The following is a 288,358-nucleotide window of genomic DNA, read 5'->3' on the forward strand; positions in this document are numbered from 1 at the left end:
CAGTAGCCTACAAATCACAGTGACCTGCAAGAACACATTGCTAGCCAACACACGCTACAGTGACCTGAACACACCTCTCTGACCAGCACACTCCTCAGTGACCTCAACACCTTCCCCTCTGGTTCCATTTGCCAAAGAGACCTTTGCCCTTACATCAATCCCCATGACCTTAACACACCTTCATTGTTCGTGCACACATCGTAGTGACCTGCAGACAAACCTCTGATGGAAAAACACCTCAGCGACCAGCCCACACCTGCATGTCCTATGCAGGCCTATCTCATATGCAGATTTCTCTTTGGACCAGGGCACACCTTGCAGCCTACATATCCCAACGAGGCTGAAACATGTTTGGGGAGTCTTGTTTTCTGTGATGTGACCTAGCAGTTTGGACTGGACCGCCCCTTTTGGGGTGGGACCAAGCCTGATTTGCATATGGTCTTTCCCCTTTTGTAATGGCTTGGCAAGCGAAGAACGATAGTCTGGGGGGTTGCCCAGAGCATTGCCAGAGTTTAAAATTAATTAAAAACCTTTCAGCCATCACGTCTTTTGTTTTGCTGTAGCCACCATATGCGATTTTTCTCCGCGATCAATGTTTTAAATAAAAACATTGGAATACTCAGTATTAAATTATAATCATAAAAGTAAGTAGAGGTTAACCTATAACGCGAGCATTTGTAAGCCACTAAAAAGAAAGGTCTGAAAGTTAGAATATGTAAGTAAACACTGCGTCTTTCCTTGTAGCGCTTTCCCTGGATTACATGGCTCACAGGAATGGTATTCGTGTTCATGTCTTGTAATAGAAGAATGCAATTTAGAACTGTAATCAAATGGAGGTGATTCACCACTGGAGCCTTTGTGGAAAGCTGACCGTCTCTCAACTTCGTACCAAAAACTACAAACAGCGTCCTGAGGCTTGAGGCGGAATGACAGTGCCTTCATGGCGTCCTTGCTCGAAGACCGACAACTCTCCACGTTGGAAGACCAGCATGTTTCACACGTGAGGTTCCCCACAGAGGCGTCTGACCGCAGTTCTAATCACCACGCAGGGCCTGGCATTGCGGAATCCTGCAATGAAGTATTTGGGAGAACGTACAGCACTTGCCGAGCAGGTTTAAGGAATGCCCCGCATACAAGGCACCCGAAAAGCGTTAGCTGTCTGAAACAACACACACCCTTCGTGTCCTGTCTCCACATGCAGGAGTGTGAAGCAGCTGCACAACAAGGCTAGTGTGTTTGTGCGACTCCACCGACATCAAACACACCCTAAAACGAACTGTTCTTCCATATGTGTGCCACTGTTCCGAGCAGTTTAAATGATCTATGCATATAGTTTGTGTTCTGCAAATAAAAACAGGTTTTATTAAGCAATAGATGACAGTGCAAGCGAGCCGTCAGAATTGTTGGGCAACGGGAATGCGGCCTTGTAATTTGAAGGAAGACATTCCATCTTGGCAGAGATGGATCCCAAGATACGGCCGCTAAAATGTAACTGTTGAGGCGACTCGGAGGTGGGACGGAGGGTTAGAGGGCACGCTGCTGCTAACCGTCTCGGACTGGCCTATAGGGCAATGCCCGAACCAGAAATGCTAGTGTGGGACAGTTTTTTGGGACCAATGTGGGCCAGTTTGACGAGTTACTTCACTTTGCGGCTAGTAGTTTTGACCATTGTTGCTGAATAAATATTCTTTAAATTGCCCAATTTGCTTCACATTTTATCAACCCCCCCCTACTATTCAAACAGTCTGTCACAAAAGGAATGAATTGCCATTTGCAACTGTGGGCCACTTTTTCTTTGGTGCCCGAGACAATTGTATGGCCAGTCTGACCATGGCTGCTAGTCAGGGCATTCACACATGGGGCTGGGCCCAATTCACAAAGTAATTAAACCAGCTTCTATCGTTCGGTCCTTTCCAGTGGGGCACACTGACGTGGAATGATGGACAAAGGTACCCCGCTGTAGGGTCCAACCTGTCATTTTGCCCCCAGCTCAGCTCTGGTCCTGACAACCAATAGTGCATACTTGCTTACTCGTTTGAAGACAAAAATGCAACAAGCATTTTTATGGCACTTTAAAATGTTTAAAAGGTACAGGCCAGTGTTCAAAATTAGTATGTGCATGTGCCTTCATCACACAGGTTATTCTGGAGTGGGCCTAAGTCTTGAAAGTAGTACACCCCATTGGTCTTGATCTCAAGTTGTCCCATGCTAGGTGTGAAATAATCAACCAGTCCTGGCTTTTAGTACTGCATCATATTGCATTCTGGTACGTGTAGTCCATTTAGTTACAACAATGGGCTAAAGGCTACAGGACTTGCAGAACATGATCTGAGATCTCTGATTCAGCATATGTGCATGAAAGAAAATTTCAATAACAACCTCTCATAATATTTTCACAAGCACTCTACATTGAATTTAGGACAAATACCCTCAGGGTAGCCAGCCATACCAAAAACTGGCCAGAGTGTGGCTGTACAACCTGTCTGTTGTGTAGGTTCCATGAAGAGATGCTATTGTGTGATGTGTGCCGAGATTTGAGAACCAGGCACTTATTTCCCTCCTTTCAAGCTGCAAATATCCAAAGTACTGGCTAGGCCATAGGTTATTGCTGTAATGCTAATGATTCAGATGTTGTCCACTTTGTAGAAAAAAACCTGCACCAAGCATGGACCCGGAGACTTAGATCAAGCAATACTAACATGCTGGATGTGGGGAATGCCTACTAGGGATTTTGGTTAAATTTAATAACTGTATTTATGACATCATCAATGCTCTTGCTGGCTGTATTGCCTGCTAGATGAATTTAGATTGTATTGTATTTTCAGCTTGTATGTAATTGTTGTATTGTGATCTGTGCTTTCATGGTTTTATACCGAATAAAGCTTACGATTGAGAATATTTTCGTTCAACAACCCTTATTCGACAAAAAAGTAATCATGCTCAAAACATCATAAAATACATAATATTACAATAGAAAAACTTTAAAAAAATGGAGAGACCTCCCATATCATCACGTTGGTACATGAAAAACAGTGCTAGCAAAACTTAAAAGTCAAATAAAAATAAATGCTACGAGAGCTATGCTTGTATCCTAGGACACTTATTAATTTTAATAGTAGTACAAAGTTAGCATATAGCCTCAGCACATTTCTTTCAGCATCTTCCTCCTCTGCAGCCATGATCTATGCAAATAACGGGCAACAGCACACATTACTGAAGGATTAGAAAATTGGCTTCAAAATAGTTTAGCAGGGCCAAGTGTATAGATACCACCCTCCAGCAAGATAGATCTCAGATACCTCTGTCTTAACCACATGGTCCCGTACAGAGTAGAAGATAATGAGAGACGGCCTCATTGCCAACACCGCACATTGGGAATTTTTCAGAATCTGAGCCCTTCCATGTGTGCGTAAAGGCATGATGGTTCAACATTTCTAGTCTAAACCTTGTGTACAGTGATCCTTCATAAGCTGGCGTAATTACATCTAAATATGCCTTAAAACCAGCCACCTGCTCATGTTCCATATACTCCTGGCCTAGCTTTAGTCGTGAGGCATCGAGCAGAAGGTGATCCCATGCTCTTTGCTTCAGACGACATTTAAGCCAAGTTAGGCTTGAAGCAGGGAGGCCCTGTGGGTTTTCCCAGAACTCACTTGCTTTCAAGTTGGTCAATAGGTTTTTCACATATCCATTTCAAGGTTTTTTCTCCATCAAGGGACATAATGTGTAGCAGTGCATCGCTACACTGCTTTAGGCAAGGTTGAGTCCACATTCTTACCCAAATAAATACTGGTCTAAATACGATTTTCGCGAACAAGGGGATGGTGCCATATTCTAAATAGACATGGCAGTTGGAGCGCTAGCAGGTAATAGTAATAGTTTGTTCATAAAATAGTTCTCCCTCACAAGTAACCTCTCCACATTCACAAACCCCCTAGAGTTCTGCTCCATAAAGTGCTGCTGACAGTGCTTGCTTCTGATACAGTTCCACTGCTGGTGATAAAGCACCAGTTCCACAACGAGTAAAAAAGGATAAAATGGAGCCGCTAAATTATTCCAGTGTAAGTGCCGCACTGCTGGTCTGGTCGTTTCATCCTGGTCTTGCCTGGAATCTTACTCCAAGGTAGTCAAAACTATTAACCTGCTCAATTGGTTCCTCCTCTAGCATCAGGTTTATTGAGATATGCTTTCTTTTGATTTGGTACAAAGACCAATGATTTAGTTTTAGACGTGTTTACAGTAAGGCCAAGGTCTTTGCACTTCTTCAACAAAACAGATAGGGAAAGCTTAAGACCCTGGGGCGTAGTAGCAATCAAGACAGCGTCATCCGCATAAAGCAATGCTGGGAACCTGGTTGAGACCATCTTAGGGCAGTCCTGGCACCCATTTAATAACGCATCTATAATCTCCTGAATATACATGTTAAATAATAGTCGGGCCAGGACACACCCCTGCCTGACACCCAAGCCTACTCCGAAGAAGGTGGTCTGTCCACCTCCTGGACAACATCAGACACAAGCTTCCGTGTCAGAGTAGAGAAGTGATACAGAATTGTACTTTTTGACCGACAATAAAGGTCCACAAGGACCAAAAGTTCCAAAAATGCTACCATCAATGGTTCGAACACCAAAAGTTCGAACCTTTGATGGTAGCATTGCAGGTAAATTAAAAAAAAAAAAAAAGACTGCAGGGATGTCCCCCGCAACACACGGCTCACTATACTGTGTGGTATAGTGAGCGGGGTGTTGCGGTGGACACCCTCACAAAAAAAACAGCTGCGGGGGTGTCCCCCGCAACTCCCCGCTCACTATACTTACAGTATAGTGAGCAGGGGTTACGGGGAAACCCCTGCAGCCCCGGTAGTATGTACGTGTGTTTGATGAGAAAGGTGCAAACTTTTGGTAGTTCACACCTTTCTCATGCAAACGTTCCGACCGCGGCAAAATCAGCCGCGGTCTGATCACTTAGATCCAAGTGATACTATAGTAATAAGGTACGGAGGGATCTTCCACTTCGGCAATAGCATCCACAACTCTGCGCGAGACACAGAATCAAATGCAGTCCTCAGGGCCATAAATAACACATGCAGGTGCATTTTACATAAAACAGTGCGCTTCTGGGCAATGAGGTAGAACATAAAGCATTGGTCCACTGTTCCCCGACCCTTCTGAAAGCCAGCCTGATGTACGTTAATCACATCATTGCTGTCAGAGCAGAGTTGTAGATGGTTCAATATAACTTTTCTAAACAGTTTCCCAACCCCATCTAAAAGGGAAATAGGTCTGTAGTTAGCCGGACTGTCCCGTCCGCGCTTTTAATACACTGGGACAATTGAAGCTTTGCGCCAAGCATCGGGAATCCAGCCTGTAGCCAGTATGGCATTAAATATCCGGCTAAGTGTAGGGCCCAAATAGATGGTTCATTGTTAAATAGATCTGTTGGCATTAGGTCTAGACCTGCCACCTTACCACCCTTTGTGGCACCAATTGCATCCTCAACTTCCTTGAGTGTAATATACGCCACATCTACACCTAGCACGCAATCAGTGAGTAGCCAGTCGTTGATCCCCTTTGGAGTCACTGTCAGACACCAATTTCCAGATTAGGACATTGTCTCTGGCGTAGTGGGCTTTAAATAATCCCTCCCATTTATCCTCCAAAAATGTTCAATTTTTTGTCAGAATTAAGTTTTTGTATTCACATTTTAGGGACTTAAGCTTAGATTTGTCGGCCCCCAAGGGATCTCCAATACATTTTACAATGGCTTATTCTGCAGCTCAACAGGCCTCATCGTACCTTCTCGGTCCACCCACAGCTATTCACTAATTTGCTATTAGAGGCACTGAACCATACAGTGAGATGTTGGCCTTAAGTTTTTCAAACTCTGTCAGGAATTTTAGCACGCTCAGTCTCCGGCTTACAGACAGATTCTATATTAGCCAGAATCAAGACATACATTTTTTGTTTATGCTTAGAAGATATCATTTTGGCCCAATTCAGAGGTTTACGAATCGCTCCCTCCGCCCCGGGCTGTGAAGGTGCCAAGTCAATAGCTCCAGGGCCAGACTCCGCCAAATCCCACAAGAGGCTGATGAATAGGGGAAGATGGTCACTTTCTATCCTACCGAGTAGTCTAAAATTGTTCACTTTTGCCCAGTCAGTCGCAGAGATGAAGATATAATCAATTAGTGAGCTACCATTTTGCCCAATAAAAGTATTTTTGACTGGTTGATCATTTACAAATCTACCATGGCAAGTCCTTAGATTTAAATTGTACATGATAGTAGAAAACTGGGCAACTAAACAGTGCGTTGTTTGTGGGCAGGCGGCGACCAGAGCTGGAATGTCATAAGCCAGGTACTGGTCGTCCCATAGCCCATCCAAGTTGGTTAGAGGTTCCAGCTGCAGATTAAAATCTCCCACCACCAAAGTAAAATGTTTACCTGACAATATAGAATTATTCTTTAGTAGCACAGATTGCAGGCAATCTAAGCATGCCAAACCATTTATGCTTGAAGGCCCATTATAGATATTAGCTAAAAATAGCAAATCAGCTTTGTTAGTCTTAGAGAATATTTTCATGCCCTGACTAACAGCAGATAAAAACACGATTCTACTCCACAGCAAATCCTGCTTACTGTTAGTTGGCCCGGGAGTCCTTGGCTCTGCTGTTGGAAGGCTCTGCAGGGCAGATGCACGCAGAGGCAGGAGTCATGGTGGTGTAAGACTGCCTAGCGGGAAGCCGCTCGGCCCTTTATTGCCTTAGTCACATGGTGACTTATCACGTGACAGCACGAGCCCCAGGCACAGGCCCACATTACAACATCCCATGCCAGGGGTATAAAGTAAATGACAATACATTCATGATAATACAACAAAATGACATACATCCAAGATTGCTAATCCTCCCAGTTTGTCCATTATACTCATTAGCCATATGCAGCATTTACATTCTGAAATGCAGGTCGAAACCGGTGTTCACTTACACATCCGTTCTAGTCCGGCGGTTGATCAACAGGTGGCGCACATAAAAAAGAATTTAATGCTCCTACAATGATAACGTGACATTTACTGTGTCCACGTTAAGCATTCGGGACAGCAGCTTCACACACCACATTGTTCATTGGTCTATTCAGGTTCCTTAGGATATATGCGTTTAGCTATTCTGCTTTGTTAGTTCATTGTCATTGCGATGGCAGGAAAAGTTGCGCCTGGGTACACCCGGGGCCACATCTGCTGCACAGTGTCCACTTGGGGCCATGGGGATGCACATGCCAACATGCTTTATTGCCTCGATCATAGCTGGGAGAAGGCTCCCCTGGCCTGGCAAAACCGCACCCGCCGTACCAGAGGCCACATCGACCATACTCACCCAAGTTCATCCACTTGCTCTGTCATGTTCTCCAGTGTGAACAGAGGATGCAGGACATTCTGTTGCTCAACTGCACGAGCACCCCCCGTGGCCAGGGCGAGGCAGGTCCTTGTGGCCCCTAGTCTGATGGTGGGTCTTGGATAGATGCCCTGCGGTGTTGCCCAAGGGCGATGGTGCACTTTCACTGGGACTGCTGGAGACAGGTTCCTGTGCCGCGCTGCCTCTACACTCCTCTAGGTGGGAGATCAATTAATTTCAGTGCGCCCACATGCCGCTACATCAGGAGTTCTTCACCCAACACTGCAGCAGTGGCAGGGACAGCACCGCCACTTTGCCCAGCAGGTGGTCTTAACTGCTGCAGCAGAGGCCGAATTGCCACCTACAACTCCCTCAGGTGGGAGATGTCTTTCGACCCTGCGGCACTGGCAGTGCTGCCTCCTCTCCCCCGGTGGGGCAATTCAATTAATAATGCAGTTTCCGCACCATCTCTGCCGGGCTCTCGAAGAAAGGAGAAAGATAGTTCTGGTACAGCACATCTCAGGACATGGTGGGGCAGGTCTGCAGACACTTACAGCGACAGTCACCACAGCGGGGCGACACAGAGACCGCAAATGATTGCGGCGTGGCACTCTCATAAATTGCGACCCAGAGGAGCCAGGACCAGTTTTGGCAGGAAGGGTCAGGACCACAAGTAAGCGATGTCCAAAGTCTCAAGTGGCAACTTGGGACGGCGGTGCTCCTGTACAATACCCCCGGTTCGAGCTGGTCAGTTCACTGGATGGCACAGGAACACTTCCGAAGAGGCTCTTTGGAAAGGTAAGTAGGAGGTGCCGAGAGTAGCTGGTCCCACTACTCCAAAGGGTTGAAGCGCCCTTGTAGGCCTTCTTGGTATGATACAAAAGCAGGGGTCTGACTGGGTCAGGGGGCCAAACCTGCCGGCATGTCTCCGGCGGTTGCACGAGTCTGCTCTTTTGTTCAGGATACTTGGCTCTTTCTGTAGTTTGTTGTGAACCTCTGGTGATCAACCTAAAATGGATGCAGAGCCCCTTCTCTTATCCAAGATTTGTTTTGTGCTAAAATCTAGCATAACCAAAGGAAGATGTGCTCTTTTGCATGCACGCCACACGTGGGCCAATTGTGGCCCACGGTGGTTCCAGTCATTCAGGCCTACCAGACATACTGGCACGGGTAGTGTGGATTGGGATCAGACAGTACCAACCCTCTTTCTGGGCACTAGCACACGTGACATGCAGGGGCCTGCAAAAGATGTGATTTCGCGGGACACTGCATGATGCCCAAATAAAGAATACCTGTGTCTCTCGACCTGACTGAAAGCAAAGGGACAAAATGGCAAAAGGACAGAACAAAAGACTTTGTGGCACAGCCATTTTCAGCACTGACTCAGCAAACAACTTATAATGACAAAATAAATCTCACTAATAGCAGAGGTCACGATTTTGCAGAATTATTTCAACTGTTGGCAGCGGCAAATCATAGTTAGAAAGGGAGTCTCATTTCCAACACATTTGAGGCAACTACCATCCCACTCGATGTTAAAGAATTTAATCGTAGTGGAAAATACAACTCTTTGATTATTTTGAATTAAATACAACTTGAATCTATCTAGCTTATTCCCATGGCCAGTCACGGTTGTAGTTCCCTTTTTTTATGACAAGTTAGGGAGAGGTCAGAGGCTAGGGGAAGTGAATAGGTTGATCTCCTGTCCCTAGTGATACACGCCAATGAAGGTCCAATGAAGGTGCAGTAGATCCCAGATCATCCCTGCGCTTTGTAGCATGTCAACTCATTTACTTCCCTGGATTCGGGCCAAGAGCCCCATTTACAAGGGGTAAGGTGGGTCCATGTGTTTCTTCTATGTGAGTACTTTGTGACCAGTTATTGGCCTAGCAACTATTTGGTGGACCTTGTCTGCCAAAGCCACTAGACTGGTGGCAGAAGACCTTTCTTAGCCACGCCAGATATAATAGACACCGTAGTAACAGCCATCTAAAGGGGAAACTGGCCTAAGGAGCTGACCACTGATACTTAAAATGTGAGGAAAATTATATATAGGCCATCCTGAACAGCGCAGGTCATTTCCTCCACCACAAACTGTTAATCGTTGCGCCAATACTGTGCTCTAGGCACAGGCTTAAGGAGTGGATTCCGCATCTAAATGGTCATAGTCACCCATCCCTTAAATGCACACTTCATTTACTTTCAACATGTATTTTCCAGTCAATAGCAATAGGTTTATCTAAAATAATGTATCATTTTTTTGTCTTTTTGTTAAAATCAGTAGCTTATATTTTATGTTTTCTCTCTTTTAATTTGCAAGCATACATCTACTAGTGGGTAACCATAATCATTATTTGAAAGCCCTGAGGAGCTACAGTCAAAGGCAATTACTACTGATGAGTGCAGAAAGCCTATGGGAAGTTGGAGCCCTTAGGCCAGCATTTGTCATGGCAAATACCAAAATAGACCTCCGAGACACAGACGTTGACTAGCAGCAGGTGTGGAAATGCAAAAAAATGTGAAAATGGCCACCGCTAGACCTGATATCACAGTGTACATGAGCATAAATGCATGTGGCCCAACTCACAAGAGTGAGCTGGGCAAATCATTCTATTCACATCTGCAATCAAAGGAGATCTGAAAAGACTGCTTGCACACATTGATACTTAAGTTAGGGGGTAAAATGAAAAACTAGCTATGGGACAATCTGAAGGAAAGCTTTGTGCCCTTCTGAAGGCAGGATTCTGCAACTCGCCACACAAAAGGTAATTCGAAGGGAGTTAACAGTTTGCTGAATAAAGGCATTACAAACAAGATATTCTAGCAAGTCAAAATGGGGTAGTGACCACACAGAAGTTGATAAGCAGGCATAATTAATAAAGACCGTGACGTTACAACGGAGAAATGCACATGGGGGTATTTATCCCTTTTTAGCCCAGTGACTTCCAGTGAGGAATAACACACGGTTGTATGTAACCCCCATTGTAGCTACTGCTTAAACATTCGTACAAAGGACTACAATCTGTTTCATATAAGCAAAAAAAAACAAGTAAAAATGGACGGCCACGCAGTCGCATCAGAAAGGACAATAACGGTGGGCGGAATCCACAAAGAAGTGCCAGAGTGATTGGTATGTTTGTTGTTGTTTGTTATATGTTGTAAAACAAAGAGTTAAAAAACAATAATGACATGCAAGCATATGTACTAATCTTTTTATTGCACCATATTTCACCCATGCACTGAAAACCCTTGCATGCAAGCGCAAGTAGACATATCTTATTTGCTGTGAAGATATATGAAGGAATTCATGCTGGCAAATTAATTTGAATCAATTTGTTAGGCCAGTGGAATGCTGTCTGTACATTTTACAAATGGGTAAATACACACATCGTTAGTTCAACGCAAAGACAGAAACATGTTTCCGAGAGTTTATCTTCACTAGGTGTCTCTCAAAGATTTCATGCCCTCAATTGTTTAGTTTTATCCATGAACATGTTCACTCTCTCGGGATCCACCCTACCACTCCAGTGACCACCTTCTTTAAAATATGAACCGACAATCAAGGCATTTGCATCAACATAGTCTTCCAGGTTTTCCAGAGTCACTCCGGATCCAATAAGAACTGGAATTCTTACAGCATCTCGAGCTTCTAAAAGTAAGGAAACATGAATCTGTGAGAAACGTATACCTATTGAGGTCAATTATTTCCTTAAGATGAGGATTGGTTGCTTTAAAGTAGGATAGATTACTTACCATAATACCTCAATACGTCCGTGCCCATTGGCTCATCCTGGTTATGCGAGGAACTGTGACAGAACTTGTTAGGAAAGGTCAGTACTGCGCATGGTCTGTCTGGTTTAAAAGCAGCATGCCTGATTTCGAAATAATGGCACCCACAACTATAGCATTTTACAGACTATGAACAAGTACTACTACCTCAGCTGGCACTTCTGTGACAAGTTTGACAGTATTGAATCCTAGGCAATGAAGGCAACAGTGTAGACGTCTTCTAAAACATCTAAGCCTACGTTTAGACATCTACAAATATCCCAGCCCAGCAGCTTTGATAAGCCATGAACTTTGACACAGATTGAGGATATATGCATTGTTTGCATACTCTGTCTATTATCTTTGAATTTCTACTTTAGCTGTTCCTGTGTCACTTGCTCTTACCACATGTCCTCACACCAGTGGTCCCTCATCTCCTTCCAAACATATGAGTCATAAACTTAGAGGTTAGGTAACATGTGGGACTTAATTCACAAACATATATATCATTGAGATCTGAATTTTCGACCCGGACGGTATATCCATTTCATGTTTCACTTTTCTTAAAGATAACAAATCTTTTACAGTCATTCGATAAGTTAACTTTGAGCCAGAAATTGATATATGGGAAACATTGGGTGTGTGGCAAAACCGATGAACATATTTATTTCAGGCACTCCACCTTCTAACTTTCGTTTATCTCCAATTTGTGTAAGCAGATAACCAAGTGAGATAAGTTAGATTGGCAGTGGTGCTAACAGCAAAGACGATGCAAAGGATTAAGTGGTACGGTTGCATCGAAACAGGCCTTTTGACCCAGCCATATTAGAGAAACCTTGCACCATTGTATACGTCAAAACCTTTTGAGTGTTCAATATCTTAGTTGGTGGCCTGTGTGAGAAGGACAACACTCGTGCCTTGTGAAGAGGGGATTAAAACACCTCTCAGACGGGAGGTGGGAGGCTTACCAGGGAGAAATCCAGAGCCAGTCTTACCTTGAGATAGGTGGGGACAGTTCAGGGGGCCCCAATTCCTGCCCCCTCCTTGCGTCAGTCTGTGTTAATGTAGTCCACAATTGTCTTACACCATGCTTCCTGCACAAATACTCGCTAGACTCTTTCTGTTTGTTTCAGAGCCAACAAAGATATCCTGACAAAAGAGCCACAGCAGCAGAGGTCGAAAAACTCTGTTAGCACCATCTGCATTCCAGGAACTACAGGAGACCGATACCCACATTAGAAACATCAACACTTCAGATTTGCATACTACCAGCCTTTCGGGCCACCATTGCTGTTCTGTGGCAAACCCATGTGGAAGAAGTGGGCATACCTTAGCCCCCTATTTGTAACCATGGCTGCATACAATGAATCCTGGGTGGGGAAGATAGTGCCAGATTGGCTAGGGACAGAGAGCCTACCCCAAAACAGGCAGGGATATAAAGGAGGTCCAGACGAAGCAGGAAGTGTGGGTTGTTCGGGTGAGATCAGAGGATGTGGACCAAGTGACCAGCATGAGGAAGGAAGCAGCAGCGATTATGGAGGCGATTTCTGGAAAACATTAGGTTTTGGGTAGTGAGTGCGAGTGTTACTGCAGTGCGAATGTGTGTGCTACTTTGGCAAGTGAGTTTAGGGTAGATATTGTAAGGAGTGACTATGAAGTGTATGGTACTGAGTGAAAGGAGGGTGTCTGAGTAGTAGTAGAGTGGAGGAGGCAGTAGTAGTGTGGAGGAGGGAGCATTAGTAAGTGGGAGGAAGTAATACAATTAGTAAGTAGGAGGGAGAAGTAATATCAAAGAGAGGGTGATAACATCGAAGGGTGCCAGCGAGACCCAGAAGGAGTGAGAGACAGAGGGAGAGACGAGGGGAGAGAAGAGAGGCAGGTGGAGCCAAGGGAGGGAGGAAGGTCAGGAGAGTGAAAGGTGAGAGTGAGCGAGATAGAACAAGAACTGAGTCTAACAGGGTGTCAGTACACTACAACTTCCCTATCCCTATAGAACACTAAAAGCTGGATGGAGTTGGGACAGTTAAGAAGTCCCTGAGGGAGTTTAGTTAGAGAAGGCAATCTGTCTTTAGGTCCTCATCCCTATTATAAGTCAGAATTAGACAGTATGGGTCAATATTCTGTAAATACTAACCTGGGGTCAGCAACGCCTCAGTAAGGGAGGAGGTACAAAATAAGACAAGAGTGAGAGATGGCCAAAGGGCCCACAAAAATATCAATACAAACTCTTGAACCTCCTATGAGAGTTCAAGTGATTCTTGTGCCATCTGTGGCACCAGGCACTATTGACACTTTGTTAGTTTCAATTCAGAGTCTGTATCCTCTTGGCACTTCGTCTTCACCGTGAATGTTTGCTTTTTTGTTTATTTGTATCTTAAATTTAATACATGGTGATGTGTTGAAGTCTCATACCTGGTTCTGGGGACCGGCAAAGTGGGGAAGTACGGGGTGGAGTACCAGCCCAAGCTTGTGGATGTTGCCGATCCCTGGCCCATGGCAGGGGACAAGCACTGCATATGAGGCCAGTCCTTGGAGGCTAGACCTTCCCCTCTCCCCATCCCAGGTTGCGCAACCCAACTCTGATGAATCTGCCAATCCCCATACCTCCTGGGAGGCTCTGTAGAGTAGTGCACCCCAGCCTATCTGAAAAAGCCCAGAGCTCTCCTGAGTAGAACCAAATTCATAATGTTGGCAGCAGAAGCGTTGCCATTAAGGGGTTTTCCTCGCACTCATCAGTGCTAACAAGAGTTATGATACTTTTGCCACCTCTGTCAGCACATCAAAGAACTCTCCTCTGACAGTTCACGGGTCCCGCTGTGAACTTCGTAGAACCACAGATACAATGCTACAAGTCTGCGACATCCTGAAAGCTGAGAAGACAAAGTACGAAGGACAATTTCAGCAACAGTGTTACCTGGCACGAGATTCTCCCACCCAATATATATTATTTCTAATTCTTCACAACCTCAGTGAAGCAAATAGTCCCTCAGGCTTATACAGTATGTCTGTCCCTGGGCTGTAAATCACACATTGAAAACAACAAAGTGCTTAGTATGGCACAGGCAGCATTCAGAAGGGTCAGGGGTAAAAAAGCCAAATACAAAATGGCTGACATACCAAATTTAGACTTGGCTCAGTACCTTGAAACCAAAGCAACCAGAGTTTCACAAGTAAGCCAATGATAGCCCTAACCTAATTACCAACCATAGGTGCACCTTCAACAAGAGACACACCCATGTGGAGGAGGGGTCACTCTATAAAAATACGAATACCCAGTGTGAACATTTTAGTTGTAGGAGTAGGGAGTTTATGTTATGTGAAGACAGCTGTAGACTGGAGAATAGTGGAAGAAGTAGAGGATGGACAGTCTAAGGGTGCAGAAGTAAGGCTCGGACACAATAGTGGCATGTTTTTGGATATAGACTTATTGATAAAAAGAGGGTTGGAAACATGCCTCTATCCTTAAAGTTAAGAGTAGTTTCCCTACTTGAAAGTAAACTAGTGAAATTGTCAGAATTCCAAAAATAAAAAGTCTGTCACTGTCGTGTCCCAAAAACCTACTCTTATCCCTAGTACTAATAATGTAATAATAACTGTGCAAGGATGATCTCTTCTCAAAGTAAAAAGTGTTCTTTGTGTTTTCAAGCAACAGAAAAGTTCCCAGTTTTGTGTGCTGCAGCAGATGTCAACAGTACACGAAGCCCTCCTACACCGATAAGCAAGACAGGGAGAGACGCTTGCTACCGTGGTACCGTCCTTGACTCCAGAGACAAGAAAAGCCAAGGGATTCATCACAGCATGTGAGTCAAGGGGATAACCGATTAGAAACCTAACTGTGTTGAACGAAAGTAGCAAATGGCAAATTAAGGGTAGTTCAAAGAACTGTTAGCATTTGAGGGGAAAGCCAGCTGCAGAGGGGTTTGACACCACATTGGTGCTCACTCGAGAGACTCTGGTTGATTCCCCTTTTCATTGAAACTACTGATATCAGAAGGCCTTAGGAGAGCCGCCAAGAAACGGTCAAAGTGGTCATATAGGGGTCTTGCAAAATCCTCTGTACAGTCGGAAGTCTTTGACCAAAAAACAATTGGAAAACTAAGGGAAGCGAATCCTGCATAGTAGGAAAGTAGAAGGAACTGCAAGGCTGGCAAATGTGAACCCGACGGAGGGATGCCTGCAAAGCAGGGTGAAGCATGATGGCCCAATGAATATTGTGTTGACAAAAGTGAACCCAACAGAGGGATGTCCACAGTGGATTGTTTAAAAGGACATTAAAGCTTGTGAGTGCAACAGGTGAAATTGTTTTGGAATAAAAGCCATAGTGAACCAGACGGAGGGAGGCAAACATTCGAGAAGGGTCTGAGCCCGGAAGAGGGGGAAACAGGGGTGGAAAACCTTCACCTAACGACACATGAATATAGCAGATGTAATCTTGTGAATACAAGCCATAGTGAATCCGACGGAGGGAGGCGGATATTCGAGAGGGGTCTGAACCCGAAAGAGGGGGACCCAGGCGTGAAGAATCATCATCCTGAAGTGCAATCAGAAAGGAACTTTTGATTGTTATTTTGAACATATCAGGCCCTGGGAAGCAGGAGATTTAACCACTGAAGGTCCTGATATTGCTAGAAACGTTTTGTGGATTTGAGCCCGGAAGAGGGGGATTCAGGTGTGAAAAGTCATCAACCAATGTACCTACAGAAAGGAACTTTTTGTTTGTTATTTTGAACACGTCAGTTCCTCGGAGGCAAGAGCTCACATGCCTGGTGGAAGGAATTGTGAATGAGACCTGCCTCCTTGTGCCTGGGATGGAAAAGATTGCTAACGCATGCGCAATAGGCTGTGGGAATTGTAAGAGTCTGATGGTATCATAAGTATGACAGACACAAGGGCTGCAAGTTTTCAAAACCTTTATCTGAATATTTGGATGGGGTTGGAAAACTCCTATCTAGCCCCATATCTAAGATGGGAGTAGTCTCGACCATCAAATCAAAGAAAACACAGTCCTAGTTAGTCTTTAGTCAAATAAAAGTGGCCTATAATAAAAAAAAAACGAATACCTGCCCTTACTCAAGATAATAAATATGAAGAGGGAAATTTAAATGCACAAACGGTAAAAAATCAGTGTTCAAATGATATGTCAGTGTGACTGAGCAAAGTCTTTTCCCCACGTTTAACCTCACAGGGTAAGGTGGCCCACTTAGGCTGCATGACACACTCTGGCTCTAAACACTCAAGATGCAGTTCAGATCGTAGATCAGGGCCCACTTGGCCTTCCACGACAAAGTTACTGGGTTTCAGTTCAATTCACTGTTCAAGACAGTCTCCCTCGGCCGGGCTCGGGCATCTCAAATTACAGTTCAGGGGGTTCCCTTCCCCAAGTACAAATACAGTCTCAAATAAACACAGGTCTACCACAGTCAGGCTCAGACCTTTCAACCACAAAGCAGGGGTGGAGGGAGAGGGGGGCTCCCTTCCCCAAGTTTTTTCACATTCAAGATCTCCCTCTGTTGGGCTTGGACCTTTGTCTAATGTCGAAGACTTTCGATTGTGCAAGGATTTTTCACAGACCTCCACAGCACCACGTTGACTTTCAAGGATAGCACAACTTGGCTTTTTACATTTTTTTAAAAAATCTTGCCGTTTCCCCCAAACTACAAGTCCCAGAATGCAGTCCCTCTTTCATTAAACGTATGCCTCGTTCTCCCGTTCCAGCCACACCCACGCTTACCGGGTTCCTCTCGTCATGATACTCACCCGGATAGCGTGGTGCTGGTGGCCAACTCCCTTGGATTTATGGGTTCAGGTCAGGGTCTCACCACCTGCCCCTCAAGTACCTGGGCCTCCCTTCACATGCCCAGGGGAAACTAGTATTGCAGTGGACACAGCCAGCAGGCTGCAGTCTGCCTTCTATGGCCGTTGGGAGACACTGTTTCTCAGCTGCGCTGTAGTCCCACACAGGCACTGGGTCAGCACCTCACCCCTCTGTTCTCCTAGGGACACTCTCCACAGCTTCCTCTGTTCCTTCCTGCTTCTAGACTCTCCAGGTCCTCTCTGCAGTTCAAGCTTGCTCAAAATGCTGTTTCTGACTGCTGTCTTTATACTCCCAGCCAGAGTTAAGTGAAGTCAGGCATGTCTGGTTGTGCTCGATTGCCTGACTTTATAAGTGGGACAAAATGGAGACTGCCCATAGGAACTCATGGTACATTGGTTCCTATGGGTAATCTTTCCTCCTCTATGTTGTTTCTTCCTCGTCTCAGTACCTAGACAAGCAAGTGAGAAATAGGGATTGTGGAAGTTGTAGTGTCTTATAGGGATAATAGTCAGGAAAAGAAGGATAGTGTTCTGCAAAGGCTAAGGGCGAGCAGGGTGATGGATATTGGGAAAGAGGAAGAGAATATTGCCTCTCACCCTTGGGCATCCTCTTTCTACTCCCCAAGGATCCCCTACTTAGGAGATCCTCCCGCACTTGTCCACCCATAGGGTCTAGATCCAAAGGCAATAGCTGTGCCCTGGCCACCCGAGCCAGGGATCCAAGGGAAAACAATGTGAGGATGTCCTCGGGTTTCTCACAGAATCCATTCACACAGCTATGACGTAGAAGGAAGACCTTAAGAGGTGGATCTGCAGCAGTCACAGAACACTGCAGTGCCTTGCTACAAGAGTTGGAACCCTACCCCAAATGGACTTGCAGCTAGATTACTTTGACTAGGAGAAGATGACTTTGGGCATCATTACAAGTTTGGTGGTAATTCCTGTACTATTGCTGCTAAAATGGATACTGTTACTGGCAATTATAATTGGACTAAATCTGCTGTATTACAAGTGGCAGAACAGTAACATTGAACCCCATTCCTGGAGTCCACGGTGCTCCAATGAAGAGCTGGAGAAATTACCACATGTGGTAATTTCACCTGCAGTAATTCCTTCGCACAAGCCATGTGCTGTAGATATCTCCTCCACTTTACGTTCAAACCTGTAATATAGCAGTGCAAGAAAGTGGCACGAAAGTGAAGCTAACAGAATTACTGACATTTTACTGCCGTTTTTCCAGCAGCGCCAAACTGTAATGAGGGCCCCATTATCAACCTGGCTGATCCAAAGTAAGAGGTAGATTGGTGGGGACAGGAGGTGAAGGAAAGTACCAAGCTATGAATGAATTTGCAACACCGGAAACCCAAAATGTACTTACTCATAATGTGCACATACATATGTCCGCACTCATACTGAAACCATACTATTATTTACAGGTGTCACACAGCACCATACAGAAAAGGCAACTCCATTGGACATTAACCTGGCGGTACGAAATCTAGACCTATGACAAGATAGGTATTCCAGCTCCCATAACCCCCTCACATACCAGCCACAGGCCCTCGAATGATCATCATACAACCACCATTAACAGGCCGGCTGCCATACTATGGGCAATAAACAAAGACGATGTAAAGATGTCACCCTTCAAAGAGTCTCCTCCCCGGACAGAGCAACATGTTTCAAACACACTCCAGATCCATTCCACACACTAGAGGCTAGAAGCTTGAACTTCCCTTTCACTTCCAACACTCTCACCACATGCTCCCACTGATCGCTACCGTAACACCATTGTCAGCCTCCTCGCGAGGTTATGAGCACTGGTGGTAGCCAAGAGCAGGTTTCGCAAAATAAGAGAGCCCTTGTACTTTCATTGGGCAGGTAAAGGATACAATCCACCCACTGGAGAAGGTGCAGTTGGAACCGATGGCCAAAAACACAATGTTTCCCAAGGTGTGTGAGGACAGAAAGGAGGTTGAAGAGGCCCAACATGAGGCCACTGCTGCTCAGGCTCAGTCTGAGGTTGCCAACAGTCAGGCCTGAATTGATGTAAATTCTGTACTCTGCTAGCCACAGCTAATGCTGTGGGTCTGTGCCTTGAGGCATTACAAGAAACCGAAGGTTATCTGGAAGCAAGCCTTCAGAAACCCTTGTGGATGTCACATGTAACACTGAGTGCCATGCTCAGTGCTGTCAGAACCAACCTCTTCCTCAGCCACCTGATGCCTAATACCAGCATCAAAAATGACTAGTTTCATACAACCTTGTCTGGGCTACTGGTGCACCAGGAGGAGTCTCTATCTATCATGCAGATGTACTGCAGCCAAGAGCAACACGAATATCTGCTGACCTTCCTCTTCCAACACCCTCTCCACTGCATCCAACACCTTGGGCCTCATTACGAGTTTGGTGGAAATTCAGCAGTAAATCTGCCCAGGAATTGCCCTAAGGAATTACTGTTACCGCCACTTGGTCAGGCGGAATTCATGCCTGATTGCAAGAGGTTGTGGCGGTGCAATTCCCCATTTAATTTGGGTCTGTTTTTTTGTGTATTTACCATGGTGGAATTTACCGCCGTAGTAATTCCACCAAATCAGATGATTTTTCCACATTGAGTGGGAAGATTTACCTCCAGGGTTTTACTGGAGGTAAATCCTCCACTCAAAACCCATCCTCATAATTTTACCACTTACCGTCTAACTCGTAATGAGGCTGCATATCCTCTGCATAGTGTCACCAACGAGCTAGACTCTTCAGGGGAGTGGATAATAGACTTTACTCCCAACCATCATTGTAGGAATGGCAACAAATTCCTACACCAAAGGGGTGGAAAAAAGGCCAGAGGAGCAAACCTGTTTTTCCCCAACTTCGGGGTAAAGAAACAAGACAACACTCCAATACGTCTCCCCTACTCCTTACCTTAGGATGGATGCTGCCTGTGGTGGAAGGATAGGCAGCGGGGAACCTACCAACTGAACAGCTGAGGGATCAGAGTTAGGAGAAAAACAAACCCGGAAGATCCAAGATGTAAAAGGTCCAGAAAATCCAGAAAGGGCACAACACCAGTTACAGGAAAGTCCATAGTTCCAAACTCCAAAATCCAAAATCCAAATGCAAGTCCACGTTCGAGATGACAAGTTTGTCACTGTGGTGGAAATTTTAAATATACTGCTATACATTTACACTTCCTGTTTTTTCAGAGGAATGAGTTTTCATAGAATTGGACCTCCAGCGTCGATTGACGCAAAGTGCAAAGATGGGAGAAAACGGCTACAGAGGAGTTCAGTGCTCTACAACAGGGACGTCATTTGGGGGGTGAGGGGGGTTACTAGGAGCCGCAACTGCAACCCATGCAGTCTCCCTTGCAACACCTGGCTTGGTCTTTGCTACCCATACATATATTGAAAAAAATTGACACAAAAAAGGAAGGTCGAGCTTCCGTTGTTGCGTACGTTTATTTCAATATAGGTGACTTCCTGGGTTGCGCCGCTGCCGCGTGTCTTGTGCAAAAAGTGACAGGAGGCACAGCATTCTTAAGAAAATAGGGAGGCTGTGTTACAAAGAAGCAACTGCACAGTAAAGACCATATCACAGGTATAGCCGTAAGAAAATTTGCTTTTAAATGAGTGAAATGTATTACTAAAATTTTGAACATGTGAAATAAATTATTATTTTAAGTTTCATAGCAAACAATGTACTTTTTTAGGAGCCATCTTTTATAAATAAATGTTCAGAAATGTAGTTAAATATTTAGAAAAATAGAGGGCTATTCCTTATTGAGTTCATTCCATCGTTGAAATACATTTTGGAGCCTTATGGTGGGATGGAGGAAGGACTGATTTGAAGATGATGTTATATTGTCGATATGCAGTGATTGTCCATCCTCTGTGCCGGTATCCATAGGCGAAGCACTGCCACTGCATGCACCAGACCTGCCTCTGCTCCCCTGTTGCTGCCACTGGTGCAATCTGAGCAAGTAGCTGGCAGGCAAAGTGCAGATAACCGGAGGCAGCACTCACGATTGATGAATCGCGTAATTATGGCGCCGTTTCTGTCTCCCTAACCTAAGGCAGGGACATCGTTTCATTAAAATGCCAGGGGCAGCAGAAGTGACATCACACGACCCTTGACCTCTGATGACATTACAGGAAGTGATGTCATTTGTCCGTGCACTGAAGTGGCATCATGGGAAGTGATTGCACACAACCACCCCTTGACAAAACAGGAAGTGGCATCACATAGCATTGTTCCCAAGTACACTAAGAAAAATAAGGTTACAATATCACTGTAATATGATATACATTTCATACAAGAATGGATCACCATATGTAGCGTTAATATCTAATGTATAGGCCCATACCACCAAAATACTGTGAATGTAATGTGAGAGGTCATAAATACGAGACGGACAAGTAGATCGTTTTCTCACAAGTAGCCATTTTATTAAACAATAAGGGGGAGACAAACGCCTATCTTTCCCTAACCTAACAAGGGGTTCCCTACCTGTCAAACTAAGGCTAAAAGGAAAATGACCTAATGTCTAAAGATCTCTGTACTTCACACTCATACATACAACAAAATCATGCAGGGATTATCTGGCTGTTCAAACTTCATAAAATAACATTTAGATTCAAACAGAGAAAGTATAAACATAAATCATTTTAACCAGGGTTGAATCCCCTTCCCCTGGATCAATTCAGGAAGTTTCAAACCAAAATTCAAAATCAAGAAAGTTCTTTTCAATAGTCAAGTTCCACTTGAAATATAGCACAAACTTCTGTTCATTCCAAAAGTCCTACAATTGGCAATATAATTGTCTTATTTTCAGGTAAGACTTTTCACTCTTCAACTGCTGTTTGACAAACCAAAAAGGACTTTGTCTTCATACACCAAGTCAGTATGCAATATAATTATTCCCCTTTCTGAAGTCCAATAATTTTTCATTAAAACACATCTCTCCTTCATAAGCAGCATAGTTTTGCCAGGATGATTTCACAATAGTTCATCAGTGCACTTCAATGGATATACCACTGTCTTACCACCACAACTTTCTACCACATTGTAGTACTTTAATGTATCTTTTTCCTGGTACAATCTCCTGCCAGGACTAACCACTAAATGTCCCTTTCCTGTTATACTCAACTGCCAGGATAAAAACTCCTACTACTACTACCAGTACTTTGTGGTGAGGATTGTGTCATGAAACCTATGGATCCTTCACCAAATCCTCCCTAAAGTCTTCTCCAAGGTGGTCAGGGAAAGGCAGACGCTTCCTGATCCTGCCCTTGGGGGTGTTGCTCTGCTGAAGGATCACCTGGGAGGAGAAAAGGCTCAGGGAGGTGACAGGAATCAATGGGGTCAGACACAGTATTTACCAACCTCTAAGGAAGAGATATTACAACTGCCAAAATACATAACTGCTTTTCACCTGTTGAACACCTAAATGTGGGGTAAAATACACCAAAGATCCTGTAGTATAAAAGTGAGTAAAACCCATTCTCAAGCCCTCAGAGCTAAATGCTTCCCTAACTCAAAAGGAAGAAATGGAAATAAGTTTGAATAACAATTTCCAAAAGCCTAGAAAACCATATCCCTCTTTTCAAACAAGACAACTTAGTAAAACAGGTCAGGATGAAGGGGAAACACCCCTGTTTAACTTTCCCCGAGGCCCTAGTCTTTTAATGGATTATTGCAAAGCAGAAAGAGTTAGACAAACTAACTTTGTTGCAGGAGGGGCGTGGCTAGGACGGCCATGTAAAGGGGCGTGCTCCGGAGGAGCTCCTTCGATCCTGTATTGATCCTGGGGAAAAAGTGCACGCACGGATGCCTGCCAGCACTGTGAATTAACATCAATGACCATGAAGGTGGGGGCCGTACTCGCTGAACTTTTGGTGCATATGGGATGCACGGACACAAAGTTATACCCATTTGTATAACTGCAGGCCCCGACTCGAAAAATTGAAACAAAATGGCCGTGGGAACAAAGGGATTATCGAGGGTCATGGGCGTGCTGCAGAGATAACTGACGGAAGGATCAGACGGCACCTGTAATGGATTTCAGGGTCCTGTTTTAAGCAATAGACCTGAAGGGGCCGTGGTGTGGAGAAGTGGAGGAAAGAAGGCGGACTGCCCGGGCCGTGCTTATGCTTTGCGAGCCGAGGGACAAGATGGAGACAGCAAGACGCCCGAAGAGGCGTGCGCTCGGAGCCCGAATGCGCATAGATGGTAACTGCCGAGACCCACCGAGCGAACTCGCGGCTGATGCTGGGCCCGCAGTGAAGTCAGACAGAACTTGGAAGGTGCCCATGGAGTAAGGCGGAGACCGGAGTCACAACACCAAGAGTGCGCAAGTACGTGGGTGGACACAGCCCATTCTAATTGTGAGGCGAGCGATCAAGACACACATGGGCATAGCTGCTACGGCCCTATACTGCCAAGAGAGGCCTAGTGCCACGCAGACCTTTGTGCGCGGGGAGGTGCAGCTGGCTTACGCCCGGACAACACGGCAGGATGTCTAATAAAGTTGTTAGACCCAGGACCAAACAGCCCATGTTCGAGGCCTAAACCAAGACACCCCCAGGTGCGGAGGGAGGCAAAAGCAAGGAGACCCCCACGACAGAGGCGGAGGCACCGGGCACGATCCAGGAGGATCCAGCAGCAATTGCAGACTTTAAAGTGGCCCGGGAGACTAAACTGGGCCTGGCAATGAACGATCTGAAAGTGGGCCTGGAACTCAAGATTGGTGCGGTCCAAGAGGAAGTGAACCTGCTGAGACAGGACGTGCGGACGATTGCGGAGCGCACCGGGAAATTGGAGAAGGAGATGGCCCAGAATACTGTGGCGTTCGCCGCACATGAATCGGAGCTACATGCCCTTGTGCAGCGGGTGGGCAACTTGGAGGACAGAGCGGAGGAGGCGGAAGGGCGGGCCAGACGAAACATACGAATTGTTGGCTTGCCAGAAGGAATGGAGGGGCCCAACCCAACAGAATATGTGGAAACCATGCTCCTGCAGGAGATAACTGGTGGGGCGCTGACCCAGGGGTTCGCGGTTGAAAGGGCGCACATGGCCTTGAGAAGGAGACCACCCCCAGGAACCCCCCCGTGACCGCTGATCCCAAAAATTCGGAACTATCGAGACCGGGAGAAGATACTCAAATTTTTTCGGAAGGGAGGAACGATCGAAAGCGGGTCAGCAAAAATCACGGCATAGCCGGATTATGCGCTGCACGTACAGCGTAGCAGGATGAAATTTGGGTCGGTGAAAAGAAGATTAAAAGAAGCAGGCCATCGTTATATGTTGCTTTACCCAGCCAAGTTGAAAGTGTTCTTCAAGAACAAATCGCTGTTCTTTGAGACGCCGAAGGATGCGATGGAATGGCTGGATATGCAGGGCCGCCCTCAGGAACCGGATATCCAGATGGGGGCTGCAGGAGATAAGTAGCACGCAGCCATGTCCACCTCAGGGACATGGCTAGGACATTGGGACTTGAATATAGAGTTAAATTAAGCTTGTGGGGAGTGCGCTGCAAGATAGGCTGGCGGGATCCGCTAGGCGCAACAACCCTAAATAGATAAGTGGGAGCATCTAGGAGGCATCCCTTGAACCCATTGTAGTACACCTAGTTAGGTGACTGTTAGATCGGTGATGCCCTGCGGGGTCCTAGTCCTCGGACGCTAGATAGGACCAGACGCGGGTGGGCCTGAGATCCAGGGATGGAGCTGGGCATTTGTTGGGGTAGGGTGGGGGGAGACGTTGGGTTGTGTTCAGTGGGGTGGAGTTGGGGTACAGGAGGGGGGAATTGTTGAGGCTGGGAAGGGTAAGAGTCGGTAAACGGGCCATCACGGGAAGCTTCGGAGGGAGGAGTGGATTAGGAGCACATCGATTAGATGGTATCGGGTAATCTTAGAATGGTGACCTGGAATGTGCGGGGCCTAAACAGTTACTTAAAACGCAACAAAGTGATGCTGTATCTAAAAAGGATGCGTATTGATATAGCCTTGCTACAAGAGACCCACCTCACGAAGGAGAAGCTGGAGGTGGTCAGGAGAAAATGGTAGCGTCATGGGGGCCACGTATTCGACATATGCAAGAGGGGTGGTCACATGGGTGGCACCGCACGTGCCGTTCCAGGTGCTCAGTTTGACAATAGACCCAGAGGGCAGATGGTGGTGGTAACGGGACTCCTGGAGAATAGAGAGGTGCACATCATCAATTTCTACGCCCCTAACCATCATACGGCAGCTTACTTTAGGTCTCTATACAGTAGGATTAGCCCCCTGGTGGGTGGCGCGATAGTGTGGGGAGGGGACTTTAATTGTACCTTGAATCCTAGAATAGACAGGTCAGATGACAAATCAGAGAAGCCAGCGGCTAAAGCGCTGGGGACACTGTTGGAAGACCTAGGCCTAGTGGATGTTTGGAGGAAGCTGCATCCATTGGAAAGACAATACTCGCACTGCGCAGCACCACATGACTTGCACACGAGGCTAGACTATGTGTTTGCAGCTGCCGAGATATTGGGAGAAATGATGGGAGCGGAATATAAGGCTCGGGTATTATCCGATCACTCGCCTTTGGTCGTAGAGTGGTGATACCAACCCCCCAGGGCGCGCATCCCGACATGGAGACTCAGAACTGAGGTGTTACAAGATGTGGGGTTTCGAGAGGACCAGGGGGAGGCCATCGAGGAATATTTTGGAACTAACACGGGCAGTGTACGCTCTGTGGGTACAGTATGGGAGTCGTTTAAGGTGTTGGTGCAGGGGTTCGCTATATCAAAATCTAAAGGGCTACAAGGGGGCATTGAACGGGAACTTCAGGAATCAGAAAGAGAGCTGGAGGGTCTTATGCAAAATGAGGAGACTACCTGGGAGAACAGTGCCAAGATAAAAGACTTACAGTTAACCTGCAGTGGACTCTGGGATAATTATGCAAATTAAATTACAAAAAATACACAGAGAGGCTACATGCAGGGGGGATAAGCCAGGTAGATTGCTGGCCTGGCTGTAAAAGAGCGAGACCCCCCGCTCAGTGATTAGAGAGATCAGCGATGCAGAAGGCCAAACCCGTAACACCCAGGAGGGGGTAAATGAGGAGTTCCTCAAGTATTATAGCCAACTATATGAGGACACAGGGGAGGATACGAACCAAGACATACTGGGAACAATAGAGGATATAGGGCTGCCCACTCTGGATGACCTAGAACGTGTGGATCTGGATGCCCCTGTTACCTCGGACGAACTGGAAGCGGTGATCCAACATCTGCCCACATGTAAAGCGCCTGGGTCAGATGGGTTGCCTAGCGAGTTTTACAAGACATGACAAGCAGGAGCTACTCCAGCCGTTGCTTGACATGTTTAATGAAGCCTACGAGATGGGGGAACTGCCATCGTCCCTCCGCGAGGCAGTGATCATCCCACTTTTGAAACCAGGCAAGCCGGCCATAGAGTGCGGGTCCTATAGACCCTTGTCCATGCTCAATCAGGACAGTAAAATACTCACGGTAGTGCTAGCCAATAGGCTAAAGAGGGTGATTGGTAAATTGATACACCCAGATCAGACGGGCTATGTCCCCGGTAGGAATATCACAGGTACCATATCATTGATTACATTGATTACACCGGGAAGGACACGGGCGAGTTGGCTATTGTGTCGCTAGATGCGGTCAAAGCCTTTTATTCGGTGCAGTGGCCATGGTTGAAAGCGACCCTGAAAGTATATGGAATGGGACCTGGATACATCAGGTGGGTTCAGATGTCATATAGCACCCCGGTAGCGAGAGTTAAAACGGGAACCACAATTTCAGACAAATGGCAACTCAGCAGGGGGACCAGTGCCCCTGGTCAACCATGTTATACATACTGGCGCTAGAGCCGCTGGCAATATGCCTGCGACAACAATACAGGGGGGTGGGGATTCATACGACAAGTGGCATGCACCTGATATTGCTGTATGCAGATGGCATGCTCCTCTATTTGCGCTACCCGGAGGAAAACCTGCAATATGTATTGGAGGTGATGGATCGTTATGCCACTCTCTCGGGCATATCGGTGAACGCCGGGAAGTCTAGTTTGTTCCCCTTGGGAAGGTATAAGAGTGTCCCGTTGGAGAGGCTGCCTATCCTGCAAATACCCTGCCAACCTGAGACATTTAGGTATCTGGGAGTAAACATTTATCATAGGATAGAAACAGAGCATGAACATAACACAGAGAAAGCGATCGAGGGAGTTAAGAATAGTATGGTGTTCTGGTCTAGATTACCCCTATCTATGATGGGGAGAGCAGCTCTGCTCAAAATGGTGGTTTTGCCCAGACTCTTACATTTTTTTTGTAAATGTCCCATATTTGATTCCCAGAAGCTTTTTCAAGAGACTTCACGGTATGTGCAGGAGCTTCATATGGGGCAATTCCAGGAACAGAGTAGCCCTGTGGAAACTACAGAACTTGTGTGACAGGGGGGCATAAACTTGCCGAACTTTGAGCTTTATTATATTGGTGGAGCAGCTGTTGTTTGTGGCCAGGTGTTGTCGTCAGAGGACTCGGCAGAAGCTAGACTTTTGTAGGGCGACTTGGCTCCATACTTTCTGAGAGAGACGGTGTGGCTACAAAAGAGTAAACTGGTGGGAAGAGGGAGACTATTGGAGCTGGGTTGGGAGGTCTGGTGCAGGACGTGGAGAACGGTGGGTGATCCGGATCCGCTCTCCCAGCAGGTTCCGCTGGTGGTGCTGTGTGGAAACGACTCCCAATTGCTTGAGGTAGTCCGCAGATACTGGGAACCGATGGGCTTGGCCACCCTCGGGGATATATGGCAGGAAGGGGAGGTATTGGAATTCCGGAGTTTGCAGGAGGAGACAGGGGTGCATAGAGGCCAATATATAACTTACACCAGACTCACGAAACGGGTGAGGGAGAGGTGGCCCGAGACGGCGTTGGCGGAAGAACCTGATGCCGCCCTGGAAACGATGTACGATGTCTCAGAGGGCGGGCATGAAATATCCAGGGTATACAAGCTCCTGAGAGCAAAGGCTGGGAAGGAGCTGCTTCAACTGAGGCAGGACTGGGAGGAGGAGATAGGAGGACCCATGACAGAGGGGCAATGGGAGACAGCCCAAAGGTACCATAAAAAGGTGTCCCGAAATGCAAGACTCCAACAGATCCAGTTGTATGTCACCCATAGGGCTTATCTGACCCCCGGGAAAATAGCCAGGTTTGGAGGCTCAGCCACACAGAAATGCCCCAGGTGCGGGGAGTTGGAAGCGGGGTTGCTACACATGTTCTGGGCCTGCCCCGAGGTGCACAGATTCTGGGACAAAATAAAGACTAAGATGGCCGGAGGGGGAGTGGTGCTGGATGTGGGGTCGTCTTGGGCATGCATGCTCGGGATTTTTCCCAGGCCACGCAATCTAAAGCACATAAGCAAGATGAAGGACCTGGCTTACATCCTGGCCAAGCGTAGGATCGCAATGGACTGGAAGGCGGCCCACAGACCCAGGGTGGAGACATGGTGGGCGGACCTCCTAAGATGGGCAGAAGCAGAATCAGTAGTATGGTTTGAAGCCGTCACCAGGGAGGGTGAGGAGGAAGTGGGCCCCCTGATAGCCTGGCAACAATTAGTGACCTCTATGGTAAATCCCCACCAGATTAACTACGAAACAGAAGACTCAGACAAGTCTACAAGCACTGCGATTCCCGTAAACGCTCCTGTAGATGACACGGATGAGCCGGCTCAAGTTTATGGGGGGGGGTGGGGGGGGGAGAGGACGAAGAATAACACTGTATAATGTGATGGTTTGATATTGATTATGTACGTCCCGAAAAGCTGTATTGTTTGTTGGTTTTGTTTGTTTAAAATAATAAAAATAAAAATAAAAAAATAAAAAAAAACTTTGTTGCAGGGACTTCAAGTCCCATAATTCCCTCAGTACTGGGAGGAGAAAGAGGGATGCAGAGGAATACTACTGTGGCAGCGGTCAATTAATGAGTGTAGATGACCTACACCTCAAGGGGACCAAGAGGCTCACAAAGCCCTCTTCGTTGCAGGCATCAGAAGGAGTAGAGCAGCGGAAGAGGAAGAAGCAGTGCAGGCTGTGGTTGCCGCTGATAGGGAATCCTGAGGTGAGAGAAGACGCTGGGACCACTGAAAAACCTGAAGCGGTAGCTGGTCCTGAGGGAGTCTTTGCCTTGAACTCTCTGTGTTGCAGAGGTCGCGCAGTGGGAAGCGTAAAGGAAGAGATGCTTGCCTGGAAAAGATTTGTTGGGCAGAGTTTGCACAGCGGGAAGCAGCTATAGCGAGGGAAGTGTGCCCTTTTAGAGGTTCCAGGTGGCTGGTTGCACCTGACCCTCTCTAGAGCAGAAAGAGCTCCATTTCTCAGTGGCATGAGCAGAGGAGAACCAGAGGAGGCTGTTGCCTGACCGCGAGGAGCCACAAGCACAGAGGACCTGCAAACACTGAGCGGAGCGTGATCGAGCGACGTACCCGCTGAGTTTACAGCTTGCAAGTGACTCCGGAGCGCTTCAGCACTGTCTGCTTGTTCGCGGCAGGCAGCTTCACTTGCTGTATGTGACTGGAAGCAGCAGTAATTATTTCTTTTAATACCGAACTATACAAAACCAACAAAAGTTATACCTGTTGAATCAAAGTGACTGTGTAAATAAGCGTATGAGATTGTGGAAAGCCTAAGAATCCAGTGGGGAAGCTGTAGAAGGTTTAAAAGCATACAGGCATTACCCAAGCCAAGAGTGTATTAACAACCAGCAATACCAATATAACATACAGTGCTCAAGGCAAGAGGAGAATACTGAGAAGCATAATGGTTGTAAGACTTACTGCTTATGTGCTATGAAACACAGATCATCAGGTGATAGAAACCTACATTGCCAAAGCCAAGATCGAAGAAAAGTGTGACTATCTTTTGGTCACTATTTGGTTGATGGTGCAGAGGGGAAAGAAAAGTGTCAAACATGCTGTCCTTCTGGAGAAGCTTATCCAGAGGAAGATGAGAATAGTTGCCATGGAGTCTTAACATTCCAAAAAGGGAATGTATCTCCCAAGCTAGGCGTGATGCACACTGGCTCCCAAGCTAGGTGTGATGCACGCTGGCTCCCCGTGAAAGAACGCATCATATTCAAAACTCTTGCCATAACCCACAAATGCATCTTACTTACAGCCCCTTCCTACCTCTCTGAAAAAGTTGTCCGAGCTAGCTCTTCCAGACCCAAACAATCTCACTACTCCAACCAACTAAACATCCCTACTTTCACAAGGGCCAAAGTAGGCGGCTCCAGCTTCCCATTCTTAGCTCCAATGCAATGGAATGAACTCCCTATCACCCTAATGAATGAGACCTCCCACTGGTCCTTCCGCAAAGCACTCAAAACAAGACTCTTTAACTAGTTCTCTCCACCCTCCCAGGCTCACCCAGATTTCTATTGCAGGAAGGTCTGAATTGTGCCCGGTTCCCCTGTAACCATTGAACCGCAGACCCCCTTACCCATTGGAAAATGTCACGTTTTAACTACCACCTGTCTGGTATTACGTTCACTGTAACCACGAACCACAGACAGGCTGTATTTTCCATGCTGTTTTTCCCTTTGTTTCTTGTAACTAAGTAAGCCCTGCTTGTAACAGTGCCACAATGTCTGAGGGCCGCTTTGTGCACTTTATAAATATTAAACAAAAATTACCAAAAATAGCACTAATGTGGCTCCTTGTTTCCCCGCAACTTGTTTAAAGTTTGATGCTAAAGAAGTCTTATAAAGTTATTGTTATTCTAAGTTGGAAGTTACCACTGAAGCACTTTTCTGTTTTATTTGTTGAAGAAGTATACGGGCCGGCGAGTATACCCGTATGGCAAGAAGCGGTTGCCTAAAAATACCTGGCCAAGGAATAAACCAGGTAGTAGTTGATGCAAGTGCTGAACTAGTGTTCTAACAGAAACAATTCATGTTAACTTGTGACATTGTAGAAGAATTGTGAAAGTTTATTGAGGAAAAGTTACAATTCGTTTGAAACTAAAGTCGTGGCAAATCATCCTGACAAAGACAGTTGTTGTCATTCATCTAAAGAACACAGAGGCGAAACCTGTTTGTTGTTTTCCTGGAGAAGACAAAGGTGAGACAGTTCTTATTCCAGGAGGAGTTGGAACTTATTATTAGTTTCGATACCTTCGTGAAGCAATGGATCTTTGTGTGGACAAGTACAAATCCTTAAGTATTTAAGCATTGGAACTTCGTGTCAAATTGGATTTCCTTGTTTCTTTTTAACTGTGGAGAAAATCCTTGTTCAGATCTGGGGAAGGGAAACTCACCCAGGTTATGAGAAAAGACATTGATCATATTGTGAATCCAATCATATGTTATATATCATTGCTGAATTGAATTACCATATATTTCCTTATTGCTTTATTGGTTGTACATGTTTGAGGGACAGATATCTTTTTGTTAGAGTGTTTCCTTTAATTTATTTTAGGCAGGCAAATCCTTGTCAGGCTAGGGATAGTGAGGTGTTGATCTACCCATTTTATTTTATAAAATGGCTAAAGTTGAAATCTATTTACAAAGTTGTCCGCCTCACATTTCTGACCGCTCACAATTGCTACAAACGTTCCACACTTACATCCTTAATGGGGAACGTTAAATCAACAACTGCTTCATGGATGATTGTTTTGACTTTCAACAACCACAAGAGGGTTATAACTTCTTCTACAACGATACAGTACACATTGACAATGTTTCTCACACTGATTAATTTGGCCCAGGCAACACAGATTATATTTCTCTCCGCCTTGATGATTTTTATGAGGAGGGTTTCTAGTCTACCATTTTTGGTTTTCTTTAATTGCCTTTCTTTGGCTTAGGCATTGCTTGTTATAATCTTCTTTCATAAGTGATCTTCCTTTCTGTCTATCACATTCACTTTGTTTGAATATTGTTCCCTTTTGGCTTTGGCAATAGTGGTTACAATATTCTTTTACTCTGGTTAAATAGTGTCCCCTTTTGGCTTTGACAATGGTGGTTACAATATTCGTTATCTCTTTTGTTAAATATTGTCCCCTTTTGGCTTTGACAATGGTGGTCATAACAATATTTTACACTTTCTCTCTTAAGATAAAGGTTGAGCGCAAATTGCCTCAATTCATTAGTTTGGTATTCAAATGTTTTCTTCTGAGCCAGTGGTCTGTTTTGGAGCGCTGCTGGGTCACCTAACAAAGGCCAACTCACTGGTCTTTCCGTGTGTCTCCACTCGACCCGCTGCTTCTATTTGTTCTTTCGTCAGGTTTGCACAGGCGTCTAACAACTCTGATTACTTTTCAGTTGCTCACGCCTCCTGTAGTTGGAGCTTCCTCTGCTCCGCAAGCACTCTGGTGAATGCCACACACCAGAGCAGACGCAGGACCAGGAGAGCTTCTCTCTGCATCGGGACAGCTAGTTTCCGTACCGTCTCCCACTGTGTTTTCTATGCATCGTGCAGAACTCCTGACCTTTGCTGCTTCTTCGATACAGCGTCATGCTTCCAATCATTGGGGGCTCAGTCTCCTACTTCTTCCTCATGCTTCTGCTGCTTCCACTGCTTCCTCCTAATGGCCTGCACCAGAAAGTCCTTTAAATGTTTTTAAAGTCCCACTCAGGTAAGGGTCATTACAACCACTAGACTGCACAGTACAGTTCTGTAACTCTGAGCTCCTCTTCCTCGTCTCAGTATTCAGAGCATTATGCTCATATTCCTTTTGGTATCAAAATTTCCAACTTTACAATATGCCATTAATACGGTAGGATCATTAGGGAAATTATTCAGAGTATTTTCCCATTCTTCCTGACATGAACCTCCTCTCATGTGAATCTCCCACATAACACTGCCCCCAGGGTCAGGATCAGGTAGCGACTGCCTTTCCCTGGCCACATGAGAAGGGCCAGGCCAAGGTTTATGGGATGATCATCTCTGTTTCATCACAGTAAGCAGATGTCCAAGGCCAAATGATGCCATGCAATGAAAGAAAATACATGTGGCTGTTGCATGAAATGAAAGGTGGCAGGACTGAGGTTCTGCCTCCAATGCACAGTATAGAATGCCTCCGAAGGGAAATAAGCACTGAAGAGCGGTCTTATTTTTTTATTGATTCAGCTGACTATAATCACCTTTTCAATTAATAAAAACATAAAATCAAAATAAACTTGATAAAATTACATTGGTACAAAATCACATAATCATCAGCGTCATGTACATGAATAATCATCACAAAATATTCATAATGCTACCAAACATTAAAGAGAGCTAAGTGAGTGGATGCAAAAAAACTCCTATGCACATTATGGAGCACTTCTGAAGGGGGAAGGGCCCCAAGTTGATCCATCCATGCATAGTATAGAATGCCTTTGAAGGCAGCAGATGTTCTCCATCTTTCTACTTCTCCACCCTCTCAAAGTCAAGCTTAGCAATGTTAAACTCAATCTCTTTTTGCCTGAGCCTAAGTTTCTTCTTTTTAACTCCCAAAAGGCCTCCTCTTCTCTCTCAATGGTGGCAGTAACAGTAATGCTATTACTGCTACTGGGAGCAGCCCTAGCACCTCCTGCAACACCATTGGAAAGTAAAGGTACAAACCTACTTTCCTGTTGATCCAGAATTTTCTGTATTTAATCAGCTTTGCTGCCGGAGGTTGGAAGCCCTCTTTCAACAACCACTTTCTTTAAGTGATCAACCTTAGAAGCATTTAAAGTAGATGCAATGAGACCACGAGGGGCACAGACATGCATGGCCACGTAGCCGACAAGCTCCGTTCACCCACATCCATAAATGCACATTTTCTAAACTCCTTTGCGTGAAAACTGCTTGAGAGAGTGGGACGGGGGTAAAGCCAAGTGGCGTATTTCAGCTTGCTGCCAGTGAGACGTGGCACTGTACAGCAGGCCATGCCTGGAGCAGTGAAAAAGGGGGAGAGAGGCCGGGACAGTGCTCCTCACAACTGGCGAATATATTGTGAAGGCTGCCGGGGACCTGACATCGGCCAGTGGATTCCTGGGAGGCTGGGCTGGCTGGATTCCCATGGATGGCCATGGCGTTCCGAGGCTCCCACCCAAGGTGGCGCATTGGTTGGGGCCTTGTGCTTGGTGCCCGGCCCTTGGAGTGGGGACAGAAAAGATCTGGATCACTCGATCCATCGGAGGGAGGGCGCTGCGCTAACCAGATTCGCTGGTGGCAAGAAAGGCTACCAGTGCTCTGGCACCATTTTGGACAGATTCAGGAGGTCAGAGGTGGTAGTGCGCGAGTACAGGAATACAGAGGCCCAGTGGCTTGTTGGCTTTCACCCACTCTGGAAGCGCTGGAGAGTGCGCGCGAGTTGGGGTATTGCGATTGCCCCATGTTTACAGCCTTGGAGGACTGTAGTGTGGCGCCTGACCTAGGTGGCAGTGCCTTGTATTGTATTGTGGTTGGGGGGACGGACAGCCCGTGGAAGCCTGTAGCGGCGCTTGGTCTTGGAGTGGTGCTGTGGTGTGCCCTAGAAGCTGGCCTCCCCAGAGTGGCATGAGTTTGCGTCAGTAGAAGTGCCCGGGAGCTGGGTGCTGGCTGCAGGCATAATGCAGGAGGTTGCCCTACATAGATTGAGGGGGTGCTTTTGGCAAAGTTTAACACTGGCGGCCAAATTTAGTGAAGGTATTGGCACACTGCAACAATTTCAGAGATTGGTGGCATTGGAGGTGGAGGAATGAGGCAAGCCACCACTGTTGGAGATGGGAGGTAACACTCGGGCCCCATCCAGAAAGGAGGACATTAAAGATACATTGCACGACATCCGGGCGTTACTAGGTGAATTACAGACCTCAGTCTCAGACCTCAGAAGTAGGTATTGAGAATAATCATCTCAGTGCAGATCTCGTCAAAATGAAGTTTGAGCGGAGATTGTCAGACCTGGAGACCAGAGATGAGGACTATCAGCTGAAAATGGTGTCACGATCCCAGCAAGGTCACAAAGCAGATACACCAGAACACAAGGTATATCCCCCCATGACAGTGTAGGGAGACGCTGGAGAAGCAGGGTAGCTGGCGGGCGCAGGCGTTTGGTGGGAGCTGCCTTGACCCACACCAACATGGCCGCCAAGACAGAAATTACTATGGAACTTAATATGGCCCCCGGCAGATCCAAAGATCTGACATCACTGGTGGTCTAGTGTTAACAATATGCGTCCCGAGGCTATAAAACCACGCCCGGGCCACACCCTGCGCTTAGCGTTTCTCCTGCTACCTACCAGAGCAGTGTAATGCTTAGTGCTCCCGTATTCCACGTGCACAGAGACTTTAGCCTACCGTGCACGCCCAGATTCATCCGCAGCCATACTTACCAGTGACTTCATCGTAAGAGTTCTGCTTTATGCCTCCGTTTTGAATATCACTTGGAACCGCAGCTTGGACTAACCTGCTGCCGTATATCCTCGCAGACTTTGCCGTAAGAGTTCAGCTTCCAGCTTCCATTTAGATACTCATTTGGGATAATCTCTGAGCGAGGTCCACAGCAATAGCAGCTCCTGAAACAAGAAAAAAGACAGAAAGAGACTGAATTTAACTGTCAAGTCCCACCCGAGTTCCCCATTCAGCACAAACTTACCTGAACAGGCGATCAGCCGCTCCACTAATTTCTTGCACAGCAGTCGACCTAACCAAAGGCATCCTATGAAACCTGCACATGTGGAAAGAAATATAAAGAGACTTGTTAGAGTAAACTGTGCTACCTGACAAGGACGAACAGCACGAAACACGCTGCGATCCGCATTGCAAGATGTAAGCCTCCACAGAGAGATGGCGCAGCGCTGTGTAAAGACTTACCTCTATACCTTTAGCATCCAGTGCGTCGCAGCTGGCCTGGACTACTACTTACAGTGAAGCAACTGGAGTTGGATGCTTTCCTGATATCTCCAGTCTGTCTTCATCCAAATACGATGGGCACAACCGCCTGCGCGCCAGCCAGCCTTTATAAGGGGAACACAAGGGGAAGGTGGGGGGAAGCTGGGAGACACAGACTGAATATCTGCACTTACTTACCTCTAGGTCTTCAACCGGACCCCCTTGCACATTTTACCAGAGGTTCCAAGTTTTACCGGGTCCCTCCCAACCTCACTGCTCCCTGGGTTTTGGTTCTTCAGCAGACCAGTGGGGGAAGGAATTGCTTGGGCATTCACCATAGTAGAGTTATCCTGTGGGGGCACCGCTTTGGAACAGTCCGGACCAGGCACTCCTGCAGGGCACCAGAGGTAAGCATTACAAAACGCTAAGCCTATGTTCCAAGCCCTGCCCGAGTGTCATGGAGTCGAAGGCAGATCAGTTGGCAGCCCTGTTGGGGGACTTGCAGGCAGAGGTGCACGCAGCCCGCTCTGAAATGAATGCCATGAGAAAAGAGGTAGTGGTGAATAGGGAAAGGACAGAGGATCTCGCTAAACGTCTAACCATAACACAAGCGGGTCAGGTCCCATTGCCAGGCCCACCAGATGGGGCCGTAGCAGGCCTGCCCCACATTCAAGTAACCACCCCTGTCACAGTACCCCTGGCCCCTTCCTGAGCAGTTCCTAGGGGTCCACAGAGGTACGCTATCCTCATGAACCAGTGCAGGTTACAGTTCTTGTGTCAGCCTGGGACCTTCCCCACGGACCAGACCAAGGTCGCCTTTGCGCTATCATACTTGGGGGGTCATGCAGCCAGTTGGTCAGTACCCGTTAGTTAAACGGGACAACCCCATCCTGTACAATTTTGCTGGTTTCCAACGCAAGTTAGATAAACTGGGACAGGCTTTGGACGGGGTGCTATGGGCCCTCCGGCAGGGACCACAAGACTTTCTGGTATATATCACTGCCTTTAAACAGCTTGTTGCTGAGACATATTGGCCATAGGAAAAGAGAACTACCCTATTCTATCGAGGTCTTCGTAGCAAATTGAAAGATGTTCTAGCCCAAGTGGTTAACCCGCCTGAGCGCTGCTCGGAATATATGGACCTGGTGGTGCAACTAAACCACTGATTGCAGGAAAGAAAGACGGATTGGTCACAATCGGAAGGGCAGTCCTTGTATGTACGTCACCGTCACGCTCTCTAGAGAGCCCACCGGAGCCCATGTAGATGGGTAGTGTGAGAGGCCTGTTGACCAAGGAGGAGAGGGAAAGGCGTCGACAACAACAGCTGTGCCTGTATTGCAGCAAGGCAGGCCATTTCTTGAAGAATTGCCCCAGTAAACCATGTAAAAGGCCAGTAGGCGCAGTTGAAGTGAACTCAGTGAACGCAGCAGATTTCAAGCAGACGTCAGAAAACTCCATGACTCTGCAAGAGTATTGATCGGCTTGTCGAGGGAAGAGAAAACATCAACGGTCTCACACCTTACTATACCTGTAATCCTCATCAATCCAAAGCAGCCTCAGAGATGTATGCCATGGAAGCCTATATCGACTGTGGGGCAATCGGAAACTACATGGACCTGAAGGTGGCCCAGCGGATTGGCGTACCTGGACAACGGAAGGAGAAGGTAGACAACATAGTCTTGGTGGATGGTTCACAACTATAGCCTGGGCCTGTAACTCAATGCACTGAAGATGTGGAGCTGTTGTGCCGGGACGGTCACTGGGAGTGCATAGTTTTTGACCTGATAAATGAACTCCAGTTCCAGCTCATACTTGGCATGCCTTGGTTGGAGTGCCAAAACCCGATCAGGTTGCCAGCGTCTAATAACCCAAAGCGGGGAGAATCGGTGTCGCTGGGCTTGACTGGGCAACTGCCCGCCTTGTACAAAGACTACCAAGATGTGTTCCAAAAGGAGCAGGCCAATATCCTACCCCCCATAGGCCATACAACTGCCAAACAGACTTAATGCCAGGTTCCCCGCTTCCATGTAGCCATATTTACGCTCTCACTGAGAAAGAAAATCAACAATTAAGTGAATATCTGGACCAGTACTTAGCAAATGGATTTATCCGACCCTCAACATCCCCAGGCTCCTCCGCTCTCTTCTTCGTATCCAAGAAAGAAGGGGACCTCAGGACATGTATCGATTATAGAGGGCTTAACAAAATCACCATAAAGAACAGGCAACCCGTCCATTGATTCCGGTGCTTTTGGACCAAGTGATGAATGCGAAAAATATACTCTAAATTAGATCTCCGTGGGGCATACCACCTAGTGCGCGTAAAAGAGGGTGACGAGTGAAAGACCGCCTTTCGCACCAAGTTCGGGTTATTCGTGCATACTGTGATCGCCTTTGGCTTGTGTAATGCCCTGACGGCCTTCCAGTTCTTTATGAACGACGTCCTGCAAGAATTCCTGGACGTCTGCGATATGGTCTACTTTGATGATATCCTAATCTATTCAACCACCTTAAAAGAACACATAGGCCATGTAAGAGCTGTGTTGGATAAGCTGCGACACCAGCTGTACGCAAAATTGGAGAAATGTTACTTCCATGTGACCAAAGTGGAATTTTTGGGGTTTATCTTGACCCTGCAAGGCATCCAAATGGACAACCGAAAGGCCCTCACCCAAATCTGTCAAGGCAGTGCAGAGCTTCTTGGGGTTCGCTCATTTTTACAGACGATTCATACTCAACTTCACGAATATTGCACATCCAATCACATCATTGCTCAGGAAAAACAAGACCTTCATGTGGAGCGCAGAAGCGGAACAGGCTTTCAAACTACTCAAAATGCAATTTACCACTGCGCCAATACTAAAACCCCCGGATCTGAACTCCCGTTCCTGGTTGAAACTGACGCGTCAAGTGTAGCCATGGGAGCCGTGCTGTCTCAACGAGATCCATCCACCGGTGTCTTGGTCCAAGAAATTCTCCCCGGCTGAACTGAACTACGCAATAAACGATAAGGAGTTGCTTGCCATCAAAGCAGCCCTCAAAGAGTGGCGTCACCACTTACTGGGAGCACAGCACACGATCACCGTTTACACAGACCATCGCAATCTGCAATATTTACGGGTAGCCCAAGCACAATCTCCACACCAGCTAAGATGGGACAAGTTCTTCATGGAATATGACTTTACCGTAACGTTCCGCCCAGGAGTTAAAGACGGAAAGGCTGATGCTCTATCCCGCATAGGATGGGACGTCCAATGAAAGGATGTGAATGCAGCTCCAGAACCTGTTGCAATAAAACCTGAAAACAAGTTGATGGGTTTGGCAAATTCCACTCTACCGCCATTAGACAGTTATGGAAGGACATCAGACAATCCTTGAAAGCAGAAGAGTTTCGAGCCTGGGTCTCCCATGATCCCCTACGGACCAAAGAAGACAGCCTACCCTACTCCAAAAGCACCTGTATTAACCAGAACCTCCTATGCGACGCAGGGTTTTATATGCCTACCCTGATACTCTGACAACAGGCCACCCGGGAATGACCAAAACTTTGGCAAAAATCCAACAGCACTCCTGGTGGCCTACTTGGCGAACAGGCGTTATACAATACATAAAGACCTGTGATGTGTGCGCCTGCAATAAAGCATCCAAAGAGAAACCACCAGGACCGCTTTGCCCATTGTCCATACCGCCTGCCCCCGGCATACAATATCTCTGGATTTTATTAGAGATCACTTACTGTAATGGGTACAACACCAACCTGGTAGTAGTAGATCTTCTAACCAAGATGGCACACTTTGTCGCTCTGAAAGGCTTACCAAATGCTGGGGCTCTCACTCAAATCTTCTTGACAAACATCGTGCGATTACATGGATTCGCGTCTGTGATCATCTCGGACTGAGGGAGCCAGTTTGTGTCCAAGTTCTGCAAAGGTTGCTGTGACAAAGTGCAAATTGAAATCAGGTTATCCACCAGTCATCACCCACAAACCGATGGCCAAACCGAAAGGACTAACCAAACTCTAGAGCAATACCTGCGTTGCATGCTTGTTCAGACGAACAGTTGGGTCGATATCCCTTGGGCAGCTGAGTTCTCAACCTTCTTCTTTCTACATGGGAGAGACCCCCGCACTACGGCCCTCGGTCCACCTAAACCCTTGGAAATGCTAGCCATAACTTCACTACATACCAGTATTCGGGAAACTCTAAGAAAGGCTACCAAAACTCTGCAAGACACTAAAGCTGCTCACAAGCGCTTCGCTGACAAGAAAAGAAGGGACGCACCTATATATCAAGTAGGAGAAGAAGTCTGGCTGTCAACCAAACACATCCAATTGAAAGGTACCAAAAGGTTTCATCCCAAATAGATTGGCCCCTACCCTGTTATTTCAATCATTAACCCTGTGGCAATTAAACTTGGGTTACCCTCGTTCCTAAAGATACATGCTGTCTTTCACATATCACTGATAAAACCTGTACATCCAGGCACTCGAAACTCCATACATAAACCTCTGCCAGTAGAAACAACAGATGGGGAAAAAGAATTTGAGGTGCAAGAGTGTCAGGAATAAGGGTTGGAGTAGGAGAGGAGTGTGTCGTGGCCTCTGAAAGGGCTAGGGGCATGGAATACACTAAAAACTACACTTCCCAGCAGCACTTCGGAAAACCATGTAGTTGATAGCCGTGCGCGCGTGTGGCCAGCTGACATTGATTGCAGACAGCTTATTAAGGGCCAATGGAGCATGGCAGGTGTGGCTTATTTTGTTTTCGGTACGGTGCCGTGTTGGAGGAAGATCGAAGGAGACGCCCGTGTATGGATCCCTGTGCTCTTTGAACCGGCATGAAGGATTCTGCAGCGGCGGGCGGAGAGGACGCTGGTGGCTGCTTCGTGCAACACAAGACTTTGTCCGGGAATGCTCGTGGAGCTTCCCGGACCTAACATAAGTGCGGGAGGGGCTCTCATGAATGGAAATGTGTAAGCGCTCTGCACTAGTGTTATGGTTTATGCTAACTGGCATTTATAATATGGGGGCATTAAGATTGAGACACAACGATATCTGGGAATCAACGTGAGCTCAGCACGGACTATTCACAAGTCAAAACGCACCAGGGGGACAACAGTTCCAGCATGTGCTTTGTTTATAGAATACTAGGACTCAAACTCTTGATGTGCCGCATTCACCTTTAACCAGTGCTGCCAACTAGGTTTTTGGGGGAATTTCATGATCAGAGTGTGCAGACGGCATATTTTCTAGGTTTCATGTTAAAGACCAGTTATATTCAATGTTTGTACGTGTTGCTTCTGCTGGCCCAGTGGGCCATGTGTTTTGTTTTTCACAGTGGGAACACTCCCATCTGTATGTGTTCATCTTGCTTGCTGTGCATGTTGTTTTTATTTTTTTTATTATAAACAAACAACATTACAACCTTTTAGGACGTTCATAATCAGTGTCAAGCATCATAAAACACAGCTATTTTCTGTCCTCCCCCTCCCTCCCCTTTAACTCGAGCCATCCCATCCGTGTCATCTGCCTAAGCATCTTCAGGGGTCTCAGTACTGGTCGACTCATCCGAGTCTCCTGATTCGTGATTGGCCTGGTGGGGATTTGCCATTGAAGTCACCAGTTGCCTCCAGGCTATCAGGGGGCCCACTTCCTCCTCTCCCCCCCTGGTGACAGCTTTGCTTGCTATGAATGTTATTCATGTAGGAGGGTGAAATAGGTACACATATCAAGGTCTACTTACCATTGGTGTTACTAGACAGGGAATACATGGTACATGGTAATTACAATGTACTAGGCAGGTTAGGGGTTTTCCCCCGTTACTTCCCAGGTCCTATCCAAACTAGATGCTCCCTTACCCTCTATCCGGTGTTCCTAAAATCCCCCACCCTATCCACAACCTCTCCCTAACCCCTCTTACCCCCACTGGCTGCCACGTGGTGACCTGTTTTCTATCTATCAGGTACCTGTGCCAACCACGGTGGGAGGGTCGAATTCATTTGGCTTCTGTGGTTCGGGGGAGAGTGTCGAACTCACTTCCCCCTTTAGTGTGTATTATTGACAGAGACATCTTCGATTCCAAAATCATTAGGAAAAAGCTACATTGCCTGGTCGATTAGAAAGGTTACAGCGTGTTAGATAGGACATTGGAGCCCACAGAAAACATAAATGCACCTCGCTTACTAGCTCAGTATCACCACAATCACCCAACCTGGCCAGTACTGGGGTTGGCTATCCTTGGGGGGGATTCGGAGGGGAGTACTGTCACGATTCCAGCAAGGTCACAAAGCGACACACCACAACACAAGACATATCCCCCCATGAAAGTGTAGGGAGAAGCTGGACATGCAGGGTGGCTGGCTGGCGCAGGCATTTGGTGGGAGCTGCCGTGACCCACACCAACATGGCCACCAAGACAGAACCTACTATGGAACTTAAGATGGCCCCCGGCAGATCCAAAGATCTGACATCCCTGGTGGTCTAGTGTTAACAGGGTGCGGCCCAATGCTATAAAACCACACGAAGGGCCACACCCTGTACTTAGTGTTTCTCCTACTACTTACCAGAGCAGTGTGATGCTTACCGCTCCCGTATTCCACATGCACAGAGACTTTAGCTTACCGGTGCACACCCAGACTCATCCGCAGCCATACTTACCAGCGACTTCATCGCAAGAGTTTCGCTTTATGCTTCCATCTTGAATTTCACTTGGAAGCGTAGCGCAGACTCACCTGCAGCTGTATATCCTCGCAGACTTCGCCGTAAGAGTTCTGCTTCCAGCTTCCGTCCTGATACACATTTGGGATCCTTGCCGAGCGAGGTCCACGGCAATCGCAACTCCTGAAACAAGAAAACAAACAGTAAGAGACTGAATTTAACTGTCAAGTCCCATTTAGCACAAACGTGCCTTAGCAGAGGATCAGCAGCTCCACTCATTTCTTGCGCAGCGGTCGACCTCACCAAAGGCATCCTACGAGACCCGCACCTGTAGAAAGAAATAGAAAGACTTGTTAGAGCGCACCGCGCCACCGACAAAAACTAACAGCATGAAACATGCTGCGCTGAAAGCTGTAAGCTTCCACAGGGACGGTGCAGCGCGGTACAAAGACTTACCTCCATACCTTCAGCATCCAGTGCGTCGCAGCTGGCCTGGAACACTACTCACAGTGAAGCAACTGGAGTCGGATGCTTACCTGAGGTCAGTGGTTGTAAAGTTCTTGAGGTACACGGAGAAGGCAGCAGTGTTGCAAAATGCATAACCTCTACACAACATACAGTATGAGGGGAACACTGTACACATTTATCAGGATCTCTCGAATTTCACCCTGGCAAGGCGCGGGGACTGCCAACCTCTTCCATCCTGGCTGTCAGACAGGGGAATATGCTATAGATCGACATTTCAGTCTGACCTTGGTGTTTGAGATCAAGGAGGTGGATTATCGCATAACTAAAGGCTCTGAAGCAGAACAGGTCTTACAGCACCTCTCGGAAGGTGAAAAGAATGGAGAGGGGGGCTGGCTGAGGCAGTGGGTCCTGCTGTGAATCAAGAAACACTGCAGTGGTTGATGCAGCCGAAAGTATTAGAGGCTTAATACTCCCTCACCAGTGAAGTGAAGCGATGGGGTTGGATTTCCTCATGCAAGGGTGTTATGGACTCACTCTCAGGCAGTCTAATGTGATTGTGTTCATTCTGGTTATTTGTTAATGTGATGGGCGGGGGCAGGTCTTTCCTTGGTGGCCCAGTGCTGGATGGGCATTTCATGGGTTTGTGGGGAGCAGAGGGGGAGGTATTATGGGGTTCTGGGAGGAAGGGGTTGGGGAGAGGTTAGGCAGTGTTTGGAATTGATCACAGGCAGGGGATCTGGCAGGTGTGTATGCTATGGGTTGAGTAACCAAGATGCTGGTTAAGATGGCAACGTTAAGAAGAAATAAGGGGGGACAGGCAGATCACCTGTTTGTCGGGCCCCTGAATGTGAAGGGCTTAAATTCCCCAAGAAAGTGATCCTTAGTTGCAAGGGAATTTCAGAGATCTGGGTTGGATGTGTTGATGTTGCAGGAAACGAGGGTGAAGGAAGGGGAGGAGAGTCGTATTCATTCTGGGCTGATCGAGGGGACCTTTTGGGCATCTGGGGAAGTGAAGAAGAGCGGGTGCGGATACTGCTACACAAAAGGTTAAAGCTAGATAATGTACGGGTATGGAGGAAGTGGAGTGGGAGGGCTCTGATGATATGAGGCGGTGTCTGGTTGTCTTTGGCAACAATATACTGCCCCAATCAAGGGCAGAGAACTTTTCTTGAGGAGACACTGGCCCAACTAATTAGAGAAGTTAAGAGCCCCATTATACTGGGCAGGGATTTTAACATGTGGGCAGACGCTAGGCTAGACCAGAGGGCACCAGGGTTCGACATAGACCCAATGTTGGGAGCAGGGAGAAGGGGAACTTCGAGAATGCCTAGACGCATATGGTTTGCAGGATGTTTGGAAACAGCGCCACCTGTGTGATCAGGGGTTTACGTTCTACTCTTCCCCCTAATGGCACCAATACACATATCGACTATATCTCTTTGGCAAAGGGAAATGATGGGCAGAGTGGGATCTTGTGACCTTCCGCCCAATAGTGGGTCAGACTATGGGATGGTCCACATGGAATTTTCACTCAACGGGTTGCAATGCTGGGACTCTCTATGGAAATGCAACGACTCATTGTGGAAGGATGTGCAGTTTCGGGAAGAGTTGAGGGTGGCTATTAAGGAATATTTTGACTTAAATTATATGGGAGAATTGGACTATTGTATTGTTGGAGACGGCCTTGCACAGATTATTTATTACGGAAGGTGCAAATAAGAGAAGGGAAAGGAATCTCTTGGAGGTTAGACTAAGGGGGGACATTGATGCTCTGGAGCAGAGAATATAGGTTTGTGATGAAGGCAGGGAGGGGTTAATCCAGGAAGTGAGGGGTAAAAGGGATGAATTGTAGTGTAACAACAGTCTCTTAGAACCTGGGTGAATTCCTCTTCCCCAGATTTCTGCTTCACAGTTCAAGAAAATAACGTAAGGACATCCTAGTGTGCAACAAGTTCCCAACACAGTTCTTTGAACGTTTGATTGGTCAATAGAATGTTCCACCACAGTTCTTGGCATCTTCAAGTTTGTCAACAGAAAGTTCTCCAATGATTCAACAAAGACATTATTAGACATTTCTTCTCCTTGTCTAATTTGTCCTCTGTAAACAACTTCACAGTTCATCAATAAAAAAAATTGCTTGTCTTGGTGATGATGAGCCACAACTGATATGTTCGAAAGAAATACAACTTCATTGTAATAGCTTGCCACAGCTCTTTCTTCAGAAATATAAGCAACATTAATGTTCTCTGTCACGCCTACTTGGTAGTACTTCTTTAACTACCACCTGGTCTACTTTTCCAAAGGTTTGTATACTCCCGCGCCCGAACAGTGTTTCACAACAAGTGCTTTTGTGGGTAAGATCAATTGACACGAGATTCACAACAGCTTCACAATGTTCAACAGTTAGCAGCTTCAGAACTTTTAACAACTCTTCAGGGAAAAACAATATTCACATTCTGAATATCCTTTTCCAGAAGGGCAGCCTTTATATCACTCTTGTTTCCTCACTGAACAAGTTACCAAATGCTAACACGCCTTGGGTCTTATTCTGCTTCTCCCTTGGCTTTGACACTGAGTTAATACCAGCTTGTATCATGTACTGTACCAAGTATGAGCAACAAGACTCGCCACTTAAGAATATTTCATTAGCCCCTTTCTGCTGTTGGCAATATCTGTTGAATTGTGTTTGCCTTTGCTTTTGGCTTGGGCAATGCTTGTGGGTATTATTTCTTAACAATATCACTCTCCCGGCTTGCTGGTTTCTCCATGGGCTCACAAGTCTAAAGTGACAGTCATTTGGTTTTGTTACATAAGGTTTTTGCTTCTGCTCAATAGTTCATTATTCAAATTTATCTTGAGAACCACTTTCACTCATACGTGAGTGTTGCGGTCGCTGCTTTTCAATAGCTCATTATTCAAAAATGCTTTCTGAACTACCTTTACTCATACTCGAGTTCTGGTTATTCGGCAAAAGCCTGCCTGGAACACGCAAGTGGGTGCAGAGCGCTCCAGGGACACTACCAGCTTGTGAACTCACTAGGTAAGACGTGTGCCTCCGATCCCCTCACCACTTGCAGGACTTCTGCTTCAGTGGCTCCTCGCAACTCGTCAAATTACTTCTTTCAGTCCGCCTCCGCCCATGGCATCTCCAACAGGAGCTTCTCTTGCTCCTGAGGCCATCCGGTGCACACCAACCGGAATCTGCCTCAAGACCTTCTGGTGCACGCCAGCCACCTGAGCCCACCTCCTGGGAATGAAAGCTTCCCTTGCTTTTGCGTCCCACTGCGCAGCCACTGCACTTCAGGAGTTGGGAGACCAAGACCCTCTTCCGGTGCACGCCAGGCACCAGAGCCCCCATCCTGGGAAGGAAAGCGTCCCTCCCTTCAGTTTCCCGCTGCGCAGCCTCTGCACTTCAGGAGTTGGGAGACCCAGACCTTCTCAGGACCGGCTCTGCCGAACAACGGTCCTGGCGTCTTCTCGCTCGTTCAGCTTGTGTCTGGTCTGCCTTCACCAACCACACTGCTTCTGCTGCTTGCGTTCTCTGCTACTCTGCTGCTCCTGCTTCTCCTGGGTCATCTGAGTTAACGATCTGACAACTCCTGCAACATTGCATCTTTTTTGCCCTCTTCTCTGTCCCAGTACTTAGGAAATTATGGGACTTGAAGTCCCTAACGACAAAGTTATTTTTTCGAGTTTGAATATTACTTGTAAACCCTAGTCTGTTCTTTAGGAAAGCAGTTCTTTTGAGTTGTTACTATTCACACTGTAACATTGGGCGTTAGGGAGGTTTTTAACTTTATAAGTCTTTTTATTTCTCTCAAGGCCTAGGAGTTGGTGATTGTTTCTGCCCCTATTCATATGTGTATTTTATGGAACAGAAAGATGTTTATTACAACAAGCCATTACATACTTTGGCATTGAGGAGACATCCTTGTAATAAGAAGACACACACTGCTTTCCATCCCACAGAGTCCTCTCATTCTCCTGGGCCTAGTCTCCTCCGATGTGATCCTTCCGCAGAACACCACCCGAAGGTCAGGAACATGAAGCGCCTGCCTTTCCCTGGCCACCGAGGAGGAGACTTTAGGCAGGGGTTTAGTGAGGCGTCCGTAGGATTAATCACAATACATTGTACGGTGACATGTCAAACTGGCAGAAGCTTACTATATCTTGGATACACAGCTGCCTCAAGGCACTAAAAAGTTACTTTCTCCCTACGATTTTGTACATTTTCCAGATGCTTCCGATAACAGTACTGGATGCACTACTCGAGGAAGCTAACAGGCGTATACTGCACTTTTTGTGGCAGGGGAGGAAACTGTGGCAAGGGAGGAAACTGTGTGTACTTATGACACCCTGGTGCTACCCAAAGAGAGAGGGGGCGTGGGATTCCCAGACCTTCATATGTACTATAAGGCATCAAAGTTGAGGGTGCTGGTTCCTCATTTGAGGCAGGGCAGGGGTAGGCAATGGTAGAATGGGAGTAGTCTCGACCGTTACATTAAATACAAACAAGTCCAAGTCAGTCTAGTCAAAATAACAAGGACTAAACTAAAATAAAACTAACCTTCCCTCCTTCTCAAATGACAAATGTGTTAAGGGAATACAAAAGAAAAAATTGTGTCTTAAAAGAAAAGTTAAAATGGCTTGGGTAACAACTCACTTCCCCATGTTCAGCAGCACAGGGTCTCGAGAGTTTCTTAAAAAGGATGAAGGATAGGGGGATGGCACTTTTATCATAAAAATCGTGATGGACCACACAAAGGGCCTTGAATTTAATATGCTTGAACACTGGAAGCCAATGCAATTTTAACAGAATGGAGGTCGTCTGACAGGACAGAAGACCCCCACAGCTAACCGAGCTGCTGAATTTTGCAGCACTTGCAACCGTTGGAGAAGATATGCCGGCTGCACCGGGTAGAGCGCATTACCATAATCTAGCGAGCTGGAAATAAGAGAAGATACAACCAATGACCGGGGATGCATAGGAAGGTAAGGAAGATCTTTACGCAGTAGTCAGAGTTTAAAATGAACCGACTGGCAGACTGCGCTGATCTGATTCTGCATAGAGTCCGAGTCAGAAAGCTTTACCCCCAAATTCTTGACCACCACAGGAGTGGGCAGAGGGACGAGATCAGATGGCCAAAAGGCTGAAGACCAACCAGAAGACAGCGAAGAAGAGCCAACGACCAGTACCTCGGTTTTGTCACGTTAAGGCAAAGCTAATTTCTGCCCATCCACATGTGGATAGCAAGAAGGCAAGAGCTGCAACATTCAGCCGAAGCAGGGTGTGAGAGATCGAGCCTCAACAGAATCTGCGTGTCGTCCGCATTAGAGAAGCACCGGAACCCAAAAGAGTGAATCAACTTTACAAGAGGCTGGATAGATAGATTAAATAGAAGGGGAAAAAGAGCAGAAACTTGAGGGGCACCACAAGGGAGGATTTTCACAGCAGATATAAACGGAGGTAAGGAAGAGACTGGGTGCGGGCAATAAGAAATGAAGCAAACCAATCCAAAACCTATTCCGAGAAACTGGCAGCGGACAGTTGCTCCAGCAGAATTTTGCGTGAACACCGGAGTCGAAAGCAGCAGAGAGATCTAGCAGGATCAGGGTGGCAGTGCCACCATGATCCACAATCTGAGCCAGATCATCAACCACCGCCACTAGGACCAATTCAGTTCCGCAGCCGGGCCGGAATCTGGATTGAAAGGGATCGAGGTAGCCAGCATCCTCAAGAAATTAACAAAGAAGAGGTGTAACCAGAGCTTCCAACAATGTCATTGGGAAAGTGTGGAGAGAAATAGGATGGAAATTCAAAAGCGTGGAGGAGTCCAGATTAGTTTTTTGAAGAAGAGGGAGCATAAGGGCGTGCTTAAAGGGACTAGGAATGTGAGCTGACTCAAAAGAGGCATTAACCGCAACCATGAGAGGGTACAAAATGCTAGGACAAATGTCCCTGAGAATGCTGAGCGGAATAGGATTGGTAGGGGAGGCCAATTTAAGAGCAAGCTTTGAAGAGATCACAGCAGACTCCGAATAGACAAGACCATCCAGGAGAAGGCAGGCTCAGGGCAACAGAGGCTACCAACGGGGAACGGCAGAGGCACAGATTTATTTACGAATAATGACAATTTTGTCATCAAAAAAGGAACACAGCGAATCACAAAGCCTTTGAGAGGGAGCCACCCCCTAAGTAGCAGAAAGGGACGAGAAAGAACAAACTACCCTAAATAACTCCTTAAAGGAGTTGATGGAAGTTTCCATTTGAGAGGCAAAAACGCACACTTAGCTTGCGTGATGGCTGTCTGATAGGAAGCAATAGCCTGACGGAGGATGGGTTGGATGGATTGTGGAAAAAGGGGGATACCACCATGTCTCACCATCAGGTGCTTCTCCCCCACTCCACGAGGACCCCCTACCCAGGTGATCCTCCCTTGCTAGTCCGCCCCCAGGGTCTGGATGCAAGAGCAACGGCCCTTCCCTGGCAACCATTGTAGGAGATCCCCAGGGAGTAAGGTGAGAATAAATCTTAGGTTTTTCACATACCCTTATGTGATTTGAACGAGACTGCCTTACAGGGGAACCTCACCTCAAAAGGAAACTGATGGTGCTCGATTCCTGTCCCTTTTGATGTTCAACTGGGAAGCAGTATGTTTGTGAGTCCAAAAAATATTGCATAACTTTTGGGTTGGACCAGTAAATTAGTCCCTAGGATTAATTGGGCTGGCAGGTTGGGATGACTGTCATGGTTAGATACAATTCCCTTCCAAAGATGGTAACAAGAACTTGTGTTAGGGGATGGCTTTCATCACAGCCATAGATACAACTGATGTTCTTCCTTTCCACTCTCCTCCGTCCTCTAGAACGTAGGTCAGGATGTAGAGCACATTTCTTACTGCCAATGTCCAAGGTCCAAATGGACCCATACAGTTCTTTCTCCTATAATGGCAGGGATTTTATAAGAGGTATTCTCCCCAGTATAGAAGAAGGTACTGGGTTTTCCTTGAGTTTTCTTTTTACTGTGGAAGCGGGGGTTCTTATGTTTCTATTCCCTCTCAACTGGTGTTTTACTAGTGTCAGGGAGGCATGGTATCACAAGTATGATACTGACACCAAAGGTACAATTTGTAAAACCTTTATTCAATTTTCAGGGTATGGAAAAACCCCTACTTTGCCCTGTAGCTAGGTTGGGAGTAGTCTCTACCATCAAATAATAAATAAAACAGTCCTAGTTTAGTCCTTCAAATCAAAATGGCCTACACTAACAAAACTCAATGCATGCCCTATGTGAGAAACCTGAGGGTATTCTGCTGAGTAGACCTCGAGTATCCCTTATTCAGGTGGCCAGAGAAGGGCTGGCGCTCTCAGATCTCAACACTGGGGGTGGACGAGGGAGGGACGATCACCTGGGTAGGGGAACCCAGGGTTAGGTTCGGGGGAATCTCCCAGGTGAGATGCAGTATTATACCGGGAAAGAACAAAAGGAGAAAAAAGTCCTTGAGGCTTTCGTAGGCTGTACCAACTCAACCTCCCTTCCACCCAGTGAATCTCCCTTACCAGATTCCAACCACCCCTACACCTCTGGTAAACCTAATAAGAGCCCAAACCCCATTACAATAGGAAACTACCTCTATCAGAATCCCTGTATTCTTGTTGCCTACCTGAATACTCCCTGTCATTCTTTTCCACGTCCCTCTGGTTATTTTGAGAACTCCCAATCTGCATTAACACAACACTACTGTTACCACAATCCCCCCTGTCTATTTCATAAACCCTACCAACCGCTAACCCCCCCCCCCACTTTCTGACACTAACACTTTATTACACCATGAAAGACAACGGACTAACACTGGAGCCGTTTACTTGACATGCCACAACACAAGGGTCAGGGAGAGTTAGGCAATTAATAATAACCTCACATACCTGACAGACATTTCCTTTACCCGCAGGGATAAAAGGTGTAGCACGAGGGCACACTACTCGCAAGGCAGATCCCACGAAGAGACAGCTATCCCAGTATGGCAATTCAAGGGGAGGAGAACGATGGCGATAACCGAAGAGGCGACAAGGAGAGAAGAGACCTTGCCCTTTCTGACCCAGACCCGCAAAGCCTCCTTAAAGGAATCGTAAAACCACGAACAATAGCCAGCATGTGTCAACGGTACACAAAGCCCTCCTACACTGATAATCAGGACAGGGTGAGACGCTTGCTACTGTCGTACCGTCCTTGATTACAGCGACAAGAAAAGCAAGCGGTTCATCACAGCCAGTGAGTCGAGAGGAGAGCCGATACTGTATCGAACAAAAGTAGCAAATAACAAATTAAGGGAAAATCAAAGAACTGTTAACTCCGAAGGGGAAAAACCAGCTGTAGAGGGGTCCAGCAAGTGCGTGCTCACTCGAGAGACTCTGGTTAATTTCCCCATTGTTGAAACCTATCTCTTCTACAAAAAGTGTGTAAAGGAGAATATGTATGCAAAGGAAAATCAGTGTTAGAATATAAAGAATAAATGTGGCCGAGTCAGCTCTCCTCCTCACGTTAAGACAGCATGGAGTAAGGCAGTCCCCGTAGACAGGATGACACTCTGGCTCAGGTTCTCAACACAAAGGCAGTTCTAAACGTGGACCGAGACCCGCCTGGCCTTCCACATTAAAGTCTTGCTTTCCAGCTTTCAAAACACAGTTCAACAAAATGTTCACGTAGGTCTCCCTCAGTCGGGCTCAGACATTTCAAACACAACACTTGCAGGGATTCCCTTGCCGAAGTTTAATACACATCCTTTAAGGGGTCCCTTCCCCTAACTTATCACACCACTGACCATCTAATGCACTCCAACTCGGCTCTAATATCTAATCTAAGTTATTTGGTACTTAGAATATTAAAGGAATCAGATAGTGCTGTGGACATGCTCTTGTGGAATCCACTGAAAGTCAAAAAAGCAATGGAACGAACTGACTGGATCAACGCAACTGAAGGAATGCGTAAGACAGTTCTGGCGAGATCACATTCAATATTTGATATCAAACTTGGTTTCCTTTCAAAATATCTGAGACAATTCCCTGATTGGAAGGTGAGCCTTAGAGTTCGATTAACTCCAATTCTAATGGGAGAAGCGTTGACCAAATGGGGGGTGAAGCACAAAACCTTTGTCCAACATGCGATGACACAAGCAGGCAATCCATAAAACATGTCTTAATGGACTGCAGGGGAACCTGGGACATAAGAGTGACATATCTGCAAAGGCTTGTAGGCAGAGAGGATGGCCTACTATCAGAAATGTTCTAGGATAGAATAATTGCAGGCCAGGAGACATCACTCACTCTAAATGTGATCCAGGTATTGCAGATGTGTGGGCTAATAGACACAAATTATCAATAGGGGAATGTAGGTATACAAACCAAAGTTTTGAAGAGGAAAATATTTCAATATGCCACTAAGAAATTGTCATTCTATAACGTAGTTTGTTTTAATGTTTTATATGATTATTGTTCTTAATTATGTGGATAAAACTGTAAATCAAAAACCAAAGATGGTTAGAACATGATAAGAAAATATACCTCTGCAGGACCACTTCCACTTTCCCTTCAGCTCACATTCTTGTGTTATTTGCCCCGGTGTCTCTTGGTCTGGGTAGTTCGATGTCATAGCACAAAAGTTAATTATTCACCTTTTTACCCCCCCTTTTCCCCAGGGTTAATTTTGGTCACTTGGCTTTTATAGTTCAATCATTATCGCTTTATAACAAAAACATTTCACCTTTCACAGAGACTTTCGAGTGGGCTGCTTCCTTTCGCCGGATCACTCTGCTACTCAGTATCGCTGGTTTTGCAGCTATCGATAGTTCAAAGTTCATCAAAGGTCTACCTTCCTTCGCATTTCATCCACACGCGTGTAGCCTTCAATTGTGCGATATTCTGTTGCAACTTCAATCTTTAGATCATTACTTGTTTTGTCTTGTGGTGGGCAGCTCATTGATATTTTATGTCATAAGGGGGCCTTATTGATTTATTGTTTTTTTTTTAATGTGCCACATGCAGAGTTCTGTCAGTGCACAGGGTCCTGTCGGGAGGTAATGTATTGATTTGTGAAGTCTTTTCACAGAAACCTACATATCTTATTGTAGGTAACGTTAAAGTGTAATTCACACACAAATCAAATTGTAAAAAGTGGATACTGTCAGAGATATAGCCATATATTATATATTTCAACAAAGCTTTCTCAAAGTTTTCTAATCCCTCTCACTTGATTAACATTTCATTCATGACATCATTGCTCTGAGGAATCTATGATACCATTATCTGAAAACTATTGGGTGTACAGCATGGCACCGAAGACTGCTTTAGGTGAAATAATTCCTGATCAGCTAAAGTCCTAACTTTGCTGGTCTGCTTCATTCTTTGTGTACACTTAACCTCCTTGAGACGGATAATGAGTACCAATCATTTTTAATACCGTGCCATTAACTACTCAGTTTTCCTAAACACGTATTCTGCTTTCTTAACATTTAAAGGTAGACTTCATCCTCCCTACTAAAGGTCTTACCTTTAAGTTCCTCTGTGTTTGCTTGAATTCCAGTAGCTGCTCCGGTCAATACAATTCCATCAGCAAGAAAGAATTCAGCAGCCTTTGCCGTTTCCGATACGCTGACATCGGCAGTCAAGGCGTGAGCACTGTTCAGGTGCAAACACATCACATATTAAAAGTGAAAGAGCTTTCACATAATTTACTGCAATGTTAAAAAAACACCGACTTTATAATACAAGATATTTAACATAGGAATAACAGAAAGGACTAGCACATTTTTTACATGTCAGTGAACGGTTTATAAACTATGTTGGTAAAAATGTATGGGCAGGATTATATGAAATTAAATGTCTGTCACATTTGTTAGATGGTTGACATATGGTGGGTATTAGCATACTTGATCGAAAAACATTTCACCTTTTCAATTTGACCTAATTTTTTGGATTGTTTTTTCGGTCAAATAAAATTCAATAAATATATGGGGATGGGTAAGGGGATAGGTTAAGGTGGTGGAACCAAAAGGGGGGGGGAGGGTTTTGGGGGTGAATCCCTACGCATTTCCATCCCAAAAAATAAATAAAATGTGGTAAAATTGGAAAAGGTCAAATCTTTTTTACCAAGCAGACCTAAACTCATGTGGTGAGTAAAAGACTATACTCAGTAAGTGCAGTTGACTACATTTATTTACACTAAACAATAGTAGACCGACATTGCATGACACTTGACAAGTCAAAAAACAAGTCTATCCCACTGTGTATCATAATGTCTCATTTTCCCATTGGTGATGCAGGTTTTGTGGAGTTTCCAAACCCTGAAAAGTCTCTCAGTATTCTGTTTCAGGCTTCCAAGGGATTCTCAAACCCTGTCACAAGTCTTGGCTCCATAAAAGCCTCTAGGTCAGTCAGGTCACACAGTGGAGATAAATGGAACTTCTAAGTTGGGGTGAAATGGTACCAGGGGTTATTGCTGCTGCCTTTTGTTGCCTGATTATTCCTAGGCCTGGTCTCCCTCCTTCAACCAAATTCAGGGCCTCCCATACTCAGAAGACATGACTGTTCTACCACTGCACCTCATTCACCCTCTGATGTTACCACCTCATCCTACTTTGTACCTACCTTGACTTCTGATGTTTTTACCTCCTTCTCTGTACCTTCTTCATCTCCTGCTGTTGCCACCTCCTCCTGCCCCCTCTCCCCCTCTTGGCTCCAGTCCCCTCATCTCCTCTTCACCAGCCCTTGAACAGGGTCTATCTGAAGTAAGTAGTGACGTCAGCCAGAACTCAGAGTTGCTGGAACAAAATACGACAGCAACACTGAAATTGGATATTCAAGCAGAAGATCTTGAGAACATAAGGATCAAAGGCTTGGCAGAAACAAACAGAGACCAAAGCTAAAACTACTGGTCCAACAATGTTTCGCCACCCTTATGACAGAAGCCAACCCAGAGGACATACGTATAGACTGCAAACACAGGGTGGGCCCCAGAAGAACTGGACCGGGAGATAGACCAAGAGACGTGTTGGCATCCCTGGCCTCCTATGAAGAAAAAGAAAAAAATCCATCTCGCAGCCAGGGTTCAGACCTCTATCTCAATAAACGGCTCACAATTCCTCCTCTTCCCGGACCTAGTGGTAACTACACTACAGAAAAAAAGAGAAAGTGGCCCAGTGAAGAAAGCTCTTTTGGCCTATTATTCCTATGGGATGTAAAACAGCAGAGGGTCACTACATGCTCGGAAGGCCTCTCAATACTGGGCATGGAAGATGGGGAGACAGACCCCAGCAGGGAATAGGTGAGGGAAGGACAGAGGAATAGACCCTGGAAGTGGTCCACCGCAGAAAGGAAAAGAGGAGACAAACTGAAGGGCCCTTTTATGAAGCAGAGAGGGGATGAAGACAGATAAGGAGAAGAAACGTGGGGAGCAAAGGAAAGATAACGATTACTCACTGGAAGAGACTTTGGGGGAACTACATGGGAAGAAGAAGCGGGAACACTGAGGGAAGGAGTGTTACAGAAGTACTTAGCAGGCCGCACGGGCCGGGCGGGGTTTATGAGAGGTCACCACTTGGAATCCACAGAAGGTTATTAATCTCGATTTCTGGGGAAAACCAGGGCCGGTTCCCAAGTCATTTGGGATGCATCATATGATACCGTGCCTAGACCGGAAGAGGGAAGGGAGGGAGAGTGGGGAGGACAGTAGGGGGTGTGGAGTTGGGGGAGAAATGGCGGGGGGAGACGGAAAGGGGTAACACAGTGCCAGAAGCCTGGAAGATCAGGGGAAAGGGACACAAGGGGAGCAAACAGTAACATGAAGCGGCAGAAGCAAGGGCAAGGTACACTCTCCCCTAATATTTAGCGGGAAGTCAAACTGCAGCGAACAGGGGTTACATCGGGAAAAACGGAAGGAGGGAAAAGAAGACAGTCTCCCAAAGTACATAATCCATGGCAGCGAGTAAGTCACTGAATATACTCACACATAACACATAGGGCTTAAACACCCCTAGAAAGCGGAAGAAATTAGAAGCGCAAATCAGAAGAGGGGAAGCTGACATAGTTGTTCTGCAAGAGACAAATATCCAAAAGAGCGATAGTACTAGAGTACGCATACAGCAACTAGCACACATATCAAGCAAATACCTAAAATAAAACAGCAGGAGTCCTGATAGGTTTCAGAAAGATGCTGGGCGCTAAGGTAATTAACTCCCTGGGCGATCCCAATGATAGATACTTATTCCTTCAAATTCACCTGGAGGATAAAGAACTCGCGATAGGCACCCTTTATGCCCCAAACACGGGACAAGAGTCTTTCATATATCAGGTTCTGGGGCAATTGGAAAGGTTTGCGGTAGGAGAAGTCATCTTGACAGGGGACTTCAATCTAGCATGGGACCCAGAAAAAGACTGGAGCAATCAAGGGCCCAACAGGGGAAGTGGTCCATCCGGTGCCCTAATAAGGAAATGTACAGACCTAGCACTAAGAGACCTATGGAGAGCAAAAAAAGGGGAATAGACAGGATACACTTGCTTTTCACATGTCCATTATACCTTCTCTAGAATAGATTATATATGGTGAACTCCAGGAATACTGGGGGCACTAGTGGAGATAAGGATAGACCCAATCTCTATGTCAGATCATGCCCCTTTATGAGCGCAGCTAAGATATACGACATTGCGGAGACAGGTGTGGTCTTGGAAAATGGCTAGAGAAATACTATATGATACTGTAGCGCGGGATATATTGAAGGAGAAAATCAGGACCTACTTTGAAATTAAGGACACACAGAAAGCCCCACTAGAGGTAGTTTGGGACGCCTGTAGGGCAGTGTTTAGGGGAAACATAATCTCTCTTAACTTGCAAAGGAGAAAAGAGAAGGGAAGGCTAGAAAAAGACATGGGGTGGTCATTACGAGTATGGAGGTAGCCATGATGCTATTAGCGCCATGGCTACTCCCATACCGGGTCCGGGTTCCCTGAATGGGGAAATACTGGGCCATTCCAATCTTGGAGGACCCAGTATTTCCCCATTCAGGGAACCCATCCCCATTCCCATTTGAGCCCCCATAGGGCTCAATGGGAATGGGGAGGGAGCTAACAACGGCCCCGTTAATGACGGGCCCGTTGTTAGCTCCCTGGTCCTTTAGCGGCTCCCACTAAGGGCGCCTGGTAAAACCAGCCGCCCTTAGCGGGACCCGCTAAAGGACCTTGTAATGCGGCAGTAAGGGGTTAACGGCACAGGCACCCTTACCGGTGCCGTTAACCCGTTACCACCAACCTCAGAATGAGGCCCATGGACGGAGAACTGAAAGAGGCGCAGAGGGTGTTAGCAAAAAAGAAAAAGAAGCAAAACTGTAGTAGGGTTAAGGACTGTATGAGAAAACTAGATCTATTACGAGCAAGTAGGGCAGAGAAAGCATGATTGAATCTGAAACAGAGGTACTATATAAAGGTGAACAAAGCAGACTAAATGCTAGCGAGACTACTGAAGCAATAGACTAGTAAAAGTAATACAGATAGTATCAAGCTGTCAGACGGCACAATAGTACGCAGACCAGACACATTATAGACTCCTTCTTGACATTTCACACAAAACTTTACTCCATGGTGGGACCGGACCAACAAATCAATACAGAATTTCTAGCCAGGGTTCAGCTGCCTAAAGGTTCCCAAGTAGATAGGGATATCCTTGAAAAAGATATAACGGAAGAAGAAGTGGGTCGGATTATCAAAAGCCTCCACAGTAATAGGCCCAGATGGATTCCCTGCACTTTATCTATAAAACATTACGCAAGGATCTTATACCATTTCTAACTAGATTATTCAATTCCTTTTGGCAATCAGGGGGTTTAACACGCTCTATGTCCGAAGCGGGGGTCGTTCTCTTTGGGAAACCGAATAAAGATTGGACGAAGAACTGCGGTTCATACTGGCCCATAGCACTACTTAACATAGATGCTAAAATAGGTTGTATACGAATTGTACGAATGACAATTGTTCGAATAGCAATTGACCTTCTGCACAAATGACTGAATTTAAACGGTCAACTAGGCTATATATGTAGGGGGGGAAGCCCTCGCCGCAGCCCCCCACCCAATCCAACCCCCACCCAATCTCCTTATATTATTATTACCACAACCCAACCCATTATATATATACATATATATATATATAAAAATGACCATACGGTCATTTGTGCAGAAGGTCAACTCGGACCCCTGTTATTTGAACAATTGTATCATTCGAACAATTGTAAACAAACAATTCGGGTGGAATGGCCATACATATTTCAAGTAATGAAATATGTGGGGTTCGGGCCTAATTATATTAAAAGGGTGGAAGCAAACTACAAAGATCCATCTCTTAGACTTCCCTCATCACACAAACTTTAGACACAATTCGAATAGAGTGGGGTACGAGGCAGGGCTGCCCCCTGTCACCTCATTTATATGATATTTTTCTGGAACCCTTGCTGGCCCTAATTAGAGCAGATCCCAACATAAAAGGGGTCCCATTCAGCAGCAAAACTCATAAAACAGCGACATACACAAAAGACATGATGATGACGTTAGTGGAACCCGAAAAATCAATCCAAGCCCTGTTTAAAGTATTGGCCAAACGAGAGAAGATATCTTAACTTAAAATAAATATGACCAAGTCAGAACTGATGGAGATGGGTATACCTAAAGAACAATCTGAAGCCTTACGCAGGAGCTCTCCTTTCAAAGTAGCCGTAGAGAGTATCACTTACCTAGGGGTAGCTCTGACTAATAAGATGTCCACTTTGTACAAGGCTAACTACCTAGATTTTTTTTTTTTAAAAACAGGAGGTCTTCTTGAGTTGGACCGCTCTTCGAATCTCTTGGCTTGGGTGTCTAACGATGGTCAAGATGGTGACGCTTCCTAGATTGCTGTATAAATTTCAGGCCCTCCCGATTGCGGTTGCACAGTCGTTCTTCAAGGCCATAAATAGGATGGTTTCAAAATTTATATGGCCGAACAAACGCTCAGGGGTAGCCTAGGATCTGCTTATGACTCAGGAGCAGAGAGGGGGACTGGGACTACCCAACATAAAAAGAGATTATGAAGCTGCCCAATTGAGGGAGGTGCGAGAATTGCTTACAGAAAAAGGGAAAAGGTCTGGGCCAGGATGGACAGAGCAGTTGCGGGGTGCCCTCTGGCGGGATTACTATGGCTACCAGGGAAAGACAGGCTCCCAAGCGCTAGACGTAAGCACTACATGCAACATCTGGCATAAATGGTTAAAAAGGTTCATCTCTCAACCCGTCCATTCGCCTTCACCCCATTGTTCGAGAAGCCAAACTTCACCCCAAGTATAGTAAAGAGCAAATTTGGGCAATGGCGGAGGCATGGGTGCAGAAAATTAGGAGACATTGTGTGGGATGGAGAGATAGCAACACTTGAAGAATTCAAAACTCAATTGGGAGTGAATGAAGCCGAAAGATATGAATATATACAATTAAGAAACTGGTTAAAGCAACCAGAGATTCGAAACGAAGCAACACGACAGCTAACAGAATTCGAAAAATACCTTACCACACATTCGGAAGATAAAAACTTAGCCTCAAACATTTACGCCATCCTTCAGGGCTGCTCTTTTTGAGAGAAATGGCTGTATCAGGTAGTTTTGGAGGGCACAACAAGATCAGAGATTACACAGGAACGGTGGGAAGGGTTATGGGGGAACATCCCAAAGTGAACTAGACCCACACAAATAAGGGAAGCCTGGTAGAAGATGATGCTACAATGGCATTATACACCCTGAAAACTTCACAAAATGTACAAAACAACTTCCCAAGAGTGCTGGAGGGGCTGTAAGGGAATAGGAAATTGGAGGCACATATTGGGATTTCCCTAAGATAAGGGAATTCTGGGAAGAGGTGACTGCTCAGATAAAGACCACTATGCCAGAACTGCAAGAACTTTCCATAGGGGTACATTTATGCTGAATACTCTACAGAATGGTACTCAATTTTGAAGCCCTGAAAGAGTTCTGATGACTCAACTGATTACAGCCTGGCTAGTGATAGCAAATAACTGGAACCAAAAAGTGCCCCCCAGACATAGATAGAATGGATATGCAAAATGTGGGACATTGTAGGGAGTGGATCACCTACCGTTTACAAGGAGATGCAGGTAAAATACAGATAGACAGGGGAGAGCTGTTGGAATACTTACAAAGTGACTATATGCAGCAATGGTGCCCACAAAACTTGAGATCAATGGACCTAGGGTGATCCCCCGCTCTAGAACCAGATAACCAAACGGGAAAAGAAGATCTACAGGACAGCCCTAGCTAAAACACTGTGGAGCCATGGGAGGCGGGGAGGGGCGGGTGAGGTATCGGGTGCAAATGTTGTAAAACTACTAATAACAATAATTTAAAAAATAAATAAATGGGTGCGAGACCACCGGACGATCTTCTCGACCCCTCAGAAGACATGACCCTCAAAATCCCCAGAGCACAGATGCATGATGCTTGGGTCTGCGCCAGAGGCCTCCAGTTTTCTGTTTGGCTTATAGAATGGGGTATGGTGCAATCAATGGTCGTGTCCTTCCCGACGGATCTTCCCACATTTCAAAACCATAAGGGATCCTCCGCTATTGATTATTTCTGCCTTTCATTGCAAATGTGGGCCAGGATCCTGGAATTTGAAGTACTGGGTGACCTTTGTAGCGATCACATCCAATAAGCTTAAAATTGCAAGGGATTGCGGAGAAAGAAAGGAAGGTTGCTTCCCAAACTTAGCAGACATTGGGTCGATGCAGAACAGGAGAACCAAATGGGCCAGAATTGTGGATTTAAACTTACATCGTAAAGTTCTGGCAGAGCAACGCCCTTGTGTTTTGTCTATTTTAGACAATCCTGGTAATACCGCTCATGTGGTAACCAGTTTTGCAGAATTGAGAAGGGCCTTCTCGAAACAGTTTGAGCAGAGATGCAAGAGCAAGCCGAAGATAAAAAAGAAGGGCTGGTCTAAAAAAGCCTGCGTCTTTGCCAAAAACATGCTTCTGGCACTTTAAAATCTCCAGTCGGCTCCAAGTGTGACATCATCAGGACAAGAGCAAGGCATCGTGCAGCCCTGGAAAAGAGGAAAATCGAGCTGGAAGCGTGGGTGAGCTTACTGCAGGCTGTTTCGACCCAGGACTCAAAACGATTTGGGGAATTTGTCAATAGGGGGCCAGTCTATATGACCGCAAACAGGACAAAGGGAATGCATGTGAATGAACAGTCATGGGTGGAGTCTGTTTAAAGGCATGGATCCCTCCCAACCGGGATCGAACTCCAGTTCTTCCGTGCATTTTATGCCTGAGGAGATACTTTTGGCCATTAATAAGCTGGCGGGAAATCGTACCCCAGGTCCGGATGCCATTCCAGTGGACCTTTTTCATGATCAGGTCAAAGTCCGGGCACCACTGTTAACGGTGGCCTGTAATGCCTTCTTGGAGTATGGTAACTATCCAGCTTCCTGGGTGTTGGCTATTAACTTCCCTATTTTTAAAAAGGGGGCCTGCCAGCCCACTGTCATACCGACCCATCTCCCTGCTTGATACTACCTTCAAACATTTTGGGAGAGGGTTGCAGGGGCACATTGAAGTATGGATTTCAGAACATTCTATTCTCTCCGACATTTAACTTGGTTTTAGACCGGGGGTCGGGCCCACGGAACAGGCTCTGAATTTGTACTTACTGGTCACAAATGTTGTCTACTGTAAGGGTGAGGCCATATATCTCGCATTCATAGACCTGGGCACGGTTTTGGACAAAGTGAATAGTTTAAAGTTGTGGGCCGTGCTTGGGTCCAAGAAGTACCCAGAGGAGATCTTGGCTCTATTGAGGGAGTTACAGAGTGATAATCAGGATAGTGGGCGTAGTGGGCCGGATGGGGGTTGCACGGCTTGCTCTGAAGCTGGTTTGGGGGACCTGAAGTGCTGTGTTTTGGCCCCGGTCCTTTGCACCTTGTACATTAATGGGCTACACAAAGTCCTGGTGGACTCGCAGGAAGATTTCCCGAGGTTGGGTGGTAGGGTTTTCCCAACCACAGCTTACGCTGATGACACAGTTTTGATTGCTAGAACCACAGTGGCCCTTCAGAAACTGATCAATGCCTACTCTGTGTTTATGAATAATTTGGGACTGAAAATGCATACCATGAAATCTGCTGTGATGGCATGTGCTGTCGGGAGGAAAACCGTGAAAATGAACCCTGTGGTCTGTAATGGGGCAGTCATCCCAAGAGTCAAAGCATTGGATTACTTGGGTGTCTGTTTTTCAGCAGCTGTAACGGGAAAAGCGCATCTGGGTAATCAACTATTGATGGTGGCCCAATACCTGGGTGGGCGTTCCTGTTTTACGGCCTGGTGTCATGGTCAACCTTTAGATTTGATATTGAAAGGGAATGGCACCCAGGCAAAGGCTGCTGTTCTTTATTGATCCCTTCTTTGGGGTTACACGGAAATGCCTCATTTACAGTCACAGGAAAATAAATTCCATAAGGGCATTTTGGGACTTCCAGGGTCCGCTCCTTGCAGTGCACCAGGAATTGGGAATGGGCTTTCTAGAGGGCCAGTGGGCACTGGAGCCAATGCTCTTCTGGTTGTGTCCGGTCAAATGAGAGGGCAAGTTTCATTATTCAGTTTTCTTTGGTCAGGGATAATTGGCCAAACATTCCTTGGCTTTTGTTTATAAGTTACTTTTCAATTGAAAAAAAATGCTTTGGCACTTTTCCTTCTGAGAATGCATGTTTAGAGCAGTAGTTAATGCGAAAAGAGAATGCAAGAAGTTATCCATTCCATTGAACAGAGCTATAGTAGCCATTGGTAGCGTGGGTCTTATTCAGCCAGATCTTCTTTTGAGCTTGAAAAAAGGGGGACAAATGGCTGATTATCCGTGCCCGGTTCAACAGTTTGTTGTTGGGGGGAAAATACAGCAAGCTCGATGGGCTTTTCAGATGTAGAGAGCTGCCCAGCTTGTGGAGATGATGTAGAAGATCTATATCATTGTATTTGTCCTGTCTACATGAAGATTCTTCCTGTTTTTAGACCTTTTAAATTGAGACAACATCAATCTGCATTATCCTTCCTTTTATCTGCTGATTCTCCATATGTTGCCTGGTCATTTTTATTCTTTTTTGTACATGTTGTATGTTGCCAAAGTTATAAAAAGTGGGCTAGGTCCCACACACTTTATCCGTGTCCACCGTGGAAAAATAATGCGCCCCAGGAAGCTGACTGATTGATTTCGGGACTAGGGCTCTCCTAGCCAAAAAGGTAAGTAATTATTCGTGGAGGGGAAACTTTTTTTTCCCCATTGTTGGTCTCTGGTGGTTTTTGGTTGCTGCATGTTCATCGAGACGTCTTGCTTCGCTGTGCACCAGGGTTGGTGCAGTGTGTCTCTTTCATCCGCAAGTAGCATGTATAACTCTGGATGCTTGCTGGCTGTTGCTTGTGTCTGTGCCTTATGTTTCGCATTGAGTGCGCTGCCGTTTCAAAGCTATCAAGTGGTTTCCTATGCCCTCTCTTTCTCATTGGGATGTGCCGGTCATAGAAATGTGGAAACAAGCTGACAGGTATCTTGCCCAAGAGTAATGGCAGGAGACAAAAGGCATACAGCACAAAAACAATGCCACAAAGGAGATTTGGGTTACTCTCAATATCCTCTTCTCTCCATATTGGCTCTGAAATCATTTCATTTTCCTCAAACTCTTGTGTAAAGGGGTCCTCAACCCCCTTTGAAAAGGCCAGATTACAGGTCTTGTCACAACTTCCTCTTCCCTCGCTCTCGTTCCATTGTCCTCCAGGGATTTAACTCCTACCACTTCCTGCCCACTATCGCATCTCGTTTCTCTTCCAGCACCCTCTTGCACTGTTCCACTAGTGAATTTATTATGCTCTTTTCTCCTGCATCTTCATCTCCCCCAACCCTTCTTCCTTCTCTGGCTCCTTCTGCGCTTTCAGTTTTTCGAGCTCTTTCCCAGCCCAACCTCTTTTGTACTTTCAACTGCTTATCATATGGCTCTGTCTCTACGGCCGAGGCTTGGCTTCAACCAACCATTTGAATCTGTTTAGTATTATTACAGGAAGCCGGGTTAGGTCAAAGTGTAAATTCAGAGGTGTATCTGCCAAGGAGGCAAGAGACCTAGGAGAGGTTCAAACAAGAGACCATTAAGACGTCTAGGTGCTGATAATGCAAGAGACTCTGGAGAGGTCTAAACAAGATACTGCGGAGACGTTCATATGCTGAGAGGACATGAGATCCGAAGAGGTCTAAATGAAGAGATTGTGGAGAATTCTGAATGAATGAGAATCCCAGAAGACACAAATGAGCCTGAACCCTGGAGGAGATTGTCCAGGGAGGCACTGTGTGTATAGACTGCGGATGGACATAGAGAGAGTATGTTTATGAACCTTTTGGTTGGCCAAGAATGAATAAAGGTTTGTTTTGAAAATAGAGTAGCAAGGAGTGTAATGGCCTTGCTAAGAGTGGATTTAGGCTTTTGTTTCAGCCATTGCCTTGGAACCTTTTATTTCTTAGAATAGAGCGTCCTTGGGGGGACAGGGACTTTACTGTCCCATCCTAAACACGGTTCTACAAAGTAATTTCTCCAACACTAACCCTGTACTAAGAAAACTTAATAAAACAAGTCAACCCAAACAGACATTCTCTGGCTCTCATTTCCCAGCATCTCCACAATACTACAGTACATTGAATTAAATGGAATGTTACATTTGATGATTTAATACCCTTTATTTAAGTATCATCCTGTTATGCAGAATCTTATATTCAATCACATTGTTCTTAAACCAATCAACTTGAATGGGCCATTTCCTTGGGATGTGAGCTGAAGAATGAACAATCAATGAATTACCTATGTTTCTTTTTAATATCAGCAAAAATCTGTACATGCTCTGCCCCAATCTGCCGCCGATATCTGAGCAGGTCCCCAGCACAGGCATTTACAATACCTTCATCTGCAACATGGGAGAAGACGAAACCTTCAGTTCTGATAAAATCCAGACCTAATGGAGGAGATTTCAAATATTAATATTGCCAACATTTTTAGAAACACAATACACTTTTAGAAACACAATTTTACTTTCAAATAAAAAAACACATTCAGGAAACTTGAAATCTATTTCAAATGCGGGTAAGATCTGTGCAGATGTTATTCCTAAATTTCTACGAAAGGCATCAATTGCAATATGTTCTTATTGGACTTGACTTGTTCAACAACTTTCAAATAAAACAAAAAATGAAAGAACAACAAAATGTTATTATAATGATAACAAATAACAGAAAGGTCTGCTGGCTGTATTACATCAAAGCTGATATCACAATGTTAAAATGGAAACCTTTTGTCTTTTTACCCAGACAGATTATTATAGATTCTAAGAGGAGCTTGGACCTAATAAAGGAGGTTTATACTTAACAAAGTAGGGATGCTGTGTTGGATAAACAAGCTGTAGTGATACACAAAATTGCAACTTTGCCAATCAGGGCTTTAGATGACAGCATTAGCCGCTGAAAGCCAATAGTGTATTCAAAGTATGTGCTAAAAATGCTGACAGTAGTCTGTTGTAGCACTTCCATTATGCAGTAGTGAGCTACAAGGAATATGCAGGCCTAGTATGAGTGATAGGTCACATTATGCATTGTTGATAGACAGGCAGGGAGAGGGTCCTAGCTCTGTAGCTAATAGGTATTTTAGGAGTGTTTGGAACATTATGGCACCTATATAGCGCTTAGATAGCCAGTCTTAAGCGCTATAAACACTAAGCTATGAGTGCATGCCTTTTAGAGCTTGCAGATGGGGTTAATACATCCCTGCTTCCCTTAGAATATTCTGCCTCACTAACGGTAGCCCTGCATGGCCCCAAGCTAATCTCCTTTTCTCTGGGAAGGCACTGATAAGACATTCCTGAGCTTTGGCAGATGGGCTCCAGGGAGCCAGGGAGGGGCTCAGGAGAAGGAGCAGTGGAAATTAACAGAGTTGGTTTTTTCCATGAGCCAGCCTATATTTTGCACAGGGAAAGTTCTGGAACTGTGCGTCACGGACGGGCAGCACGAGATTATAAAATATACATGCTCACATGACTCGGGTGGGAGATCGTCCTGTGGACTTGGTTCGAGCAAGATCAAGTGCCCGGAATTGGAGCTCTGACGGCACTCCGCAGCGCTGTCCTCTGAGCGGGGCTTGTTACAGCTAGCTTATGAGGGCCAGGGTCTCCCAGTGCTGATTGAAGGGGCGTAAGACTGTGTTTCTCTATGTTTCTCTATGTTTATCTAAGTTCTATGTTTCTCTATATTTTGCATTTCTCTAAGTTTTGTGCTTTGTAATCTTCTCTAACTTGAATACCAAATGTATATGAAATTCACTGTTTAGAATAAATACTAAAACTTATTGAAGGTGTCATTTGTCACTAGCATGAGATCACTGCTCAGCACAATAGAACCTGTATTTTGGGCTGAATTGGGTATTTTTTGCTATCAAAGGGCTGGCCCCGAGGAAGATTTTGCCCATATCAAGACATTTGGTGGCAGCTTTGTGGGATTTGTGCAGAGCAGTGCCTTGCTGTGAAATGACAAATTGTGTGAGAGAACACAGTGTAGAGTGAAGAGCAGGCTGTCGCATTTCCTTGGGGGTCTCACTGCAGCTCTGAGACTTCAAAAGACAGCAGCGTTGTGTCGGCTTGCCGTGGCCGATAGCTTGTGTGGTTAAGACTCCCTTCAGTAAATCAGTCGTGACTGACTTATTGCTTGGGAATGGAGCCAGGGAGTACAAGGCGATAAACAAGCGGGAAATGGCTTTGTTTAAAGCGCTCCGATGAATGGTCAAGAAAGATGTATGTTCAATTAGGAAAGAATTTTATCATGCGGTTTCCCCAGTTTAAAGTTGTAATTTGAAATGCAAAGTGAGACGGAGTTCTCATCTCTATTCTGTCATGAGGGCAGGGAAAAATAGTTGCGAGGATTTGACATGCAAATTGTGAATAGTAATCTAACCATTGACTCAGCCCCAGTGTGCTAGCGAGTGGGGGGCTGTAATGTTTGGAGGCGAAGGTTCGCTTTTTTGATGTATGCTTTTGAAGTGTTGACATTCCTGAAAAAATAACGTGGGGAATGAGCCGTGCTTAGGAGAAAGAGTAACATCTGTGCTGAGAGCCTAAAGGGTTTGTTTTTCTTTTGGCAACTGTAAATTCCATGTGCTGGTGGCGAATTCTGTTTAAAGGAAACACACTAAAATGGTTATATTGCATTTTAAACTGTGCCATGCTTATAATGGGTGAGAGACTCACTTAAAAAAGAAAGTGAGTGAATGGTATTTGGATTTTCGATTTTTGTGTATTGATTTGAAATTGCAGAATCAGTTTGCAATGGTTTGGGGGGAAAAAACAATTTATATTTTTCTAAATTGCCTCTAAATTGCCCCTGGAGTATTTTTGACTGTTCCCACGCTATGTCATGGATTTGTACTGTTGCCTTATAACTGATGCATGTTTGGAAATAGTGACCTGTTGACTGTGATACATGGTGAAAAATGTTGTTGACACAATAACAGCCCACAAGCAATATAGAGTGTGGGTTGCTCTTGCAGGAAAACCGTGCAGGGAGCTGCACTAAACATGGCATTTTTTAAATGCACTGAAATAAGTGGTTATATTCTGGCAATGGTACAACAGAATGAAAAATCTGTGTGTGATAAGATAGCACAAAGATTTAGTGGGTTGCGGGTTCTTTTGAAAGATCACACATTGCATTGGAGTGAGCTCGTGAAGCCAAACTACAAGGTTACAAGAAAAAAAAACGTATGCTTTTAAATGGGACATTAATCAGTTTAAAACAGGCTAAAAGACGCTTTGACATTTTGCTAAATTACATGGAGTAGAATCTGATGAGAAGAAAAAGTGCCTCTTTTGAAAATAAGAGTCTTGCTGTGTGTGCAGAGCTTGTGCCTTGAAGCTGTCTTGGGCGAGGTGCAGGAAGGCAAACAAAAGCAGAATACTGCACTCCTGTTTAATGAAATGGTGTTTCAGATATGGGAGCTTTTCTGAGTTGCTGGAACAGTGCAAGAAAGAGTTAATCTGGATGAACTGTCTGAAACGAGTGCCTTCCATTGAAGCCGCCACAGTGTAAGAGTTATAGGCAAAGAGATAAGCTTGCTGCGCGAAAGATAAACAATGACATTCCTGCATTCCATCCCCTGTGAGAGACACCGGCAGTGTGAGAAAAAAAAACTGAGGAGAGGGGGTGCAAAGACAGAAATGCTGATGTACGCATGCTTTCTAACGGCATGCAATAACAGAGCTGATCAGAAGTAAAGAATTTGCCCAGTATCAACACTGGAAGGAAAACAAAGGCTGCATGCAGGATGGCAGATGGGCACATCACATCTGAACATTGGGGAACCTGTGCATCTGTGAATGGGCTAAGAAAAGACAGCTGCCTATTCCAACAGACATTGCCATGCAAACCGCATTCCCATGCACCATGTGATGTGATGTGAAGTGAAACGCTATTGCTGTGCAAGCTGCATCCCAGTGCTCCATGTGATGTGAACTGAAGTAAAGCGCTGTGCACTGGAGAAGAAACCTCTAGGCGCTTTGAGAAGAGAAAATACACAGCTGGCAAAATGCAAGCTACATTGCCAGGGCTGGAGTAACTGACAAAGACATTATGGCATTCCAGATGGAAGCAAAACTGACAAAAAGCGCTTAGCCGTTTTGCAAGAGACAACATGCAGAGCGGGGCTTTGGAGTACAACATGAACACTGCACATTAGCCATGATCCAGAAGCCTCACGGCTTAGTGCAAGAATGAATGATTTGTTGAAGCAACAAAAGAAACTGACTTAGACTATCGCGCTCAAAGGGGTGGTCCAAGAAATCAGCAAACACCCTTTGAAAAAATGACAAGTGAAAAACCAGAGGCTTGAAAGACACTAGCTGTATGGAGAAAAATAAACAAAGCTGCTTGTACAACTGCAGGCGGTATTGGACTGAAGGACTTTACCTTTGAAAAATGGAGTGATGCCAGCAGGGCAAACTAAATCAAGATCATGAGACACTGGAAGCAAGTTGGCGCCTGGCATTCGTGATCGCTTTGGTGAATAAGAAAAGCATTGTGCGACCTGGGTACTTATTATATGGCTTTTGTAAAAGCACAGATCAGTCTGAGGTACCATTGACCAACTATGATCACATTGCACAAATGAGTTTGTGATTAGGCAGTTACACCCCTTATGGTTGAGTGTAAATAAGCCCCCAGAAACATGCAGAAGGGTGATAAATAATTGCAGTAGCGATGATAAAGTGTGTAGTTACCTGAAGAGACTTCTGAAGATGGGGGTGGTGTTATGGGAAGGGGTGGATAACGCTGATATTGAAGTTTTGATGAAATCCTAACATTTCTGTTTGTATTTTGCCTAGGCAAAAAAAGCAAGACAATAACAGAAATAGATGTGTTCAATTTGCGGGTGACACTGATCAGTCAAGCAGACACATTCTCAGAGAAAGCGAATTATTGCGAAACGTCCTGCACCGCACTCAATGCTGCTAACATGCATGACGTATGAGGACATTTGTTCTGCAACCTGCGAAAGGTGTCCAACAGAGTAATAACTCTTTTGCTGAACTGGCATGGTGCAGACCTGGATAGTTATCAAATATTTGATGCTACACATTCAAATGATTCAGTTGCTGGAAATAACTTAATTGACATATCTTGCCTTTCTTGTTTAAAGGACTATGGACAATGAGTTGTGGACTGTAAGATCATGCACCACAAACAGCTGTGTGACACAGCACTTGAATGCTAACACATTGAAAAATGGTTTTTAAATGCACTTTTTGAGATGAATCTGAAAAAACAAAATGGTTTTGCTCTTCCAACTGAATTGCTTTAACCAGAGATGCTTTGCTTTTTGAAAAAAAAAATCTTCTACGTTGCACGTAGGCAGGAAAATGACTTATGAATTGTTGGGGCAGCAGGATTATGCAAGCAAGAGTGTAATTTATTTTGAGATAAGATGAGTGCGCACATCAAAGTCACCTGTGCGTAGGTTAAGATCCTTAATTGAAGTAATGCTGCCAAGTGTGTGAGCTCTAATTTGAGATGGTAATCTTTGAAACACTGGATACTTTTACAGCCAGTTTAAGGCAGGTAAATGAAACCATGACTGACGATGTTTGATTTTATGACACATAGTGTGACACGGTTTTTGTTAAACCAACCAGTTTCATGTTTTTGTGGGGACAGCTGTCTCCAGCACACTAATGCAAAGAGTCACCTTTTGATTGTAGACATTTGGAATAATTCTTTGGAAAAGCGCTACAAATGAGTATCCACATGGAATTGCTAGCGTACTGGCCTGGCACATTGTCAGGCATCTTTTGTCACTGAATGGTGATAACAACGATTTGTTTAATTTGTTTAATGTGATGTTTTTCTGACCAAGAACTGCAGCGAGTGTTCTCGCCAAGATTTTATGGACCATAACTTGACTAAATGCATTTTACACAATGGTGTGATGAAACAGCCACTGCCGGAGGGTAGTATGGTGTTTGTGGCTAAAACTAATATTGTATATGGTAGATATCCCACTTGAAGAAGGGTATTCTCCAAGTCACAATAGGTAGACACTGTGAACATGTTAGATTTTCCAGTAGTAAGGCAACATTTAAATTGTAGGCTGGTAATGCACACCTCCATTATTACAGTGATACACTTAGACATAGATTTATCATGAGGCAATGTTTCCTTAGTACTACCAAGCTGCTACAAATGGAGTCCATTTCTATGGCCCATCACTAGAGTGCGCGTAGCTAGGGAGCTAGATTCATTAATTGCAGGAGCTTTATATGCTTGTGACATAGAAACTGTGCACAATAAGCTAGCCACTATGGGTTCTGATGCCAGCTCTGCTATAGAACTTCTAGCCTAGTGGGGTTCATTGATACGCCCAACACTGCTACAAGTATTGGCAACCACTGAAGATGGCAGAATTTTAGGTATGAAGACATTTCTTCTGCCATAGGGCAGGTCAACAAGACTGCTAAATACACACGATGCATTGTATGGCAAACATTGTTTAATCAGCAGGTGTTGGCTTTTTACTGAGTGGGGGTGACCATCCTCCAGACACTGGCACGCAGAGCTACAGTTACCAGCATACATATGGATCAAATTGCTTGCTTTTGATTGCATGAATAACACATGCCATGCTTGATGTAAATTAGTAGAATTGTTTTTATTTAGATAACCTGGTGCCCATGGGTTTACCTTGTTCACGAAATTAGATGGTTTCTGGTTGGGTTCCACATACATGGGGGAAGTGTCTAATCACACAGCCGATAGTCACGTTTGAATGCCCTGGGATCAGGGGGGAGGGTAGGCCCTTAGAGTTAAAGGCTGCCAGGTTTTAGAATTGGTAACCATACATAAATGCAATAGTGCATTGTAGATTAGACTACACCGGATTGCCTTGACATTCTAACTGCATGCTGCTTTTTAACTGACAATCAGTTATACAATAATTATTTAGGTATTGTTGTGTAGGCCAGGTTTTGGCTAGAGTAAATGCCCATGTTCACTTTGTGTAGGTATTTTTGTGTAGGCCAGGTTTTGGCAAGGGTATATGTCACTGTTCACTTTGTGTACATTTTTGTTTAGGTAGTGTTTTTTACTAACCTTGCATGCCACGCTAACTAACCGCTAGAAGGTAGTTTGCTTAAACCTCTTGCAAAGCCCCAAGGTCTTTATCACTGCACTAAATACTATATTGATGTGTATTAGTCAGCATTGTCGCACACACTTTGAATAGGGGTGGAATGTAGTGATACACAAAATTGCAACTTTGCCAATCAGGGCTTTAGATGACAGCATTAGCCGCTGAAAGCCAATAGTGTATTCAAAGTATGTGCTAAAAATGCTGACAGTAGTCTGTTGTAGCACTTCCATTATGCAGTAGTGAGCTACAAGGAATATGCAGGCCTAGTATGAGTGATAGGTCACATTATGCATTGTTGATAGACAGGCAGGGAGAGGGCCCTAGCTCTGTAGCTAATAGGTATTTTAGGAGTGTTTGGAACATTATGGCACCTATATAGCGCTTAGATAGCCAGTCTTAAGCGCTATAAACACTAAGCTATGAGTGCATGCCTTTTAGAGCTTGCAGATGGGGTTAATACATCCCTGCATCCCTTAGAATATTCTGCCTCACTAACGGTAGCCCTGCATGGCCCCAAGCTAATCTCCTTTTCTCTGGGAAGGCACTGATAAGACATTCCTGAGCTTTGGCAGATGGGCTCCAGGGAGCCAGGGAGGGGCTCAGGAGAAGGAGCAGTGGAAATTAACAGAGTTGGTTTTTTCCATGAGCCAGCCTATATTTTGCACAGGGAAAGTTCTGGAACTGTGCGTCACGGACGGGCAGCACGAGATTATAAAATATACATGCTCACATGACTCGGGTGGGAGATCGTCCTGTGGACTTGGTTCGAGCAAGATCAAGTGCCCGGAATTGGAGCTCTGACGGCACTCCGCAGCGCTGTCCTCTGAGCGGGGTTTGTTACAGCTAGCTTATGAGGGCCAGGGTCTCCCAGTGCTGATTGAAGGGGCGTAAGACTGTGTTTCTCTATGTTTCTCTATGTTTATCTAAGTTCTACGTTTCTCTATATTTTGCATTTCTCTAGGTTTTGTGCTTTGTAATCTTCTCTAACTTGAATACCAAATGTATATGAAATTCACTGTTTAGAATAAATACTAAAACTTATTGAAGGTGTCATTTGTCACTAGCATGAGATCACTGCTCAGCACAATAGAACCTGTATTTTGGGCTGAATTGGGTATTTTTTGCTCTCAAAGGGCTGGCCCCGAGGAAGATTTTGCCCATATCAAGACACAAGCGTAATTATGCATTTAGATTTTGATCTCTCAGTGAAGTATTAAGAGGACACGGCCATGGGTAAAACCTGGGAAACACGACTAATCTGAAAGGTTTCCAACTTATTCTTTACCTTTACCAAATCTTGCACACCCCAGGAAGGGAAAACAAAAAGGAATGTGAGTGACTTTTCCCGTGACACAAGGTTTTTAATTTCTTTTTGGGAATTGATTTAGCACCAACTTCACTAAAAAGAGCATTGAAACACTTTATACTGAACAATTATTATGGGAGCAGCATCTCAAACAAGAGGTGATGTATGTAGAACTAGTGTTGGATCCAACTGAGAAAAGATTATAGATGCCATAGGCACATATGCCATAACAGTTGGAACACTGGTCAATTGGATGTTTTATATTTGCTGCACACATCCACACACTTTTATTTTTGCTTTCATTTAAACTCAAGCGAATGGTATAAACGTCAGAGAAAAATGTTGAATGCCTCTATCAAGAATAGCTCAAGAGAGGAGGCAAGGAGGTCTATAGATTCAACATGGTGCCCAAATTCATTGATCTGACTATTGCACTAGAAATCCTTTTGCCTCATCTGCTTGTCGGGACAAAATAGCTAAAGAAATTCGTATGTAGCCTTTGTAAAGTGCAAAGTGATAAACCTTAGTAATAATGTCACAATTGTGGTATAATTGCCCACTTAGATGTTTTATCACCCGAGTCGAAGGTGGACAAGACAATTATCCCAGGGCATATGCTGAGGATTCTAAGGATATTACCACATTGTAATTGCTGCACACATTAATAATGTGCTAGTGAGCTTTTCTGGGTTCCAACAAAATCACACCTCCATGTGTGAAGAGGTGTGTGTTCCTGCCCTCATCTCCATCCACTACTTAGAACACATTGACAAAGGGAAACAAAGGCTGGCAGTGGGGGTGGCAGGAATGAGACAGAGATCATGTAAACACAATGCGGACGGTCTCTGTGCTTCCCAAACTGTTCATTCTTTCTCAAATGCACCCAGTTTCAACCACAAAATACACCCTCATCACTTTGCTCTCACAACTCTCCTTTGGCTGTCTCAGACACAGCAGAGAGGGAGCGGTGAAGAGTATAAGAATGCAGTGACATTTTGTCATTGACGCCGCAAGATCAATCTGAATTCAGTCAATACCAGGAATTATTGATCTCATTTTGAGCATTCTGACCAGCTGAGGCACGCTATCATAGGAATGTGCCATTTTGGTTTTTTATAAAACAAGCAAATTGTCATTATTTTGGCATATTTACCATCCAACTCATGGCGACACACCACCTCAGTATTTAATACTATGGATGTACTGGATTGCCATTTGGCAAGGGTGTGAATTTGTATTAAATAATACAATTATGCGGCTTGTTCCATCTCTGGAAAGATAATCTGATAATCAAATTCCCCTTTTATAAACTTCATGCCTAAAGCATAGGGTGCATCTGGGTCCTACTGCATTAGTATTCTGATTTACAGTGCTTGCTCTATCAGCAGCACACAGCAGGTTCAGAGGTCACAGCAGCCCATTTGACAGCTGCAGTGACAGACAAGTCAATGCAGCACAGGGGCTGAATTTAAGATGTGCCCCCTGTACCAAAACTATGATGACCATAATTAGCCCATGATGATGGCAAGTTAAACTCTAAAATAAAGATATGGCTGAGTGAAAGTGTAGTGCCTGTCACTTCTTATAATCCCTGCAGCCACATTCAATTTGATATCACGTGTTTCAGCTCTAGTGAGCGACAAGGCCAGAGCCTGCCAAATGACAGCACAGAAACCTCAATGGCCATGCCTCTTCTTAGATCACTTTGTGAGGGTAGTTAATGCCCTCCGCCAGAGCCAGCTGCCCACCAAGCAGCTGCCCTGGGCCCAGACCACTGGCGTAACACAAGAAGTGGGGGTCCCCCTGCGAGCCATGCGAGCCATGCTGAGGGGGCCCCCCAACTCAGCAACAAATCAAGGGTCGCGCCACACTCTGGGCCAGCCTAGATTATCACACTTGCGCAATACGCACAAACGTGCTGCTGAACGGATATGCCGCACACTGCACTATGAGAAAGATATACATATGTGTTTTAATATAACATACAGCACACTGTCTGAGAAAAATTGTCTAAAAAGCCAGAGTGTTTGCAATTATTTTGTAGGATAACACCAATCCATTAGATGCAAGTCACCAACAGAGCACAGGAACATTAAAGCTTTGCTATTAAAAATGCCATGCCACAATGAAAACATGTCCAACTGGCTGCACAAGGTAGACCAGTGTCGACATGTAATAACAATATAGTAAAGCTTGCCAGGCCACATTTAGACATATCTAGACTGGTTGCACCAAAATGGCAGTTGAAGCAATAACACTAATCAAGAATAGAACACACATTCAAGCCTGTGTCTCTGTGGCCTCTACCAACACGGCCAAACTCTTTAAAATCTGAAAAGAACTGGTCAATCCTGTTGAGGTCTTTACATCTCCTGTTCCCTCCCAGGCCCTCTGTATGGCTCTGTCATCTCACTTCTATGCTAAAACTCAGGACATCTTGTCCTCCATCTCCTCTTCCTCTCCCTCTTCCTCTCTCAGACCCCCTTTGGTCATCTCTACCTCTCTTTCTCCTTTCTCCTCTTTCTCTCTGACAACACCTGACGAGGTTTCTAGACAAGTCCGATCTATGAAAGTGTCATCCAAACAGGTGCTCTCCTGCTCCACCAGAACCATCAAGAACCATACTGACACCCTCGCTCCAGCCTTGACTGATTCTGTAATCGCTTTTTCCCCTCTCCCATTAAGCACTCCCATATGCACCCACTCCTCAAGAAGCTTTCTGCCGATCCTGCCTGCCCGGCAAACTATCGCCCAATCTCCATCACCCCTTTCCTGGGCAAACTGTTGAAAAAGCTGGCCATCTCCCAGCTAACTCTCCACACGGAATCTGTTGGTTGTCTCCATTACCAACAGTCTGGCTTCAGTGCCAGAGACACGGAAACTGCTGTCCTGGACACCTGTGAAGTTCTGCTCTCTTACCTTGATTCCAGCATTCCTTCTGTCCTCATCCTCCTTGATCTTTCCTGTGCTTTCGACAAGGTCAAACATGCCATCCTGATCAATCCTGATCAATCGACTCCATGAGAACCTGGGCATCACGGATCAGGCCCTTGAGTGTCTGACCTCCTTCCTCTTGGACTGCCCCTCCCAGGTCCAACTTGGTCCCTTTCTCCCCGCTCCATCCTCTCACTCTGGCTTTTCAACCTCTATGTGGCCCCTTTGACCCACTTGATCTCTATATTCTCCTCTAACTTTCAGTGCTATGCGGATGACACTCCACTTTCCTTCAGGCTCCCCTCACACTCCTCTCATCTCTCGCTCATTCCCGACTGTCTATCCGCAATTCAGGATTGGTGTGCCTCCAACTATCTCTGCCTTAATGTCAGTAAGATGGAGATCCTTCTCATTTGGACTCCTGCCCCTGCTTTCCCTCTCTCACTCTGGCCGTCCGCCTTGGGCCCTCTTCCTTCGCCTTCCTGTGAGGCAAACAACACTGGTGTCATCTTTGACTCCACTCTTTCTCTCCTCACATCTCAGACATTGCCAAGAAGTCCCACTACCAGCTGTTCCTCCTCAAAGGGATTCTTCCCTTTCTCACTTTCCCCCAGAAGCTCACTGTCTCCAGAGCCCTGGTTCTCTCTAGGCTGGACTACTTGAACAGCCTCTTTCTCAATCTGCCTTCCTCTACTATCCAGCCCCTGCAACTAATCCAGAAAAGGACTGCAAGACTTATCCTTGGCCTTAAGCACAGGGATCGTATCTCTCCAGCCCTGAAATCTCTCCACTGGCTCCCCAGTTGCTGCAAGTATCAAGTTCAAGACCCTTTGCATTGTCCACAAGGCTTTCTGGGCCCGGGGCCCGCACTACATGCAACGCTCTCTTCCACAATATCTTCCTTCTCAAGCCCTTCGCTCAGCTACCTACAACTCTCTATGGGTTAGATGCTTCTCCAGGAAGAGAGTCGGGGGTAGATCTCTCTCCTCTACAGGTGCCTCCCTCTGTAATAGCCTCCCTGCCCCTCTCAAGCTTTAGCAGACCACCTGAAGTTCTGGAAGTAGCTCAAAACGTTCCTCTTCTCCTCTGCTTTCCCTCTCTCCCTCCCCTGCTGGCCTACCTGACCTACCTGTCTGCTGTACCGACTGGTTGCTTGGCTACCCTCAGAGTCTCACTGAGTCGAGACTCTTTCTTGATCAGTCACCCTTGCACTGCCTCTGGTCCTACCATGTACTTAGGGGTTGTAACTGTAACCCTACAGTCCCTTGTTCTCCTTGCACTACCCAGAGCTGTGCTGCCCTGACAGCACTTACTCAGAGCATTGCTGCCCTGTTTTTCCCCTCCCCTCTCCCTTGCACTTCCCCCGTCCCTTTCCCCTTGCGCTTCTCGTTATCGCACTTGCACGATCTGAATGACACAAGGCCTAGTAAGATTGTTTGTCATGTCTTCCCTCTATCTTCCATCCCTTGTCTTGTCGTGCCTAGAAACACTTGTGTGCAGGTGCGTTATAAATGACTTATATCATATCACTTGATCACAGATGCTCAGAAAAAATATGCAATGCTGCAGTAAGAAACGGCTAACTGGCAGCACCCAAATGGCAGTCTAGCTAGGTAATTCACTTAGGAGGACTGCTTTATCATAAATGCCCCATTTAAAAAAAAGTCATACCAAACTGAGGATTGACTAGACTGGCTGCATCAAAATGCCTCTCTAGCCACTAATACCACATACCACTAATACCACATATCATGCCTGCTTAGCCTGGACATGGACAGCCATTATAATTTGTCGTATAATCCTGCCCCCCCACACATCCCCTCACCCTCCCTCCAAAATCAGCTCCTTGGCACAGAATTACCCCCGACGTCCTTCTTCCTTGCCTCAGAGCTTACGGTTGAGGGTCCTTGCCTCATAGGTAAGTACTGGGATGAGGAAGAGTGGGACTAGGAGTAATGAAGATTACAGGTAGCTAAATCAAGCATTACTTCCATGTACCTCTACCTCTTCCCAGTACTTGTGTATGAGGCAGAGTGCCTTATACACAAGTACTGTCTCATACACACTGGGACGAGGAAGAATAGGGCTAGGAGCAATGAAGATTACCAATAAGTAATCCAGGCATTAAACACAAGTATTGGTGCAAAACCATTGAGTTGACTGGGATTCAGCACCCCCCGCCCCTGAAATGTTGGGCTATGTTGACCAGACCTGGCTGACCTTCAGAGCAGTTGCCAGACAGAAAAGGACACAGATGTTAAACGGCACCTGGGTTTCTCTGTTAACAAGAACCCACCAATTACTAACATAAAGCAATTCACTGTTAGTACCTGCATTCAAATGCCAAATTTTTTAGGCAATTGAAATTGTGATGTGGGTTTAATACTTGCATGCCAGGGGAGTGATTGGAAGGGTAGAGAGGGAACAGGAGACCACTCATTCTCACAGCAGTCCGTAAGTGGGTGCTTTAAACCTTAAAGGAGAGAGTTAACTGCTTGTAACATTGAAGCTGCACTAGAATTGTCTCATAAAAATGCATAAAGAAATTAGATGACCCAAACAAATAAGTTTGCCCCTCCCCCACCGCCCATGAAGTTGGCACCCCTCCCAACATTTGAAGGGTTAGCCCCCGAAATGTACGTTTTGTTGCGCCCCTGAACGCAAGCACACACACCATTCACCATATACACACACGCACACCCAGCCATCCATACATTTAAGTGTGCATTCTTTCACCATACTGGCACACCCAGGCAGCCATCCATAAAATTACGTGTGCACCCTTTCACCATACAGGCACACACACCCAGGCACCCACCCATACATTTAAGTGTGCACCCTTTCACCATACACATACACAGGCAGCCACCTATACATTTAAGTGTGCACCCTTTCACCATACAGGCACACCCAGGCAGCCACATGTATATTAATGTGTGCACCCTTTCACCATACACTCGCACAGGCAGCCACCTATACATTTCAGTGTGAACCCTTTCAACATACACTCACACACGCACACATCATGGGGTTGAGGGGAGCCCTAACACTTAAAAAAGAAATTGGGCGTCATTACAACTATGCCGGACTGTAAACAGCGGTGCTGTTAAGGTCACCGGCACTGTTGATTCCGGGCCGGCATATTACAGCTCTGCGGGCGGTTGCTGTCCTGCCCGGCAGGTCAGACCTGCCGGGCAGAATGGCCCCCACTCGCATAGTTTTCACGGAAGCACCGGCACCGTTATTAACGGTGCCGGTGCTTCTATGGTCCCCATTCCAATAGAGTCCGATAGGGGCCCCCGTTACGCCAGTGGCCCAGACATCAATGAAGCACTCCTCCTCCTTTTTCAACACTGCCTTATCTACCGCTTTCTCTGCTTCTTTTAAAACGTCCTCAATCGTCGCATGGTTTTGCCTACGTCGGTCGGACTGTGTGCATTAATACCTGTGGTCCCCATGTTACTACCTCCCCTTCTTTTCCTTATTCCCTCTTCGGTGTCCTCCGCTGCAGGTATTCACTGTGGGTTAATATATTGTGCGGCTGTTTGAAAAGTGGGATAGTACCCATATTGGGGAGGGGCCGATGGGACTGCTCCCGGATCTACACATGTGCTACTTCCTTTAAGAGGTGGCTTATTCTCTTCCTCAACCATGTTCCACGTGACCATAATGCTCAGTCTGCTCTGTAATTTCTTCCCCTTGTGTTTGGATAATAAATAAGAATACATGTGTTCAACTATGTCTCTCTCAAATGTGCCTTCCCTGGCCCACGCTTTAAAACATTGCCCTGCCGTGTCCTGCACCCATTTAAAATTATATTTAATTAGTTTATCTCAGTATTGTGGCAGTTTAGTACAAAGGACCTCCAAGGGAGTCTCCATTATTCCAATCAGCCCCATCCCCTCCCCTTTGCTGTCCTCAGACGCTGCTCTAACAGAGTTGTATAATCCCTGTTGTCAATGTAGGCCCCACTTTTGGCAAAAAAGTCAGTCGTTATTCTTTTCACTTGTACAAGGCTAAAAAAAACATATTTCTAATATAACACACCATCACCCCAACACATCACACCACTCATTACTCTCCCATCTCCACAACTCTCAACCAATACATACCATCCTCTCCTTAACAACCCTACGTCCACACTCATAACCACAATATATTCCTTCCACAAATATGACTCACATATACTTCAATACTATTTGACCCGCACTCAACGGACCGATACAATGTTAGGGAGAATCCTCATAAATGTGCCAATTCCCTTCACCTTAGAGACCCCCAGCAACTTTGCTGGATTTTGAGGACTTGATTGTTTTACCTGGAAAGAGTGTGAGCCTTTTTTCCCACTCTTTCATGTATTTTGATGTGTGTTTTACTCTTGTGTTCTTTGATTATGGAGTTTTAGATAACTCCATAGGCATCATCTTTTCATATGTGTTACACAGCACCCTCTGTGCAGTGATATAGGGATGTCTTTTTAGACTTCCAAAAGGTATAAATACCTTCTCTGCGATAAACTACTGTTTTCCCAGAGAATGTAAAGTTAAATTGACTTTACTAGTCTTTTTAAATTCCTAGACCCAGCACACACTATCTTCCTATAGAGTGCTGGAGGGGTTACCTAGTATACCCCGTGTCTAGAAACTCATGTAGCAGTCAAATGCTACCCTTTCCTTTTGAAATGGCTGGTGGCAGTGGTTTTACAACGAACTACCATGATTTGTCCCGACCGCGAACACCGGTAGCTACAAATCGAAGGAGCCATGTTTTTCAAGATGGCGCCATAAGCCCCTTTGTTTTAACAGGTCCCTGTTTTCATTTTTCACCATTTCTTTTTGTAAAGGTCCTTCTAGTGTTTGTCTCTGCGCTCCAAACCAGGTTTGGTCCCTTTGTTTTCATGCCTTTGGTGGGCTTCAGGACTGAAGACCGCCTCTGGTGTCTAAGTGTCTGGGGTCGGCAGGAAGTGAGGGAGGTGCCCTGTGCTTAGTCTCCTAGGAGACCCAAATTCACTCTGGCGTGATTGGCTGGCTGACTGTCCGGCAAGGACAGCCACCCTGCTGGGTGAGTGACAGCTAGGCTAGAATGAAAGGGAGAAAACTTGTTTAAAAGGAGAGTCTCTTGGACTTGAAAGCAGAGTCGACCACTGGAATAAAAGAACCAAAGACATGCTGGAAGAGGACGGCTGCTGCAATTCCTGGACCGTTGGTTTGCCCGGAGAAGCCCTGCTGCAGGTCCGAATTGCCAAGTTAATCTCGACAGAGAAGCTCCTTCAAGGACGACTTCTTCCTTGGAGTTGATGGGACCAATCAACTCATAAGCCACCTGGATACCATTCTCTGAGCTGGTTAGGATTAACCAGGGGGAAGGACACCAGCTTGTGTGCTTGACGACAGCTACTTGCACCGAAGAGCTTCCATTTTGCCAGCTTGTCTCGCCCGTCCCCGTGCAGTGCAGGAGTCCCCCTAGGTCCTCCCTCTTGTCCCCATGACTGAGGCTCAGGAACAGCGAGATCTGTAGGAACTGCCAGGAACCAACGTCTTCAGCTGCATCTTTCTCTTCATATTAAGGTACTGTGCCAACCCGATTGAGAGACCTTACCTCTTGCGGTGAAAGTTTGTGAAACTTTACCAACTTGCAGGCCTAATCAGCTTGTGACCCAACATATGATTCTTTTTCGTACAAACTACTTCTGAGAACTTTGTCAAAGACTTTACTGTTTACTACAAGAATTGCTCTTTCTTATCCAAGACACTAGCCCATTGAATTTGGCCTAGGCCTATTGAACTGAATCGAGTCCTCTAGTGAACTGAATCTATTTGCACTGCCTAAGAAAGTATTTGTGGTCTATTTGATTAACTTGTGCTTTTTTACTCCCATTTAAAGTAACTGAAATGCAATTTTGCTCCTATTTCAGGGGAACCTAATTTACTCAGAAACGTATTGGTTTGGTATTGAAGTGTATTTGTGTATGATATTAAGTTGCCTTCTTCTAGTGAATGTTTTCTAAATGACTGTGTAATAAATTAATAAGTGTTTTACCAAGAAACCTTGAGTGTAAGTGTCTACTTGAACCACTGCAATTGTAAGACCTCTGTGTAACATCCTTTTACTGCTCACATTCCCTATTGAGATAAGCCTGGCTGCTTAGCTCGCTACCACAAACTGTGTAGTACAGACGTATACCAAAGGTTGGTTTTGCTTACACCTGTAGTTCTAATTGTATGTGGTGGTCCCAGAGAGTACTGCATGCAATTCTGCCTAACACACAATGGGCCTCATTACGACCCAGGCGCTAATAGGTTAACGGCGCTGTAAAAGGCTGCAGTGCCGTTAACCTATTAGCGCCTAATTACGAGGTCCCTTTGCGGGACCCGACCTTAACGGCTGGTTTTACCAGCCATTAAAGTAGGGACCCGCAGAGGGACCTTGGTGCCAAGTACGGTGCCGCAATTTGCGGCACCGTACTTAGCGCCTTCCCCATTCCCATTGAGCCCTATAGGTCAAAAATGGGAATGGGCAAGGGCTATGGAGGAAGGGGGAATTACCACCCCGCCAACCTTGTAATGGGGTGGTAATTCCCCCTTTCTCCATGGCGGAGTCGGTAAATTACCGGCATGGACCATGGTGCCATTAGCACCATGGTCCTCCGCCTGGGTCGTAATGAGGCCCAATATCTCTAAGTCTATGCCGCTCTACCCTTCCTCTACCGAGGAGATCCCCTTTTAACTTCTACACAGTGTACAGCTTTTTCTCTCTCAAGAAGATTCCACAATGAAAATGAGGATCCCTACTATGATGTTCATGTCACTAATCAAAATCAAAAAATTAATAAACATGACCTTTCCTCTACAAGGAGATCCCTTACACCACTACTATGGCACTGGGTTTCTAATAAATCCAAAATTCCATCAAACTCATTGTCAATACAGCAACATATAATTTCAAGAAACAAAAACACAAACGTGCCGCTGCGCTTTCATGCACTGGCACACTCTGTCAAGGACATCCAAACCCTCTCAGCGCGGAGTATCTCCTAACCGGCCTGAACTTCCTCCAGTCACGGTTGGCCCCCTGGGATTAAGCACACAGTTCGGGAACTTGGTCGTCTGCCAAACCTCCTAGTGAGTGCACACTTTATCTGTCTCGATGGGCTGCACATCTCCTTCACGGAGTGCAGCAGAAAGAACAAAGCCGCCAGAGAAGAATGGATATCTCGCTGAACCCTCCAAATGTAGATATGGAGTCTTCAGGGACGATCCAAGGAAAAATACAAAAGTAATCCAAAAGAAGTGTACACTGTGCAAGAACAAACCAAGCTTTATTGAACAGTCGACTGGGAGAACAAACATCTCTGTGGACCTGAACTGTAATACATTCCGAACTCTGCCCCCAAGAAGGGCTACAGTATCTGCACAAGAAAATCACTCAGTAGTATAATTTGTCAATTGTTACAATTTTGGGGATGTGCCAATACATAATTGGTGCAGGCGTCACAGGACCCCTATGTATTCCTATACATTACTTGTCCTGATTGGATAAAAAACATTTCCTGTAACACCGCCCTTAACACCCGGTCAGGACGTCATGACCCTCAAGCGTCGCTCCCCTCAATTACATCATTATCTGCTGACATACAGAAATTCTGGAGTGCCATTGGTTGGAATCCGCTAATGTAGAGGTTGATAAATCTTTCACTAGAGATTGGACTCCTTCTTTGGAGACAGTGTGAGCCACAGTATCCCCCCAAACCTATCCAATGAAATTATGAGAGGAGAGCAACAAGAGGAGGGGCATTGTTACAGCCTCTGAAACACCATATTTCAGCCTCCTGATTGGTTCCCCTCTTCCTACGCACCCCTGCATCTGTTTGCTCCACGTCTCTTTTCTTGCATTGTACCAGCTGCAGGTAGAAAAAACGGTGCAGGACACAGTTGGTGAAACTGAATTTCTCCTATTTAATTCTCTATTTCTACTGTACTCGCTGCCGGAACCCTTGCTACCCAGCCCAATGTCCTTCAAATGATTGTGTGGGACTGCACCCACCATTGGGCTGCATTTTTCTTCCTATCAGAAACTTTTCCTTTTTCAACACTTAGATACTGTGAGCTTCTTGGTGAACTGATCTAGCGTTCCTGCGAGTGTCAGCAGAACATCAATTCTACTGTGAGCTGTGGCCTTTCAAACAATTAAAAAATGGCTTCCGTCTAGTCTGTCCGGGGCCTACTAAACTATGGCCAAACTGTTATTCATTAATATACCCAACCCTTAGCCTCATTACACTTCTAAATTACATTTAAAAAGCTATAAACAGAGGACTATTGCTGCATGTGTACTTTGCATCACGGCAGCTGTGCTTACCTATCCCTAGTTACCTAGGGTTAAAAATACATAGAAGTTCTTTGTTTTTGCAATTGTACTTCCCTGCGCAGCACCTTAATCCCCGACGTGTGGAGCAGTAGGTGTAATGTAGGTGTGATATATACGTGCGTCATGCGTCGTGACATCACCCTTCATGTTACTTTTGGCGTTACTGCATTAATTCTTTAGCTTGTACGTGCGCCCCCTCCCCTCTTGTGAGCGTTAGTACTGCATATTCAGACTACCCTCTCTGGTGAACCGCCACTTGTGAGCACCAAGGACATATCTGAATGTCATAAAATCTTTCAGCCTCAATCAGGCTAAATCTGGATATACACTTGTCACATGTTAGGGGGAACACCTCCAACATACATTTGGTGTAAATGCTCTAACTCTCCGTCTCGCCAAGGATGGAAACTATGTTCTTGTAGCTCTGGGTGAAAGCCAATTTAGCACGAATCCTTGTCATATGGGAGGGATATGAGACAGCATATTTTTGTATCGCCCTTTTCCAATACCGCAGGATATTGTGCAGCATTGTTGGTACCCCACATTTCACGTTTCAGATAAACTGTGTAAACCACGCCAACTTGTCCTGAAATGTTTCTCCCCCCAGATGCTCAATATCTAGCCCATTTTTGTCCCTATTCATGAACAATGACTCCAGTACAGCAGTATTTTAGGAAGCAAAAATATATTTTTAAAAACCCATGATTCCCAGGCTACAACTCCTTACCAGCGACATCAGTATCCACTTAGTTAATCTTGGAGAAGTACCCATCCAGATAAACTAGAAGATATTCTTTCTAATTAGTGTGAGAAACGTAGGGCTCCACTTAATTGGAAGGCCAAATCTAGCATATAGATGTTTGGGCAAGTCATTTGTTTTAATACAGTTTATATATCCTAGCAAGATCATCAATGGCTTTTGCCTCTTGTTCAAAGGGGTTAGATGTGCAGGCATCCTTTGGTTAGATAGCTTCTCATTGCTCTTTGTGACAGTTACCGCAGGTAGTTAATAGAAAACTTACCCCACGTAGCCTCGCCTTGTATTTCTTGTACAGGGTCTGCATGTCCAAATTCATAGCATAAACGTTTAAGACCACCGATTTACCTTTGTTGATATGATATCCCACCAGTTTTTAGTTTCTGAAGCTCCTCAAGTATTACACATTTTGTTGTACGAGGAGCCCGCATAAGGAAAAGTAAGTTAAACACATATAGAGACAATTTATGAGATTTTGTTTTACCTCAAATACCCTGAATAGACTGATTCACCTTCAATGAATGAGCCAGAGGGGTCATCAGGAGCACAAAACCAAGGTTGAAAGAGGACAATTCTTCTGGCGAGTAGTCCCCTGATGTAATATTGTAGAAGATAACACTTTGTTCCACTTAATTCAAGTCTTAGGTGTTTGGAAATTAACGATGATCTACTTTAACATAAATGCACAAAAAACAACCATCACTAGTGCTTGATTGAGGATGGACCAATTTACCTGTTTAGAGGCTTTCTCTGTGTCGCGTGACAGAGGAGCAAAGAGAACCCCCTGTAATTTAGCTATTTCAATCAGGTTGATTGTTCTGTGGATATACTCTTGGATACTCCTCGCGGGAATATCCCTGGTTTGATTTGGGTTGATCAGCTAGTGCAATTCTCCTCACCAGGAGCTTCCTGAAAATCTCTGCATAGCAGGTCAATAACACAATAGGCCTATGTGAGGAGCTTTCCTCGAGATCTTTTGTGGTGTCATGGTCAGGATGAGAGTAAAGTCCATAATTGATGGAGTGATTCTGCCAGCAATTCAAGAAAGATTTGAACGGCTTGGGTACAAGCAGCGCTAGCTTATATGCGTAAGTGTGACAGAAAGCTGGACCATAACCATCAGGTCCCATAACTTTGTTACACAATAAACATGCTATCCCATCCTATATTTCCTCAATAGTGATCAGCCTCTCTAGAGACACTTTTTGAGGATTTGACATGGTTGGGAGCTGCACTATTTGCAGATAGGCTGTTTATACCTCAGGGTCTAACGATTCTCTGGTGTATAAGCAGGAGTAGAAATCCACAAACACCTGCATTTTATCAGATTCTCTACTAGGTTTTACCCTCCCTTTCAATGTCTTTTGTTCTAACTTGTTTAATCAAATTTCTTTTTTCCCGTGCTCTGATGTTAATTGATAATATCCTACCTTTTAACAAAATAGCTTTCTCCTAAGTGTACACAACTGCACCTAGACCTTTTGGGACTCAGATTCTTTGTGCTGAAGCTCTGACAGTGGAATCCCATCTTTCAGTTCTCTTTACTACAAGTCAATACTTCACACATTATCACAGATGGCCTCAACAAACACTGCAATCTGAGAGATGGTTCAAGGGTTTTTATTAACAGCAAAATATATGGATTTTTATTCGATGCTCTTGAGACTGCAGGCATACTTCACTAATGGGTGTTTCTAACTGGTCCCTCGACCTACTGTGGGATGCCTGCACTCTAGCTGAGACTTCCCTAACACCCATAATTAGCAGGAATCCTAGAAATGGGTAACCCTTATTACCTAATCAAACCTACCTATGATGGGCGGCCTAAAGGCCAAGGTCTTATCTAACTTACTCCTTCTGGGGAGTCCTAACGGTATCCTAACCCAAGAATGCCACACGAATTGTGATGGGCTGAATTATGCCTGTATTATCCCATACACTCTTTCGTCCACACCCTTTTGCTACCCTCCCTTTCTTACACCTTCATGCACACTACTCTTTTTCCTCCTACTACCGATCTCTCATCTCCCCTTCCTTCTCTTTCACCATCTCCTATCTCCCCCTTAATGCCTCCGGTCTTCTCACCCCCATCCCATTTTCTTTCTTGTCTCTCCTCTCTTGCTCAATCTCCTCCCACCGTTCTCTTCCTTCCACTCTATCTTTATAACTTCCCTGCTCCTAACTCCAAACTTCACCTCTATAACTGCTTTCTCACTCACCTCTCCCTCAATTTCCCAGTCTCTCTCTGTACCACAAGCATTCTCTATCTCTTTCACCCTCTACACACACACATACACTACACCATCTCATTCCATCCACTAAGCTATCACTGCCTCCCTACACCCTTCTCCACTGCCACTCACTCTCACATACAATCTCACATTCACAGCTACACTCTATCCACTTGGTATCACTCTCTCACAAACAATACCTCACCTGCCGCTTTATCCAATTCTTCCAAATACTCTTAAGCATTCCACTCCGCCTTGCATCCTTCGGGTCTCTTGGTCCACCTCCACACCTCCCGTCATCAGCCAAACACCTTTCATTTTGGCTGGCCTTTTAGACCACAGACTCCCCATTTCTGTTCTCCTCCATTTCCTCATTGGGTCCTTGCTCCACATGACATTGGGGCCCAATACATTCCTGACCTTTGAGATGGGGTCATCATAGCGCAAGCCTACATACACCCTTCTGAAACCCTGCCCTTTTTGGCGGACAGCAGTTGAAGCATTCTCTGTGTTTTTATCAGTTGAATGTTTGTTCGGTGTTCCGCTCGCTATGCACAGTGGTGAGCAAGATTTCTTTCAACAGGCATCAGAGTGTCAGACTCAGCATTGGTGTCATTCGTTTTTTCCACCGTCCGTGGAACTTTCCTGTTGCTGTAAAACATGATGGACCTTGTGGTTCTGAAATAAAACAGTAGGAACTCGGGCCAACATTGAGGGTGTTATGTTCTGGCTCCGCGCAGAGGCAGAACGGTGTAGGCCTCTGAGGTAGGCCGCAGTGGCGCAGCTCCAGCCGGAGCGACATGAAACACACAACACATCGTTGGAGTCTGTGCCTGGAACTGCCTCCCTTGCGCGGGGGTGGGGCTTTTATTCAGACTTGAACCCTCTGTTATATCCGCCCTGCGCCCCGCTACGTGGTGACGCAGGGAGGATATAACAGAGGGTACAAGGTGTTCAACAGTGGTACCAGAATCTTCATATATATCTCTTTTATTTGGCATTAAGCCATGAGTACAACAACGCAATATACAATTTCATGAAAATACAAAAGCACAATTAAGAAAAAAATGATACACATCAAGGAATGTATATCCTGGTTACATTCAATTAAAAATGATTTGCTCATAAATAGGACTAGTAATCATCACAAAATATAGTGGGGAGAATACTCGCAACCCCAACAATACGTTTTTAGATAAAATTTGCTAACCTAAGACATAGATTAAAAAACAAACCCTGAGGGATTCCAGGATGGTGCTCTGTGGTTGAAATACATGAGTCCGTGAGCTCTGCCTCCACGGCCCCTCAACAACGCACTAGTAGCGGGCACGCAGCTCTGCCGAGACCTGAAAATTAGCCGACGGCCCTGGCAAATGTAGCAACCCTGCCCAAGAAACAGAGGGAGCCCCGACATCAGAGCCGGGTCGCAGTGACAGAGAGCGGACTGTGCCGTGATCTCCAGGTCCTGTTGGAAGTGGGCTGCATCGGCTGCTCAGGGCTGCTCAGGGCCCCGCTCTGACTGGAGTCCCTGGAGTGGTGTGGCGATCCTTGCTTGGGAAGGAAGCAGAGCGAAGAGCAGGAGCTCCGACGCACAGTGACAAGGGAAGCCGAGGCTTAGGATGGGGGGAAGCGGCCTGTTGCCGTCACTTGTGGCGGCCCTTGGTGCCCGGTAGGGGTAGGGTAAGACGCAGGTGGAGCTGCAGAAGAGTGTGCAACGGGGCAGGCCTCCGTCACCCACCGCCCCCTTTTTTTAAATTGGAGTGCTCTTGCACGGGCGTGCCTCCACAGGGGGTGGCCCTGAATGCCGGTGGGGAACCCCAGCTGAGCCTACCAAGCGAGCAGCTGGGAAGCCAGGGGGAAGTCCCAGGAGTGAGCCCTGGCCCAGTAGATGCCAGCTGCACAGCACCATTTCCCCTTTATACAGGGGAGAAGAGACCCACCAAGGCACCATCCACAGGAGTATGAAGCACCAGCAAACCTACCAGACACACAGCCTTCAAGAAGAAGAGCAGCCCCTGGCTCAGCCCCCCACGTGAATGCTCATACCGCGTGTGACCAGCGGCGGTGCAGACTGTGGGTCTGCCCCCTCCTCCAGCGGCAGCAGCCCTGGCGGCCCCAATCCCTAGGGGCAGCCAGCAGACCTGGGAAGGGCGCATCTCAAGCTCAACAAGAACTGGCGACAGAGGGACAACCCTCCATCAAAGGACCATCTGTAGTTATGTGCCTCTCTAGCAGTGCCCAGGATCCCCAAATGCTGGGAAATTAAGGGTGAAGCAATCCAGCAAGCGGCAGCCGTAGCCCACACTGTGCGAAGGCATCATCTGCCAATGCTGGGCAAAGGAATCTGAAGCTGCTCTCAACCCTACGAACACGCACACCCCCACAGCAGTACCAGCACTATGGCAATACCCAAAGAGGTTCTGGAAGTGTGCTTTGTGGACTTCCAGAACAAGCTCACAGCCTCTTTCCAGACCCAGTTTGCAGCCTTTACTTAAGAAGTCAAACAAGCAAGCCAGTACTTGAAAAAGGATCACAAGCCTGGAGGAGCAGACGGGCACCAAAGAAAAGGCGCTACAGTAATTAGTAGAGGAGAACAGAAAAACAGATGAAACCCTTGAGGACCTGGTCAGGATCTCCCACAACTTAGAGCTACAATGCGAAGACCTCGAGAACCAGTCCAGACCGTCTAACATTTGTATCCAGATTCTGCCAGTGGAGGTGGGGGACAAAGACCTCAAGGGGGCGATACAGCGGATCATTGCAGACCTCCTGGGGGACGGAATGGCAGAGGAGGTGCTCATTGACAGAACACACAGGATTGGCCCTAAGCGATGGGCCTAAAGACACATTGGCAGCCCTAACAAGCTACCCCCAGAAGGTACTCATCCTCAGAGCGGCCCGCCTGGCTGAACCCACTACATATAACGGAGCTGAAATTCGTTTATACCAGGAATTAGCCCAATCAACACTGCAAAAGCACAGGGAGATGGGTCCGGTCGTGAGGGCACTCCAGGCTAAACAAGTCACCTTGGAATCACATGAGGAGTTATAGATCTACCCCGCTCGTTTTTTCCTGAAATCACTGGCGAGCCAAATCTGAGACCAGTGTGCCTGAAGAATCCTTAGGAACTTTGGCCCACTGTAGGGAGTTGGGAAGAGGGGTAGGGGTGCTGGGGATTGGGGGGCTAGTGGGAGGCAAGCATGGTCAAGAAGGGGAGGGGGAGTTGTGGGATGGGGCAGATGAGCAACTGGGGCAAGACAGACAGGATGAGACAAAGGGTGGGGGTTAACAGTATTAATATACAAATCTGAACAAGTTCAAATGCCTGACATTAAATGTTAGTGGCTTAAATTCCCCAGCGAAAAAAAGACAGAAAGGGGAGAGGTTTCAACTGAGAGAGCAACCAAACATAATGGTCTTCCAAGAGACACATATTAGGAAATGCAACAAACACAGATTCAAATTGCGCCACTACCCAAACATCTATCAATCGAATGCCCTGGGTAAGGTGGCTGGGGTCCTTATAGCTTTCCGTTCGGATCCTGCCATAGCTAGGGGAGGTTTCTTTTCCCGATTCTTCAGTGGGGTACAACCACACTTATGATAGCAACTATTTATGCCCCAAATTCAGGGCAAGACGGCTTTCTTAGAACGGTCCTAACGGATTTAGAGGCCTTTGGGAAAAGGGGAGCTTCTTCTGATAGGGGACTTTAACCCGGCGAGAGATATAAGCGCACAGGTGTATAACGGGCAGCCCCCTGCCTCCCAAGCCCTCCGGAATAAAATGGACCATAAAGACGGATACCTGGACAGCCCTAAAGGGGAAGGAAAAGGGATACACCTTCTACTCACATGTCCACAAATCTTTGTCTCGTATTGACTATATCCGATTTCGACCACTTTATTGGTCTCAGTTAGGGAGATCACCCTCGGGACTATCCAGCTTTCTGATCACGCTCCGTTGATGGTAGGGCTGGACTTGCAGAAGGTGAAGAGAGGCCTTTGGAGCTTGTCATTCCCCCCAGTGGCTTGGAGCAGAACGGGTGTAGAGGAAAGAAAAAGAATCAAAGATTATAGACTTTGTTGAACTAAATGCCACACGGAAATCCCAGAGCGCTGCCTCTGGGATGCCTTCAAGGCGACCCTGCGGGGAGACCTTATTTGTATGCACCTGGCGAGGGCGAAACAGGCTTCATGCTCGAATGTGAGATGGTGCGGGCACTCCAGACTGATGCGGGATGCAACTCTGCAAGACATATAGGGGCGGTCGTGGTAGGCTGGAACTCCTCCAGACTAAAAGGGCAGAGAAGGGGCTGCTAGACATGCGGGAGAAATATTATGTCAAGGCCAACAAGGCCGATAGATTACTGGCGCACATGCTGAAACAAAAAGCAGCATAGCAGACCATACGAAAGATAACAACCCCTGCTACCACACAAGACATTATTGAACAATTTGCATCATACTATACCTCCCTATATGCTTCTGACTGTCCCAACCCTGCTTCACAAGATGCATACCTACACTCAGTCCCCTTATAGAAGATAACTGTGGAAGAGCGTGAACTCTTAGAGAAAGATTTAACCAGTGTCATGGGTTATTAACCAGGTAAGAGTGGGCACTTAGGTTTAATAATAAAGAATTCTTATCTTCAAGATGAGAGAAACAGTTGCAGATTTTTGCACCACTAGGCTATCCCCTGCCTAGAATAATAAAAAAATGTAACACTGTGTGCCAGTATCTATGCGCTTGTAACAAAATGTTGCTAGTTAATATTTATTGATATCATTATAATCAAAGAGAAGCACCATTGGTTAATTAGTTAATTTTGATTGGTGTATTTATTCTTTCTATTGTCTCAAACAGATCACAATTGGTGGTTGCACCAATCACAATTGGCGGTTGCAACACTATGTCAGTTTGCCAACACGTGTTGCGACCAACATGGTCTTTTTCAAGGCAGAATTCATAAATTAGCAACCTTAGTCTTGAAATAAATATAATCTATAATAGAATTTGCAAATGCACAGATAACCATTGCTGAATGCATGGCATTATCAAAACACAAAGTCATTGTAGTTCAGTTGTGTCCCAAATAAGGAAGAGGAGACAAAAAATGGAGGGAAGAGAGAAGGAAAAATGCAGTCAATCAGTGTAGAGTAATTATAAAGGAGTACATTATAAATGGTTATTTGAGAGAGATCCCTCGATGGGTTTCTTATTCATGAATCAATTGATGAAACACAAAAAACACTGATCATCATTAGATATGGAAATTCATTATTACAATGCATTAACTAGGGAGAAACGTGTTGGGTTCCCTTCCCCATAAATCAATTGCTGGACTAAGACCATTAATCGTCGTTGCATATCATGAACCGAACAACAAAGCATTTTTACAGTTGAAAAACCATATGTTGAGTAGCGACCTAAGCATCTTTTAATCACTTTCCTCAATTATTTATTGCTGCATTGTGTCCCAAATGATACATACCGTTAAAGCTGCTTGACTCATTCTCCCAACCTGAAAACCTCATAGTCTGAAAGCAGGATGCAAAATACAACAGTGGTTTTGTAACTATGCAGTACGTGGCATTCACCTCTTAAATAGTAACCATTCCTAACTCCATCTCGTCTCTTTCTCTAGCAGTCCCCTTCAATCTGGACTCTTCATGTTGCTCAGTCAATCAATAAAGCTACTCGCCCTGTTAAGGTTTTCGACTCTCACTCAGAAAAGTGTAAATAATTAGCAGGCTATTTTTCAGTCTGTCGGCTTAATGCCCCTCAGATTGGTTCTGCTCACTCTGTTTAACCTTCAAATTTAATTTGCTGCAAGCAATATGGGACCAGTTGCATTAGTATGATGACTTCTACATTGTATGTCGCCCACAATGCTGGATTTCAAATTTATAATGTACTCACCCGATTAGAAATAAGTAAATGGTTAGCAGGATATTCCTCAGCCTGTCGACTCAATGCCCCTGTGATTGGTTCTGCTCACTCTGTTGTAACCTCCAAATCTGATTCACTGCAAACAATACATTGCCATTTGTGTCAGTATGGCGACTTACTGTATTATATGACGACCATAATACTTAGTTTACAACTTATATATTAAATGTAATTGATCTAGTTCCTTTGCAATCAGTCTCATGTGGGTTGTACTTTTCAAAGTGTGAAAGTGTCCCCACAGACCTGTAGGGTTCCTTCTACTGAAGGACGCGGCCACCGTCTGGCATCCGCGTGCTTTCGCTCGCGGGCATCATTTTAGCTGTTGTTTATATTGGGATAGTGACATCACACACATGTTACGTGCATTGTGACAGTGATGTTAATTGTAAACAATTAATCCCAGACCTCCTTCATCTTGGATCACATCATTATACAAAATAGGCACACCAATGTAACTCTTGGATTACCTTTTTTCAGTTATTGTGTGGTGTAGCATATTGTTAGCATGTTAACCGATGGGATCACACGCACATTGGGTGCGTCCTAGCATTGTGTATGAATATGGGCAGTCAGTTAGTGGTCCCACTCTTCTACATATGAGATTAACGAAACCGCAAAAATCTGTCATAACATAGTTGTGATGGATCCTCCTTCAGATATCATAGCTGATCAGGTTGGATTGAATTGCGACAAACTTTGTGTTGCCGATAAGCCCATCCTCAGTAACGCAATGTACTCATGCAATTGTCCAGATCACTATCAATATCACATATAAGTCATACTTTAAAGGATGATCATGGAGCCTGCAGCATGATATAAATTAACATTTTTGGGATTAGGTCAATATCCCATCAAATTGATCTGGCACCTAGTTGCTGCGCAGTGAAGACCATCAGATATAGACACTCATCAGTATGGGTACAGTTGCTCAGTTGCAATACTTTAGTTACAAGAATAAGTTCATTTCATGCTCCTTGTTCAGGACTTCTATTGTGCATCGAAGTCTGCAGATCATCCTAGATTCAAGTTGTCTCAAAAGTGTCTTTGATCACCACCCCTTTTGTTCCAGTGTGCTTTTTGAAGACCAGTGAATTGTACTTTCGCATTGTTTCCCATCTGATGCTCATCTTGCCAGTGATGAGCTAACGCAGTTTCGGACCTTGACTATTGAGACTGGACAGATGTTCTCTGAAGGGCATACTAAGATCACAAATGGCACTACCAATGTACACTTTCTTGCAGATTCAAATGTTCACATACACTATATATTTAGATCTACAGTTGACAAAACCTTTGATTTCAATTACCATGCCTCCATGGCATGTAAATGTAGTAGTACCTAGATGTGCATATCTGCAGATAATACATGACCCACATTTATGGAAACCTTTGTGTGCGAACCTTACTGCCACTCCCTTTATCAGTTTCTGGTTTAAGGAACGAAGCACATAATTTACTCTTGATTGTTGGTGCCCGAGTGAAAACAAACTTTGGTTTGGCCCCTATATAATTGGTGAGGTCAACATCTAGAAATAACAGGTGCCACTTTTTCATTAACATACCATACATCAAGCTATATGCCGCACTACGAACAACGGCATGCAGTGAGTGGCACACCAGCATACAGGCGGCCGCCGGAAGGCTCCCAGAGGGACTGTAGACAAATTAGTGGGCCGGGGAGTGACAGCAAGGCCCCCAAAGCAAGCTGCTCTGGGACACAGCAGTGGGAGTTGGTATAATATCGGGTGCCTAGCAGGTACCAGTGCGCACAATAAGTGGGGTGGAACCCTTAAGAGCACCGACCCCCCTCTCGAAGCCAGACTCCACACACCGGCTGCTCGTTGGAGTGGTCGGAGTCAAGAGCCAGCCCAGGACACAGAAAGCTGAATTAGGTGCGCACACACACTGCACCACTCGCTGGAGTGCACATTGCACGGAACAATCCCACACCCTAGCAAACACGGCCCTAAAACAGGGCCCTTGCAGTCACTAAACAAGTCGGCGCTTACAAGAACACTTCAAAGTAAGGGCATGGTCAAAAGCCTGACATGAACCAAGGCCGTTCAATCAACGTACTGTGGGCTGCATAGACCCACTCAGCAGAATTCCCATTTATAACCAAGCTGCGCTTTTGCAGTCTTTTACTTTACTTTACTTTATAGCATTTGTATGGCGCACCATAAACCCATAGGTGTGAGGGTGCAGACAAAAACATAGAAGAAAAGGGAGATAGAGAGGCTGAACGATCTAATGGAAAAAGTAACTGAAAACCAGGGGCAACTATTTGAAGAGGAAGGTTTTAAGGCGCTTCTTGAATGTATTCAGGGATGATGAATTTCTCAGTTGGTTAGGCAGAGTGTTCCAAAGCGCCGGTGCAGCTGAGGCAAAAGCACCACATTGTGCCTTTTTGCCTTTGACTCTGGGCTGCTGGAGCAGGTTCCGGTTGTTGGACCGAAGGTTTCTGGCAGAAGATTTTATTCCAATGTACCTTTGCAGGTAGGAGGGCATCTTGCCCTGAAGGCATTTAAAAGTGATGACCATAAGTCTGAAGGAGATTCTTGATTCAACGGGCAGCCAGTGTAGTGCTCGATGTGCCTCCGAGACATGTACCCTGTATGCAAGACCAGATACCACTCTAACAGCTCCGTTCTGAACCAACTGAAGGCGTTTGATGATTTTTTTACTGGAGCCTGCTAATAGGCTACAACAGTAGTCTAGTTTGGAGCCGATAATGGCTCGGGTGATGGTCTCAGCATTGGATTGGGAGATGTATGGACGCAGATGGGCTAACAATTTAATATAATAGTTGGCGGAAGAAACGGTACTGGCCACATAAGAATTCATCTTGAGCGATTGATCCAAAACCACGCCTAGGATTTTAACCTTGGGAAGAGTGGAAATTAGAGCATCTACCAGCTGGAAATGTTTGTAAGTTGAGTCTAATTTGGCTATGATGTTATCAGATCCTACAACCATGAGTTCTATCTTGCTGCGATTGAGTGCAAGATTATTCAACATCATCCATTTTTCTATCATAGCAAAGATGCGATTAAGTTCTTTTTCATCCTCCGAATGGTGGCCTGTAAGAGGGATGACACATTGAGTGTCATCTGCATAGTTGGAAAAGAGGATGCCCTCATGGGCCAGATGGGCAAAGAAAGGAGACATGAAGATGTTATAGATGCAAGGCGACAAACTGGCGACTTGTGGAACTCCAAACAATGTCTGAATTGCAGGTGCTTTGGCATTGTTGGCAGATACCCTGCTAGACCTGTTGGATAGGAATGAAAGTATCCAGTTAGTAGCGGCCTGCGAACAGTTAGCTACTGACATGAGCCTGTCTGCTAATATGGCATGATCGACGAGATCGAATGCTGCCGATTGATCTAGGGAGATCAAAAGAGCGATCTTTTGAGAGTCCATTCTTTGTAGTAACTGTGACTTAAGGTCAAGAAGCAAGGTCTCCGTACCAAACCCTTGTCTGAATCCTGACTGAAAAGGATTAAGAATAGGGTGGGCATTTAGATGTTGCGCTATTTGAATATATGCTACTCGATCCAGTATCTTAAGCAAGAAAGGAGTGTTAGTTATGGGCCTATAATTTATAGGGACGTTTTGATCCAAGCTGGGTTTTTTCAGTAAGGGAGTAACCCACGCTTGTTTCAAATCGTCTGGGACCGAACAGTTCTGCAACGAGGCATTTACAAATTTACATATGGCTTGAACAAGAGAGGGGGGGACAGGTTTTGATAATTGTCGAAGCACAGGGATCCCCTGTGCAGTTGGTTGCCTTAGGTTTATTAATAATGGAAGCCAACTCCTCCTCTGCTATAGGTGTAAAATCAAAGATGGGGATATTGGGATCCCTGATGAAGGTGTTACTAACTAGGTCGAAATCTGTTGTGTCAGAGGTTGCTTTTTTGGTTGCTATAGATTCCCGGATACCGTCCAATTTATTAACCATGGCGGTCTGAATATCCAGACACCACTCGTCATTTTTAATAATGGCGGATAGTGCCGGTTCTGGGACAGACTCTTGTCCTTTCAATATTTTAAATAGTTCCTTAGAGTTCGATATAGCCTGGGAGATTCTGGAATCCAGGTAGGATTTCTTGGCATCAATAATCGCCCTTTTGTAATTTTTTGCAGCTTCCTTATAGTTGGAGAGTGCTGTGGAAAATTGATTGGCTTTCCAAAAATAGAATAGCTTGAGAGAGAGGGCTTTAAGAGATTGGAGTTCGGGCGAAAACCAAGGATTAGTGAGTTTCCTTTCAATCGGTTTCTTTTTGTCTTTTATGGGAGCGAGAGAGTCTGCCACTAGTTTAAGATTAGAACAGATTTTCTTGGTAAGAATGTCAAGATTATCTGTCTCTCGGATATGTAAGGTCTGAGAAGAAAGGGATTCAATTTTATCCGAGGTTAACAGCTTGGTATTGCGATATGTAGCAGTCACCGAGCGCACTGTTTGGACTTTAGAAACAAATGGTATAGTAATAGAAAAATGAACTGCATCATGGTCCGACCATGGGCATGGTGATACAAAGACATCATGGGGAGGGCTGTTAATAACAGCTACCCAATCAAGGGTGTGTCCCAAATTGTGAGTAGGGACCTGCACTATTTGAGAGAAGCCCATCTGGGTGACCCAGCCAATAATTAAAATCGCCTAACACAATAAAGTGTGAATTAGGTTTTAGTAATGGGAGGAGGTAGCCAGCAAGTTCTGTGCAGAAATTACCTTGACAAGAGGGAGGCCGATAAATAAGAACCATATTCACTGTGGTTTTTGTGTTCATCCCAATTTTTATGTGGAGGAAATCAATTCCTTCCATTAGGTGATCCTTAATTTTCCAAGCAGATAGTTATTCCCTTATGATATAGGCCACCCCACCTCCCCTTCCGGATTCTCTATCCTGCCTAATCATGCAATAGCCTTCTGGGATGGCAAGCTGTAATGAAGGTCCTGATTCCGCAGTGCCCCAGGTTTCCGTGATGGCACAAATATCGAGATTATGGCCATCAATGTAAGTAGAGATTTCATGAGCATGCTTAATTAAGGATCTTGTATTGAGCAGCATACAATTCAGGGTGCCAATGGGATGGGATATGGAGTGAGCCCCTCCTTTGTTATAATTCGAAATATCTGGCTGAGGCTTAGGGTTGGTGTAATCTAACTGTTGTTTTTCTAAGGGTGTGCCTAATGAATTAGGCGGCATTGAGCGAGCAGTAATGTTGAGCTGCGTGACGTTATGCAAACTTAGTGGAAGTGTGGTAGTAATGTTGAGGGGTATAAAGTTAGTTTCCATAGTAGTGAAACAGAACTCACCCGAAACGCTGACACGTCCGGCCACGGACCGGCACAGACCGGCTTGCCCCCTACGCGCCGGTGCGTTCGCGCCGGGTTTGAGCAAATGAGGCAGCAGCTACTACAAGGCTGCTGGGAAGTGTAGTATATCTACCCAGGCAGCATGTGTAGGAAAGCAGCAGACAAAGGTCTTAAGCAGCGTCTAGAGCGTACTTTACTTAGTTTCTGGCACGTAATTTAATGACCAGGATTTTTGTAACACAGGTTAAAAGCGTTTCACATTTACTTCTCTTTCAAGTTTTTCTAAAATTTAAACAAAGAAATAGTTAAACAATGCTAAAACGAAATACGACGAAATACTAGATGCTAAAAACAGGATGCGGCAAAATTGGGCGGCGTATTTTAAAAATAGGATTTTGACATAGGCACAGAGAGCTGGGGGTTCAACAGCAAAATGGCTGTGCTGGCTCCTTGGAGCACCACTGCATCAAAACTGCATTTTGCAGCGATAAAGGGATGGCTGCACCATCTTGTCAAACCCCTATTGGGTGAGTTGGAACAGGGGGCACACCGAGAAAGGTGCCAGTGTGTTGGGTGCACCCAAAAGAAGTGAATCAAAGCAGCGCTGCTCTGCTGCTTGCAAAAGGTTCCCATTGAAAAGGGAATATTTTACACTGAAAGGGACGCTGCCCTGACGCTATTATCAACTATTCCACTTCACATTGTTTTTATCAAAAAGACCTTGCCATGCCCATCCATATCCACATTGTCCTTCAGCAGAAGAAAGCATGATCCCTGAATGACAGGCTGTACCAGTCAAATCTGAAAAATAAATCAAAAGAAACTTCATTTTCAGCCACAGAAAACGCTCGACATTTGAGTAAAAAAATGTCAAAAAAGATCAATGCTTCAAAGAACCCCTAGCTCTCTGTGCCTATGTCAATTTCAGTGCATCTGTGTTTCAAACAAATTACTGCATTAAATAAACTAACTATGGCTACAGAACAATGTGGGAATTCAGAAGGGAAAAACCGAATTTGAAAGGAAACTGCCAGCAGTCACCACATGTTTAAATGTACTTTTGCAAATAAGAAAAATACATGTTTAAAAGTTTATGTTGGATAAGGCCCTGCCCTTATCTAGCAATGTAAAGGGGTTTGTGCTGTGAAACACATATGGCAGGTTTTATTCAACAGGCTTTCTTCTGATTCAGAACAAAAATAAATAAAATAAGGATTTAAATTGCATTGGCTACATGGGGGAAATCAGCCCCAAACAGGTTTCTGCTTGGGGGATGCTAGAAACTGAAGGCCCCTCACAGTAGATTCTAGGGCATACATGGGTGATAATTGCTACCTTGGCAGACTTTTGTCTGGGCTGAGGCCTCTTACAATAGAAATTCTGGGACACCAACCTGTGAAGTGGAGCAGTGGCAATAAACATTCAATCAAACTGGGAAACCCCCATCCCCACCCTGGGCTGAAATGACAGTTGGTGGTAGCTGAGACAAAAAATGGGCTAAGTGAAGGAGAAAGGCCTGCACCATTTATTTCCAAAGAGTGTGTTATTAATAAAAAGACTTTTATCTTTGCAACAGGACTTCGCAAAAATATAAAAATGTTAACAGTGTAAATGTAATTTTGTGGTTTTTAGTTTAAGACTGGTAGATTTCACTGCCATGTTGGGAACAGAAATGGCAGAGAAGTGGACATTCTGAGGAAAGTGTACATGATGCCATTGTGAAATTCAATACTGTCAATACTGATATGCCTAATAATAATCTATACACATGTATAGAGTTATAGCATTTTAGGCCGAATATTTCTCACTGAAAACGACAACTAATTGTTAAACAGACGAAACAAGGTCCAACAACTGTGAGAATTGGACTGCCATGCTCTACATAAAATATGTAATCTGCCTATGTGATTTGTTAAGATGCCACAACTGTAGAAATGTGCCATTTATTTCAAAAGTGGGTTGTGGCAAAATTAACTGTGGGAGGTTCTGTACATAGTAAACCCACATCATAAAGCTGATGTCATGTCTCCAAGAGTCCAATCATTTAACAATCACCCCTGACCAATCCAGTTGTTTAGGGGCATACTCAGCTAAGCCTGCCCTAACATATAAGTCTGTGATGTCACCATGCTTTATATAAAGGGTAGCTGACAGGACTCGAGAGACTCTCTCCTGAATTTCCAGCGCCTGCATTCCTGATCTTCTACATCCATCTTGCCAGATTCCACTGCAAGCCGAAAGCATAGCTGACACATCCAGCAAGGCCTTGTTCTAGAAATCCCACTAAAATCCCATTAACCAGGGGGAAAAGCTGTGGTACCTTTAGCATCCTGTGACCAGAATGGCTTGCTGCCCACTAACTGCGTCCAGCTGTACCTGTGCCATCCAGTGACCAGAATTGCCCAGCTGTTTGCTGTAAGGGGCACCCGCTGTGCGGTGACCAGGCCTGGCTGATTGCTCCAAAATCTCAAAACTCAAGCGTGGATTTCCCATCCCATAGAAACACATAAAAATCTGATTCTTATCTTTATTCCACTCTCTAAGCCATCCTATCCATGCCTTGATAATTTGTCCTACTGTCAGAATTCTTTGTGCATCTTGTCTGTGATTTCCTAGTGTTAGCGCCATTCTTTCATTCACCCCACCTTGTAACTCCTTAGCGATATTTAGAATAATTGAAATTAATTCCCATATAGATCTGAATGCGGGGTGAAAGGGTTTCTTTTTTTATTTTTGTAAAAATAATTTTGATTGATTTATTCAAACAAAAACAATACAAACCACACATGCAGTGTATGCATCAGCAATACAAATGTTCATCGATTTATTCTGGTCACTGCTTCCCCCAACCCACCTCCCCTTATGAGCCTATGTGTTCCACGCACTCTGCATCCAGTGGATCCAGTCAGGTCCTGCACCGTTCCAAACAATTCCGCTATTAATGATCTCCATGCCATCAAGCTTTCCGCCTCCTCCTCTCCCCCTACATTGCTCGACTCTTGCCATACCATGGTTTCTGCCTCCGCCCATTTCTACAACTCCTTCCACCACACCTCCACCCGTGGCTTATGACATGTCTTCCATCCCATGGCAATCCTTTTTGGGAGCACATATGCTAAATCTTTCAATTTACTAACATGCTTAATTTTCTGAGATCTGGAGAACCCCCCCCAGCAAGCAAGCAACCATTGTGACCCCCTTTTCTTCTAGTTTCTATGCTACTTCACCCCAGAAGCGCTCAATTACTGGGCATGCCCAGAACATGTGCACCATGCTAGCCTTTTATTCATCGCATTTGGGACATTCTTGTCGCCCAGCACCCTTGAACCTGGATATCGTTTCTGGTGTCATGTACGCTCTATGCGTAATATATAGCTGTATCTGTTTCAGTCTCGCATTCCTTGACACCTTCCTGTGGTATCCCAAAGCACGTTGCCACATCCCGTGCTCTAGCGGGGCACCCACTTCCGCTTCCCAGTCTAGTGTCAATTGTGTTGTCCTTCCCGACCTTGGACATCATCTCATACAGTCTGGAGATCTAATGCCCCCCCTTTGTTATATCATATATCATGTCTATAGTAGCATCTGGTTCTACCTCCAGTGCCGTTTCAGGCCATGTTCTCCTGATTCTCTGGACCATCCTGCGATATGTAATATACTGGCCCGTGTGTAACCCCATCTCCTCCCCCAGCACTTCAAACTCTATGATGGTCCCCTCCCGCCAAATATCCCCCATTGTCACCACCCCAACCATCTCCCAGTGGTTTCGAAGTATCATCCTCAGCTGCTTATCTCCCACTGCCAGTGCGACCAGTGGCACCTGCGGGGAGCATGGGAATGAGTTTTCCATCATCTGGCACGCTCTGCGCCACATCTCCCACCCGAGCTTCATCATCTTGGGGCGCCTTTCCATTTCTGTCTTGGGCTGCCAAATCCCTTCTTTCAGATAAAATGGGGCACAATCATGTCCAAACAACCTGGCTTTGGGGGTCAGTTCATCTGAGAGCCATTTAGCAATATATTGCAGTTGGCTCGCTACATAATAGACCTCATAATTAGGCAGTTTTATTCCCCCTTTTTCATAGAAGTTCTGCAGCTTCCATAATGCCATTCTGTTTCGGGTACCATGCCAAAGGAAATCCCTACACATGCTATGCAGTTTGGTAAAAAATTTCTTAGGTATCAGATATGGAATATTTCCGAAATAGTGCAGGAGCCTGGGTAGGACCACCATCTTAAGCATTGCCCCCCGCCCCATCATTGCTAGGGGCAACTTCTCCCAGAATTTCATACATTTCTGAATTCTCTCAATGGCTCTCTCACTATTGTGTCTATGCTCCTCCTCGACCGTGTGGTACACATCTATCCCAAGATACCTAAATGTGCTAACCGCCCATGGTGTTTGTAGCAGGTAACCTTCACACAGGGATTCCCTTATAACTACCCAGCGGGAAGATACTAGATTTTTGAGGATTCACTGCTATGCCAGACAGCCCCGCATATTTATCCATCACTTCTAGTATGTACTGGAAATTTTCTTCCGGATACCTCAAGTACAGCAGCAAGTCATCGGCATACAAGGAGATCAGGTGTCGTTCTCCCCCCACCTCGATACCTATAGTGTCATATTGTTGCCTGAGGTATATTTCTAAGGGCTCCAAGGCTAGTATATAGAGCATTGGGGACCATGGGCACCCTTGTCTGGTGCCTCTACTTAGTTGCCATCTTCCAGATATCACCGATCCTGTTCTGACTCTAGCCAACGGTACACTATATAGCATCTTTGCCCACCTTATGTATCCAGGCCCCATTCCGTAGCTCGCTAAGGCGGCAAGCAGCCATGGCCACTTGACTGAATCAAAAGCCTTAACCGCGTCTAAGGACACAATTGCCATTTCGCCCTCATTCTTGCTCCCCCATTCAACCACCCAATGGAGTTGTCTGTGGTTACGAGTTATGTTTCTATTCGGGACATAGCCCGTCTGGTCGGGGTGTATTAGTTTGCCAATAACTTTGTGCAGTATGTTCGCCAGGACGGCTGTCAATATCTTGCCGTCCTGGTTCAACATTGACAAAGGTCTATAAGAGCCACAACTATGCCCAGGCTTGTTGGGTTTGGGTAGCAGTATTATGATCGCCTCTCTGGGTGACTCCGGCAGCCGCCCCACCTCAAACACTTCATTTAACATTTCTAGCATTGGGGGGAGCACGTCCTCCTTATATACTTTATAAAATTCACTCGGGAACCCGTCTGACCCTGGGGTCTTACTGGTAGGGAGCTGCCTTACCACTTCCTCTAACTCTTCCAACGTAATCGGTGCATCCAGCTCCTCTCTTTCCTCCACACTTATCCTAGGCAGTCCTATGTCTTCCAGTGCTTCTGTGATCTCCTCAGGACTACTACCCCCCTCATCCCCATATAGTAATTTACAATATTCTGTAAACTCCTGATTAACTCCTTCCTGGGTGTCAGCTACACTACCATCTTCTCTCGCAATCGTTCTAATCATGGGTATGGGAGTTTTTCTCTTATATAACCATGCCAGAAGCTTTCTGGTTTTATCCCCTCCTGCATGCTGTCTCTCTATGTATTTTTTATAGTTGAGGTTACATAATGGTTCCCATTGCTCCACACATTCCTGCTGCAGTTTCAGTATTAGTTCCATGTCTGCACCTCCCTCCTTCAATGCCTTTTCCAGTTCCCTTTCTGTTTCGTGTATATCTGCCAAAATCCCGCCTTGTATGCCTTTTGATTTTGCTATGGCTACCCCTCTCATCACCACCTTGAAGGCTTCCCATAATGTACTCGCTGAGTCGACGCTACCTGTATTTGTCTCAAAGTAGTTTATAATCTCCTCCTTTATATCTTCCCTGAAGACGGGATCCTTAAGTGCCTCTGCTCGAAGGCGCCATGTCGGAATCCTTGCCCTTAGGGGGCAGTATTGCCACCCAATAGCCAGGGGCGAGTGGTCCGAAAGGACCCTCGCTTTATATTCTGCTTGAGTGCACTCCATCACCATGTCCGAGGTAGCAAAGACATAGTCCAGCCCCGTATGCAATTGCTGCGGGGCAGAATAGTGCGAGTATTGCCTATCTTGGGAGTGTCTTCTTCTCCACACATCCGCCAGACCAAAGTCATCCAGTAGAGTCTGCAGCGCTTTAGCCGCTGGGGCAGGTTTATCGATCTCCCCATCCCATCTGTCTACTCTGGGGTCCAACACACAGTTAAAATCCCACCCCCCCAGATCACCACCCCACCCATGCATATGCTGAGGTTATGGCACAGAGTTCTAAGGTATGCTGCCGTATTTTGGTTGGGGGCGAATGTATTCAAAATACATCTCTCTATTCTCCACTAGTCCCCTCAATATGAACATCCTCCCATCCGTTTCCCCCACTTCCTGCAACAGTTGAAACGGGATGTGCGGCACCACCCAGATGAGTACTCCTCTAGCTTAAGAAGAGTATGTCGAGCCCCACACAACCCCTTTCCATTTCTTCACCACCGTCTCCATCTTTTCCCGTGTCAGGTGTGTCTCCTGCAACAGTCCAATGTCTGCGCAAGTACAACATGACCTTGTTCCTTTTTAGATAACTATTAAGTCCCATGACATTCCACGTAATTATTTTAAGGTCCCCCATGACCCATTAGAATCTCCCTCCCCCGGCCCCTCCCCGTCACACCAGTACAGTCCAGATCCCACTTCCATCTTAATCTATATAGGCTCGTTTCCCACTTCAAACTCCCCTTAACGACAAACACCCCAAACACCCTCTCCCCTCTCCTACCCTCCTCCCTTCCCTTCCCCAACTTCAGCCTCCCCAACTGTTGCCCAGCTCCATCTCTGGATCTCAGGCACCCCCGCATCTAGCCCTTTCTGGTAAATCCTGTACTCGCGGCTCAGCAGGGTGAGGCCGCCCTATTTGCTGCCTTTCTACTAAATCACGGGGCTAAGTAAGTGCGATCCTGTCGCTCCCATTTCTTTAGAGTTGTTATGCACACTATTTCCGTTTCCATTTGCGTTTTAACACACTATATTTAAGCTGCTACGCCTAATGCTCTCATTTTCGTATGCGCTATTATACACCATATTATTGTCCACCAAAGTCATAAAGTTCGAGGGCTACGCCTCAACTATCGAGTACATCAAAGCGCAATAATGCATTACCATTCTCCCATCCTCGCAATGTACATGATACAGTGTCTTCACTTATCGTCCTCCTGGCCAACCTGCTTCCCATCTCGCTCCGGGCAGCCCTGTGAGTCCAACCACGACTCTGTTTCTTCTGGGGTGTCAAAAAACAGCGCTCTGCCCTTGTGCAGAACTTTCAACTTCGCTGGATACAATAGCATGTACCTTATATTCACTGCACGCAGTCTCCTCTTGACCGCCACATAACTATATCTCTGTCTGTGCACCAGCATAGTGTAGTCAGGGTAGGCTGTAATCTTAGAGGAGTCTCTTTCTATAGTTCCGCCTTACGAAAATGCTCCAGGATCTTTTCCCTATCTTTGTAATTCAAGATTTTCGCAATTATCGGTCGCGGAGGAGCTCCAGGCCGTGGTTTCCTCATCAAGGCTCGGTGTGCCCGCTCCACCGTAAACCCCTGTGAAAGTTTGTCCGCTCCCACTTCCTGTAGGATCATGTTCTCGACGTAGTCCGTGGGGTCTTGGCCCTCTTCTCCTTCTGGCAGGCCGACCACCCGGATGTTGTTCCGCCTCGCCCGTCCTTCTGCTTCCTCCACTCTATTTTCAAGGTTGGTGACCTGTTTTAGCACACGGACCTCCTTCGCATTATTCGTGCTTGCGTCCGTGTTTGTCTTCACTGCGCTTTCCAGGCCGCTAGTTCTTTCTGCCAACGCTCTGACGTCCTGTCGTAGCAGGGCGACTTCGATTCCTACGACATCTATCTTGTTCTCCAGAGCCGTCCGCAGTTCTGCCATTGCCGAGCCCCACTTGTCACTTAGATCCGTTATGGCCGCTAGGACCTGCTGGTTTTCTCCCTCAGGGGCATCCTCTCCCGATGCTTCTCCCGGTTTTTGTGTTGTAGTCGGAGGGGTCCGCTGCGCCTTTGTATAGGTGTCCATAGTGGGCTGCTTACTCCTGGCTTTCAGCCCTTTCACCGACACCTTGCAATCTCGCTTCGTGCCCTATATCAGCTCTCCCGTATTGCAATATACGTCAGTTCAGTGTCCGGAAGTCCTTAGTAGGCCATACTGCAAGACGGCCCGCAAGACCAAGCTTTGAGTGGGCTATGTCCTCCCACATTTATCCTCCGGGCAATAATTCAATAGCGTGTTTCCGGGGTCCGTGCTCGCCCCCCACTTTTTCCCTTTTTTCCTTGGAAACGTGTCTACCTGGGCTCAGTGTGCAGTCTGCTGATCCCAACTCCTGCTGGAACTTATAGCGCTGCACCAGTTCACAAATATCTGGCCATCTGATCAGCTTACATGCTTATTCCGCCCTCTGTTATACGTGGCCTAACTACCCTGTCACTGTGCAACTATACCGTCCAGCTCTTTGCAGTCACCCAGTGTCCCATCAGAGGAAGGGGGTCAGATCTCAGGCTCCTGATGCAGCAGGGCAGGCCCACAGTGCGCCCCGCTCCCATTATCCTGCTTATGCCATTATCATACTGCCATCTTGTGTATAGTTTATGCCAGCATATGTCTACCAGGATCTTCTGTTCCCCCCTGTCTCCTGTGTTCCTGTAAATTGGCCGGTGTTGTTATAAAAATGTGCACTCCCATGGAGGAGAATGCACTGAGCGTTCGTCAGTTTCACTGCAGCCAGGGCTCCAGTATTTATGCCGCTCATCTAACCTGCTACTTTGTAACTGCGTAGTCCCATCTCCCCCGAACACTCCAGGGAGCTTCTGTTTGATCTTCTGAAGCTGCGATCGGAGCTCTGGCAGCTCACGGGTATGCTCAGCTGTTTTCGTAGTGACTGAGTTCGTAAACTCATTTAGTCGGTCGGCGTGTGATTTCTTTACACACCGTAAATTGCCGATGGGTTTGGTGCACCATCCACATCTCTGCGAGGCACTGCAGCCCTTTTGATCTGCGCCTGCTTTGTGAAAGTCCCTTTGTCAGCTTCGCCAACCCGTTCAGGATCCCTGTGCCACTCAGCTTAGGTTTTCACCCCTCAGCAGTGCTGTACCTTTTAGTTAAATGCCTGTTTCAAGCGACCAACGGTAGCAATTGTTCGTCATGCCCCATGCGCATGACTCCGATGGGGCGCACTGTACTTGGTTCGTGCCAGGATAAAGTCATCTCCTCGTCTCCTATCCAGAGGGAGAGTTTTTATTACTTGCATCCACGATTCTCTGCCGCTATTTCAGTCATTCATGCCCGCCGCGCAACGATGTTTATTCCATTGTCACTATGCTGTAGTAAGCACCGCTTTGTTCTGGTATGGGCGCCATCTTGGTTCTGCCTCCGTGATCCTTCTCTTCTTATTTCCACTTATAGCTTTGCTTCTGCACCCAATCTCACTCCGCCATTCCTCTCCATATGGGCTGTATGCATTCCCACAGCAGCAGCATTGTTATTGCCTGTGATAATCCGGTCTCAGTGCTCGTGCATCAAAGGATCATGTAGGATCTGCAGGAGCGCTTCTGGAACACGACCTACACCATGGCTACTCAGCCACGCCTCCTCCGGGGTGAAAGGGTTAAGTTGCAAATTAACCCTGGATCCTAACGTGTCTTTCTTTAACAATATAGTCTTAATCTAGTTTAAGGAAAATCTGTCTTTCTTTTCCAGTCGATTTTCTCTCTTTCACGGCTTCATTTTGCCAAAATCTAACCTCTTTTGATCTTGCAAATCTCATCCAAATCTTCAGCTACAACCATCCTTATACTCTTATATTGTCCCTGTGATATACATCTATTCCCCAGCCCACAAACTGCATTCCAAATCAGAGTATTTCACACGTTTTTCATAAAAATAGTTTGTGACATTTAAAACTGCATCTGTGTAAAATGCACCTTTCCAACGTGTGATTCAGCTGCATCTTGTTCTTACTTTCAACTTGTTATTTAACTGTATGCCTTTTATTGAGAACTTGCCTTGTGATTGCTAGTGTTTATCCATTCCTGCTATTGTGAGAAAACATATTTGCTGCATAGATTGAACCGCGCATTAATTATTTATTTGTCAATTTCTGAGTGTTATTTTGTGCCATTACAAAGGGCTTTAAAATCCACTACAAATCCGAGTCTCAGGGGTTTGGGAGAGCATTGCCGGGGGAGAACTTAACTCAGGTGCTATCTACCCAAAGAGAAAAAGTGCTCCTATTCATTTGAGCTTTGTATATGTTCTTGTAGCAGGTTAACCAAGTGTATTGTTTAAGTTTACATTGTAATTATCACCCCATTGGTGATTGCTGCCCAATATTAAACTTTTCTATGATTTCCTTTAAAAATAAATAAATATTGCATTCACACCAACCGGCCTGGTTCCTGGTCCATTGTGACCCGGGGTATTTGAAGAAGGGGGTGTGGGACGGGTTGTGTGCCATCTCAAATTGAATTAATAGATTATAAAGAGAAAGCATTCCAATTGGGCGCTACATAATAGGCTAAGTCCAAGGTGTGTTGCCCGATTTAAATCCTTAACAAACTTGGGGGCTCGTCCGGGATTCGGGTTTTGGTTGCCACCCATGGCAGTTTAACACAGTAGACTAACCTGCAAGGTAGTGATACTTTGTGTAGATGGTATACTGGGTTACACTGTAGAAGCGCCTAACATCCTAAGTACCAGGCCTATGTATAAAATTAAAACTAAATCAGCCCCAAAATAGACAAAAATCAATAGAAGACAGATTACCCTTACATAAATAAATTAATAAAGAAAGAAAGAAAATTTCCAAAATGACCACAGTTGAGATCAATATGGCCAGGGAGCACCTTCTGCACAACTTATTTGTCAGAGGGGAATGACCAGAGCACGATGAAAAAGTCTGGCTAGAAGAAATGATACAACAGGCCATAAACACGGACACATGACAGGAAGATGGCCTATTGCATCAAGCTTTGAGCGAGTTATACATGACTCTGAAAATTAAAGAGGAGCAGATTAAAATTGTAAGAATCACGGCCTACATGTATCTCCATATGGGAGTGATGCGGGAAAAGCATGAAGAAAATACAACTCTTGCGCAAAATCAATCTGAACTCTTAACTAAAATCCAGACTGAACTAAAATTAGCAGAACAAAACTTGCAAAAAAGAGCCAAGATACTGAGGCAGAATCTGGAAATTATATAAAAAAAATTAAGAGGACTTGGCTCTCCAACAGCAGAATAAAGTAAACCAAGAGGTTTTATGCTCACCTGATATCCTCTGGGGCGCCACACGATACTGGATGGAGGTCTAAGCGCTATCCCTGACCCCTCTCTGCTTGATTATGTGCCAGACGTTGGGTAGCGCCTATAACAGGAGAATGGAGGGTTAAGATACTGGTTCTGTGATGGGTGGACTCTCACCTCCCTCTCTGTCCTGCGTCTCTGTGCAGGGGCGCGTGGTTGGTGTGGGCGTTCCGTGGACCTAGATTCTTCACTGGTCCGTGTGCCCTTATGTCGGGTCCAGACCGGCTCTGACTCTGCTTGCTGTCTTCCAGGTGAATTATAATGTCTTTTCCGTCTTTATTCTGTCTCTTTCTTTCCCTCCGTTTTCTCTATATTCTCGGTGTCTTGCTCCACTACGCTGTTCCTTAACAATGTCTCTTTGTTTTCACAGGGATGGTTGCGATCTCAGAGTTGCCGCTCTGATTGCGAAGACCACAGTGAGTTATTGATGCGCGGATCCCTGAGCTGTTTATTGGTGTTAATTGCTAACCTGTGTTCGCTTCTCGTCTTTGTACAGGTTGCAGTGATGTTCCGGAGTGATGAGCGATCGAAGCGCTGCTTGCCCAGGTAAGTGCTTTGTTAATGCTGACCTTGTTCCTTCTCCCTTGCAGGTTGCGGTGAAACCCGGAGATGGGCGAGGTAAGAGAAGCGCAGGGTGCTGCCAGTACTCACTGCTTGCCCAGGTAAGATTTTTTATTAATGCTGTCCTTGTTTCTTTACCTTTGCAGGGTGCCGCGAACTCCGCAGATGGGTGAGGTAAGCGAAGCGCAGGATCGATTCAAGACCGATTACTTCACAGGTAATTGTTCTTGCTCGCTAATGCTGTTCTTGTTCTTCCAGGTTATTAATGGAATCCGGATCTAGGGCTTCAGGATCAGGCCACTGGAGAAGCAGATAAGCAGGAGCTTGACACGGTGAGTGTTAGGCTAAAGGAGTGCAGAATAACACAAAGAGTGTTCTGCTGTTTGGGTGTGGTTTAAATAGCCCAGGAAAAGTAGTTCCAGGCCCAGCCACCCAAAACACTAGACTGCATGGCTTGGTTCTAAGGAACAGAGCTGTGGAATAGGCCTCCATGTTGGATTAAGGTCCAAAACTGGTATTGCTTTATTCCTGATAATGAGCCTGGCGCCCAAGGCGCCAGGACTGACTCCATGTATGGTTCTGATAGAGTTCTAATGCCCTTGGGGCCAGGGTGAAGGGCTTTAGCCCCACTGCTGCCAGGGGGGCTGGTATACCTGAGGGGGTCCGGGGCATGGATCCTGACAGAGGCCCAATAAAATGCCTTAAGAATGGAGTGTCAAGAAAAGGTTGACTCTTTGGAAGAGATCCAACTGAAATTAAAACAAGTGAGATACAATAACGTCAGCGCAGAGCAAATAGTCACTTTACAGGACCAGATAAAAAAATTGGAAGAGGAGAGTAAGGAATTAATAGAGAGCTTCACCTCCAGACTGACTTTGATCAAGAACGCCAAAAACTAAATGCCATCAAGCAACAAAGAGATGACCTGGCGGAACAGAGAGGCACCCTAAATCAGGAAAAAGATGCCCTTTGTCAGGAAGTAAGCAATTTAAAAACAGATTTACAAGAAAGTGAGTTGGGCCTCCAAAAATTAAATGAACTCTAAACAGAATATGGAAAGTTATTGGAGCACGCCAGACGGGTAGAAGGTACTTTGCAAGGGAACACTCCAACTAAAAATGCACAAACTCAGGATGTGAGTCTCCTGCAACAAAAACTGGCTCAGTGTTCCCAAACTATACAGACAGCACAAGGCCCTTGGTGAGGAGAAAGATGGGTTCCACAAGCAAGTGGCAGCTTAAGGGCGGGTCATAGAGGCCAGTAAAGCTCTGATAGCCGAGCAAAAGGCTCAGATATTTGCCTATTATCAAGAGATAGGGGCTGAGAAGGAAAAACTAGCGAGGTTGGAGAAAGACTATTCTAGATCTAATAAAAACTGGAAGGACCCCGAACAGGTAGAGAGGGACAGGGCAACCCCTGATCATAGTATGATGACCTCTGTACTAAGGCACTCGATCCCATTTAACCCTTTGTGCACTGCTGACTTCATGGCTACCGGTTCATATGAGCCATAAACCATAAGAATTAAATAGACCTAGCATGATTGACAGGTCAGCGCCCCCCAGAAATTGATGGACGGGCGTCCCTGTATTGATACCAAAACATTAAGGCTGGTGTCTCTGACAAGGAAGTCTCCTATGAGGGGAAAGTCAGGGAATTAGATCTGCAGAAATACTACCTTCCAAGGGACCAGTTGGTTCCATTTGTAGAAAGATCAAATAAAATGAGGGCCAAAAAGTGCATTTTGAAGACCTATACCAAACCAGGGCAGGGAGGAGTCAGAAGACTACTCTCCTGTGCGCCACAGGGGAGTAGAAACTAGGCCCCTTCCAGACTCAAAGAATCAGAGAGTGAAAATAAGATCAGGAGGGGTCCTCCAACAGTAGCGCCTCTGAGTTTGAGGGCGAGTGGACTCAGGTGACAAGGCCAAAGAAGGCAAATAAACTAAAGAGAGTTATGGCGAAAGAGCCCATTAGGCAGATTAAGGCCATTAGGAATGTCATAACCCCATACCACAAAAACGCAAAAATATTCTGTCTGGGAACATTTGGAACTCTATGAGCAAATGATGGACACTTTTCACCTTAAAGACAACCAGAACTGCATAGAGTATGCTACCTGGGCGTTCTCTTCAGAGTACTCCAGCATCTTTGTTGGACTGGAGGACCAGAACCATTCAAGATGGTCCACCTACAGGACGGCCATCTTGAAACACTTTTCCACCCACAGAAACTCCCAAGAGGATCGCAAAGCAGTCTACAATTTGCAGTGCAGGGAAAAGATCAGGCCCCACGAGAATTTGTGCAGGAGCTAAAATGCGCCTTTGCACAAACCACGAGGAGAGTGTGCACGGAAAGCAGGGAGTTTATAACTACCTTCTTTCATGGTCTCTCAAAGTATATCATGACCCAGCTGGTGAGGGATTTCCATGATAAAAGATCTCTGAACCGGGTAATTGAGCAGGCGACCCGCATTTTTGAAGTCCAAAAACCTGCAGAAAATAAAAACCAGCCAACACCCCTGCTGCTGCTAAGGTGGAGGAGGTGAAGGTTGCCCCCATTTTGGACCTAGAAATGGGGCAGCCTAAAAATACACCAATCCCAAACCAGCTAAATCAGAGACTCAGAAGGCCTTCAGGCCGATCACAAACAGGAGGCAATCCCACCAATGGGACCTCTAACTCTTCTAATTATATAAGTCCCAGATACAAGGGCAACCGACCCATCTTGAGTTATGTATGGACTCCCCCAGCACGAGGGGGGGCGCTAATCAGGTAAGTACTACCCGGGAAACTTCCCTCCTAACTTCCCCCAGGAGGGCAGTAATCCCCCAAAAGATGGTTTAAGTTTCTTTCCCCGGTATCCACAAAATCCCAACCTGCAGGACAACCCTTATATCCCCGCTTTCAGGAGCCCAGACTACCCAATCTGGGAGAGGGTAGGCCAAGGGTGGAGGGTTACCAAAATCCACAATACCCAAGGTGCTCCGGGAAAAGGGATAGTTACCCTTCCTGGGAACCACCTACATTTGAACAGAGACCCCCATACCAGCCGGAACGGGTGTCCCAACTGGAGCGCCAGGTCCAGAATGTCACCCAGGACCTGGGTCAAATGTTGAGGGCTCAACAGAACCCTCAGATGAACATGGCCGCTCAGAACCACTCATACCAAGGGTCTGGCACCCCAGAACAATGATGGGAGAGAACCCCGACAACTCACCGGTTCCAGAGGAGGAGGCACAGGGGGAGGTGAGGTGTAAGGCCCTAGAGGAAGCTTCCTTCCTCACCTGTGAAAAGCTCTGACACCCGGGAACCGGAACAATAATCTCTGGCCCCCTAAATCTGCAACCCGGGGAACAGAGGGTGGGTATGAGAAATAAAGCCAGTAAAAAGGCCCATTTTGTGGAGGAAGTTAGTGTCCTCCAATTTGAAGGGAAAGAATCCTCAGAGGATTCTGGGGAAAAAAAATCTTCTCCTTCAGGGACCGGGGAGGGGACTCCTCCCAAAGAAAAACTGGTCCCAAGAGATCTAAATGAAGACTGGATGGGCATGGGGACTGATTCAGAGTCACCCAACCCTGAACCCCAGAATTGTCATCCTGAGAAGAAAATAGTAATGGAGGGATCTTCCCCACAAATTGGTTGTAGTGACTGCCCCAGCAGCTAAATTCAGGAAGTGGGGAGAGATACCAGATTCCTCTCACCCCTCTTCCTGGACAACTCCAGAACTTCGGCGGGAATGAAATGCCTGTCGAGGGGAGAGCGGAATTGGAAATAAAAACTGGGCGACACAAAGTGACACACCCGGTCGTAGTCGCGACTCCAGAGGGGACACCCGGTCTACTAGGGAATGACATCCTGCACAGGTTGTCTCCCCTAATAGACTATGTGAACAAGGTCCTCTGGACTCAGACTAACAGGCCAATAAAATTAAAACAGAGTGTCAACCATGTTAGTTTAAATGACACAAACCACATAGTTGAACAAAAACCTGATCATATCGAGTTTCATTTCCAGAACAATCAAACACCTGACATGACAATAATTGCTGTAGGACAACAAACTGGTGATGGGAACCCCTCTCCATTCTTGAAAACCAACCTTCCTTCCAGTTTTTTTTTATAACTCTGTTTATTAAGTTTTAAAAAAAAACAATCGTAAAATCAAACATGAAACATGAATCATAGGCATATAACAGATGCAGGCAATATGGCAGCATCAAAAGCGGACCGTGAGACAGTTGTGAAACAAGGCATGTAACCAATGTTAATAGTGGCACTGATCGACTCCCACTAGCGGATTTCAATGAGCATCCAGCCATTTGCCCCATATTTTTTCGAATTTGCGGGGGCAGCCCTGCGTGATATAGATCCGGCGTTCTGAGGCTGTGCGTCTGTCTAATTCGTTACTCCAACAGTTCAGGCACAGTGGATCGGCAGAGCCCCTTTATAAGTCTTTTGCCTGCCCCCAACGCAAGTGTCAGAAACATTTTCCCATATTTAGACAGTTCTACTTCCCCCCAGATGCCTTAGAGTACCATTTTGGGGTCTCTAGGGATTGGCGTCGCCAGGGCAACAGAGATCATGTTAATACAGTTGTCCCAAAAGGTCTGTACCACCCGGCAGTTCCATATCATATGGTAGAAGGTAGCAGGTTCAGTGTTGCATCTAATGCATGTCTCGTCCTCTACCCCTCCCCCCCATCTGGCCATTGTGGTACATGAATGATATGAGCGATGAAGGATTCTCAATTGTATTAGTCTCAGTTTCGATTCTATACCGATTTCTCTAGGGAACATTAACGCATCTACCCATCTTCTGGTTCCAGTTGGCCTACATCTCTTTCCCACTTTGCTTCGAGCCCATCTAGCTGCGTGGCCCCGAAGGAGTTAAGGGCCTGGTAAAGAGTGGAGGTAACTTTAGAGGGGATGCGTTGCGGGAGGATATTGGTCTCGATGGGAGAGCAGGGGGGTATGTTTGTCGTACCAGGGAATTCGGTGCGAATGGCGTGGGCAAGCTGTGCATGTCGAAATTGGCCCATGGGTGCCAGTTAAATTGCTCTTGCATGGTCTCAAAGTCCAGGAGGTGGCCCCCTTGTATCAGCTGTCCTAGTGTGTGTATTCCTTTTGCGAGCCAGTGACCAAATGAGCCCATTTTCACTATTTCTGGGAGGAGCGCATTGTGCCATATGGGTTGGGAGAGTGTCGGCTTTCCTTTCCAGCCGACTAGTTTGTGTGCATCTCGCCAGGCCCGACGGATATGGTGGATCATTTTGGGCAGTATCGGGAGTTGGTTATGGGTGGCGTACAGGATCTGCAGCGGGGTTAACGGGGCCATGATCTCTAGTTCAATACGAATGTGTGGTAGTGTGGGGTCTGCGTGCATCCAGTCATTTACTACCCCGATCTGTGTCGCAAGGTAATAGGTGCGTATGCAGGGTAAACTGATGCCTCCCTCCCATACTGATCTCTGGAGCGTATTGAGAGCAATTCTGGATTGTTTCCACCCAATAGCAGCATGCAGAGGTTTCTGTCAATAATTGCAAAGGTTTCACGGGGGATAATAAATGGCGCATTTTGGAGAACGTACAGCATTCTGGGGAGGGTCATCATCTTGAATAAAGCGGCTCTACTCATTAGCGATAGGGGGAGTGATTGCCAGTGGGAGGTATCTCTGTTGAATCGCTCAATTACTCGTTGTAGGTTAAGTTGGAGGAACCCTTCAAGTGTCGGGTCTAGCCGTATGCCCAGGTATTTGAATTCTCTAATAGAGACATGGTATGGGCAGGTCTCTGGGATCGCAGACTCCCCACCCTGGATCGGGAAGTAAATTCACCTTCAGGCCCGCAAACCGCTGATACTCCCTAAGGATGAGGGAGACAGCCGGGCATGAAGTGCTCGGATTACTGAGGTATATGAGGAGGTCATCCGCATAGAGTGATAGGCGGTCCTCTCTTCCTCCCGGCAAAGCAAAACCGGTCCAGTTGGTGTTAGTTCGGAGTTCAATTGCCACTGGTTCTATTGCCAGGAGGAAAAGAAGTGGGGACAACGGGCATCCCTGCCTTGTACCTCGACCCAAGGGAAATGATTTAGAGGACCTGCCGTTCACCCTTACTGTGGCCTCCGGGGATGCATAGAGGAGTTTGACCCATGATATAAATGTTTTCCCCAGGTTCATCCGGGCCATGATCGCTCACAGTGCATCCCACCCTACAGAGTCGAATGCTTTTTCAGAGTCCACCGCCAGGAGGTCTAGTGGGGCTGGTATTTCTTTAGCTCTGCTCAACGCCAGTTGGATTCTGCGTAGGTTCATGCGAGTGGATTTGTGGGGCATTGGTCTGGGTGGACGAGATTCCTTCTTGGGACTTGAAATAACTCCTGAAGGTCTCTGTCCCCAAGAGAAGAAAGTAGAAGCACTCCTAAAACTGAAAGACCCCACAACTCTGCATGAGCTAACAAGCCTCCTTGGACTCACTAATTACAGTAGAAAGTTCATTGAGGATTACGCAGAGGTCACAAGACTCCTGATCCATCTGTTGAAGGGGGGGTCAAGTGCGAGTGGGGTCCAGAACACGCAGAGGCAGTAAAACAGCTCATAAGAAGCCCCTCACAAGCGCATTTCTAGCTTACCCTGTCAAAAACAAGGAGCTCTTCTTGGAGACAGGGTTCTCGAATACATGCTTGACAGCAGTATTATGTCAAAAGCATGACAAGGTCAATAAAGTCATCTCCTATGCAAGCAATACTTTATCCTCAGTAGAGAAAAAATTCAACGATTGTGAGAAGGCACTCCTGGCAACGGTGTGGGCATTGAAAAATTACCTCCCGTTCATGCAGGGGGAACACATCATAGTGGAGACTCCACACCCGCCTTTGCAATACCTCCAAAGTGACAAAATGCGGGCCGGAAACGTGAGTTTTTCCAGAATGACTTCCTGGATTCTGTCAATGCAAGGCTTTCCTGTGCAGGTCAGATATGGCCAAAACAAAAAGAGTCCCCTCACGCAAGGTCTGGCTGACTTGCATGATTGTGCCAAAGAAAGCGGTCTCGATGACGAAAGTCTTAAAAAGTGAGAGGGAATGCCCACAGATTATGTGGACGGGTGCTCCTACCATGTTGACAACAATGGGGAAAAGGAAGTTGTGGCCGGCGTTGGGAATGCATGGGTGAAGGAACAAGTTACTTACCTGTAACTGTTGTTCTCCAGCATGGGTCTGGCATGGATTCACATGCTCATGAATATTCCCCGTCGTCAGGCTGGGAATCCTCGGTAAAGAAAAAACCAGTATCAGTTTCGTTTCTGATCTGTCTTTCGTAGTAATAACCAATCACTGGTCTCTGCGTCATACTGACCACAGCCAATGACTGCCCTCTACCTAAGCACCGCCTCTGGCAGCCATCTTCAGATTTGGAAGCACGTGAAGTGGCAGTATGACCAAGTGAAGAGCCGCAGAGGGGTAGGCGGGAGGGTTCGCATGTGAATCCATGCCAGACCCATGCTGGAGAACAACAGTTACAGGTAAGTAACTTGTTCCTTCTCCAGCATGGGGTCTGGCATGGATTCACATGCTCATGAATAAAGAATACATAGCAGTACACACATGCACAACCACGGGAGGTGGCAAAGGCTCAACATTAAGCATCACATCAACTCAACATTAAGCATCTTACCTCCTCACCAGGCTCACCTCAGGCGAACAGGTTGCGCAGCACTGCTTGGCCGACCCTGGACTCCTCCCTGGAATCCCGGTCGACGCAGTAGAATTTCGTGAAGGTGTGCGTCGACCTCCACGTAGCAGCCCTGCATATGTCCAGCAGGGGCACACCAGATAGGAACGCCGTGGTAGCTGCGATCGCTCTGGTGGAATGGGCTCTCGGACGGCCAGGCAGCGGTCGGTTTGCCAACCGGTGACAGCACATGATACAGCCGGAGAGCCATCTGGAGATGGAAGCCTTCGAGAGAGCCTTCCCCTGATTGACAGGTCCAAAGTTCACAAAGAGTTGTGACGTCTTCCGAAAACCCTTCGTGCGGTCCACGTAGAACTTCAGCGCTCTAGCTACATCCAGCGAGTGCAAAGTCCTCTCAGCCGGCGACGAAGGCGACGGGAAGAACACAGGTAACACCAAGGGTTCGTTGAGATGGAAGTCCGACGGTACCTTGGGCATGAAGGAGGGGTGCGTCCTGAGCACTACCCTCGTGTCGTGGAAAGTCAAGTACGGGGCCTTGCAGGAAAGGGCCTGGATCTCTCCCACTCGTCGTGCGGAGGTGATGGCCACAAGAAAAGCTGTTTTCCACGATAGAAACTTCAACGGGGCCGAGTGCAGAGGCTCGAACGGAGGTCCCATGAGCTTGGTCAGCACCACGTTGAGCTCCCACGCCGGGGCCGGAGCCTTCACCGGCGGGAACGATCTGAACAGTCCCTTCATGAACTCTTTCACCAGACGATGAGACCACAAGGACGTCCGGCCCGTGGTTCTGGTGTATCGGGAGATCGCAGCAAGATGAATCTTGATGGACGCATGTGCCAGACCAGCTTTGGCCAGCGTCAGCAGGTACGGCAGTACTTGGGGAGCCGTAATCCGTAGAGGGTTAATCTTCTGTGCGTGGCACCAGACAGAGAACCTCTTCCATTTGTGTCCATAGCATTTAAGAGTCGAGGACGCCCTGGCCTTTGCAAGAACCTCTCTGCAATCGGCCGGTATGTCGTATCCTCCAAACTCTAGTGCTGCAGGAGCCAGGCCTGCAAGTTCAGCGACTTCGGGTCGTGGTGGAGGATGGCGCCTCCTTCCCTGGAGAGTAGATCCGCGTCCGCCGGCAGCTTGATCGGCGGGGACGCTGACAAGTCCAGAAGGTCCGGGAACCATATCTGCCTCGGCCACGCAGGTGCGACGAGGATCATCCTGCACCGTGACCTCTTGAGCTGGTTGACGAGCCGGATTAGCAGAGGCAAGGGAGGGAACGCGTAGAGGAACAGGCCCTCCCAGGGGAACGAGAAAGCATGCTCCTCGTCTGGGGAAACCTGCTGGCGAACCTCCGGCACTTGGCGTTCGTCGCCGTCGCGAACAGGTCGATCTGGGGTGTGCCCCACCGTCGGAAGAGGCGATCCACCAGATCCTGCCGTAGTTCCCACTCGTGGCACGAGCGCAGCTCCCTGCTGAGTGAGTCGGCGATGGTGTTTTTTATCCCTGCCAGATGAAACGGCACCAGAAAAATCCCTTGGGCGACGGCCCAATGCCACAGGTCCTGCGCCTCCTTGGACAGCGCTGGGGACCTGGTTCCGCCCTGTTTCCTGATGTAAAACATGGTGGTGGTGTTGTCGGTGAAGATCCTCACCACCTTGCCCTTGAGGGACGGAAGGAAGGACCTGAGGGCCCAAAACACTGCACGGAGCTCCAGGACGTTGATATGTAGGGACTTCTCCGTCGGGAGCCAGAGTCCCCTTGCGTGCAGATTTTCGGTGTGCGCTCCCCACCCTTCCAGGGAGGCATCCGTGGTCACAGTCTCCTGGTGGGCTGGGGTCTGGAAGTCCATGCCCGCCGTCAGATGCGCGCGGGTGCCCCACCACCGTATCGCTCGTCGGAAACTCTCGTCGAGCTTGATCCTTTCCTCGAAGCTGCCCGTCGTCTGGATCCAGCGCGCATCCAGGAATTCTTGCAACGGGCGCATCCGGAGCCTGCACATGGGAATGAGGTAGATGCAGGAAGACATCATCCCGAGGAGGGACTTGATGGACCTCACTTTGGCCGCGTCGGCCACCAACATCCGTTGCACCTTGCCCAAGATGGTCCTGGTCCTCTCCTCCGACGGGGAGGCCAGAAGGGACACTGTGTCGAGCCTCGCTCCCAGAAACAGTGCGACTTGCGCGGGCACCAGGTGGGATTTGGCGTAGTTCACGGAGAATCCCAGGTCCGTGAGGAGTTGGACGGTCCTTGCCGTGTGGACCACGGCGAGCTCCCTCGTCTTGGCGCGGATGAGCCAGTCGTCCAGGTAGGGGTAGACGTGGATCCCCTCGCGGCGCAGCTGCGCCGCCACCGGTGCAAGGCACTTGGTGAATACCCTGGGTGCCGACCGTAGTCCGAAGGGAAGGGCTTTGAACTGGTAATGACGCCCTTGGACCACGAATCTGAGGAATTTGCGGTGCCCCTTTAGGATGGGAATGTGGAAGTAGGCATCCTCCAAATCCAATGACGATAGGAAGTCTCCTTCCTCCAGCTGACCCAGGACGTGCTGGAGGGTGACCATCCGGAACCTCTGCGCCTTGATGAACTTGTTCAGACGTCGCAGGTCCAGGATGGGGCGCCATCCTCCCGTCTTCTTCTTCACGAGGAAGTATCTCGAGTAGACTCCGGAGCCCCGAAGCCTCTTTGGGACGAGTTCGATGGCGCCCTTTCTGAGCATCGCCTTTACCTCCAGGAGAAGTTGAGGGACGTGAAGTTCTTTCCTGGCCACGGGGGGGGCGCGCGGGCACCTTCTTTGAAACTCGAGCGCGTGGCCCCGGGCCAGGGCGTCCAGCACCCAACGGTCGGTGGAGATGGACTCCCACACGCTGACGAAGCCCGCCAGCCGGCCTCCCACCGGGGTGCTTCGGTGGGGGCCCGACCCCAAGGCCGGTTCAATCCTGCTTGGACGCGGCCTTGCCGCCTTGACCTCCTTGGCGACGACGGCGGGGTCCGCTAGACTTGCCTCGTCCTCTGTAGGCCTCTTGCGACGACGAGCGGGCCGCTTGACGGTAGGAAGCGAAACCGCCGCCGGAACCTTTGGAGGCGCCCTTGCCTCCGCCGCTCCGAAAGGGCGTCCGTCGTTGCAGGACTCCAAGGGCCCGGGCCGTCTCAGTATCCGCCTTGATGGCCTGAAGGGAATCGTCCACTGTCTTCCCAAACAGGTTGTTCCCGTCGAAGGGCATGTCCAGGACTCTGGTCTGGACGTCCTGCCGGAAGTCCGTAGCTTTGAGCCATCCACGACGTCGAAGGCAAACACCGTTGCCCAGCTGGCGGAATCCAGTGTCGGCGATGTCCGTCGCCACGGTGATGGCGTGGTCCGAGGCCACCTCACCTTCCTGCAGGATCTCAAGGGCCTCCGCCCTCTTGTCGTCCGGCAGAAAATCCAGCAGAGGAGCCATCTTGTACCAGAGCTCCCTGTCGTAGCGGGCTACGATAGCCAAGGCGTTGGCCGCTTTAATCGTCGTCGCTGCCGACGAGATGACTCTACGCCCCATAGTATCCAATTTCTTTCCCTCGCCGTCCGGCGGGGAAGTCGATGTGGAGGCCGCACCCCCCCGCTTTCTTCCTGGCTGCCGCGGAGACGACGGAGTCCGGGGTAGGCTGCGCCCGGAGGCATAGGGGGGCCGTGTCCGGGACCCGGTACTTTTTCTCGTACCGGTCTCTTCTAGCTGGCGTCGTGGAAGGGTTCTTGAGGAGGGAAAGGCCCTCATCCCAAATGTCGTCCAACAGAGGCACTGCGAGGACCGTCTTCCTCTTGGCCTTGCGCCGCTGATAAAGGAAGCCTTCCTTTTTCTTCTCCTCAGGGCAGAGTTGGAAAAGCTCGGAAGCCCTGGAGATCATGGAGTGGAAAGATCCGATCTCGTCGGGCGGAGAGGCCCTGGTGGGAGGCGACGACGGAAAATCCTCGTCGTATGCCTCGTCGTCCGTACCCGTCGCTGCCGTGTCAGTCCCCGTATCATCCCCTCGGGTGGACGGGGAGGAGGGCTGGAAGGGGCGCGACGGTTGAAAAGGAGGTGGTGGATGGATCCTTCTTTTCTTGGTAGGGGGAACACCAGAAGGTCCCGGTTCTGGATCCCCCGACGGGAGAGGTTCCTCCGTCGGTAACGGTAGCCTCGTCCTTATCTCGGAGCATAAGGACTGTATGGCCAACAAAATGGCCGCCGAGTTGTCTTGCGGCGCTGGCAGAGGGGAATCCGACGGGCGAGCAGGGGCCCCGTCGGTATCCTCGACGATGTCGTCGTCGTCACCTGCGTCGGGGTCCATTCCGACGGGCTGGCCTTCTTCCACGCCTAGGTCGTGGCTTAAGACCTCGATCAGTTCCTCTTCTGAGGTTGAGGCCGACTCTACGACGACGCCCTGCCCCCCCTTCTTCTTCCCCACGGAGGGTTTCACGGGGGTCCTCTCGATGGGCACAAAGGAAGACTCCCTCCGAGGAGGCAGGGAGATTCTGGGCCCTGAGGTCGCCACCACTGGTGCAGCCACCACAGGCTGAGCCAGGGCCGCCGCGACCGTTTCGATAGAGGGCTTGGTCGGATGGATCAAGGCCTTCACCACCTTAGGTGCGCTCACCGCCTTATCCTTGAGGGAGGGGGCACTGCCACGCTCCTCCTCTGCCTTAGAGCTCGACCGGGGCCTCTCCAGGAGCTTCGCCGGGTGCTCGGCCTTCCTCTTACCCGACCCAGAGCGTTGGCTCGTGGTTGATGGTGCCGGGGAGGGTGCGCCCTGCCTGGCGCCCGCAGAGCCCGACCGTTCGGCGCTCCCGGTGCCAGCGGACTCGCGGTGCTTGGCCTTATGTTGGGCCCCCGTCGCCGGGGCGCCCTCAAAGGTATTAGAAGACCGCTCGGATTTCTTCTTCTTCTCGCCAGACGGGCTCTTACCCTCCAGCCAGTTGGCGAGACGTTGATGGCGGTCCTTCATGGTCCGTTCCGACATGTTGCCGCAAAACGCACAGTCCTTCTCCACGTGGTCTTGTCCTCATGAAGGCAGTAAAGGCAGAAAGAGTGTTCGTCCTCCTTGAAGACGTTCTGCAGCTGGCATCCAGGGCAGACCCTGAACAGCTTTCCGGGCGTCGAGCTTCCCTTCTCCTGGGCCATCTCCGAGACAGGGCCTGAGAAGCTTCTGGAGTCCTCCGAAGTGTAGCTCGACGAAATCTTCACCCTTGAGGGGCACAGATGAATCCGACACGGGTCCCCGTTGATCGGATGTAGGATCGGTGGAGCTTGAGGCTCTTTTGACCGAAAGAATCGAAGTTTTTGTAAAAAGCGCGAAAAAATAGCACTAACGCTCGAGAGCAATAGCACGAGGATCCCAACACATGAACGTGCGGTAAAAATCTGAAGATGGCTGCCAGAGGCGGTGCTTAGGTAGAGGGCAGTCATTGGCTGTGGTCAGTATGACGCAGAGACCAGTGATTGGTTATTACTACGAAAGACAGATCAGAAACGAAACTGATACTGGTTTTTTCTTTACCGAGGATTCCCAGCCTGACGACGGGGAATATTCATGAGCATGTGAATCCATGCCAGACCCCATGCTGGAGAATGATGCCCCGCAACCCTCCACTGGGTACACAATCGGTCCCCGCAGTAGTCAGGCGGCGGAGTTAATGACAGTTGAACCAGGCCATCCTCACTGCCATCCAACACCAACTCCACGAACTTGTCATTATCACCGATTCAGATTATGTCCGGAACAGGTTCGTGGGGCACCTGGTTAATTGGAAAACCAGAGGCATGCTATGTGCTAATAACAAACCGCTTAAACATGGCAAGCTTATCCAAAATATTGATGATCTGGTTACCTCTAGTGGGATGACCATCTATTGGAAGAAGATCAAGGGTCATTCCAGAATAGAGGGGCCAGACAAAACTGGAAATGACCTAGCTGACCAGTTGGCCAAATCTGGAGCCATCCAGGGGGACCTCCTTGAGATCGAGTCCCTGTTGGAGGAAATCCAGGTCACTGCTATCACTAGGTCCCAGATAAATGCTCACAATGAACTCTCAACTGCCCAGTGGAGTAAGGAGACCCCAGATGCTGATTTAATCACGGCACAAAAAGGGGATCCGATTATTGGGAAATGTCATCAACACATTGAGGACCCGGAGAACTTTCCTCTGACGGATACTGACTACATTGGGAAAGAGGATCTCAGGGTGTTGATGAAGTGTCCAAAAATGTTCCGAATCCAAGACGGTTTGTTGGTAAGGAGATCCATCTCTGGCTGTGACCAGTGGGTGGTACCCATCTCATTCTGAAGCCTGATGCTCTGTCACGCCCATGATGCGGCCACAGCCGGTCATCAGGGGTTTCACACTACTTTAGAAATCTTACGAGAGGTTGCATTCTGGCCACACATGGGGCAATACCTCAACCAGTACTTGAAGGGGTGTCTTGTGTGTGCACAATTTCAGCCAACATCACTAACACACTGACCTCCCCTCAAGAAGAGCGGGATGACACTGCCTTGATTTACAAGTTGATTTCATTGGGCCCATGATTCGCTTCTCTAGGGGGAACATGTACAAACAATAACATGCTTGTTCACCAAATGGGTGGAATGTCTCCCGGCCCCAAATTGCAAGGCAGAAACAGCAGCTGCCCTGATGATCAACCACATCTCCTCGCGTTTTGGCCTACCCCAAAGGATTGAAGACTGAGGTAGTCACTTCACCAGTGAAGTGATGACAAAGATGTGGGTGATGCTGTCATGACCACTGTGAGGGGGCACAAGTTGTGCCACAAGCAGGCTCCCGGCCTTAAAACCACTGCAAAAGGGTTCCTGGAGCCAGTCCTGGCGCCTTTGGCACCAGGCTCATCGTTAGGAAGGAAGGGCTGTTCAAACTAGGTCCCATTTATGTACATGGGCCTTTAAATCCAACATGTAAGCACCCACACAGCCTAGTTCTAAGAACCAAGTCATGCGGTCTAGTGTTTTGGTTGTGGCAGGCCTGGAACTACTTTCCCTGGTACTACTTTACCTGGGCAATATAAACCACAGTCTGACTGCAGAACACGCTTCGTGTTATTCTGTAACCAGCAGCGTGACGCTCACCGTGTCCAGCTCCTGGTCTTCAGCATCTTCCTGTAATCCTGCAAGGACAAGAACAAGATTACTCTGTGTTACCTGGGAAAACACCTTCGAGCACTCAGCATCTCAACTGGGCTGCAATCTGTGGAAACCGAGAGAAGAAGAAACATCACTCACCTGTGAGCACTAGCTGAAGGACTTCCGGTGAACCGCTACCACAGCTGCTGTTCGGACATTGCAGCCTGCAATAATGAGAAAGGGAAAAACAATATTAGATCGCGCGCTTCCAAAACATCAAATTCCATCAGTCTTACCCGAATTCCATTGCGCTACGCCACGCTTCCATCCAGAGCACCACAGCAACATCTGCAAAGGAAAAGAGACATATTCAGGTTCGCTTTCAACATTAAACAACCGCACAGGACTGTACTTACCTTAACGGATTCCGGGGGCCTGTTTTTCATCGCGCTTTCATCCACTCGCAGCACCACAGCAGACTGTGAGGAGAAGCAGAAGAAAACACACGTTAGCTTTAAAAGACAATAAAGGCGCTGCGCTTCGTGCTTTCTCTTACCTAGAAACGTGCCTCTCCATCCGGCACGCCAGCATCAAGACCTTCGCACCTGAAAAGAAGGAGATAAAGACATTAACGAATTCCCATCATAAAGAGAACAAAGACTTACAATTAACAAACCTACCTGCCTACCAGCAGATTCGGGGTCACAGTAGGCCTGGGTCCAAGGAAGGCGTACTGCACCAGTGAAACAACTCGGGCAGCTCGCCAACAAACGTCAAGCACCCCTGCACAAGAAACGGAGGACTGATCGTTCACCTTACAAATAACTAAGGTGAGAAAAGAACCCAGTGGGAATGGAATCGGTCAGAGGGAGGTGGGAGATTCACCCATTAGAGACAGTTACCACAAATCCTCCCTTCTGTAATTGCAGATTCATTATTCAGCACTGGGCAACTACGCATCCAGGGTTCCAGATTTCAGAGCCTTCCAGGCGCCCCCAGGGAAATCAGGTGAGCGTAACAGATACTTGGGGTAAAAAGGAAACTTCACACTGCATACCACCAGTCCTCTAACGGGGGAGTTGAGAGGTACAATAAAACCATTGTGAGCATTCTAAAAAGGTTTGTGGCAAATTCTGGGCCAAGTTGGGACACCCGATTACCGCTTGTCCTTATGGCCATCAGATCTACACCTTCTTCTGCAACCAAGAAGTCTCCATTTGAGCCAATGACTGGACGAAGGATGGTGCTATCTCAGCATCTGCTTTACAGAACCCAAGAGCAGACACTGATAAACGCCTCCACAACTCATGAGTATGTTGAGAATCTAAGAAAACACCTTCCTTTTGAAATTGTAGATGACATTTCACCTGTCGCCTATAGAATCTGCATCCCCAAAGGAGAACTGACAGAAGAGAAATGGGTCCACATTAATCAGCTAAAGAGTTGTCACCCTAGGCACACTTTGCAGCAAATTGAGGAGCCCAGAGAAAACCAAATAGAAGAGACATCTGGAGAATAAGAACAAGAAAAAGAAGAACCAGAAGGGAACAGATAGGTTTATGGGTATAATTATTTAACGGGGAGCATTTTCCTTCATTGTCGGGACGAAAGGGATTTCCAAAACTTCTACCCAAAGTCATAGTTATCTGTGTCTGGTGAGTGAACATTTGTTTTGTTGTCTGAATACTGTAATTATTACAATGCATGTGTGTCCCACTGCTGTCAACCTTCCTGGAGGGCAGTCAGTGGGAAAATGTAGTAACCGGTTCTTTTCTATTTCAATAGATTCATACTGGTTGCACCCTTCAGAGACCAAGGAGGACCTCCCTGGGGACCTGGAAAGGAGAGATGGAAGGAAAAGCTGGGAGTGTCGTTCCATAATCCGAGAGACAACGCAAGGATCGTGGCATACTGCTCCATGATGGAAGGACTCCTACCTGACGAACCCCGATTTGCCCTACCAATGAACCCCACTTTTGTCTACTCTCCCTCGACAAGGAATCTCAGAAGTCGGGGGAGGGAGGGGTTTGTGGGCTACATTGACCCAGTCAGCAGAATTCCCATTCATAACCAAGCTGCGCTTTTGCAGTCAACAGCAAAATGGCTTCGCAGCAACAAAAGGATGGCTGCTCCATCTTGCCAAACCCCTATTGGGCGAGTTGGAACAGGGGGCACACCGAGAAAGGTGCCAGTGTGTTCTTGGGTGCACCCAAAAGAAGTGAATCAAAGCAGCGCTGCTCTGCTGCTTGCAAAAAGTTCCCATTGAAAAGGGAATATTTTACACAGAAAAGGATGCTGCCCTTACGCTATTTTCAATTATTCCACATCACATTGTTTTTATCAAAAAGACCCTCCCATACCCACCCATATCCACATTGTGCTTCAGCAGAAGAAAGCATGATCCCTGAATGACAGGCTGTGCCAGCCAAATCTGAAAAATAATTAAAAGAAACTTCATTTTCAGCTGCAGAAAACGCTTGACATTTGAGACACTAAATGTCAAAAAGATCAATGCTTCAAAGAAGCCCCAGCTCTCTGGGCCTATGTCAATTTCAGTGTATCTGTGTTTCAAACGAATTGCTGCATACAAGAAACTAACTTTGGCTACAGAACAATGTGGGAATTCAGATGGAAGAGAAAAACTGAATTTGAAAGGAAAATGCCAGCAGTCACCACATGTTTAAATGTACTTTTGCAAATAAGAAAAATACCTGTTTAAAAGTAAATGTTGGATAAGGCCCTGCCCTTATCTACCAATGCAAAGGGGTTTGTACTGTGAAACACATATGGGAGGTTTTATTCAATGGGCTTTCTTCTGATTCAGAACAAAAATAAATAAAATAAGGATTTAAATTGCATTGACTATATGGGGGAAATCAGCCCCAAACAGGTTTCTGCTTGGGGTTTGCTAGAAACAGAAGGCCCCTCACAGTACATTCTAGGGCACACATGGGTGATAATTGCTACCTTGGCAGACTTTTGTCTGGGCTGATGCCTCTTACAATAGAAGTTCTGGGACACCAACTTGTGAAGTGGAGGTGGCAATAAACATTCAATCAAACTGGGAAACCCTCATCCCCACCCTGGGCTGAAATAACAGTTGGTGGTAGCTGAGAAAAAAAATGGGCCAAGTGAAGGAGAAAGGGCCACACCATTTATTTACAAAGAGTACATTATTAATAAAAAAGACTTATCTTTGCAACAGGACTTCGCAAAAATACAAAAAAGTTAACAGTGTAAATGTAATTTTGTGGTTTTTCGTTTAAGACTGGTAGCTTTCACTGCCATGTTTGCAACAGAAATGGCAGAGAAGTGGACATTCTGAGGAATGTGTACATGATGCCATTGTGAAATTCAATACTGATATGCCTAATAATAATCTATACACATGTATAGAGTTATAGAATTTTAGGCCGAATATTTCTCACTGAAAACGACGAAAAATTGTTAAACGGACAAAACAAGGTCCTACAACTTTGAGAATTGGACTGCCATGCTCTACATAAAATATGTAATCTGCCTATGTGATTTGTTAAGATGCCACAACTGTAAAAATGTGCCATTTATGTCAAAACTGGGTTGTAGCAAAATTAACTGTGGGAGATACTGTACATTTTAAACCCACATCATAAAGCTGATGTCATGTCCCTAAGAGTCCAATCAGTTAACAAGAAGGCAGTAACAATCAACCCTGACCAAACCAGTTTAGGGGCATACTCAGCTAAGCCTGCCCTACCATATAATTCTGTGATGTCACCATGCTTTATATAAAGGGTGGCTGACAGGACTCTAGAGGGACTCTCTCCTGAATTTCCAGCGCCTGCTTTCCTGATCTTCTACATCCATCTTGCCAGATTCCAGATTCCACTGCAAGGCCAAAGCATAGCTGACACATCCCAGCAAGGCCTTGATCTAGAAATCCCACTAAAATCCCATTAACCAGGGGACTAGCTGTGGTACCTTTAGCATCCTGTGACCAGACCGGCTTGCTGCCCACTAATTGCAAACAGCTGTACCTGTGCCATCCAGTAACCAGAATTGCCCAGCTGTTTGCTGTAAGGGGCGCCCACCGTGCAGTGACCAGACCTGGTAGACTGTTCAAAAATCCCAAAAGTCAAGCGTGGACTGTATTTCCCATAGAAACACATAGCCTACCCATTCTGACCCTTTTACCTTTATTCCACTCTCTAAGCCATCCTATCCATGTCTTGGTAATTTGTCCTACTGTCAGAATTATTTGTGCATCTTGTCTGTGATTTCCTAGTGTTAGCGCCATTCTTTCAATCTCCCCATCTTGTAACTCCTTAGGGATATTTGGAATAATTGAAATGAATTCCCATATAGATCTGAACGTGGGGTAAAAGGGTTAAGTTGCACATTAACCTGGGATCCTACTCTGTCTTTCTTTAACAATATAGTCTTAATAATCTAGTTTAAGCAAAATCTGTTTTTCTTTCCCAGCCAATTTTCTCTCTTTCACGGCTTCATTTTGCCAAAAATTGAACCTCCTTTGATCTTGAAAATCTCATCCAAATCTTCAGCTACAACCATCCTTTCACGGTTATACTGTTCCTGTGACATACATCTATTCCCCAGCCCAAAAACCACATTCCAAATCTGAGTATTTCATCTGTTTTTCATAAAAACCGTTAGTGACATTTAAAACTGCATCAGTGTAAAATGCAACTTTCTAGCGTGTGATTCGGCTGCATTGTGTTCTTACTTTCAACTTGTTATTGAACTCTATGCCTTTTTTTGAGAACTTGCCTTGTGATTTCTAGTGTTTATCCATACCTGCTATCGTCAGAAATCATATTTGCCTCATAGATTTAACTGCACATTAATTATTTGTCAATTTCCGAGTGTCATTTTGTGCCATTGCAAAGGGCTTTAAAATCCACTCCAAATTCGATTCCCAGGGGATTGGGAGAGCATTGCCGGGGGAGATCTTAACTCAGGTGCTATCTACCCAAAGAGAAAAAGTTTTCCTATTCATTTGAGCTTTGTATATCTTCTTCTAGAAGGTTAACCAAGTTGATTGCTTTAGTTTCCATTGTAATTATCACCCCATTGGTGATGCTGCCCAATATTAAAATTTGGATGATTTCCTTTGAATTTTAAAAATAAATAAATATTGCATTCACACCACCCGGCCAGGTTCCTGGTCCATTGTGACCCGGGGTATTTGAAAAATGTAATTCGTAAAATATAAAGAGAAAGCATTCCAATTGGGCGCTACATACTAGGCTAAGACCAAGGTATGTCGCCCGATTGAAATCCTTAACAGAACCTTAGGCAGCGCATAGGACCTGCAAGCGTAGGCGTATACCTTAGCATGGAAGACGGCACGGTGGGGCACACAAGGCAGTGACACAAGTCGCGAGGACACACGCTCAATTTGGCAGCACGACACAAGGACAAGAGACTTATCCACGCAAAGCAAAGGTTGCTATATTAAAGGGGGCATATGGGATGAATGCTAGCCTCCACAAACACATCAGGTTCCGGGTGAGAGATTGTAACGAAACATGAACAAGTGGTCACTTAGGCCCAAAGGTGCACACAGGTTTTCACCAGCTTGCCAAGTGTTGAATACACTGGACATCACAATGCATATAACATAAGTGAGAATGAAAGGACACCTTCCATCATGGCATATTGACGCTAACCACTATGGCAGAATTGGTGGTTGTTGCCCATCAGCTGAGCAAATTGGGGACACCAAGGCGGCAGTACTGCAGCATCAGAAACAGTAAGCAGTACGACACCTGCTGGAGATCAGCGGTATAGACACTAGGCAAGTTTGGAACATCCAACATCAACAAGATTTCAGTGGCATAGACGCGGGGCAAGTGTGGGACTGAAAAGTGGCAATTGTACCGGCACCGACTCAACCAACCATGGCTTCCAAGTCGCAAAAAAGCAAGGCAAGGCAGCGCACATTAGACACGTTCACTAAACCCACAAATGCATCTGAGGGTACTACGCTAGTGTCCCCAATACCACATGCGGAGCAGGTCCAAATGAAAGGGGACCAACAGGTCCTGGATGCCAGAGCAGCTTTGAAGATTGCATTGGAATCTAAAACGGAGGCTATCAGCTTAGATGTGAACCTCCTGAGACATGATGTTAGGTCGCTTGCAGAACGCACAGGAGCACTTAAAAAGGAAGTGGCAGAAAACACAAGCAACCTGAAAGATACCTCAAGCGAGGTATCGGTACTGCAGCAACAACTGTGGAACCTCGAGGGCAGATTTGAAGATGCAGAAGGACAGCCCAGGCGCAATAGCCTAAGAATCATTGGGCTGCCCGAAGGAGAAGAAGGGACAGACCCAACCAACTTCATAGAAAATATGCTGCTACAAGAAATTGGCCCGAGTACCCTCACTCAGGGTTTCGCAGTGGAGAGGGCGCATATGTTCTTGAGGAGGAAAACACTGCTGGGAGCCCCACCTCGGCCCATAATAGCCCAGATATTAAATTATAAAGAAAACATTTTCAAACACTTCCATAAAGGAGAGACGATACAGCGACCATCGGCCAACATCACAAAAACAGAGGATGAACTTCACATCGGTGATGAGAAGGTTGCGGGCGGTGAACCTCAAGTATATGCTGCTATACCCGGCTAGACTGAAAATCAGACACAAAGGCCGGGCCATCTCCTTTGATACCCCTGAAGAGGCACGTAAGTGGATGGACCCAGAAAACTTGCCAATCAGAGCGGATAACCAAACGGACGGCGAAGACAACACATGCCAAGGATCTATGGTGAAACTGAAAGAATATAGACGAGTTCAGCCAGCTGACTACTATTGGGTGTGACCTCTGTGCATATAAGTCACAGGCACTAAAACAACTGTGGAACGCAGGAGCCGGCGGCACAGTGCCCATCCAGGAATGCACTGCGAGGAAGCGTCCGTCACCTAAGACTCGATTTGTTTTTCGGCTACTATCGGTTACGTATCCACCTGCTGCACTCCGGGCACCAGAACCAGTAACTGGGGCTGTAGTGAGAAGCAGGGATGCCTGAGCACAAGGTATTGAGCTGGGCAAGTGTTGGGGGTGATGGGGGGCATAAGGGGGTTGGCGTAGTTAGTTGGGAGTTAGCCTTTAGAGCCACACAGGGTTTATATAATATGTACATCAGACGGTTAAGGTATATCAGAACCTTTATGTGCGCTAGGGGAACTTAAAATAGCATCCTGGAATGTCAGGGGATTGAACAGTTATATCAAACGAAATAGAATAATGACATACCTGAGAAGCAAAGAAATTGGCATAGCCTTCCTTCAGAAAACGCACCTCACAGGGGAGAAACAAATCGCCCTAGCCAAAAAATGAAGTGGCACTGTCAGGCTCCAATCTTCAAGCGCAGGAGTGGTACGAACCAACCACCCCCTCCGCGGTCTGGGTGCCTGCAAGTCACAGCTTACACAGACCTCCGAGACCCCGGCGGGGAAAGAGGGTTAGGGAATCGTTGGTTGGACAGGAACTGGTTTTCAGGATAACCGGAAAAAGGGTTAGGAGAGGGACGGTGGACTAGACTGGGGGAGTCAGGGTAAATACGAACTAACAATTAAACATGCATACCCAAACCAGCTGACCAGACTTATCTCTGTTTTTGAGTGCTGGCCTCCTGCCTGCGCACTCTCAGGTCCGGTCTCCGGAGCAGATAAATGCTGCAAAGAGAGTTATGAGTTACTACCTAGTGGGCGTTTCCTCACACACACAGCAGATGCATCCAGTGGGTAAACGACATTCCTTCATGCACCCCCACTCATCTCCAAATTGCCACGTTCTAACTTGTATGCCCCCTTGAGTGGGTTTCACCCTGATATGCGGTTAGGCCGCACGTGGCCCCGCAGTTCACGCTGATCCACGTGTTAATATGCACACGTAGATTAAATAATAAACGTGCCGCTAGCCGCACGTGGCGCAGTGCGACTTCAGTACAAGCCACGCCGTGTTCCCAGTTGCGGTTCCCTTAGATGGTGCACATGGCTAATTATGCATGCAAATAATATGCACTGCTCGTGGGATCGCTGCACTTCGGTGCGGGTCTTGCGCGGGTCTTAGCTTTGGATTAATGGCTGCTACGTGCTGCACTTATCTTTTGCCGAACAAGGGAACTTCATGAGTCTGGGCGGTGCCCCCTTGCATGTGCCCCGCTTTGCGTGGGAGATTCCTGACTGTTCGCCCCTGAACGCGGCTTTGCTGCCCAAGCGCAGGTTTCCCAGCATGTGCTGCAGCTGCTCCCCTGCGCTTGCGGTACTTATCTCAGGCGTATGAGGGGCCCGGGTGATGGCTGGCTGGGGTGTGGCCCCTCGTGTGCGTCCCCTTCCTCGGAGCTGCAGTGAACAAGTCCTCTTCGTTCGGGAGTTCAAGCACAAGCCCCGTGCTAACGTGCGCGCGCGCATGCGCAGATGTGCTCCACCCAACGTGGGTGGGGTTTTGTAGTTTCCGGCCCAGGGCCTGCTGGGAAGTGGAGTTTGTAGGCCTTTGCTCCTGCAAAGAGGGCACAGAAGCCTTTTATAAGGCAATATCCGTTTGCGCTGGGGTTTTTTGTGTTTCCCCATGTGTGGACCACAGCTCACTCCAGGCTCCCCTCTACACAATCCAAATGCCTGCACCCTGACAGTACTCCCCTCCGCACAGAAGGCTCTGGGTTTGGATTTTCATGGGTAATCTCGATAAAACGCCCTAATCAACCTGGGCGCATGCACATTGCAGGCCAGCTCCCAAGACCGGTCCTCTGGGCCATATGAAGTGAACTGTGGACCACGATCAGTAATTACTCATGTTGGAAGTCCATGCAGTCGCACTACGTTTTGTAAGAACAGTTCTGCTAATTCCCCAGCTGTGGGTACCCCTTTACAATAAAGTGACCCATTTTTGTGAGCGAGTCAACCACTACCAAAATGGAAGTGTATTTTTGGACAGGTGGTAAGTCCACAATTAAGTCCATGGTAAAAGTGTGCCATGGGGTAGGGGGAGTTGGCAAGGGTTGTAGTAATCCCGCCGGTTTTTGATGGCTGGACTTCTGTCTTCCACAAACGTCGCATTCTGTCACGTATTTGCGCACATCCCGTAGCAGTGTAGGCCAACAAAAATGCCGAGCCACGTTCCGTTGGGTTTTGGGTACACCTGGATGACCTGCGGTAGTGGCATCATGGCACCATTGCATAACCTCCTTTCGGAGCTCTTCTGTGGGCAGGTACAATGCTTTAGCATAGTAGGGAAGCCCATTCACCAGGGAATGATGTAAACCCTTCCCACACCAATCTTGCAACTCTTGTGTAGTCATGGCTGTTTGTACATCTTCGAATATGTAAGGCCGTCCGACTACCCGATAATTTGTGGAGGAGGCACAATAGGCCGATTTTCAATACATTCCTTATCGTCCGAATCATGGTATCGCGACAAGATATCCGCTTTTTTGTTATCAGCTCCAGGCCGATAAGTAATAAGAAAATCGTAATCAGCGAAGAATAATGCCCAAAGTAGTTGGCGTGGACTAAGTGTCTTAGAAGTTTTGATGAACTGTAGATTCCGATGATCGGTGATCACAGTCACGGTATGATGAGCCCCCATGAGGTAATGTCTCCATTCCTCGAAGGCCGCCTTCACTGCTTTCGGTGCTGGCCAGTCTAAGATGATTGTACTTTACGTTGATCCATTTGTACCCCAGACAGGGTCAAAAAGTCAGTCAGTCAGTCAGTCAAACAACTTTATTCGGCCAAAAAAATGACCATCAAAGTACATCCTACAAAAACATTTCTAAGGATAAGAATACGGTTCTGATACAAAGTTGTATAAAATCAACCACAGAGAAGACAACAGGGCAGTGCGAGCAATCCACCCCCTCCAATGGGAACCATAAACAGATCTTTAGGCCCAAAATCAAGTCCCACCATCCCCACGCCTCCTCCAACACCCATGGCGCCTTGGGCCTAAGGCAGTCAAATTAGCACCTGAAAGGAGGCTGTTACTAGGGAAGACCCCAGACTTTACTATGGCAGATCTGACAGGGGTGACAGGGTTGAGGAAAGGGGGCATACTGATTGAAATCCCACTCTTCGATAACTTGCCAGCCTGACCACAACCTCCCCAAACCCTGTGTGCTATACTATGGTCCCAAAAAGTCAATTTGATGCTGTCCAGAGAGTTTTTGCCCATGCTGGTAATTCTGCGGCACCCCGCCAAAGCCTCTCTACGTACAAACGGGCAGCCTCCAGTAGTATTTAGCCAGAATAGGCATTTGTTAAGTAAAGCGTCCCTTGGCTCTGGCTTGTCTGCTGCCAGTTTGGGCACCCCCTGAAGAAAGACTATTGTATGATTGGGATTTCCTGATTCCAGCAACTTAGGTTGATCCCCCGACTTCCATGGACTCTGGGCTTTGGGTTCGGTACGGTCGGAGACCATGGGGGCAGAGGCCTGTGCCTGTATTAGGTCAACGGCAGTCCTGTTGGGGGTGGACAAAACCAGAGGGACCTCTGCAGGTAGACAATCTGAGGGACTTTCCAGGAGTGGGCACATGTGCCCTTCGTCAGCTGGGGTGTTGATCATGGGCTCCTCCATTTGAACAGTTCCATCTCCTTTCCTTTGAGCCTCTAGCAAAGAGTATAACAGATCCTTGATGATGGCCAGTTCCGCCAATACTTGGGTACACCCACACCCCTTATGCAAGGGCGCTTCCTCGGTAAGTTGGTCAGAGGTCAATTTGGGCTCATGATTACTCCCAGCAGATGTATTGTTTTGGATAATGACCTCGACCGACCGAGAAGGGGACACACCAAGGTGGGAGCTACCCTCTAAACTTGTAGATGAAAGTATATCGCTCCACGAACTATTGTGGGAGCTTGAGGAGGATATGCCCCTTTGGGCAGTTTGGGCAGGTAGTGTCAGTCTGTCCCCCGCAGCCAAAACAGATGAATTGGGAGAATCCAGCCGGAGCCCAGAGGGTAAAGCAACCAGACTCTGTGCAGGTAAGGGGAAGGGCTCTACCCCTGGACTATCCAAAAGATGACGGATCTCATTGAGCAGGAGGTGGGTATCCCCAAGGTTTGCGGGCGCTGTGGCCTCATGGGTGGTTCCTGGTGCACAATGTGTTATCAAGGCAGCTAAGGGACCCGCTATCCGATTCCTCTTTAGCTGTCTGAATTTCCTCTTGGCGCCGGGAGGGGGACCCGGGCCAAGCTCAGGTCCAAAAAACACAAGGGGTACAGGGGCTGGGATCCCCCCGGTGGCTTGAGCATGGTGGTCCGGCATAAGGACCCAGAGAATAGACTCAGAAATAGGGCAAAAAAAGGCGCCAGTAAGAGAATGTCACCTAGGTTACCTCCTTGACAGACAGCAAACGGCAGCAGCTTCCATACGGTGAGCAGCGGCTTCAAACTCCAACCTCCCTCTGTTCAGTGTTGGAGTGACATCTCTGCAGGCAAACCAGGAGTGCAACGCTCCCCCTCTGCGGTCCGCGAACACCCCTGCGGGACGCAAACACCCCGCGCCCTTTCCCCGCGGGCTTCACCCGGCGGGCTTGAAAGTCCAGGCGTTAGTAGTGGGGGGGGCGTGGCCAAAGTACGAAGGCCCTCCTGGGCCAAGCAAAGTCCCCCTGCGGGGCGCAAACACCCCGCGCCCTTTCCCCGTGGGCTTCACCCGGCGGGCTTGAAAGTCCAGGCGTTAGTAGTGGGGGGGGGGGGTGTGGCCAAAGTACGAAGGCCCTCCTGGGCCAAGCAAAGTCCCCCTGCGGGACGCAAACACCCCGCGCCCTTTCCCCGCGGGCTTCACCCGGCGGGCTTGAAAGTCCAGGCGTTAGTAGTGGGGGGGCGTGGCCAAAGTACGAAGGCCCTCCTGGGCCAAGCAAAGTCCCCCTGCGGGACGCAAACACCCCGCGCCCTTTTCTCGCGGGCTTCAACCGGCGGGCTTGAAAGTCCAGGCATAAGTAGTGGGGGGGCGTGGCCAAAGTACGAAGGCCCTCCTGGGCCAAGCAAAGTCCCCCTGCGGGACGCAAACACCCCGCGCCCTTTCCCCGCGGGCTTCACCCGGCGGGCTTGAAAGTCCAGGCGTTAGTAGTGGGGGGGGCGTGGCCAAAGTACGAAGGCCCTCCTGGGCCAAGCAAAGTCCCCCTGCGGGACGCAAACACCCCGCGCCCTTTCCCCGTGGGCTTCACCCGGCGGGCTTGAAAGTCCAGGCGTTAGTAGTGGGGGGGGCGTGGCCAAATACGAAGGCCCTCCTGGGCCAAGCAAAGTCCCCCTGCGGGACGCAAACACCCCGCGCCCTTTCCCCGCGGGCTTCTACTGTGGAATTTCTGGGGTCAAAAAGTACCCCAGAAATTCCACAGTAGAACAGTGAAATTCACACTTCTCCAGTTTAGCGAACAAACCATGTTCTCGTAAACGTTGGAGTACTGCCTTCACATGTTTGACATGTTCGTGTTTGTCTTGTGAGTAAATTAAGATATCGTCGATGTATACCACCGCAAAGATATCTAGAAATTCACGTAGCACTTCATCCAGGAAATGCTGGAAGGCAGCTAGGGCGTTGCAGAGGCCGAACGGCATCACCTGATACTCGTACAGGCCAAACTTAGTCCGGAACGCTGTTTTCCATTCATCCCCAGCCCGTACTCGTACCAGGTGATATGCCCCTCGAAGATCTAGTTTAGTGTATATGGTCGCCTTCCGCACTTGATCCAGTAAGCCTGGAATTAACGGTAATGGGTACCGACTTTTGATGGTGATACGATTAATTCCGCGATAATCGATGCACGTTCTTAAGTCTCCGGTCTTCTTCGGTATGAAGAATAATGGCGAGGAGACTGGGGAATTAGAGTGTCTAATGAACCCGCTTCGTAGGTTAGTGTCTATATATTCCTTTAGATGTTTTGTTTCATCTTCAGTGAGCGCATATACCCTACTGCAGGGTAAGACTGCTCCTGGCTCTAGGTCAATTCGGCAATCAAATGGCCGGTGAGGTGGCAGGCTTTCCGCCGCATGTTTACTAAACACATCAGCATATTCTGCATACTCGGCGGGTAAGGCACTCATGTCTAAGGGTTCCATTGAGGCTATGCATGGTTTCTTTTCGGATTTTAAGCACTGTGCGAGGCAGAATTCTGACAAAAAACATTGTTTTCTGACCACACTATCTTGGGATTGTGTTTGTAAAACCAAGGAAGGCCCAAAATAATCCCGAATTGTGGTGCTGCAATCAAATCAAACTGGATGTCTTCCAGATGATTTTGCTGACAACGCAAGGTTACTACTTGTGTGCTTTGGATGACGGGTCCAGAACATAATGCGGTACCATAGACCGTCTTGACGGATTCTGGAGTAGATTTACTACACAAAGGTAGTCCCAGCTTGTTAGCATACGCGACATCAACGAAATTGCTGGTGGCTCCTGAATCCAAAAACAATGTAACCATAACCTCCTGGACCAGGAAACCTAACACACCAGACAACGTGACATGCGGAGCATAATTGCTGAAACCAACTGCTGGGGCAATCTCCACGGCCTGGCTCGACTGTACCACCCCTACTACTGCCGAGCCAAGGCGTTTCCCTGTGGCTTAGGTTTATTAGGGCACTCTTTTACGAAGTGCCCTGAGGTACCACAGTACAAACATAGCCCTTCCTTGCGTCTACGCTCCTCTCCTGTTTGTGAGAGGACCGCGAACAGCTCCTATCTGCATTGGCTCGTCTCCTGTCACTCTCTCCACAGATGTGGGAGGACGGGAAGTCCCAAAGAGGTCCAACCTAGCTATGGGACGCGGGGCCCCAAGCTTCTTGTCTCCGCGACTTTCAGCTTGCCCATGATCCAGTCTTAATGCTAGATCAATCATTGACGGACAATCCTGGGGCTGTAGATCTACCTGGGCTATGAGGTCTTTTAGTTCGTCACGTAACCCTAGGTAAAAGAGAGACATTTGCTTTTCACGTGGCCACTCAGCTTCAGCGACCAACCTATTAAACTGTGTGACATAGGTCACCAGCTCCTTGCTACCTTGACGCAAGGTAAGCAATTCTCTGTCCCTACACATGGCGGCTGCCTTCCGGTTGAAGATCTTGCTGAATTCCAGCTGGAATTCATCCCAGTCATGCAACACTCCATCATCCCTATGCACTAAAGGGTTTGCCCAAGCTGCAGCGAAATTACAAAAGCGGTCCGGGCTTGAATGGTTCGGAAGGCTGCTGGTTTCGTAAGGAAGTGCAGCTGGCATTGGGTCATGAAGGTCTGGTATTTCTGGGGGTCTCCCGCATACCTTTCAGGTGGAGCTAAGGGTACTACAGGTTCAGGAGTAACGTGGACTTGTACGGGCGTAGGGAGCGTAGGCTCCGTAGGGAGGGGGGCTGTTTGTGCAGCTAAACTGCGCACTTGCGTAGCTAACAAAGCGTAATCCTGTCTGGTGGCAGCAAGCTCAGCCTGGCGGCCCTGCAAGACCTTGGTAAGCTCCTTCATGACAGGCTGGTTCGCACCACTCGGTCGCCTGTTACACTTGGGCTTGTGCTTCTGTCAGGCTCCAATCTTCAAGCACAGGAGTGGTACGAACCAACCACCCCCTCCACGGTCTGGGTGCCTGCAAGTCACAGCTTACACAGACCTCCGAGACCCCGGCGGGGAAAGAGGGTTAGGGAATCGTTGGTTGGACAGGAACTGGTTTTCAGGATAACCGGAAAAAGGGTTAGGAGAGGGAAGGTGGATAGGACTGGGGGAGTCAGGGTAAATACGAACTAACAATTAAACATGCATACCTAAACCAGCATATACATTACATGCCCACATTACAGTCTGTCATTAATGAGGCAATTAGAGCAAAAGGACTTATCTCTGTTCTTGAGTGCTGGCCTCCTGCCTGCGCACTCTCAGGTCCGGTCTCCGGAGCAGATAAATGCTGCAAAGAGAGTTATGAGTTACTACCTTGTGGGTGTTTCCTCACACACACAGCAGATGCATCCAGTGGGTAAACGACATTCCTTCATGCACCCCCACTCATCTCCAAATTGCCACGTTCTAACTTGTATGCCCCCTTGAGTGGGTTTCACCCTGATATGCGGTTAGGCCGCACGTGGCCCCGCAGTTCACGCTGATCCACGTGTTAATATTAATATGCACACGTAGATTAAATAATAAACGTGCCGCTAGCCGCACGTGGCGCAGTGCGACTTCAGTACAAGCCACGCCATGTTCCCAGTTGCGGTTCCCTTAGATGGTGCACATAGCTAATTATGCATGCAAATAATATGCACTGCTCGTGGGATCGCTGCACTTCGTTGCGGGTCTTTGGATTAATGGCTGCTACGTGCTGCACTTATCTTTTGCCGAACAAGGGGACTTCATGAGTCTGGGCGGTGCCCCCTTGCATGTGCCCCGCTTCGCGTGGGAGATTCCTGACTGTTCGCCCCTGAACGCGGCTTTGCTGCCCAAGCGCAGGTTTCCCAGCATGTGCTGCAGCTGCTCCCCTGCGCTTGCGGTACTTATCTCAGGCGTATGAGGGGCCCGGGTGATGCCTGGCTGGGGTGTGGCCCCTCGTGTGCGTCCCCTTCCTCGGAGCTGCAGTGAACACGTCCTCTTCGTTCAGGAGTTCAAGCACAAGCCCCGTGCTAAAGCGCGCGCGCGCGCATGCGCGGATGTGCTCCACCCAACGTGGGTGGGGTTTTGTAGTTTCCGGCCCAGGGCCTGCTGGGAAGTGGAGTTTGTAGGCCTTTGTTCCTGCAAAGAAGGCACAGAAGCTTTTTATAAGGCAATATCCGTTTGCGCTGGGGTTTTTTGTGTTTCCTCATGTGTGGACCACGTCCACAGCTCACTCCAGGCTCCCCTCTACACAGTCCCAATGCCTGCACCCTGACAGGCACACCCCTAGGCTCGTCATATGCTAGAGAGGTTCTAGTATAGGTGGCGCCATCTGTTCCATTCAAAGTACTTAAGACCTTTAAAGATAAGGATGGCAGGATGATCGGAGTGCTGGGACTGGTGGAACAGAGAAATCTGCGTCATTAACACTTACGCACCGAATAAAGATACAACAGCCTATTTTCGTTCGCTATAAGCCTGAATCAGCCCATACAGGGATGCCACATTAATATGGGGAGGAGACTTTAACTACCCACTTAAGCCGCCCCTTCGGCTAAGGCATTGAATACACGGTTATGAGCATTCAAATTGTCCGATATATGGAGAACACTACACCTTCAAGCCTGGGGATAGTCACAATACACTGCCCCCAAAGATCTATACACCAGACTAGAATATGTCTTCACTGGGGAAGAGATCCTATCTGAATTTAAAAGGGCAGAATACAAAGCACGGGTACTATCAGACCATGACCCCTTGGTGGTCACCTGGCAGAACTACCCCCCCCCCCCCCCCCCCCAGGGCACGCATCCCGACATAGAGGCTTGGAGGCGAATCCCTGCGAGTCGCAGTGTTTCGAGAACACCTAAGAGAGGGAGTGAAGGATCAGAGGGTATACTATGGGAAGCCTTTAAAGTAGTGATTAGGGGAGTGGCAATAGCTAAAACAAAAGGAATGCAAACCACGATAGAAAGGTTTCTACACAAAGTGGAACTTAAACTAGAAGCCATAGAACGCTCAGCTGACGTGTCCAAGGAACAAGTCCAAGATTGTGCCAGTCTGCAGCAGGAATGTCTAGAGCACTGGGAAAGGTTGGGCAGGCTGAGCTATAAGAAATACATAGAAAGACAACATGCCGAAGGAGATAAGCCAGGGCGCTTGTTGGCCTGGCTATATAAAAACAAATCCAAGTGGGATTTGATACGAGCAATAGTAGGGGAGAATGGGGAGGAGTGCGGGACGCAGGAAGGCATAAATGTTTTCACGATTATTACAGGGAGCTTTATGCAGAGACATTAGTAACCCAGTTGTCAGAGATAGATGAGACTCTCTCACACATAGATCTCCCAAAATTGGACGCAGAGGCGGCTGACAAGTTATAAGCCTCCATAACCATAGAGCAATTAGAACACACTATAAGGGAGTTGCCGACCAGTAAAGCTCCTGGGGCAGACAGATTACCCAGTGAATTTTATAAAGAATGCATGGCAGATGTCATGCCCCCGTTGCTAGCTACGCTTAATGAAGCGTCAGACATAGGCACTCTACTGATGTCATTGAGAGAGTCAATTATTATCCCACTATTGAAGCCCAATAAGCCTGATACGACTGCGGATCGTACAGACTCCTTTCACTGCTTAATCGAGATGGGACATGTCTAACAGCTCTAATGGCCAACAGGCTTAAGCCAGCAATATCCAAGCTCATACACACAGACCAGTCAAGGTATGTTCTGGACAGAAATATTACATGTAACCTTGGAGGTTACATCATATCATAGACCACACCTAAGGAAGTACACATCATTTACCTGTAGCCTCACTCGACGCAGTCAAGGCATTCGAGTCGGTCAGATGGCCATGGTTGCTGGCAGTGTTGAAAAGCTTCGGCATGGGGCCCACATATATCAAATGGGTACAGCTGCTATATAGTAATCCAGTAGCACGCATCATAACAGGCACCCTCATTTCAGAACAATGGCTGTTAAGTAAAGGCACACGACAGGGCTGCCCATGGTCTCCTATATTATTTATTCTAGCCTTAGAACCATTAGCCGTGTATCTCCAAAAGGAATATCAAGATGCAGATATAGTTACACCGGCCGCAGAAACCTGATTTCTCTATATGCTGATGATATGATTCTATACCTACAACACCCAAAAACCAACGTACAGTATTTTCTAGATGTGTTCAAGCGCTATGCAGACTTCTCTGGTATCACGATCAATGCACAGAAGTCGTGTTTGTTCCCCCTAGCAGGGTACAGGTGGAAACCTGTGAACACATTGCTGGTACTACCGATTAAATGGGAGCTGAACACATTTAGATACCTGGGAGTTGACATTTTCCATGATCAAAAGACAGAACACATACAAAACACACTAAAAACAGTAGATAAAATTGAGAAATCCATGACCTTCTGGGCCAGATTGCCGCTCTCACTAATGGGGAAAGCTGCGTTATTGAAGATGGTGGTGCTCTCGAGGCTCCTTAATTACTTCACTAACGTCCTGTACGACATACCTAAAGCCTTTTTTAGGAAACTTGACACTACATGTCATACCTTCCTATGGCATAACTCGAGATGCAGAATGGCACTAACGAAATTGCAGAACCCGTATGATCAAGGGGGTATAAAAGTGCCCAATTTTGAAGGGTATTTTGTGGCGAGCCAACATCAATTTGTCACAAACTGGCTGTCAGATGAACAGACCCAGGATACTCTGCTGCTACAGGTAGCAGGCACCGCAATCATTTTGAAAGAGGTGATATGGACCGCTGTGCCGCAGGACCCCGAAACCTCTGCTGCTGCTGATACTGGGCACGACAATATGGCACAGAGCTTGTCATTTATTAGGGAAAGAAGCACCCTACTCTGCCCAGATCCCATTGGTCACACTGAAGGGGGAGGATGCACAACTTAGACTAAATGTAAGAAAGTATTGGGGACCCGTGGGGGTAGCGATGGTGGGAGATGTGCTACATGAAGGGAGACCGATGAACTTTAGTGCACTTGCCTTAGAAACAGGCGTACAGATGGGCCAACATATAATTTGTGCCAGACTCCTCTCCAGACTAAAGCAGAAATGGCCGGCAACAGACAGGGTACTGCAGGAAGATTAAACAATAGAAACACTTTACGATATGTCAGAAGGAGGGCATGCAGTATCGACAATATACGAGTTGTTAATTTTAGGGCCGGTGGATATGTGCTTGTTCAGACCAGGTGTAACTGGGAAGCAGACTTGCAGGAGTAATTGATAGGATATGATATGATATGTCATTTATAACGCGCCTATACACAAGTGTTTCAAGGTGGGACGTGGCAAGTGCATAGCGAGGGGGAACAGGAAAGGTGTGTGGGGGGAGGTAGAGAGGAAAGTGCAGTACATGGGATGGTGGAATAAATAAGATAAATAGAACGGCCAGCTGGTGGCAAGTGCAAGGTAAGTGCAGACATAAGTGATGGTAGGGGGACTGTAGGGACACAGAAAAACAGTCCTCAGGTGCAGGGGTTGCCAGGGAGGCAGTGCAGGTGGGCAACTGGTGGGGCCTGGGCCCGAGATCAGAAAGGGTGGCCAGGTAACCAGTGCAGTTTCTACCAGGAATTCAGCAGGGGAGGGGGGGGAGAGAAAGCAGAAGCAAAGAGGAAGGTTTTGAGGTGCATCTGGAACAGGAGATGGTTCTCCTCAAGTTTCAGGGAGGCAGGTTAGAGGGAGGCCCCTGCCGAAGAGAGAGATCTGCCACCAACTCGTTGCTTGCAGAAGCGACTGACCCTGAGGGAGTTGGATGCGGATGAGCAAAGAGCTCGGGAAGGAACATATTTAGGAAGAGAGAGTTGAAGGTATTGCGGCCCCAGGCCCTAGAAGGCCTTGTGGACAATGCAGAGGGTTTTGTACTTAATCCTCGCAGCCACTGGGAGCCAGTGCAGGGATTTCAGTCCTGGAGAGATACGATCCCTGGGCTTGAGGCCAAGGACAAGTCTCGCAGTTCTGTTCTGGATAAGTTGGAGAGGGCGGAGAGTAGAGGCAGACAGTTTTAGATAGAGGCTGTAACAATAGTCCAGCCTAGAGGGAACCAGGGCTCTGGAGACAGTGAGCCTCTGGGGGAAGGCGAGCAAAGGAAGAATAACTCTGAGGAGGTGCAGCTGGTAGTGCGACTTCTTAGAGACATCAGAGATGTGAGGAGAGAAGGAGAGTGTGGAGTCGGAGATGACCCGGAGGTTTTTAGCCCTGCAGGTGGGAGCAGGAAGAGGGCCAAGAGAGGCCGGCCAGAGAGCTGCAGGGAAGGAGGGTGTGGGTGTGCCGATGAGTAGAATCTCAGTCTTACTGGCATTAAGGCAGAGGTCATTGGTGACACACAACTCCTGGATGGCAGACAGACAGTCAGAGATGAGGGAAGGAGAGGAGGAGGCTGAGGGTAGCCTGAAAATGAGATGGGTATCATGTGCATAGCACTGACAGTTGGGCCAGAGAGCGGTGATGCGGTGGGCAAGGAGTGCCAGGTATTGGTTGAACAGCCAGGGAGAGAAGTTAGATCCTGGGGTACACCACAGGTAGAGAAAAAGATATCGGAGAGGAAGGACCCAAGTTGGACCTGGGAGGGTCGGTCGGAGAGGAACAAAGTCACCCACGCTAGTGCCTGACCAGTGATACACAGGTTATCATGGAGACAGTTGAGCAGGATGGCATGATTGACAGTGTCAAAGGCAGAAGAGAGATAAAGCAAGATGAGGATGCATGGGGTGTTGGAGTCAAGGTTGGAGTGCAGGTCTTCACGGATGTTCCGAAGAGCAGTTTCCATGCTTTTGGCAGCTCTGAAGCCAGACTGATGGTCATGAAGACAACCAACAGATTCAGTGTGGAGATTAAGCTGGGAGATGGCCAGTTTCTCCAGGAGCTTGCCCAGGAAGGGAGTGATGGAGACTGGGCAGTAGTTAGCCGGGCAGCAGGGGTCGGCAGAGGGTTTCTTGAGAAGAGGATGCACAAGTGAGTGCTTCAGGGGGTATGGGAAGACTCCAGTGGCGAAGGTGTGATTACAGAAATCAGCCAGGGCGGGAGCCAGGGAGTCGATGTGGTCCTTGATAGTTTTGGAGGAACAGGGGTGAACCTGTTTCGACGAGACTTTCATAGATCAGACTTGTCTAGAAACCTTGTCTGCTGAGAAAAGAGGAAAAGCAGAGAAGGAGGGAGGGGGCGGCTGCAGAAGGGCCAGAGGAAGAGCATGGAATAGAGGGAGGGAGCTGATAGGAGGAGAGTGAGGACAGGATAATATAGGAGAGACAGAGAGCACCATGGGGTGGGTGGGCGAGGAGAGAGGTGAAAGGGAAAGGGGGAGACACTAGCGCGGACAAAGAGTAGGCAGGCATGACAGCGAGAGTCAAGCACGTTGAGCAATAGGACAGGACGATGACACTCAGGATTAAGGAGCTCACAAAAAGCACATTATTGTTACGACAGGTGAGACACACCTAAGATTGAGATTCCTGAATGGGGGAGAAAGGCCTAGTTTTCACAACGCAAATATTTTTAAATACAGGTACAGTGCATATTATAACAATACAAGGAAAACACACCTAAGATTGAGATTCATGAAGGGGGAGAGAAGGCCTAGTTTCCACAACAAAATTTTATAGTACTCAACAGTACGGTCACACTATCAAATAGCAGGGCTTGAACCACCTGCAGGTGGGAGGTGGCCAGTAGGAAGGAAAGTGCTTGGCTGCTGGCATCCAATGCGGACACCTGCAGACACTAACAGGGAACCGCCAAGTAGGAGCCGCCCTTTGCCTAGGTGCCCTTAGCCGTGGGGCTATGGTCAACATATTTTGGGCTTGTACAAAGGACTGCATACTGGGAAGAGATACCCCAGGCCTTGGCCAAAGTAGGTATAACATTAGACATTGGATCACCCATTGCCTGTTTGCTCAGTAGCTTTGCACGACCGAAGCAAGCAATACACGTTAGTAAGTTGAAAGACCTGGCATATATCCTGGCGAAATGTAGGATAGTGATGGGATGGAAAGCAAGCAAAGGTCCGGAAGTACGCATGTGGTGGAAGGACCTCCAGAAATGGACGCTGGCAAAAACCTCAGTGTGGCAAGAGGCTGGCCACCGGTGCCAAGGTGAACGAAATGTAGATTTGGACTCTTGGAAGCATATGTTGCCGGAATTGATGGCCTCGGCGCACAATGGATCCCATGGGGGAGGTCATGCAATGTCGCAACCGGTGGACTAGAGACTAATGGAGATACTGAGCACAGTCAGTTGCATTGTTTAAGAGCCGACAGTGGTGAAATAGGCTGGAAAGCGGGCAGGGGTAGTTGGGGGGTAGGAGAATAAACTGACACAATCGGTTATTTATTGGCATGTGAATGTATATGCAAGTCTGTAAGTTGCACTGTTAATAAATCAATAAAATGTTGTTTTTTTTAAATGCATGAAGTATGAGAACGGTGGAACTCCGCTCCCATGATTTGAGTTGTACTACTTAGCATCTCAGGCAACCTGGCGTCGTGGGTGGCAGATGAACACTTGTTAGATGGGACCTTAATGCAAGGGGACAAACAAGCAGTCGTTGCCTGCTAGATACACCCACTTCACTGTTGCTGGGACGGCAGATATGGAATAGAATAGTGCAGATCCTTAAGTTGCAAGATGCATGCGCCTCACATATACCTCGATCAGCACATATGAGCAATGATGGGAACAACCTCTGAAGTATGAAAGGATGGAAGGTTATGGGACTCGAAACTTGGTGAGATGTCTTCAAAGATGGGTTATTTGGGGAATTCTCAGAGATGGTAGAAGAATAAGGGTTGCATATCGGGCAATTCTTGCGGTATATGAAGCTTACACAGATTGCTAAAAAGAAATGTCCGGACTGGCTTGACAAACCTAAATACGATGAAGTATTGTCCCTGCTGTATGAGCTGGAAAACGGTTGGAAGCCGGTGTCAAGGACATATAGGGGTTTGCTATCTAGCATAAAAACAAATGCGCCACAGATTAAACAAGCATGGGAAAAAGATTTGGATCTCAAATTTGAGGGAAAACAATGGGAATGTGCATTGATATTTGTGAAACGTGTCTCTAGAAATGTTAAGACACAGACAGATCCAAATTAATGTTCTCCATAGGACATACATTACACTGTACAGGTTAGCGAAGTATAACAAACAGACATCCCCTGACTGTCCATGATGTGGAACTGAACCAGCAGACATTATACATATTTTCTGGCAGTGCCGGTCAATTAGGCTTTCTGGCAGATTAGACAGGCAGGAGCTGGAGGGACAGATATCAGTGGAACCCAGAGGAGTGTCTGTTGAGTATTTAATCCTGGCCAGAGAAGGTTAAACATGTAATTAAAGTAATGGACCAGGCATTTATATTAGCTAAAAGAAGGATAGACACGACATGGAAGCAGAGAGCTGGTCCGACATATGTACTTTGGTGGGCAGATATAAAAAAGTGGTCTGTGGCAGAAACTGCAGAGTGGTATAGAGACATGAAAAGGGGCCTGTGAGGAGCCAAGAATGAGAGACAGACACAGAGGACTCTTAATGATTGATATACATTTTTATTCTAAATAAAAGCAGTTGGAAAATGCCCCACTATCCCTGCTCTAGGAGGTATTTCCCTACCTCAACCAAAACCAAGAGTCTGACCTGCATTAAGATTTCCAAAGCAAAATGTCCTGTGTCCAAAATCCTATCCTAGCCGTCACATTCTAAAAGTAACTAAGGTATTAAGGGGATTGTTTTTGGCCTTGAAAGTGCACAAATGTTCAAAGGAAAAGTATAGCTCCAACGAAAAGGTTCAAAATAGATAATGTTCACAGTTCCAGGCGATGACACCCTTCCCCAAGTTTCTCTCCACAATAAAAAAAACACTGTTCAGAAAGAATAACCAATTTCTTTATAGCCCAAGAGCACAACTTCCTCCCCGTGGTATTGGCAGTTTACTTTACAGACTTGGCCTTGCCTGGTATATTCTAATGCCAGGGCTTTCTTAGACAGTTCACTCAATTCACAATCCCAAAGGAATGCATCTTCCTTAGGATTTCCTTTATACACTTGGCTTTGCCAGGTATACCATCCTGTGAGGGCTTTCTCAGACACCACTCAATTTACAATCCCAAGGGCATGGGAGTGCTTCTCACTCCCGCCCCAGTTCTTTGCCTGGTACACACACTTCTGCTAGGTCTTTTCCAATTAGGACCTTGGTCCGAGACTCGCACAACATCAGGTTGCACCCTTATTCACACTTTCTTCATCAAACGGGTCTGCAACCCTCTACTTAGAACTTTGTTCGGTTTTTCTCCCTTTCAGATGTCTTCCTGCCCACACAGGCTGCGTCTTTCGGCTTTTCCTCAGTATGCGCGGCTTTTGCCGTGAAGCAAGCCGGCATCCCACCTCTTCCCACTTGGCTCACTGGTCTGGAATAATGGCGTTGGCGTCCCACGTGCTGTCCGGTTGCTGCCGATTGCAGATGCTTCAGGGAAGAAACTCGCTTCTGCTTGCCTTCCCATTTGGTCTCCAGCAACCTCAAACAGCCACATGCTGTTTCTGATGTCTCTTTGGCAGACCTCTGGTTCTTTGGTGCTCATGGAACAACATTTCCCGGAGCACTTCCAGCTCTCAAAGCCCTGTCCTTGGTTCCCGCAGCCTGCCCGATCCTCTCTGCAGCCCAGCCTCCTCTGAGTTTTCTCCAGTCCTAAAGGGAGACGCCTGCCCCTGCCAGGTATATCTCTATGGTTTGCATCAGTTGTCAGGATATAAACCTCCTGGCATTGTGTGCCCCCTTCCAACAACTAGAGCGCTGTGTGGGCTTCCGTGCTCTAGTGATCTTCATAACTCCTTTCATCTTTCGCGTCCCAGTATTTTTAAAGGACTCATATACCTAGGATTGACAGTTAGTCCTTGTCATTCTATTTAGAGGATATTGCGGGATGCCCCCAGCAAGTCTTTTATGATATTGGAGACATTTACCACAACATGCCATTAAGGCATGGGGAATGGAGGGTGTAAACCTAAAAGGGAAAGGGGGATGCCCTGACTCTTCTACTGATGCCTGTCTCCCCCCATGAGGGTCACTTCCCCACATGTGGTCGTCCCCCCAGGGTCAGGATTCTGTAGTGGCTGCCGTCCCCTGGCTAGATGGGAAGAGGCTACTTTCAGGAAAGGAGTGATGATGTCATCAGATTCATCACTGGCTTAGAGAGCCCACAGACAATATGGAAGCTTGGAAAGCCCTCCTGCAAGCAATGTTCAGCGACTCAGATGACAGGCCCCCTGATTGGAATATGGTGGCAAGAATAAAGGTATTAGTGATAGACCGAAGAACTCGTTTTGGAATGCCCACCTGCGTTGGCCTGTATAGGAGGTTAAATCACTCCCTTCAACCCCCCTGCCTTAACCCGTTGTTGCCGGAGTAATATATGTGAATGTACTTGGAAGCGGCCCGTCCTGTAACTTGAGGTTCTATTGGAAAGATGATCACCCTGTTGTTCGATATGGAATTGCTGGAATGATGGTATTTTTGCATAAAGCATTGCTGTTGATGCAGATATATCAATAAACAGATTTCATTTAAAAAAATGAATGACTGTGGTTAATTAGCAGTGCAATGATGCAGTGAATTGGAGAAAGCATTCATAAGGCATTCTATGGTCTTTGACCGTAACGCTGGAAGATGTTCCTGCTGATGACATAGTCTATCAAGGGCAATGAAGGTCAAACATGACCATTCATGACTACTCAGGGAAAGAATAGAGTAACAGCTCATCCTCACCAAGTCAATGATGTGATGGCAGTCACCAAACAAGAATTTAGCGGCAGTGAGACTATTTGTTAAAGGAAAGTGGAAAATAATTATCGGGATGCCGGTGAAACAATAAAGAATATCATATTTTGCGTTTCCAACCATTTTACATAAAATTGAGAGGATAGTATTCAGGTGAAGGGGTAGATGTGAATTAAAGTGTTTACAGACCATCAGAACCATCAGTCTTTGAGGAATTGTGTGCTGATGTAATATATATAAATTACCTGATGCAAGAGCAACTGCCATTGCCTGTTGATTCGCACATGACAGTATCTGGATACCCAGTGGCAGACGTGAACATGTTTGTCTCACAGCAGCACAAATTGCAGTCATTGCTGCTGTAACTTCTGGGCCAATACAAAGTGAGTAGGGAACATCATGCATGTTTTCCACAATCAAGCCATCCTGTTGAAAAATACATGATTATTTTAAAATGCACATTTAATAAAAGTGTTTGAACTTTCAGAAGAATTCTTTGTGGAACTGCTATTGGGGACAAATAGGGATGGTTCTCAGAGCTGTTTAATTATCATGAGAGTTAAAATCCACAAGAAGTTAGGAAAAAATAGATTGTTTTCAAACTCAAGTTCCGCAACTAGCAACATCACACAGAATTAGACTTTCGCCTTTAATCATTGTATTAAACGAGAAACCAATTTACCAAAATAGGAATTCTGAAACGTAGCACATCACAGTGGGTCATTCTGCATTACATTATGTATTTTTGTGCCTTACATAAGTCCTCCATTAGAAGATCCAGAATAACTCCTTCAAAAATATGTTCAAGGAGATAATTCCCCACCACAATATTTCTGACTTTAAAATGACTCCCTCTAAATTACAAGCTGTGAAAATGTATGGCAGAAGAGTAACTCAACTCACTAAATAAACTGTTCTTGTTCAAGTGGAGACACCTCAGAATCACATATCTTGTAAGCACTACATTTAGAAGAGCCTTTAAAAATAGTTGTTTCTCACTTTTTTGATTGCATTATACTATACACTTGAATTGGTCACAATGTTTCCAAAAACGAATCGATAGCAGAACTGACTTAGGTTCCCTTTACCAATGATATTACATTTGGGAATTCATGTCATGTTATGGAAGCCAGCCTTTTACTTCTGCAGTGACGCTAAGAGTGAGAAATTGATATGAATAAAGGAAGGCATGAAATGTGATAAAGGAAATGATTTTCAGAAAATAAATACAGCTTTGTCTTTTGCATTCCATCCTCAGTCTACAGTAAGACAAAAATGTGCGGTCTAGTCGTTTGGGTGTGGTTCAGCCCAGAGACACCTGGGATACCCAGAGACTATTTAAGCCACACCCAGGCTGAGAAACATGCTTTGCGTTTTCTGCACCTGCAGCGTGACACTCACCGTGTTCGGATCGGTCTCCAGTAGGCCTGCATCTTTCTTCTGCGCTCAGCTCCTGCAAGAACAAGAACACCGTTAGGAACAGCCTTACCTTGCGGTGCTTCTGCCCATCATTCATCGCTCCTTCTGTTCTGCGGGCATCTTCGGCTGTGTCATTCCCATCCCGGCACGCCGCTTCCTAAGGAAAAGGGAAAAGAAGAGAAAAAAGGCATTAGTAAGCATTCTGCAAATCTTCGCTTATTTTTAAATACTGTACGAGCTTCAAACGCTTACCTGAATCCCAGCCGCTCTGGGGGAACTCTGTCTCCGGAACTTCTCATCCATCTGCAAGAGGGAAAAAGACAATCCAGGTTAGCGTGGAAACATCTAGAGCCGCCGCGTACCGCGCTTACCCACCGCATTTGTTCTTCATAACCGGCATCCATGCTGAAAACGTTGCGGCACCTAAAAGACACAGAAAAATAACTCAGTTCAATGCAAATACGAAAGGGGTGCATTGCACATCGCGCTCTCCCTCATCTTCAGCGCTACTCATCTCAGCAGCACGCCGCCATCCCCGGACGCCGGCCATCATCTAAGGAAGGAAAGGAATGAAGTTAGAGAACTGTTCAAAAGACTCTTATACTTACCTGTCGTACTCTTGCTAGTGAAGTAACTAGGCAGCAACGGGCCCGCATCAATCAACGCGCACCTGCGCTGAAAGCATGACGGAGAGGACACTATCCAAGAAAACAAGGTGAGCTGTGGATCAAAGGGAAGGGTTGGACCCCGGGGATGAAGGGGTTCAAGCACACTGAGACAATAGGGAGTTAAACTCTACCAATCCTGTGTTTCAGGCCCAGTCTCCAGTCGAATAGCCTCCAGGGAAGTGTTTGAGGTCGTAAGAGGTCAGAACAGGCTGAGTGAGGTCCCCGTGGATACCAGGTGAGCGTTACAGAACGCAAAGCCTCACATCAAAATCCACCTGGACGTCATGGAAACGTCGGAAACCAACTAGTTAGCCCACATGTTGGGGCAGCTACGTTCTAAAGTACATGCAGCCAGTCAGGAGACCAACACCCTGAGGAGAGAGCTGATAGCCAAAGAACGCATTCATGATTTAAGCCGGCAACTTCTCCAGTCACAAGTAGGGCATGCACCATTGCCAGGAAGCGTACCCTCGATGCCAGCACCATCAGCCAATCCCGTTCAGATAACCCTTCGTGGGGCAGTTCCCTTGGCCCCGCCCCGAACGACTTACGGGGGATCCCAAGAGGTTTGCAACGTTCATGAACCAGTGCCGCCTGCACTTCCTTTGTAGGCCAGGGGCCTTTCCGAATGACCAATCACGGGTCGCTTTTGTGCTATCCTACCTGAGTGGTAGCGCCACGGACTGGTCTGTACCCTTTGTGGCCCAAGACGATCTTTTGCTGTATGACTTCAGGGGCTTTCAGCAGGAGATGGAAAAGCTGTTCGCCCATCATACTCATGGGCAGGCATTTGACAACGAACTTCTGTCCCTACGCCAAGGGATTCAAGACCTATTAACATACATAACCACGTTCAATAGACACGTAGTTGAAGCAGAATGACCAGTGGAGAAGAGAACCACGTTATTTCATCGGAGGTTGCGGGGGAGCTCAAGGATGTTCTCGCACAAGTAGTGAACCCCCGAAAGACTGCTCAGAATTCATTGACCTTGTTGTTCAAATGGATCATAGGTTGCAGGACCGAAGAGCAGATCGAACCAGACCGGACCCTCGCACTATGTATGTGCGTTGAAAGGACATTGCTGCCGGAACGGAAGGTTCAGGAGAACCAATGCAAATCGGGGGGGGGGGTGTCAGATCCCCCTTGACTAAAGCGGAAAGGGATAAAAGGAGACAGCAGCAGTTATGTCTGTACTGTAGAAGGTCAAGTCATTTCCTTAAAGAGTGCCCTGTGAAGCCACCGAGGAGGAGGGTAGGGGCCACGGACAAGGAAGATACCATCAAGGAAACAGAAAACTCCCCAGCCCGGCAAGTGTAGGAGTCCACTTGTCGAGCGAAGAAAGTGAACTACAGACCTCCCCTTTTGCACTATCTGTGGTCTTGATCAATTACCAACAACCATCTTGGATGCACGCAGTAACAGCCTACATAGACAGTGGAGCCGTTGGGAATTACATCGACCAGGATCTTGTGGCAAAGATGGGGCTCCCGTTACGCCCTAAATCAACCACTGACACTGTTACCAATGTCAACGGCATGGAAATAGCTTCTGGTACAGTATCCCAATGCACTGCAGCTTTAACCCTTCTGTGCCAGGATGGACACCAAGAATCTATCGTTTTCGACCTCTTTAAGGCACCGCGGTTCCGGTTGATTTTGGGAATGCAATGGTTGGTAGCTCACAATCCTCGAATCAATTGGCGAGCAAAAGAATTGGCCTTTCCCGAGACTTGCGCCCACACATGTTATCGCCAAGAGAAACAACCAATAGACACCAGAACCTCCACGCTTGCGACTGTGGCAATCGGCACCCTACCAAGTGAATACCAGGACTTTCAAGATGTCTTTCAGAAAGAACAGGCTAATACCCTGCCACTGCATAGACCATACGATTGCCAAATCGACCTGATACCCGGCGCACAAATCCCTAGTGGGCGAATTTACGCACTCACGGAACCAGAAAACCAGCACCTGAAGGCCTATCTTGACCAATACCTGGCCAACGGGTTCATCCGTCCCTCGAAGTCTCCAGCAGCCAGTCCTCTATTCTTCATACTGAAAAAGGAGGGGGACTTGAGAACGTGCATCGACTATCGCGCACTGAACCAGATTACCGTAAAAAAATCGCTATCCCCTGCCACTGATCCCTGAATTGCTTGATCAAGTCAAAGACCTGAGGGGGGTATATCACCTTGTTCACGTAAAACAGGGGGACGAATGGAAAACCGCTTTTCGCACCAAATACGGCTTGTACGAATATCAAGTAATGCCCTTTGACCTTTGCAACGCGCCTGCTGCATTTCAATACTTCATGAACGATGTCCTACGGGAATTGATTGATATCTGTGCTCTAGTGTTCATCGACGATATCCTAATATATTCCGTATCAAAGCAGGACCACGTTAAACACGTCCGATCCGTATTGGAGAAACTCCGTCAACACCAGCTCTACGCCAAGCTCAAAAAGTGCTCATTCCACGTCTCTGAGGTTGAATTGCTGGGCTTTATTCTCAGCCCGAATGGAATCCGAATGGATGTACACAAGGTAGATGCTATCCTGAACTGGCCATCCCTTGTACCGCCGGTTCATGCCAGGATTTTCGCAAATCGTGCATCCCATCACGTCATTACTAAGGAAAAGCAACAAAAGGTTCCAGTGGAGGACAGACGCCGAGGAGGCTTTCCAGGAACTCAAAGCAAGATTCACATCTGCCCCAATCTTACGCCACCCTCGCCCTGATCTCTCATACCTGGTGGAAACGGACACCTCAAGCATGGCTATGGGAGCCGTCCTCTCAGAAAAGGACCCCGAAACGGGCCAGTTACACCCTGTTGCCTTCTGGTCGCGTAAATTCACACCCCCTGAACTCAATTACACTATCACAGACAAATAACTCCTGGCCATTAAGTCAGCCTTTAAGGCATGGCGGCACTACCTCTTGAGCACCAGACACACAATCACCGTAATAACTGACCACCGGAACCTCCAGTACCTAAAAACAGCAAAGGCCCAATCCTCACGACAACTACGATGGGCTCTTTTTTTTTTGCTGAATATGACTACGTGATTACATTTCGACGAGGGGTGAAAAACGGGAAGGCCGATGCCCTTTCCCGTATGGGGGTGGAAGAGCAAGGGTATCAGACCCCTGGCCCAATAGCAATCATCCCGAGTGACAAGCTCCTAGGAATCACAGCAACCATAACTCAGAAAGAATTACATGAAGAAATCCAAAACCTGATGAGTCCGGATCAATTACAAGCGTGGAGCACACAAGGAGAACATTACATGATAAAATATCAGTTGCCCTACTTCAGGAATCGTTTATTCTTACCAAACCAAGAACTACGAGAACAAGTCATGTCTGGTTATCATGATTCCTTGATCGAGGGCCACCCCGGAATCGCTAAAACCCTAGCCAAGGTAAAACGAAATTATTGGTGGCCCACGTGGCGTAAAGACATTATCTAATTCATCCTATCTTGTGGAGTGTGTGCTCAAAACAAGTCATCCAAGCAGAAACCGGCTGGGCTATTACAACCATTGGAAATCCCACCAGCACCCTGGCACACGTCCCTCGATTTTATTACTGACTTACCACCCAGTCAAGGGTTTAACACTATTCTTGTGGTCGTGGACCTATTTTTAAAAATGGCACATTTCATTCCTCTTAAGGGGCTCCCAAATGCTTCCCCTCTGGCAAAGGTATTTCTTGAAGGCATTGTATGGCTCCATGGGTTTCCTTCAGTTTTGGTCTCAGACCGAGGTACTCAATTCGTATCTAACTTTGGAGAAAATGCTGCTCTATGGCCCAGATCGACATCCGGCTATCCACCAGTCACCATCCCCAAACGGATGGTCAAACTGAGAGGACAAATCAGACGATCGGGCAGTTTCTACGTTGCATGTTACACCAAGCTGTAGGAAGCTGGTTCGACCTATTATGGATAGCTGAATATGCTTATAATAATTCCCTACACACCAGCACTGGGCAGCCACCCTTTTATACCATGTATGGCAGGCACCCACGTACTTCTGAGTTGGACATTCCTACAACCCTGGAAATGCCAGCAGTCAAAACCTTGCACACAACCATTTCTCAAACCTTTAAAAAGGGCAACTAACACCTACTTCAAGCTAAGAATCGCCAAAAGAAGTTTGCTGATCAACGCCGAGCAAAGGGCCCCAACTTCCAAGTTGGAGACAAGGTCTGACTGGCGTCTAAACACGTGTCCATTAAAGGAGCCCAAACTTTCCGTCCAAGATACCTGGGTCCATTCACCGTCACCGCCGTGATAAATCCTGTGGCGGACAGGCTAGCTTTGCCATCAAACATGCTGATTCATCATGTGTTCCACGTGTCTCTCCTTAAACCTGTTCAACCTGGGACCCGGGTAGCAACGCCACCGCAGCCAGTAGTAGTCGCCGGGGAGCCAGAATTCGAAGTCAAGGACATCCTAGATTCAAAGTACGTCAGATCCAAATTATACTACTTAGTAGACTGGAAGGGGTATGGTCCACAAGACAGGACATGGGTGCCTTGTGTTGTGAGTACATCCATGCACCTCGCTTGCTTAGACGATTTCATCAAAACCATCCAACAAAACCAGGACCAGACAGAAGAGCCACCTTGAGAGGGGCCTTGGGAGGGGGTTGAGGGGTGCTGTCATGATTCCTGCCCCTCATGTCCCCAGCCCTCCAAGAGGTCAGGCTGGAGCCAGGCCACGATCACCTACATGGCCCTCAAGGGCCTCTACATCCCTCCAAAGACCCACTTGGAGTCAGACGTGGCGCTTGTGGCACCAGACTCACTCACTCTCATGGGATAACATTGGGGATTGGACTTGTAGTGCATTGATGGGGACAGGATGGATGCCCCCACATATTTCGGTTCCCAGAACTGCATGTGCGGTCTAGTCTTTTGGGTGTGGTTCAGCCCAGAGACACCTGGGATACCCAGAGACTATTTAAGCCACACCCAGGCTGAGAAACATGCTTTGCGTTTTCTGCACCTGCAGCATGACACTCACCATGTTTGGATCGGTCTCCAGTAGGCCTGCATCTTTCTTCTGCGCTCAGCTCCTGCAAGAACAAGAACACCGTTAGGAACAGCATTACCTTGCAGCGCTTCTGCCCATCATTCATCGCTCCTTCTGTTCTGCGGGCATCTTCGGCGGTGTCATTCCCATCCCGGCACGCCGCTTCTCAAGGAAAATGGAAAAGAACAGAAAAAAGGCATTAGTAAGCATTCTGCAAATCTTTGCTTATTTTTAAATACTGTACGAGCTTCAAACGCTTACCTGAATCCCAGTCGCTCTGGAGGAACTCTGTCTCCGGAACTTCTCATCCATCTGCAAGAGGGAAAAGACACTCCAGGTTAGCGTGGAAACATCTAGAGGCGCCACATACTGCGCTTACCCACCGCATTTGTTCTTCATAACCGGCATCCATGCTGAAAACGTTGCGGCACCTAAAAGACACAGAAAAAGAACTCAGTTCAATGCAAATACGAAAGGGGTGCATCGCACATCGCGCTCTCGCACCTTCAGCGCTACTCATCTCAGCAGCACGCCGCCATCCCCGGACGCCGGTCATCATCTAAGGAAGGAAAGGAACAAAGTTAGAGAACTGTTCAAAAGACTACTTACCTGTCAGACTCTTGCCAGTGAAGTAACTAGGCAGCAACGAGTCTGCATCAATCAACGCGCCCCTGCGCTGAAAGCATGACTGAGAGCACACTATCCAAGAAAACAAGGTGAGCTGTGGATCAAAGGGAAGGGTTCAAGGTCGTAAGAGGTCAGAACAGGCTAAGTGACATCCCCGTGGATACCAGGTGAGCGTTACAGGTACTATCTATGTACCCTCAAAAGGACAGTCCACAGACAAACTTGATGTGTCCCATCCTGTCGATCACACCCAACCCTGCGGAGGAACCTTGCATAGGGGTGGCGATAGGCGACAAAACCTTTTCTTTCTTGTTGAACTGGGGGACTAGGTCATGCATCCGGGAAGGGACATTTGCATTGTCAGGTGATGCCATGAACACTCAAGGATTCTCTGTGGTTCGAGAAGTGGTTCCTTTTACTGATAACATCTCACTATCTATAGGAGATAACAACTTCTCAATAACCTTACTTTACTCTCGACAGACACCTGTAAACATACTGGCACAAGACATCATGAGCAGACTAAACATGACCATTTCATTCACAGACAAATGCATAATATGTTCAACAGCAGGTATACACATGTTGAAAGTAAAACAGATCGTTCAAGCATATTGTGGGCGCACAGTACAGAGGGGGTGTCAGTAGACCCCAAGATGTTTCAATATAGGACAGACATTGCCTTTGCACGGATGCCAGGCATCGCAGGAAAGGCATGGCGAGTACCAAACGAGTATTTGTTCAGGCCTGAGACACAATTGGATGAGCCAGAGGGAACAATGTTGTCCATCGAGATTGAGGCAGTGTTGGCATGAGAGGATTGGATTGCAGTGCATGAAACTGGGAGAGCATGGAGAGCATTAATTGCAGTTGCAGAGGGGTGCAGGCTGACAACAGTGACAGATGATGAACTATTTGTAGATGAAAGACTAAAATTGGAAATAGTGTTTGAAATGAGTGTAACATTTTGGTTACAAATCCACTACAGAGAGGTTCCACAGAGAATGGCGATGGCGCTGGAGGCTCTGCCCTCATTTTTTGAGGAAGAAATGGCCAAGGTGCCAGACAGTTTGTGGACCACCAGTCCTTATGAAGTGGGCTGCGTAAAGAGCATAGAGGGAGTGAAGATTAAACTGAAATCAGGAGCAATTTTGCCAAGAGTAAAACAGTATCCCCTAACCAAGTAGGCAGATGAGGGCATCTATGAGACAATTAAAGCCCTCATTGAGGGAGGCATTCTGGTACCATCAGAATCTCCATGCAACACAGCAGTGTACTTCATGCGCAAGGCCAACAGGGGGATCATGGCCTTTCATCCAGGATTTAAGACCTCTGAAACACATTATAGAAGCAGAGTATCCAATAGCAGCACATCCTGTGACAATTTTGTGTGGCATTCCAGCAGAAGCCACCTGCTTCATGGTTATTGATTTACAGAATGCGTTATTCCCAGTACCATTACACCCAGTACCATTACACCCAGACTTGCAGGACTTAAACCAGCTTTATGTACCGAAACCAGAAGTGGAAACATACTCGTTTGCCAGAACAGTACTGCGAGTCACCATCTTTCTTCAACAGAGTGATCCAGATGGATCTAAGTAACATACAGTCAGAAAACACAGTTTCACAGTATGTAGACGAGATTTTGATTTGCGGTGAGACAGAAGATCACTGCAGGGAGGACTCAGTACACATGTTGACAGTCTTAGCTGAAAAGGGGTACATGGTGGACGAGACAGTACTGCCAGAAGGAGGTACTGTATATTGGAGAAATTATATCCAAGGACGATCAACACAATGCCCAAAAGAGAACAGAGACAATACACAACACACCCCAGCCCAAAACAGTGAGGGAAATGCAGCGATTCTTGGGGTTGTGCAACCACAGCAGAGCGTGAGTTTTCTACTACAGCACATACACAAGACCACTATTGACTGCACTAAAAGAGGCCCAGAAGGGAACAGAGACACTGACATGGACAACAGAAATGATTGACACCTTTGAGGAACTGAAGCAAGCAATAAGTACAGCTCCTGTGTTAGGAACCCCAGACTACAAAAATGAGTTCTTCCTGTTTTCCCACACTGCCGGTATAGTGATGAAGGCGGTGCTGACTCAGAAGACAAGCATGGGCCATAAACCAATTGCTTACTACAGTGGACAGCTTGGCCCAGTGATGAGAGGACATTATCCGTGTGATCAATCGTTGGCTGCAGCAGCCTTCGCAATGGAAAAGTCATCAGCAGTGACAATGGGATGCACCACCACTTTTTACGTGGAGCATGCCCTTTTTTGTGTGACTGCATAAGCCAAAGAGCACACTGACTACACAAAGAGCATCAGTGTATGAAGTGATACTATCAACGTAGAACTGAAGATAGATCGTAAAATGCAGGGCAGTTAACCCAGCACTATTCTTGGCAGATGTCTACCAACCAGCAGGCTATGCACACAACTGCACAAAGAACATAGAGGCATTCAGTGACACACATAAGGTGGAGGAAGACGCACTTGAGGGGGGGAGACGTGCTGTACATTGATGGTTCATCAACTATTGATCAAGCAGACTGGATCAAACGGACTGGAGCTGCAGTGGTAAGACTGAAAGAGGACGAGACAAGTGAGGTGGTTCTGAGTGCACGATTACCATCCCATTACTCAGCACAAGCAGCAGAACTAGTGGCTCTCAACAATCTATTCTGACAACGCTTATGTCACATCAACAGGGCTTTCAGGACTAGCACAATGGCTCAGGAGGGGGTTTAGGAGGGCAGATGGGACTGCAGTGCAGCAAGCGCTCCTGCTAGGTAAATTGATCAAAGTGATTGCATCTCCAAGAGAGGTGGCACTAGTGAAGTGCCAGGCACACACAAAAGGGGAAAATCCTATCTCAAGAGGGAACGAAGCAGCAGACTATGAGGCAAAGTGCGCACCATATTTTGGGAAGTTGTGGGAATTGGAAGAAAGACGAAAGGACCTAGGAGGTGTGAGGAACATGGTGATGGTGGAGGGGTACAATGCACTGCAAGAGACACAGATCATGGAACTTCAGGGAGCTGCAACACAAGAGGAGAAGGAGTTATGGGTAAAGAAAGGATGCTCGATGTCTCCAACAGACACCTTATGGCGACCAAACAACACAGGGAAAGTGTTTATGCCACTAGCATTACTGAAAACAGCATTAGCACAATTGCATTATCCAACACACACACAGGGAAGGAGTTCATTGCTACACGCATTGAAGAAACATGGTTTTGCCCAAATATGAATGAACATGTAGCGGATTTCATTAGCAATTACTTGACCTGTCAACAGTACACCGCAGGACATACCTTGAGAGTTGTGAGAGGAGCCATACTAGACCTGCAGGGCAATTCCTGCATCTCCACGTGGACTACGTGGACATGACCCAAGTTTGGCAAGGTTTTTAAAAAAAAAAAATGGTTTATTGATGAATGGACACAGCTTATAACAACACATTATTTCATAATATTCATACATCATTATTATTACTACGAAACATCAAAGTTTTTTCCTCATTCTTTTCAACTCGTGTTTCAGGGTAGTGTTAAATCAACATATCAACCATATTATATAGAGCAAATATAAACAGGTAGTTGTAGTCAATTACACATTTTACAGGTTCAGGCAGACTCAGTTTGTGACGGGGTGTGGTGTTGTAGCGCGGATATTCGGAAACAGATAGTCTGTAATCCTTCCCTGTGATCACTGCCCAGGTATTGGTCCCCTTATCTGCATCCACAACACAGGACACCCTCCTCACATAATTCAGAGTCCCGCAGGGAACTGTTTGTATCTTGTCTCATCAATCTATCTCTCTCTTCCTTCTCACGGAGGCCCCAAATCAGCAGAGGTCATCATGTCATTCAACATGTGTCCCCAATCCATACTGTTGTCTACCTCTGTGTCCTTCGTGGTCTGCTGTCCCCCAACGGTATACATCTTTCAACCACTGTTGAATAGCGGGGCCTTCTGGGCGTTTCCAGGAGATTGCCATCCTGCGCTTGGCCAGTACAAGGAGGAAGGCCACCCTTTTTCTCCTGGATTTCGTGCGTTTCCTTCCCGCTAGTATGCCCCACAGACAAACTTCAGGTGTACTTAAGTACATGCTACCAGTCCAGGTGTTGGTCTTGTCCATAACCTCTTTCCAATACTTTTGGACTACCGGGCATTCCCAGATCATATGCAAAAACCCTACCATGGGTCCTTTACATCTAGGGCAGGTGTGCGGATGCTGTGGGGAGATTCTGTGTAGCATGGACGGGGTCATATATACTCGATGTACAATGTTATACCGAATTAGTCGAAACCTGGCATTTCTGGATACCTTGCGGACTTGTTCCCATATTTTTACCCATTGTTCATCTGGTATCTTTTCCCACATCCCGTTCCCATTTTGTCTTTACTGTTCGACCACTTGCTATGGGTTGGTAGAGACCGGATATCAATCCCCGGGTGTTAGTGATATCCAACATTTGGTGCAGTTGAGGGCTATTTTCGTGTTCGTCGATGTATCCACCCACAGGTAGGCCAATCTCTGGACTAATCGAGCATAGCTCAAAAAAGACCCCTGTGGCATATCGTATTGGTGGAGCCAATCTTGAAATGGTAATACCTCCCCCCCTCATATAGGTCTCCCACCCTCCTGCATCCTCTATTCCTTAGTAGCAATTTGTTCAAATTGGCTATTATGCTCCTGATTTCTGGGTCAAAATTCAGTGGTAGATTCACGCTATTTGGGTGTGGGTTTTGAGGGCGTTTTAGTATTTGTTTCCAGATCTCCCGCGGTACCATGTATATTGCACTCTGTCCTCCACTTATAGACGGATCCCACAATAATTCTATCCCTTCCCTATGTCTCGGGAAATCCCTCAATAGGCGTTGTAAATCTCCCTCTGGTGTGTTCACCCAATTAGAGATCGTTTGCAGCTGAGCTGCCGCATAGTATCCCTCATAATCTGGTAGTTTAGGCCCTCCATCTGTGTGCAATCTTCACAAAGTTGTCAGAGCCACTCACCGTCTGTAGGATCCCCAGAGCAATTGCCCAATGCATGCATCTAGCATTTTGAAAAATACCTTTTTAATCTTGTACAGGATGTTAATAAAATAGTACAACAACCTGGGTAATACCACCATCTTGCATACAGCTATTTTCCCAATCAATGAAAGCGGGAAAGTCTTCCAACATTTTACAGATTCCCCAATGCCCACCAATGCCCTCCTTGTGTTAAACTAAAATGTCTCCTCCAAATTATGGAAAATTGTAACACCCAGGTAGCGAAATGACTACGTCACCCAACGTATAGTTTCTTTGGGGAGTAAGTCCAGTGGAAGTGCATGCATGGCGCCTAGAGGGAACAACAGGGATTTCTCTACATTGACACTGTAACCCGATAATTTCCTGAAGTTGGAGAGTACTTCCAGTATCACTGGGATATTGGCTCTGGGATTGCTTACATATATCAAAGTGTCATCCGCATATAGTGAGATGTTATGCATTATGCTGTGTACCTTGATCCCCGTCTCATTTATGTGTTGTCTAAAATATCCTGCCAGGGGCGCCAGAGCAAAAAGTATCGGTGATTCCGGGTATCCCTGCCACGTACCCCTCTCTAATATCCACTTCTCCGAAATCCACTCACTTGTTTTAATCTCACTTGGGGGTCCGTGTATAATAGACAGATCCATTGTTGCATTACGGGACCCATACCTATACCCTCCAGGACCTTGAATTACCACTTCCACTCCATTGAGTCAATGGCCTTGGTTGTGTCCAATGCCATCAATGCTAATTCTTCCTCCGACTGGTGAGTGTGCTCCATTATAAAATGCAAGTGTCTCAGATTCATTGAAGTGTTTCGCCCTATGATAAAGCCGTACTGGTCCGGGTGTACTATGCCAGTTGCAACCTTTTCCAATCTAAGATTTAAGAGAGATATCAGTCTATATTATCCACAGAGTAGCGTGTCTTTGCAGGGTTTTAGGATAACCGTAATAAGTGCTTCCCTCATGGATTCAGGGAGAACTCCCTTAGAGAAGGCCTCCTTTATAGACTCTCTGCAGGACTGGTAGCAGTATATCAGAGTATGCTCGATAGTATTCGACCGGTAGGCCATTTGTACCCAGGGTTTTCCCCGTTTGCATCGTTTTTAGCGCCCATTCAATTTCTTCTAGCTCTATGGAGGATTCTAGTGTTTCTTTTTGCGGTGCTGTCAGCTGGGGGCTTTGTGATATTTCTAGAAGATCTTAGGAATCTACGTCGGAGTATGTCCCCTCACTAGTATATAATTCCTTATAATATTCCCCAAACGTTTTCATTGATTTGCTGCTGCGTGGTAACCCTGATTCCCTCCATATCAATAATCTGGGTGATCGTGCCCCTAGGTTGTTCCTTGCATATCAAACACGCCAGCAGTTGGCCCGGCTTGTCCCCCTTCCCAAGGACTTGCATGGTATAGCGGCCTCTGTCGAAATAATGCAGGGCTTCTTGGTGTGTGGCCTGAGAGGTGATCGCTTCTGCCAGTTCCTGCCCCACTGCCATCCCTCTTCCCAGTTCAGTTTCTAGACTCCTAGTCTTCTGTATCCCTACCGCTTCTGAAATGCACATCCCTCGTATTGTCACCTTAAGGGCCTCCAAGAGGATACCCACTTCTCCCACTGAGCCCTCATTATTGGCCAGGGATGAGATTATTTCTTCTCTAATCATTGCATTAAAGGCTCCATCAGTAAATTGTTCTATTTCCAGCCTCCAGGTCGGTACCGCCGGCCGACGCCTACCCATCTGTAGCACCGTGACTAGCGGGGCATGGTCAGAGATGGTCTTGCACAGGTATTCTGTCCGGGAAAATCTATGTGCACCTTTGGTGCCCATAAAGAGATAGTCTAGACGAGAGTGAGACCGGTGTACTGGTGAGTTATAGGAGTATTCCCTATCATTCCCATGTGATCCCCTCCAAAATTCTTGTAAATCTAGTTCTTGTATCGTTCTGTTTAGGGACCATGATGACCGGGGGAGATGATATGTTCCTGTTCCCGATCTGTCTATAGCTGGATCCATGTAGCAATTAAAGCCCTCCCACCCCATATGACAATATCTGGTCTGGATTTACCAAGTTTATCAAGATTAACGCTACATGATAGTGGTTGTTTGCTCATTCTGCAAATGGATAGAGGCTGGGCCATGCTCCCACGCCGATGCACTCAGAGCAGCAACATTTCTGGTCTGGGAAATTTTCTCAAGATGGGGCATGTGTGAGGTCCTGCGGTCGGACAATGGCCCTCACTTCGCCAATTAGCTGTTTCAACACATCACAGCCTTTCCAGGCATCAAACACAAATTTGCCTGTGCGTACCACCTGCAAGCAAACTGGGTGTGTGAACGCCATGGCCAAAACTTAGTATAGCACCAAGAAAAACTTTCAGTGTTTGCCTTTGGCACTATCTGAATTGCGCAATAAGCCAGGGTCCGACCACCATTTAACACCCCATGGGGTGGTGATAGAATGGCGCATGCATCTTCCACTGGCTCCTCCCGCAAGGGCATTCAAAGATTGTAAGAACAGCGCAGAGTGTTGTGTCAGGAAATGTATCCATATATCACTTAGTTGGTTTCTAGCGCCTTTTTATATCTCGCCAGATACAGCGGATCCAGGGCAGGCCTGAACACAACGAAGAGGTTGACCCTGATGATACAGAGTTAGATAAATAACTGAAACACTCAGAAAAGGTGGGGGACATAGTACTCCTCCGGAACTTCCTATGGTGCTGGAACATGCCCAGATTTTCTGTCCCTCACGTAGTTGAGGACGTAGCAGATCGAGCCGTCAGGCTCGCATGCAAAACAGTTTGGAACCATATCCAGGACATCAAGCCCTACAAAGCAGTGGCCTCACCTGGCAACAGAATTTCAGTTTCCGACAGGACCAACGTTCAGGACCTTGATGAATTACAAGTGCGCTCAGATATTACTGAGTTAGGGAGACCAGGTCATCCTATGGTCTGACGATCCCAAGCAGCACAAGTAGCAACTGATACACTTGTTCAGATAGATAAAATTAAACACTCTGTTTGTTTCTTTTCTTTCAGCACACTCAGGTTTACATGTATGTAGTGAGGGTGGTATAGATTGTTATCCTGATGTTACCTCCTATTGATCACCCTGAAGCATTTAGGCTACCCCACCTGTTGCGCACTGGCCGGTTGTGGGTCCAGAACACCTTTAACAGATCTTTGTTAGTTAGTCTGTACATACGAGATCACCCAAACTGTTATGCAAAACAATTACATTTATTTGTATTTAAATTTAAAAAACTTAAAACAAAAAACAAAGTGTGTCACACTACTAATGACAAACAGCCTATTCTTTGGCTTAGCCTAAATCGACGTGGAAAGTTTCAGCATTTATTGAAATCTAAACAACCTTGCACATTGGTTCTATTACTTTCACTTTTTCATAGTGTGGGTTAGTAATGGTTGTGACTTCAAATGTGGTCTAGTTGACTGCACATCTATCTGGTCGACACATTGGTGTTTCTGGCATTCAGTAATTAATGTTGAATCTGGTGCCGTCTTCAGGACAACTTCAGTGGACTGGGGCTGTCATGTAAGTTGGGACATCTGTGCCGTAATATTTTGGTGTGTCAGGTGAGCGTTGAATCTGTTGAAGGTTCATCGCTTACAGCGCCTTTCCGTGCCCACAACCGGCCAGTGTGCAACAGGTGGGGTAGTCTAAGTACTTTTCTTGTTTAACTGTAATACCCCTCATTACTTAGGCTCCCCTTATCAAAAAGAGGGACACACTACCCCCCCATTTACTAATAAATCACTCTGAAGCATTCCCTAACCTGTTTGTGCGCTATATAAGGAGATTGAAGAGGTTTAGAGCCTGATTACCTGCAGTATATCGTCTTGTGTTATGTAGAATATCTGGCCCAAGCATACCCACAACTTGAACACAGTGCATACCCGGTTTTACCCACATTGAGAGACCCCTCAGTAAGAAAGGTCTTGGAGGAGGTCTTTGCTTTCACCCTCAGCGATTATTTAGTTCGCGGAGCTTGATAACACAAACAACTATTAAAACAATAACACGTTTCTTTGCGAATTCCAGGCGGACTATTTTCAAATCTTCAAGCTGCAAGGACCAAGCAGCATAAGTGGTCATGGAAGGAACAATAACAAATATTATTATCATTGCGCATTTATTGATCCCCAGTGGTGTAATGAGAATTGTGTTTTGGCAGATTTATATGGCTGCAAGTACTACCGCTGTACCCTCTACTAACATTACCCCAACCCATGCAGGAGGAACTACCATGTCAGGTGGACGAGAAGACACTGCTGTAAAGGTAAGGGGAGGTAAGCGCAGTGTTGACACAGACATGAAGGGAGTTGATATGTATCTCACTGACATAGCATGGGTATCCAATAACATGTTGTACAAACACATGAGCAAAGTAGGTAAGGAAACCACCGGGGAGAGCTGTTATGTCTGCTCTTTAATCCCCTACGCAATGATTGTTTCTCGAACGTTCATAGCAACTGAAATACTTGCAGCAAGAACACAGTGCCAGATGTATCTCGCGATGTTGCAAACGCGAGGAAACAGCAACCTTGAGATGGATGTAAAAAGAGAATTTTCCCTACGAAGATAACTACATAAAAACGCTAGACATGATGAATAATTATTGGCAGCTAGATGAAGGATTGCAGTAGATCACTGACTGACCTGAGAAGTGAGAGACAAAGACTTTCACGCTGAATGAATTGCCATGTCCTTGGACAAGAGTAAAGGAGATAGGGAGAGAGCCTGGATGCTGGGAAAGACCATAGATATTGATCTATGTGATAGTGTACACTAATGACGGATTGGGAAGATAGAGTAGTAGGGAGCAAGGCACTGACCCTAGCGCAGTCAGCTGTGAACATGTTTCAGGAAAAGAATGATAAGTGCCTGAAGGAATGGAACACAAGCGCAAATTTGCTGACATGGGTGGAGAACAAAGCTGGACCGACGCCAATAATTCCGCTGAAGACACCAGCCCTGTGCTATCAGAACAATGGCGATGTGGAAGTAGGCGAGAACGTGGGATGCAAGACGGTAGAACAACTTCCAGCAATGAGAGCAGGAACGGCAGTACTGATGGACCACTACTGGGCGTGTGAATCAAAGGCGCATGAGAAGCTGCCACCTGAATGGGGAGGAGTATGCTCCTTGGTGCACATCAACATGCCATTGTTGGTGGTACCCAGAAAGGATGTGAAGCTCGATGACTTCCCAAAGATGGACAACAGACGGAAGAAGAAGTCGGTCAAAATAGCACCAACAGTACAAACAGAAAAGGTGGAGAAACAAAGCGGATTGATCAACGCCATAAAGGAAGAACTCGGAGCAAAAAGTTTGGTGGCGCTCCAGAACCAGTATGCTCTGGATCTCCTCACAGCTATGGAAGGAGGAGTTTGCTCCAAAATAGGGAGTTGATGTTGCACATTTATACCAGCTAACGATGAAGAGAACAGAACTCTTTCAGACGCAGTTGCATAATTGGCACAAATGTATGCAAAGATGGAAGATGAAGCATGAGGGACAAGGAAAGACAAGAGCTGGTAAGCATATACATGGTCATGGATGCCATTATGGTTGTCAGGCGGACTGAAGATAATAGCTGGAGCACTTATACTGGGAACAGCATCAGCATGTGAAATTAAAATATGCATTGTGAGGTGCAAGAAAACAGCAAAAGAGGCAATTGGAATACAGATAATGATGGGTGTAAACATTGGAGGAACAAAGGATGAAATTTTTAGCAGAATCAGACTGTCACACTCACCTGTGTCCCTGCAGGAGCGATGGACGAGCCCCCCTTGATCCCGAGTCTTCACTTCCCCTGTTTCACCTGCAGGAATACCTTGATCTTTAGTAGGGTGTGCACTCCATCCTGCATTTGCAGGGGCGCGATTCACTCATGTGATTGGTGCCAATGTCTGTAGGCTGAGTTCAGATGCCAAATCGTGTTTTATGCCTTCACAGCGAGGATGAAAGTTCAAGATGCCAGTTTCTTCACTGGCTAGAAAGTCCTTCCCACAAGTGAACATTGCGTGGAGAATGTTGAGTGTCCTAAATTGTCCATATTGTCTTTGTTTGCCGGTATTTTTGTGGGTGAGTAGCGCTACGTGTAGAAGCTAGCTGCTGGTAGGTATGCGCAGCGCTGTCACGACTCGCTCCCTTCGCTCCCGTTCCCACCACTTGGGGGCATGATTTGGGGTATATTCCCTACTGGACCTTTCCTCCGAACCTTATGCTACGGTGCTGTGATGAATTGGGAGCGCTAAATCCCTATTTTCCATGTTACTTCCCTTCCGGATCCATTCCAGGTTTTTGGCAGCCAGCATGCTTCTTTAACCAAATGACTATGCTTCCCAGAATGCCTGGCCCACTGCTCCACCTCCACCCTTGCAGGACAAGGTTGGGTGGAGGATAGGCAACAGCTGTGGCTGCAGGTGCAGCAATCAGCACACCTGAGGCGTGTGCTCGTTAAGCAGCTTTAAAAGCCTCAGTCTTACTTCCGTCCAGCGCTGATCTTTGTTTGCAGTGTTCCTGTTGTGACTAGTCCCTTGTTCCTTGTTCCTTGCCTTTGTACCTAGTTCCTAGTTCCTGTTTTCTTGTTCCTCCGCCCTAAATCTCGGATTCATGCGCTAATTGATTTCTGCTCCCTTGATTCCCTTTTTGTCTTCCTCTGTTTGCAGGCAGCATTTCTCAGTGCTTTCCCCTTTTAGATGCAGCCCAGTTTGTCTGTGTTCTATATTTCTTTGATTCATATACCTTAGCCTTCCTCTTAGATTAGCTTCCTGTCTTTTCCTTGGAGGGGTAGGGAGAAGTTTGCATTGGTTATTTTGTTTTTCCCTGCTCCTGATCCTTACTTTCTATTGGGATCCATTCCATGTTTTCCATTGCACTTCTGCATTTATTTCCCATTTGATTATTAGGTGTGGTGTGCGGTTGTAGCTAGCTCCTGTGTGAATGCTTATGTTTTCCTCACTAATTTGTAATCACTATTACAATTTAGGTATTTAGTTTTCCTTCCATTGCTGTTCTAGTCTTTCTGGGTCCCAGTTTCATCAACAGGATTCGTGGGCTAGCTGACATTCAAGAGGTTTATCTCGTCATCGTGAGTACAGTTCTTTAGTTCCCTTATTTAATACCATCAAGAGTGTTAGTTCACAGATCCTGTCATTGCTTGCCCTCCACGTGGGTTTAGCGCTGTCAGTACCTGTAACAGCAATTGGGTGTAAGGCGCTTGCCGACTTTCCTCGCGGTCAGGTGCTTACCCCACATCTCTTTTCATATATTGTTTTTGATGTCACACTCTATTTGCACTCCTGGGTTCTAGCATACATGAGTCGTTGTTCCTGTGTGCACATTTCCCTTGCCATATTCGCTGCCTTTGTATTCGCCTGACTAATCCTGACAGAATGACCAGCCCAAAATTCCCATTGAATATGGCAAGTTTAAGAAAGAAAGGCAGCAAGGCCTCTAACAAGTTTGTACAGAAAGCTTCCCCTACATTTACCTGTGCCAATCAAATCACTAGTCCTGACTTAAATGAACTCCTTGTCACAAATGGGCATTTACGTGCAAAGTATTTTTCCCATAGGATGGCACATCCTACATTGCCTGATCCTAGTTCTATCTTTTGTTTTGATCCCGATTCTATGTCAGCGCAAGCCTTAGCCGCAGAAAACAACACACTGTTAGACTTATTATACAAGAGTACCTCTGTTGTTGAACCCCATGATTCCAGTTGTGCTTCACCTCAGATAGAACAGTTTCATGATACAAACATAAAGAATGGAGGGGTTCCTTGCATAACTTCTGTTTTCTACCCTCAGTCTAAAGCATACTCCTTTGCACAGGTACATACTGTAGTCCCTAATGCCAAGAGGTCTAATTTCAATAGTTTGCTTAAGGGAAACACAGACCAAGTTGGTAAGAGAAACTATAAATCACAGAACCTGCAAGCAGTAGAGGACAATGTACAATTGGTGCACATCCAGATTGCTAGTGCAGGATCCAGCCCTGATGCCACTATGCCTCCCCCTGTGCCTACTGATAGTGATGTGCAGTTAATGCAGGGCATGCTAAGAGCTAAGCTTGAGGAGTTAAGACAAGAATTCATTTCTTTACAAGAGGAGAATAAAACCTTGCACTCTTTACTGAATACACCTCAGACTTTATCTGTTGATGTTGAGGAAGTGAACACTGTTCAGCCCCTGAGTGCAGAGACTTTGGTAAACCATGATATTTGTCAATATGTTAGATCTATTGGGAGTGAAGGTCTTTCGTCTAGCACAGCGCTTAATCTGGGCACAGTTTCTAACAATTGTTCTGCTGTTTGTCAGGGATTGCAGTTAGCTGAAGATTTACAAGCCACTCCTTTACCTAAAATTTCCTGTGTAGCAGTTTGTCATAATTCTGAGCTAGCACACATACAAGCTTCTGATTTCCAAACACAATCCACAATGGTGGCATACACAGATTCAGTCACTACAGTAGGCTTAGGCCCTGCTCTTGATACAGCTGCTGAGACTGAAGCAGATGTTAAGGCTGATGTGGAAAACGATGTTACCTTTGGGTTCACTCTTCCTTCTGCCAATTCTGATCAATACAAACAGTCAGAGACAGTACAGATTTCATGTTCTGATGGACTCATTCCACAGTATACAGAACCAAAAAACCGGCAGGCGATTCCTGAACTGTTGATTGATAATCTGCCTCTTTCAGAAGCTAAAACAGAGGAATGGACAATTGACGAAATCCTGATTAACAGAGACTTTACTATGGTGATTCCTCTGGTTGATTTTGACTTCTACAAAGAAAGAGACTCTGTGTCACCCACTAAAGAAAGGGACTGCAAGGGTACAGCTCAGTCTTTGGTTACTGGTGCCAAGGAGTCTACTGCCCTAAAGGTGCCCTCCATTCCTGAGCCACCAATGTGTCTGTCAGCTTCTGAGACTTCTGTCTGTCCTCCTACAACCATTGACTCTTCTATGATCCAATCCACAGCCCTGCAGTCATCTTTGGCACACGTGTCTTCAACCAATGAACCGCTGCCATGTCTGCCATTTACTCAAGAGCCAGTCCCAAAGACCTGGACATGTTTGTATCCAGCAACCGAGATTGCTTCAGCTTGCATGCCTTCAGCCTCAAGGTTTCCCCTGGCCTGCCTGTCTTCAGCTACAGTGACTCATCCTGCAGATCATCCTTCAGCTTTAGAGCCTCCGGTAGTCCATCAAAAGTGCATGTCTTCAGTCCCGTAGTATACTGAGTATTTGCCTTCAGTTCATGAGACGCCTGTATCCTGCTTAGCCTCGCTGCCAATATCAGAGGTATACCTGTCTACACCATCAGATCCTGCTGTATTTTCTTCTGCTCCAGCGATTCCTCCTGAATCCCAACCATTTACTGTCGATAAACGTCTAGCTTGCCTTTCTTTTGCTTCAGGGGGAGCACCAGAATGCCTCCCTATTCCACAAGACGATTCTCCCAACTGCTTCACTTTAGCATCAGAGCCTCCTAAAAATGCAGCATCAGAGTTTGAGACTTTTGCCAGCTCCCGCTTCAGAGTCATCAAGCTGGACCAAGTGGTGAGTCAGAACCACTCACCTGGGTGTGCACAGGGGGTGGTACAGACCGGCGTATTACCTACAGGACTTGTGCAAAAGAATTCCGCCAAGAAGCACCAGTTGGGTGCTAGTAGCCAAAGGAAGGGAATGACTGCTGCAGTTCAAAATGTGTCTGTTATTGCTCCTTCTGCGAGTGTGCCTGAAATACCAAGTACTGCGTCTATCACTCCTATCAGTATGCCAAACGTCCCTGCTGTTGTATCCCACGTGCAACAAGGTGGTTACACGACTGTCACCAGGAGTACCAGCCTTGTACAACCCATTGGACTTTCAGGTCTCCAAGGCGTAGAACATGTGCAGTCAAACCTTAGTCACTTTCAACCACAAGCCTTTTCCCAGATGGATGACAGAAGAAAATCTGAACCTCTATCTCAGCCGCCACCTTCTCTAATGGCTGAACATAAACCTTTCCTGAAGCCAGCAATTTCCTCACCTCCCGCATGTCCACTCTCGGCAGAAAGGCTAACAGGGCTTCTACCATTGTCTAAGGCATGTTGCACCAGCCTGCCTCCCTCCTCAAAGACTTATAAGGGTCCACTCCCAGTGACTGAGCTTCCTGGACCTTCCAACTCTGCTTCAGGTCCTGCAAGTCCTTCATGCCTTTCTTCGAACCATGAGTCTCTTCCTCACCAGAAGCCACCGTTTCCATCAGTACCACCTCCAAAGACAAAGCACTCCTATCATGGAAGTCCGTCTGCCTTTGCCCACAGGCCACCATTTCCATCAGTGCCACCTCCAAAGAAAAAGCACTCCCATCATGGAAAGAAGATGTCTCGTGCGGGTGGCGGGCACCCGAAGACGGCCGTAGGAGGGGGTATACTGTCACGACTCGCTCCCTTCGCTCCCGTTCCCACCACTTGGGGGCATGATTTGGGGCATATTCCCTACTGGACCTTTCCTCCGAACCTTATGCTACGGTGCTGTGATAAATTGGGAGCGCTAAATCCCTATTTTCCATGCTACTTCCCTTCCGGATCCATTCCAGGTTTTTGGCAGCCAGCATGCTTCTTTAACCAAATGACTATGCTTCCCAGAATGCCTGGCCCACTGCTCCACCTCCACCCTTGCAGGACAAGGTTGGGTGGAGGATAGGCAACAGCTGTGGCTGCAGGTGCAGCAATCAGCACACCTGAGGCGTGTGCTCGTTAAGCAGCTTTAAAAGCCTCAGTCTTACTTCCGTCCAGCGCTGATCTTCGTTTGCAGTGTTCCTGTTGTGACTAGTCCCTTGTTCCTTGCCTTTGTACCTAGTTCCTAGTTCCTGTTTTCTTGTTCCTCCGCCCTGAATCTCGGATTCATGCGCTAATTGATTTCTGCTCCCTTGATTCCCTTTTTGTCTTCCTCTGTTTGCAGGCAGCATTTCTCAGTGCTTTCCCCTTTTAGATGCAGCCCAGTTTGTCTGTGTTCTATATTTCTTTGACTCATATACCTTAGCCTTCCTCTTAGATTAGCTTCCTGTCTTTTCCTTGGAGGGTTAGGGAGAAGTTTGCATTGGTTATCTCGTTTTTCCCTGCTCCTAATCCTTACTTTCTATTGGGATCCATTCCATGTTTTCCATTGCACTTCTGCATTTATTTCCCATTTGATTATTAGGTGTGGTGTGCGGTTGTAGCTAGCTCCTGTGTGAATGCTTATGTTTTCCTCACTAATTTGTAATCACTATTACAATTTAGGTATTTAGTTTTCCTCCCATTGCTGTTCTAGTCTTTCTGGGTCCCAGTTTCATCAACAGGATTCGTGGGCTAGCTGACATTCAAGAGGTTTATCTCGTCATCGTGAGTACAGTTCTTTAGTTCCCTTATTTAATACCATCAAGAGTGTTAGTTCACAGATCCTGTCATTGCTTGCCCTCCACGTGGGTTTAGCGCTGTCAGTACCTGTAACAGCAATTGGGGGTAAGGCGCTTGCCGACTTTCCTCGCGGTCAGGTGCTTACCCCACATCTCTTTTCATATATTGCTTTTGATGTCACACTCTATTTGCACTCCTGGGTTCTAGCATACATGAGTCGTTGTTCCTGTGTGCACATTTCCCTTGCCATATTCGCTGCCTTTGTATTCGCCTGACTAATCCTGACAAGCGCCTTCAATTTGAGCGCGCCTGGTAATGTCTCTCCCTTTCCCTTGCAATAGAAATTATGTGGTATTAGTGCCTCGAGTCGGGTTCAGCGCTACTGGAGACTTGGTGGTTAGGTACGTTTGTACGGAGGCTTTTGGTAAGTATGCACCGCGTAGAGAGAGAGGGCAGTGAAATAAGTGTCCGTGTTATTGGAGCGAGCACAATGAATAAGGTCTGTTCTTTCTTATAGGGGTTTGTGCGCTTGTGCAACTAACCTGGATTCCAGCGTTGCATGAAGATTCGGTGAGTATGCGCAGCGCTACTGATGTGCGTGTGTTAATGCTGTTCTTCTTTGTTCTTACAGGTGCCGGTGTAGAAGTGCCCTCTTGAATGGAGACAGCTGCGGCGTGGAGTAAGAACCAGGTAAGCTGAAGCTGAATGATCTGGAGCGGGTAAGCAGAAGCAGGATGATCCGGAGCAGGTAAGCAGAAGCTGGATGATCCGGAGCAGGTAAGCAGATGCTGGCTGATCCAGAGCACGGCAAGTGTGTTGCTGATACAGCTCACAGTAAGCAACATGAAGCACTGAAAGAATCTTGGGTGTGGCTTATATAGCCAGCCATACCCAAACACTAGAGAGCTCATGAGTTATCATGCACTTCCTGTTTGGCAACAGGAAGTGGTAACCAGGAAGTTACTACAAACACTAGGAAGGAATGAAAGGAGGGATTTATTATGGGTTCTTTGTGTGCCTATGCCAGGCCTGCCAAACCTCCACCCAGCTTGCCCCAACTACCTGCCCGATACCCATGACGGAGACAGACCAAGGACAAAGATTGCACAGTGTGATTTAAAGCTGGACAACCCCTGTGATCCAAAATGTTATGAAGGGAAGTGGGTTTGGTGCAACCCTGAAGGGGTATGCTGCTATATACACTGGTCCTTTGATGATCACACAAATTGTTACGGACACCTCAGAGGAATAACGAAAATATGGCAGCCCAGAGCAAAAAGATGGACATATAGAGATTTGGTCGACAAGTCGGCCAGAGGGGGGACTGAAGCGGGATGGACATATCCACCCCCTGCTCGCTCCCCCTCCCATAAGAAACATAGCCCGGAAGAAGAACAGGGGATACCATGATCGCCCATACTATTTTGGACCGATTCCTAGTGCTCCCATGATATACCAATACGTCGAGAGGTATCCACTCAGCCAATCATATAGCCCAGGAGCAGTACAAACATTGCCCAGAGTGGATGAGGAGCCTCAGGAGGCAACCAAGGAGCCTAAAGCGCCAAGAAGCCGAAGCCACTGACATTGTTAGAGACACCATGACATAGTTGCGTTGGACAGGAAGCACACGTGCCATCCGCACATCGGGACACAATCATACACCCACATACACGAAGAACACATGCGTAACAATTCTATACCTTAGAGGACAGACACATATACATACCGCCTTTGCTTTATTATTTTGTCATTAGCCAACACCACAACGCAGAAACCTCAAGAAGCAAGATATCCTGAACCAGCTTGCAGACGCTTATACGCAATTAACTCTATGGAGCTGCAGGAGCACCTATGTGCGCGGCCTGACACAGCCATGTACGACTAACATATGGGGAATATAGAATGGAATATAGAGTAGGACAAACATGTAGAAGCCATGTTATGGCTTAGGAAAATTACAGCAGGCCACAGACCCTCAGCAGGAGCAGGGCCGAGTTGAATTCAGGCTGAACAGAAGAACAAACTTATGAGACAGGAAGGACCTGCTGCCAAAGGCAACCAGATACAAGTGACATTCCATTCCCTGAACGGTAGTAGCACAAGCTGCAGTAAAGATGAATAATTCCTCATAATTCAGAGCTAGAGAGGTCGGAAACACGATCTTTGGACACATGACTTGGCTGACTGGGATAATGAATCGAAACCGACACTTGGAAAGAGGAGAGGTCTCACGCCGCCAAAGACTTGTAACAAAGAAGTTACATCAAAGAGACAAGTGTTGCACGATGTGAAAAGCACTCTCATAGTCTATGGTGGTACACACAGGTTACAATGCAGACACATACTTGTTCTTATTATATTGAGACGGTACACCTTGAGCTGAGAATCATTTTGGATCCCAGGCCTGGGGGCGTCAGCTCTAGCCAACCACAGCTCAGTATCCTTGGGGTGGGTAGCAACGGGCAAGAACCAATGCTAAGACCCTGACACTGCAACATTGTTTAGGGATAAAAAGGTTGGGATGGGCCAGGCCTGACACCTGACATGGGAGAGCCAGTAAACTAACATGTATAGGTTCTGCTATAGGTGGACTATCACTCAATGCCCAATCCAGTCGCATGATAGGTTTTCTGGAGATGGCCCAGGTCGTGTCGTCATTGTGACGTAAGGTGCTGACAAAACTGGCCTGCAAGCCAGGGAATGCTGGGACGTTCACGGATTCCCTTTGCCCTTGTGCTGATCCCTTTTGGTTTTGGCTGTAATAAACCGCACTTTGAACTTGCTGTCTGACTGGGCCTGCGTTCCTTTTGGGGGGGAAAGTGTTGGGCCTTCCATGAGTTCCGAGTCTGCAAACTCCTAGTAGCCCCCTAACCTACCTGGAAGTTTGTCCCAACATCCTCTTCACCTCCTCCTTCCCTTATTCTCTCACAGAAGCTGTGATTCGTGTCTGGGGCCCTTATGCATCCTCAGGCCCCTGACCCCCCACTACCAATCAGCGCAGCTCCTGTCTTCCCTGGAACACCCTCCACCCTGGAGGATCGCACTTACTCCTAACGTGGCCCTTTGCCATGTAGCACTCAACAACCAAGCACTTCATCTGTTGCTCACCTACGGGCCTGGACCCCCATAACACACTCCCTCTGCCCTTTTCCTTGCTGTACTTGCATGTTCCGAATGCTCACAATGCATATTAGGTTTGTCCTTCCTCCTTTTCCCCTCGACTGCTCTTACGAATTATTGTGTTATGTAATGTATGTCACTCCCTTGTCCCCACTCTCCCTGTGGGTGCTTTGAAACAATATTTTACTAGCTGTATAAGCGCCTAACAAGCAAACAATAAATAAATAACCAACAAAGGGCCCTCATTTTAGACTGTGCGTGATGACTACAGATAGACGAGCACCCTACTGTGACTATGTTAATGCACCCAAATTGAATAGGGGGTACTTACAATTCCAGCATCCTTATATATTTCAGCTTCCAGGCATGCTTCTTCCACTATGGAGGATATGGGCAATCTGCCCCCTGGTGTGCCTGTAAACCAATACGCATCTAACGATTACAAGGTAACAAAGTGAAGTGGAACATCAATCATGCAAATACATAATGCACCTCAGTGGCACAACAACACTGAGCAGATTGTGCTCTAGCCTGTCCCCCAAACCCTCACCAGAAATTTGGGGCTATGTTGACTCGACCTGGCTGACCTGCAGAATCGTGGCTGGACAGAACAGTACACAGATATTAAGCAGCGCCTGGGCTTCCCTGTTAACAAAGGCCCTGTAATTACTAACATAAAGCACCTCACTGTTAGCTCCTGCATTCATCTGCATACATGTTTAGGCAGCACCAGTCATCCAATCTAGGAGGTACTCGTAAGTCTGATAGAACAGATCTGGGTTTATTTAATTGCACCGTGAGAAAGTATCCTCCAATAAACAATTGCAGACTCAACAAGACACAGAGATGACAACATACACAAAATAGATTGAGGTCGTCGCTTAAAGCATAAAGTGGATTGGGACTTTATGAGAAATATCTATTAAGCCAAAAGGTATCCACTATGCTATAATGAAAAAAAATGATTCTTAAAAATAAGTTCAGCCAACTTGATATTGTTGTGTAGCCTAAACCAAGGAAATCACAAATGTTCTTAGCCACAATGTTTATGCTCTGAAAACATTCCTTGTTTTACCAAGATAATTTAATTTGCATTATCAAAATAATAAAAAAAGGAAACATGTATATAAAAGTAGAAATGCAGTCTGAAAAAAATCAAAGAGGTTTAACAAAGAAACACGTTGTACAATTTTTGCAAGTAAATGAATGCAAATAATAAGTGGAGCAGTAAGTGTTATTAATACAAAAACATATATAATGATTAAGCAAACAAAAAAATGTCAAATCCCCTCAGTTGGCGGGAAACTTATGGTGGCCCAAAGTTCAGTGCACAGGGGCAGTTGCATTAATAAATAAATGGATGCAGGTCTGCCGGACAGAGATGACAACAGACAGGTAATCGCTTAGCCCAAAAGGGTTTGCAACCGGGCAACTCACCACTGACAGTTCCAAGCAGGGAAAGACACGCTCAAGCCTAATAATCAGAACAGATTCCACCCTAGACCGCAAATGCTTCTTGTAGAACTAAATCATCGAACCTCTAAATTAGGGCGATACAGTCTCCTCGGCGGGCACTGGAAGGTAATCAGGAACTGGGGACTCCATCCAAACCGTACAGACACTCACACATACCAATATGCTAACTCTTTCCTCTACACCAACAAACAATAGAATGCAGCTATACACCTTGAAGATCAATTCGGCCTAGCTGCACACATAATCTCATACACAAACTCCACTACTGCTAGAATGTAGATACTGAGGTCATCAATGTTTCTGCACCCTTCTACTAATCTCACAACCACTGCACCATACCTAGCTTTAGAATGCTGCTACACACCATGTAAACCGCCCTAGGTGCACACATACCGAGTGTACCCATGCACCATTTCCTACCCTACTCTCTCCACTGAGCTGGACTACATTCCCTGATGGTATTCATCCTACAGCGCTTTGAGATCATTCCACTGGTATAAAAGGCACTATACAAATGGCCAATAACATACATGATAATTGAAATTGTGATGTGGGGTTAGCACTTGCATGCCAGGGGAGTGATTGGAATGTGGGAGGGAGGAGACAGCTTATTCTCTCCGCAGTTCTTAAGTGTGTGGTTTCAGACGTGGGGAGAGAGTTAAATACTTGTAACATTGAAGCTGTACTGGAATAGCCTCATTAGAATGTGCAAAGACGTTAGATGCTCCCCACACAAAGATGTTTGCCCCTCTCCAGCAGTCTCTGAAGTTAGGGCCTCTGCCATCATTTTAAGGGTTAAACCTCCCACCCCCCACCCTCGGAGTTTAGCATACGTTGCGCCCCTGATGCACCTTACCTGGCAGTGCTCGTGCATGCACCATGCCAATGATGGCGGGCTTTACTTTGCCAAAGAGCTGGAGGAATTTCATAGCGGCAGAAAATCCTGTGGAGAGACAGCCAGCCTGAGAAAGCAAAATACTTGTGAGAACGAAAATCTGGACTTTGTTCATGTTGCAACGACAACTCTTTGAAAGGATACGGTTTAATCATTACCCATTTCATTTTACAAAATAGGTGTTACCTTATATTGCATTGTACATGCACTACAACAGCAGACTACATAGTATGCTGCAACTCCTATTTCTTACCTTGAATGGAAACTGACCCGTTGCTGAATGCAGATCCTCCTACTTCTGCTAACTTTTAGGAGCAGAGATACAGCACAAGTGAACTCATCCATTACGCTTCCCGAAGACACGCCCCCAACCTCTACACACGCCCCCTGGCCAGGCCCCACCTCCTCCCGGCTCCCGGAAGTCCCCCTTCTGTACAGCATCCCGGATTCCCGGTGTGTTGTTAATTCGGTTCTAGGGGGCTACTTGACTACCGGATGGCTTGCGCCCGGTGTGCGGCCCCTTGGAAAGCGGGGCAGATGGCCCACCGACCTCTGGATCCCCGCTGGACGCAACCCCCGCCCGTCCGGCGCTCTATAAAGAGAGGAGGCGGCGCGCCCGCCTGCTCACTTCACCCCTGCACTGCAACGAGCACGGGTGTCCTGCAGGAGCTCCGAGACAAGCCCGGGATAGATCACCACAGGACACCCTGCCCCCACACCCCAAGAGACGCACCCGCTGCAAAGTAACCACCGAATTGAACGCTGCCTCAACAGCAAGTGACTGTCTGCTTAAGTAGCTCCTCGCCAACGGGAATCCGTGACACCCGCAACAACCAATAGGCCCCTAAAGGAGCTCTGGGCGCCTTGCAGACCTCGCACCACTTTCCTCCAGCAGGGGACCTGTAAGCGTTCAGTGTTCTGCTTTCCCCAGTCAAGTTTTTGGGAAGAGCTGAGCAATCCGAGAAGTGTCGATACCCACCCACTAGCAAAACCTCTTGCAGCTGCTTTCTTCTCATTTTCGCTCGCACCCCTTCCCCAGGATTTATTGGTTTGGGCTGCCTCGCAATCAGCAAGTGCATTTTGCAGCTGCTTCCTAACAGCGGGTTACGCGGTAATCCTACCATCCCCCCGCTGCGGGCTCTGTATACTCGTCCCGCCACTGTGTGTTTTTTCCGTTCCGCCCAAACGGGCCCACCTTGGCAAATGATATAACCCGCCAGAAGACGGCATCGCTTTCTGTGACTAGACGGGCAGAGATCCATATCTGAAGAGGACCTGAGATTTACCTCGTTACCAGTAAGTTGCCCAAAACACCCCCGTGTGTGTGTCACCCCATTACACTTGCTCGAATTGTCATGTTTTTTTAGTTCCCATGAAAATCATTTAAGTTACTAAATAGACATACTTTTTTGTCAAGTCCAGTGGTTGCAGGGGTCCCATTTGTCATTTCTACTTATAAGACCCAGTAACCATTCCCTGAGACCTTCTTCACTACATTTTTATATATATAATTTGTAATAACTTAACTGAAGTTTATGTGGGGGTATGAGATAAAGTGAGTACTAACAGGCGCCAACTTGTCCCCCCAAATCTCTACCATAGGGTACCGCAAGGCTAGTTCCACAGGAGAGTGGTGGCAGTACTTTAGGCCACACATCGTCTTGCTCACAAGCGGTGTTTTGGGGTTAGTGATGTGGCACAGAGCAATCGACTGTACAGTGCAATCGGTGTTAGTTGGGTGTTACAGCCGAGCTCTGCCGAAAGCGCGCCTTCCACCTCCCTCCCCCCTCCGCGCCATCTTCTGAGCTGGCGGGAGCTCGCCAGGCCTTTTATTTACCGCTGAGCCCGGTCCCGCACAGTGTGACGTGGGGGTGAGTGAAGTCGCCCAGTATGCCACATCTTTCGTCTGTTCTATAGGCTAGCCACTTAATCACGGTGGAGAGGATTGGTTTGCGAGATTGTCTCAGGACATGACAATATAAAGTATATATTTATTTTCCATAGCATCGCCGTAAACCTGAGCCTTTCAGTCGCAGGATGCAAACAGCCAGGTAAGACCTTCTCTTCACCCCTACTCGTGGTTAGTAGCAGCTGTTGGTCTGGGCCCAATAATTACTCGCAGTATATTTGTATTTTTCCCTTCAGCTACCCAGAAGAGAGGGCCCTGTGGGTAGACAGCGGAGTGCGATCCAGGAAGAGGAAGGCAGATGTGGCCATTGTGAGTTGCTCCGTTTGTTCGGTTTCCCTTGTACTGTCTTGTTGCCCCTGCCCTACTTATTCTAACTACATTGGCATGACTGTGTATGTAGTCGCTGGCTGGGACCTGTCTATATGAATAAACTTACACCACCGTCAGTAATGTAATTGTCTGTCCCCCGCTTTTAGCACTTGCAAGACCCGGATGAAGAGGTGGCCCAAATTGAAATGAACAGAAAGAAGCAGTATGAGCAGGTATAGTTTCTGACTTTCCTCCACGCTTGTACGTATTTGATGGTCTTTAGCAATTACTACCCCCTCCTTCCAAGTTCAGTGCTTGGTGCGAGTAATTCGTCATTTCAATTCGCGGTTTCAGTCTGCGGTAAACACAATGTTGTGAGACGTGCCGACCCCCTCACCCTCATTAATTGCAGCTTCAATACATCTGAAGTTTCTATGAGTTGGGACAGACTCCAGTTTTGGTGTTTTGGCTTCCTTTTCTCCTAACCAGCCTTCATCAAAAGCCTGGCAGAGAGATTGGCTCTGTTTTGTACACTGACTTTGAGACCTCGTGACACATGTGGCAGGGGTACACCAAAGCTACCCCCTTGTCTCGAATGTACTCCTTTTTGTTTCTGTTGTGGCTAGACTTGCGGTGGCTTATTTATATTTTTTTGCCCTGTTTTTCACACTGGAATCCATTTGGCCTGACAAGGCCTTTTTTGACATCCTGCCCCTCTTCCAAGTTATCGCAGTGGATGGTGACTGTTTTCCTCAAAGACTAGGGATCACATCCTTACCCTCTCTTCCACCTGTCACATCGGATGAAGCCACCAGACAAGTCCAATCTATGAAGACTTCATCCAAACAGGTGTACCCCTACCCCACCAAAACCATTAAAGACAATATCTATTCCCTAGCCCCCAGCCTTGGCTGATCTGCAATGTCTCCTTTTCCAATGGAGCTTTCCCAACTGCCCTGAAGCACTCCCTATACTCTGGGAAAAAAACCTGTCAACCCCCCCCCCCATTCTGGCAAACTACGTCCTAGCTCCATCATTCCTTTCTTGGGCACATTTATGGGTTTCTGGAGAAACTGGCTATCTCTCAACTGACCCTCCACGCTGACTCTATTGGTTCCTTGCACAACCATTAATCTGGTTTTAGAGCATCCAACTGCTCTTCTGAACACCCGTGAAGGCCTGCTCTCAAATCTTGACACTAACACCCCTCTCCTGTGCTTTCAACACACTTAGCGACATTCTGATCGCACGTCTCTGACACCATTGGAATCGCAGATCAGGCTCTGGTGTGGTTAACCTTCTCTCAGACTGCCCATCCCAGGTGGAACTAGGAGCCTTTCACTCGACTCACTTTCTCAACTTGTGGCGTTCCCCAGGGATCTAACATATCCCCCTGGTTCTTTGTCTATATGGCTGTCCTTGCACGTGTGATTGCCACTTCCCCTCTAACTTCCAGTGCTACGCAGACACAGAACTATCTTTCCGACTACTGTCAGCCGCAGCCTCCTCGCTCATATCTGACTGTCAGCTATTCAGTCTTGGTGTTCTGCAAACTACCTCTGCCTCAATGCCACTAAGACTGAGATTGTTTGCATTGGGAGCCCTGCTCCCGCTTTACAACTTTTGCTTTGGCCATCCCGCATTGACCCTGCGTCCACACCCACCTGCAAAGCAAGAAACCTTTGGGTCATCTTTGACTCCACACTCTCCTTTTCACATTTCAGACCTCTCTAAAAAGTCTAACCATCAGCTTTACCTCCGCTACATTTTCTCACTTTCCCCCGAGGATTCACTGGCTCCAGAGCCCTGGTTCTCTCCAAGCTGGATTAACAGCCTCTTCCTCAACCTCCCTTCTGCCCTGCGCCCTCTGCAACTCATCGAGAAAAGAACTGCAAGATTTGTCCTTGGCCTCAAGCCCAGGGACTGCATCTCTCCAGCGCTGAAATCCCTTCACTGGCTCCCCGTGGCTGCAAGGATCAAATTCAAGGTGCTTTGCATTGTTCACAAGGCTTTCTGGGGCCTGAGACCTACCTGTCTGCAACGAAGCTTACCCAAATACTGTCCCTCACAAGCCCTCTGCTCATCTACCTCCAACCTTCTGCAAGTGAGCCGGTTCTCCAAGCAGATATTTGGAGTGAGATCTCCTCAGCAGGTGCCTCCCTCTGGAATAGCCTCCCTGCTGACCCCCATCTTGAGCTGGATCCCCAACTTCCGGGAAACTCCTCAAGGTCCTCTCCCTCTACCCTGCTAACCCAGTTCTGTGTTTCTCCCTCCTCTTCCCTGCAGCATGCTGACTGGCTGGCGGGTGTACGTCAGTCTCACTATTCCTTGGTGCCTCTGCCAGTCCTCTCTCGCACTTGCCTCAGGACTCGCACCCCACCCACTCAATGCACTTGAGAAATTAACCCGAGTGGCTCTCTGCACTCAACCGACTCGGTGCACGTAACTCTCCCCCTCCCTGTGACCCTCTGTGTACTTGCTCGATCCTTATGCACCATGCCTGAAGATAGTCTGTCTCCCTTGTCTTCACCCCTTAATTGCACTGTTAAAACTACATGATCGCCATCGGACCTATTTGCTGTTGCATGTGTTTTTTGACGTACTTACTCTGCCTGTACAAACCTCTATTTCAAGGGCTCTGAGCGACTATTCCCGCCCGACCTGTGTATAGGCGCTATCTGAATACCATATAGTAGTCCATGCCCCTCTTGGTTTATGGACGATGAGATGGACTTTGACCAGTGGATGTACCCCAGGTTTGGGGATTGTAGTCCGGCTCAAATCAGTTCACTGGCATATGCAGATTCCTGTTTGGGACAGAGATCCCTTCCTTTGTGCATGGCTGGTTAGCAGCCACCCCTTGCTTCTTGAGTGCTTGTGTGGTTTGGTGCTGTTGATTCAAAGCCTCCCAATGGCTGGGGGAATCCCTTTTCCACACCTTGTCAAAAGCCGGAACTCTTTGAGCCCTGTTGCTTGTCGGTTGACTGAAGCTCTACACCAGGTTCTTTTGGCACTGCAAATAGTCAAATTCCGAGGCACTACTTCAGAAAAAGGAACCCACAGCTGCGCTTCTTTCTCTGGTGGGAATTGGATCGGAGCTCATGCTCAAATGTCTCCTGAAGGTCATTATTTTGCCAGGTCCAAAAGCATGTGCCCCTTTGCTGCCAGGACTCGAGGACTGTTTACTGAACCAGCCACAGATTATTCATCCCAGGACATATTTACTCTGCTTTCTTCTACACAACTGGGAAGCTCCTGGGCTCGTGCTGCCTAGATTTCATGAGCGCACTGCTGAACTGACCTTCCCACTGTCTTTCTTCTGTTGCATGCTCCTCTCTGGGGTGACTTCTAAAACATATTAGTCTTCCTTTTCTCTCTAAGCATACCCTGCACGCAGAAGCTGAATTATGTTCCAGATGGCACGGGAACCCTGCATCACCAACAAGCAATGACTGCAGGTGGTTTGCTGTTTTTGCTCATCTGGGCACAACCCCTGTCCAGCCACCTGTTTTGTGCAACAACTCCTCAAGGCTGAGATCCATATTTTTTTTTCATGTGGTAGTGGGGCAATCTCGCCGGCCTTTGATTTGTATGAAAAGCAAGCTCTGCCAGCAGCCCTTTATGGGTCAAAGCTTTGGGGTTATGACGACTCAGCATCTTTGTCCACGCTGGAAATGTATGAGTTACTTGCCAAAAAGTGCCCCCACTTCGCTGTTATTATTGGACTTTGTCTTTCCTATAGCTGACCAGATTGCCCGTAAACCTGTGATATACTGAAAAACTTATGACGACTTGTGCTCTGCGGCCTTCCTTCCTCGCACCTACGCTCTGTTTTCAATTCACCAATTAGTCTTTTTCTCTTCCTACTCGTTCTATTACGCATTGTTTTTAAGTCCTATCATGGCCTGCCTGGTTCCCCTATATTCTCTTTTCTCTCTACTCTCCGTGTTCTCTCCACCCTATACTCATTACCTCTCCTTTTGCCCCTTCACCTTTCTCTTATTGCCACAAAATACTAGAGGGCTCTTCCACCAGGCATCCGGGCCCCCCCCCCCTTGACATATTTCACCATGACTCATCTCCTTGCTTCTAGGTCCTCTTAATTACTGTTCCTCACGCTGATTGTTAATTGAGTCATTAGTTCATTGTTTAGTACCCCTTTCTGCTTTTTTGTACAGCGCCTTGGAGAAGGTGCTTAATAAATTCAAATATCTGTGTATTGTCTTTTTCTACAAACATTATTTTTTAATAAAAGTATGTTGACTTTCTCTTACGTGGTACTAACCAGTGTATTATTAGCAATGAACCGCTCCACCTCCGAGTTTTGGGGTCTGGGCTGCTGTCACAACTGCCATTTGGTGAGCTTGAGGATTCGCTAGCAGTACCCGAATCAGGGAGATACTCCTGACCACAGGGTGTAAGGAAGATCTCCCAAACGTTGACGTAGATCTAAATGACATTCATATCGGTGGGCCAATTGGATCTACAAGCTAGCTAATACTCCAGTTGATGTGTTGAAATAATGTAATCAAATGCGATACAGGCGTTTTAGTAAGATTACGTTTTCACCTATCGCGCTTTTTGGCACATATTCATCTTGCATTAAAAACCTGAATCATTCAAGTACCTTGCAATTGGGCCCTTCTGGTGCACATTTTTCTTTTAAAGGGCCAGAATTCTGGTAGACCACCCTTTACCCAGCTTGAAGCCATTCAGAAACTGTAAAACTGGAACCAATACATACACCAAATACGGATATTTTGTTTACTACCTCATGCTGGAAATGGGCCCCAGCATACGTATAAAATTGAAGCGCATAAGTGTGGTGATGACCGAATGAGTCCAGAAAAATTTTACATATCCACCAGTAGCGAAGATCTTGTTTAATGGTCCTGGGCACCACTTGGGGTTGAAAGGTTAATTCATTGGTGCGGAGTAGACCCCTTAATTTAAAAAAGAAAAAAATATATACCACACGTCGTACTTTGGTTTGAGTCTTTGTGGCTCATAGGCAAGAGTTGCCCATGGAGCGTACCATGTTAAGTCATGTATATTGGTTGTGGCATTTATGCTAAAATAGTTCCACATATTGATCTGACTGGCTCTTTTTTTGACCTCCTCCTTCAGTCACCAAAGCATTTATTTGCCCCAAACTTGAAGGGCCACCCGACTATCCCATGGCTATCCTTCTTTGTTATTGTGCATTTGTATAGCGCCTTAAATGCTTCATATGATCTCAAAGTGCTGGGGGCTGAAAGCCCTCGGGGACCGTAAGTTAGTATATAGTGCTTGGGTGCACTCAGTATGAGTGAGCCAGTGCAGCATGTATCTGCATTCTAATGCTAAGCGTGGTGCAGTGGTTGTGTGAGAATGTGTGCAGCAACGCTTTTTACACTGGGTCTGCATTCTGGAGGTGGTGGTTCTTGTGTATGTTTGTGCGGCTATGCTTATTTTCTTTCGCAGAGTAGAAACACTTGTGTGTAGGCGTGTTATAAATGCCACATTCTAAAAGTTGTTGAGGTGAGTAGGTATGTGTGCAGCTAGGCTGACTTGATCGAGGGGTGTAGCTGCAATTGGTGTAGAGGAGAGCGTGAGTAAATTGGTATGTGTGGAGTAAATTGGTATGTGTGGATTTTTTGCAGGCCCTTGTTCCTGATTTTCTTCTAGTGCTTGCCTAGCTGACCGTATCTAACCTAGAGGTTTGGGGCGTTGGTTCCCAGAGAGAAATTCGGTCTAGTGCACAGATTGTTCTGAATTACCATGCCTGTGGTGGTTTTCCCTGTTTTTCATTGTCATGAGTGGAGTTGCCCTTTTCGTAGACTTGGGTTACAATAATTTCAGGTCTACTGTCATACCTATGTCTTGAGTGTGTCATAATGAATTGGTTCTTCTTGTTATAGATTCTCCTGTCTAGTGCAGTTTCTGAATACCGGGCTTGAGGTTGTCTTTCCCTGCTTGGTGGTGTCGTATGAGATGAGTTGCCCTACTCATCTTTAATGGGTTAAACAAATTGCAGGTAAATGGTCGTCCCTGTTTCTCCTTGAGTCTGACATTGTTTATTGGAGGATACCTTCTTGTTGTGCAGTTACATCCAGTTCTGATGATCAGGTGTGGGAATACTTTAGTGGACCAGCAACAGCTACTATGGGCTTCCCTGACTCTTGTGGGTCAGCAGATTGCTTATGGGTTGACCTCTTCTCAGAGTGAAATTTCTTAAATTCTGTTCTATCGGACATTGGCGAACATCTTAGGTAAGAGGACTGGTGCTTGGTGAGCCTGAGGGTCATGGGGCAGATCAGGCTGTGATGTTATTGGTGTGTCTGACTCGCATTGTTCTATGTGGGGGTAAGGGAGAGTTTAGTGTTGGCTTGCCACACCAGATTCCTTGCCTGCTTCAGAGAGTCTTTCACACTCCCCCACCCCCCTTGAGGTGGCAGTCAGTTTCTGAAGCCCAGTTGGAAGTGCCAGCAGGCCAATTTTCCAGGTCGCGGGTAATTTGTGGCTGGGTATTCCTATCATATGGTGTAAAATTGTGGAATTGTATCGCATTGTTGTCCATTCCGAGAGTGCTCCTCGGATCGGATGGCGCAGTGCATATCTGCAGGGGACTACAGCAAGTCTAGCTCATCATAGTTGATATGCGCCCCGGGTGAAGGGGTATATTGCATTAATTCCTTGGCAGATCACAGTAACCTGAATTGATCTGAGGCCACCTTGCATACCTGGTGGATGGCATGATCTGGCCCAGTCGTAACGTTTCAACATAAAGGCTATTAGGCTCTGGGATTGTAGTTTGGCACATTGATTCACAGATAATTAAGATTGGAAGATGATCTAGCTCAGTCCAGGTGAAGAACATAGCTGCTGTTAGGACTCAGGTTTTCAGATGGGGTATTATGTTTCCGGACAGATGGCTATAGACCTCCCCTGGTCTTGGCGCATGTCTGGTCGAAGACACTGCGTGAGCCCAGTCATGGCGTATGAGCCGTAAGTGTTATGCCTCGAGTTTGGAGTTATGGGCATTAAGTTTGTAGGAAGGCTGGAGGTGGCAAGGGAGCCGCTAGGTCATTTTTGCTGAGCCAGCAGTTTCTAGCGTTGAAACAGACTGATCATTACAGTGGAATGTGGGAAGGCAGTGCTTTCTACAGGGTTCAGTAGGCGGCTGTTCCAATCCTGACAGGGAGGGTAGCAGTCTTCTGTTTTGCAGTTATTGGATGTGCAATACTCCAAAAAGCTCAATGAATTGACAAGTACTGTGTTCATTGTTCGTTTCAAGCAGACAAATAACAAAAAAACATCCCTAAAAATCACCAGAGAATGATTGTGCAAATTTAATCATTTCTGAGTAGGGAACAGGGTGACTCGACCGGTTTCCCACTTTTAACTGTCATAGTCACGAAAAATAAAATGCACACCATCATATTGGAGACTTGAGGGTCTTGCCCACAAAAGTGGGCAGTGTCCGCTTGAATCCCCTCCACCGCAGCAGGTGTCAATGTGCCAGCCCCCTACCTCAACACAAACCGAGCTGCTTAAAGCGGTATTGACAGGATTTGGATACTTTATTGATGTGGTGAGACAGGGTTAGGTCCATTGTTGACCCAAGGTTTTTGACAGGGGTCTAAAGTAGGAGGATGCCTACAGAGGGTGGCTATGGGGATGGTTGACGGAATAGGGCTGTATTGCTGCACACCATGATCTATTTTACCTGGGTTCCAAAGCAGATGGTTACTGGTCGGTCATCCATACGTCAATATCTGAGAGACTTGCTCCTAGGTCAGGGCGAGGATGGGAGCTTGATTAGGGAGTTCTCAGGATGATTGTCGTTTGCGTAGTTGTAGCGGGTGGGGTTGTGAGAGCGGATGTTACCTGGCAGAGGTCATGAAAAGTTTGAAGAGGTGAGGGGTAGGCACCTTGTGGTACTCCAGTGTTCACTGGGCGTGTGGTTGAAGTCAACAACTTGGGCTACAGGATGCCTCCATCCTGAACTGGGAACTGTAATCCTGAGACCAGTTCTGCAGATGCCTGCTTGTGATAGTATGGATTTATTCCTTTGCGAGACCCTTCCAGGCTGCATGGGATGGCCTTGGACCCTTCACCAAAGCTCAATTTGTCTCAGTTATTGTCTTTGTGTGCGATGGGGTGCAGTGTTTACTGGCTGCCTCGTGAGTGGGGATAAAAGAATCCACCCGTAAAGCTCCAGAACCACCTGTGGTACTCCTTTCCCCTGAAGTGGTACAGACCACTGGATTGCTGCTCCCGTGTGAAGGCCCAGTCTCCCTGAAGCTTTTGACTGCCATATCCAGAAGTGCTGTATTGCTCTGCCAGGATGCTGAAGACTGTGCCAAACGGACCAGAGAATCTTCATCTCATGACATTGTGCAAGCTCCCTGTTCTGGACTTTTTGTGCCCTCTGGTCATATCGAGTGTTAATAACATTTTTTTAAAAAATACAGATTTGAATGTGTTATTTACTTTTGAATAGGGATCCTGGGATCAAAGCATCTGCAGAAGTCCCCACAGACTTATTCCTACCCCTGAGAAAGAAGACAGAGAATGCCGACTTGGATTATCACCTTTTGCAGCTCATAGGTTCACTCCAGTGAGAGCCTCTCCTCTGCCAATCCTACAGTAAGATTCCTTTACCAGTGCGTTTTTACTCTTTGCCCTTTATTTCTCAACGCATTCGAAGTGTGCAAACCTCACCCCAAAATAAGTGATGCCGTTAGTCCCTCACATACAACAGACATGGTGCATACTCAAATCCAGGCATTCAGATCCTGTAACTTGACACACCGCCCAACCCACCAACAGCCTGTTTATTGCCACTTCTAGAACTTTAGACCAGCTATTATAAGCAGGTGTGTGGTAATGCAGTGCTTTGGGATATCTTTAAACGATTGCTTAAACGCATCAACCCCAAACGCCAGCTGTACCAAATCTGCATCACCGCTCCTTGCTCTTGACCGAGAAGTGCTTCGTATTTGCACCAGCATCCATGGTAACATTCAACCCTCCAACTTTCCCATGTTTACTTAATAACCGCAAAGATAAATTACTCTTGAAAGACTAACTACACATTTCTGGGAGCAGTGGTGTTGTGCTGGCTATCTAAAATTCCTTGGTAAGAAAACTGCTTTTAACCTAGTTCCTAAATGTTAGGTCTAGTTTGACACACACATCTCGATCAACAAGGGATTTTAGATAGCCAGCACCTCAACGTCCCCTCACATTTTTAGGTCATTTCTGCAGCGACAATATGCCGCCTATATAGCAGAAAGTGATTCTAGTCGCCGAAAGGGTGGGCGGGGAGGGTAAAACGACTAACGGTCCTAGTAGGCCACGTGACATTCGGATCGCAGACTTGCTGTAAAATAAGTGCATTGTAGAAGTTAAGTGCTAGGGGAGCCCATGGAGGGCCAGTGCGCAGGGATGCAGTTGTACGGGTAAATGCAAGGGACGGGGTTCGATCAGGCTTGGTGTAGGCTAGTCGGGGAGAGGTGCCCGAAGGCAAGCGCTTGTAGTGGGGTGCCGCAGAAGACTGATGGGAGGATACCTGGCCCCTGTTGGACTCATAAGGGACCAGAAAGTCAGTCAGTGCAGCAGGGGGACATAAGATGTGGAGGGGCGAGCGAAGGAGAAAAGCAACCTCTTGAGGAGTTTCTGGAACTTAGATCTGGCTCAAGTCTGAGGGGCAGGGGGCTGTTCCAGATGGTGGCTCCTGCCGAGGAACGGTATCTACCCCCCACTGTGCTTGACCTGCAGAGAGTTGGAGCAAGAGGAGCGAAGGACTCTAACATGGAGGTTATTAGGGAGGGAACATTGAATGTAGTGTGGTCCCAGGCCCCAGAAAGCCTTGTGGGTGATGCAGAGTGTCTGGAATTTGATCCTTGCAGCCAGTGGAGAGATTTTAGGGCTGGAGAGATGCTGCCCCTGTGCGTGAGGCCAAGGATAATTGCATTCCTCTTCTGGATTAGTTGGAGAGGATTGAGGGAGGAAAGAGAATGCCTTTGAGGAGGTAGAGCTGAAAGTGGGCCTGTTGCGACTCACAGGTTTTTTGCCTCACGAGAGGGTTAGGGGAGTGTTGGGCAGAATCATATGCAGTACCCTTTGGGACCACTACACACAATTAAGGCTACAAGTGTAAGTACAATGTCACCTTTGGTACAAGCCTGTACTACAGTAATGTGGTAGCAGTGGCTGAGCAACCAGACTTATCTCAAGAGTAAAGTGAGCAGTAGAACAGGTTACACAAAGGACAAGCAAATACAGTGATTCAAACAAACACTTAAGGTTTCTTAATAAAATATATTTTAGTCATTTGGAAAATATTCCACTAGTAAGAGCCGCTCAATATCCCAACATACTACAATGCACAACCAATCAGTTTCTGAACAAGTTCAGCTCCCCTGAAGTGGGAGCAAAATGGCACTTCAGTTACTTTAAAAAGACACTGTTAGAATCAACAGTACAAATACTTTCATAGGCAGAGGAAAAGGGTTTCGGTTCACTACAACCAGCAATTCAATGCAATAGGCCTGGGCCAAAGTCAATGGTTCAGGAAAGCACAGTTCTGGTAGTAAACGTTAAGTCTTTGCCACGGATCTTAGAAGAATTTGGCCAGAAGAAAAAGTTAGTTTAGGGAAAGACAAGCCTAAGTTTCACAAACTAATACTGCGGCCAACCAGAGTTCTGCACCGCACTTGCACAGTACCTTGTAAGTGAAGAAATGCTGTAGCTGAGGCAGTTTGTCCTGCAGATCTCTGTTCCTGAGCTTCAGTCGTGTGGACAAGGACGTTGGGAGCTTCCTGCAATGCCAAGGGAAGAGGCCACAAGCTTGGCAAAAACGTCAGTTTAAGGTGCGAGTGCCTTAAAGTTCACAAACTGGTATCTTTCCCACTGGCTATCTGATTTTCAACAGTACTCTGAAAATTCGACCAGGTTGGGGACAGTGTCCAGGTGGCTTACGAGTTGGTTGTTCCCACCAAACTCCAGGGAAGAAGTTAACCTTGAAGGGTTTCTCTGTGGATGGAGTTTCAGGCAATTCGGACCTGCAGCAGGGCTTCACTGGTGGACCAGGAGTTACAGCAGTTGTCTTCCTTCAGCTCGTCTTCGGTTCTTTCGTTCCAGTGTTAGACTCTGCTTTCAAAGTTTTCCCCCATTCATTCCAACCTGGTTGTCACACAGCAGGGTGGCTGTCCTTGCCGGACTGCCAGCCGGCCAATCACGCCATAGTGCATTCAGGTCTCCTAGGAGACTAAGCACAGGGAGTTTTGGGCACTGCCCTCACATCCTGTCCACCCCAGACCCTCGGGCGCCAGAGGGCGGCTTCAGCACTGACACCCGCCGAAGGCCAACGAACAAAGGGACCAAACCTGGTTTGGCACGTAGAGACAAACACTGAGGCCTTTCCAAAAATAAATGGTCAAAAAAGTTGACCGAGTTTGTTTTTACAGGTGGGTCTTTGGCGCCATATTGGAAAACGTGGCTGACCCAATATTTAACTAACGGTGTTCGAGGTCGGGGGGAAAAATCATGGTAGTTTGTTTTAAACCACTGCCACCAGCCATTTCAAGTGGGAAAGGGTAACATTTGACTGTTACATGAGTGTTTAGACTCGGGAAGCTAGGAAGATGGTTGGGTGTGCTGGGTCTGTAAATTTAAAACAAATAGTAAGTCAATTTAACTTTACATGCTCTGGGAGACGGTAGTCAGTCCAAGAGAAGGTATTTAAACCTTGAGGTCTGAAAGACAGCCCCCCCCGCCCCCCCTGTGCCACTGCACTGAGGGTGCTGTGTGACACACAGAAAAAGATGATGCCTATGGTGTAACTCCATATCCGAAGAACAAAAGTAAAACGCATTGAAAATGAAACGTTCAAAGTGCCAAAATAAAGTAAAATAGCTGGAAGGCTCTAAGGTAGAGGGAATTTAGCACTTGGGTGAGAAATCTCCCTAACGGGGAGGGGGCCCAAGGAGGGCAGCCAGAGATTGGGAGGGAAGGAAGGTGCAGGAGTTCCAATGAAAAGTATCTGTCTTGCTGGCAGTAGGACAGCTAATTGGCAGCGTACCATGCCTAAATCAGTCAGACAATCTGGAATGAGAGGGGAAGCTTGAAGGAAAGGTGTCGATCGACATAACACTGAAATGAGGGTGGACGGTAGATATCCAAGTGAGCAAGAGGGGAAAGGTAATAGTTGAAAAGTCATGGCTTGTTAAATCCTAGTGGAAAGCTGCAGGTAAAGTGAGGTAGGGGTAAGGGCCCATTTGAACCTTGTTGGGCCTATTGAAAGGAACAAGGTCTACCAAGCCAGTGCATGATCTGTGATGCCCAGGCTGTCCCGGGGGCGACTATGAGGGTTACACGATTGCCGGTGTTGAAGGCAGAGGACCGATCAGGAGGATGGGAACCGAGGGAGAGCAGTAGTCGAGATTGGAGAGCAAGTCGGCGCATGTGTTCAGGAGAGCAGTTTCCGTGCCTCTGGTTGTCATGGAGGCAGCCAACTGCTTCAGTGTGGTGGCCAAGTTGGGAGATGGCCAACTTCTTCAATAGTTTGCCCAAGAAGGGTGTGTTGTAAATAAGGGGTTAGTTAGCTCAGCTGAAAGGGTCCGCAGACAGCTCTTTTGAGAGGCTACTCGGCAGGGGAGGTGGTGGAGGAGAGTGGGGGGGGGGTTGTGAGAAGGAGCTAGTGGCAAGAGTCATTGCAGAAGCACCAAAGGGGGAGTGCTGGTGGCAATATTGTCCTTTATCCTTCTGGAGGAGCAGGGAAGCACTTGTTTGCAGGGTACTTCATAGAGCAATGAGTATCATTGGGTACAATGGGTGAGCAGGAGGGTGGGGAAAGGGAGGGACAAGGGAGGGGGGAGTGAAGAGGAGAGGGAGGACAGGATGTCCTGGGATTTGGTTATGAAGTGGGAGGCCAAGGCCTTGCAGAGGGCCTGGGAAGGGAGAGTGGAGACTGCAGTTGGACTGACAAGTTCCTTGGAATGCTGGTACAAGAGAACCTGCGCTCGGCTACACCATGATCTGGCTAGGTGGTGCTAATTAAAAACTGAAAACCAGATTTGCCGGAGGGTTATGGAGTAGTTTGTGGTGGCAGCGTGTGGATTTGATCACATTGGGGTTTGAAGTATTGTTTGGTACTGGTGTCATGGCTAGATTTACACTTCTAAATCTCCTTCTGTTAATATCTTTCTACAGATGGGGAAGCAAAGATGTGGTGTGGAAAAATATGGTGCATAAAGAACACAGCTATGTGCGGGATAAGCACTTCATGCAGAGGCACCCTCAGCTGCAGCCAAAAATGAGGTCCATTCTTGTGGACTGGTTAATGGAGGTGAGCTTTTGGTCCCACCCGCAGTATTGGGCTTGGACCTCTCAAACATGCCTAGTGAAATAATGAAATTGTAGTCTGCCAAGAAATGTGTAAAAAATGCAGATTTAAAGTGGTGTTGGTTGGCTTTTGTGTACAACATTAAAAGTGAATGACCAGAGCATGCATGACCTGATCATTTGCAGTGCAGTGAAGCAGATTTGTGGTGGCTTGCCATCAGGGCTGTCTCTTGTCAGTGTCATTGATTTCAGCCATAGACTTTTTGTATGCCTTCCTGCAGCATTAGGTGACCTCTCTGCTTTTGAATCGTGCATGAATCCTGGTGTTTGGGGTGGGGGGAGGAGTCACCTGTAGCCTTGCATTGCTCACATAATGGGGTGCTGAGGCTTGTTGCGCACTACCTCCCTTTAACTGATTTAGCTGGGGGGTGGGGGGGATACAGTTCAGTCCTGCATCATGATGGGTAAGTCTTTGGGAAGCTTGTAAAAAGAGGGTGGACCTGTAGCTGGTCTGAATTCTGTGGAATCTACTCTCGGCTGTGCCTGGCCATCTTGCAGCTTCCAGTGAGCGGTTGGGGAGCGACCAACATGGTGGCTCAGCTCTCTATCAACTATATATCTTGCCAGTCTTATCCTCTTTGCTGCCTCATAAGACTACTACTTCCAGCTGATGGATTGTCATCGTGGTTCTGAAGCGGAAGTCTGTAATCTGAAGAAACTTCAATTCAATGCCTGGTGTATTGAACTGTGTGGTCATGACCTGGGCCCTAACCGCAGATGTAGCTCTGAAATAAAGCCATCCCTGCACTCATGACCACTGTATCCCAAGTGCCCCAACCAGTACAAGTTAAATCCTACCTCCCCATGCTTAACCAGAGTTGGTCTTTGGTTTTGTTGACCCTGTTGTTTGCCATTATATCCAAAGGAGTGTAAAAATACTTTGATCGCCACCCTTTGCTGTTGATGTTGGAACCTGGTGGTAAGAATCTTTTGTTGGGTCTCTGAGACTGGTGGCTGCTCTCCTCTACACCTGTGTCACTTGTTGCTGCTTAAGGATTCTAGAAGCCTTCTTGCCTATACCCTATAGGAGAAAATTGGTTTGAACTCTTGTTCGGGGGCTAGGGATGGGTTTCTGAAGTCCCTTTGAGCATGCAGTGGTTTGTCTCGGCTCCTCTAAGACTGCCTTTTCAGCCCCACACCCATACTTGTAACAGTGAATTATAAGAATGTTAACTTACCCCATTCAGTCCTTTACGGTCTACCTGGCTATATATATTGTGGCAAAGGAATAGGATCTGCCTCTTTGCAAGTCTGCTGCTGCACTTGCTGCTTGCTTAAATGGCTGGTGGATTTGGCACTATGGGTTCCGATACTATTTTTCAAATCCTATTTTTCAATGGCAACGGGTAGTGGTACCGCTGATGCTAAATGGATTGGGCAGTTCTTCCAGCATTGATGGCCATGTTTTCTTTTGTGACTTATTTTATAATCATTGGGTCCTTGTTTTGGATTTGATTCAATGCTAGTTCTGACTGCATTTACAGTGTTTGGGGAGAGTATTCAACTTTACCTCCTCGGTATGTAGTTTGCAAGGAAAGAGGGTGTTGTACCTAGTCTTTACTTGCTGCAGCCTGGATATTTCTGTATAGAAGCTAAATTGGGTCATTAAGGCCACAAAATTTGCGATGGGTTTACAGATAATTTGTCATGCAAATATGTATGAAAGGTCTTATTTGCTCACCACTCAATTGGTTTGCGTGATTCTTGGGTGTGATTGAATGCTGTGCTCACTTGCCTTCTCCCGAGGCCGGGGAAGGAGTTAATGGGGGGGGAGGGAGATGGGGTATAAAACACCCCCATACCCACACAGCATGTCTACTGCTGGGGGCTCTATCAGTGTTACTAGAATGACTGGTGCTCTAGGGAGGAGTTCTTCTCTGCACCAGCATCCTTGGCTTCTCCAAAGAATCCAATGGCAACGCTTTTCCCTTCTAGGAGGAACCATCTGTGGCTAAATTTTCCCAGGATTGCAGCTCCTGGTTGAAGCGCCTGTCTCCCTGGAGATGACTGAATCTCTGTACCCAGAGCCTTGTGCACCTTCACTGACTCTGGCTCTGTGCCAAACTAACCAGAGAACCTTTATTCCAGGACATGAGGCTAGTGCCAAGTTCACTTTTCTGCAACCTGCCCACCAGCAAGTAAGCAAGTTCTCAATGTGTTCTTCCTTGGTCTCTCCAAGCTGACCGCCCCCTCTCCAAAAGTTTAATCTTGTGCTGAGGATGGCATGGAATTGCCGAATCGTTGTCCTTACCAATGGTATTGGGGGTGGGTCCCTCCTGTTGTGGTCGCTGAACATGTACAGCAACTGCCTCTTGGAACTGTCTGTCACCGCAGCAGTTTTGTGCTTCTGGCTCACTGATGCTTCTGCCCCCAACTGTTAGGGGGAATTCTCAAGAATGTGCTAATTTCCCTTACCTTTTTGAGACCCCCAGCAACTTTGCTGGATTTCTAGATTTACCTGGGAAGAGTGAACCTTTTTTTCCCACTCTTCCAAGTATTTTGATGTGCGTTTTACTTTTGTGTTCTCTGGTTAAGGAGTTTTAAGACCACTCATAGGCATCATCTTTTCCTATGTCGCACAGCACCATAGTGCAGTGGCACATGGATGTAAATACCTTCTCTGGAACTGACTACTGTCTCCCAGAGCATGTAAAGTTAAATTGACTTTACTAGTCACTTTAAATGTACAGACCCGCCACACACTATTTTCCTATACAGTGTTGGAGGGGTTGCCTAGCATCCCCTGAGTCAACACTCCTGTAACAGTCAAATGTTACCCGTTCCTACTTTAAATGCCTGGTGGCAGTGGTTTAGAACAAACTACCATGATTTTTCCTGACCGCTAACAGCGGTAGCTAAAAATCGGGTCTGTCATGTTTTTCATTATGGCGCCCAAGACCCAGACTACTTTTTTCTGCCACTTCTTTTAGGAAAGGTCCTTCTTGTGTTTGTCTCTTCGTGCCAAACCGGGTTTGGTTCCTTTGTTCGTTGCACTTTGGTGGGCTTCAGTGCTGAAGCCGCCCTCTGGCGCCTGAGTGTCTGGGGTGGACAGGATGTGAGGGAGGTGTCTGAAACTCCCAGTGCTTAGTCTCTGAGGAGACCTGAATGCACTCTGGCGTGATATGCCAGCTGGCTGTCCGGCAAGGACAGCCACCCTGCTGTGTGTAGTGACAACCAGGCTGGAATTAATGGGGGAGGGGGAGTTGGGCGGGACTGTTTAAAAGCAGGTCTCTGGGACTCCGGGGACAAGCTGAAGGAAGAGGACTGCTGCAGTGGATGACCGGTGAAGCCCTGCTGTAGGTCCGAATTGCCTGAAACTCAATCGACAGAGAAGCCCTTCAAGGTTAACTTCTTCCCTTGAGTTTGGTGGGAACAACCAACTCGCAAGCCACCTTGACACCGTCCCCATCCTGGTTGCATTTTCTTCAGAGTGCTGTTGAAAGCCGGATAGCCAGGGGGAAGGAAACCAGCTTGTGGACTTAAGGCACTAGCACAATAAACCAACGTTTAGCCAAGCTTGTGGCCTCATCCCTTGGCAGTGCAGGAACCTCCCAACGTCATCCTTGTCCCCCGACTGAAGCTCAGGAACAACTGCCTCAGCTACAGCTCTTCACTTTAAAGGTACTGTGCAACCGCGGTCTGGAAATCTTTTCGGCCACGGTGAAAGTTTGTGAAACTTTCCCGACTTCGAAGTAAAGTGTCCGAAGTGCCATTTTGCTCCCACTTCAGGGGAACTGAACTTGTTCAGTAACTTATTGGTTGTATGTTGGTACATGGTGCTGAGCTGCTCTTGCTAGTGTTTTCAAACTTAAATGTATATTCCTTTACCAAGAAACCTTGAGTAAGTGTTTGTTTGAATCACTGTATTTGTTGGTCCTATGTGTAACTTGTTCTACTGCTCGCTCAACTCTTGAGGTAAGTCTGGCTGCTCAGCCATGGCTACCACATAACTGTAGTACAGGCTTGTAGTACAGGTTTTACCAAAGGTGAAATTGCACTGCCACTTGTAGTCTTAATTGCATGTAGTGTTCCCCAAGGGTAATGCATGTGATTCTGCCTAACACCAACCCCATTTCATTCATCCCTCGGTAACCACCTCTTCATCAATGGTCTTCTGTGGGACACTGCACTGGAACTCAAGAAGCTGCTCTTTGAGACATTGTCCCACCAGAGTGCACCAAATCCATGCAACTTGCCTAACTTGTTCTCTTATTTCTGGCTTAAATGGAGAAAGTGTATTGCTTACTTGCCACTGCTTTTTCTAAGCTCGGATGGCTTGTTTTTGGGATTGTCCAGTGGTTCTTGTGTGGTGGCGGTTTCCTAATGAAAAATCATGTAACCCACTTCTTAAGCTTCAGCACCCTTTACAAATGTACAGATAAAAGCATGGTATGATAGAAAGTGCTTTCAGGAATGGTCTAGCTTGATGTGCTCTGGTAGTAGACTGGGATGTCTTGTCTCTGGAGAACTGTTTGGCTATCCATGGAACTGAAATTGGTATATTGGGGTTGTACTGTTATGGCTTTTACAAGACAAAGCATTGTCATCTGTGTTGGTGATAGTCAGTGGAGTTATGACCAGTATGCACTAGTACAACTAAAATGGATAAATAGTGAATATGTAGGTGGTTTTTTTTTATCTAGTGCAAATCTAGGTAGAAAGCAAGAGTGCTCTGCAATGTGGAAGTGCTGTATGTAGTGGGAGGTGAGACGATACAGCTTTTTGGGGAGTTTGAACTTGCTGTGATATTGAGGTACATTGGCCATTGAGGCTGCCTATTACTAAAATAGCCTTATTTTGCAGGTCTGCGAGGTCTACAAGCTTCACAGGGACACCTTTTACTTGGCCCAAGATTTGTTTGATCGGTTCATGTCTACCCAACAAAACGTTGTGAAAACTAGGTTGCAGCTGATTGGGATTTCCGCTTTGTTTATAGCTGCAAAGCTGGAGGTATATTCTTTAACTTTACATCAATAACCTTGTTACTGCATATGCTTGTATGCAGTCTGAAGCAATTGGCTCTCCTTTTTGTTCTAGGAAATCTACCCACCAAAGTTATACCAGTTTGCCTATGTTACGGATGGGGCATGTACAGAGGATGATATTTTGAAGATGGAACTAATTGTTATGAAGGTGAGATGTTTTGCAACATTTTTGTTACCGCATCTACAGCCAATGAATTTGACTGGCCCATCAAAACAAGCGTTCCAGTGTTGCCTCTACAGTGTAACTTCTCTTCAATGGTTATAAGACATGTATGTGCCATTTTTTGGCTTCTCGCAATTCTCCGCGAGAAGAATCTCCTTAGTATCTCAAACCTGATGCAGATGACACTAAGTAGGGCTTCTTAATATTGCAATGCTTAGATTTGTAAGTGGAAAGCTTTTTCTTCAGTCCTATCAAATGCTGTTAAACATTTCTTTACCTATTTTTGGACTAATTTCCATGGTACCGTGGTATTTCACAGCAACATTTCAGTGGAGTACGCTGCTTTCTTATTTGACCCTCCGTGATGCTGCACTTTTGCTCGCTCTCCATGTTAAATTGTTAAACCTTACTTTCTCTATGCAACTTTTGCCCTTGGTGTTCACTGCAGCATCCATTGCTTCACTGTACTTAACAATATGATTGCCAAAATGTGTCTAGCAATGAAATGAGACTATAGCGGAGCTCAATTTGCCTCTGCTACTAGCCATTGGCAAGATGATTTACTCTGTGTAGAATTGAGGTGGCAAGTGACTTTTTATGGCTGGCTGGCAGCTTGAAATTTTGTTTGTGGTCTAACTAAATGTCGGGTCTACCGTCTGCCCTTACATTTGTTTGCATGGATCTACACTTCTGAAACTGTTCATTCCCCTAGCCTCTTGTCCACTGGCTCTACATATTCCCCCTGAACTACTTCTGCATCATACCCTACCAGAGACTAAGGGTGTCTCTAAACTGTTTGGTTATTGGTCGTGCCAGAACAAAGAAGAGGGTTGCCACCTTCTGCAAGGTCATTTGGGGATCCAGACCATGAGCTTCGAAGCCTTAATTTCAGTATTCAAATCATCTTTGCTGGGTACCTCTCTATCCTGTGCTACCTATTGCGGTAATCCGGCCTGTGCAGACCCGATCCTGCAGTGACCTCCAGGCCATTCTGTGGGTGCATCAACATCTCACTTTATAGAGCCCCGTAAACAATTGTTGCATGAGCAGTTTGCATTGTGTGTTCTGATTGCTGCTGTAATTCTCCCTATTCATTTTTCTTTAAAATGTTGCAAGGTGCATGTGGTTTGAACCTTTTTGGGCTCTGTCATTCCAGGACTTTGTAGCAATCGTAGTAAACATTGTTAAAACATGCATTTGCTCTTTCCTCATTGTGCGATCTAGAAGATTTATTTATTCGAATTTTTAAAGCGCACAGCAACCCAGGGGCATCGTGGTGCTAAACATGAGCATTTATATATTGAAATGTAGTATTGTGGTGCTTTTAAACCCCTCAAAACTTTACACCTCAAGTAGTGCAGTCACATTGGCTTTATCTATCCAGCGCAAAACCTGAGGTACAGGTCTCAGTTTAAGTCTGAATCCAAATTCTTGCCCTCTTGCTGGTCTTAACTACGTAATGTTTTTAGATTTTGGCATTTTTCTATTGCTTTGGCACCATACTCTGAGCAACTAATGAATTGCTTATTGCAGCAATTCAAAACTGCAGCTGCAGATTGGCTGATACTAATTTGCTAAACACCTGATGTTTTCTGTGGGGATTACACAATTTTTTGTATTCTCGGGTGCACACATGCAGTCTCCACACCCTCATTGATATGCCTGTCTTCAGAATCGCAGCAACCTGCATGCAAAACCTTAACAAATAATTGGCCCTCCTTCAAGAGTCTTTATTCCTCCACCTTTCAGATATTGTGCCCCGCATACCCCTTTCCATCACTTATGTCACCATTACTTGTGTCAAAGGGAAGTGTTACCTTAAGTGGAGTAAAAAAGGGGACTTGTATCCCTTTTTACCTTTTTCGTCTGTAAACCCTTTTTTTTGTGCCTTTGTGATATGCTTGTGACAGGTCGGTGGCATTGAACAGGATTTGAAACCACTTCTGCTGCACTACTGAGCACCATCTTACTTACCAGAGCAGTGCTGTTTTGCGTACTATAGACCACAGTGCACACATCCATTTTTGTAGTCCTGGTCTTGAGCCATCTTTCTTTTTGGTAGCCTTTCTGCCTTTTTGGCCACAAAACTACAAATGGCGTGTAAATTCATTGGGTCTGGTTCAGGACTTCAGTAGGTTCTTTTGTGTGACTAGCTGGTTGAAACTACTTGGGATTGTCCAATTACAAACCAGATTCTGCCATGTGATGTCTGTTGTTGGCAGATATTAGTTAAGTAGCTATCTATTATTGGACAGCCCATACTAGGTTGAATGGTTCCAGACCCTTACCATTGTGGGATGTTTGATAAGAGGACCGGTCTGTAGCTATTTGGCAGGTTGCCCACTGAAAGCAAGAATCTGAAGACAACACTGCATGGAAGAATCAGAGGACTGATGCAAAAGCAAACCTGCTGTGCCCAAGCAATACTGTGCATCCTTGTCTTCATCTCCTGCTGCAAGGTTGGTCCTGGGCTAGTCTGATCAACTAGTCTGTGTCCCTCTCCGTCCTGCTGTGGGTGGACTACAGAAGTGTCCCAGGCTTTCCAGGATATGACCATTCACTTACCAGGCCTCTCCACACTATCTGGAAACATGGGACTCTGCAGTTCTTCAGCCTATGGTCCAGAAATATTGTCTGCATCAGCAGCCCTATACTGAAGAGGGCCCTGCCTTTGAGCTGGGACGGCTGGCCCCAATTTGTGGTGTTCACTGCTTCTTTCTGCTATGCCCTTTACCGGGGTCACTCCTCGTTGTGTTTCTTCATGGTTGCTGTCCTAGGTCTGGCTCGTCCCGCTGCAGTCGGCTGGAATTGCCACCTAACGGACCTAAACCAGACTAAAATCCCCCTCACCCACTTAAGACCTCCACCCATGAATCCTACAACCAAAGTGGCCCCATTGATTTGCGGTACACGGCGTTGTTTTCTTGCAAAAATTATTTCAGACTGACACTGAACCAGACCATTCTTGAGGTTGGTGGTGGCTTCATTGTCACTCACTTCAACACAGCCCCTGTCCCATGTCCGTCTCTGCACTCTCCAGTTGGGGGAAAAGCACACTCTAGATTGGTGTTTGACAAAATTGCCACTTCAGACTGCATGAGTCCCAACACAATGGGTTGTTATCCCTTTCCTACATTTTCTTGTTTGAAGCGTGGACATGGCTCGAGAGCAGCAGAGGGCTGTACAGAGTTGTGGGTATCTGGTACTGGGCTGGCATCTTTTACAGTAGTGCAGTACTGTGAGGTCTATGCATTGGTATGTGTCAAGATGTGTTTGGCCACCAGATATGCTGGTATGCTACCTGTGACTGCTCTGTAGATACATGCAGTCTTGTGTCCTGACTTGGAGTGAAAGCCAATGTAGTTTGTGTAGGATGGGGTAATTTGGGCAAATTTCCATGCTGCCATAAGACACGCTGCAGCATGGTGGACTGTTGGATGGGTTAAGTCCGTGGTCGAAATGGCCGGGAGCAGTGCCTTAAACTTGCATTTTACTGTTCCTATACTTTACGGAATGGTTTAGTCTTGTGTAAGAAGAAGCTGAAACCTGCACTTCACTATACATTCCCTTACACAGCCGGTGTGTTTGGATTGTACGTGGGGTGTGGCGTGATGGGGCTTGTGTGGGGGCAGGCCTCCAGGGAACATGGTTTCACTACTTCTCTTCGTACACTTTGACCACTGAGTTTAGTTTTGAGGTAGACAGTCAACATCCAGTTCTGGGTAATTGCGAAGACAAATGGCGTCCTGCGTGCTATTAGCTGAGTATCGGCTGCATATTGGTGGTCGGCTATATTGGTATCTTTGAGTAGAGTGGCTAGAGGCCCTGTGTAAACATTAACAATAATTGGTGATAGAATGGTGTCTTGGCGGACTCCGCAGGAGAGCTGGAGTCGGTTTGAAAAGCAACAAGTTCATTTGCACTTCCTGGTGTCTGGCACAGTCCTTTCTTGGTTTACCTCCTACCTCTTGGCCAGAGAGAATCCTTAATCCTGTTGGTGAGGAGGGAGAGAAGTCTCCCTGATCAATGATTGTAGAGCATCATTCACCAACTGGATGGTGGCTGTCTTGATTTTGAGGAACCCTGACTAGTCATTTAGGAGGTGGTGCAGTTCGATTCTGGTGAGTAGTTGCATAGCTGGCAAGTTTTTGCCAATAAACAGGTTCATAATGGACCTGTAGTTGGCCAGGTCGTCTGGATCTAGGTTTTTTTTTTCTTCTTCAAAAGGGGTTGTACTAGAGTGTGTCCGGTAATGATCCTTCTGCGATGGAGGCATTGATAACGCTTGGGAGTGCATTGAGCGCCGGGCCCGTCAATTGTTTGATGGAGGCTAGAATTATTTATCACAGTAAGAAGTAGGTTTGAGGTAAATGGTGTTGAGGAGAATTTTCATTTTAGTGCAAAATTCCTCCCACCTTACAGACCCCCAGCTCTATTGCTGGATTTAGGACTTTTTAATCCTGAGTGAGTGGGACCCTTTTCTCACGTTTTTTACCTGGTTTGGATTTTGTTTTCACTGTTTTCGTAGTGTGACAAACTCCATAGGCATCTGCTTTTTGTATAGAGAAACGCAGCACCTTGAGTGCAGTGTCGCTGAGAGAGCCTATAGAATAGTAAAGTGAAATTGACTTTACTTCCCTTTTCTCTTGGTAGGTCCAGCACACACCATCTTATGAGCGCTTGGGGGGGGGGGGGGGGTTACTTAGTAGCCCATTATGCTACTTTCTCATATAACATTTTTGTTACCCTTCCTACATTAAATGGCATATGGCAGTGGTTTAATTTTTCCTACCATTGTGCTTTTCTACCGCAGGCTGAACTCTCAGTCAAAATGGCCTCTGCTGAACCCCCCCCCCAATTTTCTGTTTGGGAGGTATTTTTTGACTTTACTGTGTTACCGGTTTGCACCCTTTGTTTGTCTTGCTTTTGACGGGCTTCAGCCTTGAAGCCTGCTCCTGGGAGGGAGGGACCGAAACTCCCCTGCCCTTTGTCTCTAGGAATGCCTGAATGAAACTAGTCCTGTACGTCCAGTGAATGATTGGTAAAACCCTGCTTAAAAGGCGAGAGTTTTGGGACTACAGTCAGTCGACCACTGGGAGAAAGACCTGACGAAGAAACGGTGAACGAAGCTTGTTGCAACCTCCTGGACCTTCGAATTGCCTGGTGAAGCCCCGCTGCTGTGCTGACCTTTTTCACCTCGACAGACAAGCTCCGGACGGAACTACTACTTCCCTTGGGTTAGTGGTGCCAACTAACACCGACTAACTCCACTGGACCACCATCCCTGACTTGCTGTGGGAGCCCAATGGCAGGGGTCGAGTGTCAATAGTAGAGTGCAACGTCTGCTGTGCAATTAATCCGGCTAAAAGCCCGTGGAGCTTCCCAAGGACCCTCCAGATCCAGAGTCCCATAATCTGAGTGCAGGACTGGAGGAGCAAAGGGAGTCCGTTGTTCCGCATCAGTGCTGTTTGCTAAGTGCTGCTGAACCGAGCCTGTAGCTGCCGAGTACTGCCGCAGGCGTCCTCTGTATCCAACTGGACCACTCTTCTAAACGATGGTACTGTTTAGGCTTGGGGTACTTGCCTTATTGGCTTTAGCCATGCTTTTCTCACTTTGGAATTGCATTTGCTTACTGTTGCAAGTTTATTCCAACTCCAACTCCCTTGTCACAGGTTTAACAGCTTGTGACCCTACCAGGGATTTTTTTTGGGTTGACTTATTTATTTTTTTCCAAAATGCTCTAACTTTGTGCAAGACTTTGTATTTGATCCAAAAAGTGCATCAGATCCATAGACTGTGTTCCAAATGACTTTGGCTGTCCTGGCTCCCTAAAGGCACTTTTATTATTTAATTTTTTTAATTTTTTTTTTAATATATATCGTTTGTCCCTTATGGGTGGTGTGGTAGCTTGTTTAGGTACTGCTGGGAAGGGCTTAGCTAGACTTCATTGGAAGATTTAATTGGCTTCACATTTGCTGAGTAAATGTACTTCCCTTAACCTTTCCTTTCTGCAACTCTGAATCTGCAAAGTATAATGGTGTAATATATAAATGCAAATACTATCCTTGTGATTGAAGCCTCCTGCGGATGTAGAACTGTATCAAGCATATCCAAAGATTATTCACTGACTTGTTTGATTCTGAAAAGTGATTTCAAAGTTGACATTGGTACAATATTCTGCCTTTATTTTTTTTAATTTTTTTTAAAAGAATGCTTATCAAACAACTATAACAAACCTTGATTAGAAGCGTTACTTGGCTACTTGTATTTACAAATTTCAATTGTATAGATCTACAGCTCATATTTACTCCTCCTGAGATAAGCGTGGCTGCTCAATCACACTACCAACTTGTGTAGTACAGACTAGGGCGGTACCGAATAGCATATTTAGCATTATGCCGAATACCGAATAGTTTGTCAACTATTCGGCCGAATAGTTGCTTTATTTAGTAAATCATGTTCCGAACTTCAAAAAACACACTTATTAAAGAAAACAAATAAAGCACCATTTTAAATGCATACTATACTTTTATTTCTCCATTGTAATTAATGTAGCATCTTTAAATAAAGTATAAAAGCCAGAAAAAAGCAAATTTAACCACAATGAAGGGACCAAATGTACAGAAGATTGTTGCATATTCAGTGCCAGTTAAAGTAGGAGGCTTCACAAATGCAAAAAGACTGCCTTTGTGAATCAGATGCATTGCATTCTCTATCAGTTGCAAAGTTGATGCGGTCTAGTTTCGAAACTTGTTTGCAGCTCACATAGAAATGTATAAAATGGTTCATGTTGGCTCATACAGGGCCCAAGTCCAGAGGAAATCTTAAATGCGTGAACTCCATCTCACAACTATTCACCCCACCCAACCAAATGCTGCTCACTTTTCACTTCTCCTAGCCACTCCTTCTCGTCAATACACAACATATGCAACTTATCATTCCTGATAAAATATCAGATCATGTTAAACTCAGGACTCAAGTCCGTAAAAAAAGAAAGGGGGGGGGGGCTATGACGAATGCAATGGGAAGTGACATGACATGAACTGAAAGTATCTATGCACATTTCTTTCAGTTTCTTTTCCAACTGAAATAAGTGCATATTGCATATAAACATTTGCTATAAGAAAAGATTTTCCTGTATTGTTGCAGGTTAAGTGTTAAGTATAAAAGACTAGCACCTTTTCTAAGAATCTGTAACAAAACATGTCCTAAAAAGCAGATTACAATATAAGATATTTTTCAGCTGTGTGATGGCAATCTATTCAGTTTTGCAAACTGAAGTCTATATTTGCCTTTGAGTTCATGTTGCATTGTATTCAAATGAGAATGTCAAAGTATTCAGCCGGAGCCGAATAGCTTTTTTTTTTCTTTTTCGGCCGAATACTTACTCGAAGCCGAAGTTCGGTACAGACCTATACAATAAGGTGGGTTACCGTATACCAAGCAGATATGTCTTGTGTAGTGTGACTGCACCATTCTTACCTAACGATCAGTTCATTTTTAGGAGTTCTGGGGGAAAGGGAGCAGAGACTTCGGTACGAAGGGCAGTGTGCGTGCAGGGGATGCTGACTGGGAGAGGTTGATTCGATGGTCGCTCGTGATTGTCATTTTTATTGGGTTGCTAGTACCTCTTGTGTTGGCTGAGGGTTTGGCACAATGCATTACTACTTCAGAGGGATTTGCTCCTGTTAGAGGGTGACACAATAGTGGTGGAGTGTTGGGTAAGATTTGTCATAATGAGAAATCTTCCTCATTCGTGTCAACCCCAGAACTTTTTGCTTGGACTTGGTAACTATTTTACCTTGTCCCTAGATGAAGGGAAATATTTCTCAGTTGCGCAGAGTTAACTCAATAAAACCCTTAAAATTCAGCAGATGTGGCAAGTCCTGAGCAACATAACACATCATGTTCCCGTTGAAGCCCATAAACGCATATATATGAACAGGGTTTCACAATGACCTACAAAATGGCATTTTGGCGGACCTGTCAATCTGTGGGGGAGAGTGCAGAGTTTGACTTCCCACTTTCGCTGCTTTTCAAGCGTTTTGTTGCTTTAAATCTGCAACCTACTGCACCTATTTCCCCTATTCACACACGCCTTAGTCTTCTCTCGGCTGTAAAGCAATGAACTTACAGCTTCAGTAGTCTTTCCCAGGTAGAACCCTTTTTTTTTTTTTTTTTTTAAGCTATTTGTTTTGGGTGGTGGGTGGCTTAATACAAGTTATGTTGCTGTCCCAGTTGGGTTGAACAATTGCCTTCTTTTGCTTCAATTTAATTAGTTATAAAGTTTCCTTTATGTAGGGCAAACCTTTTTGTTAATTGATAAAAAATGGACCCAGAGAAACTACTTGTCCAATAGTCCTTTTGATTGTCTCAAATGTTGTCTTTCTATGATAATGAAAATGTGTAATTCTATGTATTGGAGCTAGCCATGCAATGAATGGCAATTACTCTGCGAGGGTGGATGACCGAGTCAAACTTGTGACAAGGTGCATGCACACTTGATGTGAGCACTTGTTGAGCCTTACTGCAGATCTAATAAGATAAATGCCCACTTCTCCCGACAACTACAGATCCATAACAGTCTCCTTCCTACTAAAAATAGATGGCCAAATACTTGCAGGTTCAGCGTTTCCTAAAAAACCACCATATACTAGGACTAAACCAATCCAGATTACGCCCCGGCCATGACACCGAATCCGCGCTGCTGGACCTAACAACAAAAAACAGATGTAGGAGATCAGGATCCGTCGGCCACCTTTTGGCCTAGAAGATCACAGCATTCTTTGCCACCACCACAACAAACCTCTCTCAGGAAGCTCAAACTAGATTGCCTCATTCCTTGAAGGAAGAGTCATGAGTGTTCGTGGAACAGGCAAGTGCAGCCTGCAAGGTACCTCAAGGCTACTATATCCATCAGACCGCTCTTTGACATCCTGGACTCATCGGCATAGCCTAAACCAATTATGCCGATGATACTAGAGTAGTCCTCCCACATTCAGACACGCATAAGACTCTAAAACCCTCAATGATGTCTATTCCATGATCCAGGCCTGGGTGGTAGCCAACAATCTCTGCCTAAATGGGGATAAGACAGAACTCCTGCTGGTTGGCCCTCCAGGACTAAAAAAGCTCAATGACCAATATTCAGCCTTCAACATTGACAACATACGAATGCCGTCATCACCGGTCTAGTCCCTGGGAGTGCACCTAGACTCTACACTCTAGCTGTCTTGCCAGGTCAATTCGATAGCATCCACTGCGGCCTACGTGACCAAATTACTAAATACGGCCAAACCCTTCCTCTCCACTGAAGGCTTCCTCCCCATCGCCAGGGCGATTCTAGGATCAAAGCTGCATTATTGCAACAACCTCTTGGCCGGTACCTCCACCAGAAGCTCCAAAACATTAAAAATTATGTGCTAACAGCTGCCCTTAATATCACGAAAACAGAACACCTATCTGCAGCTAGCAGCGTATCCCACTGGTTGTCCATCGAATAGCATGTTCTCTTCAAAACATTGTCCATCACCCATAAGTGTCTCCCCTTTGCTTTCCTAGAAGATCACAAAAGCCTGCTCTTCCAGACCCACTAGTATCTGTACGAATATTCCTAAATTGGGAATTCTTGTAGTTGCCTTGGTTCATCAACCTGGCTTTTCCACTATCATGGTGCAATTTTGAAGACTGGTGCATTGTATTCTTAATATATAAAAATAAAATGACTACATTGGAATACAAACTTTCTTTTGGTGTTGGACTTGATATATAAATTAAGTGTTCTATAGAATCCCCAGTGTTGAGCTTTGTCCAAAAACGTGCTTAATTTTCAAGCATTTTATTCTTTACTATGTCGTTTAGGTAGGCCATTGGATCGGAGCTTGGGTGTTTTGATACAGGCTTTATTACTGAATTGGATTTTTTTTTTTTTTTTTTTGCCCTTTTTCTTCCAAAGCTTGTCTTGATTTCAGGGCTAGTCATGTGTGGCATGGCAATCCAGATACACGGGTTATCAAACATGCACAATTTTATCATTTTGTTTCATTGGCTTGGAGTTGTTACCCTCTGTAAATCAAAAGGGGTTGGGGGTATGGTGTTTTTTACCCTCTCTAAGCCTTTCACGCTGGAAACTCTGAGCTAACTACCTATTGCTGTGTTTAGCTGGGGATTTCTTAGATTCCTTTTTCACTTGCTGCACTACTAAAGTCCTTGGAGTTCATATTTTCCGGTGTACACCTTTTTTGTTCTCAATAAGCTGCCTTAAATGTTTTGATTGCTAATGCCACCTTTCTCTCCTCTCCCTTTAGAGTCTTGGGTGGAGTTTAAGTCCACTGACTATAGTGTCTTGGTTAAACATTTACATGCAAGTGGCATATTTAAAAGAAGATTGTGAAGTGCTACTGCCACAATATCCTCAACAAATCTTTGTTCAAATTACAGAGGTAAGGCAGGTTTAACAAATTGTTATGAAGGTATGTCGCTTGTGGCCCTTTCCCGCTGATGCGTTATACATTTTTTTTTTGTATTTCTTCCTTTTTTTTAGCTTTTGGATGTTTGTGTGCTGGATCTGGGTTGTTTGGAGTTTACGTATGGGGTCCTTGCTGCCTGTGCACTGTATCACTTTTCTTCGTTGGAGTTGGTGGCCAAAGTTTCAGGTAAGCTTTCACCATAGTCCTTTTTGAGATGTCAAGTGATTATTTCTTTTCTAACCTGTATATTGTATTTCCAGGCTACAGGTGGAGTGAGTTGGAAGAGTGTGCCACGTGGATGATTCCTTTTGCCATGACTATTAAGGAAGCTGGGAGCTCTCCCCTACGGCAATTTCGAGGTGTGGCTCCTGAAGATCTGCACAACATACAGACGCACATTAACAGCTTGGATTTGCTGGTACGATGTATTACAGTTAGGCTCTTAAGCGTTGGCTAAAACGGATGGATGGATGGCTCAGGGCTTTGGTAAAAGTTTCGCATGGGTTTGGGTGACAGTACCACGTAAAGGTTTTAGAGGTAGTCTCCTGTTCAGCATTTTAGCTTTTTGAAATCCGTGTTCAGTGCTTTAGCTATACTGGACCTCGAGCAAAATGTTTACTGCAATGGTGAGTCCTTGTCGTCAATTGGAACTTGGCTAGGATTTTTGATGAGCAGATTGAAAATGGGCATTTGTTTGCAAATGACTTGCAAGAGCATCTCTTGGTACAATATGGGTCTGCAACAAGTGTTTTTTGGGGGTACAGTGTCCATAGTCTTTCAAAGCTGGCTATGTTTGCAAGTTCTATTTCAAAACATTTGGAGAATCAAAGGCTGCTGTCCTTATTGAATTTTTAAGTTTGATATTCGTGGCTTATTGGTAATGCTTAAGGGTGGTTGCTGGGAATTGGCTGCATTTATTGTTTGAGAGGCTTTCCTGAACCCGGTTAATGGATTAGATTTTGGGGCACTGATTGTAACGAGAAATGGACGTTTTTAAATTGTCTTCACTTTGAGCAGCCCTTTTTGCTTAATTTTGTGTTGCTTTTTGTATTCTCTGCTCGACCTTGCTTTTTGTATTCTCTGCTCGACCTATCTAATGTTAAAAAAAAAAAAAAATTTTTTTAAAAAAACCTTGCTGTGTGCATTGATTAGATTTTCTTTTTCACTCCTCAACCTCTCCCCCGCAATAGGACAAAGCTCAAGCGAAGCAGGCAGTATTGGCAGAGGAAAATCGGACTTCTCCCGTTCCCTCTGGTGTACTTACACCACCACAAAGTAGCAAAAAACATAAACCTGGGCTGTTGGCCTTGGCGTGAATGCCACTGAGCAGGTGCTTGTTGGATTCATTAGAGGAATTTGGTTGAAATGACTGTTGGCCATCGTAAGTTATCCTCTACAGATTGTTCAGAATGACTTTAATAAGCTGAACTGCACATATCCTTTGGGACCAAGGATGCTTTTATCGAAGTGTTAAAGTTTCAAACGAATGGATCCTAGTTCACCAGCCGCTTATGGAACCCTGAAAGAGTTCACAATGCTGCTAAGGCGGGTGATGCTTGAAACGTATCAGCTTTCAAAGGATTGCAATGAAATGTACCGGTCTGTGGCTCTGGCAGCCATTTCACTTCGCAGTGTGCACCCAATGGTTTCCAGGAGCACACAGTATTGTGTTTTTATTACTTGAATTTTAAACTTTATGTATGTAAATGCTGCTATGTTTTTAAATAAAAATGTCTTAAAGATCTTGTTTTTATATTGGAGTTGTGATCTTTTTCTTTAGAAATAAGCAAGGCTAAAAATACTTTTCAAGGAGACTACATGTGGACACACGGCACAAAGGACATGTGTGAACATTTCCTCCCAGGGACTATGGGCTTAGGGTAATTATTTTCCTTTATCAATTTAGTACTGTGGGAGTGCATTTGGATAGGCACACTTTTGAACTGGTTTATCTCACAGGCTGTAAATGAGGTTTGGAATGCAGTCTGGACTGAATACCAACTTGGTTGGTGTCTGTTTAGCATTACGTGATTCTTCAGCCAGTAAAGCAACAGACCTCAACCTACATACATTGGTACGGTCATTATGAAGAGCCATGTTTGATACATGGAGGGTTGTTGGTGTTTTTGTTCAGGAAGTCTAACTCTGACGTTGCTGTATTCAGCATATGTACTTTTTATTTTGGTACATATTTCTCTAGAGTAATGCTCGAACATTGCTGTACTTGTGAACATGCTATGAAGCCATGTCAATTGATCAGCCAATGAGCATGCTTTTCTGCTCTACTTCATCTCCAATTGAGGATGGAGATAAATGACAGAAATTACCAAGCAATTTCTGATGCCCCCACCCCCAAAAATGATACTGTTAAAACAAATCAAATTTGGTTTTAAGTAAACCAATCTGCCCTGCAAACAAGTAATGTTGAGCTTTACCTAGTTTGCTGTGGTTTCAAGTGCTGCTTAGTTTTGTAGAAGGTTTCTTTATTTTCCATGTTGTGATGACTTATGACAACCCGCTTGCTGCTGATGTGGACTTGGATATGCATACATTTTTTGTTGGCTTACTTTGTTCTTTAGCTGTGGAAGTATATTGTCTGAAACTAGTCGCACCGAGCAACTTCTGGTTTCATTTTGCACATGCTTTATCGTAGTAGTTACCCCTTTTTTATTTAAGAGCACAGATCTGAATTTGATTTCTTGGGTTGGAGTTAGATTATGGATAAAATTTGATGTGTTCTTTTCATAAAATGTCCATTTAGCTTCATTCCTCCCGGTATTGGAGAACTGGAATATGAAGTACTGTCCTGACTAATTAGTCTGGGTCAGGAACCCCCTTTCAGTGCCCCATAATGATACTTCTCATGATCTAAATGTTCTATACTGGTATTGCTGCTAGCCGCGTGGGCTAGTTGCAAATTGGTAATCTTCTTTTCCTTTGTCAATATATAGACAGACCAGGCCATTTTTTTACCACATGTGCTAGCACCCTATACTTTATGATGGCTTTACTAGGTTTTATGACTGGCTCGGTTTGTGCTCTGCCGCAGGACTTCTTCGATCCTTTTAATTATGTGCCTAGGCAGGTGGTTGCTTTTTGTCTAACACTGGCCAACTGTGTGGAATCATTTACTTGCCTTTGTTTTGTTGTGACCTCCCACACCCCCAGCTTTCACAAAAAATTGATTCTTTGATTCACCTTGAGGATGTGAGGTGTCTCATACTAGCTCTAGTCCATCTTTGTGTGCGATTAAAGTGGTCATTTTGGTTTTATGTCCGAGGACAGCGAGTGTAGTCTGCCTTAATACCGTTCTAGTATATCTAGATCCATTCCTGGGCAGTAAGGATTCATTCCTTTGAGACTCTTCCAGAACGTGATGGTGTACTTGGAAACTGTCTTCCCTTCATTGACGCACCCCTCTGTTTGAATAATGCTTGTGATTGACTCTGCGCCTGAACACAGCACCCAACATCGAGAAAAGCAGACCTCACTTCCCCACTCACCTGTCTGTCGATCTCTGAATCATCGCTTTGCTAGAGGAAAGTCAAACTCTGTACTGACATTTACAGACTTAATCTCCAGGAAGACCCGAAGGATCCCACAGCAGTGCTCCTTTACCCTCACCCATTGGACAGCTGTTTTACAACCACCACTCCATGCGTCTCCCTGGAGATTCTGACTGTTCCTGCAATGCTGGATCAAGCAGCAGGTGCCCTTTTTGCTGCCAGAACCCTGAATACGCCAACCCACGCTGACCTGAGAAGCTTTACCACAGGACCCCTATGGTGCAGTCTCCCATCTAATTGGAAGCTTCCAAAGCAGTGCTTGTGTTTGTACCCTGGAGATTTGTTTCTGTAACCCCTACCCCCTCATCCTCAAAGTGTATTAGAGATCTGCTCTACATTTCAGCAACAGGCAGAGGAACCCACGACATCCCCCCCCTTACCACAAAGCTCCCGCACGTGACGAAATCATGATGCTCTTTCCCAAATCTATCTGTAGCTTTTTTGTGAATCGTGTTGAAGGTGAATTGAAAAATGTGAATAATTTGCAATGAAATCACTGGGCACTGTAATGCTTCTGCTAATCCTGTATCACACGCTGAATTTTCCTCTTGGCCCTGACATGGTTGGTAATGCTCCAGTGTGCCTTCTTCAACCGCCCTTCTTGCTGGGTGGAAGGGTTATAATAATACAATGACCAATAATAAAGGGAGTTTAGTATTCCCCATATGACGCAGTGTTATATCCTTGCAGATCAAAGGATACAGAAATTAACCTCCCGAATTGGAAGCCACGAAAAGACCCCTAAACGATGTCTGCATTAGTTAGACATGTGTACATGTAGCCTGAAAGGAATAGGCAGAGTCCCATCTAATATGACATACTTCAAGATTTTGCAACATTTGGAAAATATTAGGTGTACATTTTCATTGTCAATCTAAGGAAATGTGTTATGGGGGAAAAGTTTTAACACATGTTATGCCCGTACACATTGCACTTCAGCACTTTCATATATCCGTATTGTAAGAGTACATTTGGTACTAGTTAATGGTTTTTTGGGGACGGTTGTCATTGAAAGTTTAGATTTATACTAAATAAATGAAATTGGGGGTAAATCTTTTGACCTCTGTGTGATTGAAGTGCTGCGAAATTAAGTGTTTTTTGGGTGTGGTTGCGCATTCAAACCCACATCAACCTAATGTAATTTTTAGGGAAGCAATTGGGCTAATTTTTTGTCCCCAACCTGCTCCTCTCACCTTGCCACATCAGCTTGAGTTTCAGCCTTTGTCAGATGCTTCATGTGCAGTCTTAAACACTGGCAAAATGGGCTGTGCTTGACTACCCTCCATTGTGTGGTCCTGATTGCATGTCCTCTTTAGAGTGACCATGTCTTTCATGTGTACTAAAAGCTTAGGTTTGATTTTGCCTCCTTGATGATGCATTGGTTATTTGCTTATGTTGCCCATTTAAATGGGCTGCTACATTAGTTGTGTGCAACAAGTGCCTGTGCTGCTGATTAGTATGAATGCATAAAGGAACTTGCATGGGACTAGACCTAATTCACTCAATTCCTGCTCTAGTTGGAAGGCGACTCTCTTCAGAACTTTATGGCCAAGTTTGTAAATGCTGTCTTGACACACAGGATTACAACTGTCGTCCCATTGCCAACCAAAGTGGTCACGAGCCAGCTTCAGAACTTTATTGAAGACAATGGTCTTCTCCACCCGCTGCAGTCTGGCTTTCGTCACAAGCACGGGCCATAGACGGCACTGATGAAGGTATGGGGCGAGATGTTGCAGGCAGGGGATGCAGGCTAGCTTTCCCTGCTTTTAATGCTCGCCCTATCTGCAGCCTTTGATCTAGTGGAGCATTGCATTCTGCTAGATCATATAAAAAAACATGTGAATGTAGATTCTTGTGCATTGGATTGGTTTACCTCATTCCTTACTGGGCGTAAACGATGTGTACAGGTGGGTGGGAGGATTTCTATCTGAAATCCCCCTTCAGTGTTGTGGCGTCTCACAGGGATCGGCACTTTCCGCTCTCCTATTTTAATATCCATCTTCGTTCATTAATGGATATGCTTGAGAAATACCACCTTAGATTACACTTGTACGCCGACGACACAACACTGTACATCAGGCTTGATGTGGAGGATGCCCTTGCTACGGTGGCAAGTGCCTGGAGGAAATCTGTCTTTGGATGACAAATTGGTTGCAACTTAACCCTAAAAAGGTTATCCTATTTGCACCCACACATCTGCTTGAAGGGAAAAGCAGCCCTGCGCTACCCCAGTTCTTGGGCTCTAGTCTCAAATATGTCAACGTTAAAAATCTCGGCTGTTTGGCAGTGACCTGGGTTGTAGTGTCAAGTTTCAGCCAAGGTACAGTCCGTTAAGCACTGCCCTATGTACCCGACACTGACCGTGCTTCGGTGGTGGGGGCTCTGGTCAACTCTAAACTAGATTATTGTAATGGACTTAGCTAGAGCCCCGGCTAAAGGGATTAATCGCTTAAAAGGATCAAAATGCTGGAGTAAGATTTATTTGGCACATCCAAAAACACCTCAATCTCGGGCCCCCCCACTGCTCTCCATTGGTTGGCGGTAGAGGAATGGCACCAATCTATCTAATGAACGAATTTAAGCGGTATTATCCCACTTGCGCTTTACGGTCAAAAGACCAATGTCCGCTTACTATTCCCAGGTCTAACTGTCACAAGAGGAGATCGCTGTTTCTCAGTTGCCGGACCAAGACTGTGGAATAGCCTTCCACAGAACCTAATGAGACAAATTCTCAATCGACTTATAGTGCAGGTCTAAAGACCCATTTATTTAAATAGGTGTTCATAGAATAATTTGTTCCTTCTGTGAATTCTATTGGCATAACAACTTTTTGGCTGAATTTTTCTATTCTACTCTGTCATTGTTCCATTGGCGCCAGGATTTGATTGTTTGTGCGCGCACTATAAATAACGCAAAATTCTGAGTATAGCATTGCACCCTATAGCATACAGTGGCGTCCCAATAAAGTTTGTTCCAGCTGTCACTAACCTATGCATGGACACTGCATATTCAGTATAGTGTAGTCTGAAAGATATACCCCCGAGCACCCTGACCACAGGGCTCTAAAAAAAAAAAACCCAAACATAAACGATTGACCTTTAGTCCTGGTAGAGGTTTCTACTCTTCCTACTGTTAACCATTGCTTTGTTTTATCAGTTCTTGACTAGTTTGATTCTCCTGCATGTGTAAATTCCTTCTGAATTCTTTGACTTTTTAGTTGCACTTCTGGTGGCAAAAGTGCCCCTGTCGATGCCCCTAAAGGCTCTGGCAAGTATTTTTTTTTTTTTCTTCCCAAGTCTTCTGCTATTCAGTTTTTTGTATTTTATGGCCGAGAATCACATAACCAGCCTGTTTTAGCAGCAAGTGTTTCTGGAAAGTGCTGTCTTAGATTTCTCCCCAATTCGAGGTAGCAACTCCAGAGCATGCAGGCACTCGCTCATTTCTGCGCAAACTAGGCCACACTGCATCGGAGTGCTGTACAAAAGCAACATATACAATATATAATTTATTTACAATCGCTAACAAATTTAAGACCATTCCATTTTTTTAAAATTTTTTTTACAAACTACAGATACCTGTCTTCACCTCCTAACATTTTCACTCTTAAATGGCCTAATTTACATACTTTCATCAATCCTCAAAAGCATTTAGCTAAAAAGCAGTTTTTCATAACTGGACCTTACCAATTTCCTAAAGTTCAAATGGTCCCCTGTCAGACGAAACTCCTTCAATAAGACATTCCACATTTGTATGCCAGCCCAGAAAATGTGTCCCATTGGGAATGGGCGTTTAAAACTCTGTATATCCAGATAGTGACGTAGACCTCTGAAACCTGATACACTCGATTTCCTAGAAAAATACTCTGGACTGAGTAAAAGGGTTTATATACAATAAAAATGTATTTGAAAATGAATCCACTGTTCAATGGGTAACCAATGTAAATACTTTAAAATTGGAGAAATATGATCCAACTAACTCTCCCAGTGAACTAATCTTTCAACCAATCTTAGTAGGGCAAGTGACGATTTAGGTTATCCCATGAGCAGAGTTTCCATATTCGTGAGAACTAGTACTTGTCTCAATGTTTGACAATGAGAAGTCGTCGCAAGGTTTCGCTGCTCTAAAGAAAAAATAGATGAGGTCTCTGTAATCAAAAATGTCCTAGTCTAGCATACACCTAGTTATTTTACTGTAGTGGCAGATTGACTAATTGAAAGGGTTCAATCTGATAATTCGCACAGGCAGATTTTTGTCTGTTCAGTGTTCTAGCATGTAAATGTGCACTCTGCTCCTATTTGGGCATTGCTTCAAATGCATATTGGCAAGTCCTTAAAACCTGTCCTAAAGCAGCCTCTCTCTATGGGCCTTATAGTGGACAGTTGGACTTCTGGAGCTTCCCTTAATGTGAAGGTCTCCTTAGAGGGCGTGTTAATGTAAATCCGAGTAGCTAGGTCAAACTTTATTCTTGCATATAGCATTCCTGTGGCTTATTTACCAGTTCACTGCATACAAGGGCAACACATGTTCTCTTCACCTAATGTCAATTTGGCATTGCTTGGGGTGAGCAGATACTTTGTCACTTTTTGTGACCCTCCAGCACTTATTCTGCAGACAGCCAATTCCTGAATCAGAAACCCCTTCCAGCATGCGCTGCTGTACCAGAATGATACAGAGGGTGTTAGTTTCTAGCGTTAAATACCTGTATAGTCTTTAGTGCAATCTCTAAATCACAAGAATGCCTTCCAGCTATGAGCAAGAGTGAATCCAATGATTGTTTGCTAGAAACGCTTGTGAACACCTCTGGCCAGTTTGCAAAATGTACGCACTCCACTAATCATTGGCTAGTGGTATTTGACTCTTGGCAAGTAACACGTGTACTGTGTATTTAGAATTGATGTGGTGAGTGTCCTATTTTTCTTTTTGTTGAAATAAGGGCTGGCTAGTACCTTGCAGCTTTAATTCTTGCCGCCTGCTTCTGCCATCACACATCCACAAATTGACTTGATAGATTCCACTGCACTATTAACAGCCACCATTAACGTTCTGCTGGGCAGCAAAGGAGGCTCGTCCCATTTTTGTCTGGTTAAAACACTGGAAACATGCAGCCCATTACTCTAGATCGCCCACCCTGTTTTCCTTTCTGGGACCCTTTTTTCCTTTTCACCACCAAGGGTTCACAGTATTTCACTTGTTAGGCAAGATTGTATGCAGTTGACCTGGATTCTGCAATGAAGCAGTACAAGGTCCAAAGGCGAGGCCCCTTCCACCACATGGCTAGTCCACCTACATATATGTGGCAGTTTTGGGCTTTTGGCAGCACAAGGTTTTATCTGGACAATAACATTTGGCAACCAGGGTGGTCTGGCAAGATCTGATCTGTTTTCAGCACTTTGGTGGTTACCCAGTGGTCGAGTGACCTTGAAGAGCGTAGTGTTTGACACTTGGCACACTGGTTTGTTCCTGATCACCTTCCATGTTTCAAGTCGTTTTAACACTGTTGGCCGAAACATAAGTTTACTAGATAATTTATTATTACGTTTTTATTTTTAAACTAAGATGGCCATTGGAAGCAATTTGTAGTGATGTAGGTGTTACTCACTCATTTGCCACGTGATACATAGACATGGTGCGGAGTGTTAATAATTGATGGCGCATTCTGGAATTGTATACTAGATTAAGGAGCTGGTCGGATTGGTCAACTCTCAATCTAGCTAGTATGTTTTTGTTTAACGCTTATGTTTTACGCCTGCTAGTAAAAATGTTGGTGTGTGGGTGGTTGGTTGTTCTACCTCTCACGTGCTAAATTGTATACTATTTGAGGGTAGGGGTAACTAAAATTGTTTTGAATGTTTGATTTCTAGTGTACTCCTGTTGTGTGGAATTGTCCCAGTTTGTGTTTTGACTTGGAAGAATTTTGAATAAAACTTTATTTTCTAAACTATTGTACTATCTTCGGCATAAAACAAGCAGTGTTGCATAGCAGTTTGCTATGCAATTCTGTAGATTTGCTAATTAAATTGACACTTACCTGTTCAGTGAAAGCACAGCTTACCCTGTATTTCTCTCTTGCCCTCAGGGCTCTCTCCATCCTATTTTGTCTGCTCACTGCAAGTTCAAAGGGGCTAACGGAGAACGAGTCCAGCAGAATTATTTTCCTCCACTCTTAAGTGGCAAAGGCCTGTGTGGGAGTCCTGGGCAAGAAAAGTAGTTTCTTTTGCAAATAATTGTCAAACAGGATATCGTTTGTTTAGTAAAAATTACTTCTGCTTTACAAAGACCAGTATGTGTTTAACACAGCCCGTCAATTCATAAATATGTAGGTTTTTACATGATGCATAATAACAGTAGCATTTGGGTTAGTTTATCAGTCTCCTAGTGTCAACTGTATTTCATTTTGTTGGGGAAGGTGCATCATAATGAGTGAACACTTGAAAACTTACCTGATGACATTGAGAAATGCTTGCTCTGTGACATGCTGGTTGCATCCATCTGTGCAACAGGGGCATGTTAGAGGAGTTTTCCTAAAATCCTAATTGGAGGTAAGACCGAGTAAGCTATCCCAGTGGTTTGTAGATCCCCAACTCTTCGTATCAGTCTGTACTAGCACAGGACCTTTGTAGAGTGGCAGAGCAGTCAAGCTTATCTTCAGAGGAAGGTGTAAGATGTAGCTAAGTACACTGAATCCAGTAAGTAAAGCACCTCAAAGAAACACTTGCACATAAATGTATGTTACAATATATTATATTTAAACAAGTCACTGTTAAATACTTGGCACAATAAACCATCACACACAGATGTTTCACTACTTTCAAAGGGTCACTTCTTAATTGGTAGTTGCTGAACGCATCGATTTGTTCTAGGAGTTTGACAGTTCTATCTGTAATACTGCGTACCCAACTAATAATATGTTAATTGTATTTAGTCTGCATACACATATAAGACAGTGATTTTAGGGAAGACAAACTGTTGGTTTGTGTTATCCTAGTAAACCTACAGGTTCTAGAGGCAGTTTTGCAGCACAGCAAATCTTTCACAACACTAGCTAACTGGTCTGATGACAGAAGGGAGGACAATGGATGGGATCTCTCAGCAGCAGTCTGGGAGGACCGTGGCATGACTTTCAGAAACTTCTTGGTTCACTCTGCAGTTTTGGCACCTTTTGGCAACACCAACGAAGGATGTTTATCGCCTAGTCAATCTTCTTCGCTTCCTGCAGTCCCGCACTCTGAAGAGGGGGCTCAGCAACGATTTGGACAGGTTCAGCCTTTCCACGAAGGTGCACTCGAAATGGGCAGAAGGCCTCCTGGTATTGCGGTTCTGCAGCTTTGGACTCACCGGACCTCGCGAGATGGCTCGAATAAAAGTTTGTCTTGGCACTGGTTGTTCCCACCAGCCAAAGGAAAGGCGTCCTTGTTGGAGCTCCTCTGTCGCACAGAAAACATGGTCTGGACAGCAGTGGTCGCTTCGTGGTATTGCAAAGGGTCTGCAGGCATCTCTGGTCCTCTTCTTTGGTTATATAGGCTTCCAGCGGGTGACTTAGTTTTCATTCCAGGAGCCTCACCTTTTATGCAGTTCCAGAACACTCCTCTGCAATCTCTCTCAGCAATTTACAGAAAGGGGCTTTTGGCTGTGCAATCAGGACAGCCAGACCCCCATTCGGAGCTGGTTCTATTCAGGCACTCTGGCAGACAAAAGGTCAGCTCCTTGCCCACTTCCTGCCCAGACACTGGAGCCTAGGCGGCGACACCCAAGGGTTCCTGCCAAAGGCAAAACATACACACCGACTTCCCCCTACCAGAATGACAGAATGATAGAAGAAGGGCTAACCAAGAACAACCATGCAACTAATGGCGAAAAAATAAAGGAGGCCCCAAGTTGGTATTTCAGTGCCCCTATTGTGCACTACTGAGGCTATGGACATAGCCTGCGGTACAAAAATGTACACAATAGTTGGTTGAACGCGTCCACTGCCACCAGCCATAACTAGGAGATTCTGTGACTAAAACTTGACCGGAGCAGGGGAGGATACTACATATACCTTTGGCAAACCACATAAGGATCTCTCAGACTATAAAGTTTTGCAAGAGCTACTAAGGAGCTATATCCTTAAGAACTGTAGTTGCTCTAGGATGAAGAAAATAATCTCAAATGTGAATCCCAAGAGTCCCTAGCAACACTGCCCATACGGAGTTGTGTGCTGCAATAGTAAAATACAGATGCCTTTAACCCCTTAAGCGCTAAGGATGCGGTGTTTCTTCCTCAGCACTACATTTACATGCTGAAGCTGTTTAAATATGTAAATACAGCAGACACGCTTTTGTGTGCTGCTCTGGCATTTCCTGCCCTATTTGCATGGGGGAGTGCTCATTGGAAAGGGGAGACTCTCCCTTTTCCAAAAAGCCCTCCCACAATCAGATTGCTGGTCGAGGATTGATTGATCCTCGACAGCAATCCCACTGAACCACCAGGGCTCCCTGGGACTACCGCTGGACTTGAGGACAGTCAACCCTTTTTCTTTACCCCCAGGTAAGCACATGTGAGGTACGGTTCATCGGGACACGTGGGATGGTAGGACATGTGGTGTTGGTGGCGTTTCTCAGTGGTTTCCTGGTGGCAAATGTCTCCGTTTTGTGTTTTTTCCCTATATTTGGGACTTTGCTGGGCGTTCTGGGTAATATTCTAGGAAATTTGCGCAAGTCAGACCTCTTTGGATTTCCACTGGTGTCTTATTTTATGAAATACATGGGTTTGCCTGTTTTCCTTGGTTGCAACACCCCAGGCCCAAATCTGTGGGTTGTCCACAAGACCAAATACAGTAAAAACTGTCTTCCAAGGCCCTTTGGTGGACCAATTTGTTTAGCCTTTTCCTTTGCGCCCAGGTAAGTGCACCCCAACACGAGGTACTGTTTTTGTTAGGACACCTTTGGGAACGTGGAAAGTTAGGGCATGTGGTGTTTCTGGTGGTTTCCTGGTTGCAAATGTCTGCAAAGTATGTTTTTTTTTTTTCTAAAATTTTGGACTTTGTCAGGCCTTATGGGTAATACATTCTAGGGCGATTTGCGCAAGTCAGACCTCTTTGGATTCCCACGGGTGTCTTTTCAGAAATGTATAAGGTTCCCTGTTTTCCTTTGTGGCTGTGACACCCCAGACCCAAATCTGTGTCCACAAAGCCAAATCCAGTCTTCCCCAGGGCATTTGATGTACTAGTTGTTTTATCCTTTTCCTTTTGTGCCCAGGTCCGTGCACCCACACGTGAGTTACCATTATTATCGGGACACCTGTGGGAAGGCAGGACATTTGTTGTTTTCTCTTGGTGTTTATAACATTTTCATGCATTTCCTACTGCACTTCGTTACACAACCCTTTAATTTCCCAAATGTGACCTACATTTAGTCGCTGCTTTTAGGCACTGTACGCTTTTATAATCTGTGCAAGTCGCCTATCCTTCAAAAGGTCTGCATGTGCTCTTTCAAAAGCGTATGCTTGCAATTCTTCACCACATTAGTTTTCCTTATTTTCAAATGCTAAGTAAGCATACAAATCCTTTGTACCATGGCTCAGTTTTTGTCTCGTTGTATTGCTTGTTTTGTAAAACATTATGAGAAATGTGTGATTTCCTAACTCGAAAAAGAGTTGGGGGGGGGGGGGGGGAGGGAGCAGAGGTGGGGATGGCGAGGGGGGAAATGTAGCGGTGCATTGCTTTTCTCAATATTCAGACGCCATTACCTTACTAGTGCAATCCTGTCCAGCACATATTTTGTTTCCTGTCACTTTTCCAACTCTTCTGAAACTGTGAATTTTAGGTACATAGTTGTTGCCTGATCTGTGCAAATGACCTCTTCCTGAACTTAATTTTGTCTACTTTTGAGAATGTATGCCCTTCTGTGTTCCCAATGAGCCCTCATACCCCCTCTTCCATTCTGTCCAACCATGACCTAAGTGAAAAATCGCCTATATCTCCTGAAACTGATGGTAACCTTATGAAAAATGTTTCCATTCGACCTGTTCTTGAAAGCTTGGAAAATGGGTGAATTCAGCACTGCAAACAATTTGTTCCTAGCTCTTGCAAGAAAAAAAACACAGGCTTCTTGTACATCACTTTATTTGCATTTTCTGAAAAAACACAATGTGGGCAGTTTTTTTTTTTGTTACTTTCTACTTTCTCACACCCCCTACAGCAAACCACTAATCCTTGGTGGCGTTATGACATGTGGGAAGAAAAGGGTGCACATTTGGCCAGGATATCACCTGTAAACAAAATGTTTCCAGGGATTTAAGGCTGACCTACCGAAATGTCCAAAAAAAGGGCTCTGCACTGGGAGGGAAAACTCTCAGCAGTTCAAGGGTTAAGAGCTACGGAGCAGACCAGACTCCGTAGTATAGGTAGAATACAAAGAATCGAGTTCCAAAAGACACAGCCCGTAAGAATGAATGAGCGGGAAAAAAGGCTCCTCATTCAGGATTAGAGAAAACGGTCCAGACTTCCAGTAAAAAATGCTGGGGGGTCTCACTGGAAGAGGGGTTGAAGCATACAAAAATGATACATCTCCCTAACACTGCTGATCCCCAAACTCATTGACATTCTATCCTCTTGCCACCCTGTTGCTTTAGATCAGCCACCCTGAAAGTGTGATGGCTACAAACTACAATATACCCCTAGTTTGCCAAGTTCTCTGCCTGCTATGGCATCCACTCAGTCTTATTTTCTTTCCTCTTACAAAATGAATATACAAAGCTAATTAGATTTTTATACAAAGTGGTGATCAATAGTTCCATCTGGTCTGTTAATCGACAGCTCTTCTGCAATATCATGCACGTAGTTAGTCCCAGTGGCTTGCTTTGCTCTAAGACTACAATTGTATTATATATTACCACCTGCGGGAGAGGCTGGGAACGCAAGCAGAACCTGCAAGTAGCTGCCTGCCTTTTATGCATGGCCACTGCGCCTCTACCCAGCTTTCACCCCGTCCTTCGAGACTGTGCCCCAGGACAAGTCTTGGCTGGAGTGCGGCACCTCGATCAACCTCACAGCTTCGCCCCACCACCTGTGAACTTCCTGGCTCACATCTGGGTCTTGGAAATAGTGATTTCCAATAACAGCCATCTATTTAATGTCTTAAGGGAAAACATGAATTGCTGGTTCCCTTTAAAAATGGACAAAAAATTATCAGCACCCAAGATGGGGCATTTGAATGCTAATAGCAATAAATACTGCTTTCATGGGTGTGGAGGGCCAGAATTCTATGTTGGGCCTACCTTGCTCAGGCTTGGGAACCTTGAGTCATGTCCGCGGTCACCACGGCTGTCCGCGGACATAAAAAAATGTGCTTCTGGCTATTTTACTTTAGTATGATATTGGGTTGTTAGTACTGTATAAGTAGCCCATATAGCACAGTTAAAATGTTTGAGTCTATGGGTGTGATATGCTGCAGTGGTTTTCGCAGGGCCTAGACTCTTGGGTGCATGGCCTAAGGCCGTAGGAGTAGGTGGAATGTGTATTACCAGATTTAGACAAAATGTGGATCTTCAGAATACATTTGTAACAAGCAGTATTCTGATGCGGTTATCTGAATGGGTCTATCATCGTACCTTCCTACTTTTCCATTAGGAAAGAGTAGAGGAAAAGCACATGCTTCTATACTTTTTTTCCCCATATGCTGATTGGTGATCCTTTGGTTTGTCGCATTTGGTACGTTTCTAGTGCATCATCTACGGTGTCACTAGAGTGTAATGGATGAATTGTATAATGGTCTAAAATATTGGATAGTGGATAGTGTAGCAGGATCTAGAAGTTCAAATTGACCAGTTTCTGGTGATTTTTGAATTATTTTAGTGGTTTCCTTCAAGTTTTCTTCAATGTTCATTTCTTTGTAGTATTCATTATTGTCTTCTAGATATTGAAAGGCTTGTTTAACTTTATGTAAGTCTACGCATTGTTGCCAAATGTATTTGTCGTTTGTAGGTACACCATTTACTAAGACAATTAAAGATTGCTCTATTGGACGTTGTACTCCCAAAGTGTTCACATTTTCCTTCTGATCTAATAGTAGATAAACTACTTTGCCACAAATGCCTTTCACTAATTCAGAGGGAGGTAATTTTTCTGTTTTTGGTTGAAGGCGTATTGCTTGAAATGGGTGCACGGTTTGAATTATGATGCTCTCATATAAATTGAGTTGTTGCAGGGGTTTTGGTAGTGGGAATAATTCAGTTATTTGTGATGGCACGTGAAGGAGTTTGGTTGTTAAGTTCTGTAGTGCAGTAAGTGCAAAGTATTAAGGGGTTATTTATTTCATATTTGTTTTCTGCTATAAGGTACAGAGCTAATTCAAACCATTTGGAATCTTCATTGTCTTCTATTTTGTATGTTACGTCTAGTTTGTGTTACTTTTATAAAAAGTTCTGCAGCAACACGCACGCACATGGTTTGGTACTTCAGCGGATGTATTTCTTTTTTGTATGTGTGTAGTAGAAAGTTGCCATCTGTACAATTGTTGCTAGTCTGTTGTAAAGGTATTGCATTTTGTAAGTGGCTTTCACTTCCAAAATATTTTCTCTGGATGTGCTCTATTTCTTCGAGTAGGTCTTTGGCTGTACCATGTAGAAGATTTATTTAAATTGGCTAGTGCTAAAGCAGGACTTTTAGCATAGTACAGTTTATAGACTAGAATTCTTATAGTTGAATGATGTGTTCATATCATTTTGATATGATGGAAGGTGCTTTTGCAAATAGGTCCTGAAATGCAGGCTAATGAATGTCCTTGTAATCCTGTGATTAATCCAAAAGGGCATTATAATCAATACATTTCAGTTTCCACAAATATACGCTGTGGCGCAGTTCGAGTGTGGAGCATTTTTTTCTTCAACTTTTTCCTCAAGTGGTAGGGGTCAAATGCCCCTTTGTTGCCCCACATCAACTGCGACATCTTTTTGAATTGTAATACTTAACCAGGCGCATGGAAACGTTTTCGTAGTTGGTACAAAGTAAAACCCCACCAGTGTGGCATAGAATTAAAACAGTTCTTTGTTCTGTAATACTAACATTCTAGGGGTTATGTCATTTGTGCATCGAAAAACAGGGATTTGTGTGCTATTCTGCCTGTTAATCGTTGTTTAACAAATGGGGATTTGTGGGCAGAATGGTATACAAATCTGTTTTTTGGCCCACAAATTCCATCAATCAACTGCACTGCGAGTTTGAGTAACATTAAGAATATTATGGTAGTATTGTACTTACTTTTTATGTTTGGAATGAGCAGGTTTCTTCTGAGTTGTTTGTACTTCCGATGTTGCTGCTTTTCAGGAGAGTGGTCTTCACTGCAATTGTAAAAGAAAGAAGTTAGTAATTTTGTGTGTGTTTATAGAACTGATGTTAATTTAGACGTTTATTTGTATGTTTTTGTAGTAGTATTGTTTGATAAGTGAACATAGTGTGTGAATGCAGGTTCCTTTGACTATGTGCAGGCTTTATATTTTACTTACAATATGTTAGTTCAGTATGCTTTGCAAATGAGTAGAATAATAAGTTTATGAAACTCACTTGTTTTTTTAAGGCTGTGTTATTGAATGTTAGGAGATAGAAGAAATAATGATATACTTATTTTGCAATTTTTATAAGGTAACTAGCAAATTCTATAGAGAAGCATGGAATGTATGCATTTGTGAAGGTATGGGTAATAAAGCAGAAGAATGTGATTTATAGGCAGTGGTGTTATTTCAGCTGGGAGCTTTTCAATGATACTGTCTCTGTGTGAGTGTATGAAGATGCATAATTTTATCCTGACTCTGTAATTTTATAATACACTTAAGTGTTTTTCTATAATTATACTGTTATTTCTCCCATCTTTTTAATATAATTTTTAAGATGGCTGTGTGTGTAAAAAAAAAAATAGGTTTGGAAGTGAGTTGATTATAGCAGATCGGAAAAATTACAGCAAGTGTTTTTTATAGGTTATACAGATTAAGTGGCAGTTACTCTGTGTATATGCATTCATAAGAGTTCATGTACTGTGCAGAAAATATGCATACCTGTAGTTTGTATTCTTGCATGTGGATATGCCTGTAGCTGTAAGTAGAAATCTTGGAGACTTGTACAGTAGTTTTTGTAGTAGGTGCTTTCCAATGATATGAGACTTGTACTCGGAGTGATCAACGGTACATTTGAAGTGCTGAACTCTGATGATGGAGTTAGATGTAGAGGTATTGGATGTGATTGGTGGATGGTTGTGTGACTGCTTAGCTGTAACCAATGAGGGAATGGCACAGAGAGTGAAGTGGAAAGGGTAGAAGGGCTGTGTAAGTGTTACGCTGTCCACAGACAGGGCGTGCCACATCCGGGGTTTTCCTGCAAATCCAGCATGGAAAGGGGACTGCAGGGATCAGATGTTGAGGTTGTGGATTTGTGTTGAGAGACTGTGTAGTGGAGAAAGTCAGGGTGTTGGTGCTTGGGGATATGTTTGTGCATGGTTTACAGCAGTATGCTCAATGTAGGCTGTGGCAAACAATTTTTATGTTAAAGGCGTGGAGGTCTTGTGGAGCACTGTGCCTGATTGCAATGTACAGGGAATTGTACAAGTTTGTGAAGATATGGGCAGGATGAACAGTCCCCATGTGGTAGTTTTGCACTATGGTGCTTTCCATTTGGGCTATGTCAGTGCCCCTACTTTGTTGGCAGATTTGGAACACTTGGTTCAAGCAGTAATGAACATCCTTCCAAATGCCAAAGTTACTTTGTCTGGATTAGTACCTAGGGCAATATGGGACAATAGTTCTGGTTTTTGCCCTGAGCAAAACATTGCTAGGTGTGCAGTCAACCGAGGCATGTGTGCTTTCATACTTCGAGCTGTAATAATGACGATATTGATTCCAGTAATGTTGTTTATTTTAAAGATGGCATTTATTTATCTTTTATGGAAAATGCCATGCTGTTCTGGAATTGAAGGGTCGCTTTGGAGAAGTTAATGTGAAGATTTTAGGAGTAAAGTAAGAAAAAAAGGAAAAAATACAAAACGGGTGTCTGTCAAGCATCTGCAAACCCCCCCCCCCCCCCCCCCCCCCCCCCCCCAAAAATGGCTCTTTTCAGAGCCAACCTCAAAGGGGAAATGGGGCACACTATTTAAATTTAAATACACCATGCTCAGATTTTGGATATGTCCACGGACATGGCGGTAGTCGGCGGACATTGCGTATAACATACAGGGATTTTGGGGTGGAGAGGCATGCGAATGAGAAAAGCAAGGGATTGTTCAGTAAAGTTTACTGGGTGTGTTGTGTAAGGAGAGAGTTGGTCAGAAAGTCTTTTTTCTGAGAGAAGAACAGATAGCTATGACTGTGTGTTTCAGAAAACATTATATGGATTTTGGGAGACTCGGATACATTGGTTGGAGGTGCATGCAGAACGCTGTGGAGTGCGAACCTGTAGGAAGGACTGAGTCAGTGGCACAAGTAGGCTGCAGTGGAGTTAATGGGGACATGCAATTTTGTAAATGGCTCACAAGACAAGGTTATTTTGAGGGCACCATCCCAGGAGGGCTGTGTGGCAGACCTGGTGAATAAAGGTGCCAGTGTGTCACTACGAACAGTGCTGAAGAGTACTCTGTCCTCATCATAGCACATTAACCGTAATTAAATTGATCCAAATATGCGTAGCACCAGGCAAATGTATATGTCAAAGATGCATGGGAAAGGAATGGACACTTGCATGATGCCACATGTGGTGGCTGAAGTAGGGCAGAGTATGGGGTTCTCGTGGAATATATTTACAGGAATGACATAAGGAAGTCCACTGTCCGTTCATGGATCATCAAAATGAGGATGGAATGCATCACTGTGTGAAAAGCAAATGAGACATCAAGGACGATGAGGACAGGAGGGCATTATGAATGGATGGATGCTACCATTCATCATGTGACCCTATTGACTGTTGCAATGCACACTGGTGTTCGGGTACATCCACAAGAATGCCCTAATGGGCATACATTTGTGTGTGGACCAATCCTGCTAGCAGTTTCTCCCAGAAGGCTATTGTCATGATGCCTACCCCCCGGGGACCCAGACCAAGTCCAGCAACCCCGGAAGCAGGCATCAAGTTATCCCAAGCCAGCCCAACAACCCCTGCTAGGGGCTATTTGGGTGCAGTCCTGGTACCTATGGCGCCAGGCTCATATGGATAGTCAGTCCTGGCGCCATAGGCGCCAGGCTCATAGATTAAAACTTACCTGATGCAGACCATGCTGCAAGAGCTCCAAGCCCAAAGAGGTTTGGAAGGGACTACTTTACCTAGGGACTATTTTTTACTCTGGTGGGGCTGGGAGGAATACTTACCTGGAACTACTTTGGAGGCTATTTAAACCACGCCTGAAGAGCAGCACACGCTTCGCGTTATTCTGCATCCAGCAGCGTAACGCTCACCGTGCCTGCAAGTCTGCATCCAGTCTTCTGCCACACCCACCTGGAGTTTGGAGCTCCTAGAAAAAGGGAGAAAGAAGGAGAAAAGGTTAGAACAAAAGCAATACCTTTGATCCTTACCTGAATTCCCGATCCATCGCGCCTTCGAGTTGGAAGAAATAAGTTATTTTATGCGCGTCACCTCACCTGCTGCAGCGCTGCGCTGAACTCATCGGCCTTCGCAGCATCTTCACATTCCGCATCCTCCTGCATGTTCCCGCCACTCTCCGGCACCTAAGGAGAAGACGAGAACAGCAAGGTGAGCCAAGGGAATACACAGAGGAATACTAGTTACCGCCCCCCCCCCCATAGACTCTTCACTAAGGTCAAACTGCAAGGAATCGGACAAGAATGAAAATCGGGCCTTACGAACTACATACTTACGGCATCTTGCCGGGAATCTCGAAGTCAATATTGTTCTGGAACTCACCAATTCCTTCGAGCAAGTGAAGCAGCTGGTTATCAACGCGCCCCTGCGCTCAATGCAGGATGGAGAGCTCATCTTTTCAAACCATCATCAACGCGCCCCTGCGCTCAATGCAGGATGGAGAGCTCATCTTTTCAAACCATCAGGTGAGACTAAAGAGGGGACATCAAAGGTGATCTGTGGGGAGAACAGTGGAGGTGGGGGGATTTACGCTCAACTCCACGGGTGGTTAATTCCCTTTATCCATTTGCAGAAGAATATTCCTACGGGCCAAGCAAACAAGCTAGGTAGGCCAGTCCAGTCTGTCATCTCGGCCCTAAGCGTCACATTGGTGGAGACCGCAGCTGTCCAGTTCAGATCGACACCTCTGTGGGAGCCAGGTGAGCGTAACAGCTATTCACCAGTATGCTGGTGGTCAGAAAGGCGGTGCATATGTCATATTAGCAATGTTGTGCAGAAGTGAGTGCCTGATGGAGGATTGAAACAAAACACTGGTAAGGGAGAGTATGCATAGATTAGCAAGAGCATTAGACCTAGAGGATAAGTTTGCAATGATGCTTCTGTATAAGCAGCTGTACACCAATATGGATGACACCTTCATGAACTTGTCAACTTGGTTGAGTCCTTCAGGGAGACATGAGTGAATGAGGAGAATGAATAATAATAATAATAATGGCGAGTGTCAGGGTGTGTTGAGGTGCAGAGGGCTGTGTATGAAGTGTGTCTCAGTAGTTGCTTCATTCAGTCACGTGTGTTATCAAGACAAATGTTGTGCAAGCGCATAACAAAGGTACTGTGAAGGTGGCCTAGGAGAATATACAGTTGATGCCTTCATAATGAATAATCCACTCACCTCTTGCTCCTCCACCAGAACCCTGCTTGATGGCACAAAGTACCCCTGCACACCAATGGAGGGTCAAGGGAAGACCTAAACCAACAACAACAAGCAAACATATAAAATCCTAAACATACAAATAATGTTAAAAGTACACTGTAAGCCACCAGAACATGGTCAATGCAGACTTCATTGTTACTGCATACCTATGGTGTAATGATGCATCTATTCCAATGCCTCACCACCATGCACCCAGATGCGTTGCACTGCAAGCTGCATTCACCATGTTGCCACATGCCTGAAGAAAGGAAGAAAACCCACTAACAATACAAAACCTGAAGTGCCGTAAAATCAAATAGGCCACATACCAGCAGACATAGCAACATGTTTGTGGAATGACAATGCTGTAGCACACAGTAATAGTTCAACCATAAATTCGACCCTGCAAATCTGAGAAACATCCCTAATCCCACAAACCCTGATAGGGATCCGATGTGCCACTCATTAGACCTGATAAAAGTAGAATGAGGCATACCTCAGCTCAAACATCTGCCCCTGCCACAGTCCACAACCTGTTGACCATTCTACACACTCACAACCAACCATGAAGGGGACACAGTCAGAAAGCACAGTTATCATAATCAGTAAACAGTGTCCCAAGCAATCCATCAGATTAACAAGACCATAGCCATCATTGGCATCACCCCTGGGTGAGTAATACAACCCTCGAGCAATAGTGACAGAGGTAAAGGTTAGTAAAGCCAGAGTGAACACACACAGTGCCATGTTCCCATGCAAACACCACTGAAGTATCAGCAAATGCCATGCACTCACCTGTCCATGCATATGATGCACACCATCGGGAGACGCTCTACCTACATGAATGCAATGCAGAGTAACAGCACAAAATACGTACACATACATGATCACAGTTGACACCAGAAAGAATATATACATACACCACAGAGTGCAGGAGCAACACAGGGTGACACAAAGTGAATGGACATCGATTTGTACAGGAGTACATTGTACCACACCAGGGAGATAGAGTGGCACAGAGAGTGAATAAAAAGAAAATGACACATCAAGGAGTTCGTGACCTGGTCTACCAATGTACAATGACATTCTGCACAGTTGGTGTGCCTATTGAGGTATCCACATAGGTAGCTTACACAGTGACATGAGCTCCTATCAAATTACCACGCCATGTGAGCATGCAAAGGACATATAAGAGAACCGACACATGCAGCAAAGACACCCAACAATGAAGCATGCCCAACATGCAAGACAGTGCAAATGCTTACCAAATAACTGTGTCTGCATGTTGTAAATCCCACATGACCTTCACCAGTAAGTGTGTTTCCTAATTTGTTAAAGGAACAACATTGTCTGGTGGAGGGCATGAGGAGTGTGGACTTCGAATGGTGCAGGATGTCTCACCGCACCATCACATATTACTGTAACAACATGGGTGAACATATTAAAAAACCCATTGTGCAGTATAATTGACACAACACACATACATGCCATGGAAAAACAATGCTATGATTACCTGCAAATGCCATCCTGTGCACCCCCCATGCAAACATGCAAGAGGACTTCACCATGCATGCATGTACACCCCTGCACATGCACAGGCCCTGAGAAGTTAATGGCACACCTCAAGGCAATCGGTGCAAAAAATAACAAAGGCCACAACCAGGAAAGGGCAAAATAAAATATGACATGACAATATCTGTTCAGGGGGGGTGGAAAAAAAGGAAAAGAAATGTCCATCTTGGACCGGCGGGGGGGGGGGGGGGTGCACGTCAACACCTACATGTGTGGATGTTGGAAAAAAACATTCCCTCTATGGGTTCATGGACCTCACGTAGCCCTGGCATGGTCCTCCATGGCAGTGGCCAGGCGGGACTCAGATGAATGCATCTGCAACATGAAGCCTCGGAGGTACGCATGCAACACCTCACGGGATGCACAGATTTCCTCCGAGATGGTATGACTCAACAGTTGCATCTGCTGTTGGTACTGTGTACTGCGGGCTGCCTCTAGCACTTCCATTGAAGCTCTGAGGGCCAGGAACTCTTGCCTCAGGTCATTTCCTGTGGGGCCAACCCTCTGCAAGCAGGGATGCCTGCAGAGACCTCAGTTCGGCCCAGCGGCTCCTGTTGCTGGCTTCCATGTGCAGCCTCTGTGAGTGACATGTGGACCGCAATGTCTGCAGCTGGTGCTCTATCTGTGTTTGTGGGGAGAACAGATAATTGGCCACACTATCCATGCCCTGAGCCAACATCTCATAGGAAGCACCCTGTTGTTGTGCAATACTATACATGGACTGCTCCCACACTGTCTCCTAAGCCGCCACACATCCACCACATGTGCGTGCCCCACGCCTGCCGGACCGAAGGGAGCATGGCCCTTGATGTGAAGCCACTGTCTGTGGCTGCATGACTGCATCCCTCCCTTGGTCATCCGTCCCAGGACTGGAAGCCAATACAGTGGAGCGTGGCCTTGCAGCCGTACCCACCACAGAGGGACGTGGCAATACTGACTGGCCCTGTGAAAGGACGTGACCCCCTGCAGACGCACAGGCTGCAATAGCTCCAACACTTGATGCACTCACCTCCGACAGCATAGAGGAATGGACATCCGGGTCACCAACAGAGCTACTGGTATCATTGGAGTCAGACTCATACTGTGTCATGCCCCAGATGGCCTGTTGAACCAGTGGATTCTCATGGGCTGCCACAACACGTCCTCCACTGGTGCTCAGTTGGGGCTCAGGCTCTTGTTCCTCCTCTACGTCCGCCCCTGAATCTGGTGGCTCATCACCTGCACATGGACACATAAAGACATGAAGAATCATGTTAATTGCATCTACTACATGCATTGTCATCACAATGCTGTCCTGCAACACATTGCCATGCATGTTAACATGCCATAATGTACAAAAATCCCTGAGATCATGGTATATGCAGATTTGCCACAGTAAACTAAAACATGAAATTTGTGACCCAGCAAGTGGATATGCAACATGACAACCTACAGGAGAACGTTCACACCTAATTTTTTAAAAACATTTTTATTTCATTTAGTTTTTACAAACTTTTTGAAATTTAAAACTATAAGAACACATTGAGTGTGAGAAAAAAAAACTTAGAATACAAAAAAGAAAAGCTTAATAAGACAAACTATATAAAAAGAGAAAAATAACATTTCCAATTCCAAATATAGACTACTACTGAAACTCAGCATCTTGCTTCTATAAATTTGTTTTCAGCTACTCAAGATAGTCCATGGACTTACTTATTTAATAGTCTATTCACTCGTTTGTTTTTACATTCCTTCACTTTCTTCTGTCGATCAATAACATCACCTCTATTTATGGCGGCTCCACGTCAGCTGATTCTATTGGATTGGTCTCTAAACATGTTTGGATTTGGTCTAGGCGATCCTTAGGGTTTTGCTCTCGCCAGTGTGTAGATGCCTCCACCATTTTTCTGCATTGTAGGTCAGAACTCGATTCCTCTCAAGCCTTAAACATTGTTCACGCTGATCTTTTAATTCAGCACAAAACAATATCAAATGCTTTAGGTTTTCATCTTCTCTAGCACACAACCTGCACTTGGAGTTACTTATTTCAATTGACCTTCTCCAAATTAGAACTTCTTTTGTTTCGAAGATATTTAATCTGAACTTCAGGTATAATTTTCTTAGTCGTTTGCACGGTGATAACATTAAATAGTTTGCAAGTGTGTTACGTTTTTTGGCTTCTGATGGTGCGTTGTTCATACATTTTTGTGCCGCTCTTTTCTCACATACTTGGATCCAGTCTAGATCTAATAATTTCTTTTTCACCAGGTCGGGGTTCTGCCATGTTTGTTCATCTGACCCCACCTGGCAAGCCTAGTCCACTACAATTACATCTAACACCTATGTACCACTGGCACAGGGAGTGCACCCAATGTGGAAATGTCCTGAGTGTGGTGTCCCTGGTGTGTGATGGGGATAGAGTGATGACATGTGCTGGGAAATAGGAAGAGGGGACAGTGACACACAAGAGGGATAGGGCCATGCACCCATGAGGGGTGTGTTGAGTGTGGCAGGTCAACATGGATGACTTCAAACAAATATCTTACAAGGGGGTCAGTGGCAGAGATGTGCACAGTATAGTAAAATGCTATGTCACTCATGGCACAATGCCCCGCCCGCTGACAGTGTTCATGTACGGTATGGGTACCATGAAACCACTTATGAACATGTGTGGATGGAATTTCTACTACATGCAGTGCATGATGTGTAGCACATGCTTCAGACACAAGCACTTGACTGGCATAGCTGAGTCACCAACATCACTGAAGTACATAGCCAGTGCCACGTTGTGTTCGAATGGCGGAAATGTCTTTTAGTATCTGACGGATGTGGATGACTACTGCCCCTAACCCATGTTCAAGTGATGTGCAGCACACAGGTGGTATGCACTCTGCAGTACACTAAGCATGGGTCAGTACACCTTCACATGGTTCTCCCATGGCAGTCATACAAATGCAGGCAGAAGTGCTACACAATCATATACAATTTATTTCATCTACATACACATAGTCAGGATGCACATGCTTCATCACTCACCAGACGTCTCCTCATAATCTGGCAGGCCTTCCACACATTGCAGGTGATTGACATGAATGAACTCATTCATGGCCTCTTTTTGTGGTGTGAGCTCCTGCTCCTGTGGTGACCCACCTTGAGTCACCAGAGCAGAAGCACGGTTAGCACCCGGCTTCGATTTGGTTCAATGGTGGAGGTCATTCCACCGCTTCATGACCTCACGAGCAGTGCGCCTCTCATTCCCCAAGGCGTTGATGCCATCTGTGACTCACTGCCAGTCCACCATACTCTGAGCAGGCATACGTGTGGTCCCTGGCTGCATGCACATGTCACAGCGGTTGCCGTGCACGTAGTCCACAAGGATCTGGAGTTCTTTATCATGAAGCTCCACTTCCTCGACGTGGCGCTCTCCTTTGCCATGCTTTGGGATTGAGCCTTTCCCTGTTCTTCACGCTTCTGCCTCTTGGAAGGTGGTGCAGACCCTGTGTGTCTGGGACCACTCAGGGCATTAGGGGCTGGACCACTAGTGGCCTGGGCCATGCCATTTATAACTGATGTTGGGACAGTTACTGGCCCTGTAGGTCCCTCAACATGGGAGCTGGGTCCAGGGCCTTTAACTTTACGTCCCGTCCATTGTTGGACACACGGACATCAGCTGCCCCTGCGTGTCCGTGTGTCATGAGCATAGGTCATGCCCATAGATTAGCCTCTAAGAATTTGTGGACTATGGCTTATCATGCTTGGTCTGTAACAAGGAAAAAACCATGACACTTCCTCATTACCTAAAATGGGCGTCCTAGTGGTCCTATGGGAAGTGATAGTTATGGTCTAGTGCTTCACACTCGCTGCATATATAAGCCCCACCCCGCACCTGCTTCGCGTCGTCTGCTTTGCAGTGTACGCTTACCGTGGTGCCAGTTCCAGTCACAGTTTTTCCTCAGCCCATTCTTGAAATCTCCTTACCGTAGTTCCATAGTTTCCTCTGAAGTTAGCCGTGTCCTTCCCAGTCATTTCCACAGTATCCCATTGTGTTCGGTTTTAGTCAGCATTCTCGGAAGTTGCCTTCACGTCTGCCTCAGCACTGTTGCCGCGCTCATTCCTGTCAGCGGAATATTTTCATTGAATCTCCTTCAGCTGTTTGAAGCTCGTTGTCTTGTCAACTTTTAGCGAGCATTTTCCAGTCAGTTGAGTTACCTTGTTTTTGTGGCAGCTGTAATAAGTTGTTTCCCTGTCAGTCAGCCTTTTACACACACTAAGAAGTACTGCAATCCCGTGACAAAGTTTTTTTGGGAGTTACAATTTCTTCCAGTCTGCAGAACTAACTAGGGTCATATTGTTAGTGGTTGGAAGTGTTCTCCACTAGATAGCATACAGCACATTACGCATAAAGTTAGAGTTTCATGTAAAAAAGGACAATACAGTTTCTCAGCAGTTAACATTGTTCTGGCCACTTGTTCACACGCACATATAGTTTCCTCGGTTGTTGGTTTTGGGAAGATTAGGTGTTCTTGCACGTCAATTGTTAATGGAATGGCTTTAATTGTGCTATTCTTGCCAGGGATAGTTTCTAACCCCTACCTTGTCCTAATTAGCTCTCCCTCTCATATCATGCACACTAGCGGTCCTTACTCCTTTCAGAATATTACATTTCATCTCCATTCTTCAGAACAAGCGCCCCTGCGTAGAAGCAGGATGGAGAGCTCACCAACAAATAACAGGTAACAACCCCTGAAGAGTTAGAGAGCAAATTCCTGAATTGGTGCATTAGACTAGCATATTGAGGATTGCTGAATGTTTCTTCTTAGATAACCAGACTACACAGATTAACAACGCACACTAAGAATAGTACAACCAGATTTTCCAGAGAAGTGCTCCCGCAGAGTTTGAGGTAAGCGTTACACCGTGGACCTCGGGGGGAAGACAATAGATACTGCTGTATCTCCCAGACCCTGGCGGTTGGGAGCAGCAGCTACATCTACAGGTGCCTCAACCTGTGTGCTTGGGAGAGCACATTATATATGCCACAAACACAAACCAAGCGAAATTTTCTGGTTTGTTATTCGTTATTACAACTTGACTACGAGGAGGCGATAGAGACTGTGCTTTAAAAAAATGCAAACACAAATGGATATATAATCCTGACACAGTAAAGAATGGCTTGAATTCTTCGATTGAGGCATTTTCATGTGATCACAAGATAATAACAATATATATGATTAATAAAAGAATTTGTCACAGTAACAATTCTGCCCGAACGATGAATCAACAAAAAACAATGGAAAATACATACAAAATACAGAAATGACAGGGGTAAATTAGAGTGAGGAATCATGGTCAGAATAACTGCAATTGACTGAATACCAACTCATATTGTTTGCTGATTAGTATAATTGATGCAATAAGACAATTGACAGGGAAATGCCTTTTCGGCTTGAAAGAAATTAAATAGCAATAAATATTTCTCCATAAGATAAAACATCAAGAAGACGGTATGAAACAGGCGATAAATGATTAATATAGCAACTTGCTACGTTAATAAGCGTTAAAGACATCCATTCATCTAAAACAGTAAGCGATCCTCTTAACATGGCGGTACTAATGGACAAAGGAAAAGCGGTCCAGCAACAAAATAGGAAACGTCACATGACCGCAATTGAAAGATCACATGACGGGACTTGTTTGGGGCATAAAAGCTGACAAACACTATGGGCAACTTGATAGCAGACCCGATGTGAAACCGACGCGAGGAAAGCCTGATTTTGAAGTTAAAAAATTATGAAGTAAATCAAATGATTTTCCGTAATAGATGCAGATGCAAAATCCACGATGATTAAACACGCCAAATTTAAAAGAACAGCAGTTTGAGATGGATGTAGATAACATGTATATAATTAACAAATAACGATCCTTATAAATAAAAACAGAATTAACACTGAGAATCACATCTTTAACACTGTTTGCAGCTCTACTGAGAATGCAAGACAAGTAGAAGACCCAGCCATTAACGCGAGCATTAACAACGCAAGCCATCTGGAGAGAAAGAACATAATAAGAGACTCACAGAAACAGGTTAGTGTATGATAAAGCAAAATGCCTACCAATATAGAAACTGTAGGGACCAATGAGGATATTAAAATGCTTATACCCCACTGCATATTCACAGGTATAATTAACCGGCCTGGGATGGTTTTAAAGAAACTAGAGTGAAATGAAAAAGGAAGCTCTAACCCAACTGTTTCTTTGATCAAAAGAGAGAGAATCAATACATTGAAAACTCTACAAAACAGGTTAGTAGAAAGGCAAATTAAAATGTCAAACAATATGGAAATGTAACGGTTAAATGAGGATACTAAAATACCTATTCCCCACTGCCTATTCACAGGTGCAAGTTATCAGCCTGCATTGGCACAAATAAAATTAGAGTGAAATGAATAAGGAAGCTCCAATCGGACCAGTCTTCAAATATAGTGCCCACAACAAGCTGACAATGAAAAAGTCATTCACATGTTCACCACATTCGGGGTTTTAAATTTGGTTTTATGTGTTTTTTATTGTAGTATATTTGAGATGACACCGAAAAAGTCCATGTGATTTTTCGACCGTTCAAGAAATATCTTTTGTCTTGAAGATGGCCATGATATCAAAAAAAGGTGCTAGGGATAGCACCTAAAGCATTTTGAAAAGGGCAAAACATATGGAACATATGTAGACAATCTGTGTTATTTAAAATAAAAACCTAGATAAATAGAGGCCGCAGAAAAGGCCTCATAGAACAGAAAAAGGTGCTTGACCTTGATAGTCGAAAATCAAGATTTGTTTTGAGATAATTGAATACATGTAACAAATTTGTCATGTACTAATCTCACTCTTGTTGGAAAAGTTACTTTTATTAAGTTATTACAGACTTATTGTGTCTGAAAGTGCCTGGAAATATAGGACACATGAGCAATCTTAATTGTTTTATATTGATGTATGAAATTATGAATAAAATTTGTTATACCTGAAATGTTGGAGAAAACATGTGAAATCTATTTACAATTGTTGTAATAGAAAAAGTGGTGCACCCTTTCTGAAAAAGAATGGATTGAGAAAAGGGGTAGTCACTCTCACCCGTCTATTTTGCAGACCGTTTAACAGGTACAGCTTTGTATGGCAAATCTGAGCACATTGTCTGGCTCAACCTTGGACCAGCTTCATCCCGAAAAAGAGTACTAAAATCCTACAAAGAGATAGAAAACATAGCCACAAATGATCCCAACAGCCAGGACATTAAAAAAAACACTTTCCTTGGCACATATTACCCAAACAGAAATACTGCTTTTGAAAACGCGTGTCTGTACGACATTGCCCAAAACTACACCTACAAAAACTATGTCACCAAATGAGAACTGACAAATATTGAGTTTCAACTTGTGAAGGTAGCCTAGTGAAACTAACAAAACACAGTCAAATTAATCATGTAAAGGTATCATTTAAAACTCCACAACAAGTTATCATTTAACACTCCACAACATAAAGAACTGTATTACATGGCCCTACTCCAACTTGGAGAAAAATCATTGTTAGATGACCACAGAGTTCATTCTGAGCCTGCCGGTCTGGAAACAATGCTGCCGGTAAGCTTACTGGCACCATTGTTTCTGGACCACAATATTATAGCTCTGCATGCTGGAGCCCCTCTGCCCGACAGGTCGGACCCTGCCAGCCACAGACTGTCACAGAAGCACTGGCACTGTTATTAACGGTGACGGCGCTTAAGTGTTTCCCATCCCCATATAGGAATAGGGATTTATAATTTACCGGCGCCTGACCTTCCGGACTGCCAGGGTTGTAATCCCCCGTTGTTAATGGCAAGTCAGGTGTCAGTAAATAATTACGGGTCCACCGGCAACTTGCCAGTAGTACCAACACGGTTACCGTCAGACTCGTAATGAGCCCCTATGACTCATTTGAGGCCCCATTTAAAGCAAATGAAAGCAGTATAACAAATGACAATTTCAAACAATACAAACAAATGTTGGACAATGAACGCCAACAAGAGGAAGAAATTGAATTTCAACTAAACAAAGACACTCCTGAGGGCAGTCAATCTTCCCTTACACTAAGCCAAGACCCACTTGGAGAACCACTCATTCTAAATGAAGCAGAAATAGTCATCACTGAGGTAGAAAATACCAGTATCAATATAAACTATCTGACAAAGTCTTGTCAGTTCTGGAATTGCAGCTAAATGATGAACAACTCACCATTTATCTAGAAGTCACTCAAGAAATTGAACACGGTTTAAAACGTAAAACTAAAATCTGTAGCTGTAAAAATTATAAACCTCTGCTCCTGTATGTAAATGGTGAAGCTGGGTCTTGCAAAACATTCTTAATTAAAATAATCAGCAAATCTCTACAAAAATGTACAAATAACAACCTTTTGGCTGTAGTAACAGCCCCCACAGGTGTACAAACAACCTTTTGGCTGTAGTAATAGCCCCCACAGGTTTAGCTGGCTACAATATAGGTGGTGTAATTTTACACCGACTACTACTCCTCCCCATAGAACACCAAAACAAATTAGAATACTACAAACTGTGAGCAGAAGCTGCTACGGAGGTATGCAGAATTTTAAAACAATGAAAGTGTTGCTGATAGATGAAGTAAGCGTGGTGTACAACCTCATAGTGGCTTTAAATCTTCTCAGAATGCAAGAAGCCCTAAAAACCAACTATGAAGAACTGTTTGGAGGAAACCATGTTATTGTTTTCTGAGACCTCCTACAATTAACGCCAGTTAAAGGGCAACCTATTTTCAAAACATTAGGACACAAACAATGCTGCAATACTCTTGGTAGCATTGGAAATCTCTGTCAATGTTATCACTACAGAGAACTAACTCAAAACATGCACCAGTCTGCAGACTTCACATATGCTAACATTTAAAAACGCATTCAGAAGTGGGCTGCTTACTAAAGATGCAAAATCAATCTTAAATAGTAGACTAATCCATGAACTATATGGGTGAAACACATCTGCTCCTGATGTCATGGAGCAATTAACTCAACAAAATCTACAATGTATGTCCTTAATGCCAAACCCTGCAAGCTGTAGTCAATTTAACAAGACAATGTTGAAAAAAGAAATGCAACCCAAACTGCATATCAGCTCCACAGTCAAACTAGAGGTGCACAGCATGAGATTTCCTATGTGTCAACAAGCAACAACACGACTAAATAGCTTAGAAAAATGTATCTCCAACAGAGCTGGATTGGAGAAAATATTTACTTTGTGTCTGAACTGCAGAATAACTCTAAAACGTAACCTTGATATAGATCAATGCTTAGTCAATGGAGCAATGGGTACGGTTGTTGGCTTCCAAACATATCCGCATGACAACAACATTAATTTTGTCAATATCCACTTTGACAAACTTGCAGAAGTTAAAAGAATTGTCTGGACAATAGGACGTTTCCTTCTTTTCAAAAACATGTACGTATGCAGAGAGCAATTTTCTCTCTCTCTCTTGCATATGCTTTCACAAATCACAAGGTCTAACCTTAGATCAAACATTTATTGACATTGGCATCACAGTCTTTAAAGAAGGTATGAGTTATGTAGCACGTTCACATCTCTGTACACTCGATGGTATATTCCTAGTTACCTTTGATTCAAACACAGTCAATACTGACATTCCTTGCATCCTGGAATACAACAGGCTACGGGCACTATACACCCCCATTTAGATATGTACCCTGTACCTCAAATAAATAAAACTTTTAAAAGACAAATAATAGAAACAGAAGCCATAGCAGATTTCGCAACTACCCTCAAAAACTATGACCAAATCCTGCATCAAACAATACAACCACAACACTGTCTAGTACAAAATCAACTGCACATCCATCACAAAAGAAACACACAAACCTCTCTTCTCCAAAAACATCTGCAGGCTAATCAAACGATCCACAAGTAGAACTCCCTGGTCCATTTAAATTCAGGAACTCAACTGGAGTAAATTGTTATGCAAATGGGACAATGAATCTTCTCTTTCAATTGCCACCAATTGTTCACAACATTTACTTAAACGGCTCAGACCAGTTGTGTTTTCAAATGCTCGTCCTTCACATAAATACCACAAATCATCCTGACAACATGTACAGTGTCGCCGGTATAAGGCAAGAATTGGACTATGGTGCAGGAATGGCAAAATGTACCATAAACACACAGGAAGAACCACAAGAATTTCTAATGTATTTACTACAAGTACTTAAAACCATAAACATCACTATAACGGAAATCTTCCAGATTTCATACATGTGGAAACATACATGCACTCTTTGCAACCACAAGACCACATCCCTAATGAACGATTTTTATATGTATCCTTACCAAATTCTGAATCCATTCCATTTTACTGGCTTCTGCAGAATGCAAATCATGGCATGTTATGCCCTTTTTACAATTCAGACAATCGTTCCACCATACAAATAACTCACTTAGTCAATATGTCATACTAATGATTCTAAGGTGCGATGCATATGGTACCAAAAATAACTGTAAGCTTACAGGCTTCACACACGGCCAAGTATCTCTTGGAAAGAAAAACTTCACAACAGTAGGTATAATATACCACAGTGGTACGGCAACCATTTCAGGACATTACACTGCATATGTCAAATAATGAAGTGGTTGGTTTGAATGTAACAATACCTCTGTTACTACAAAACATAGGTTACCTACCCATTTAACAAATGCCTACTTAATATTCCTTCAACCCAAATTTAGACACAAAACTATAGGGCAATCAACAGTAAGAATATGCCAGCAGGTATCTAACTGCATCCATAATACTACAATAGCACTTTTGAAAGTCAGTCTAGTTAGAATACGCTAACAGGTAACAGGTATCTAACTACTTGAAAAAACCTTCATTGCAAAGCACTTCAAATACGCCATCTCAATTCTTATATGACAAAACCTCTTCTAACCTCTAATGCAGTTGGAATATGCCAACAGGTATCTAAGCAAGCATTGCCTTAATTACAACATACTGCAAACAAACATATTATCACGCTTACACTCAAGTAACTGTAATCTTTTTATTTTCCAGTACAGATTTTTTTCCCAATGATTATGTAATGTCAAAACAGCAGTGTGTCATACACTAATGTTGTACCAAACATAGTACTTAAAATGTACTGTTTATGACAGTTTACAAAAAGAAAATGTATATTTAAAACTACACCAGTACAGCGTTTTAACTATCATGCTTAACTAATTGTACTGGGGTTTTTCCGACAGAAAAGATACCAGAGATTGCATCTTCATAACGTTACAACACTAAGTGACCACAGCAATTATAATCAACTACATATTCTGTGAGCACTATCCTCAATTGTACACCATCATAAGTACCATGTACAGTGCAATTACATAATTCCTTTATATTACAAACACGTTGTACTCCCACTGTATTACCTAGAATTGCTATACCCATATTACTACTGTGGAGGTTGTGCCCAGTGCACATATTCTTGGAGCCATGCCCTGCGCCCATGCCCCCCAGAATCTGGCCACTGAGCACAACACAATTAACTATATAACAAGTACGTACCATACACTGCGAACTAATAAAACTCGCCCTCACCCCCCCAGCAATCGAATTGATGTCCGTGGACACTGAAATTGACTGCGGACTCAGAGGCATTTCCAAACCCTTTTTTTACCTATAAAAGCAGCTCCACATTGCCTTCATTCCACTTCCCTAACATTTGTACGCCCTCTTCCAGCCATCAAATGACCCGAAATGTCTTTTCCAAGCCATCCGTCCATGGTGCTGCCTGTGACCAACCACGGTGTCCGCAGACAGCTACGGTACCTGCCTGGCCTTTTTCAACCTAAAAAAACAGCCATATATCATCTTTTTTCCACTCCTACACCCTTCCCAGCCCCTCTTACCACCACCAAATTAGCCAAAATGTGTTTTCCAGTCTTTTTCCCCACTACACTTTCTGCGGTTGGCAGCGGCTGTCCGCAAATCGAACATGACGGATCTTCCAAAAATATGACACACCTCACGCTTTCCCCATCCAATCAGCGGACACGCCCGATGGCCGCGGACCTCACATTGGCCTCTGGGTCAATCGGAGGCCAATCCGGGAACCGAATAGGGAAGTGAGTCTGCGGACCAGATCCATCCATTGGTTTGGGCTGTAGACGTGAGCACATTCTTTTTTCCATTGCGTCTATGGGAAAAACCACACATTTTGGGACCCCCCTATAACTTTGCCCCCCTTGATGAAACCTCACCAAGCAGGATCAATCTGACAGGGCCATATACTTTTCCTGCAAAGTTTCATGAGGACTCGTCCGGGGGGCAAAGTTATAAGCAGGCCAAAAAGTGCTCCTTATATGGGTTGAGCAACATTACCATAACTACAGGGCTGCTACCACAGGCCCTGTAATATAATATATATATAATAGTGCAGTGACTGCTGCACTATAGTAGCATATTAAGATCCATAGGAAACCGGAAAATGTAATTGCTAATATCTTTTGACACGCAATACAGGATTGGGCTGATATTTTGCAAACAAAAACATTTTCATGCGTCCTCCCAAACTGGAAATGTTATTAAGAAAACAAAAAGACACTGTTTTCGGCCTAGTCCCATTCATTTCCCCATAGAGAAAAAGTCAAAATTTCTGTGCAGTGCACAGCAAAAACTGCTGGACGGAATTGGACCAGGTACGTAACAACTTGGGCACAAAGCATTGACACTATTTCCAGGAGGGGTCTGTGCTTATTCCGTCCATTAGTTCAAATATTTGATGGGGAAGGAGGTACCCCTTCTTCCAAAATTATAGCTCTATATGTGTCCAACAATGGATCCAGCTAGGCTTTTTCAGAAATGAAAAAGCCGCCATTTTCTTTTGTTCGATGCAAGAGATAACTGGGGGTATTTCTGAAATATCAGGGGTTAGCCAAAAGCAAAAAGTGGAAAAAATGCCATTTGGAGGAGGAAAAAGGATGAAATGGCGGGAGGGGGAAAGATGACACCATGCGAAATTATGGGGGTATGGCAGGGCTGGGGGACCTAGTTCATAGCTCAAACGTTTTCTCATAACCAGGATTATAGTAGACAAAGGGATCGCGAATGAAAGTTCATCACATGAATAACCGGGGTTATTTTATGAATAACCAGGGGGTATTTGAAGTAGATTACTATTATTGGGGTTATACTAAATGCGGTTATGGGGAAAGGCTATAAAAGAAAATTTGATAGATTCAAAAAAAGTGGAATGCTGTAGCTACAGTGAGGTGGGCTAATGGGTGTGGCCGAAGACTATGGCTACTGGATTACTTTAAGGAACCGAATGGTGCAATATGCAAATTGGACATGGCTGAAGGCCATGGCTAGTAGACACCAACCAAACCTATTGGGGGAATATAGCAAGGAACCACGGTTAAAGGCCATATCGAAGGCCATGGCTAGTGTGCCCATTTAGGAAACCTATTGGAGCAATATGTTGAGTGGCCACGACCAAAGGCCATGGTTAGTTGGACTAGAAGAAAGCTATTGGGGCAACATGTAAAGGGGCCAATGGCTAGTGAGCGGGAAAGAAAGGTAGTGGTTTAAAAGATAAAGTGGGAACGACCAAAGGCCGTGCTCACTGGCCAGGGCCGGATGCTAATGCCATGGCCACCTAGTAGTTTCAAAAGAAACATATTGGGGGAACATGTACAGTTGACACATCCGAAGGCCGTGGCCAATGGCTAGTGCCCTGTAAAAAAAAATATGGTATAACAAGACCCTTGAAATTCACTGAAAAAACCTTAGTTTAAGGTGCAGTTAAGTTGTGCAGATTTAACGCAACAAATCCCTTGAAATTCAGCAGATATGGAACGTCATGACAAGTTTAACTTGCCACTTTCCAGAAGGGATTCACAATGACATGCAAAATGGCATTACGGGGGACATCAACAAGAGGATGCTGAGTGAAGCTGGTCATGACTTCACACAGCCACTGAATTTCAATGGTTTTGTTGTTTTAAATCTGCACTACTTAACTGCACCTTAAATAGGATGCACCACTAAGAGCAAGATGGCCTGAGGGGGCTGGCCCTGTCCTTGCTTTGAAGCTAAGCAGGTTGATCCTGGTTACTGCATGGATGGGAGACAGTCCACAGTCCTGGATGCCATGTGGTTCTTAGTTTTAAATTTCTCATAAAACACTAAGAAAAAACACAGCATCTACATTATCTCTTTTAAAATCTTGATACTATCCGTCTTTGAAAGTATTGCACTCATAAGGTCAACCTGCCATGAGGCCCACATAAAAAGAGCAGCTCTCTCGGGGTAAGAGCTGATAATACTTGGAGAATTGCAAATCCAGCTTTCACATGCAAGGCATACTAGAATAACCTTTTGTTTTATATATATATGTATATATATATATATATATATATATATATATGGGGGAACATGTACAGTGGACACATCCGAAGGCCGTGGCCAATGGCTAGTGCCCTGTAAAAAATATATATATATATTTATATATAAAATATATATATATATATATATACATATATATGTATATATATATATATATATCTGATGATGTTGTATATGACATCTCTAATAACGTCGTATATGACATCAATGATTATTGAATTAATGGCATCAGACATAAGATCACTCTAGGTATTTGCCCATATGTAATCTACCCTTATGTTTCTACATATGTTATAGTAGCATTTTAGAATAGTTCATAACAATGAGTACATTGTTTAAAATAGTAAAAAGCTACACATGCATCATATCACTTCTTGTGAAGCTTTCCTTCATTATACTTTGGTAAAAGATGACATATGATGATAATGTGCCTGTTTGTGCCAAATATATCTCGGACATGTTCACCTATAATATAATCTGTATATCCATTTACAAAAGAAAAATTGAAACAATTAGAAAGGAGCACATGTTGAACCTTAATTATTTACTACTTTTTAAAATAAACATATGTAACTATTCAATAGTTTTATTGTAAGATAAATTTGTACACATATTTTCTAAATTGCCTTTATTTATAAAATTGTTTTTTTAGACAGTGCCTAATGCCATATCTGAGTTCGGTTTCTAAGCGCAGATCCGGGATTCGAACCACTGTTGCTCTGCATGGTCTTGTTTCCAAGGCCAGCGCGTTGCCCCTGTGCTATCCTCCATTGACATGAGAAGTGCTTTCAAACAAGAAACAACTATGTATTATGATATATTTTAGGATTTCATTCATTTTCCCATAGACAAACAAGGTACATTTCTGCTGGACTGCACAGCCCAAAACGCTGGATGGATTTGGACGAGGTCTGAAACCTGGGCACGAAGCATTTACTGGAAGCCTTTTTGTGGTTTGGGGTCATCCTGTGCAGTAGTTTTTTAATATTCGACAGAGAAGGGAGTGCCCCTTCTCAAAAATAAATAGCTATATTTTGGGTAAATTGCCAAAACTGTTTTTAAAAAAAAAGTTAAACAGCCACCATCTTTTATTTTCTCTCAAAGCATGAGATAGCCGCGGCTATAGCCAAGGATATCGGGAAATGAAAAGCAGGAAAAAAACATTTTTGGGTTAAAATACATGCAAATGTCATTAGGCTAGAGGTGTGGGGGGTGGCTAGAGGACGTCTAGGAACTGAGTTTGTAACACAAAGCTTTCTGTAGCTGCAAACAGCTGACATTTCAAATTAAACTGCGTCATGGAAACAGCGTGTGTTATGGGGGAATGGGAGAGGGCAGGGGAGGTGAGGAGGCCATCACGGGTGTGTTGGGAGCTGGCACTGAGTGGGGGGCCACTTGGTGAGGGCATGTGTTGGAAGGGATAACTGTGGTTATAAAGGAGTACAAATAGCTGAAGTTATGTGTATTTCCATACTCGCATGGATGAAAAACCCACTGTCCATGGCCGAAGGGGGTGCCCCCTTCTTGAAGGCCATCGCCAGTGACACAGTAGGCATTTGGGACTCTTATCCATGCAGTAAGTGTGATAGACTCTGCCTAGTTGTGAGGATGCTGCTGGCTCTCTTATGTTATGTTGTGTAATAAATTAGGACAAGTTAATTTAGGTATTAGCTTTGTATAAAAGCACTTAAATTTAAGTATTTACCTTTTTGTACAAAGGTGAGTGAGGTTTAAGGGTTTGTTTGTTTCTACTTGTTCTAGTTTCAGTGTAACTTTTCATTGGAGTATGTCCAATTATGAGGGTCAAAAGAATTAAACATATGTGTAGAACTGTGATTCATAAAGTATGTTCTCTAGGTATATTTTCTTTTTTTTGTACAGACTGAAAAGTGCCTAATATAACATAATTACTGTGGACATGGCTAGTGTCTGTACCCCTGCAGATACACTTTGTGTGCATATACCTATTGTCGTCTCATCCTTATTACCTGCACCTCACACACTACTCGCTGTCTCTTTTTCCTGTCTATTGTTACCTAACCCTGATTGGGAGTGTAGGGTTAAAAAAAAAGCTTTTTTCCGAGTAGCCGCGGCTTAAAATAAAACGACCTCATGCGTTGTTTCTATACCAATGGCTATACAGCAGACTGGCAGTCACACATACAGACGTTAACAGATCTCGTCAGTTGGTTGCTGTTCTACACATGGTTATATGAATAGCCGCGTGTATTAAGCCATACATTTTCTGTGCAATAATTGTATGATTTTGTGGCTGTTACACCACAAAATTGTACTTGTGATTCTGATTTTATGTCCTGAGTTTCACCCTTGCCTTATTTGAACTTTTACATTTTGACAAGGTTTGTTGTGGAGTTAGAAAAAATGTGCATGTATCTGTGGCTACAAGGCATTGTTTATAACCGAGTTTGAGTAGCCGTGCTATCAAAGCTGGCAGGGGCGAAACAACATTTTCAATGTGTTTCAGTGTTTGTAATTGGTTGGTGTTACTGCTTCTAGGTTGCAGTGAACATGTGTCTGCCATTTTAGTACTTTGCTTATTATATAGCCCTCTATTTGTGGTATTGTTTCTGGGAAGTATAAAAGCCACCATCTTGTCCACTTTTCTCATTTTGATTGCAGAAGGCATACTGTGCACATGCTGAGTGTGTGACTGATGTGAAAGTGTCAGTAAATATTTACGTAGCTCAAGGTTTATTTGCAGTGTTGTGTGCGTCAGCTATTTTAACCGCTGCTGTTAGATGGTATATATTGCCACTGGTTTCCACCTGTTCTGATTAAGTGATAATTTATTGTACCATGAAAGTATTTAGAAAGGGGATTCTTTTTAACTTTATAGCATTAGAAAATTATTAGGGCTACTCATACACCTGTGCATTGGTAGTATTTTACTGAGATGCTATCAAATACAACCATCTCTGTTGATACACCATTGCATTATTTTTGTTAGATTCTAATACTCTTATAAATAGGTATCCCTAAAATGTAGCATTGTTTTTTTATACATAAAACCACACTATTTTATAAGCACTATCAAATTACATGGAGTGCTGACATATAGTACAGCTGCTCTTACCAAGTTCTGCTTACCAGTATTGTAGAAATGAGTTGCTATTGCTTTGTCCTAATTTGTAAATAAGGTACACATGGTGAGGGTTCTAATTCTTTATGTATTATTTTAACTTTCACTAACATGCTGCTTAAAAAATACATTTTTAAATGAACAGCATTTATATGCAACTATTTCACTTTTTGTATGCAGGTTTCTGAGGGTAAAGGTTTATTTGTGTGTACTTGTCCTAAACTTCCACTTCACCTCCACCATGAAGTATCTCCATCTGTCTGCAGTTTTCTTTTGGGAGGAAAATATAAACAAATTGATAAGACATGACAAACATTACTAAGCCACTGAACAATTTAAAAAGATTTCTGAAGCATAAAGTGGCATCACCTATCCTGAAAGAAGTGTGACAATTGCAGCACAAAACGTAGCACTTTGCTGGTGGAGGTCGTGGAAGGTACAGTGCTGGAGGTGAATGGAGCGCAGAGCTTGCTTTGGTGGTTTGCTAGTATAGGGGATGACGCCAGAGCAGCTGTTGGCAGTAGTCGGAAGAAAAAGCAAAGAGGTAAAGCATAGGAGTTGGGTGACAAACCTTGTGTTTTTCAATCCACCATGTTTTTACCCCCCAACACTCGAATGGTTCATTTCTCATGGGCCTTTCTGTACTAGTCGTCAACATTATCCCAATGTACTCTTACCAGAGTTTGGTTGAGCATAGATGTCCCAAAACTCTGAGATGGGATGTTGGCTGGCCCCCAGTGTAGTTTCTTCCGACACAGCTTGCATTGTACGTTTTCACTTTCTTTAAGAGAGTGGTGTTCCTGGATCATGAAATATCTCCAGCTATCTGCCGTTTTCTTGATTCTGCATAGTTTATTTGTGGCGGGGTGCATGCTTTGTTCATCAACCCCACTCCTCCCCATCCCTCCGTATCCTTACCCATGCATTGCACCCCCACCCTCTGTGCACCATACTCTCACTCTTTATATCCAACCCATCATATCCCCTCTTTTCGAACTCCAGCCACCCTGCCCTAGTTTCAGTTCCCCAACCCACCGTATTTCCAGCCTCTGTACTCTCACCCACCCTACTGTATCCTGTGTAGCAATACCCATTCAGAGTTTTCCCACCCATTATACTCCCACCCATTTACCTTATTGATTTATTAGTGTGTGTTTTTTAAATCGACCTTGGAGTTTTTCCCAGTGACCCAATGATTACTATATGTTAAGAGAACAACAGTGTACTACACACACATGTTGTATCAAACATAGTGCATATGATGCACTACATATTAGGGTCAAACAAATGTAACTAATTGTATTTCATAAAGTATGTTCACTAATTTATTGTTTTCTTTTTTTTTACAGACAGAAGAGTGGAAATTATACCTTTCTCATATGTATTAAGTGTCCATATGTAATATGAAATTCATTAATTTTACCTAAGTTTGACTATCCCCACCCACTCAGCCTGTTTATAGTCTGTTCACAATCCATACATTACACCTAAATCTTCTCTATTTCTATGCAGGTTATCTCCACCCTGTTGAACCCTATTCATTTATTGCCACATAATGTATTCATACCACTGCACCGTACACCCATCATCTCTTACACTCTATATATTTTAAAATGTAACTTACAAGGAGTATATATATATATATATTCAATGAAAAAACTTTGTTAAAGGGACGTTATGGTTACAAGTAAAACCGAAACCCCCCTGAAATTTGCCAGTTATGGTAAGCTAAGCAACCATAACTCGCGCCACCACTGTGCACTGCTAAGAATAACACCAAAGATGACATCACAAATGATTGATGACATCACATGTGCATTTAATTTTCATAGGCAGTCCCTACAAGGGGTTGTGAATGTAATGTTGGCAAAAAAGTGTCACAGGTCATCTGGAGATGTGTGATGAACTACATACTTGATTATGCAATGTATTGCTCCAAAGAACATTCCATTGCAGTGTTGTTTCTAGAACAGGAACCTAGTCCTCCAGAAACATAGGCATTGGCTGCAGCATACACTATAAAGATGTACTATTTATAATTTTCCCATGTTGGATAGTAAAACGGTGAATGCTTCTGTATCACACATTTGCAACTACAGAACTAGAGTTAGCTGACCTAGACAGGAAAGCGGAACTACTACACAAATGGATTGCAGACACAATAGATAAGATCGCCCCTGAAAAACCATTCACCCCATCAAAAAAAGAGCAATGGCAAAATGGTTCACCCCACTATTAAACACCATGAAAAAGGAATGGAGGAAAGAATACAACCCAGACAAAAAACACTGTTCCAAAAACAAATCCGCGCATACAAGAAGGGAATTCAAAAGGCAAAGAGAAGGCATTATGATGACAGAATCACCAATGCCACCAACACACAAAAAGAAATGTTTAATATTGTTAAAGATATGAGAAACCCACCAGGCTGTGATAACACCCCAACCCCCTCAGAGAAACTTTGCAATGACCTGGCAGACCACTTCAAGAAAAAAATCAATGACATCCGACAAACCATACAAGAACAACCACGACATACAACCAAAAGAACTTAACACAGAACCACAGCACAAACTCTAAAACTTTCCGGAAATTTCAGCAGAGGCATTCGCAATGCTGGTAAAACGCAGCAAGAAAGCTGGATCACCCATGGATCCCTGTCCCCCGGACATCAACAATCAATCCACGCACAAGGAACCCCAGCAGAATACTACAGAAACCTTCTAAATGTATCACTAGCAACTGGGACCATACCAAGGATCTTCAAATCAGCATATATCAAGCTACTTCTAAAAAACACAAGTGGCGACGTAGAAGACCTCTCCAACTACAGGCCGATCTCAAACATTCCCTACCCGCAAAACTCCTGGAAACCTACGTATATAAACTTACCCAAGAATAAGTAGAAAAACACCACCTGCTATACCAAGCTTAAGACCAGCAGGAGGAACAGAAACAGTACTCCTATCCATCTGCGACAACCTAAAAACCAACGCAGACTCAAACACAACCTCAGCCCTTATTCGGTTCGAACTCTCCGCATCCTTTGACACAGTTAGCCATGACACCCTGACCAAAAGTCTGGAAGACATAGGCATAACAGATACAGCACTACTCTGGACTAAATCATTCCTAGCAGACAGAACAGAAATCGTTTGGATTAAACCCTTCAAATCCACTCCACGAGTTAATGACTGTGGAGTGCCACAAGGACCTTCACTAGCACCACTATATTTCAACATCTCCCAGACTCAGGTCATCAAAATTTTCAAAAAATACAACATTACTTGCTACAACTATGCAGATGACACTCAAATCATCTACCAAATCAAAGACTCCGAAGCAGATCATTGAGCTCTAATCGACTGTCTGAAATAAATATTCAACTGGATGAATGCCAACAAACTGAAAATCAACCCAGGAAAGACAGAAATCATGATCATGTCAAAAGACCAAGAGAATGAAACCGCCATCCCATGGCCAACGGAAATGGGAACCACATCAACACCATCTAAGGTAGTAAAAAATCTGGGAGTCCTGATGGACAATACCCTAACCTTAGAACCACAAATAAATGCAACAGTGAAGAAATGCTTTTTCCTCCTCCACACGGCAAGAAAAATCCTACCTTTCCTCTCCTTCACGCACAAAACCCTCACTATCGTCGCCCTCATCATGTCAAGAATCGACTATGCAAACAGCCTCTACCTCGGAATACCAGAATACCTCCTGAAGAAACTACAACGGATCCAAAATGTAGCAGCCAGACTACTACTCAAACTATCCAGAAGAGACCACATAACTCCTGCCCTACAAACGCTACACTGGCTCCCAGTAAAACATTGCATCACCTTCAAAACCATGTGCATAACGCACAAGGCAATCAGTGGACAAGGAGCAGAATTCCTACAAACGAAAATAACAATCTACTAACCAAAGAGGCCCCTCCGATCCAGCAACAAAATCCGCCTGGAACTAAAACCATACCTTAAGAAAAAACTTGGAGGCACCTCCTTCTACCACTTAGCTGCAAAAACCTGGAACAACATACCAAAAGAGATCAGAAACACCGAAGATCACCACAAATTCAGGAAATTACTAAAAACCTGGCTCTTCAAGACCACAGGCTCAAACTGAAAACCGAAACAACAGAGAAAAAGGATGACAGAACTGGAAAGTACACTGACAGCCCCAGAACCGACAGGTGACACCGGATAGACTGAAACACAGGTGACACCCATTGAGACGGAGTCAACTATCCCAGCCATTCCCATCTCCACCGCATCTTAGGTACTACCAGTTACCAAAGTATCAATTGAATTGCAGTGACACTGGCAATCAACACACTAGCTGAGTGTTGGACATTGGCAGGTGCACTGGCCACAAGAGCAGGAAAGGAGGACATGTGGGGTTGTGATGCAGGCTGCTTGAGGTGGGGGCCAGATGAGAATGGGACCTTAGTGCAAGATGGACCCAGATCAGGACAGAGGAGGATCAGGAGAGACTTTGCAAGCCCAGCGCCTCAATTCAGGATAGAGATGCCAACTAACCAATTCTACTAACAATTTCCACCTCTGCACACACCTCTCAAACTCCAAACCAAACACAACCACAAAGCTACAGCATAACAAACCGCACAAGCTTCACTACATTGCAACAACAAAACAAAAACACACATAGACTTCCCCAACAGTACCCGACGACTACTGGCCGCAAACACCCCAGGATTAGCCAACGGACCCACTGGGCTGTGGCCGTCAACATCACATCACTGCTCCCTTGCACATTTCCTGCTTCCCCCCACTAATTCACCCTCCCTTCCTCTTTCAGAGCCGCCAGTGCACCAGGGGACCACTCCGGTGGTGATAGTGCGTGGTACAAATGTCCTTTAACATTAACATACTGTGAAACATATACTAAGTAGGTAATTATGCATCCCTTACTACATGCTTGTACTACTACACACAAAACATTAAGACACCACAATGGATACAAATATGGGGCTTATACAGGGAGAGTAAAGTAAGTAAACAAGAGGCAGTATCATGAGCCACTGTGTAAAACCAACATGATTATCTTTACGCATAGAAATGATTGCTGTGTTTCAGGCCTGCTTCTTCCCCTATGTATGTGCATCATAAGATGTGATTGCATTCTAAGGAAAGTACTGTAAAAACATGTGAGAATAGCCACATCTACAAATGTAATAACTTTTGAATTTAAAGTTTTTGACTGTCAGTGAATAAACTCACCTGGCCTAGATATGTCAATGAACAAAAAAAGAAGGGGCTAGACATGTAATGTCATCAGTGATGTCATCAATCACATTTGTGATGTCATCTTTGATGTCATGGGTGTTATTCTTAGCAGTGCACGGTGGTGGAGCGAGTTATGGTTGCTTAGCTTACCATAACTGTTTTTTTCGGTTTTACTTGTAACCATAACGTCCCTTTAACAACGTTTTTTCACTGAATTTGATAGGTTTTTAGTTGCGCAACTTAACCATAACATCCCTTTAACAAAGTTTTTTCATTGAATTTCATAGGTTTCTATTAGTCCAACTGAACCATAATGCCCCTTTATCAAGGTTTTCTCAGTGAATTTCATAGTGGTTTACCAGTGCAAGCTATTTTCCTACAACTTACTAATATCATACCTACCCAATATAGCAATATTTGTGTCACCTTAAAACTCTGCCATTTCCCACCTTCTGGAATCATTTTTAACACTTCTATAAACTTTTTGCAACTAATTCAACTAGTTTTGCATCCGTATCCATCTACGAACATCTGACTTCATAGCGGACCTTCCGGACAGTGCCACATGACCATACGCTGGCGTGCGACATGACGTGTCCGAGAACCCATCCTCACTTCACGATAAGATCTCTGCTTCGCAGACAGTTCAGGACTGCATTTTCTACTGATCTAGGAATTTTCAACTTCAAAATGTCCCTTGCACAGCTCCAACACCTATTCCTACTCATTATCCATTAACAATCTAGTACACAGTACATACTTTTAGCACAACTGCTATTTATCTTACAATGGCATCAGCTAATGCCATCCCTCCTCCCCAAGAGCCACCACCACTGCTGTAATCAAGGAGCATGAGAAACACTGCCCCCTACCTTAGAAATAACACACGCATCATTTTCCCTTGTCCACCTACCCATCCATATTAGTGTTTGGTTCCTCTTCCCTCATTTCTCTCCCCATCTTTCGTTCACAGATCTCCTGCCAAAAAAATACATCCAAAAACAACAAAAGACATATTCCTTTAGGAACCACCTTTGACAGTTAAAAAATAGAACTAAAAATAACATGTATAGAGTCCATCTACTTTATATTTCTCAGTAAAGTACATAGACTCAATAAGATTTTCTAACATTTCCATTTGCATTTTGTGTTATGCTAATGGTAATATTGTGGCGTTCATCCTGCGTTCAAGGGACTGGAATGGTGGATACCGACCCAGCAGCCCACGTTATCAGCCGAAGCAAAGTGAGGGTGGATAACGAGGGCTCTGGACCATTATACCCCCATTCGAGCCTCTGAAATGGGGGATGAAGGCCATTAACAACCTAGGTTCCCAAAGCGGGAACCCGCAGTGCTAAAAAAGAGGATTTTTCTTTTTACACCAGGACGCCTGTGATGTCCCGGTGTAGGAAGGAAAATCCTTTTCCAAGATGGCCACCATGGAAAGGGAAGGCGAGGGTTCCATACAGGGCCCTCTTCGCTTCCCATGGCAGCCTGCAGAAGGCAAAAAGAGAACCTTATGACCATTTTACCACAAGCACATTTTTCTTCCCTTTCAGATCTATCCTAATTTCGATTAACTTTACCTCAAAGCCAGTCCCAGGTGGACATGGCCACTTTAAATCTATGTTTTGTCCCTTGTGGTCATGGCCATTAGCCAGATTGTCTGGATCATGACCTTTTTCCATGACCCGGACAATCTGGCCACTGCCAATGGCCACAGGCTACCCCTCAGCCACTAAAGGTATACCGCTATTTTTGTAGCTACATTATTAAACTTGTCAAATGATAAAACACTGGCACATTTGCAAAACCATGCTTGTAGACCCTTGCTAATGCTCCTTACGCAAGTTTGCTTGAAATCCACCCATCTTTTATTTTTTCAAAAGTGTCAAATGTATGCACATATAATCGTCATATAACCTAGCCCCCACTTGACAAAATCCATTCAGACTTTACAAAAACATCTAGATCTATAATCTTTTTGCAAACCTTTGTATAGGTTTGTCAAATGGCACCACATTTATAAGCCTTTCAAATATTTTGGGACCCTGTATTGCTCTCCGAGAGTGCACAGACGGTCATAAATCACCAGTGCAATTACGGAGCCAATACTTTGAACGCAGGAAGACGCAATAACTTGCAAACACACACTCTTAGAAAATAATGAGCACTTATACGGATATTTATTAAAAGATTAGAAGCAACCAGTGATAACGTAGAAATAAATCACAGAAGAAACAGAGAATTCAAAAGAATATACATCACTGCGAGTGTAACCGGATTCCTCATCTCGCAAGAAGCGGCTGGAAGACCCCGATAACAGCCAGGCTGAGAGCACAACAGCCCACAGGTATGCCGGACGGAAGCATCCCCCCCCCTCCGGCTGAAGTCTCATCTGACCGCTCAGGGGTTCCGCATATATGCACACTTCAAAAAGGGGTGGCAATTTCTCGAACCTTCTGGCAATGCACTTGCGCATTGATGAGCAGCCGTTGGTTGCCAGCTGGGTCAACCGACAGTAACCTCAAGGAGCAAAGTGCCTCCCTCCTCTAAAAAAAAGCACCACGGAAAACAGTACTATAGCTCATAACAAAGTTAGCTTTCCCAGCAGAAATGTCCTTGACTGCATACCAGGTTTGGAAAGCAAGTTTTCTTCAGCATCCAAATCTAGCTCTCAGCAAAATGAGTACAGCTTTTCACTGCGGCATGAAGTAAATATCCATCATGGCTCAGAGCGCTCCCAGAATGCACTGCGCATCAGCGCAATGTTTTAGCTCAAGCATAACAATTCCACCCTTGGATATTTATCTTCCATAGCCCAGTGGCAGAGGAGCCGGTCTCTGAAACCACACATCGCCTTGCATTATAGGTTATAGCACGTGTCAAATTTCTCATTTGCGATCTGTTTCCTGGCAAAATCTGCAGTACTCATAGACGGAAAAAGATTGCCTAATATCGGAATCTTGAACTAAAGAATCATTGTGTGTGACGCCGAAAATATGCTTTAAAACCGGAACTGGCGTCGGCACTGCTACTAAGCACGTAGTCAATAAGGCTTCAGCATTGGGCACATCAGTAAGGCAAAAGCGCGTAATGTTGAGCACCTGTTGTGCCAGATATATCCACATATTCTCCGTTTGGGTAATCATGGGAGAATGTTTTCGCCGTCCTGAAGATGCCTCTCGCATGACTGGCATCAATGTTGTTTTCACTTGCGCCTGACATGCTTGCCGCATTTCACAAATCCATGTCTTCGGTCTGGCTGGCTTTTCGGCATCGGCATAAGGCTGCTTTTGTACATCATTACTCATCATTATCAGTTTCCCCTTGATCGCTGGCACAGATGTGACATTTTTCGTTGGTAGCAGCATGCCGTTTAACTCTCCCAAATGGAGTCCATTTAGTCCCACAATTGCACCAGTGAGACACAGGATCAAGGCAAACCCAGAAAAGAGATATGAGTGTTGTACATCACTCTCTCAGGTAACATTTGTCTGCGGGCACATATTGCCATTTCTTTCTACCGGGCTCCATTACTAAAACTACTTGGTCTTTGCCTGATGCAATGACATCTGCGGGCACTGGTGGGCCACTTGCCCTTTCCACCCACACCTTCGCACCCGGTACCATACTGTCTGAAGAGCCAAAACCACGATCCCCATGTGTCCTGGAGCATCTATGTGAATTGCCTCTTTCATAGCATGCTCTCTGACTTTTTGAATTGCCTCTTTCAAAGTATACCACTTTGTTTCCTCACTAGGCCAATCTGTGGTAATGGGGTATTTACGGTTACATGCTTGGGCTGCTAGGTGCAACAAAGACACCTTTGAATCGTGACCATTCTCATCAGGGGACGGCCCTGCCCTTAAGACCTCCTGTACATTGGTGTCAGTTGACAAGGGTAGAAAACGCGGTGAGTCCGTTGAATCTACCAACAACCCTGCAGCGCCCCCATCTAGCAACCTCATCATCCATGTCAATAAAGGTTCCCCTGATTTTTGCCTCAAACAGGTAATGATTTCCCCAACCTCCTGCTGGGTGTAATCCTCCAGTGTGGTTAAATCCACCACTCCGCCCGCAGGATTCTGTGGGTGGGGTCCGGCTCGCTGTCTTCTAAAGGGCTTAACCACCACTGTTTTCTGCTTAATTTCCATGTTGGGGTCGGACTCATTTGCGGAACTACTCTCTGGACTGGTTGAGTCAAAAATATCACCATCCCACTTATCCGGGTCCCAGTCCACACCGGCGGTAGCGATTACAGCTGCCACCTTTCTTTTGTTGACCCCTCCCCGTCTTTTCCTATACTTATACTGGGCTGCTCTGACTGCTGCCCTCTCGGCCACAGCCTGATATGTGTCAGCCTTATCTTTAAAAAGTTTCATTTGAATCTGCTGCATTAACGCAGTCTGTCTGTCTGCAGCCAGCTCTCTTTCTAATCGCAAAACCTCATTTTTCATTTCCAAATTCCTTTGATGTATTTTCCTATAAGCATGCAAAAGAACCCAACCTCGCTTACCTAATGCAGCGCATTCTCTGCCACTTCCACTGGAACTTGTTGCAAGCACACCATTACATCAGACTGATCAGCATCTCCCAATCACTGATCCCATGTTTCACTTAGCCCTGTGCTGCATGACCAGGCCTGGGCCAATTTATCATATGGACTCTTGGTCCAGCCTGGAATGATAACATCAGAACATTCACCGCCAGAGGTCACGCTCTTTTTCCTGAACAAACTACTCATTATTGCAAACAAGACAAAACCTGTTTATATCTATATTTTTTTTTCTTTCCACACTGCAATCACTCCCACAAGCACGCACACACCGGCAAAGGGAAAATAAAAACAGCTTAACACAGTTCAACACTCACTGCCAAATTACTTTCGCTTGCAAGGTAACCGAAGCCTATCTACGTTCAAACAGATTCTTGAATATTTGGAACAATTCATCACAAATATCCTGTTCGTGATGCCAAAATGTATTGCTCTCCCAGAGTGCACGGACAGTCATAAATCACCAGTGCAATTACGGAGCCAATACTTTGAATGCAGGAAGACGCAATAACTTGCAACCACACACTCTTAGAAAATAATGAGCACTTATACGGCTATTTATTCAAAGCTTAGAAGGAACCAGTGATAACATAGAAATAAATCACAGAAGAAACAGAGAATTCAAAAGAAAATACATCACCGTGAGCGTAACTGGATTCCTCATCTCGCCAGAAGCGGCTGGAAGACCCCGATAACAGCCAGGCCGAGAGCACAACAGCCCACAGGTATGCCGGACGGAAGCGTCCCCCCTCCGGCTGAAGTCCCACCTGACCGCTCAGGGGTTCCGCATATATGCACACTTCAAAAAGGGGTGGCAATTTCTCGAACCTTCTGGCAATGCACTTGCGCATTGATGAGCAGCCGTTGGTTGCCAGCTGGGTCAACCGACAGTAACCTCAAGGAGCAAAGTGCCTGCCTCCTCTAAAAATCAAGCACCATGGAGAACAGTCCCATAGCTCATAACAAAGTTAGCTTTCCCAGCAGAAATGTCCTTGACTGCATACCAGGTTTGGAAAGCATGTTTTCTTCAGCATCACAAATCTAGCTCTCAGCAAAATTAGTACAGCTTTTCACTGCGGCATGAAGTAAATATCCATCATGGTTCCAAGTGCTCCCAGAATGCACTGTGCATCAGCGCCATGTTTTAGCTCAAGCATAACAGACCCCCCTCTAATTTTGCTCCCTCTTGACAGAATTCCACCAAACTTCGCGAACACGTGTATATCTTGATCTATTACCAGTTTGCCAAATGAAGTGTATATTCGTCAAATGGCACCTCATTTATGAGCCTTTACATTATTTTGGGACCCCCCTCTAATTTTGCCCTCTCAGGACAGAATCCCACCAAACTTTGCATACTCAGCCAGAATTGGCTCAGAAATCTACGTGCAAAGTTTCATGCAGTTCCATTAAGTGGCACCAAAATTATAAGCCATCCAAGCATTTCACCAACCTGTAATGCTGAGGTGTCTGTGAACTTTTCAGGACTGTTCGCGAACATCCGAACTGTTCGGGGACTTTCGCAGCAAAAAAACTCCTGTTTTTTTGCTTCTTGCAGCATTACCCCATCCCATCCTCATCACCCCTCACCTCTCCAGAGATTATTTGATAAGTTTGACAAGTGCAATGTTGTGTTTTTTAATGTTTTACCGCGATGTCCGCGGACAGCGGCGAAGTCCACGAATCCAAGATGGCAGGCGTTTCCAAAAATCTGATGCACTTCACGCTCTTCACCATCCAATCAGCGAATACGTCGCATGTCCACGGACATGATGCAAGCCGATTAACCAATCGGTGTCCTGTCCGCGGAGCGGACATAGATATCACACATTTTTTGTGAACTCTTTTTTGGTTGTTTTTTTAAAAAAAAAAAATACTGGATGGATTTTCACCAAATTTACAGAAGCACGCTTTTGGAACCAAGCCACTGCTCCTGCCGCAAATTTGGTGAAAATCCATCCAGCGGTTTGGGCTGTAGGCGTGAGCAAAGTTTTTTCCCCATTACTACACGGCAGAGTAATATATATATCTATGTATATATAATATATATATATCTTTAATCATGAATCCATAACTGCAGCTACTGCCTCAACCCATTACATGGTGATATTTGAGGGGCAGATAAACTCAGCAACGACTGGAGATTGTACCCGTGGCTACGAAATGACCAATTGTAACATGGCACACTTATTTGCGGTTATACACAATCCCCAGTGGATCCTTGATAGCCACGACAAAAAAAGACAATTAAACCATACCTGCGGCTATAAACTAAAAATTGTGGGACCACATTTTAGCAACACAAACCTCATAAATTAGATCACCTAGGATGATCTGATCTTTAAGTGCAGTTTGTGTGTTATTTTGTCTATTTATATAACGTAGAGGATGGCCCTGTAAGGGTCATTTTGGGAGAGATGGAAAGAGGCGTGTGGAACGGGGATGGGAATAACATTAGGGTTTAGACATATAACAATTATCTTTCATTTTTTTCTTTTTGAGTTTTTTGGGGGTTTGAATTTTTCCAAAAACAGGGTAACAAAAATTGCCACTTTAAGAAAAAAAAAGAAATCCTACTGGCAGTGGGCCTCATGTTCTGCAATGGCCCACCCCAAGCCATCTAGGATGGCATCTCCCCCCATGATCCACTTGAGGCACATAACTTTGCAGTCATCAAGATCCGTTACTGGAAGCAGTGGGGTAGGTTGGGGCCTGGTGGAGGTTTGTGGTTGGTGAAATGGTGGAGGTTAATAGTCCTGAGTTTGCTGTGATGGTTGCCGGTGTTGAAGTAGCCGCACATCTTCGGCATAAAAATTTGGGTCCATGAGCTTTGATTTTGTGACGCTCATGGCCCTTTCTGTAAATAATAATAATAATAATAATAATTTAGCATTTATATAGCGCTACGAGCCCTCAGGTATCTGAGCGGTGCTTAATTACCCACGGTGTGTGGTGCTCATTTATCGACCACGGAAGGATGAAAGGCTGAGTTTGGCCCTGCCGGGATTTGAACCTGCGTCAGCAGGCTCTGCACAGATGTCAAAGCAAGCGCTCTATTTGTCGTCAACCTCATCCCAATGTGCTTTTAACAGGTATTGGAAGAGCACAGATGTTCCCAAACTCTGAGATGGGACGTTGGAAGTCCCCCGGCGTAGTTTCTTCAGACACAGCTTGCATTGAAAATGGTCACTTTCTTTCAGCGTGTGGTGCTACCATGACATATCGCCAACTGTCCGCCTTCTTCTTCATCCTGCATAATTTTGGGGATGGGTTTGGCACCCACATGACATCGCCACTACTGCTGCCGTGTTCAATCATGTTATACAATGTCTGAACTGGGAGGAAAATATGAAATGAAAAAAGACATGACAAACAGGACTATGCTACTTACAATTTAAAAGATATATATTAAAAAAGGAAAGAAGTAACTAAAATAATGAACAGGCAGACATAACAAAGCACAAGACAAAGGAAAGAGGGAAATGGCTAAAGGATGGGAAAATGGATGGGTAAGTATTAGGAGTTTGTCGGGTAGCAGAAGGTGATCATTAGCAGAGATCCTGCTTGGTACACAGAAGAAAAAGCAATGAGGGAAAGTTATGAAATTGTGCATGGGTTTGGTGAATATCTATCTATCTATCTATCTATCTATCTATCTATCTATCTATCTATCTATCTATCTATCTATCTATCTATCTATCTATCTATCTATCTATCTATCTATTTTTTTATAGCGCCACTAACCCGAAGGCCTCAGGTCACTGGCAAGACAAACAAACAAATACATGACAAAAGGGTCTATTAGGTAAGCTCCAACATTTCTAGGTGCTCTTTTATGCCCATCAACCAATCAGGCGGCACAGTATATTACTGCAGGTATTAGTCACAGCATTACCTCGGCATGCCTTGTGATTTGTCAGTTTCTCATGCGCAGATTAATGTCATAGCCATGTGTACATAACTCGACCTGTGATTGGCCCTTGCCGTTGCTGCAGTTACTGGTCAGCTGTGGGTGCGTAAGCAGAGCGTGAAATGTGAATGGCTGACATTCGAGGTGTGAACATGTGTAACCGGGTCAATGAAACTCGTGATCCTATTGGCCCAGGTCGTATGTGTGGATTTCATCATCTGGCGTGGGCATACCCACGTTAAGAAATCGCAGCGCCTGATTGGGCCTCAAGTTGGCTCTGTTACGGTTCATGTTTAGGCATCTAAGAGAAGTGGGAAAGATGATTGGCTGACTGTCAGGGCGCGAAGACGCGCAAAACATCAATAAAACTCATGGACCTATTGGCCCAGGCCACAAGCGTGTATTTCGTCATGCACTGTGGGGGTACCTGCGTTATGAAACTGCGGCGCCTGTTTGGGCCTCTCGTTGACGCGATTACGGGTCATGCATAGGCATGTAAGTGCATTGTGCAATGTGATTGGTTGACAATTTAGGCACGAATATGTCATTGCACCTGGGCGTAGCCATGCTTATGAAAGTCTCACTATGAGTGGCTTTTCTGTGTAGCCACAGTTATTCGCCACAGCAATCTATACCTCTTATTTTCTATCATTGATTTTTGTCTCTTGGTGGGTGAACGTGCTTGTGAGCTTCCAGGGAACTTTTAAAGAGCAGTATCCTCATTTATCTATAATTTTTTTTATCTTTCTTTTTCCTATACCTTTGCCAAGTCATTTATACTTTTTGATTCTTCCCTTGTTTAGCTTATATATTTTTTTTGTTTTACTTTTTTCCACTTTAAGTGGCTGAGTCCTTTTTGTGGTGTGTTTTTTGACAGTTTTGTTTTTTCTCCACAGTTTAAGTATGTCTGAGACCGCAGCGATGAAGAGGTGGTGTGGGTGCTTTCTGCTTTACCAGTCTTTGTGGAGTTAAAGGGGATATAGATATTGTTTTGTTGGATATTTCAGAAATTGTGGCAGTTTCAGACGGAGAGGAATCTCACTGCTCAGAAGTTTGTTGAGGAATGGAGAATTTTGAGAATGGGATGAATAGTGATGTTGAGGACATAGGTGTTTTCAAAGCATTGGCATAGAAAGTTTTTCTAGTCATATAGTATTACTTTAGATGGAGTATTTGAAATGAGAGGTATGTGTTCAAGTTGTGGACAAATATTTTTGACTGGGAGTCCACAATTTGTTCTCTTTGGGAAAAGAAAATTAGTCATCTAAGGAAAAGCATAGACATTTTGCAAGATTTTGGGACTTTTAATAGAGGACAGGGATATTTGTCTGAATGAAAATATATTTTTGGGTTATATATTGGCACAAAAACGAAAAGGCTCTTTTAGGAGCGATCCACAGAAGTTTTGAAATATTATTGAAAATTAAAATGTTTTTTGATGCCCTTTCTTTTTGTATAGCTGCGCATTGGATCAGCCAATGAAACATCATCCCCTCTCAGAGACTTCAATAGCCGTGGGTATCAGCGGTCCAATGGTACAAAGTGAAATTTTGGCATGCCTGTGTAGCCGTGGTTATATCTGCTGCTGTAGCCGCATGTATAGCAATACCCATTTCTGTGCAGTATGCATATTATTTCATGGATTTTACATGACACTATTTTACAAGTCTTTGTGATTCCATGCCTTCAACAGTACCTTTTTGTCATTTGAACTTTCAAACCTTGTTAATATGTTTTTTTTTGAGTATGTAAAAAAAAATGTATGTGTACCCGGGGCTACAAGTGGGCTTTCATACGCACTGCTGTCAGCACTCCAATTAGATGTCTTACATTTTGGCAGGTTTGTATAAACACTGTGTATTAGCTGCAGCTATAAGTGCACACATTTCTGTGCAGAAATCCTATTTTTGTATGGATGTTATACCACATAATTCTACATGTCATTCTGATTCGATGTCCTCACCTCAAGCCATGTGTAATTTAACTTTGAAACCTTTGTAATATGTGTTTTTGAATGTATGAAATAAATGTACGTTTACCCATGGCTATAATGGGTCTGTTTATAGCCGAGTGTAGCATATGCATTTTGCTGGTAAAATAGCTCAGCGGGTTGCACGCTCACTGCAGTGATCTGAACGTGATCTGCAAGTCGCAGGTTCGAATCCCAGCAAGGCCAACTCAGCCTTTCATCCTTCCAAGGATGATAAATGAGTACCAATTTCGGTTGGGTGATTTTGTATGTAAATATGTGCTCTGTAAAGCACTTTGGATGAAGGCACTATATAAATAAACACATCATTATGAAAAATGATTGATACATATTTTTAATAGATGTTATTTTATTATATTCCTGCATATATATATCTATATAAAAGCACGAACTTAAGATAGATCGGCACTCTGGTCAGATAGGACTCCATAGTATGTGACGAGAAAGAAAAAGATAGAACCCGTCTGGTACTGACTTATGGAGAATCGGCGAAGACAGTGAGAAATATCCTTAGAAAACATTGGAGGGTATTGATGACAGATGCTGACTTAAATTACACCCTGGGCAAATGTCCCAATTTTAGCTTTCGCAAGTGCAAATCCATTAAAGATTACCTAATGAGTAGTTAGTTATATGGCAAGTGAAACCTGCAAAATAAAAATCACATGGCTGGACCAAAGAACTAAGGGATTTCGTAAGTGCACCAAATGTAAGATCTGTAAATTTGCACATGACTGCACAACATATCAATATCCTATTCTGATCCATATCTTTCGAAGACAACAGTCCTCTGTATATACTGCAACACACCACTCTGCAGGGGGAAGCAATTTCAAAGTGCTTTGGAAGCTGTAATCAAGGAGCATGAGAAACACTGTGATATCAATCCTCTATTTATATCAGTTCCCAAGTTAAATGGTTTCACAGTCACTATTGCAGAGCTCAGAGTAACAACAAAAAACACTAACCAGCTCCTGTTGGATTTCTTAATTGAAGATTATAAGGCTCACCTGCCCTCCTCTCTGTGCGCCTGAGAAACTAGCACAAAGAGAAGAAGACAGGGAAACCCTTGTGGGGAATAAAACCCTGTCGTGCTGGGAAGTCGGGATCCGCGGTGTGGATGCTTCGGTCCCAGATGAGTAGTTTGATGGCAGTGACTTCGGGAGTTAACCTCTCGCTATCTCAGACTATCCTAAACAAGGAAAACAGATTGATTAGATGGGTTTGAGAGTTATAGGGGGCTGTCTCCTAAACTGCGATATACCTTTAAATCTGCAGGTCTGCAGTCGGGATGGAAATTAATACTGCAGGTTCCAACGGTATCTGCGAGTCAGGAGGAAAGGTAGAGTATGGTTAATATGGAAAAAGAAGCGTTTGAAATATTTGTGTGAGAGGACTGAATATAAACCCACCAGAGTTGTACAGCATGATGTTTGTAATCTGTTGAGTTTGCACAGTGTATTGGAAAAAGTAATTCCAAGACTATGCAGGAGAAACTAAGAGAGGATGGAAAGGTTAGCATGGTAGTGGAGGAGGAAAAGGTATGTGTGAAAGACGAAAATGGGGAGCTATACGTACTGAACTTTGTGGAGCTAGTGATTCCTGCGGACGAGTGTAGAGAGATGACACTGCTAATGTTCAGGGACGGCGAAGAATCTCGCTACGAAAGGGGGAAAAGTATTAAAGAGGTTTGACAAGAAAGCTTTTCCTAAATCGAAAAAGAGCAAGTCTAGATTTGCGGACTTACTTTGCGTGGCCTCTGAGAGCAGTAGCAACGCGCTGCTTTGAAGAAGCTGCCGAAGAAAATCCATTCTCCGAGGCTGGGGGCGGAGTCATCTGGAACTTCCTGTTTCGGAAAACTGGAGCGCTGCTCTTCCTTGCGACCTCCATGTTAGAGGTACTTGGAGCAATATGAGAAATGTGTCTCCGCTTGTGCCATAAGGACCACGTCCGTAGACCCCTACCGGGAGCGGACATGACACACTGCCCCTACCAAAGAAGTAACACACGCTCAACATATTCCTCTGTCCACCTGCCTGTCCATATTAGTGCCTCTTCCCTCATTTCCATTCCCACCTTATGTTGTAACCACTCCTGCAAAAAAATAGATACATCAAACAACAACAAAATGAAGGTTCATTTAGGAACCACCTTTCATAATAAAAAAATAGAACTAAAAAATAAAATCTTATAGACTCCATCTACTTTACAGTTCTCAGTAAAGTACATAGACTCAATAAGATTCTTCAACATTTCCATTAGCATTTTGCGTTATGCTAATGGGAATAATGTGGTGTTCATCCCGGGTTCCAGGGACTGAAACGGGGAATAACAACCCGGCAGTCCAAGTTATCGGCCCAAGCGAAGCGAGTAACCCAGGGTGCTAAAAAAAAGAAAGGATTTTTCTTGCTACACCGGGAGGCCTGCACACTCCCCTCAACATGGGCAGTACAAGTGAATGTTTCCCTCATTAATATGTCATTATGGAGTCTAGTCCCCTTTCACAGAAGATGTCACTGTTGGCCTTTGCATTAAAATATTCAGTGAAGTGGAAAAGAGCTGTGTAGCCTGTGTTTGTGTAATGTACCATTCCTCTACTCAGTTTCTGTAAGCATGAGCCACAGAAGTGGAACCACTCATCATTTAGAATGGTTGCACATCAGTCGTACACACTTCCCTCACATATAATGTATGTAACATTGGCACTAGCAGTTATACCTTTACGCATAGAAAGCATGTTATGTTAAGCCGAATTTATGAAGTGCAAACTTTCGGCAGTAAAGGCATAATGGCACTCATGAACTCAGAGGAGAGCAGCTAAAAAGAGCCAGACGAAGAGAATAAAAACAAAAGTGTCTTGAGTTGACGACGAAACAAAAGATGGTTACCAGTCGCACGAGGGAACGAAGCAAGTTGTTCCAAAGAATAGCTGCAGTCACTGAGAAGGCCTTTCCTCCCACCCGTGTGCGATTTAAACCTAGGCAACTGCAAGAGCTAAGCATGATCAGGTGTTAAAGCATGGACAGGAGTATAAGGACAAAACTTCTTCTGAAGGAACTTTGCCCCCACTCCTTAAGAAAGCATGGTGGACAATGCAAAGAGGCTTACACTCAATCCGGCAGGCCACCATCAGCCAGTGTAGATGGCGAAGGACTAGCGAGAAGTTAGATACACAAAACGGTGCTGGTAGCAGCCCTGCCTGCAGAATTCTGCTGCACCGGGAGCCTGTTCAGGATATAGTGGGGCTGAGCTAGAGTTACAATAGTCAAGCGACCAACAGATGGAAGATGTTATAACAGAAATTCGGCGATGCGCAGACAAGAAAGGAAAAACCTTTCCGGAGAATTCTAAGTTCAAAATAGCCATTCTTACAGACCATGCTCATCTGGGCTTCTGCTGAGAGAGATGCTGAAATTTTATAGCCCAGGTCCTTCACCACCGCAACCAGAGTAGGAAGGGGGCCCAGAGAAGTAGGCCAGAAGGCCTTTGTCCAGAAAGTAACAGATGAATGTGGCCCAACCGAAAACACCCCTGTTGTGAGTGGAATCTCTCTTCATGTAAAAGTGTCAGAATGGTTTTCCAAGTGTGAATTATCCCAAGAAAAACAGATCCACTACGGACCTCAGCAGTGCAATCTGAGCCCACATTTAACAGTTGCAGTATGGGCTTGAGTTTGCCTGGTGTTGTCATGTCGAATAGGCACTGTGCTTTAAGATATTCCCTAAAATAGAAAACAGCTTTCTGAGGTACTGTGGTGAAAGGAAACATTCTCTTAATGTAGGTTTTTTCAGTATAAGCTATACAAATGGATGATCACTGGTGTAAGCTTTTTCCAAATAGAATAGTTGCAGTATGGCCTTCACTAGAGTGAAAAGTCAACCTGAAAAAGGAGTTAAATACTTTTTAAGTTGGTATCTTCTGAATTTGGTGGGAAGCAGAGCAAGATTCTTTATCATACACTGAATAAGGACATTGTGATTAGCATCTTTTCAGTTTTCATTAACCCTCCTACCAAAGCATGCACCAGAGTAATGTAAACTTTGCATATGTAGAACGGTATTCAGTTAAATTGTCGAATGCACATTTTCAAATGCCTTTTTCTCAAAAACAAATTTGCCGAAAAAAACAAATTCCGAATGTGTTTTTTTTAATTTTATATGTTTTTTTTCGGTTTAGTTAGTAAAAAAAAAAGTGTAAATAAAAAAAAACAGGGGTTGAGGGGGAACCCCCAAATAAAAAAATAAAATAAAAAAAATATTCAAAAATGTTTTTTTTCGGCATATATGTGTTAAGAAAAAGGCATTCGAAAATGTGACAAAAAGTCACTATAAACCATGGAGAACAACTACACTCCTCAGTATTTCACACACACAAAAGCATAAGGCCCTCATTAGGACCCTGGCGGAGTGGGTTTCCGCCAGCGCTAATCGCGGCGGACCCGTCCGCCGTACTACGAGTTCCCTTAGCGCCATGGAGGTTTTCTCCGCCTGGTTTTGCCGGGCGGAGAAAACCATGGCGCTAAGGGACCTCGTTGTTAATTACGCCGCCGTACTTTACGGCGGCGTAATTAACTCCTTCCCCACTCCCATTATACCCTATGGGGCAAGAATGGGAATGGGGAAGGGTAAAATGGGGATTGGGGATTTACCGCTCCGCCAAGGTCGGCATGGGGTGGTAAATCCGCCAACCCCCATGGCGCTATCGACGGCTTTCCGCCGTGCTTCGCGGTGCATTTAGCACCGCGAAATCCGCCAGGGTCGTAATGAGGGCCTAAGAGTTTTAGAAGAGATTCCTTAATAGGTCACAATAGCCTTCATTAGAACTATATGTACTCAAATATATTAAGTACTGAATTTGACTCAGTAGAGCAAGTTGGTATAAATGGTGCACATCAAAATGGGCAGTAGAAATGAATGTTGCATTCGCTGATACAACATTATGGAGTACAGTATTGTAAGGTACTCTCTCATAGAAGAAGTCACTATTTACTTTAGCCTTAAGATATTAAGTCAAGTGGAAAAGAGCCTTGTAGCCTGTACCGGTGTAATGTAACCTTCCCTCTACTCAGTTTCTGTAAGCATGAGCCACAGAAGTGGAAGCATTGGCCCTAGCAGTTAAACCTGTACATATGAAGAAGATAGGCATGGCCCCAGTAATGGAATTTTCCTTTATGTAAAAGAATCACAGAATGGCTTTTCAAGTGTGAATTGCTGCACGAGAAATCGGCGCATGATGGCCCTCAGCAATGCAATCTCAGTCAACATATAACAGATGCAATATGGCCTTGGTTGTGCCTGCTTTCTTTCTGTATAATATATACAGTGCTTTAAGATAGTCCCTTAAATAGAAAACAGACTTGTGGGGTACACTGGTGTAAGGTAACCTTATGCCAATACACACTTTGTAAGCATTGAGCTATTTAATTGGAAGCATTAATCAAATAGAATAGATTGAATGACCACTGTATGCTTCCATGTAATAGAAGGGTTGCAGCAAGGCTCTCAGCAGTGTTAAAATTGCCCTTTTAGTAAAGGGTGAAGAAGGAGATCCATATTATTTAGGTAGGAATCTTGTGAGTGTGGTGTGGTAATAGAGCACGATTTTATATCAGATAGAGAACAGGAATATTGTGATTAGCAGTACTAGAACTTACAATAACATTATAACCAGACAAAGCATGTAGCATAGTAACATAAGCAGTGGAAGTGTACCCTGCATGTAATGGTCACAGTATGGGCCTTTACAATGCCGGTTGCAGTCACATAGCTTTGACATAGCAGGAGCCTTTCAAGTGCATTTTTCACTTACATAGAACATACACAGGGCATCATCACGAGTGGGCGGTATCCTGGTGATAAATCTGCGGGGATGCCGCCCAGTGCAATTAGTGTTACTGCAACTTGGTCCGGTGCTATTAGCGCAAGATCCTAAGTTGTGGTGGGGAGGTAAGTCCCCATTTGTATTGGGGCATTTTTGGTGCAATTACTGCAGCACTAATACCGCTGTGGTAATTGCATCAAAAATGGGCAGAAAGTCAGCAGATTTACCCCCAGCACAGAGCTGGAGGTGAATCCCCAACCTTCCGCCCAAATCATAGTTTGGCTGAGCAGTAAAGCAATGGTAAAAGTGTTACTGCCGCATTTTTACCACTCTGCCCAACTTTTGATGAGGCCCATAGTGCTCTAAGCAGTGGTTTGCAAGATTTTCTTTTCTTGTGTTCAGTTACTGTAACTTATGTATGCACCCTAGGCACACACGCTATAGTTGTATTCATTTCCCACATTTAAATGTTCCTTATACCCATCCATCCACCCTACATCCGGTGTTATCCTCAGCATGCATTCTATCTCCATTTACTTTATTTCTAGCACCCTAATGTTATACTTTTTAAATCCCATTCGATCTATCACCACCTTCATACTTGTACACATATATGCTATCACCAGTCTCTTTTCCCTCACCCACCTACACTACTGTATTCATTTTCTTCCTACCTGGTAAATATGCACATTCCTTACAGCCATGCACACACTGTATTTCTGTTGTGTTTATTTCTATGGACCCATGCTATTTTTATTCTTTGTACTGTTATGAATTTATTGGAAGTTAATTTTCATTTTATGTTTTTTTTATTTTAGAAAACTAGGTATGCATGTAGTAATTTGTTTTGTTTCTTTATAGCATTGCTGAATTATGCCTACCAAGAGGCGTGAAGAACATGCCAGGAGGAAGGATTGTTTGCAGGGAAGTAATGGTTTCAAATATACAATTGTTAAAAAAAAGTAATGTTTCAAATTCTGTGCAAAACACCATATATGTCCCTTGCACTTTTAAATCAAACCCTGATGGCTGGAACTGTAGAACATTTACTTTCTACACTTCAAATGATAAATACAATGCATTTAACAGATTGCACATGCAGAGAAATCCCTTACAAGAAGTGGAAATAATGATCCTATGCTTTCAAAGTATCTGAATTTTCAACAGCATAAAATAAGCATTGCAATGTTTGATCTGTCTTCTAACAAAAGACCTGACATTGTTTGCGTGTCTTGTCAATGCACTTTATATAAATCTCAAGTACAACTAGTGCACATTGAGGAGGAAATTAAACACAGTGCAGACGATGTTTGGAATGACCTTTACCTGTAATTGTTTGTAGAAGAACAATTTGACACAAATGGGGCACTGTATGTTGGTAGACACTTTGTTGGGTTTTATAACAGAAAGAGCATTCATCATAGACGTGTTTTGAATGACATGGTAGTGCCTGATATCCCTGTTGTGCTTCAAAAATTGAACATGCTTAAAGTGATTGCATTGCAAACTGTTCATCCTTTCCAAGTCATTGTTAGATTGCAAACAAAGATGTCTAAACTGCCTAAAAAATAATTAGTGGAAGGTGTGAGAGGCAAAGTTGTGTACTTACCTCTCAATTAGCAAGAAAATGAAAATCCTCTAGGAGTGAAGCGGTATATTGCAGATTTTTTGTTTTAGTAAATGTTGTTGCCACAAACAATAAGAATATTTGTCAACAGTTTATAGATATTGGAAAGGTGAAAGATGCTTTAGCGTTTCTACTGGAGAACAATGATTTGTAGAAAGGCAGTCTGACTCTACCAGATTTGTCTATGCTTGATGTTGAGTCAACAAGCAAAAGCAGTGAAGGTCAGTTACAACATCTAACTGTTGCAGAAGGGAGTAGTTTGTATGAACTTTGCACTATTCATCCTCTAGATTCACTTGAGGCCATGGGCGACAGTTTAGAATTATAGCAAATGAAAGCAATAAAAGTTGCACCAATCAATCTCTCAGAAAAAACATTTGAAGCTTGTTTTTTCCCTATGCTTTTTCCTACAGGACAAGGGGGCAGATTGGATGATCTGAAGGTTCCAATTTCTTCTTCAGAATATCGTTGTAGACTAATGTATTCTGAAGATTCCAGATTCAGCACCAATGTTGAATATATTGTTCACTTATTGTATGAAAGTGAATTTTCAACAGTATTGTATGCTGTTGCTCATACACTTCAGACAAAAACTAGATTTAAAAATGTTTCTGCTTGTGAGATGCTGCAACAGGTAAAATAAAAAAAATGAAATTTTAGAATGCTAAATTACTGCTATGCTTGCCACAATGAGAGGAACTAAGGAATATTAATCTGGAAGGTACTCAGAGGTTAGATGTATTATCAGAAATGTGGGTCCTCCAACTTGGTTTGTGATTTTCAGTTGCACAGCGTTTGATTGGGATGATCTTGCAGAGTGCATTTGTGAAAGTAATCCACAAAAAGGAGACATATAACACTAGGAGAATTGTGGTCTATGAACCCTGTAATTGTATCGCTATTATTTCATCACCGATATCTAGCCATGTTACACTTTATATGAAATAACGAGAATGGTCCACTAGGCACTGTGGAACATTTCTTCTGGAGGAAAGAGTATCAGGCACGTGCGGCTCCACATATACATATACTGGTGTGGATTAAAGATGATCCGCAGTTTGGTAAAAGAAAGTGATGGTTGTGTGATGGAAGTTATAGAAAGATTTTACATGTTCCATTCCTGCTCAGCATGTGAATGCTGATCTATTAAACAATTTAAGTACTATCAGAGAAAATATAAAAGTAAGACAACTACTACACGCAGTGCAGATTTGGCTTTTCTAAGGCCTGTGGCACCAGTTGCTGAAGCAAATAATCTAATGTCATCTGTTCGACACCATGTTGCTGATAAGTCACTGAGGAATACTTATCATTTAATAAGAGATAAGGAATGACAATTCATTAAAGATTACAATCCTGTCATTGCTCAGCTTTGTAATGCAAACACTGATGTGTACAGTACATTGCTAATGATACAACAGCTGTTGGTCGTTCTGTTACAGCATACATGACAAAAGCTGAAAAGAGCAATGAAGCTGAAGCAATGGCAGACCTATCAGCAGACAAAAGCCTTAGTCAGAAACGTCTAAGTTTTGGTCTGAAGATGTTCTCACACAGAGAGTGCGGAATCTACGAAGCTGCAGATCGATTAACTAGTTTGCCTCTGTATATATGCAGCATTAATGTACTATGGTTAAGTCTTGGCCCACATACTACTAGAAATCGGGTACTGAAACCTTTGAGTTAAATTCAGCAGTTAACCAAATTAATATCTGATAATACAGAGATTCTGAAATCCAACTGCATTGATACCTATTACCCAAATCAGTCTGTAGAGTTGGAGGATCTTTGTATGAAGTAGCAGAACACTACTCATATTGAAATATTGAAGCAAACAATGACAGAGGATGGTTTAAAGTACATGGATGTACTGGTTGTCTAGTGAGACATGAGAAGACAAGTCTCATCATCCACATAAAACTGTCTTGCCAAATTGCAGAAAAAGGGAATTATTTTATTTTTGCCTTTTGCAGTTGTTCTTTCAATGGGGTGCAGAGATTGATTTGCTTGGAAGATTTAAAACCTTTGAACAATCCTTTTTTGATAAAAAAACACTTAATTAGATATACAAAATTTGAGCAGTATTTAGTTACTGGAAAAAGAACTACATCAAGAAGACATTTTGGCAGCTGAATTGGCAAAAGAGACTCCTGAGGGCAGTCAATATTCTGCAGTAGGAAGTCAAAATGTCTTAGGTGAGCAAATTATTCAAAATGATGTTGAGCTCACCTTGGAGGAAGTAGAAAGTGCAATGCAACAAACTAAAGTTGCAGATGGAAATTATTATGCATTAGTAAGTAAACTCAATGTAGAGAAGAAGGTAGTTTATTGCAAAATCAAAGATAGTTTCTTACACGGTTCAACATGACAAGCATGAATGTTCTTGCATCCAATACAAACCTCTATTGAAGTTTGTTGGTGGACAAGCATGAACAGGGAAATCTTTTTTAATGTATGCATTAAGAGCAATGATAAAAAATGTAACCGAGTGTTCTCTGTCGTGTATTGTAACTGCTCCAACAGGTTTAGCAGCATTCAATATAGGAGGTGTTACTTTACATCGAGTGTTGATGCTACCAGTAGAGCATGACAATAAACTAGAGTTTAGAAAACTTGTATCAAGTGCAGCACAAGGAGTGGGAAAGTTTCTAAGAAAATGAAATATCTTGATTGCACATGAAATAAGCATGGTGTCTAACTTGATGCTAGCTGACATTCACTTGTGAATGCAAGAGATTCTGAAGACTGAACATGATGTTTTGTTTGAGGTAAAAATGTCCTTGTTTTTCGTGGAATTGTGACAGTTAACTTCTGTGAAATGGCAACCAGTTTTCAAGATGCTGCAATCTAAGCATAGCCAAAAAAACTATAGCGGGCATTGGTAATTTTAAACTTTAGAATTGTTTTGAATTCCGGAAACTTACCATTAATATGAGGCAATCTGCAGACTTAGAGAATGCATAAATGCTTAATATTATTTATATAAGTATACTTGAGGAGAATATGAAAGCAGTCTTAAAAGGGACACTGATTCATGCAGGCTGTAGAGCGCCTGATTTCCTGTTGACTCTTCAAGAAAAATAAATTTCTTGTGTTGCTTAGATGTGTACACTTGAAGAGGGTAACAGGTTAAACTCTTCAATACTGCTCTCTGAGAAGCAAGAAATTGTAGAGATAAAATTGTGTGATGTTCAGTCAGTCAGTCAGTGAAACAAGTTTATTCGGATTCAAAATCCATCAAACACAAAAAACATCATACAGAGGCAATACAAATTAATAATCCAAAGCATAATGCCAAAATACGCCCCTTCAAAAAACAGTGAGGGAAAAAGAAAGTAAGTCAAACTGAAAGCCCCATTATCTTTAAGATGACCCCCTCTGCAAGGGCCTGTCCCCCAAGGGACCTAACCGATCACATCCCAAGGGGGTAAGGTTAGCGCCAGACAGTGGAGAGGGCCTCATAGTTGGCCTCGTAAGGCATTCAGAGTCTAAGTGGAAATGTGTGCTAATTCCAATTCCACTCATTGGCGACCACATGGACCCCCCACATTTACCCAGAACCCCCTTTACCACTCCCAAGTTCCGAAATGTCAGTTCCACAATGTCACCCGACTGATTACCCAGTCTTGGTACTCTGCGACATCCCGCCCAGGTTTCCCTGGACACAGAGGAACATCCTCTTACGGACCGTAACCAAAGTAAGCTTTTATTTAGGAGGGCATCCCTTGATTCCTTCTTATCCCTGGCCAGTCTGGGTTCGCCGTGAAGGAACAAAGTAACACGACCGGTCCAACCTTGGACAATGGATGGGGCTGATCTCTCATTACACCATGAGCTGTAGGCTCTCTTCTCTCCATGACTGGGGAATTTTATGACCATTTTGCTTGGTACAGTAACCACCAGAGAAGTAGGCATTGCATTGGATTCGGGCACCCCCTTGAGCACTCTGGACTTGGCCCCCCCTGTACTGGGGTTTTTTGCCTTGACTGCTTGTATGTTCCCAAACACTCTGCTAGGACACGGTTCTATGGACGTAGATCTTATGGGGGCCTGTTCCGGGAGGTGTAATGTGTGATTCTTTAGATGGCCATCTTATGCCATTAGGGTTAGATTAAAGAGCAAAGGCTCGATTAATTGTATTAGACAGTTAAATTTCTAAAACAACAGGTACAGAGTCGGTTTTCAAACTGTGTGTCAATGCATGAGTAATGCTAAAGCGGACCTTGAATGTAGAAATTGATCTAGTCATTGGAGCAATGGGAAGAGAGGTTGCATTTCACACTTTTCCTCACAGTACAAATATTGAACATATTTAAGTAAAGTTTGATCGTGTAGAGGAACCTCATTTGATTTCTCGGACCTCTGCACGCTTTGTGCTCTTTTCACCAATGTATCCTTAAAAGGCATGATTTCCATTGTGCTCTGCATATGCAATTACTATTCATAAATCATAAGGGTTGACCTTAGAAGCAGCACTTATTGACATTGGTCATACAATGTTCAAAGAAGGAATGTCATATGTGGTCCTGTCATGTGTAAAAATATAGAAGGTTTATTTTTAATAAACTGTGATGAAACAAAAGTGACAGCTGCCATTTCTTGCTTTGAAGAATATCATATATTATGTGTACTGTATGCTCATCACCTTGACCTTATACCTCTACCTGCTAAGCACTTAGCAAGGACAAAAGGGTACTGGTGAAACTACCTTCAAATAAAGTGGTTCCTCTTAAGAGTAGACAATTAGAGAATCTACCAGTGTTGGAAAGTCATCCAAATATGATATACTCCCACTGTAGATTTAGTAATCACAGCAGTTGAATGCTATTCAAATGCAGCTTTGTGTGCATGTTGTTTCAAATGACACCAGTGATGCAAGACATAGCTTCAACAGCAGGCAAACAGCTATGTGTGGAACTTTCAATTCTAAAAATATCTGTGGATGAAAGACCACAGAATACACATTCGTCAATGTCAATCCAAAATCTAATCGCTGTTGCAAGTGGAAGTCAACATTGTTCCCAAAATACACAAGAAGACAGTCAAATATTTGTAATGACTATTTTCGATGTACTACTGCAGGAAACCATTAGTGTAGATAGATATGTAGGAATTTCTTACAAGTGAAACCATAAGTTTCCACAATGTAACAAAGACCATGCTACTCAGGGATATTTCAGAAAGGTCTTTATATGTTCCTATCCCTAATCAGAAAACTGTCAATCTTTCTGATATCGTAACAAAAGCTTTTCATGATATGCAATGCAGTGCAGTGACTGTGGTTGTAATTTACAGATTACAATGAAACATCTAGTTTTTTAACAAGTACCTCTGAATTATGTTTCAAAGATAGAGGGTAGATGGTAGGAACATTAACACATCGATACTGAATTTTGTAAATGGTCACATTTCTATTAGCAAGAAAACATTCAAAACATGTGCAATTATTTTTCATGAGAGAGCATCCATTCACTCTGGACATTTCACAACATGGGTACGTACAGAAGTAGATTGGCTTGCCTGCAATGACTCTATAGTCACAAATCAATCTACATTGCCAAAAGGTTTAAAGAATGCCTACTTGTTGTTGGTAGAAGCACAGTTTTAAAATATGTTTTATATTCTTTGTGAATAAAAAAATGCAAAATGGATGATTGAAATTGGAGAATAGGGTAATAAGTGTTTTATATGAACTATAGGATAGATAGTTACTAATGCATAGAAAAGATTGTTAAGATTATATAAATTAGAAAGAACAGCATTCAGCAATCTTCTACTTCTGTTTTAATGTGTAAAACACTGTATATTTTCATATGTAATATTGTTCCCTATAAGTACTGGGATGCATACGTGGTTCCATGTACATTATCACTTACTTACTTACTTTACTTTATTGTGATATAATCCAAAAATAGGATTTTACACAACTCATACATTTCAGACACATTCATAAATTTAAATACAGACAAGAATACAAAATATAAAATCTAAAATCTAAAATATTAAGCTTATTACACAGTATTACTAACTAGCACAGTCACGATCTCATTTTATCACAGCAGCAGCATAATAATGTAGAGGTATAGAGGTGTGCCCACCAACCAGTACTCATGCCCTATATAAGGGTCCACCAGATAGTCAATGTCAGTATCTAGTTGAGATTATGCCTGGAACCCATTTGTTAAATTTTTCCTCAAATGCTTTTTTTCGATGGATATAGGGCAACTGGCTCAATTTTCCATAGGCCCAATCAATCTCCTCAAATAGTGATTCATTCAACTCTTTGAAGTTTCGCCCCCGAGGATGTCTCTCTATCTCATAATTATCCCCTGCCAATCTAAGCAATTTGTAGCTAGGGTCCGCTCTTGCTTTCAAATAGAAGGAGCCTTGCACACACAGTGCCATGCCTCTCAGTGAGGTAAGTCCCAGTTCCAGGCGCAGATATTGGACCGAGCAGGATGGTCCGAGACCAAGCACAGTGCACCAATAATGGCCCTATAAAATGTTAAGCCATGTTAGATCTTGTATGGTCAATGCCTCCAGGCCATAGAGAATAGCAGGTACAAAACATTGTTGATACAGTCTTAATATACCTGCCATACTAAAACCAGCTGAACCCTCCGAGAATTTACAGGCTTGGAGGGTGAGCAATTTTGCTCATTGTTTTTTGTGTCTTATTATAGCTTCATAGTCAGCCAATACTTTAAAGTCTAGTACCAAATAGGGATTGTCTCCACCACCGCAATTGTACCAATGTCTGTGTCTATGCCAGTCCGACTTGGGCACTTTTGTGCAATTGTCATTATTTTTGTCTTTTCTAAATTGATGGTGAGACCTAACTGGGTAGAGTAGACTAGTAGTTCATTCAGCATGCTCTTTATGCCAGACAACGTGCGATCAAATAAAATAAAATCTCTCCCAGTTTAGGGGGACAATTTGACTTTAGTGACATGCGCGCTAACAGGTCAGCTACATATAGATTGTAAAGCATAGGCGCAGTTACGCAGCCCTGCTTTACACCTATATTGATTTTCATTATATCAGACACTTCGCCTTGGTCATTAAGTCGTACCTTGGTGGTAGTATTACTATGTAGGGCTATTAGTGTGTTCAAAATCCACTTGGGACAATCCATAGCCTTCAGTTTCGACCATAGAATATCCCGCACCACTAGGTCAAAAGCACTACTAAAGTCTACAAAGGCTATGTACAACGTAGCCTCCTTGCTATTTGTGGTGTTATTAATTAATTGATCAAGGACCCTGATATTATGAGTGGTGCTTGCCCCTGGTCTGAAGCCCGTTTGTGCATAATTAAGGATCTGTTTCTCAATGACCCAGGCTTCTACTTCTTTAAGAATCAATGGGCCTCATTACGAGTCCGGCAGTAACCGCGGTGGTAAAACCGCCTGGTTACTGCCGGACTCGTATTACCATTCCGCCTCCGTGACTCCCGGAAATACCAGGGCATTACGACCCTGGTGTCCTGGGAATCCCGGAGGCGGAATGGTGTAAATCCCCATTCCCATTGAGTCCCATAGGACTCAGTGGGAATGGGGAAGTGGAAACACCGGCACCATCTCGTGATGGTGCTGGTGTTTCCACGTCCGCCTGCAGGCGGGAGGTGTTCCACCCACCAGGTCAGACCTGGCGGGAAGATCACCTCCCGCCTGCAGGACTCAGGATCGGGCGGTCCGGAATTAACAGTGGCGGCGGGTTTACCGCCGCTGTCATGATGCCTACCCCCGGGCATCAATACCAAGGCCCTCGGCTCCGGGAGCAGGCATCCAGACATTTGTTTAAACCTCAGCAGCCCCGGCTAGGGGCTGTCTGGGTTCAGTCCTGGCACCTTAGACGCCAGGCTCATCATAGAAATCAGTCCTGGCGCCATAGGCGCCAGGCTCATAGACTTTACTTACCTGATGCAGACCATGCTGCAAAAGAGTCCAAGCCTACATGAGGCCTGGATGGGACTATTTTGTTACAGGGACTATTTTTTACTCGGGCGTGGCTCTAGGGAACTTCTTACCTGGAAATACTTTGGAGGCTATTTAAACCACACCCGAACAGCAGCACATGCTTCGCGTTATTCTGCATCCAGCAGTGTGACGCTCACTGTGCCTGCAGCCAGCATCCAGTCTTCTGCCACGCCCGCGTGCCTGCAGCCAGTATCCAGTCTTCTGCCATGCCCGCCTCGAATCCGGAGCTCCTAGAATAAAGAAGAAGAAAAGGACAAGGTTAGAAAACAAACTTATTTCAAATTCCTCACCTAATTCCGGAACCATTTCATCTCCGGACCTGGAAAGTACATCAGTCCTGCATGCGTCACTGCTCCAGCACGGCGACATTCTCACCAGTTCTCAGAGCATCTTTCCATCCAGCACTGTCTCCATCATTTCTTCGCCGTAATCCGGCACCTAGGGGACACAAGAAAAAACAAGGTGAGCCAAGGGAATCAGCAAATACAACCTCTTACCACCATAGATTTACCTGATTTACCACCGGCAGTATTATTCCATAACTCTCCACATTTTCACATGCTGCATCTGTAAAGAGGGAGAAAAACAACACGTTAACGCATGCAATAGTTACCGGACAGCGTTGGGTAACACAGACCTTTACCTGAACGCCAGCAGTAGCTACGAGACCTTCTTCTCACAAACTCAGTTGCAACTTAAGGAAGGAAGGGGACAAGAGTGAACATCGGGCACATTGAACTCTTTGAACTTGATACTTACCAATCCCGCCAGGGACTTCAGAGTCAATACTTACCGGAACTCTCCCAACGCCTTCAAACCAGTGAAGTAACTGGTATCTACGCGCCCCTGCAAGTCACGCAGGATGGAAAGCTCATCTTTTACGAACATAAGGTGAGGTTACAAAGGGGATATCGGAGGTGATTAATGGGGGAGAGCGAGAACAGTTGGGAGGCCATCACTAAAACCCACAGGTGGTTAATCCCTGTCTCCACTTGCAGGAAAATACTTCTTCGGGTCCAGCAGACAAGACTGGGCGGTCCAGTTCAGACAGTCATCTCTGCGCTACGCATCACGTTGAAGGAGGCTGCAGCTGTCCGAGTCCGATCGACACCCCTATGGGGTCCAGGTGAGCATAACACACTGTTAATTCCGGACCGGCCGACTTGTAATGAGGCCCTGTGGGCCTCATTACGTGTCCGGCGGTAACCGCGGCGGTAAAACTGCCTGGTTACCGCTGGGCTCGTATTACCATTCCGCCTCTGTGACTCCCGGAATTACCAGGGCATTACAGCCCCGGTGTCCCAGGAGTCACGGAGGTGGAATGGTGTTAATCCCCATTCCCATTGAGTCCCATAGGACTCAATGGGAATGGGGAAGTGGAAACACCGGCACCATCTCGTGATGGTGCTGGTGTTTCCACGTCTGCCTGCAGGCGGGAGATGTTCAACCCGCCAGGTCAGACCTGGCAGGAAGATCACCTTCCGCCTGCAGGGGTCGGGATCGGGCGGTCTGGAATTAACAGTGGCGGTGGGTTTACCGCCACTGTTAATTCCAGACCGCCCGACCTGTAATGAGGCTGAATGTGTTAAAGATTTTACTTGTTACATCCAGCATTGAGTGTTGCCGATAGTTAGTGGCATCTCCCCCTTTTTATATACTGGATTAGCACAGATTTCTTCCAAGAGGAGGGTACCTGGCAGGTTCTGCATATTCAGGAGTATAAAGTAAGCAATACCTGTGCCCAATTGTTCAGGTCCCTTTTTTTTTTAAAACTCTTTTTATTTATTTTCAACAACTACAACATAAGTAAAAACAAGTCCCAACTCCCCCTTGCCCCCCTCAAGCAGCGTAAGCCAGTCCTCGGGCCTTGCGCCCTGAATCGAATGAGTAAGATCATAACATTGAAGCAACCCCAGACTTAGCCCCCCCCATTCCCCTCCTTCCTCCCCCCTCGTTTACCCTCAACCCAATACCTCCGGGAATAACACGCAAGAGTCTACTGCAGGTCCAGGAGCCGCAAACGCTGATGGCGCCACCCAATCCGAAAGTCGTCCCTGAGGAATTCCACAATTTCCCCCCAGTCAGTTGCAAAAAAATGAAGCTTATCGTCCATTGCATACGTTGCCCACTCGAGGGCCACAATTTCCCAAGGTTTTCGCAGCATATCCCTCATGAGGGGGATCTCAGCACTCCTCCAATGTTGCGCTACTACTGTCATGGCTGCAATTACGAGGATCACCCTCGCCTTCTCCCTAGATTTCGGTTCCACGGGGAAAGTTCCCCCTCCAAGTCCCAAAAGAGACAGTTCTGGCGGACTGCTGCCCTCTGCCCCAAACATCTGCTCCTGAGCCTCCCCAACTTCCCTCCAAAAGGGTTTAATGACAGGGCAATCCCACCAGATATGTCGCACCATGCCCTCCGGTCCACAACCCCTTCAGCACCTCCCCGTGGTATTAGGATAGAATTCCCGAAGGCGGGTTGGAGTATAATGCCACCCGATCAGAATCTTGTACCATGTTTCCTGAATTTGTGATGCCCTCGCCAGCTTGGGGATTTCCCTCCATAGTCTTTCCCACTCCTCACGCTCAATTTCCCTTCCTATGATCTGCTCCCACCTGCCCATGTATCGCCATTGACCTCTAGCGGTGGCATCGTCCAATATTTTGTATAAATTGGATATCAATCCCCTGGACCCATCGTTAGATAAGAGGAATTTCTCAAAGCTCGTCATGTCTCTTGTTGCGGCCTGCCTATTTGCTGGGTGCAGTGCCCAGTGCCGCAATTGCGCGTATCGAAGCCTATCCCCCTCTTTTATCCTGTATTCCCTTTTACATTCCTCAAATGAGAGAATTCTTTCTCCACGGAATTACTTGCCTAGCCACTTACACCCCCCTCCTGCCACTGTGTGAACGCACCCACCTCCAACCCTGGTGTAAAGTCCCCATTACCAAACAAGGGAGTGAAAGGAGACGGAAAGGTTGTGATTCCCTTCGTCCTCACCAACTTGTCCCAGTTCTCTGCCATTAATTTCGTAATAGAGCTCTTATAAAGATGTCTGGGCCTTGACTGCTTAGGGAGCCACAATACCCCCGCAAAGCTATGATGCGCCACTGCTCTGTCCATTCCCATCCATGGCTTGTCTTGTGCAGCCTCCCCTTCCCGAAGCCACTCTCGTATTAGTCGCAGCTGCGCTGCTTCGTAATACTGTTGAAAATTCGGGAGTGCGAGACCGCCCTCCCGCCTAGGTGCCATCATGAGTCGCCTACTGATTCGTGCTTTCTTTCCTGCCCACAGAAATTCGTTGGTCAGGGTCCCTAACTCCTTAAAAAAGCCCACGGGTACCACTTGTGGAATTGCCTGAAAAAGATACAGAAGGCGTGGCAAAGTTACCATTTTAACCGCGGCCACCCTACCCAGCCACGACACGCGGAGGTCCTTCCACCGACAATAGTCCCCCTTGATCTCCCTCAAGAGTGGTGGGAAGTTAGCCTGATACAAGCCAGCTATGAAGGTGTAATTTTCACTCCCAGGTATTTAATGCCGCCCGTGCTCCATAAGAATGGGGTGGCCGCCCGAAGCACCCCCGATCTCCCGAGTTCAGGCCAGGGCCAGGAGCTCCGATTTACTAAAGTTAATTCTCAAGCCGGATGCTTCCCCAAACTCCTCCAGTAGCGCCCTGCTAGCTTGTATCGACTCCTGAGGGGGCTGTCAGCATTAGCAACATGTCGTCAGCAAACGCTGCAACCTTCTGCTCCCTCCCCCCAAATGGGATGCCCTTTATCGCCCGGGTCTCCCTAATGGCCTGCAGGAGGGGCTCAAGGTAAATTGCATAGAGCGTCGGAGACAGGGGGCAGACGTGTTTGGTGCCCCTGCTCTGCTTAAACGACCTCGACATGACCCCATTCACTGCTATCCTCATACTTGACGCCTGGTAATTGGCCGGGACCATACCCAAAAACTCGCCATCGATGCCCATTTTCTGCATCGTCCTGAACAAAAAGGACCACTCAACGCGGTCAAACGCTTTTTCTGCGTCCAACGATAAAAGAGCCGTGGGGGTCCCCGTCTTCTCAGCCTTTTCCACTAGGTGGGCCACCCTCCTGCTGTTATCCGCCGTTTGCCGTCCCCTAATAAAAACCTGCCTGGTCCGGATGGATCAACCCCAGGAGGAAGCCCTCCAGTCTATTAGCCAGGAGTTTCGTAAATATTTTTGCGTCTATGTTGATTAGCGCTATGGGCCTATAAGAAGCCCTCTCCTCGGGGTCTTTATGTGGCTTCAGAATGAGAGTCAGCCTTGACTCCTCCATAGAGGGGGATATTTTCCCAGATGTTCTAAAGGTATTGAAAAGGGTTGTGAGGTGCGGGACAAGTATGGGTGCGAAGGTTTTATAGAAAGCCGCAGTATATCCATCCGGGCATGGCACCTTATTTGGAGGCAGGGCACAGATCACCTTTCTCACTTCCTCCTCTGAGACCTCCCTGTTAAGCAGGCCAAGCCCCTCATTCCCAATCCTCCACAGTTCGATTCTCTCCAGAAAATCTGTCAGCTTGCGGGTCCTGCGACGCGTAAAGAGACTCATAGAATTGAACTAACGTTTCCTGCATTTCCCCCACCCACGTCACCCGCTCCCCTGTACTCGTCCTTAAGGCCGTGATTGTGTTTCTTGAGGAGGCCCCCTGAGCAGGCGGGCGAGGAGTGCACCTGCTTTATTCGCTCTAGCATAGAACTTCTGGCGGACGCGAAGGAGTGCCCCTTCGGCCTTTTTGGTACGAAGGAGTTCCAGCTGGCCCAGTGCTCTGCGGTATCCCCTCATAGCCATCCTGGACGGAGTAACTCCCGCCTGGTGTCTAGCTTTCTCGACCTCCCCCTCTAATTGTGCTTCAAGTGCCGCCAGTTGCTTCTTTCTCTGCGCCGCAGCTGAAATGAGCTCCCCTCTCAGTGTGGCTTTGAAGGCGTCCCATCTCGTCCCTTCCCCAGTGTCCCCCCTCCTATTGAGGTCAAAATAGGTCTTAATCCTCTCTTCTATTTCCTACCGGATGACAGGGTCCCTAAGAAGAAATTTTGGGTACTTCCAGGCCCATACCCCCTCTCCCGACGCCCTAAAGGCATCCTCATTGAGACCACCTTGTGATCTGCCACGCCAATGGGGCCCGTGGCCACCTCCCTGATACTACCC

General features: G+C 45.5%; 2 protein-coding genes across 2 annotated transcripts; one reads left to right on the forward strand and one right to left on the reverse strand.

The window, feature by feature from the left end:
• Positions 1 to 10,587: 10,587 nt before the first annotated feature.
• LOC138455020 (uncharacterized protein F13E9.13, mitochondrial-like) lies at positions 10,588 to 180,783 on the reverse strand. The gene is made up of 7 exons (XM_069607079.1): positions 180,647 to 180,783; positions 180,355 to 180,460; positions 178,354 to 178,436; positions 150,897 to 151,077; positions 64,840 to 64,990; positions 53,475 to 53,602; positions 10,588 to 11,038 (listed from the first exon to the last, which is right to left on the reverse strand). Exons 2-7 carry the CDS (start codon positions 180,425 to 180,427, stop codon positions 10,848 to 10,850), a joined length of 807 nt encoding a protein of 268 aa, XP_069463180.1. The 5' UTR covers positions 180,428 to 180,460; positions 180,647 to 180,783; the 3' UTR covers positions 10,588 to 10,847.
• Positions 180,784 to 180,820: 37 nt separating this feature from the next.
• CCNE1 (cyclin E1) lies at positions 180,821 to 213,373 on the forward strand. Its single transcript, XM_069607078.1, has 12 exons — positions 180,821 to 181,689; positions 182,398 to 182,444; positions 182,539 to 182,611; positions 182,779 to 182,844; positions 191,097 to 191,242; positions 195,812 to 195,947; positions 200,807 to 200,953; positions 201,041 to 201,136; positions 211,459 to 211,593; positions 211,695 to 211,806; positions 211,881 to 212,038; positions 212,811 to 213,373. The coding sequence occupies exons 2-12, from the start codon at positions 182,431 to 182,433 to the stop codon at positions 212,934 to 212,936; spliced, it is 1,209 nt and encodes a 402-aa protein (XP_069463179.1). The 5' UTR covers positions 180,821 to 181,689; positions 182,398 to 182,430; the 3' UTR covers positions 212,937 to 213,373.
• The last annotated feature ends 74,985 nt before the right edge of the window (positions 213,374 to 288,358 follow it).

Source organism: Ambystoma mexicanum, chromosome 1p (assembly GCF_040938575.1).
Source record: "Ambystoma mexicanum isolate Mex_15411 chromosome 1p, UKY_AmexF1_1, whole genome shotgun sequence".
Taxonomy (NCBI): domain Eukaryota; kingdom Metazoa; phylum Chordata; class Amphibia; order Caudata; family Ambystomatidae; genus Ambystoma; species Ambystoma mexicanum.

Excerpts from the sequence above, each read along its gene's own strand:
- LOC138455020 (XM_069607079.1), bottom strand. The coding sequence starts at position 180,427 with ATGAAATTCCTCCAGCTCTTTGGCAAAGTAAAGCCCGCCATCATTGGC. Across the intron at positions 64,991-150,896 it reads GGCAGTTGCTCTTGCATCAG|GTCTGGATTTTATCAGAACT; the intron begins GTAATTTATATA and ends CTCCTCCATTAG. Across the intron at positions 11,039-53,474 it reads AAACACAGAGGAACTTAAAG|AAGCTCGAGATGCTGTAAGA; the intron begins GTAAGACCTTTA and ends CCTTACTTTTAG.
- CCNE1 (XM_069607078.1), top strand. Across the intron at positions 191,243-195,811 it reads TCTCCTCTGCCAATCCTACA|ATGGGGAAGCAAAGATGTGG; the intron begins GTAAGATTCCTT and ends ATCTTTCTACAG. Across the intron at positions 211,594-211,694 it reads TCTTTGTTCAAATTACAGAG|CTTTTGGATGTTTGTGTGCT; the intron begins GTAAGGCAGGTT and ends CCTTTTTTTTAG.